The following is a 288,358-nucleotide window of genomic DNA, read 5'->3' on the forward strand; positions in this document are numbered from 1 at the left end:
TTATGCGCAGCCTAGCACTGCCTGATTGAGTTCTACTCTCTCCCCTAAGTAGTCCCTAGAGATGATTGGTTTGAATCAACAGTGACTTTCTGTATGCAGTTCTGTATGCAAAAACCTGATACAACCCTGTTCTGCAGGCATTCACAGATATTCAGCACAAACCAAACAGACCAGGTGATCAGCTCAGGTCTGATTAACACCTTTGAATGATTGTCAAATACAGTCATGGTGAAATTTGCTTATTTAAAACATAGTTGTAGATCCAGTCTAGCCTATGTGTACATTATTAAAGCTTCTAAGGGATTTGATCCTTTAAAAGATTTTTCACCATGTCTGTTTCATGTGTCACTGATCAAGTTGCTGATATTTTTTTAAAAAATAGCAACAATAAAATTAATGGCAATAAACAATAAAATTAAATGATATGGGCTGACTACACAGAAAAAAATTGCTTACCCCCAAGAGAGTTGATAATTAAGTATTTATTCATGAATGCCAGCCTACAGATATGCAGTGCAGTTTTTAAAAAATGGTATTGTTTTGGATCTGGATTACCACAGGCACCTGCTTCAGTATCCCAATTTATCAGAGGTGACCTTACTGTTTTGGGATCCAGGTCTTCTCTCATAGAAAATATTTTAACATTTAAAGGGACCAGGCATTTCCAAGCTGCTGCTGAACTGATACGGGATAGTTGGCTCCCGTCTGTTTAAATTTTAAAACTAAAGGAAAGACCAAACCAACCTGGCCCTGAATTTGTGTGGCAATGCCATTGCTTTGCTGCTGGCTCCAGACTAGAGATGGGCATGAACAGGACTACAAACAAAAAAAAGCCACGAACATCCCAATCTGCTGTTCAGGAACAAACTGTTCATGAGGCCCCATTCTAAACGCACAGGTGGTCATTGCAAGCCTCGTTTGTTGCTGTTCCTTGCTGTTAATCAAGCCAGACAGTCTGGCACCTGCAATTAATTCCCTTGGCAACTTAGGCAGGGATTGTCTGAACTCTGTCTGAACTCCTGCTGTTGCCCTGGAAACCCCAATCTAAGCCCAATTTATCTTGATAGGCAGGTCTTCCTTTCAACTGTGGAGCTCCAAATTTGTTACAACAAAGGAGCAAAGAGCAGGGGGGAGGGGGGCTCCCAGCTCTGACTGTGCAGACAGCGGAGAGGGAGAGAGACAGTTGCTGTTGGCATTTTGATAGAGAGAGTGCATTGGAGTTTGAATTTTCTTTTTATGTGGTGGGATAGGGGTCTACTCCTTCAAGTTCCTTGGCCCAGGCTCTGGGCCAAGCTATTATTATTGGTACCTTTCCTGCTGCCTGCTCAGGTAAGGTTTCTGGGAGTGGTGCAGTAGGGATCTACCCCTTCAAGTTCCAGGGCTGCTGCCAGGCTCTGGGGCCAAGCTATTATTTATTATTGGTACCTTTCCTGGTGCCTGCTCAGGTCAGGTTTCTGGGAGTGGTGCAGTAGGGATCTTGACTTGAATGATGGCTGGAGGAGAGCCTGCTGGCCCCCATGAACAGCCAACCACGAACATGTTCGTGAACAGGGCCATGTTCGTGGTTGTTCGTGAGTCCCTGTTCATGGATGGCATTGAACAATGAACATCATGTTCATTTTTTCCCCCTGTTCATGCCCATCTCTACTCCAGACCCAGGTTGTGGCTCTCTGGTTCCTCCTGCCAGCATCCAAGGCAGCATAGCCCACTCTGACTGCTGGAAAAAGGCAAGCCAGCTTGCTGCCAGGTTCTAAACCCTTACTATGAACTTGATCACCAGACATTAACAATCCATCTGGAAACCAAGATTAGCAGGAGTCTCATAGCATCTTTAAAAAATAATTAGTTTTACTCCAGCATAGTCTTTCTTCTACTATAGCCCAATTCTTCAGATGCAATGACTGGATCCTTACCATTTAGTCTTTTTGTGCAGTGCTGTGGCAGAGGCGGGCAGAGGGGACAACATGTAAATGGGCTATGAAATGCCAGAAGTACCGGGTTGAAATCTGCCTTGAATCTCAACAAGAAATGTAGACTATAAATAAACAAAATAGAGTAAGTAAATGCGATTATGTAAAATTCAAATCCAATCAAGAAAAATGCAAAGGCCATTACTAGTTATCCAAAGTTAATATCTGTAATGGGGCATCCCAGATTTCGCTCAGGTCTTAACATTTACAGTGAATAGAAACCATAAGTCCTCGTTCAACCCAGCGGAGAAAAGGAAGGTTGTGTAAATGAAGCCATATTTACCAGTTTCATTCTGGTGTCTCCTTTTGAATCACTTTTGCTGATGAATGGAGACCTTCGGGTTAGGAATAAAGTGTTTATGGAGATTGCAGAGTTCTCCCACTGGGTTTCTGAATATTGTGATTTTTTCCCAATATCAGATTTGTTTCCATTTCTTTTGCAGGGGCTGACCTGTTTGTCCTCTGCAAAGAGCAGAAGGACATTACAGCAGACCCATAACAGGCATAAATCACATTGGAAGATGAAAGAGTGGAAGATGGTGGGACACCTGATGTTATTCAGTGCTGTCATAAGATGGTTGGAGTATATTTGGAGACCAAGCTGGCAGCTTGGTTTGAGGCAGGGTCTGGTGCCTGGACTTGTTGTCTCTTATAGATAAAGCTATTTTAGGTGGGGGTGGGCGTTCTGTAAGCAAGGAAACACTTGGCTCCCAACGCCTGTGTGAGAGAAATACCATCCTCCACAGTGGAATGATGAAGCATTGGATTGCTCTCAGCTGGGACCTGCCTGTGTCAGCCAGTGGTGTTACATTATTAGAAAGTAAGCCGCAGGTGTTAACTCCAATATTTCCACCCTTGTTCCCACTTTTTGTCCCAAACCCAAAGCTCAATGTTGTCTATCATGAGCAGTAGTCAAGTCAGTCGGCCTGGATTCTGGTACTTGCTTCCAAGGAAACATTATACCCCGCACAGCCACCAACTTGAGGTGTCACCCTTTGCCTACGGTGGCAGGTGGGGAATTCCTAATAATATCTGATGCTGTAAACCAGGAGGTCCCTGCCAGAATGGAAGAGAGGCAATGGAGGTCCATGCTCCTCCATCTTGAAGAGTTGTGTAAAAAGAGATTTCAGCAGTTGCAGATTTCCCTTGCCTGTGTGCTTCGCTTCATCTGCCTTCATTTGCATTGCTAACAAGAGTGGAAGAACCTGACCTTCTGGGTACCTGCCTCCCTATCTCCTGTAAATAGCGTGAAATGGAGATTTGGGTGTATCGTAACACAGGGCTACAGGGTGCTGCTAACCTCATTCCATTCAGAAGCCCTTGTTACCAATTGCATCAGTCACCCTTTTAGGAATACAGCAGAGCCCTGTCTCTCCAATGCCTGCAAGGAGCCACTGTGTTGTGGCAAGAAAGTTCTGATGCAATTCTAAGAGCGAAGCTACAAGTGACTTTTTTCACGTGGAGAACACTTGATCGTTTTTGCAAGTTTTCCTGGGAACTGAAGTCCAAGTGTCCTTCCTCTCACTGTTAGAATCGCTGCCTGAAGAGCTAGAGAAAGCCAGCGGCAGCAGCAGCTTTTGCAAATCATTCCTCCAGTCACAAGCCTGCTCTCAACGATCTTTGGGGGCGGGCAGCTGCAACTTTCTCCCTGGGCGTCTTGCTCTTGGGGAGCTGCTCTGGAGAAAGTCAACATGTTGGTGAAGCTGAGCAGGACGCCCAGGGAGGAAGTTGCAGCTGCCCACCCTCAAAGATCATTGAGAACAGGCTTGTGACTGGAGGAACGATTTGCAAAAGCTGCTGCTGCCGCCGGCTTTCTCTGGCTCTTCAGGCAGCGATTCTAACAGTGAGAGGAAGGACACTTGGACTTCAGTTCCCAGGAAAACTTGCAAAAACGATCAAGTGTTCTCCACGTGAAAAAAGTCACTTGTAGCTTGGCTCTGAGTCAGGAAAGAAATGTTGAGCACGTGCTCTGTTTTTGCAGGATCAGGGCTTTAAGAGTTGATGCTGGCAATGCTTGCCCATTAAAATGGGTAAATGACAACCAAAGACCATGTTTGCTTGATATGTGTTAGAAATGACTTGTCTCAGTGCCAAACATGCTTCTGTATCCGCCCCTCCCTTCCCGTTTTGCCGGAGAGTGACTGCAACAGTTAACCCAGGGTTTAATTAATGCACAGCTTAAAGCTGCATGGTGATTTGTATTAGCAGGGTGGGTTTCTCAGCGCTTGATTATCTTAATTACAAGCACTCTATTTTCTCATTTATTTAATTGTCATAGATCTCCAAACGTACCCACAGCGCCATAGCAGAAGCCAATATCATTAAAAAAAAATACTGAAACAAGGCTGGTCAAGACCATGTGCCTCAAGGAAAGGCGCGTCCAGAAAGAAACTTTGTCCTCATTAAATATTTCCTTGCCTTTGGTTAAACATTTGTGAAAGGGAAGAAAAGACAATTTGGGGTGGGGAGGCTTTCTTATTGATTCCACTGCAATCTAACAATCACGCTGTACTGCGCAGCCATCTCCTCCAGTGGATGTACCTTGTGCACAAAGGGAGGGAAGCCACTTACAACTCAACGCTAAGGTGAGTGGACTTAGAAGGCTCTAACTCTGCTTTGGATTGCACTGTATGACTTCTTTAAGAAATCTGCTGGTCCCTGTATTATGCTAGCTCTGCAAATATCCAGTGACCTGCGCCCTTCAGCTCTTGGGTTCTGGGAACAGCAGATGATTCATGGAGGGCTCTTCTAAAGAATTCCTACAGCAAGCATACTCAGCTTTATGTGCCTTTCAGCTCTATGGGAATCTGCAGAGTTTACAGCTATTTTTGATAAGAGTAGCAAAAGGTACAAAAATGGTAGAAAACAGATGCTGGCCCTATGAAGATTGCCTACATGTACGAGAAGCCAGGGCTCCTGTCACATAAGGAAACAAATCTCAGCTTCCCGACAGCCCCGATATGACCTGTCAAACTTCACTTTTCTATTCAAGTATGAAACGTACAAGATGTTTCTCCTTTATTGAGTCTGGAAAACCTTCTTCGAAGCACCTTATTATCCTTTCCTTTTAAGAATCCCCAGAGAGCCTCTATATTTCCATCTGAGCTACCATTTTAATGTGGCTTGTTCTATCTAACTTTTAGGCTGCCTGTGGCTGTTTTTACAGAGACAAACAAGGCATCGTCAACCAAAGGCCTAGTTCTAACTGAAGCAGTAGTTCTAGGCTTACCAACTTCCAGGTGAGACCTGGGGATCTTCTGGGATTACAAGTGATCTACAGACTACAGAGAATAGTTCCCCTGAAGAAAGTGGCTGATTTGGAAGATGAACGCTATGGCTTCACATCCTTATTGAGCTCTCTTCCCTCCCCAAACCCTGCCCTCCCCAGGCTTCACCCCCAAATCTCCAAGAATTTTACAACCCAGAACTGGGAACCCTAAGTAGATCTGTGTCTGGGCTGTACCATGTCAGACTACAAATGGAGGTTCATATCATCGAAAGGAGGTTCCCTCATCCAAAAAAAAGAAAAGAAAAGATTCCCCCCTCCCCCCCTAATTGCCTCTTCCCTCTGCTCTTCTGTGTTTGACCAGTCTCTGTATCAGGCATCTGATGAAGAGAACTTGATTCTCGAAAGCTTATGCTAAAATAAAATTGGTTAGTCTTAAAGGTGCTACTGGACTCTTTTTGATTTTGCTACCACAGACTAACACGGCTAACTTCTCTGCAACACAGGGAATGTGACTTTGCCAGGGAGAATAATAGAATCATAGAGTTGGAAGGGGACCTTACAGACCATCTAGTCCAACCCCCTGCCCAATGCAGGAACAGCTTAAAGCATCCAGAACAAGTATTCGTCCAGCCACTCCTTGAATCCACCAAATCCCTAGGCAGCCGATTCTACTGCTCAGCTACTCTTAACATGAAAAAGTTTTTCCTAGTGTCCAGTTGGTACCTTCCCTACGATCGCTTAAACCCATTCAAGTCCTGCCAACATGAACCGCTCCGTTCCTTTCTCTAAGTGACAGACTTTTAAATACTTAAAGGAAGCAATCATGTCTCCTTTCAACCTCCTCTTCTCCAAACTGAACATTCCCAGGTCCCTCAGTCTTTTCTCATAGGGCTTCGTGTCCAGGCTTTGGTTGCTGTCCTCTGCACCCATTCCAGTTTGTCCACGTCTCCTTGTCTGGTATATCTTGGTAAAGCCATAAGTTTCATATTGCCTTTGTGTTTGTGTTTCTACCATTGTGGCTTAAATCTGTCCCAACCTTAATTCTACTTAATTCAACCTTACTTAAGTAAGGTTGCCAACTCCAGCTTGGGAAATTCCTTGAGATTTGGAGGTATAGCATGAGAACGGAAGATTTTGGGAAGGTGAGGGACATCAAGAATGTGATGCCACAGAGTCTATTGTCTGAAACTGCCATTTCCTTCAGGGGAACTGATCTCCATATAGTCTGGAGATCGGTTGTAAGTCCAGATCTCCAGGACGCACCTAGAGGATGGTAAGCCTTCCGTAGGAGCATTACCTGACGTCCTTATTAATGTCTTTTGAATATGCTGTGAATGGTATGGAATTGACGTCGGTGGAGTGACCATCGTTGAAAAAGAACAGAACCAGAACCAGAATAGGGAACCGGTCGGCCCGTCAGATGGTCTTTGTTCTCGCTTCCTCTCCACCCAACTGTACTTGGACTTTACACCGTTGCTGCCATTAATTGCTATTTGCACTTACCTGTTGGACTGTTGCAATATGATTGGTACTGTATGTTAGGAGCTTATAGGAACAGCAAACAAAGTGTATTAAGCATTAGCATTTTATGTACGGTTTTTGTGGCTAGAAGTTTGACGTGCTTGAATATTGAAGGCAACGAATGTATGAACTGCATTGTATAAAAACAGAATTGTAAACAACACTTACTGACTTTTGCAGAAATATATATTTATTGAGTTTTTGTTTGTTTTCATGATAATTTTCCTCTTAGGTGCCCATCAGGTGGCAGGCAAGCTGCAGGAGATTTGACTATCCACTGGTGATCACTGGCGATCCATGGGAGGAAGCAAGCTTCCTGAAGATGGACCACCATCAGCAGGCGTCCTGGACAAATGCCTCTGCATGCATGCTCCTGCGCACAATGACATCACTTCTGGTTGCACTGGAAGCGTCAGCATTGTGTGAGAGTCAATGCTTTAAAAATCACCCCAAAATACCATGTTTGGGGCCAATTCTTTAAGGCATGCCCAAGTTCCCATGCGCCATGTGATGATGTCATTTTCGGAAGGAAAAAAGCTAAATGCCCATGCCTCCTCCCCACAATGCTTTACTGGGGACCTGGCAACTCTTTGATAATGCAGCATCATTTGCTGATGCCAAAGACCATACTAGACCTTTCCTCTGAATCTCAAGAAGGAAACAAGAAGGAAACACTATTAGAATACAACATGTAACGGGATTGCAACATGTGTCACACGCATGCCAATTCTACTGTTCTCTTGTGTTCTAGGTCTATGTTTTTTAAGTATTAGTTTCAATTGAGTTTGCCCCAATAGAAGGGAGAAGAGCCCATGTCATTCTCATTTTGCAGGTCAACATCAACAGCTCAGTCCTAAGTAGTGTTACATCCTTCTACGTCCCTTAAAGTCACTGGGCTTAGAAGAGTGTAACTCCGTTTAGGATTGCATCATAGCTGACTCTGAGCTATAGTAAATTGCCCAAGGCCACACAAGCAGAGAAGGACTTCCTGTTCTCATGCATGACTCTTGATATGCATCAATAACCCATGCTAGTTTTATTGATAATGTTTCATATTCACTGCCCTGAGTTTTTTTTAAAAAGGGCAAGATGCAAACATAATAAATTATGAGTACTACTGAGTAGTGAGTACCTTTTACAACTGAATCAAAACAAAGGGACAAATCCACCAAAACATTTACTTTTCAGTCTGTGTGAGCAGAAAAGCATGTTGGGGCATCATGATATTGCAATTGATAGGTGGTCAGTAAACATCTTTAGTGCTGTGTGAATTTCCTAAGTTCACCTACTGATTTCCCAGCTGTTTGCTGGAACTACTTTGGTGCTGCTTTTCAACACACTGTAGATGGCAAATGTGCTATGTTGCACATACACCATGAGGATACACTGGCAGACACACCTTCAAAATGCTACAATAATCCGTGAGATGCCCGTCAGCAGATGCCAAGGTAGAGGATCATCTGGTTAAAATGGCCATTAAAACTCTATTGTTTACCAGCTTATTCCTTGGATTCAGCATTTTTACACTTGAGAATAAAACTAATGGCCCACGATAAGGAATATATACTGTGAACCATTTAAATTGTGCAATTTATATGTAAATAGACAGAGTCAAAAATGGTATATAGTCACACACTGAATACATACAGTATGTGTTTTAATTTGTACTGCAATTTAGCTGTTGCCTCCAACAGATGGGAGAGTCGTGCAACACTTTCAACTCATTTAATTACTTATGTAAAATATTGGCTTGTGTTAATTAAGTTCAATAAATTACATAATGGTGGAGAGATTCTACGAAGAGAGACTTTTTGTAAATGATACACCAAATATAGTTCATTTGATGATTTCAGATGGAATCCGAATAGCACAATATAAGCTAAACTAAAAAAAATCGCACACAAGACCCAAACTTTTGGGACATTATTTTTAGTCACTTGTCCTTATTCGAAGTATAAAACATATAATGAACATTTATTAAAACAGAGCATTAATTTACTTCTCAGACATCTACCCTAGTAGCTAAATCTTAGCAACTAAATATTGGTCTAGATGAGAAATTCATAGAGGGTGAATATAGATGATCTTCACTATGCATATATGGATGGAAACACGTAGAGAAGCAGTTGCCTGTATCATCTGCTGATACAGCGAAACGTATTTTGACAATTCTACTCTTCCTGCATTTTTAAGTAGAAGAGTAAAACTCCTCATGATTTGTGGTATAATAGTTAAGAGTGTTGGACTAGGATCTGAGAGAGAGTATGTGTGACATGCCGCCAAGTTGCCTCCGACCAGGGCTGGTGCCAGAGTTTCTGGCGCCTGAGGCCGGGGGCAGCTTCAGGGCTGTCGCTGCCCCCACACACCCAGACTGCTCAGTTGCCTTGGATCTGCCCTGGCCACCTGCCATGCCTGGCCTGCAGCTGTGTGTTAGCGGCAGCGGTGGCAGCACGGGGCAACTTAGAGCCACACCAAACGAGACGAGGGTCACGCAAGTGTTCTTGGGAAACGTAGGAGACGCCTTCCTCTCTCTGCCGCTGCTCACTGCCCTCTCTGAACGTGGGTGTTGGTGTGTGGGGGTGGACCCGAAAGCATTCCCCCCCTATCTCCTGCCTGTCACCTCACAAACTAGAAAGGAGCGGATGAAAAGTGATAAGTTTCTTTTGGGGGACTGGGGGGGATGGGACGGAATAATAATAGAAGAAAGCAAAGGGGAAGGGAAAGGAGAAAGTGAGAAGGACCTACAGAAGCAGCTGTGCCTCAGGGTGTGCGCTTTGAATGAGCTGCTGAAGATGCAAATCCTTCTCCCAGGCACAAGCCCCCCTCCCTACCCCTGACGCAAGGGTGCCCTGGGAGAGAGCAGCAGCAGCCCACCCCAGAACAGTCTTTAGGTGCGGCTGGAAGAACTTTTTCCTTTCCCTTCCCCTTTGCTTTCTTCTGTCATTATTCCGTCCCATCCCCCCCGAGTCACCCAAAAGAAACTTATCACTTTTCCTCCGCCCCTTTCCAGTTTGTGAGGCGACAGGCAGGAGATAGGGGGGAATGCTTTGCGTGCGTGCATCCTCCCAGCTCTCCGGATCAGTTGCTCTGCAGCATGCGCACCCACCCCGGTGCCCCCTACGGCGCCTCTGCGCTTGAGGCAGTTGCTGGACTTGCCTCCATTGATGCGCCGGCCCTGCCTCCAACCTGTGGTGATCCTATGAATGAAAGACCTCCAAAACATCCTATCATTAACAGACTTGCTCAGATCCTACAAACTGGAGAACATGGCTTCCTTTACTGAGTACAGCCATCTCGTTTTAGTTCTTCCTCTTTTCCTACTGCCTTTTGCTTTTCCTAGCATTATTGACTTTTCCAGAGAATCTTGTCTTCTCATGATGTCACCAAAGTACAATAGCCTTAGTCTTGTCATTTTAGCTTCTAGGGAGAATTCAGGCTTGATTTGATCTACTACCCAGTTATTTGTCTTTTTGACTGTCTGTGGTACCCGCAAAACTCTCCTCCAGCACCACATTTCAAATGAATCAATTTTCGTCCTGTCAGCTTTCTTCACTGTCCAACTTTCATATCCATACATGGCAATGGGGAATACCGTAGTTTGGATTAAATCCCCACTCTGCCATGGAAGCTGACCGTGCGCCAGTCATGGCTACATTTTTCAACTCCTTGGCCTAGAATTGTTCCATTATTTTCTCTCAAATTGGTAAAATGGGTTTTGAAGGACCTATCTTGGCTATGCCCTGTTATTTGATCTCTGGTACCTACTGAAGCCTGGCTAAGCTTAGGGGTGCATGCCATCCAGCAGCCTTAGATAGAGCTTAATATGGATCATATAACAGTTGTTTATGTATTTGGCTATGGTTTGCAAACAAAATATTTAACTCCCCCTCCATTTCTCATAATTAACAGTGTAAAGTTATGTGACCAGATTATCAATGAAAACATAAATGTTTTTTTTTTAAATTCTACAGCATAGAGGTTATAGAGATTAGAGAGGAATTTCGGATGGTTAAAAAAAACTTAAGCTGCTTCACTGATTGTGCATTACTGTCAATTTAATGTTATGCTTACATGTGCAGAATGTGGCACATCCTTGGCAATGATCCACTTTGCAAATACTTCTAGAATGCACATCTGGATTTCCACGTATAGTAAGAGGCTTCCAAATGCATGCTTGTACTTAGCAGTGCCCAAACAGCTTATCCGTTGCCTAATGCACTTTTGCAACAATATATTTTATTTTAACTTCCCATATACTCATGAAGTAGCACATTCACTGAGAGTCTCATTTGCATAACAATGCCTTTAAAAATAAAGCATCTACTTTATACAGCTCTTTTATACAGCATCTTATTTAATCGCATTTAAAGTGACTGGCGTTCTTACGCCATTCCGGACATTTAGGTTCAACAACAGCTAAAGAACAGTAAGAGAGACAAAACACTTAATGAGACAGATAACCATTTGTTGAGAAATCCCCTCCTTGGTACATGAGGGACCGTTTTAAGTGTTTCTGCCTCGAAAGCAAGGACAAGACGTCGAACAAGTATTTAGAGACACACGGAATGCTTCCAGCCATGGTTGATTGCAGTTCTCTGTCACTTATGCGTAAACTGTGCCCATATTTTTCATGCCTTCTATGGCATTCAAATATATATTATATTTCTGTGCCATTTTCTCATCCATCTGGAACTCAGACTGGGGTATGTAAAGGTCTTCCATCCTCCAGGGACCTCTGTGCATTGGAGGGGGGGGGGGTACTCCATGATATCCATGCGTCTTTTGTAAGGACAGGGGCAAGCCCCTTTTGTGACCAGCTAGCTAGCAAAAAAATATAGAGCCTTCTCAGTTTTCCTGGAGTGTGGTCAGGCACTCTTTGCATCAGGCAAAGGAAACAAAATCGCCTCCCCCCTCTTTTGAAAGGCTGGATCTTGCAGAACCACTACCTGTAGTGAGCTAGCTCCCAGTATCCTTTAGCTATTTATTCATCACACATGCTGGTTAGTTGTTAGGATCCAGTAATTCAACCCAAGGAATTCTAATTGGCTGAAAAGCATCAAGGAGGTACAGCCCTAATGCAGTCATCATAGGTACTTAGGGTATTAAACTGAACTGGTATTAACTCCATTTTCCAACACAAAGCTCCACCTTGCCCTGCCCACTTTCTAAAAACCCTTGGTGGGCACCACAAAAAGTGTTGGCCGGCACCATGGTGCCCATGGGCACTACATTGGGGACCCCTGATATAGACTATTTTTCTTAAATAGGCAGAACACAATGGCAGCATGAGCACTATTCTGACTTCTCTCTCAGACTAAGTTTTGTGTTTTCTTTAGCTGGCTAGCAGGAATCTAGCTAAACAGCTAGATGGCTAAACAGAGATTCCTGCTATCCATTTTTAGGGATAGTGCAATCAAGTGTCCGGAACACAAGTATAACCTCTCCTTGTGTTCTTGTGACCAACATTAGTGTAAAGAGGACAATTGAATAACAATGCCTTAAAGACTAACAATATTTATTCCAGCATGAGATTTCATGAGTCCAAGCTCAGTTCTTCAGATGCAGGAAGCATTCATTCATAGCAGCTATTTTATATTTAAAACTGCAGACAACAGGAAAGGAAGGGGGAACTAAGGAGATAATAATGAAACAGGTCAGAGAAAAACAAGAACCAGTCAAAGGATAATCAATCTATTCAGCGTGGGCAAGAACCATTCCAAACTGTTTATTTCATTACTAGCAACAACACCCATTGCGTGAAAAAATACAACAGGCTCTAGAAAACTGATTCGCCAGGCCCCCTCCCAGCAGTAAGTGGGTGCTTCGCAGTGGCTTGGAGGCCAGAGTGGGAGGGCACTGAGGGGAGGCACAGGGAGGAGTGCTTAGGCCGTCAATTTGGCAGGGCCTCCTCCCAGTGACAATCAGGCTCTTTCCAGCGGCATCGAGGCCAGAGTCATTGGCAATGCGCCTGCGCAAGGATAAAGTTGAGTCGTCACCAATACGGCTTGCCTTTTATATAGTAGGATGTTTATTAACCTCCATTTATGCCCTGCTTTTCTCCCCAGTTGGAGCTGGAAGTGGCTGTTATTAGAGAGGTACAGTAAGATTAACATAAAATCTAATTATGGAAAATACCTGATGAGACAGGTTAAGCAGAATAGCACAGATATAAAGTTGCAGTTCAATGAATTAGCATCTGTAAAGAGTGGGTCATGCTGAGGCATTAGAACCTATAGAAAGCAAGGAGCACAATGTCCTTCTTCCAGTGTAGAGAGAAGACTCCAAATTCAAAATACAGAAATGTGTAAGACTTCCAAATGAAGTAAAGGCTTTCAAAAGACTAACAGGAGATGTCAGAATCAATTAATGGCAATTTTCCTGTCATTATGAATAGCGCTACTAATAGGTTGTGTATAGTAACTAAACACAATTACTTGGGTTTACATATTCATGAAAGCTAAGTGCCACAGAAAGGAAAATAGGTATGTGGGATAGGCTTCTATCCATGGGTTCTTACTGAATTAGAAACCAAGAGTTTGATTACTTGTTAGATTTTTAACTCACCGTTTGACCAGTTATATTCTCCCCGGCTTACCACATTTCCAAGAAATATACACATTATGTTAAAAGTATAATATAATATCCATGTGTCTGCATAATTAAGTGAAACAAAATGGCAAGATGCAACCAGTTGGCCTGAACAAGCAGTTGGGAAGAATTGTTGCACGACAGATAGGTGTGGCCCACGTTGGAGGTCTCACATCTAGATATGGATAGTAATGTGACTACCACCACTTTATTGCATAGATCTTTATATAAATCAGTGCAATGCTGTATAATTAAGACATCAAAACCCTACCTGACAGTTATGAACAAAGGATTGAATCAACTTTGTCCCAGGGATGATTCTACTTCTTGTTTCCTGGTTGCTGTCAAACAGCAAAAACAACAGAACAGCAAAATCCTCGTGGCCTCCCACCAGGAGCTTTTATTTAATTTTCCTGCCCCAGCTGCTCCCACGTGACAGTGTAGTGGAATTGTTTGCCTACCATGTTTTGGAATTCTTTGGTACATCTTTTCCAAAACCACTTTTGCGATGGCTCCTCTGAGAGGAGAGTGGAGGAAGTACCTTAGTGGAACATGTGGAATCCATAAGGGGATGGATCCAATCCAATCCAAATGGAGAAGTGTTCATTGAAGTGAGCGTTCTGACCTCTATACTCTTGCTAGTCCTGAAATAATTGTGCACCATGGTTTGATGGATCTTGAACATAACAGATGAGAAATGAAGTGGGGGTGTCCAGTGGGAGGAGGGAAATCAGCAAGAATTATTCACACTTTTCTGTAGGTAGAAGTGTCTCTAGCAAGCAGAAAATATGATTAGGATAAGTCAGAAAAAATGCAGTGGAGGACTAACTTCTTGCCCTGGGATAGAGCAACCACTGCCTGAAGTAGTGAACCTTGCTTACCCCTGGGGGTACTTTTTCTATTTTGAGAATGTTGAGAGGGCATCACCACAAAATGGCTGCTGGGGCCAATAACAAAATATTGGGAGGTTCTAACTCAACTATCCTTCTATGATGGGTGTTCCCTGCAAACACAAAGCTGATGCCTCTTGGTCTCTTTTGAAGAACTTCCTCTAGTGAGGTGGAGGAAAGCCAGGACATGCTGCTGCTTTGGGGAAGAAGGAATTGGGCAATGGGAACACATCAACAGATATCATCATGACACCCACAACTATGGAACTGGGGATTACTGTTCTACCTTAACTTGGAGATCTCAAAGAAAAGAGAATCCACACTTACCAACCTAAAACCAGTTATTGGCAGGGCTTTTTTCAGCTGGAACACGGTGGAACAATGTTCCAGAACCTCTTGAAAATGGTCACATGGCTTGTGGCCCTGCCTCCTAATCTCCAGACAGAGGGGAGTTTAGATTGCCCTCCGCGGTGTGGCATGAAGGGCAATCTAAACTCCCCTCTGTCTGGAGATCAGGGGGTGGGGCCATCAGCCATGTGACCATTTTCTCCAAGGGCAACCCACTGAGTTCCACCACCTCTTTTCCCAGAAAAAAAGCCCTGGTTATTGGTATAACAAGAAGGAAGAAGGAAGAAGGAAGGAGAAAGAAGAAAGAAGAAGAAGAAGAAGAAGAAGAAGAAGACGACATTGAGTCATTCACTGCAGGGTATGAGAAACGTCTGGGGATCTGAGTGGAGATTACCAAGATTTGGGAAGTTTTAATTTCAAGAAAGAATCTATATTGATGGTGTGTCTCTCCACGAGAGCGCATAAATGAAATGCTGGGAAATTCGAATAAAATACAAAGACTCTAATAAGAAAATTAAATTGGCCATGATGGAGAATAAAGGAAGGGGGGAAAGGAGGGGGGTTGACAAGAATGTAAATTAGTTAAGTCTAATCTCTTACACATAAAATCAAGCCCCACCAAGTGAGTGTGTAATTCAAAGCCATTTTATGCTCCCATTTGTTTTTCATGGCTTGTCTAAATGGCTGTGGCTTTTTCAAACCTTTTTTTTTACTGTTTTATTTGTAAGCCGCCTCAAGCAGGTCTCTGGAGAGGTCACATAGAATTTTTATAAATAAATAAATGAGGGAGAAATTGAAATAAGAAATTAAGTCTCAGATTATCATAAAGAGGAGACGGAGAGAGAGTACCAATTGAAAATGCCTTGGAGAGCAGAAGAGAACTAGGCTGAAATCCAACATATCAAATTTAATTCACATATTTATTGTATTTTAAGCCACTGATTCTTAAAGTTGACAACAGCGTCCAAAAAGCTGTAGTAAAATTCAGTGAACAGGTGAAACACAAAATATGTTAAAATAATAACTACGCTTCATCTACATAATGTTGCTGTTTGTCTTAGGAGGTATAAACAAGGTAGCCCGGTCTCCCACTATGGCAAGAAAACTTCCTCCAGCAACCCATGCTTCCTGCTGCCACTCCTTTGGGTGATGGGAGAAAAATGTAAAAATCACCATTGTCATGTGTGACATGATGTCACTTCCAGAGAAAACGGGGATGTAACATCATGTCTCTCTAGGAGTAGCTGGAAGCTCTGTGGTTTTAGCATACAGTTTCTGGCAATTCCTAGAGTAATGTAACATCACTGATGCAATATGATGACATACATGACAGCAGTGGCCTCCATCGCTTTGCTACCCCGTCTCTTGCCGGGTGCCAGCCATCAACTGGCAACTGTAGGTATAAAACAAGACACAAAGGGTTAAATCCAACCGGCTTTTCTACTGGTAAAAAGGAAGGGAAATAGGTGCAGAGTAGCAGAGTATTTATTTATTTATTTATTTATTTATTTATTTATTTATTTATTTATTTATTTATTTATTTATTTGCAATTTAACTGGGCACATACTCAAGAGCATAGATTGTCTTCAGACCTTCCTTAAGCTAACCCATCCTCTCCATCAAAATGTCTCACTATAAACAATCATATCTGAAACACTCGGCAGCCCTATTGCAGACAGAGTTGGGGAAGGAATTGATAAACACTGCCATTTCATATTTTAAAGAGTAAAAGACTCCGTTTTTATCACATTACATTTTGAAGTGATTTGGAAATTTACAAGGCAGTATGAAATACTTTCCCCTTAAAATTACTTACTTCTAGAAGCCAGTAAAAACCCAAGAAGTAGAAAACAGAGAGAAATACAGCTGCTGTCTGCCTTCAGCTAACACAAACTTATAGCAGTGGGGGAGCAAAACATTCCCTCTTGCTTCCTAGGTTTGCAAGCTCCAGGTTGGGAAATTCCTGGAGATTTGGGGGTAGAACCTGGAGAGGGCAAGGTTTGGGGAAGTGAGGTTATTCAGCAGGGTATAATGCCATACAGTCCACTCTCCAAAACCATCATTTTCTTTGTGACCTGGAGATCAGTTGTAATTCTGGAGATCTCCAGCCACCACCTGGAGGTTGGCAATCCTATTCCTGTCCCTGTCAATCAAAGCCACAACTTCCCCAGTTAGCTTATACAAAGCAAAAGTCGATTCCACAGTATAAATCAGTCAGAAAACTATCTGTATATTTGCCTTCTTTCTCTGGATCTTCAAGGGCTATAGAACTGCTTTTAAAAAATTAAAACAGGAGATCATGTCCAGCTATTGGCCCCAGCTATTGGGCCAACAGGAGTCATATGCCCAGCTTCCAGGGAAAACCAAGCTAGCTAACCAGGCCAACCCTAGGGAAGGATCTCTGGCCACCACACTGCACAGTGAGCGAGATCCTCAAGGTTTGGGGAAGTGAGGTTACTCAGCAGGGTATAATGCCATATAGTTCACTCTCCAAAACCATCATTTTCTTTGTGGCCTGGGGCCCTCCTTCTGCTCTCTGGTGACCACGGGAGGCCCAATTCCTCTCTCTCCCCCCTGAGCTGAGCTGCTCCTTCTCTTAGAAGTGCTCTTCTGCTCCCTTTTCATTCCCACCGATGACGTTCCAGTGGCAGCTGTGAAAAGCAGACAATGAGCCATGAGCATAATAGTCATTTCCAAAGATTTACAGCAATTACTGAATGCTGTTATTTTTGGATTACTTATATTAAATGAGATTGATTTAGATTTTGATTTGTTCATGGAATACATATTCCATCCTTAAAGGGTGGAGAAAGCCTAGATGCTTCTATCAGAAGAGGAACAATGGACTGGACAATTAAAGCTTTTTAAAAATAATCACCATTACGTGAAACCCGCTAGAACGTGGCATTGTTAATACTTTTATGTTAAAAAAAAAGACTTCGGTCCGAAGGCTTGGTTCCATTTGCACTGCACCTTTCTTGTTGGGACAGGGCACCTCTGCTGTGGAGCTTGTATCTCTGGCACTAGGTACTTCTGCTCATGCAAATCCAATGTGTTTCAGTGATCTATAAAGCACAGAGAGAAGGAAGAATGAGTTCTGCCCACACAATGGAAAAGGTCACCACAGACGCACAAGTAAGTCTTAGGATCCGAGCAATGTATGCAACATGGACAGCTAGTTTATTTTCTGATGAGTCAGTAGTAGAGGTGGGCATGGACCAGAAGACGGACCTAAATTTCACACGGACTTGCCCTGTTCGGTGTTCACGATCCAGCGGCCCGTAAGAGAGGCATTTTTCATGGACTCCACAACTTTTGGGCAGGTCCATGTGTCTGTTGCTCCATGAACACAGACATCCCCACATTCCCCCAAGGAGACTCTTCTTCCTCCCAGGAACACCTCTGTCCGGGCCTGTAGAGTGGATATTCCTGTCTCCCCAAAGAACATCCACTCCTTCCCCTCAAATTTAACCTCCTCTCATAGATTGTCTCTGTCCTCGTGTCCTTTAAAAGAATATTCCTGCTGTCTCCAAAAACATCTCTTTGATTGTCCCCTCAAAGAGTACTTCTCTCCCACCCCATCCCAGCCCCAGAGCTGGTTTTATGCTCATAGGAACCATCATTCCACTCTGGAGGCCATCGTTCTGTTCTCAGAGGAAGATTCTCCAAGTCCATCCCATGTTCTCATTGCAACTTTTGGGTGCTGCAATGTATTTCAATGGAGCCAATCCTTGCTTCCGTTCTATCTAATAGAAGTTTCCTGGGGGCAACAGCTTCATGGGTCTGTAACATGGACCTCCGACATGCAATCTTGGCCAAACTCGGAGGGTGGCTGGAGGAGAGCCTGCTGAAGACTTGCTGTGAGTTTGGCATCTCTGTGTGCAAAGGGGGTGGTCCCAGGACCCCCAGAAATGATGGACCACGGACTGATGAACTGGTTCACAAACCGGGGCGGTCTGTGAGTGGTCCGTGGTTCATGAAAATTGACGGACGTGGGCCAATGGTCTGTGGCTTTTTCCTGGTTCATGCCCACTTCTAGTCACAAGCCCTTTTTGCACAGGCAGGCAGAACATTTGAAAGAGAACCCTTGAAATGCCACATTGAAATCTGAAGGGGGAGTTAAGTGTCTGGAATTCGGAAGAAAACCCAAAGAGGTATGGGGCCAAAAGTGACAAATATCACCTGTGCAAAAAGGCCACTGCTTGGGGCAGCAGGGTGGAAGGTGGATAATACAGTAATTTATTGGAAGAAAGAAATGATTTATGGTATATTTATTTGACTGAGTGTTTTAGGCACACCTACGCCTATGCTTCCTTGCTTTGTTTCAAGTCCTCATCAATATCACTCAGCAGTTGTCACTTTTGTGCCATAAGCAGTTTCCTTAATCCATGTAGACACTTTACAAAATATGCCAAGAGATTCATATTGCAATTAAATGGCTGTAAAAATCTTTAATGCACATTTACAGCTGAAATCCAGAGGAGATCTTTGGTGGGGTTGGATGTTTATAGCAAAAGGCCTTAAAAATCAGGAGCGGAAATTATCTTCAACAGGCTGCGTAATTGGAGAGCAGAGAGCATATTTGTCAATGCCAAACCCATACATAGCTCAGTGGATTTTATTTCAGAAAAAAATGAGGTTGCTTACCGGTAACTGTTATTCTTTGAGATAGCTTCTATATGGCCACATGCAGGGGAATTGGTCTGCACTGACTCAAGCAGAACCAAGGATGTGTTGGGGGAGGGAGGGTCAGCATGGTGGACCTTTGCTGATCCTAGTGATCTGTTAGATGGCTCACTGACGATTCATCTTCTCCTACTGATAATAGGAGATTCCTCCCCCACCCCCCGCCAATCCCTGCAATGTTATAGGAACCTCTGGGCAATCTCCCATTCCAGAAAGAAGCACAGGAAGGAATGGCGGGCAACTCTTTTGAGCTTTGCTGACATTGACATAGTTTTAAAGGCACAAGAAAGAGGCGTTGTCATATATGGCCCCTGCATATCTGCCATGGATGTATATGGGGTATGCCTCTGGTCTCTGAGAGTATGGGAAGTTCTTTATTGCTGCAATGCCAGTGGGTTATCTCACAAATGTTTACTTTCTCTTTCTCGATCCCCCAAGTCAGTGTCCTTGACGGTCAGCTGAAACTGGCTTGAAATGTATCCTTTTTGAGAACCAAAGATAAGTTCATCTTTCTCACTGCCTACTCTAAAACAATGTCTCACTCCATCCCCCCCCCCCATTAACAGTTCTCTTTCCCAAGGCGGGAATATTCCCTATAACTAACAATGCTAGCCCCCCCTACATCACTTCTGCCAATTTCACTGTCTAAGCACCTTGTACTGAATGAAGCTCTAATAAAGTTACTTCAACTGGAACACCTGTGTGTTAACTTTGGAGAACTTGAGGATTTAACTGCCAGGGACTGACAGGTGTGCTGTGAGCCCATGTATGGGTTTAACAGGGAGCTCTTAAGCAGACTTACATCCTTTTTGAGTCGATGGAAGTTGGTGGTCTTTAGAATTGCACTGTAATAGGGCAGCATGCTTAGTGGGGAAGGATATACTGGATGTACACCCCAAACCTGGAGCCAGCTGTGAGCAGAACCATTAAGAAAGTTCAAAGAGTCAGAAAGCTCTAGCTTCCTCCCTGTTCTGACAAAAAGAAAGGGAGATGCCCATACTTTAAAGGAAGAAACTCCCAAATTGATCACCAAGATAAACTTGCTAGCAGCAGATGAACAACATTCAGCTGACTTTGTTGGTTTCCTGTTCACAGGTATTGAAGGTCTGGGCATGCTCAGAGACAGTTGCTAGAGAGGGAGGAAACTGGGAAAACTACTAGCTGACTAGTCTTCTCCTGTTTTCAAAATAGTAAAAAGTCCAGTAGCACCTTTAAGATGAACCAACTTTATTGTAGCATAAGCTTTCAAGAGCCACAGCTCTCTTCGTCAGATGCATCTGACAAAGAGTGCTGTGGTTCTCAAAAGCTTATGCTACAATAAAGTTGCTTTGTCTTAAAGGTGCTACAGGACTCTACTGTTTTGCTACTACAGACTAACATAGCTAACTCCTTTAGATCTACGCTCCTGTTTTCATTTATTAAAGACCTGGGTGTCCTCAGAGCTTGGAATAAAGATGGGCACGAACTGGAAAAAAACCTGAACCATGTGGTTTGTGGATCATCAAATTTCACGAACCATGAACCATGAACTTTCACGAACCTGCCCCCAGTTCGTGAACCAGTTCATTTGGTTCATGAACATGTCACATCCAGGTCAGAAAACCGTCACTTCCAGGTCAGCAGAAGGTCACTTCCAGGCCAGCAGAAGGTCACTTCTGAGTCAGCAGAAGGTCTGCAGGAAGTCCCCCCCTGTTGCCTAGGAAACTGATTGATCAGCACCAGGCTGTCTGCAGTAACGAACCAAAAAATGAACCAAATGAACCAGCCTAAAGTTCATGGCGGTTCATCAGAAATGGGATCTGATGAACCGCTGGTTCGCAAACCACGAACTGGCCTGGTTCATCGTGAATTTTGTTTCGTATTTTGGTTCATGCCCATCTCTAGGTCTCCTGACCTGAGGGAGCCTTGAACTCATAGGAAAAACAGATTCAGGGGAAGGCTTCCCATCCTTTTTTCTCTCATTTTCTTTTTTGTATTATAAGCTGCTTTGGATTTCTAGAGGGGGGAGGAAGGAAGTGGAATATAATTAAGTAAACTCTCTCTTGTTCAAGGGATGGAAATTGCCTAGAGAATAGCTATGCACGTTTCAAGCTTACATGACTGCATGGAACTGATTTCCTTTAAAGTGTAGCCTTTCCTGACCTGAATAGCCCAGGTAAGCCTGATCTCATCAGATCTCAGAAGCTAAGCAGGGTTGGCCTTGATTAGTAATTGGATGGGAGACTTTCAACAAAGACCAAGGTTGCAGAGCCAGGCAATTGCAAACCACCTGTTAGTCTCCTGCCATGAAAACCCCATCATGGGTTGCATAAATTAGCTATGACTTGAGGATACTCTCTACCAAGTTGTAGCCTAAAACTGTTTATTTTTAAAGATTTTGCTACAAACTATAAATAGCCCTACAATACGTGTTAGGAAGTATGTCCTGTTGGAATCTTCCAAAGCATTTGGAAAATGACTATACATTGAATAAAACAAGTTTAGAAATGAACAGATTACAAATGAACTAAAGCAAATGTTTTATAGTTATATAACCTCAAGAAAACAGCTGAATCAAAATTACTCTCTTTTTCAAACGAAATTTTTTGGTAATGTCAAAAAATATCTTCCCTTGCTGGGGACTTTTGGCATTCCTTATTTAAATACTTGCTTATTCATTGACAATGTCCTCACTTGCCTTCAGTGACATCCTCATGTCGCAATATCTGAATGGTAGTAAAAGATTTGATGTTATCCTGTTCAGAGAGTGAAGATCCCTGATTGGCTAGGAAGAAGGAAGCAGCAGCCCACAAAAGGGACCAATGCAGGAATATAAGACACAAATAAAGTGATTATTTCCCCGACTTTTTCAGGTGTTGATTCCACACACATTGGATAATGCACTTCCAATCCTCTTTAGAGATCATTTGGAACTGAATTTTTCTAGTGTGAAACAAAAAACCCACTTCCAAAGGATAGCTAAAGTGCACTGAAAGTGCATTATCCAATGTGTGCGGAATCAGACAATTCCTGCCTCACTAAAAGTTGATAGTTTCTACCAAGGATCAGAAATAGGGAGACTTTGGGTGTGGTTCTAGTTTTCAGTCCTGATAGATGAAGCACCCCTCATTCATTTCATAACCTGCAGGGCCTTTCCAACCTTTCTTTGACAGCTCTAGATGAAAGACCGAAAGCCATGGAGATCTTTTGCCATTACCATTTATCTCCAGTTCTGCCTTTTTATAAACTTACTTTCCAACAGAAGGGAGAAAAACAAGTAACGAGTAGGGATGACAATGACATAGGCTTACATTCTGAGCATCCGTGGTGGCAATTGTTAGTCCATGCTTAAAAACATTCCCTGCTGCTTTGAATCATAGTCTTAAATTCATCATATCAAGCTAAGGATCTCCAGCAGCAACGGCTGTTTTAAAACTGAGGTCTCTGCTCCACGAACCCTCCCCCGTGTCCCTCATCCACCACAGGAATCAGTTTTTGAAAGGGGAACTCTATTGCTCAGAGCAGAACCACAAGTGACAAAAGGCACAGATTGGACACTTGTCTGCTTCCCTCAAGTTTTGATGGGAAATGTAGGCATCCTGGTCTCGCAGCTTCGCTCTCTGACTGCTGTCCAATGGACTTTTCAACTGTCACTTGTCCAACATTCCGCCAAGCTGCCTACATTTCCCATCAAAACTTGAGGGAAGCAGACAAGTGTCCAATCTGTGCCTTTTGTCACTTGTGGTTCTGCTCTCAGTTAAAACCAGATCCAGATTTTTGTGGGTAGGGCAGTGTTGGGCTCTGGTAATGAAAAATGGGGGGGGGGGTATGCCCAAATTTGAGATTCTGCATCCCCCTCCATTATGACACTCGGCGTTCTCATATTTTATGTATAGATACAGCAGATATTCTAGTAAAAAACAACAACAACACCCAAACTATATGTGCAAGATTTTGTTTCTGTTACTATACATGACTAGTTTGGCTCCTTTAATATCAAAGCAAAACATAGCAATTTAAAAGCAGTAGAGTGGCTTTAAAGCTGTCTTCTGGCAAAGCATGCCCAACTGCCATACCCAGCGTGAGCTCTCTCTCAAGCTTCGCAGTAACACCATCGCACAGACACTTCAGTTTCTCCTCGAATCATTAATTTGTCCCGACTCCCACACAGTGTTTTTAAAGTGGGAATTCATGATTTATAGTTGGTCTCTATTAATCTTTAAGATAACTTAAGAACTCTCCTATAAATCATGACTTGGCCCACTTCATTACCTCTATATTATTTTTAATATTGTAGATGAAAAGGCAAGGCCACCGTTACCCAAAGCTGGATAATTCTCCAGCGTATCTTAATTTTGTGTAACTTTGAATATAGTATTTATTTCCCATGATATTAGACATAAAAAAACAAACCTGAGGATTCAGGATGAAAATAATTTTCTCCTCTAAACACAGCCAATAAACTTTTGGGACCACCAAACAGAATCTTCTGAAAGTGAACATCAAAATTAAAGCCACTGTATCCATACGTCACAGACCTTATACAACCAACTCTGGTAAAATCCCTCATTTCTGGGAACATTTTGATGTAAGCCTGCCCAGAAGATGACTTTATCACACATTAGGTGCAGCTTCTGTGGTGGAAGATGTAATAAAATGGTTCCCCATATCCACCTCATTCAACACAATTATCATATAGTCAATGACTTGAATTCTGTTTCGGTGCTCAATGGATTTTCCAAATGTGACTGAAAGGAAACGAAAAACTGTTTGTTGCAAAAGTAAATAAGATAGACAAGAAAACAGGTGGATGGGAGGAGTAAGTACAAAATGTTCTAGCAAAACAGAATGGCTTCATAACTCCGTATCTTCACATTGACAGCCATAAAACCTTCTGAACCTCTCTGAGAGAACAGAATGATGCAGATTTCAAAAGCGTGCTCATATACCAGATGACGGGGATGTACCGCATGTGGCTCATTCAAGGGGAAGATGTCAAGAATTCTCTCTTTGTAGTTAGAGCTTTGTCTTCTGGGTGCTAGCTTTTCTGAATGAAGCTCTTCAGCATCTCATTTGCACAATGATCCAGCACTGCCTTCCCCTCCCATAATTGTTTAACTTGGTTAGATTCAGCAAGTCTGATTGCCTTGGCTATATGAGTACAGCTTGACAAGTAGCAATCGAGCAATCATAAAAACAGTCATAAAACCACCATTTTAATGTACTCTGTAAGGCTGAGTTTATTCACAGTGGCCAAATGAATCACAATGCTCAGCTATTAAGATCTGGATAACGAATCAGTTGGGCCATCATGGAAACGAAAAGGAAGTAAAACCAACAGATTTCTCACATTTAGATAAAAACATTTCTTCCCCTGCTTAGGTGGGCAAATCTTGCAGACTGCCTGCAGAGATTGAGGGGGGACATGATTGCTCTCTTGAAATATCTGAAAGGCTGTCATTTGGAGGAGGGCAAGGAGCTGTTCCAGTTGGCAGCGGAGGATAGGACTCGAAGCAACAGGCTTAAATTACATGCAGAAAGGTACCGGCTGGGTATTAGGAAAAACTTTTTCATGGTCTGAGTAGTTCAAAGGTGGAATCAGCTGCCTGGGGAGGTGGTGAGCTCCCCTTCACTGACAGTTTTCAAAAAGAGGCTGGATGAATATTTGTCAGGGATGGTTTAGGCTCATCCTGCATTGGGCAGGGAGTTAGACTAGAAGGTCTGTATGGCCCCTTCCAACTCTGTGATTAGTGGAGAACAAAATTAATTTCACAGACAAATTAAGTAAAAACAAGATCCTATATTTCTATCCGGAGAACTGGGTTTGATTCCCCACTCCTCCACTTGAAGCCTCCTGGGAGCTCTCTCAGCCCCACCCACCTCATAGAGTGTTTTGTTGTGGGGATAATAACAACATACTTTGTAAATCGCTTTGAGTGGGTGTTAAGTCATCCTGAAGGGCGGTATATAAATCAAAGGAGGAGGAGGAGGAGGAGGAGGATGCTGTTGGAGAATTTTCCCAACTGTTCATCCCCTTGCCCTGGTTCCTTGTGGCCCCCTAACTTTTATCACCTTCTTGTCAAAGACCAGAAGAGAGACTAAGACACTTGCCCCTACCACCAATAATTTCTGTTCAAAATGCAGTTCCACATAATATTTCTCCTCCTTACAACTGTTGTACAAGCTTCCTTAGGTTTCCCCCCATGTTAGCAGAAACCAGAGGAAGAAGACTGTTATACAGAGATCAACGGATATAGGGGATGGAGAAGGGTGCTGGAGAAAGAAAGCAGTTCTTATTCTCCCGATCTACTCTGCACAACTTTTCATTCATTCCTAATAGGCAGAGGTTGCCCAACTTTATTATGCAGCTTGATGTCTTCTAAAGAGATTCATGTGGTGATAGACGTTGAAGAGCAGTATGGGGTAACTACCAGCCACATGCAGGCTATCTGATCAGATGTGCCATTTTGGCAAAGTTTCGAAAATCAGTGAGTGGGTGGTGCAGCCCCAAGAAAGACCGCAATCCCTGTAAAGGCTAATAAATTCACACAGCACAAGGGGTTGGCAGTTTTCTTCTGACCTTTATCTAATTCTTGATTGATTAAATGCTTATGCAAAGCAGCAGGGCCAAATTTTATCTTAATTGCACAACAGTCTCGTTAGCCTCAGCTGAACTGGAAGCAAGCTTGCAATTACCCTGCTGAGCTCCTGTCCGTGTTTTAGGCCTGATTGTCACTCAAGTGATCTTGCAGATATTCCACTTCACAGTAGAAATATGTAAATTTGGCATTTGGAATGGCCTCTGCTTTGGAATGCCAGCTTGCTCTTGCTTGGAGAAGATCACGTTCTATTACAGGTGTCAGTTGCCGTCTAAAATCCATGTCCTCCTAGCAAGACATTTTTCTATTTACTAGCTCCAAATATTTTGGATTTCTTTCTTCCTCATGAGTTGTAGCAACCCAAGTCCCTGTTGATCATAGAATTTCCTCCATATTATGATCACACTCCAGTTAGCCTGTGGAGGGAGGGAAAGAACACACGGTGGTGGCCCTTCTCGTGTTGACTATATAGAGTTGTACATGCCCTAGAAAGCGATAGCTAGTCAATGTATGCCTAGAAAACAGACACAAATATGTAATTTTCATAAGCAGTGAACTTCAGTGATAAGCAATTTTCTGTCTTAGCTTTTAACAACGAGACAGAGAGGGCAGCAAATTAGATTGTATCAGTGGTTCTCATCTGACTCCTTCACTCTGTGATCAATGCCACTTTTAGGGAGGAGGAAATTCCTACATGCTTGAAGGAGGAAATGGTAAGGCCCCTCCTAAAGAAATGTTCTCAGAAGACATGTTACTTAATAGGCCCTTTTTTCTGCACTGGGACTTAAGAGTAAACAGCTTTAGCAACAAAACAAAACACATTCTTCAACAGTAGAAAAGAACAAGATTCCAGTAGCACCTATAAGCCTAAGAAAATTTGTGGTAGGGTATGAGCTTTCATGAACCACACCTCACTTCAGATACAGCTGAAGAAGGGAGTTCTGGCTCACAAAAGCTCCTACCCTACTACAAATTTTCTTAGTCTTACAGGTGCTACTGGACTCTTGCTCTTTTCTATTGCTACAGATAGACTAACACGGCTACCCGTCTTGATCATTTTTCAACATAATCAGAAAAACCTTTGAGAGCTCTCAAGCCTCTATCTCGATCAGTGACACATGACAGAATCTGAACTGCTGGCATTTAATTTTCGAAATGGACTTGACTTTCTATTTGTAATATGTTATCTCTCTGTCTTACTGTAGCCTTTTATTGTCAACTATATAACTATAAAACTATATAAAAAGGGGTCCAGAAACACACTTTGCATGCATACTGGCATGAGAGCCTGGATGGTGTAGTGACTATAGTGAGAGATTAGGATCTGGGTGACCCAGGTTTGATTCCTCACTCTGCCATGGAAACCTGCTGGGTGACCATGGACAAGTCACATATTGTTAGCTTAACCTACTTTACAGGGTTGTTGTGACAAAAAACAGAGGAGAGGAAAATTATGTAAGCTGCTTTGGGTCCACATGGGGGAGGTGAGATATAAATCAAGTAAAAAAAATTTTTTAAAGAAGCATAATGCCCTAATTCTTATCCCACCTAATTATCTTGCGCTCATGCGAATGGGGTGTTCCACAGTAGCCCATTTTAACCCCTTTCCTCTCCTCTACCATAGAGTTTATGGCAATTCCTAGAGCTAACACTGTCAATTCCAGATTGTACCCCAGAAGTAACACGGCAGCATCTAGGCCAAAGCCTTATTTTTATTGTTTTCTTCCTCCTGCTCTGAGGAGCAGCGGGCAACAGACAAAATTACATGGAGATTGTCTGCCACAAGCGGGCAAATGGTAAACCTGAGAGGAACACAGGAAAACCTGTGTAAGTAGAGCTGGATACGTGCTTGAGTCAGAATTATGTAAAGTGGATCCCATTTTGAAAATAGAGGTGATGGGGATCCTGGGCCTGGAAGAAGGTTGAAGATCACTCAGTTAACTGAGAACCTGTGCATTTTCCTATAAATGAATGCACACGTGCATTCTGTGGTCAGGAAGAAAATATAAAAGTACTATGGTTGTTTTGGGTTTTCCGGGCTGTATTGCCGTGGTCTTGGCATTGTAGTTCCTGATGTTTCGCCAGCAGCTGTGGCTGACATCTTCAGAGGTGTAGCACCAAAAGACAAGGATCTCTCAGTGTCACAGTGTGGAAAAGATGTTGGCAGGTCATTTGTATCTACTCAGGAGGGGTGGGTAGAGTAGATACAAATGACCTGCCAACATCTTTTCCACACTGTGACACTGAGAGATCCTTGTCTTTTGGTGCTACACCTCTGAAGATGCCAGCCACAGCTGCTGGCGAAACGTCAGGAACTACAATGCCAAGACCACGGCAATACAGCCCGGAAAACCCACAACAACCATTGTTCTCCGGCCATGAAAGCCTTCGACAATATAAAAGTACTCCTTTGGAGAATCTGAAGTCAGGTTCATAGGAAGCAGCAGTTTGGTAGTCATTTGGCTTATCGGACTATGTGCATCCCCAGGGCGATGCATTCAAATCTCGAATTGCATCTCCAGAACACCAAGTGGGGTCAGCTGCTCCACCGGAGATAGACTCACTTCTGAGTCAAGATGCTCAGCATGAGATTGACTCCACCAATTTGACGTTGACACAGGTAGTGTTCAAATACTGAAGCAATATTGGGAATAGTGCTTGGCTGTCAATAAAACAGTTGCTGCATATGCATGAATCTTTCCAACTAGGTTTCTTTTTTAAAAGATCCAGTAGCACAAACACAAATATGTCAGGTGGTTCATTAAAAAGCCAAATCAGTTTGATTTCTTATGCGTGCTTTTTACAGCAACGGAGCTTACTTGATTTTTTCCTTGATCATTCGTCTGTGTCACAAAGAAGCTTTTCGTCTCATTTTGAGCTAGGCAGCACTGTTTCTATTTTCATTCAAAAGAACATTCAAATAACTTTACTTTTTTACCTCTGCACCAGTCTCTACTAGGGTTGTCAGTTCTCCCTGGAAACTGGTAGGAGGGTGTGGTACTCACCGGTGCTCTTTCCTTTGCACATGCAATATGAGCTCATGCATTCCTGGCCTGATATTGCATTGGCCATGGGTCTGCTCCTGTGCTTTGTGTAGGGCCATTTCTTTAAGAGTCTTTCTGTTTGGGGCTGAAGTTGGCCCCATGCAAAGTACAGGAGCACTCCCACAGAACAATGACATCACTTCTGGAAGTGCCCTTGTCATCCCCAGCCTGGGAACCCTCATCTCTACTAAATCTGCTCTTTATCAGCACAGTTTGCCCCCATTCACTGCTGTGTCAGAGGTGTGTTCCCATATCCCTACACTGTTAATGGAGGAAGATCTACAAGAGCTCTCGCACAGTTTAAGAAATGCAAAAAAAATTCCCCAGACCATCTCCTGTCATTTTTGCATGACGCTGCACTGTGAAAAAAGGAGAAAATGTGTACCGCGATGGGAGACTGAAGAATTTGAACCCACAAGCTCATGGCTTCCCCCCTCCCCCGGCCCAAGCCCAGAACATAAGGCAGTTTAAATATCCTGCATTCAGGAGTATCTGAAGTAGCTCTACATTGGTATGGGACCACTGAATGGGTCAGTCTAAAATGTTGCTGCATTGCTGAGACAAGACTGAATGAAACCTGAACCATTGCCTTTAATCGGAGGACAATAGAAGCCAGATGGAAAATTTTCTGCAATGTTCTGTGATACGTTTTCCCCATCCTTCCTCTATTAAAATTCATTTCTTCTTTCCAGGTTGAACTAGATAGGAACAATAATTCCACAAGATCTGCAAGGAGGGGAGGAATCCCAGCTTTCCCTTCCTTTTGCATCCCCAACCACTTTGTGTTTTCTTGCCCCCACTTGCTTCCTCCTCCTCCTCCACCTCCCTCCAGGCTCACCCAGCAGTGGCACCTCTCTCACCCCCCCCTTCCTCTTTCCCTCGGCATTTCTTTGGCCTGCCCGCCCCCTCACAGCACTGCCTTCTCTACCCGCCTGGCTCACCTGCCATCTCTTCTGTCACAGCAGTGCTCTTCCTGGCAGAGGCCCCTTCCAGTTATTCCTGCTGCCTTTAAATGTTTATGGGGTTGCTAAGCAACTCTCAAAATGGTAGCAGAGATCTTGTAATATAGCAGGGTAAGATCTCCTTTCCCTGAGAAAAGTTAACCTTTTTCAAGTTTGAAAAAGTAGATATACGTTGAAAGGAGCATTTAAAATGGCCTTGCGAGTAAATCCGCTGAATTTTCAACGAGCCACCTGTCTAATTATGTGGATTTTTAAAAATATTTATATGATTTTCTAGATTGCAGATGCTTAAAATCACAGATAAAAAGAATTATAATAGAAATTGAGGTGGTGGAGCAGAATCACTTGGCTGCACTTCCGTAGAGAGTCTGTTGCTTGCTGGTACTCCACATAATCAAATGAGCCATAAATGACTTTTGCCCAAGTTCCTATCTTAAAAAAGAACACACCACAGAGCTAAAGGTGGATGTCTTCACCCCCCCTAATCTCCACCCACACCATCCTCAGTCTGGGGTTTAGTTTGAACTTGGCATGTTACAGCTCATCCCACTGTCAAGAGTCTGAGCCAAGAACAAATGGCTCCTGAACATGTGCAGATCAAATGAAACCACCCCCTCCCCAGCCAGAAGAGGAGTGTGTTAAAACTAAAAAACCCCTCAAATATCTAATTTCAATTAATAATAGATGAACACCACAAAGAAAAATCTTTTCTTTGAAAAATTCTTAGTGTGCTCTGACTACTTTAAAACGTCACTGACATTGCACAGTTGCTTTAACATTCATGAATGCCAATACTTAACTACGTGCAAAGGGATAGCATGGGCTAAGGGTTAGAAAGAAGTTCATTTGCACTCACACCAACATTCACCGTAGCCCACCTTCTAGAACCAGGATGGGGGTGCAGAGGAATACGGACTCTGGTTGGTGTAGACTACGGAAGAGAAGCTTCCTAAGCTCAGAAGGGTGTTGGAGAGGAAAGGATTTCTTGAAAGGGCGAGAACATCTCCACCCCGTGTATTACAGACCCTCATGATCACATACAAGGTAGAATCAAAGGAGGGGGTTGGCTGAGAGTGAATACAAAACAGGACCAACCACAAAATGGCTGCTATAGGACTAAATTCAGTCATTCTCCAAACACTGAATGGTTCGACAAAATGTTGGAAGTTTCCAAGCTAAGCATGCTGCTATGATGGAGACAGCAATTGGATGCTCTCTACAGATACAAAGCCCTCCTAGGGTTTTTTGAAGCACCTCTTACTCCAGAATAGCCAGAATAGGCTCTTTGCTTTAGAGAAGAGATACTTGGGGGAAGAAGCAAGTAGCTGCTAGGAAACACATTGGTGGGTGCCACGTTAGGGATCACTGCTCTAGGTCAGTGGCTAATCTAGTACAGCAATGTTTATTTACCCATGCAAAGTGGTTAAGTTAGCCCTTCTGGCTTCAAATCATGTAAAATCATCATCAGAACAAACTCAACTGGTTTGTGCAATACACTTTATTTTCCTTTTACCTCTGCAGTCAGTCTTTTGAGTAATTGTGTAAACAATAGAATGGAATGAAATTACATTGAGTTGTATGCAAATGGCTCTAGAACACCTCAAACATTTATGACAAGGCATTATAAATAACTCTTAAATAACACATTTGCCATTCTTTTTTCTCTCCTGTATGTCAGAGAGAGCTGCCATTTATCTAAGTTTAGCATGGAAGTGATTTAACATGGCAACATCCAAAAAACTCACTTCCCGAGAAATAGGCTTCAAATTAGAGAATCCGTCTAACGATTTACTAGCTCCGAAATATCTATGCCACAGGTTAAGCGTATGACTACTTCAGTCAGAAGTATGTTAAAAAAAAAAGTAACCATTTTGTTTCTTTTTATCCTTAAGACATTGCACAAAGCCCCTTCTCCTCTTATTTGTACTCCACCATGGTGTTCCGCAGAATTTCAAGTAAAGCTTAGATTCTCTTCAAGTTTTTTTATTGTTGTAACATAAAAATTCCCGTCCTTTTAGAGAAAAGCCAAATCAGAGATGGGCAAAGTAAAGGCATATATTTGTTTAGCTTAATGGCAACTGTTTATAAAAAGTTTCAGCTTGTAGGCTTCCCCCTCAACAAAGCAGAATGCAGGCCATATTTTGTCTCACGTCTCTGCTACAGTCTCTCCCTCCTCATTACTCAAGAGGTCTAGATATGGAAGGTCTAGAATTGAGATGAGCTCAGATTCACAGAGCTTCAGGCACAGTCTTAGATCAATTAATATCCACAAGGCACCTCCCACACCCTTGACAACCAGATGATGGATTTAGGAAAAAAAAAGACACACAAAGAAAACCAAAACCAAAATTAAATGCCTACATCAGTTCAAAAACTAGGAGCAACAAATGCTTCAAAGTTGAGCCTGAAACTCTCTTAAAACAAAAACATGTTACATGCAAGTAGCACATAATCAAAGAAACAAAAACAAAATTGGTTTCTCATAGCTAGGCTGTATAATGCATAAATATAGGAGAGAAAAATAAAATTCACAGTTGTTTTTTTCTTAAAACTAGAATTCAAGTTTGGCTAATAAATCCTAGCATGTGTAAATTATGTTCATTTCTACGTACAACAGAAGAGAGTCAGTATTATACCCTAAAATAGCTGTTATTGATTTTTTTCTTTTTAATTAAAGAAGAAAAAGCTCTGATAGAAAATTCCTTTTGTAACCAATGGATACAACCACCTGAGTGCATTTCCAATTTGTCTGCTTTCACTTCAGGGAAATCCGAACTTGATTGCTAGAGAGACACATTTAGTAGCTTTTGGAATGGTAGCGGGAGCAGTGTTGCTGTGGGCTTTTTGCTTGTTCCAACATGGTGAATCGCCATAGTATGAAGCAGAAGTTAAGAGTGTGGTGCTCGGATTTTTTTCCTTCGCAAATGAAAGCTGGCTTCTTTGCAATCTCCCTGTTTTGCTGGGGGTCAGGTGGTTGGCATCAGCTGACACTTAACTGGGCAAACCCAATCAGTTTTATCTCATCGGGGATCTCGGTACCATCGCAGCCAGAAGCCTGGAAAAGCGTAAGGGGAAGAGGGGAGAAAAAAGGGGGGAACAAAAAATGGTTAAGTCACTCAGTTCTCCTACAGACCCTGTCCCACATGGTTACTAGCCTTTCCAATCCCATGGTTTCCTCCTCCTCCTCCATCATCATCATCATCATCATCATCATCATCTTCATCATCATCATCATCATCATCACGACAACAACAATAACATTTGATTTATATACTGCCCTTCAGGACAACTTAATGCCCACTCAGAGTGGTTTACAGAGTATGTTGTTATTATCCTCATGACAATCACCCTGTGAGGTGGGTGGGGCTGAGAGAGCTCTGGAAGAGCTGTGACTGACCCAAGGTCACCCAAGCTGGCTTCAAGCGGAGGAATGGAGAATCAAACACAGTTCTCCAGATTCGAGTCCTGCGCTCTTTACTACTTCACCAAACTGGCTTGTGTTGGTGGTCCAAGGCACCCCATCCTCCCTTTTTCACTAGTGGAAAAGCTGGTTGGTGATCCAACCAATTATTTTGTCCTTGAAAGACTGATTGAACTTCTAGAGCAGAAGAAACAGATAGCAGGTTGGTGGTGTTGATTCCTACGGAAAAGGCAGAAGAAAGAGCAGGCCAACACCTACAGGGCCATGGAGAACCATCACATCCTCCACCCCTAGAGCCAAATCGAAATCATATAAAAACAAACTACGCGGCTTCCTAGGCCGATTCCAGACGGCCCTCCCCACCCCGAAACGTTGCGTGTCATCGCGTGGAAAATGCGAAATATCGCGTTTTCCGCGCGACGTTTCGGGATGGGGAGGGCCGTCTGGAATCGGCCCTATTGGTGTGAACAGGCTAGTCACTGTTTACTGGGTAAGAAATATTACAGGAGAAGGAACAGGTATGTAAATAACATACTTTTCTTATTTGTGGGTTGCACAGTGCATGCTACAACCAGCTGGGACAATGGGTAAGAAACAGATCAGTGGAGACAGAGGAGATGGATATAGCTATTATCCCTTTTAATACACAACACTCGTAGCAACTGGGATCACTGTCTTGGCAAATATGGTGTCCAGCATTATTAAATACCTCCTAATAATACTTGCTAGTGGCTGCTAATAACCTCTTTCTAGGCAAAGTGCTTTACTGGTTAGGGATTGATCAACTCCAAGAGGTTTGGGACGAAACCCATTTCAAGGAGGTTTCAGACCTGGCTTCAAAACAGAATTTGCTTCGGATGCCCTGATGGATGTCCTTTGTCAGGAATGTGACGGGAGAGTGTGCCTCTGTTATTCTGCCAGACCTTTGCTGGACAGCATTCGATACCACTGACCTTGGTACTGGTATTGGGAACAATACACCCCCAGTAGTTCCATTCCCATCTGGCTAATTATTTCCAGAAAACTGAGATGGTGGCATGTTGTTTGGCAAAATGGCTCTTACGTTATGGTGTCGAATAAGGATCAATTCTTTCCCACATTCTATTTCCTACTTCCATGAAACTGGAGGGAGAAATCAACAGGAGATTTGAATGTCATCAATACGCAGATGACACACAACTTTTTCCTTTCCATCTGACGCAAGCGGGGCCATTGTTATAATGAATCAGCTTATAGATAAAGCCAATAATCTGAAATTCAATCCGGGTCAGAATGATGTAGTATATGGTTGGAGCTAGTGCTGATTGTGAAGCTGAGAGACAGGCTACTCGGGATGGTGCTGTACCCCCCCCCCCCCCCGAGAAAACAGGTGTGGTTAGATTCAAACCTACAGCTGCATGCCTAAATCTTGTCTGTACAAAGCAATGCTGTTAACCAACTTTCACAATTTGCAACATTCCTCAAGGAGTGACATCAAGTCATAGTGATCCATATTTTTATCATCTCCAGGACAGATTACTATAAAGCATACTATATGGGCTGCCCTTGGAGACAGTTCATGAACTCCAAATGATCTAGAATGTAATAAGACTTCTAGCTGGGAAGGACTACAGGAAGCAATTCAGGGCATCAGTGGTGAGTAACCTATGGTAGCAATACAGCTTCCTCTTAAAAAAGGAGTTTTGACCAATATGTTCATTGACAGTTTGATGAGCAGAAATAATATTAAACTATTTTCATTTCAAACTGTAAGGTTGCATCTTTAATAATGTAAGATACTTTTTCTACCCATGCCTGCCCTAAGCAATTTCCTACTGAATACAATTGTGTTAACATAGATGACTTTCATTAACTGTGAAGTGTGCATTTATTTTCAGGAAGCAACATCTTTTGATCAATATTGCTAATTAAATCAACAGCTTGAGGACATACAACTCCCTTCTCCCTATTTAGGACAGGTTAGCCTTCTAAAAAATAAGCCACAGATGTCCAGCACTCTAAACAGAATTGATACGTTTGTCAAGAACACACATTTAATACATCAATTAACTATTCTCTGTGTGTTGATTTCCCCTGGAGCTTTAATATAGTAATTGTTCTGGGAATATGTGTCTTTTTAAGCCTCTCTTAAGCAGACCACTTTTACTCCAGGCAGAAAAAAAATCATTAAGTATTTCCAACTTTAGAAGCAAGTTTAAGAGACAGTAACGGTTAGAGTTCTGGGAGACCTGAGTTCAAATCCCTACTCTGCCATTCAACAGCAGGGTTGCCAGGTTCCTACACCCTCTCAGCAGGAGGGTGGGGAACCATTACTCACCGGGATGAAAATCTCTGCACATGCTCTTTGTCTTCCAGAAATGACGTCATCCCACCACCAGTGAGCATACTCACTTCACGCAGGGACAATTTAGCCCATTTAGGACCAAAATTGACCCCTGTGAAACACTAGAGTGCTCCTGCGGACGGCGTAATGATGTCACTTCAGGAAATGACATTGTCGCACCCCTCCAGAAGCACAGCTGCTGCATGCTTGCCCAGGTTGCCTACCAGTGGAGGGCAATCTCTGGGCAGTTTGCCACCTCCTGCCAATCACCAGCGATAAGTGGGCAATGGTGCAAAATGCCGGGAGATTGCCAGTCACCCTACTAAGCAGGCCAGTCATTCACTTAGCCTAACCTACCTCACAAGGTTGTCATAAGGGTAAATTGAAGAACAATGTACACCACCCCGAGCTTCCTGGAGGAAGGATTGGGATATAAATGTACAAGACAGGTCATGGATGGTACTAGATTCTTTTTGAAAGCCTTTGCTGTAAGCAAAACTAAACTCATTTTTACAGCTTATACAGCACTCCCCAAATTTGCATCTACATAAAGATTTCTTTTTTTTTCCCTGAAAAGGAAACAGTTTGATTACTTTTCTACTTTTCATAGGCAGAGCTAGAAAAACGAAGGAACAGTTGCATTGGTAAAGCATTTTAATCACATCAACTACAGCCCGTTCAAGATAAATATTTGTTATGAGGCTCACCCTTTGCTGCAACAGATGTGCTATGTTCTCTCTTTTGGTATTTGAATTATTTTAATTACAACAGAAAACCTTGCAATAAAAATGCTGGGAAGAGCCGTATATCGGAGGCTTAAGATCCTTCATTGCTGTTTAGTGGCTCACCACTAACTCAGGTAGAGATTGTAGGACTCTGTTTGGAAGATGTACTCCCAATTAATGTTTCATGATTATGGCAGCACATCGTCCCCTGAAGACCAGCAGAAGGGAAAGAACCACAAAGAAGTTACACGATCCTTGCAGTCTACTGCCTCTTGTTCACCCCTTACTGCCTCCTATGAGCTGCCAGCAAAATGCAGTTTTAACTTGGCATTTCACAGACTCTTGTATGAATCCCTGTGTTAGCGCTGGCACAAATCTTCCATGCAACAGCTTGTGCAATGCTTTGCACTAGCAGTAGGACCAATCTGGATTCAGGTAACACTTCTTAGTCCCGTACTGCTAATTAAAAACTGAAAGCCCTTCTGGAAGGCCACCGTAGGGTCCCATGCTTTATGCAAGCACAATTAGCACACTTTTTGCAAGGGTACTCTGTTAATGCCAAATTGTAAACACACATTCAAAGAGGAGATCACGGTGTCCTCTGATATAGAGTACCGAGCAGCAGATGGGAGGAATCTGAGTTTGCATTTGCTAAAGTTTACTGTTGGCAAGATCTAGCTCTGACATTCCCCCCTTTTTTCCTTACCAGCAGAGGATATTCTCTGCACTCGTATTGGAGAGTATGCACTTGCTAAGGCAACCGATTCAATAGTAAGGCCTCATGCTTATTTTGAGTAGTCTGAGCACGCTCTATTGAAAATTATTTCCTCAGCACACCAATTACACTTATAGTTTATTGGCTGTGTCAGATTACTGAAATACTGCCTGGCCATGAGTGGTCACTGGTGTGTGTTGATGACTTTGCTTACTTGAGTCATTCTAGAGTCGTTTCCCATTGTGTTGACCAATTACCCATTTATCTTCCACAACTCACGCTTCCTTTCCACCCCCAAATAGATCACAATAACTCAGCTCTACAGGGAAGCTTCATTAGAACACGGCTTGGGTCCATTTTAAATTCATGGATGTAGTGAGACTGTGTTGTCAGAGGGCAAATACAATAGTTTTCGACTCCAAGATTCCCAATTTTGCTTCTTATAAAATGTACCATTGGAAAAGAAGTGTTGCAGCAGGAATCCTCCTCACCTATACAACATTCAAAGGAAGAAGCCACAGCGAAGGAAAGGAGCACCAAGTGAATTCTCAGGTGTTGTTAACAGAAAAAAAAACCGATTACTACTTCTACGCCCCTCCAAAATGTAGTGGAGCATCCTGATCTTTACCTTTTTCACAGCCAAGTGTTCTGCTTCCTTGTATGCACTAAGTTCTTATATAACAAATCAAACATATAGATGCATCTAAACCTGTACCCCAGGAACAAGTGTCAGTGTCAATATGCTCAGCATATGCTAGTTAAAAGAAAGTGTAAACGTCTCACGAAGAAAACAATACCCTTGACTGAAGAATGGTACACTCCATCTATCTGGGAAGGTAGTCCTCTTCCACTGAGTGCGCAGCTTTGGGAGGGATGCACATGGAGCAGTGAGGGAGGAAGGGGGCACCCGCCTAGCCAGCTAGATCAGCCGAATCAACCCTGGCGATCAATGGGGTGACAGATGTCACAGCCAGATCGCCCTCACAACCAAAAAAGGAATAAAGAAATCCCAGAGGTAACATCATGTTGTGTTATTGTTTCATAAGACTTTGATCAATAACTTACAATGTAATCCTAAGTAAAGTAATATCTTTCTAAGCCCATGGACTCCGATGGTCTTTAAAGGGTGCAATTCTGCTTAGGAGTGCACTGTTAATGGGCTAAAAAGTTCACCCAGTTGGTGTCTATGTGTCAAGGATGAGCAATGCAACCAAGGTTTTATCTGGAAGTTATGGGTTACGGACAAAGTAGTTATATTTTCAAGCCAGTTTGGCTGTTGCATTGCTAAAAAGGGAAGAACAAGAGTATTAAAGGTGGTCTTTCATTCAAATGACGTGCCAGACTGCTTGAACTGGAAGCTGCGTAATATTTCCTTCAGTATCTCAAATAGCCAGTTATAATGAGGTCTTGGAATTATGCAAGTTTATTTAAATCAAACTGATTCATCAGTCAAAAGAGAGGTTATCAGCTAAGTTCCATCTGCTCAATAACACAAATGTATTTCTCAAAGTTTACGCTGCATTGATAGTTAGAAACCTCTCAAAGCTACTCTTTGGGCTACGGGCGACTCTTTGGATCAAACTAGATGTTACATGTAACTCGTAATCGCCACAGGGACTTCTAGCAGGACGTCGGCTGCACGTTCCCCTGAGACTTCCATTCTGAAACACCTGCAGGGGCCCGATTTGGATCAGGAGTGCAGTGCAGGAGAGGAGGGGCTTCAACCTTCCTCCAACACCTTTTTCCAAATCCAAACAATCCTAGCGGTCATTACTTGCTCTGTGTGTGTGTGGGGGGGGGGTGTACATGTAAGTATTCAGTGCATATACAGCCCCCCAATGGGGGAAATAATGCTCCTTGCACCCTTCCAGGTTCAGGAAACGGCATAGTGGCAGCTGATGCTCCTCTCTCCACTGCAGTTCATATCCAAATTGGGTCCCTGCAGCAATTCCGAATTAAGTTCCCACAGGGAACTCACAGCTGCTGTCTGTCTGTAAGTCCCCATGAGGGTTATTAACATCTACTTTGTGCCTTATTTTCATTTGAAAGGCAGTAAGTAGCTGGACAGGTTGACAGCAGTTATAGGAACATCTAAGACACTGACTCTCGGGGTATAATCTGTGGGCAGTGTCTGTCCCATGTTCACAAAATGGTTAAAATGACAACTCATCATTAAGCGTGATGTTCTCTGCTCATATTTATATAGATTTCTAGACAAATGACTTCCAAGATGGGGGAAAATATAGAAGATGCTAATTATAACCAGGCTGTCATATGGATAAGTATATGACTTCAGGGGATGCTTTTAAAAGGTGGGAAAGGAGGAAGGAAGCGCGGGGGGTGGGGGGAGAGAAACTAAAATTCTCCCTAAGAATCACTACTTTTTCAGAACAAATGTTCAAGTACAGAATACTAATTTAGGAGAAGGCTCGCCTTTTGAAGGCAGAGCAACAAAAGATGGCCGTGAATGCACGCGACAGTGAACATCCCAGACACAGCTTCCGCTGTCCCCATTGTGGTGCCCATGGGTGCCATGGAGCCTGCCCACACCTTTCCTGGCACCTGCCACATGTTTTTTAGAAAGTTGTCGGGGTCAGGTTGGGCTTCTGCCCAACAGGGTTTATGAATGGTCATTGGAGATTTTTAAAAAGTTGCTCAGGCAGCAGCTGCAGCAACCACAGCACAAGGATCTTCACAATGTGATTAAAGAAAATATTTTTAAGCAATATGTTAATTTTAAACAGCATCCTGTTAAACAAAGCTTCTGCCTGAAACGTTGAGGAATTATTATTAGAATTATTCAAGCCCTCACTCTCAGACATTTTGTGGTTGGTTCCAGCTCCTGCGGCAGCCATTTTGTAGTTGCGACCGCCACCCTGTGCCAATTACAAAGGTACCTACAGGTTTTAAAAGGTTGGAGATCCCTGTTCTATATCAACCCAACCACGTTACATACAGATCATGACAATTCACATGTTCAGCTGACAATCACACCAAGAATTGTTTCGGGGTCAGTCAGTGCTGCGGAGGGGGAAGACGCGTTCTATGTAAGCAGCAGAAACCAACACAGTGCCATATAAAGATGGTACATAACATGTAGTGGGAGGCACAGCATTTAATGCTCTCTGGACTTTACGCAATATGCAGTACTTCCTTCATTTCCTAAACACAGACCCGTTCACACAGAAAGATGCCAAACCCGCCCCCCCCCCACCCCAAACACACACTTCAGATTTAACTCTCTTTAGGAAATAAACTATCGTAGACCAATTGGCTCAAATGGTCCCAATGTGAAAACTTTGCCTATGGCCATCCAATAAACTTGAGGCATCAGCAGTTAAGAGCAGCTGTTATGCTTGTGGAGATACAATACATTCCAGGCATTACAAGTGTGGCACGCTCTGTTTCACAAATTATTCTTTTCAGCAAGCGTTTTTGTTTTTTTTAAAAAAAGGCCATTAAAACATGGGTTTCTACTTTTCTGTTTCAGACTGTGCAGTGTAATAAAATGTTGAAAAGGTCAATGCTCAGTACAGAAAGGTGGCTAATAAAACACCAGAAGAAAGCTTACCTCAAAGGACTGGTAATTATGTTCTATTTACTAATATTATTTTGTTGTCAACATTGCTTTACTTACCAGCTTAAAGGTTAACGTTTTCAAGGCCTTGGGATCATCTACTATTTTTTGTAAATTAGCAGCAACTGTGGAAAACAAAGCATAAACAGAAATGGAATATACAGAAAAATAACATGATATAATCAATCACTGAAGGCCTTTATTCATGAAGGGCAGAATTATGCATATTTCTGTAAGATATTTGTAAAGATAACATCCCAGAGAATTTATTCAACCATACTTCAGTGGAAGAGAGTTATTAGAAATAATAAGCCAGCTTTATTTTCTTAGATTCCTTCAAAGGCTTTTCCCCTACAGGGAAACACGAGAGAAAAACAAATTGAAATTCAAAATAATTTTGAGTTCTGACTTTTTCCACACAAATTTTCCTCTGGTGGATCTGTGCATAGTATGAAGATCTCTGAATCTATTCTACAACTGTACTCACACCTAAAAAGATTATAATTTAACCACAATTTCTACCATGGATATTCAGTGTGTAACAGAATATTACTAACCATCTGTGACTAGAACCTTTACCTGACATGGCAAACTTAAGGTTATACTAAAAATTGATTAAACAAGAGAATCACTATCTTCCTCAAGCATACAAATCAGGAAACCTAAACTGGATTACATAGTCCTGATTAGGGATGTGCGTTTCGGCATTCAGAATGCCGAAAGAATGCCGAAACAAAAGTGTTTCGGCTTCTTTCGGGGAATGCCGAAACGTTTCGGGGAATGCCGAAACGTTTCGGGTAGCCGAAAGAAAAAAGCCGAAACGTTTCGGGATTCTTTCGGCTTTCTTTCGGCTTTTCAATGGGAAAATGCCTCCGTCTTCCCGGACGTCTGGGGGAGGCATTTTCCCACCGAATAAGCCCAAAATTGGTGGGGACCTTCCTCTAACCCTTCTCTAACAACCACCCAAGTTTCAGACAGATTGGACTTTGGGGGGCCATGTTATGGCCCCCCAAAGCAGGTCCCCCCATCCTCCCATAAGAAAGCGAAGGAGCAGCATATTGTTAGCATGCTGCTACTCATCTTCTTCATTATTTCCTATGGGGAAAAAATGAAGAAGCAGGCTTCCTTTGCCAGGGGTGGCATTTTGCATGCAAAATGCCCCCTTACCCTCAGGGGCCCTTCTCCCACCCCTCCTCCCACCCCCCACCAAGGCTCAGCCTGCTCCCACTTGGGGGGGCCATTTCATGGCCTCCCCAAGTAGGTGCTCTAATCTCTACCACTGACAGCTGGGGGAGGCTTGTGTTGCCAGGGGTGGCATTTTGCATGCAAAATGCCCCCCAACCCTCTGGGGCCCTTCTCCCACCCCTCCTCCCACCCCCCACCAAGGCTCAGCCTGCTCCCACTTGGGGGGGGCCATTTCATGGCCTCCCCAAGTAGGTGCTCTTTTCTCTACCACTGACAGCTGGGGAAGGCTTGTCTTGCCAGGGGTGGCATTTTGCATGCAAAATGCCCCCCAGCCCTCTGGGGCCCTTCTCCCACCCTTCCTCCCACCCCCCACCAAGGCTCAGACTGCTCCCACTTGGGGGGGGGCATTTCATGGCCTCCCCAAGTAGGTCCTCTCAGCCCCTAAAGTCCACCCCTTACAGCCCCACACAAACCCAATTCCCCCCCAGCTGCCACACACAGACCCAAATCCCCACATTAGCCCCTCACAGACCCAAATCCACCCCCACCTGCCCCACACCCATAACCCCAGGAACAGGCTGGCAAAGGCCAGCCCTCTCCCTTTGTTCCCTATGCTGGGAACTTCTAAACTCTCTTTCCCTGGGCAATTCTGCACAGCCCAGGGGTGCCACAATGGTGGGCACACTTCTGAGTGCCAGCTGGTCCCTGTGAAAGAGCACCTGAACCACAGACACCCTCCCTCAAATTCCCCCACCACCTACAAAGATGGCTGGCCAGCCAGCCCCATTGTTCCCTATGATGGGAACCAACTGCACAACAAAGAATAAAACAAGAACAACACAAAATAAAGTTTTAATTTTCTTTCTCCCTTCCAAAGTACAAGTAGGCAAAGCATTATGACACATTACACCAGCAGTCCCCCACACAGAAAAATAACACAACTCACTTAACGTCAGAGAATCACAAAGCACGATTCCTGTCAAAAACACTTTATTTCTTGAACAGCTTTAGGTTACACAGCAGGGGGGAACACCAAAGGGCATGGCAGCACTATCTTACACAAACATAACACAACTCACTTAACATCAGAGAATCACAAAGCACAATTCCTGTCAAAAACACTTTATTTCTTGAACAGCTTTAGGTTACACAGCAGGGGGGAACACCAAAGGGCATGGCAGCACTATCTTACACAAAAATAACACAACTCACTTAACATCAGAGAATCACAAAAACACAATTCCTGTCAAAAACACTTTATTTCTTGAACAGCTTTAGGTTACACAGTAGGAGGGCACAACAGGGCATGATAGCAATGTACTACAAAAAATAATACAACCCACTTCACCGTTTTTGACAGCAATTGTGTTTGTGTGATTCTCTGATGTGAAGTGAGTTGTGTTATTTTTGTGTAGTACACTGCTTTCCTGCTCTGTGGTGCCTTCCTACTGTGTAACCTAAAGCAGTTACAGAAATAAAGTGCTTTTGACAGCAATTTTTTGGGGTGATTCTTTAATGTGAAGTGAGTTGTGTTATTTTTGTGTAAGATACTGCTTCCATGCCCTTTGGTGTTCCCCCCCTGCTGTGTAGCCTAAAGCTGTTCAAGAAATAAAGTGTTTTTGACAGGAATTGTGCTTTTGTGATTCTCTGATGTTAAGTGAGTTGTGTTATTTTTGTGTAAGATAGTGCTGCCATGCCCTTTGGTGTTCCCCCCTGCTGTGTAACCTAAAGCTGTTCAAGAAATAAAGTGTTTTTGACAGGAATCGTGCTTTGTGATTCTCTGACGTTAAGTGAGTTGTGTTATTTTTCTGTGTGGGGGACTGCTGGTGTAATGTGTCATAATGCTTTGCCTACTTGTACTTTGGAAGGGAGAAAAAAAAATTTAAAACTTTATTTTGTGTTGTTCTTGTTTTATTCTTTGTTGTGCAGTTGGTTCCCATCATAGGGAACAATGGGGCTGGCTGGCCAGCCATCTCTGTAGGTGGTGGGGGAATTTGAGGGAGGGTGTCTGTGGTTCAGGTGCTCTTTCACAGGGACCAGCCGGCACTCAGAAGTGTGCCCACCATTGTGGCACCCCTGGGCTGTGCAGAATTGCCCAGGGAAAGAGAGTTTAGAAGTTCCCAGCATAGGGAACAAAGGGAGAGGGCTGGCCTTTGCCAGCCTGTTCCTGGGGTTATGGGTGTGGGGCAGGTGGGGGTGGATTTGGGTCTGTGAGGGGCTAATGTGGGGATTTGGGTCTGTGTGTGGCAGCTGGGGGGGAATTGGGTTTGTGTGGGGCTGTAAGGGGTGGACTTTAGGGGCTGAGAGGACCTACTTGGGGAGGCCATGAAATGCCCCCCCCCCAAGTGGGAGCAGTCTGAGCCTTGGTGGGGGGTGGGAGGAAGGGTGGGAGAAGGGCCCCAGAGGGCTGGGGGGCATTTTGCATGCAAAATGCCACCCCTGGCAAGACAAGCCTTCCCCAGCTGTCAGTGGTAGAGATGAGAGCAGAGCACCTACTTGGGGAGGCCATGAAATGGCCCCCCCAAGTGGGAGCAGGCTGAGCCTTGGTGGGGGGTGGGAGGAGGGGTGGGAGAAGGGCCCCAGAGGGTTGGGGGGCATTTTGCATGCAAAATGCCACCCCTGGCAACACAAGCCTCCCCCAGCTGTCAGTGGTAGAGATTAGAGCACCTACTTGGGGAGGCCATGAAATGGCCCCCCCAAGTGGGAGCAGGCTGAGCCTTGGTGGGGGGTGGGAGGAGGGGTGGGAGAAGGGCCCCTGAGGGTAAGGGGGCATTTTGCATGCAAAATGCCACCCCTGGCAAAGGAAGCCTGCCTCTTCATTTTTTCCCCATAGGAAATAATGAAGAAAGATGAGCAGCAGCATGCTAACAATATGCTGCTCCTTCGCTTTCTTATGGGAGGATGGGGGGACCTGCTTTGGGGGGCCATAACATGGCCCCCCAAAGTCCAATCTGTCTGAAACTTGGGTGGTTGTTAGAGAAGGGTTAGAGGAAGGTCCCCACCAATTTTGGGCTTATTCGGTGGGAAAATGCCTCCTCCAGGCGTCCTGGAAGACGGAGGCATTTTCCCATAGAAAAAAGCCGAAAGAATGCTGAAATAATGCCGAAAGAATCCCGAAAGTCGAAAGCCGAAAGAGATTCTTGTTTCGGCTTTCGGCTTTAACGATAGAGAATCTTCTTTCGGCTTTCTACTTTCGGCTATAGCCGAAAATTTTTGGCTTGCACACCCCTAGTCCTGATAAGTAATGGAAATATATGAAAAATAAATGCTGACAGAGGAAGAATTAAAAAATGAGTGACCTTTTCATTAAGAGGAAGATCGAATCCTGATGTGGTAGTTAGAATGATGGATTAAGTTATGAGACACCTTGGATCAAATCTTCACTGTGCCACAGAAGCTCATTAGATAACCTCGGGCCAGTGACTCCATCTCAAGCTTAACCTACCTTACAGGGTCGTTATGAGGATAAAAGCGAAGAAGGGAGAACAATGGTATAAGCATCTGTGGGTTCCATTGGGGAAGAAAAGCAGGGTATAAATATCTAAATCAAACAATATATTTGATGTCTGAATTCTTATTCAGTGTTAATTTCTGGAACGTAGAACTTCCTTTATACTTCTAAAGTTGATCTTCACAACTGAGACCCAGCGGCTGGGTATAATGGCCAGGAATTTGATAATTCAGCTCTTTTTGCCACCTACTTGAGCCAAAAAGATGGCAGTAGAGATAAAAAGAGGTATAGTTAAGTACTTGACAGGCCACAGTACACAACTGGTGGGCTGTGTTTGACTGTAATGCAAACATGCAAGACGCTCAAGGAGGCCTAGGAATGGTGTTTTCAGCTGGCCTGTTCGAGCCTTTGGAAAGTATTCACTAATTGCCTTGGGTGGATTCAGCCTACTGCTTACACAACTGTCTATCTTTTGTTATTTTCAGCTTCCTAAGGAAGGGGAGTATGAACACCAGGTGTTACTAATCATTAAGCCTGGTACAAATGACTCAGCAGCCTGTGTTAGTACAAAAGGTGAGTGGAAGAAGGCTGAGAGAGCTGTAGGCCTGGACACAGAAGGTGCTGTGCAACAAGGGTTTAGGGTGTGTTTGTTGCTGTAAGGATCTTGTAGAAGAGATGTAAGCTATTGTCTGTATAACTGTATTGTCTTTGGTTGCTTATATTAAAACAATCCTTGTATTTGATAATATCTTGCCCCTGTGATCTTATTTGTTGGAAGCAGCAACGTCCAGTGTACAAAGATAAAGAGAAGAGGATCCACCAGGGGGCAGCAATGATTAGTCAGTTGGGAGTTTGAGAACAGCACCTCTCTTTCTTTTAGTGTCCCTTCCTTTTCTTGTCTCCTGGTTGGTCCTCTCAGGGCAATATCCTGCTTCTTCTCAGTACTCTCTCTCTCTCTCTTAGTCAGCTAGATAGCTAGATGCTGTCTCTATCCCTCCTCTTCACTATCTAAGCATGTAAGTTCCTAAATAAACCTTTCTTTAAACAGTAATGCGTGGCTTTCACTTTGTAAAGCACTCTGCCAACATTATTGACACACACACCCCGCAAATTCCTAAAACAACTCTTCCCTCTGGTGCCCCCAATGTATACATATGCTGTAAACTTTGTAGAGGAAGATGATTGCAAGGTTCAGTGCAAGGTGTGGCAACTTTCCTGATTAAAAGTACCGAAACAGACAAGTTTCCCCCTCTGATGACAGTAATGCTCCCTCAGGGGCTCAAGAACCACCTGCGGCTTTTCTGGGCACTGTTCCCCAGGGCACCTGTACCATCTTCCAGGAAAGTGGGCAATTCCTTTAGAAACTGTGATAATTTCATCACTACTATGGGTTCCAAGACGAAGCTACGTTTTATTTCGCCCTTCCCCTCACTCCAAATAAGAGAGAGAAAACCATACCTGTTCGTAGGAACTCCTGTAAATAAAAGGGTTATATGATAGCTATACATTATTCCTGTGTGTTTGGTGTGCAGGGCATAAAATAACCATGGTTCTTTTGTTTTCTGGGAACTGCAAATGTGGCTTTCTGTGATCCACAGAGTACCACTGCATTATAAGGGGCAGGGGGAGAACTATTTACAGGAATCTGATTTTGAGCGAGACTACTTTGGTTTGAGACAAAATGAAAAGGCCTTATTTTGACAAATTAGATGGCAGATGGAGGTGTATGTCAAGTAAACACATGCTGACAGGTAACCATGCTGCAAGAAGAAACAAAGTAAACCCTGTATTACTACCTTAACCCTCTGCTTTCAGAACCAAGATCGATCCATCCATCCATCCATGGGTCATTCCGCAGAAAAAGAGCTGCAGGAACTCATTAGCATATGCCACACCCCTTGACATCACCGGAAGTGTGTCATTAGCATAACTGATTTGCATATGCCACACCCCCTGACCTCACCTATCCTGGCTGTTTTGGACCCAGTCTTGGCCATTCAGGGCTGAAATTGGGCCCAAAATGGCAAAAAGGAGCCGAAAATGGCTGAAAAGGGGCCTAAAATGGTTAGAATTGGGCCGCTGCCGAGCAGGAGAGTGATCCACCACCTGTCAGAGGCCCAATCCTGGCTGTTTTAGGCCCGATCCTGGCCATTGTGGGCCCAATCCAGGCCAAAATGGGCCCCAAATAGCCAAAAATCAGGTGGGCAGGGCTACCTGACATGTGACCTCTTTGGAGAACTACCGGAACTGCGTTCCTGTGTGTTCCCCCTCGAAATGAGCCCTGCATCCATCCATCCAAGTTCTCACTGAGAGTCGAGGCAGATTACATGTGAGTCAATGCAATCAAATAGCATCGGGCATCTAATAAGCAATTTCGAAACACTGCAAAAAAACCCACACCTCAAGTATGATGTGTCAAAGAGTGCAGAAAATAGAATTATGGAAGTGTAAATAACCATGTAGTATGAGCAGGATAATACACACAACAGGTAGTAGACCATACACACTGGCACAGACTACCATCCTGTTCTCTTTATAAAAGTGCCTTCCAGACCTGTTTCATTCATCAAGAATACTGAAGGTTCTTAAGATTGCTTTGGATAAGGAAAGAACCCAATTGGTGGTTTGCACTGAAGCTAGAAAAAAAAGCAGACTATGGATGAAGATGTGTGTATCTTGTGATGCAAGAAGATCTGTGCAGTTTCCTTTTACTGGCCCCATAGCCATGGCTGCCACCCATTTTCTGTTTCTGGTTACTGGTGTGCATAACAGAGACACTTGCATCGTCATAGATATGGCCCAAATAAAAAGATGTATGACTATATACAAAAATGAGGTGAGAAGCAGCCTTCAAATTACCTGCCAAAGACACAGGGATGCTTGTGCAAGTTCAGCTGGCTAAACAGAAGCACAGCTATGTAATGGGAAAACCGAAACATACCTGTCTCTGAATTGAACAATCTGTTTTGGAAATAGAAGCACTACAATACACACAACTGTTACACCTGCAGGATTCTTTAGATGCAGATACAGCTGTTGCACTCATCACAAATATAAAATAAGGGTCCCTCAATTAGGACTGCATAACAACATCAACAACAACAACTACATTTGATTTACATCCTGCCCTTCAGGACAACTTAATGGCCACTCCGAGCAGTTTACAAAGTGTGTTGTTGTTACCCTCATGAGGGCTGAGAGAGCTCTGACTGACCCAAGGTCACCCAGCTGGCTTCCAGCAGAGTAGTGGGGAATCAAATCCAGTTCTCCAGATTAGAGTCCTGCTGCTCTTAACCACTACACCAACCTGGCTCTCCATGTAATTCTAGACTTATTTTGCAGGTATAAAGCATCATCACACTTGATTTCAAAACTTTTACAAAAATTAGAACAATGAACACTATTAAAAGCAGCAGCAGAGAATCAATCATCAAACCGCTGCAGAAACTGAACTGAAGCAGACCCTAAAATACTTCTTAACAGCAAACTTGCATGTAAATACTGTCTGCTAATAAATGTAACTCAAACTAGACATCAATATTAGAAGAATCCAGAAGGGTCAGACTTCGGGTCCATCTTCCCCAGCATCTTGTTTGCAAGAGCAACCAGCCAACCAAAGTTCTCCAAGGACACCAGAATCAGGGCCTGAAGGGAACAAGCTTGCCCAAATGACAGAAATTTGGAAGCTCCATTTAGCCATTACCTAATAACAACATTTGGAGCAATTGTACATTGCACTGGACTTCTGTGACTAGAACTCTGGAATAATTATTTGCTCTTAAAAGGCTGCTGGTGGAGGAGGAAAAATGTGGGTCAGGACTGCAAGGCTAGGGAAGAAGGGAAGTTAACTCCTGACCCAGTGCTATTTTCCCAGTTGAAAGCACCCCCTACATGTCCGTCTTCTCTGTCAAAAGTATTTATGATCTATGACACTGTTTATCTATTGAAAATATCCGTATCCTGCCTTATTTCCATGGATCCAAGGCAGCTAACAGTGCAAGTACAAGTTGCAAAATACAAAATGTATAAGCCAACAAATAAAAATAATGCACAGATTTAAAACACTCATTGTTTATGAAGTGAGGCAGTTGCAATATACACAGTATTCCACATGCAGCCACACCACAGACTTATAATAAAGGCATTATGATATTGCTATTGTTGTTATTATTATTGCCAGCAAGGCTGTGGGAGCCTGGGGGTTTCAGCAGCTAAAGAATGTGGGAAGGAGCTGCATAAACTTTTTCACCAGCAGTGAAATTGTAACTCCCTTCCTCAAAGCTGATTTTTCTCTCAGGGAGAAAAGGTACAGGGATCCATACTTGTTCCCTGTAGGTGGGAAAGCAGTTGGTACAGGGAAAACTGTGAGCAGAAATGGCGACAAGGGGGGAAAGATACTACTTTCCTTCCTGCTTTTCATTTAAAATTTCAGGAGATTGTTACATGTCTGCCTTCTAGCATCCAGTTTGTCTCTGAATATTCTTATTTCAGACAGTTGCTAAGAGGCATTTTGACAATCAATACCTTGGCAGCAAATACATATTGTATATGTAAGAACATAAAAGGGAGAACAAGGCAATGGAACAGATAGGAAACTCACCCAGGTTACTTTATCTAGCAGAGTAGCAGCTTTAATAAGGATACAAGAAAATGAACAGACTCAAGGACAGTCATGATGTACTGAGATAGGGAAAGCAACTCAAAAAGAGCCTTTTCATAAAGCAGAGTTTACTCAAGACTTGTACCTTTGGCAACTGTTACGCCTTTCCTTAGTCACAGCTCCCGTATCTCACGAATCACAGTGTATTTAGAAACAGGATGGAAAGTTGCATAAAAGACATCTGGGTTCAACCTTCGACTAGAGAGTTGAGAGATCAGAAGTGTGGAAGACCGGGGAATAAATAAGCAAAAAACGATGAAAATAAAAAAGGCAAGCCTTCAGAAGCTGTAGGATATTCTCTTGTGCTTAAACTACAAATGCCACTGCAAATTAGGGAGCGGCTGTATGCAGACACTTTGATCTCCTTTTTTAATATAAAGCAAAACAAGCGACGGGTACATGTTTTGGGGGGGGGGGGAAGCAAAGCAAGTCACAAAATAAGCCATTCGTGGGCTTCTTCAAAAGGAAAAACAGCTTCTTTTTTAAAAAATGTCCTTAAGCAAGTTCATTCTTAGGTGCTTGACTGATGTGACCAAATAACTGCAGGTGGTCTTTCTGCCGCACTGAGAAATGATGTTCTAGCGTGCTGTTTCAGATAACCTCTCATGCTTTTCCTGGTAAAGCACATTGCAGAAAGCCTCGTACAGAATTCCTCTTGACTCAGGAGTACCAGAAACTTGTTCAGTAAAACATTTCAGTGCCTCTTGCTTACCAAGGCACAAACTGTTAACACTCAGAATATGTGAAAGTTCTAGGATTGGAATTTAAAGCCAGCTGCACAGCTCCCCTGGCGAGAAGCAATCCTGGGGCACTCTCTTTCAAATATATTCATGCGGATGATTTTCTACTGAACACTTCGTATTAGTCTGTATAGTTACTTTGTTAATCTCCCATTGCCTACATTTATAGGTGGGCATAATTTTACAGGAGTAGGTTTGGTAGACTGTGCAAGGGCAGGCTAAATGCGTGGCTGCTTTAGGACAGCAAATGTAAATTTAGCATCTTGCCTAGACAATGAAGATGGACCAGGCTAGCCTGATCTCATCAGGTCTTGGAAGCTAAGCAGGGTTGGCCCTGGTCAGTATTTGGATAGGATACCACCAAGCAAGTCGAGGGTTGCTGTGCACATGCAGGCAATGGCAAACCTGTTAGTCTCTTGGCTTGAAAACCCCAGCGGGGGTTGCTGTGACTTGATAGCACTTTCCACCACCTAGATCGGTCCTTTACACAAGCAAAGCACGGAAGAGTGCGTGGCGATGTCTTTGTATTGCCATGTTTACAGCATGCACCAATAATCACTTTTTTGTTGCTGGAAGCAACATCAGCCCCATCCAACAGGAGGATCAGGTGGCGGATTCGTTTTCGTTTTCGCAGCCATGTCGGACGCTCCTCTCGGCAGGTCCGAGAAGAAGCGGCTGAGCCGCCTGGCCGGGCGGCTGATCTGCAAAGGTTAGCCCCCAGACTCTCAGGCAGGGAGTCTGAGTCCGGGGCGTGGCGGGAAGAGCCCTCTGACAGATCGAGGCAGGGGGTAAATTGCCCGTTTGTCCCTATGGAGGCCGGCAGACGAGCGCGGCACCCAGTGTGCTGCCGGGCTATGGAAAACGGCAAGGAACAGGATCAGGCGGAAGCCTGCAAGTAAGCGAATCCCTTCTGTTACTACAAGCGTATGTGAGGAGTGGGGGGGTCTGAAGGTTAGAAGACTCGGATTTCTCCCCCCTCATAGAGTCTCGGAAGATTGGCGGTTCCCCCCCCCCTAAAATGGCAGCGAAAAAGCAGAGTCCTGCTCTTGGCAAGTCAGTTACGGCTGCCTTGCAGAGGGGCGAGACGCTTGAGGAACTGGTTAAAAGAGCGGTTATGGAAGCCATAAAACTCTTTGTTGACAAGCTGAATGAAACAGATCAAAGGGTGGGCTTAATTGAAAGCGATGTGAAAGCCATTAAAGAAGCAGCGGGGGGGGGCAGAGAAGTCTGCCCGGGAAAGTGCGTCACTTACGAGAGCAACGAACAGGGAATTAAAGTTGGTGGAAAACCAGCTGATCGGACTGCAAGTGGAGCGAACACAAACCATTTTGCGTCTCCAGAATGTTAAAGAGGAGGAAAACGAGGATTTGTGGGATCTCGCCTCGGAATTTTTAGCGACACCCGCGAGGGCAACTAAAGAAGAAGTGAAAAGCGCCATTTTGGGAGTCCGTCGGGCATCTTCAAAATATGCAATGAAGCGGCAGCTGCCTCGCGAGATTGTTATCGAGTTTTCATCTAAGAGGGTCCGGGACAGTATCCTATATAATTCATACAATGCGGAATTGGACTTTCTGGGAAATAAAGTCAAGATATTGAAGGACGTTCCATTTTTAGTTCGGAAGAGAAGATTTAAGTACAAGAAGTTGGCAGCTCTTTTGAGGGAACGTGACATAAAGTACAAATGGCTACTCCCGGAAGGAATCGGGTTTAGTTATAAAGATCAAGCTCACAAGATTAATTCGGAAGATCAGCTAAGGGATTTTGTGGATAAAAATCCATAATTTGGACCAGACACCAAGCAAAAAGAAGAGGATCCGAAGCCTGAAGGGAGGGGGGAGGCAATGAGCGCTCTGGCGGTAGCTGTGCAGAGGGAAGTGCGTCCGAGGCCCAGGGGAGGGAAAAAGATTTAATTTGAACTGTAATTTGTAATTTGTATGATCAACCACTCCGTCACTACTTTATTAAGCTATTTTTTTACTATGGCAGTATGAAGGGAAAGCATTGAAATGTAGCGTTTAGTGTTTGTAGGTTACCTTCCCCTTTTTTTCCACCCCCCCTTCCCTTTCTCTTTTTTCTCCCTTCTTTTCCTTCCCTTGTGCTATTGTAGTCTTTTGTAGTTACTGTCATTGTAGGTTTGTATGTTAGATATTGAAAAATAAAAAATTATTAAAAAAAAGGAGGATCAGGCGGCAATGGATGCATTTCCCTAACCGAACTGGATGTATGTTACTCTTGTATCTCTGTGTTCCCACATACTGCATCCAAACCTTGCCTCAAACCTCAAAGCTGCCTCTCATGGATGGTGTGCAAAGATATAGCACCTCCCCACGAGCAAGGACACTTCCTACGTTGTTTTTTGGAACGACAATGCAGCAATGTGATGCATGACCAACTTAAGCAGCGACTCGAGGATGTCCATCCTTAACATTGTTATATGGTTTTTTTAAAAAAAATACTGGTGGTTTGCAGTGATGGTTTTTATGATTTTGCTGTACTTTGTTTTTACTGATTATCCAACAAAGCCTTGAGCTCCGGGGAGCCAGCACATACATTTTCTAAATAAAAAAAAATGAGCAAGCAAGCCATGGCCCCTTCTGAGGTCACTGAGCCTGTGGACAATGTTCTCATGTGATCTTCTTCTAGGAACAAGGCAAAGAAGAACATGGTTCCTACAAAAATGAACTTCAATGGCATGGATTCAAGGATAACCAAGCATGGCACACCCTTCGTTAGAGAACAGCAAGATGCAAATTTTCCCCTTCAACAAAACTCAATACTGGAAACGACAGAATTCCACTTCGAATTCCTTCCATGGGCCTAAATAGACTCATGTCACTTTCATTTTTAAGATGGAGAAGTACACAAAGCGACCCAACTATCCCCAAGTTTGTGGAAGTGAACAGATGCTTTGTCTTGTCCATTCCTCCCCCACACCGGCTGTGGCGTTGCATTCAATGATCCTTGATTGTAATTCCCACCAGCAAAGGATCTAGAAATGCACTGCTTCTTCCAACCAGTCTAAGCTTACAGAACAAGAGACCGGAAACTCTGCTGCTACTGATCTCTCTCAGCTTTGTGTTCTTCCTTCCACTGAAGGATGGGCCCTTATCTATGAATACGAGCGATATCTATGAATACGAGCGATATCTATGAATACGAGCGATATCTATGAATACGAGCGATATCTATGAATATGAGAGATAGGACAGCCTTATGTACCAAAAGATGCAGGAGATGGTTTGGAAAGTTAGAGGAGATTTCAGACCGGGAAATTTAAAGTTTAAAGTTCCAACTCGCTGTAAAAAAGGACTTTCCAAATTTTCCATCTCCCAAGATTATCCAACAAAGCAGAGAAGGAGGGAGCCTGTAAAATTCTAGATCCAGAGGAGTCTAGAATTTCTGACGAAGAGAACTGTGATTCTCGAAAGCTTATGCTACAGTAAAGTTGGTTAGTCTTAAAGGTGCTACTGGACTCTTTTTGATTTTGTAAAATTCTAGGGATTCTTCCCAGGTAGGTCAGAACAATAACAACCTGGACATTTCTTTTGTACTTCGAGGTGAGATCAGGGAGGACTCTCCTTTCTACTAAATGTAGTACACATTTTGGCACGTTTCCTTGAGCTACTTGAATTATTTTACTGGAAATCATTCCTTCGCTGTGGAATCTGTTGTGGTAGAGTGCACTATGCATATTACAGAGAACACATTGACATATTGTATGCACATCTGCTTGTCAGAAAAAGCCAACACACATTCACTTTAAAAAAGGGGGACCAATACATAGATAAATGCGAGATTGGAAATGTGTGATTGGCTGGAGATGCACTGAATGCAGCATAAGACCTGTTTATTCCTGTTCTCTTAATTTTATTTGTAAAGAAAACACAGTGAGGGAGGGAGACATCCCTAACAAAGGAAGGGCAGCTGCTTATGATGATGATGTTATAATTATTTGTAGTGGCACCCACTTTCATTCTGCTTTACAGAGAACCTTAAGAAAAAAAAATAAGTCCTTGCCTTGATAAGGTTACATTCTAAAATTTAAACATGGTGAGAAAGAGATGCAGACCAACAGGCAAGAAGTAATGAATGCAAGCAAACACTACTTACAAATGCTTTCCATGCTTGTCATTTTATTTTCTGGGGACGGAGTGGCAAGCAACATAATGCAATCAGGGGTCTCTGTACCTCTTTTTCTCCCCCTTTAAAAAAAAACCCTACCCAGTTTTCATCTTGAATTAATGTCTAATTAGAGCTCAGACAAACTAGATTTCTGTTAGAAGATGAGGTACATTACTGATGGGCATCACACAGGCAAACGCAAGAACATATTATCTTTAAATAACTCTCAATTGCATCCGCAACTGTTAGTTCCTTTCCACACAACGGTGTTTGCTAAGGAACACTAGGAACTTGACTCACAACAACACAAGTGGTTGATTTAAACCTCAAGCAGAGTGCCTGGGGAAAAATACCATCCCCACCATCACATCCCCTCTACCTGCCCGCTTCTGTGGCTCACAAGATTTATTCTGAAAAACGTTTCAGCGATATCAAATCTCTCAAGGCTCTCACGGAACTCAGAGTTTTGTTTTCACTCACGTTAGAAACAGGCTGAATTTCTGCACACTTCAGCTGAAAAGCGGGATGTAATTTATCAGCTGCTTTCAATGGGGTGGGGAGGGAGCGAGCTAATGGAATCAGTTCCTCTCTGCAAACAAGGTTAACTGAACTAATCTCTAAAGCCTTCCCTGTGTGAAACACCTTTGGCAAAGGGAGGGGGGAAAGGAGAAGTATCAATAAATCAAGATATGCACACAGTAAGTATGTGGCCTGATTTTACTCAGCGTATTCCACCCACCTGCTCCCCAAATCTTACATGACATTTAGTTTTCTGGTCACCGGGCCAGACTGAAGTTCTGAAGAAATGTGTTTTAACAAGTTTCCTTTTATTTGTTTAAAAACTTGGCATACATTTTCATTTTTAGCCAGCAATAGATTAACAACTCCCAAATTGTTAAAGGCAGTTGGGTTGCAAGTGTACTGCAACCCTAATTACAGTACACGAAGATGTTACGTCATGTCTGGATTCACCTCAAGGACTTTGAATCTGAGGTGTGCTGTGAGTTCCCCACTTGGAACCCAATTTGGATCAGGGCCACACAGCATGCAAGAAGAAGGGCCTGTGTCTTCCCTCTACACCATTTTCCTCAGTCGAAACGGCTGGGGGAGTGCCCAGTTGGGAATATCTGTGTGTACTCCTTGAGTATACATGGAGCCCCCCCCCAGCCATTTCAAGTAGAGGAAATGGTTTGCACCTCCCCTCCCGTGTGCCCCACCATCCTGATCTGAATTCTGCCCCCCAGCACCTGGAAACTGAGGCCCAAACAGCGACCGTCTGGTCACAAGCACCCAAAGGGAACCATAATATATAGTTAAGCACTGAGATGCCCCTTCTCTCATCCCATAGATAAGAGGGAGTGCCTGTCCTTATGCACAGACTTTACCACAGAGTTAAGGTGTGGGCACAAATTCTATCAAGAAGTTTAAAAAAATTGGTATCGTCCAATTTATCCAGATTTAAAAGGACTGGGAATGGGTCGACATGCTCTCTCCCTCCTCCTCTGCCCTGAGTTAAAATGAAGCTCTCCGCATCTCTTCTTCACACTGGGCTACTAAAGCAAAGGCTGGCATTCTAGAACCAACTTAGAACATGCTGGGATCCTCCACCTTTGAGTGAATTCATCTGATGGGCTCTGCCTTCACATGGGAAGGAGCTACCCACTCCTTATTTCCAGACCGTCCTCCAGACATCACTGGAAAAGCACCTGGGAATGTGAAAAGTTCTGACGAACCTCAAAGAAGCGACTTTATTTTAGGCTTGCGGAAGTCACAGAAACTGGTGGGACCAAAAGAAGTTAACGCTGCACCTTTTTCACAAGGATCATTGAGAAAAAAAGTTTTCATTTCGATAATTTGCTGGAGGGATGGGTGAGAAAGGAGAACTGAGGTAATCCTGAGTAGAAAGTTTTAAAGGTTTTTTTGCCGCTTGAGACTGGGGAGGAGAAGTTCAATGAATCAGTACATCAGTTCATCTCTTTCTGAGCTGCCTTCATCTGTTTGTACAGACCGGGCAATGACAATTATGCTGCTTTTGCATGTCTGCCCCCCCTTTTCTTTTCCCACATGACACAACAGGGAGGGCAGGAAGCAATGCTTCTTGCCCCTACAGTGAATTTTTCTTCAGACAACACCACATAACCAAATCTCACCGGCTATGTGGCACACCAACATGAAGTCTTGCTTTGGCATTTCATGAGGTAAGAACATGCCGTCGACTCACCTCACGGCGACCCCATCCATGGGGTATTCCAGGCAATAGACAAGCAGAGGCGGCTTGCCATTGCAGGAAGCAGTATTGCCACTGCTGGCAAGTGGGACAAGCCGTACGCACCAGCTTGAAATCTTTTGAGGGTGGAGGAAAGAAATGAAAATGTCCCCTAAACTCACCATCCTTTTAACAAGCTGTGAAGCTGAAGGGAGAGGAGAATTTTAACTCAGCGTTCAACAAAAGGCTTAAAGAATAGCCTGAGAGGCATAGCTGTAGATACTGAACACCGCAGACACAAAAGCATTTTAAAATGAAACAGAATCTGCAGTTATCATAAACACATTGTCAGGGGGAGATAGTCTTTTTCAGCCTCACTAAAAGTATCAGTGGTAGGCTGCAGTAAAGAGTTTCAAGTATGCCCAATTTCTTTTAGAATGAGATGCTGGTTCTCTTGTGAATAGAGAGAAAGCAAGGAAGATTTCGCTAACAAGGGCCTTTTGTAGAAAAGCTGGAGAGAGTAGATGTGAGTGGGCCCTTATCCATTTACCGTATCGAGTTGTAGCAACAGTATAATTCCAAAATGAAACATAATTTACCTATAACTACATCGTGGCCATCAACCAACCCTGCAGAGAACAGCTCTTGAGATACACCATCTGCTGTATCTGTACAAAAACATGAAATGAATATATATCAGTCATGATAAAACTGGAAAAAACAAGAGAAACAAAAACAGGGCAATTCTTTAAAGAGAATACATCTAACCTATAAACTCCCATCATCAAATGGGCTACAACCAAAATACTCTTGGCTCAGAGTTACACGGAAAACCGTAATTTTCATCACAGGAGAACTTGAAAAATTAATCTTGCTATTGATGGTTGTTGGGGGTTTTCCGGGCTGTATTGCCGTGGTCTTGGCATTGTAGTTCCTGACGTTTCGCCAGCAGCTGTGGCTGGCATCTTCAGAGGTGTAGCACCAAAAGACAGAGATCTCTCCGAGATCTCTGAAGATGCCAGCCACAGCTGCTGGCGAAACGTCAGGAACTACAATGCCAAGACCACGGCAATACAGCCCGGAAAACCCCCAACAACCATCGTTCTCCGGCCGTGAAAGCCTTCGACAATACAATCTTGTTATTCTTCATGAATCCTAACAGCTCATTTATTTAGGCACTGGAGTTGTTCCTCAGCTTAAGTATCCTTATTGCAATGCATGTAGCAATAAAAGAAGCCCCCCCCCTAAAATAAAGAGGGAAGGCTTGCCACAAATCTTCTCTCTTTCCTCATTTTTTTACAGAGTCTTAAATTCAAAAGAAACATTTAGGCCCATGTTCATGAATACTTTGGGAAACATGCAGACTTGAAAATCATCCTGCAAATAATATAACATCACGTTTGCAATGGAAGAGGCAGTTCCTAGTTGAGAAAGATCCTCTCCCGGGACAGAAAAAATGCGAGCTACAGATTGGCTGATTCCGCACACGTTGGATAATACACTTCCAATCCTCTTTATAGATCCTTTGGAACAGATTTTTTCATGTGCGGAACAAAAATTCCACCTCAAACGATTGATAAAGTGCACTGAGAGTGCATTATCCAATGTGTGTGGAATCAGCCTTTATAGCAGCCGTGTATTTTTGACTTTTTAATCTTTTTCCTGGTCTGTGCAATCCTTCCAAAGCTAGGATATTTCAAGCAAACTCCTCTGGAAGGAACACATCTCTTTACTGTATTATTTTGACTGTAACCCTCATATAAGTCTCGAGGCAGCAACCTGAAGGAACAAGAGGCACGTGGAGAGGAAAATTGTGCATACAGCCAGATTTTCAAGCACTTTTTGTAACAGAAGCTCTGACAGCCAAGGAACCAAATTACTCTTTAGTTTAAAATGGGGGCATGTCTTGTTGGCTGTTAGAACTTCTGCAAAGATAGCTTCAAAAAAGAAAGTCCAGCTGAGTGCATGCCATTCTTCCATTATGAACAGATCAACTTCTTTGGACTGCAGGTCAAGTTTTTCATATACTTAGTTACAAGCTTAATATTAACAGTTTTGAATGAAAATCTTAACTTAAAAAAAAATTAAATATTTCAATCTAAATTTCAACTCAATACTATATTTTTAAAGGGCTTTTTTCCAGCTGGAACGCAGGGGAACGGAGTTCCGGCACCTCTTGAAAATGGTCACATGGCTGGTGGTCCCGCCCCCTGATCTCCAGACAGAGGGGCGTTTAGATTGCCCTCCGTGCCGCTGGAGTGGCGCGGAGGGCAATCTAAACTCCCCTCTGTCTGGAGATCAGGGGGCAGGGCCACCGGCCATGTGACCATTTTCGCTGAGGGTGATTTAAACTTTAAAAAACTCCCTTCTTGTTCCAGCTAACCCAAAGTGAGGTCATTGTGCGGTCCTGAGTTCCACCACTGAGTTCCACCACCACTGTTCCTAGAAAAAAAGCCCTGAAAAAACCCATCCTATAGTCTGTGAGCTAAACTGCTGTGTGGATACTCTCTTGTACTTTAGGAGTGCAGAGGTCCCCAGATGCAACATCCAGACTTTACCATCAGTATGTGGTGGTGGAGAGTGCTGTCAAGTCATGGGTGACTTATGGCAACCCCTGGTGCAGTTTTCATGGCAAGAGACTAACAGTTAAACTACACAAGATGCCAGACATGTGATCCTCACGTGTTGGGTCTTCTAAGCTTACCTGGGAGAGGTAGTCTTTAAAAAAAAAATAGCCGCTCAATGCTCGGGAGAATTGTAACCAGAGGGATTCTCTCTCTCTCTTTCAAAAATCCTTTGAAATCTCGGGATGGTTGTGGTGGTGGGGAGACAGGAAAAAAGCTGAGGTGTTTTGCGCACAAGATAAACTCAATCCCTCCCACTGTTCTCCCAGAGGGGAATCACAGTGCTGATTTTCCTTCTCTCTCTCTCTCGGCTTTTTTCCTGCGCCTGTTACATCCCTCCCATCTCATCTCTGAGCTCCTGAAGGAAAACTGAGCTGAGTGGATTTTCTTACAAAGAACAGCTGCTCGACTGCCCTCTTCCAAAAATTCACTTGGTCGGTTTTCCTTCAGGAGCTAAGAGATGGGGCAGGGGGATATTTCTCACCCGCAGAACACCTCAGCCTTTTCCTTCCTGCCTCCTGTTACGTTGTTCCCCACTCCCCCCACCCTCATCCTGAACTCCCGGAGGATTTTTGAAAGAGAGTCCCTCCAGTTGTGATTCTCCCTGGCTGAGAATTACATGGAGCGACTGGTTGTGTTTGTTTTTTTTTTTTAAAAAAACCCCTACACTTCCCAGAGAAACTTGCAGGACCTGACACATACCCATGTGTCTTGTGCAGTTCCCCTCTGATAGGGGTGGTTTGCCTTTGCAACCTGGTCTTCTTTGGAGGTCTCCCATTCAGTTCCTAATGATGGCCAACCCTGCTTAGCTTTGAAAACTGACAAGATCGGGCTTGCCTGGGATATCCAAGTCAGAGACAGCCATGATTACCATGCTCTTAATACCATAAGGTTCCTTTCGTGATGTGAAGTTGGGAACACTAGAATTCATCATTAGTTATGGCTTACAACTCATGAGGGAAGTTTCCCACCATGAATTCTTGTTCTTCAGAGAGGTATTTCTCTGCCTCCTAGGGAGAGTTAATCCTTCCTGTCAGATGACTGGGAATGCTGATAATTGACTCCTTCTTAGGAGAGACACCCGTTCTCTCAGAGCCAAGCTACAAGTGATGCCTTACACAGGTTGGACACTTGTCAGCTTCCCTCAAGTTTTGATGGGAAATGTAGGCGTCCTGGTTTTACAGCCTGGCTCTCCATTACAGCTGCAAGACCAGGATGCCTACATTTCCCATCAAAACTTGAGGGAAGCTGACAAATATCCAACCTGTGTAAGGCGTCACTTGTAGCTTGGCTCTCAGTCAAACTGGACAAAGTGAGAATATTGCATGCCTGAAGAGAGGAGAGAAACAATGGTGGGATTTTTAGCCTAACATCTTCCCTGAATCTGCTGGGAGTCCAGCACAGGTAAAGGGCCAGGAGCTGCTGGGACATCTTGCTGTCCACTTCTTACATCAGCCAGAGAAAGACAAATCTCTTTCCTGATGGGTCATTTTGCCTTTAGGGGAAGCCACCGGTGCTTAGTTCAGTGCCCAAGATGCAGCTCGTAGCAGCAACTTTGGTTCATGCGGATGAGAAGCCAGCCCTGTTTGAAGTACCCTGTAGGGTTTAGAAGAGCTGAAATGGCACAGCCACAACCAAGTTTCTACACTTTATGTTCTGCCTGCATTTACGGTTTCTACACAGTGATCACTTACCGGTATGCCACAATAATTCACAGGTTCTACAACACTTAGGTCAAGTTTCAGCAGAATTGCCTTAGACCCCATATTTCATTAACTGAAGACTAAATGAAACTGACAAAGTGCCCTTTATCTGTATACAGTATCTCCCCCACCTCTTCCACAGACAGAACACTTCATAACTGTGCCACTAAAAATTTACACACTTGGTGCTATTTTTGTTTTGGTTAAGTAGTGTAATATAAAACACTTGGTCGGTACAAGCGATTTCATAGTGCTAATTTATATTAAAATATAAACAGAAATCAATTTCTGAAATACCATTTGGAGCCATAAAAGCATAATTTCAATTAACAGTCTTACCCCTGCCTGGAGTAAACTCGAATCGTATGTCATTAAGTTCCTTTCTAGAATTCCTGGAGGGAGGGAAAAAAGGGAGCCATGGTAAACATCAAAATGTAATGAAGTGCAGCTTGTGCACCCTAAACGCATTCAAACTTCATAAATAAGTCACTGTTAATATGTAGGACGTATTTTACAGCTTTATGCTCTTGTCTTTATACCAAATGCATTACAAGAGAGTTTAACTATATAAATGCCCCAGAGAGTTTAACTATATTGCCTTTTCAGACAAGTCGGCAATGGCACACTTTCACAGTTATGAAGGAGGGCGATATCTAAAAATAAAATAAGATGCATACAATTCCAGTCTGAAACATCAAAGACCAGTCTCCTTTCTGAAGGCAAGAGAGGTTTCAGGCCTTTCCCAGCTTACCTAATCCGACAGGGCTGTTTTATATTTCTTACTACCAAACAGTGAGGTGTGGGAGAGAGGGAAAGAGGTGTAAGATTCCAAGCCTGGCCCATGCCATTCTCTCAGAACAGCCATAAGATGACGTCATCATGCTGATTTCACTCCCCCTCCTGCATAAACCTAGGTAAGTGCGAATGCACTCTCCATTTCAAGAAACGGAGTGTGGTTCAAATTCAAAACAGGACAAGCCTGCTTTGTCATAGAATCACATGAATGTATCCGTAGCAGGGCACAGGGGCCAAAGCATACTCTTAAAGCGGCTTCTCCAACACCAATATTCAGAAGGCCTCTAAACTTGGAAGCTCTATTTTGTCACTATGGCTATTAGTTACTTAGGACCCTATCAAAAAGAGTCCAGTAGCACCTTTAAGACTAACCAACTTTACTGTAGCATAAGCTTCCGAGAATCACAGTTCTCTTCGTCAGATGCATCTGACAAAGAGAACTGTGATTCTCGAAAGCTTATGCTACAATAAAGTTGGTTACTCTTAAAGGTGCTACTGGACTCTTTTTGATTTTGCTACTACAGACTAACACGGCTAACTCCTCTGCATTTAGGACCCTATGAGATTGTCCAACCTATTTTTAAAGCCAACTATACTGGCACCCATTATTACACCTTTTGAAAGTGAATTCTGCATTAAATTAAGTGCCCTGCCCCACGGCCCCCTCTGAGCTTTGACTGAACATGTGTGGAGGGACAGCAGTAGGGCTGCCAGACTCCCAGTGGAGGGGGGAGGGATCCCCCACTGCTGCTCTGAGCAGTGGCAGGAGAAAAATAAAACAAAAATAGCAGTTGGCTTGACATTATTTTAGGGAAAACCTGGAAGCAACATCATGCCTCTCTAGGAATTGGTTGAAGCTGTACAGTAACACCACAGAGCTTTCAGCTATTCCTAGAGAGGTGTGACATCACTTCTGGATTTTCCTGGAAGTGACATCATTCTGTCAACCATCACACCCCTGCTCCCCAGTCTCTCAGTGGTTGCCAACCCAACCCTAGACAAACCCAACCCTAGATACAAGAGTATTATGATACTAGTTGTTTCATTCTCAATGTCTTTCCTAATATCCCTAGCACAAAATATTTCTCTTTCACTGCAGCTGCACAATGAGTCAGCACAATCATAGACCTACCTACCACAACTCCAAGACTTGCCAGTTCAGACCCTATCAGCAAAGACTTGGAGTTAGGGTCCCCCCCCCCCCGGCATCTGCATCACTTTGTACTTTTTGCCCCATTTTGCCACTAGTCCTACTCTTATCTGCAAGTTGATGAATGTTAATACCAAAATCATGTTATGTTAATTTTTTTAAGTTAATGGATCAGAAAAGAATCCTGTGCAAACAGAAATAGTCAAGATCCTCAATTAGATTAAATTGCTATTCAATTACCTAACAAAACTTAAGGACATGCTGCATTCGCCAGATATTTATCCTTCATTTTTGCAAATAAATATAAGTAGATGTAATTGAAACTAATTATTTACACATCTTTTGACAAGCAGACCCTGTTTATTTGAAACAAAACTTGCTTTCAAACACAGTTATTTTGGAATAGGCCAGGGGAATAGCCTTGAAAGAAATAGGCACAGTCTTTACTCTGGCTCTTGCTTATGAGGAATTCATCCAAAGGAGAGAAAGTAAAGTGCTGGTTGCGGTGATGAGATGCACTGGAAGCAAAACTTGGCCCCTCCCTCCTAGCACCAAGCAGCCCAGCTCCTCCTCCAACGAAAATGTGTCGCACACATGCATGCCAGTGTGGACCCCTGAGACACACAGGGTTACTTCTCTAACTTTTCACAGAGATGGGCATCTTGCTAGTACGATGTAAAGTGCTTGGTGGCATTCTAGTTTTGTAACGGTTTTTATGGAGATAGATAGGGTTGCCCTGAGGGAGGGAGGGCGGGGACAGAGGTAAAAAAACAAAACACGGAAGTAGCATAGGATAGCTCTAGGAATTGCTGGAAATGATAGTTTTGCCATAGCGCTGCCAGCAATTTCCAGAGCTGCCCTATGTCACTTCCATTTTTTTTTTGCCAGAAGTGGCACGATATTGCACACAATACAGAGTTTTTAAATATATGAGAGGTGGCAGGTAACAGGAGTGGGGTCATGGGACGCCTGGAAACAGATGCTTCCTTCTAGAATACATCTGCAGAGGCACTACTAGTTATTTCACCAGCAACCTCTTTTCTGTCAAATTGCACCAGCTTTTACCAGTTTTATTCAATTCAAAGTCCACTTGTTCTGTGCACAATGAAGCATGTTTTTTTAAGTCCGCACAAGTTTTCCATTAACCGTAAATAACTTCTTTAAAATCTGACAAGGCCAATTTACATTTTCACTCTTGTTTTGGTCAACACTTTCCGCTGTCAACAGAGGAGGAGAACAGAAGATAACCATTTCACTTTTGGAAACAGCAAGTGGGCAAAGTCTAGATACGAACATAATTGCTGCAACACACTTTTTGCCCAGCGAATAGCTCAATCTACTTGAAAAGCTAATAGCAGTGAAATGTGTTTTGCGGTCCATTATTCTTCTGTTCCTCAGCATAGAAACCATAAGCAGACTCATATTTCAGTTTACCAGGCCATGAAGACTTGCTGTGGGAAAAACTAAATCCAACAGCCAGGCACACTCAGCCATGACTCAAAACTATTATCACTTGCTAAACACATATTAAGAAAATGTCACAGTTTCAAAAAACAGGATCATGCAAGAGCAACAAAAAAAGCTGGCAAAAGCATCAGATACGAACTTCTAAAGCAAAAGAGAGACAGAGACGCAAGCTGCTAAGCTGCACTTCAAAAAGGTGAATTAATTTCTTGCTTTCTCAATTCTTGATTCCAATCAGATCAATACTAGAAAATGTGCCATCATATGGCAAAAATAATTATGAACTGTTTTGAGCATGGTACTAAGTCTTCTTCAGTAGTTCTAACCATTACTCAGAAAGTATTTGCATGTGGCACAGAATCACTAAGCTTAAAATTAAATTTCTGAAGTATAAAAAGTAGCAACTTTAGCTGCTTATTAGAGATAGGCACGAACTGGGAAAATACCAAACCATGCGGTTTGTGGTTTGTCACATTTCACAAACCACAAACCGTGAACTTTCAGTTCGCGAACCAGTTCGTTTGGTTCATGAAAACATCACTTCCAGGACAGCAGAAGGTCACTTCTGGGGCTGCAGAAAGCCCATCCCCCTGTTGCCTAGGAAACTGATTGATCAGCGCCAGGCTGTCTGCAGTGATGAACCAAAAAATGAACCAAATGAACTGGTCTAAAGTTAATGGTGGTTCGTCAGAAATGGACTCTGATGAACCGCCAGTTTGTGAACCACGAATTGGCCTGGTTCGTGATGAACTTTGGTTCATATTTCAGTTTGTGCCCATCTCTATTACTAATTCTATACTCTTCTTCAAGGTCAACTACCAACACCAGATCTACCCAAGAACCTGAACAGAGACAGACAGCATAAGGCAGGCAGAGGCCCTATTAACATGCATAGTCCAGCCAGACTGGCCATTTTTACTCTTCAGGTGCTGTGCAACATCAACTGCCCTGAGAGACAGTAATTGACACCATATACAGATCTGCTTATAGTTCATCTGAGAACTGTCCTTCTGAACAGGTAAGGGGGATGGGGGAGAAGAGGCTAGTCAGTCTCCATGGGTAAAAGAGTTTTGGGGTCTCCTTCATCTTCTCTGAGGAACTTCTGTGCAGCCTGTTTCAAGATATATACACTGAACAGCCAATTAGCCAGCCTGAATCTTCATGATCAGGTTGGATAAAAATAAATTGAGGATCTTAAGCACTCTCCTACTGTCCATAAACAAGGTTCAAGCCCAGTAGCACCCTAAAGCCCAACCAGATTTTCCAGGGTATAAGCTCTTGAGAGTCAAAGCTTCCTTCTTCAGAAACAAGTAGGAATGGAGATCTGAGTTTGTTTTATCCCAGAGAAAATGGAATTGACTGGGATAAAAAGACTCCGATCGTTCCTACTCATATCTGATGAAGGGAGTTTGATTCTCGGAAAGCTTATACCTGGAAAAATTTTGTGAGCGTTAAGATGTTACTGGACTTAAATCTTGCTTATCTATTGCAGACCCACATGGCTACCCAACCTGAAACTATCTTACTGTCCAAACTATCTACCTGTAAACCAAGTCAAGTTTAAGATACCACGTGAGCTTTCCCACAGAGGAAGAAGCTGTTATTATTGACTTTGAGTGTGTTTTTTGAATTCTGTCAGTTTACCTTTACTTCATTATTCTTCAGTTTTCTACCCAGTTTGGTGTAGGATTTATCCCTTTGAACCTTTTAAAATTCCCACTGGGAACCCTAGTGCAGTGGGGTAAGTGGAAAATTTTGATGGGAGAAATCCTGTAAGGTTTTATCTAGTTGCAGGAAATCCACCATCACTTTTTGATTTGATTTTAGTTAGGTAGTGCTACATTCCTGGGAAGACGACATTATTTACTCATCCTATATTTTTAGAATCTGATTGATTTGAACTCAGGAAGGACAATGCGACTTTAGCCTTCATTTTGCCATGATAAAACGGGTCCCCGAATCCTGAGATTGTTAATGGCCATGTTCTGGAACACTGTATTATTTCAATCATTTCCTGTGATGTAGTAAATATTCCCTTTTGTAGGGTACACAGAAGAAGACCGCTGCATCAACATAACTGCTGTTCTCCTATAAATCTCACTATCACTGTTTAACTGCATAACATACTCGGATATAGGCCTCTAGGATAAGAGTATTTTATATTCTGAGACTTCTGCAACATTCTGCACATTATGGGAGAGTTGTTATATTCATATAGTGAATTGGTAAAGCTTCTCTTTCTCCTTTAAACTGGGAATTGTGCTTGAAGAAAAATTGCTAAGATAGCCTCGAGGTCAAGACAGTACTTAAAACAACATCCTTGGGAAAATTACAAAGCAACTGCAAACAATTTTCACAATAATTGCTTTTTTAACTGCACTTTTCTGAAAATTCTTCAGTCATTTCTAATTGAAAACAGATCCACATTTTGAGACGTGGCAGGAATGAGAAATGTATAGATAAGGGTAGTTTTTTTAAAATGCAAATAGTGTTTTTCATTTAGAAACTTTTTAGTCTCTTTCACTAAAACAGGCAACCTCAGATATAACCAATATATCTATTTCTGAATTACACTATAGAGGATAATAGAGCCACAAAATTGAACTAGGATGGACCACGGGGATTTCTGTATAAACCTGAAGGAAGTCCCACAGTTGCAGAAGAATTGAAAATCTAAAGCAAAATACATCGGGGGATTTAACTCCTCCAAATAACAGAAACAATGCCTGTGGCTTTAAGAACAGAATGCTCATTGAACTCTCAGGGGCTGTGGGGAGTTGCTGGACAACCCCAACAATATCGCCAAGCCTTGTTTTCTGTAAAGCAAAGCTGGGGAGGCACGGACTGGGAGGCCAAAACTGTCTTGAAAAAGGTCACACCTACCCTCTAGTGCATGTTTCCTGATGGACATGGACTCATTACCCCTCTGTTTCTGGGCACAATTCAAAGTGCTTGTTCTGACCTAAGGCCCAAAATGGATTGCAGCCAGGGTATAAGAAGGACTGTCTCCTCCTATTCTATCCACCCTGCAAATTAAGATCAGTTTCTCAAGCCCTGCCTCCAGAGGTGAGATGGGTAGTAACAATTAGAGACAGGCCATTTTCTGTGGGGCACCACGTCCCCTTGAGGCTCTCCAAGCGTATCATTACTTTCTTTAGGTGTCAGGCCAAAATGCATCTTTTTACCCAGGATCTGAATTAGGAGTTTTATCTTACCAGCTTTTTAATAGTCCACCCTCCATTTTATTAATAATATTTATGATGGTTGTTGGGGGTTTTCCGGGCTGTATTGCCGTGGTCTTGGCATTGTAGTTCCTGACGTTTCGCCAGCAGCTGTGGCTGGCATCTTCAGATGAAGATGCCAGCCACAGCTGCTGGCGAAACGTCAGGAACTACAATGCCAAGACCACGGCAATACAGCCCGGAAAACCCCCAACAACCATCGTTCTCCAGCCGTGAAAGCCTTCGACAATACAATATTTATGATGTTCAATGGTTTGTTTTTAATGGCTTGTTTTTAATATTATGTCATTAATTGTAAGCCACCTTGAGCATGACTCTGAAGAGGTGCCATAGAAATGTCCTAAACAGACAAACAAATACATAAATGGAGGAGGACTCACTGGAGAAAGGCCCAACGATGACTTCAGGAAAATCCCTACTCATACAACTTGGCCTGGCCTGATAGTGACAGCTACTGCACCACTCATCCCCGCCCTGTGGCAACTGGGCATGGTAACCAAACAGCCTGGCCTAGTGCCTGCCACCATGCAGCCTGCCCAGATATTTCCTAGGGAGAGGCTGTCAGGGGTAGGGCAGGAGGGAAAGCTGAAGACACAAGGAAAGATAAAGGCAGGTTAGCTGGTGGGTGAGAAGGAGAGAAGGAACCAGGCACAGTGGTGGAAGTCAGTGCACAAGTCGCCATAAGTCAGTTATGACTCGAGGGCACCCCACACACATCTAAAATTAGTGCTGCTTTTTTCCAGAAAAAAATTTATGTCCAAAGGTCACATAATACACGAAGCTTACAGGGCAATATACCATCATTTGTGGCTGTAAACAGCATGCACATCTTCAGATGCAATCCTAATCACTTACTAGATGGAGAGTCTCATTGAACTCAATGGGACAATTGCAGAGAAACATGTTTCAGATTGCACTGCGTAGCTGTCAAAAGAGCAGTTGGTCTCCAACCTTTCCCAATCCAGGACCCAATGAACTACGTGATTACATCAGAGTATTGTGACAGGACATGGAGAAACCAGAGGTATGAATTCACCAGTGTGAAGGCCCAAAAAACAAGCAACAGCCCCCCAAAAGCTGTAGGCAGGAAACACGGGCTAAGCCCTAGGAGGTGGATTGTAGTGGGCATAAACCAAGGGTCACACAACCATGGAAGAAGTCTCTTTACAGAGAGACCTTGCCTCACTACCCTGTGTTCCTTTCAGTAAGAATACAAAGAGAAGCAGGACACTTCATATCCTTACTCTTAATGCAGCAGGTCCTTTCCAAATCTAGCAAAAAAAACAGCTTTAAAGGAGCTCATGACCCAGCAAGAGGGCCTCCACAACCTACCAGTGTTTTGACCCATGAGTTGAAGACTTGCAAGGTGTAAGATAGAATCAAAATACATGAGACGCATGGGCAAGTGTCAGATCCTGCAAAGATCCCTGTAGTTAAATTGTAGTTTAAAAAACCCAGCCATTTCATGTCAATCTCAGCTCAGCTGGGGAAACTCACAACTGGGTTTCTCTCTCTCAAACACACACATTCTCTCTCTCTTTGTCTCTTTTAAAAATTCCCCCAGAGATCAGGAGGGGAGTAGGGGTTGGGAACGATGTAACAAGAGGCAGGAAAAAAGCCGAAGTGTTTTGCAAGCGAGAGATAAACACAGTCTTAGTAGGGAGGGACTGAGTAGACCCGTCTCTGAGCAACTGAAAACCAGCTGATTGGATTTTTGAAAGAGAGCAGCTGTTCTTTGCAAGACAATCCACTTTGCTCGATTTTCCTGCAGTTGCTTGGAGGGGGGCTACCATTCCCAGAGAAGACTGCGGGACCAATCAAGTGCTCTTCACATGAACTTCGTCTCGTGCGTTTTGACACATAGTTTCATAGATGCCATGGCACTTGCACTAGGGTTTGGTTGCAGAAATTTGTTGGGGGGTTAAGTCCCTTAAAGATACAAAGGGTTTGATTTAGACTTTGTACCTTGAGTACCTTAAAGAAGAACCTTCAATACCTATTATAAGGACAGTTGAAAGAGAATAGACAAAGATGTGCACAGTACAGACAGCAAGCCTCTACTGAATAACTCTCAAAAATTACTCTTTGCCTCCGGAGTCTATCTCCAGATTCTTCATGGAACAGAGGAATCTGTACAAATGTATAACACATTCAATAATTTAGTTTCCTCACACCCCATATAAAATCAGAGAAGGAGAATCTTTTAAATCTGCTATAAACAACGTTGCGCAGCGGCTGTGCTTTTCATTTACAATACGCAGCATCGTGAGAAGGCCAGGGGTGCAGTTTGCTTATGCAAAAATGGACACAGCAGTTGCTGAATGCCACCAATTCGCACAAAGAGCAGTAAACATTCCTGGTGAGCTAATTCTATGTTTCCGCATGGAAACACCATTTATCATTTAAACTTTTATTATCCATTTTAAAGAAGTTCTGAATAAAAGAAATTGAGAAAGATGGCATTATTTCAACAGACGGAATCACCAATTAAATGTAAAGCTATGTTTGCTATGAATCTCAACTCGTTAACGCTCTCACCCAGCTGGAACCCATTCTTGTACTGCTGTGATTGAGCCCATCAACAACGGTAGCCACAGCACCTCGGGCCTGAAGCAACATTACTCCCTCCGCTATTTCTTTTCTGCACTGCTAATGCAAAGACACAGTTGTATACTTTTCCACTTATTTCGTTTTGGCTGAATGAACGACGAAGGAAAAATTGATAAGACAATTTTTAAAAATCTGTATTTATATATAATAATTTCAGAATCCCTTTGCAACGATGAATCCATGGCAGACTCTGACAACACTTCTTTTGTGATAGTTTTCAGTTCAAGGATAACTTGCTTCAAAGAAAACTCTCTACAGTACTCTCTTGGGGGGGGCAGTGCCAGGACACCATGGGTAAAAGAGTAAGCTTTTCAGGTGAATTCAAGCAGTACATCTTCCATTTGATGATTTCATTAGGGCAGAAGAATATATTAAATGAGCCACGCTTCCATATTACATGCCCCCACCATCTGCATGCCTCATGATTTCAGTGGCTCAAATAGCATCTACATAAGTAAAACCGAAGGCTTTTTTTCCTTTACTGAACTCAAAAGATACAGTACTATCCAAACTACAATTACAATGGCCGCCTCGTGTAGCAATCTAAATGCCTCAGTTTCACCTTCCTTTTGCGCGTTACTATGTTGTATGTACTATGGAAGCATACAGACCCCTTGCTGTCAAAGACTGCATGTCTCTAAAAAAAATAATAAGTTAACCTAAAATTTAAAACATACAAGCAGCTATATGTATTAATCTGGGACAATGATATATACATAAATAAATATTTTATTAAGAGATCTATTCACCATTTTCTACTTTAATAGAACTCAACAACAACAACAAAAATCATTAAATAACCATCTCATAAAAAGAAGTGATACATCCAAGAATAAGCCAGTTGCCCCTAGATGCAATAAAAAAGATGAGCTGGGTTGACTTCACTAGAAACTGTAAGACCTCAACATAGTGTCATCGTGTATAACTAGAACTATAGGAGAACAGTTGCTAGATATGACCAAGAAAGTCATAGAAGATTCCTTTGCACACAGAAACAGGGCTAGTCCAGCCCCATAACCAGACATACCACAAAGGGTGTCTAGAGGCTTAGAATAGAATTACCTTAGAGAGAACTATGAAACAATGGAGTAACACAGTTGTATGGCCTCCTGTAGATGAGAAGATCAGTCTAACTTGTATCACTATATACTGTGTAATAAGGCCCAGGTGCAGAGTGCCTGAGAATGGCAGGAGTGTCTAACTTCATAGAAGCTGGAGATATTACTCAAGGATAGACGTACTGGTTGAGGGACAAAAGATATTCATATGTATGAGAAACCTGTAATCACTAATTTTACATAGCATTGGTTAAGAGGTAGTAAGAATGAATTAAGTAGTTTATATATATTTTTAAGAAGATATTTCAAATATGAATAACCTTGTCTTGGTGTCTGAAGTTATAAGATGGTAAGTTAGCCAAGAACGTATGTCCCTTTGAAACGGCCAGACAGCTATAGTAAGGAAATGGCTCTGAAACCCTATAAATATGACAACCTGAACTGATTGGGAGCTTCCACTTAGAGGGGGCTCCTTGCCTGAGACTTTCTTATCTTTGGGTAAGATACTTCTTTGAATTCATGTAATCGCTCTCCTTAAATGATCTATGTAGTTATAATGGATGGTATGATTTTCTGTTGATTGAGTTGATATTAAGATTGTTGAATAATTATCCTGTAATAATAAAGGCTTAGAACGGAAGTAGAGATTATATTACTTGTGTACAATACCCAGTAATGAACCTAAGACATTATCTGTGGTGTACCTCTTGCTAGGAATTAAATGATTAGATAGGAAAGCTAACTGGATGTTCAGGGCTTCTTAGGTACATTGGAGTCATCCAGAACAATAGTAATCAGGCAAGTATGCGTAAGAAGGGAATTCTACAACATGACAGAATAGAAAAGGTCCTCTTGCTCTCTGGTTAACAACCTGCTTGACTTCAGAAGGTGAAGATACTCTGAGCAGCTAAGGATATGTTTACGAGGTCCTAGGCTTAACTGTCTATTCTGTCCTTTCTGTTGGATATCATAAGCCAACATAGGTAATACCAGTACATGCAGGCTGTAAGTGGCACTTGCCCTTCCTTCATCAATATTCTAGTTGTGGTCCCAATGGAACACGTACACGTCTGTTATTTATTATTTATTTATTTATTTATTTATTTATTTATTTATTTATTTATTTATTTATGTCATTTATAGTCCGCCTTTCTTACTGAGACTCAAGGCGGATTACACAGTATGAGATTAGTACAATCAGTATTAAGTACATTTCTATACAGAATCAAGGACATTTCCAGAAACAAGGTCATAGGGTAAACAGATACAAGTTTAAAAGACATAGTATTAGCAAGAATCCAATACAGAGTAGAAAAATACTGAAGCAGAACATAATCAATTCTAGGACTAACATTAGACAACATGGAGCACTGGTGGTACATATTTAAAGCAGCAGATAATATGTAAGGCAATATAGCGATGAAGTCTATGGTCCCTAACTCATTAGCGAAGCATCTGAGACCCCATCCGTACAATACAGCCCTCTCATATGAGTAAAAAGCCTTTCTGAATAGTTCAGTTTTGCATCGTTTACAAAAAGCCAGGAGAGTGGGGGTCCTCGTGATGTCCTTAACAAGGTCATTTCACAGGATAGGGGCCACCACAGAGAAAGCCCGTGTACGGGCTGCTGCTGATTTCACCTGTGTGCAGCCTGGCACCTGCAGGAGACCCTGTTCAGATGAGCGAAGTTGCCGTGGAGGAACATAGGGAGGGAGGGGGTCCCATAGGTATGCCGGACCAAAGCTGTGAAGAACTTTGTATGTAATAACTAATACCTTGAACTGATGGGTAGCCAATGGAGCAAATGTAGGATGGGAGTGATGTTCATGCTCCTGCTCACTCCTGATAACAGTCGAGCTACAGCATTTTGCACTAATTGAAGCCTCCTGGTTAACTTAGATGGGAGACCTATTTATACAGCATTACAATAGTCAAGCCTTGATGTTACCATAGCATGGATCCAAGTGGCCAGGTCAGCCGTGTCAAGATAAGAAGCCATCTTCCAGGCTCGAGTGAGGTTGTAGAAAGCATTTTTTTGCTGCTGACAACTTGTTTTTCTAGTAATAATGCTGGATCCAGTATAACCCCATGACTCTTAACCGAGTCTGCAAGAGTACAATGGGGAGTACAATGTCCTTCAAGATCTCTGCCTTCCCAACAAGCATCACTTCCGTCTTGTCTGGGTTCAATTTCAATTTGTTGTTTTTCAACCATTTCACCACAGCTGTCAGGCAGCAATCTAAGATTTCTACTGCATTAGGAGGCGTCTGGACATCTTAAACAATTTGAAGAGATAGAATTAGCCCCAACCCTTCCAATGATTAGGGTACTTGTGCTCCTTCATTTATGTGTTTACTTCATTTATGCCCTGCTTTTCTCCCCAATGGAGAAAGTCACCATAGTTCAATTAAAAATGGCAACATCCAGAAACCAGTGGGAGAACACTTCAATCTACCAAAACATTCCCTCAAGAACTTAAAGGTCACCATTGTTCAACAGAAACATTTCAAAACCAAAATCCAACGGGAAGCTGCTGAATTGGAATTTATATGTAAATTTGACTCAGTCAGACGGATTGAATAGAGACTATGAATGGTTATCTCATTATCTGAAGTAACTGCCTTTCAGGCATTCTATTCAGATTCAGGTATGGAGGGGAGGGGTCACATCCAGCCTGGATTCAGCACTCCACCTTTTTCATGACTTTTGCAACTTATTTGCATCTACTCCCCCCTCCCCTCACCACCTATATATATCTGGTCAGTTTCTTCATACCCTCCATGCATCTGATGAAGAGAACTGTGATTCTTGAAAGCTTATGCTACAATAAAGTTGGTTAATCTTTAAGGTGCTACTGGACTCTTTATTATTTTACCACCTTGAGGATCCTTAAAAATCTTTTAAATATATAAATAGTCTCCTGACTGTGAAAGCAGCTGGGAGTACAGGAGGATCTGGATAATAGAGAACCCCTTCCCCTCTGACTCTGAAGCCAAAGGGCCCCGTGTGAGAAATCAGTCCAGCTGATTGGCTCACTGAGACTGGCACACCTTCTAGACAGAGGCATCACTCGCTGCGGCAACTCTTTATTTGCAAACCACGACAGTCAAACTGGTATAAAATTATTATCTGTTTATAGCACCTTTAGAGTGCCAAGAAAATTTTACAGCACCACCCTACTATGCCGAGGGAATCATCAATCAGAATCAGGTTGTATAAAGCTATATTTGGTGTACACCTATTTTCTTGTTTCTCTCGTCTACACAAAAGCCGTTGTAAATAATCACAAAAGGCTGTACCAAACTTACTCTCATTCTTCTTCATCATCTGGCCCTTACAGTCATTCAGACTTTTGAAAAAAAAAGTAATCAGCCTGGGAACTCTTAATTTCTCTAAATTATTTGCTTATGATGATGGCTGTCCTCCACAATTGAAGGTGACGGATCGCCTCTAGATATTATATTGGCTTGCTCAACAGTGCCGAGATTCCATAATGCAGGTTTCAGTATCATTTAGTTGCGCTCATTTAAAAAAATGTTAAAATGTCATTTTAATCAGGCCATTCTAATTTGGCATGGTCGTTGCCCAAGTATTACATCCATGGTTTGTTATGATGGATATCAGAGCACATCCCCATCTCAAATGTCTCCAAAGTCTGATGTAGACCTTTGGCGATTGCAATTAGTCACTTATCTATCTTGTGCTCGGGGCTCTGAGCAAGTTTTGAGCTTCAACGGCACTCTTCTTGGAATGTATTGCGTCTTTGTTCACCAGGGTTTGAATCCAGTGGCACCTTAGAGACCGACAAGATTTTCGGGGTATAAGCTTTTGAGAGTCAAAAAGCTCCTTTATTCTTCTGAAAAAGGGAGCTTTGACTCTCAAAAGCTTATACCCCAAAAATCTTGTCAGTCTCTACAGCGCCACTGGACTCAAATCTTGCTGTTCTACTGCAGACCTGAAACTATCTTGTTTGGAGATAGATCAAGATGGGTAACTTTGTTAGTCAGTCTGTAGCAGCGGAAAAGAGCAAGAGTCCAGTAGCACCTACAAGACTTAAAAAAGTTTGTGGTAGGGTATGAGTTTTCATGAGTCACAGCTCACTTCTTCAGATGAAGGAGCTGTGACTCATGAAAGCTCATACTCTACCACAAATTTTGTTAGTCTTGTAGGTGCTATTGGACTCTTGCTCTTTTCTATCTTGTTTCTATCCCAACCATCATGGTGGTCAATAGCCTTCATAATAACAGAAGTTTCTATGATGGAGTGATAAAATCAAGCTTCTGCCAGTATTTTAAGTAATGATATATCCAAGCTGTTTTGCATTCCATTCGTGAAACAGCAATTGAGCACTTTTGCAGACAGAAAAATATGATTCATTGATGCTGCTGCACTGTGCATCCAATAAGGAACTTTTCAAGGGAACCTACATGTGCACAGAAGGCCTGTGTGGTGTAATGGCTAGTGTGTCAGACTAACATCTGGAGGTGACAGGTTCAAATCCCTACTCTGACATGGAAACTTGAGGGGTGATCTTGGGCCAGTCACACATACTCTCAGCCTAGCCTTCCATACAGGGTTGTTGTGTGGATAAAACCAAACAGAAGAGAACAACGTGAGCCACTCTGGGTCCCATTGGGGAGAAAAGCGGGTGAAGATGAAAGAAAGAAATGTCAGGAAGATGCAGTTTCATTTGTTATCCGTGAGGGGAAAAGATCCTACTTGTCTATAATACAACTTGGATATTGATTTTAGTTACTAAGGATTTTTCTTAATGAGGTTAGAGTGGAAAATTGAAACTCCCTATCTGAGAATTGTAGGGTTTTCATGAAGGAAGATATTCCTTCATGCCAGCAATGTTCATCAGCTACAAGGGAAAGAGAGCAAACAACTGCATACCGTTTACAAAATGCTAAAGTAAGAGAGGGTGTATCCCCAAACCTACAAAATGTACTGCAACATCTCAGCTAGCCCAATCTTAATGATGATAAACAGGATGCAATTTGTGAGTCATTTATTTTGTCATTTACCCTAAAAAAATACCTTGAGTTCTAACAGGGCTAAGATACAGCAGTCTGAGATAGGCAGCGCTGCCCAGAAATGGCACCCGGAAGTAGGAGGGGTCAGCAAGATAATGTCACTTCCTCCAGTGATGTCATCACGCCAGCAGAGAACACATGAGCATGAAAAGTAAGTCCCACCCTCCTTCCCCGGGATCCAGTATTAGGACGGACCCCATCTGGCAACCCTACCCACAATGTAGAACATGTTTGTAGAGGCTGAAGACATTGTTTTTTAGAATATCCAAACTCTTATAGCCTGAAAACACATTTTCAGACGAGAGAGAAAATAATTGCGTTAATAATATATTAACCCCTGTACATTTTGCTGTTAGATTAGGGTATTTTTCTACCTCAATAATATCTCATTGGTGAGGGAGATGTTCTCTAGATTGTCAGCTTCATGTGAGCTGAGGAAAGCAGCACCCAGTCTATTGGTTAGGCTGCCTCATCCTTCCTCACTCCCGCTTTTGGAAGGCAGGGCAGATTCAGGCAGATTGCCTCTTTCTCTCTCCTTTTGGGGGGGGGGGGTGGAGCCAGAGGGCTGGGGAGGGGCCCTTTCCTAGAGTTTTTCACTTCCAATCTGCACTTCTTCACAGAGTTTTGTGAGCATAAAATGGAGAACAGGAGAATGATGTAAGCTGCTTTGAGTCCTCATTGGGGAGAAAGGTGGTATAAACAAAATATATAAACAATAAATATAGCTGAAGATTGGGGGAGCAGTTAAAAGTAATGTGGGTGGGTGTGAAGGAGGGAAGGAAGCAGAGGAAAGTGAGGATATAGGATTTGCCAGAAGGGCTGAAAGAGGAAATAGTGTAAGGAAGGTGATTCAAGGGGAAATCATGTGCCATTTGCAATTCTTTATGGGTTTCTGCTTGTCATTTACTAAGGTGCAGGTGACAATGTTGCAGAGCCACTCCTCTACGCACTCTACCAGAAAAGGACACTAGATAGCCACTGACAGACCTATCTTCCATCAATCTGTCTAATGCCCTTTAAAGTTGTCTATGCTTGCAGCTACCACTACATTCTCTGGCAGCAAATTCTACCTTCTAATCACTCGTTGAGGAAAGAAGTATTTCCTTTTGTCCAACCTGAATCTACTGCCTATCAATGTCATCAGATACCCTGAAGGTCTAGCATTTTGGGAGCGGGAGAAAAAGCTCTCTCTGTTCACTTTCACCCCCACCCCCATGCATAATTGTATACACCTCTATCACACACATCCTCTTAGTCATCTCTTAGCCATCACTTCCGTAAGAAAGGTGCTCCAACCCCCTTAATCATCTTGGTTGCCCTCTTTTGTACCTTGTCCAGCGCCACAATGTCCTTTTTGAGATAAGGTGACCAGAACTACACACTGTATTCCAAATGAGGCCGCACCACAGATCTATACAAGGGAATTATAATACTTGGCTGTTTTATTTCCAATAATAACCTGCACTACAGAGTTTGAGTTTTTCACTGCTGTGACTGTGTTGACATTTTCATTCAGCTATCCACTACAACCCCAAGGTCTCTTTCCCTCTCAGTGTCCTCAAGTTCAGACCTCATTAGACTTCTGTGCTTCTCTTGTCCTGCCGCAGTTCACTAGAGCCCACTCCAAATTCTGCTCCTTGAGGCCAAGGAACCTCAGTAACAATGATGAGAGGAAAAGTAGAGTATCTGTGGTGGAAGGGGGCACTTGCAAAAGTCACCCTCCCCTTCATAAACACGAATACTGTTCAATCAATTTTGCCTTGATTTGTATGCAATGTAAGCAGTGAAGAGACACAGCTTCATTTATTTTGCTTGCTCACAAATTAGGCTCCATGCAACCACTCTTTGATCTTTCAGTACCCAATCTTCTTCCTCCATTTACCATGGGATGCAACCAAGGAACTGAATGGAATGATAGGACTAAGACCATGAACTACTGTTTTAAAAATTGGGTGAAAAGAGTGACTGGGAAGACTAACAGGACTAGGTTTGAATCCCTGCTTGCCATGGAAGACTATTAGGTACCCATGGAGATATTCCCCCTAGTCCAATCTTCTGAAATTAACCTCCATTGCCAGCGAAGGCAGATTTTTCTTCTTCATTCATATGTAACATGACAAGCAGTAACTCTTTTTGGACCTGTGTCTATGAATATACATGATTTCTGTCTCATCCACAAGCTCACTACTTCCCCAGGTTTATAGAGAGACCTACACATAAGCTCCCCAAACAAACTGTTCCCAGTTGTTCCTCCCAATCAGGTCTTTCGGTACACACTCCATACTCTTGATTTTATTTAAATATGTTATCACGTATACATATATTAGACATACATGTAGAACTATTCGATTTCCTTTGCAGATCTGTGTATCAATGGACATGAGTTCTGCAAGGACTGCAAAGCATGTGTAGAATCTGCACTGCCGTATGTGTCCCTGTTTTGATCAAATTGGAATTAACAAATTTCTACGGAATGGAAACAAAGCAGATTGCATGCATGTGAAATGCTGAACATAATTTCCATTTAAGTTTTGTCTTTTTGTTCTTTTCTGAAAATTAGCAGGTGGATCTAGAGCAAACCTGACATCTCCTGGATCAGTTAAGGATCAGAATAGCAGAACGGTGCCTGGCTGGGAAAGATGGCCGCTGAAAGATGGTAAGAAAGGAAAGAGGGCAAAAAAGAAAAAAAGCTACTGAAGCTGGCCAAAGCCTCATGTCACGAGAGGGAACACTAAACCTAGAAGGCAGGTCTCAGTATTAGAGTTTTATTGGTCTAATGGATGTCTTCCCCTCTCAACCAAGAAAGAATTCCAGTGGCTCCATAAAGACTAATGAAGTCTATTCCAGCATAAGCTCTCATGCTCACTTCATCTGATATATACGGTGTGGGAAACATTTATACAGAGATATATTGTCGAAGGCTTTCACAGCTGGAGAACAATGTACCATTTATACAGAGATTTTTTTTAAAAAACCAAAATCACAGAAAGGGAGGGAAGAGAAAGAGAAGAAAGTATAGCAGAAAGCGACCGGCTGCAAACCATTAGGAGCGAGTCCCTGTGTAAGGGACTGGAACAGATACAGTTGTTACACATAATGAATGATGAGAGATCAGGGGTTACAGCCTCTCACGGGGCACAGATAAACAAAGTCTAATAAAGTAGGGCTGGCAATATCTAATCAAGGAAGAGGCAGCATGAACCATAAGAAAAATCAACTAAAGTATAAAAGTTTACAACATGGTAAAAACATGGCAAGGGGAACTAATTAAGAAAGCAGGCAACTTCAAGGGGTTGGACCCTTGACGGAAGCCAGTTTCTGAGATCCATCTTCACTTATGCCCTCTATTCAGCCCCTCTGCTTCCATGATCCCCTGTTCTGGTTGCATCAGAGCAGTATATAAATCAAATGTTATTGTTATGATGTTATCATACTACCCACAGTAGCTTTTTTTCCCCATCAGGGAACTTATGTTAAAAGTTACTGTTCCTTTAAGCTTAATCTCTCCTTCAGTTTTTCCCTAACACCTTTTTGCTCACTTTTAAAAAATTCTGTTCCTCGTTTTAGAAATAATTGCCAAGTTAAATATAGATCTCCATTATAACCTAATGTTTGTGGGGGCAGGCTAATGCATTTAAGCCTTGGGTGCTCAAGGAAAGTTTTCTCCCTCCCAAGAACAAAAGATGGGAAAATATAGAATTAATCTTTTACAGTTCTTCCGACTCCTATTTCAAGGCTACTATAATGAGTTCACTGTCTCCGTGCATGGTGATTTACTGATAGAGTGTCACAAAGTCAATTTTACCATAAGATATGTTAGCACGGTTTGATTTACGTTTTACTGTTCAGGGAAACCTTGATAAAAATGATGCAATATACCTGAATGGGAGTGGGAGTGGGGGAGGGGGAGGGGAAGAGTCCAGAAGTCAAATGAAAGTACACTGAAAAGAACTTTAAATTTATGTTGTTGGTAAAAGTTTGTGTTATAGTGAGTTTGATGCAACCGTTGTAAAAAAAGGATGTGCAAATATACATTGCAACAAAAAACGTTTTGTTGCGATGTCTCCTGAAAATGTCACTGGGGTTATATAAACTAAGAGACCCATTACAGCAGAGATTGAGCCGCTGCCTGAGATGCACCCATTACGCTCTACCAGCTAATCTGTGATGTGCAGTTCCACGCATCTATGATATTGTTACTTTGCATGGTACTCACCATCATCCTCTCCCCCACAACTCTGGCCAAGGAACCAGACCATGTGATTCCACAAGCATGGGAAATGACACTTTACAGTCCAAGACAGAAGAATGTGACGTGAGAATGCGGTTTGGGGTGACAATCAAGCACCTGCCATAATAATTCATAGTTCACCCTTCAGGTTCACAGTTCTCTCCCTTGGATGAAGTCACAGCCAGTGAATTCAGTGCCTCCCACTGTCCAACATGCTTTGAGAGTGTGTGGGGAAATTCCCAAACTCACTAGAAAAAAGGAACACAGTTGCTGCATTTAGACACAATGCCAGGTGATCAACAAATTCCAATTTGCCACTATGAACATGAACATGGATTGCTCGTTCCACCTAAATGCTCCCCTTCCATCTTCTCCCATGAATCGCAAAAACTTTCTCTGTTTGTTATCTTTGAATTCAGGTACCTGGGTGAATTGGCATTGGTTCCCTCCAAGACAGAATTCATGGGCGGGGGGGGGGGGGGAGGCTTCTTCAGCCTGCATTCTAAGGCTCCAGGCAGCTTGAGTTGGCTTCCATTATCAAAGCAAAGGGAGAACAGTGAAGGGAGCATGAGGGCATAGCCAACAAGCCTTGTTTGTGCCCCTTGAGGCAAACTGGAGATTAATCATGGCTTAGCATGGCCTTTGAGAGTCTCTCTACACAAGACATCTTACACAGGGATGCTCACGTGACTTACTTTGTGTGGTCCTATACTGACGTGTACTCTGTCTCCTGTCCCTAGCAGTGCATGTGTATCCACAATGGGATAAAAGTATAAGATCTTTCGCTTAAGTGTCTCCTGTAAGATGTCTTGTGTAGAGAGACTCCGAGTATGGTCATAGTTTGTGTTTTCGCACTGAATTATGGTAGTTTTCATTCTAACCTGTTCAATTCAGTCAGCTTATCCTTCAAAGAATAATAAAAAGCATTTTTCAATTTTAAAAACAGAATAACCTTCACACAACTAAGGTTTTTTTTAAGTTAGGGTGTAGGGATATCTGTTTTATACACAACACATTTTGTTTTCAAGCTGGAGACTGAAGGAAGTTCTGGATCTATGTTCAATGGTTCTACTCAGAGCTCAGCACCAGTTCTTGCCAGTATCTTCCTTCACAAACTTTGTATTTTCAGATTCAGAATGCCAAGGGAGAACAAAATAAAAATATATCTGACCTCTACTACTGAAAATAAGGACACAATTTTAGATGCATTCCTGAACACAAAGGTAGTCTTCCCTCCCAAATAACCCCCAAGCCCATGGAGGATAAAAAGAAAAGTTGTTTCAGTTAATCATAATATGTTCTGAAGCACCAAGTCACAACTATACCCTTAGTGTAGCCCATACATTTTAGACTTCTTTAGCTACTTCTGCCGAAGAACTCCTAGCTGTATTTATTTGTTAACTAAATGTTAACCTGCTCAATGTGGAGCATGGTTTAAAAGAACTGTTGTGCTCTTAATGCTAGGCATCGAAATAAGAAGGCCACGTAGTTTTAAACAGGAGCACAGTTAATAAGTCAGACTCTCTCTGTGTGTGCAGCTGCCATAACAACAACTTCCTTTTCTTCTGTTCTAGCCCATGCTAAAGCCTAGATAAAAGGAACAGACATCACACAAATACCACAATAACTAAGGGCAATGTAGAAGGCTTACCCTGACTTGGGCAGTTTAGGCGAGCCCAACCTTGTCAGACCTCGGAAGCTAAGAAGCGTCAAACTTGGTTAGTAATTGGATGGGAGACCTCCAATGAAAACCAGAGGTGCAGAGGTGTTACCCGAACTGGTCTCCTTGCGAGTAATAAAACTGTGGGGGGAAATAGCAAGCAAGGAAGATGGCTATGCGGGAGGCCAGTAACTACAGGATCTTTTTCACCAATGTCTATGGGGTCCCTTCTGAAATAGCAAACGAGGCTGGTGCTTAAATTCAAAGAGCAATCTTTTATTGAAAGGGAAAATTGCATACACACAGGAATACAGGGTAAAATGGTTATACACACAGAGTCTTAGGAAGCTAGCCAGAAGTTGGAATAGAGTGAGGGGAACACGTATATCTATCTATCCTGAAGAGTAGTCCAGTCCACGGGGGAGAGGGCAGCTTCAAACGCCAGTGTTCTCGGCCAGGAGAGCAAGAGCTTTGGATCAACTTCAAGAGAGCAGTGCTTCGGATCCAATACGTGTGCACTAAGAGAGAGAGGCTTAGGGAAGAGAACCTAAGGGAGCAGCCTGGAAGAGTGTATGATTTGAATAGGGCCAGGACACTACTTTTATAGGGTAAAACGTGCCCTGAGGTGGGATAGCCCACCCAGCTGTTGGAACAAAGACCCCAACTGTCAGTTCCTGGGAGTAACAAAAGGTTTGATTACCTTGATTGGTAGCTGCCGGGCCGTGTGAAAGAGAATGCAAAAATGTTCTGGCACTGAACAAAGGGACAGTTTGCTAATGAAGTCCACCGGAGCTGAGTTGACGAATTTAGTTGGGGAATGTACCTTCCCAGGAATTAGTTATAAATACTTATAAATGCTAGTTGATTTTCTCCTCAATCATGGACAGATGTCATCATGGAAGGAGGGAAAGGAATGTGTTAAGTGGGAAGACACTGCAAGACCTTTGCTGCTCTGGATTCCTTTAGGGGCTGGTCAGACTATAAAACTAATCACCACTAGTCTCTCCGTATTTACATATGGCATTCCCTTCATGCCTGGATCTCCTGGGTGGGGGTCAGCAACTGTTAGCTGGAATTTCCCCTGGCTGCAAACCAAACTGCTATTTTAAATCCAGGAGCCTTGTGGCTTTATATCACAGGTAGCCACATTAAATGGCTATTAAAGATGGAGGAGGCCGGGCCAACTGCTTACAGAGGCAGGCAATGGCAAACCACCCGTTAGTGTCTTGCCACGAAAACCCACCAGCAGTCACCAGAAGTCAGTTATGACTTCTCGGCAGTCTCCAGTTGTAGATTTTAAAGCTGAACCATATTTGTTTCCTATACCATATTTGTTTCTTATACTGAACATAAACATTTGTGACCCATTATACTGTTTGAATTTCATAGTATTCTGAATTCTGACTTATTCATTTTTGGAGAAAGGGGGAAAGATAGTCAAGCACCATAGGCTGCTTAACAGTTGCACTGCATAAATATCAGAGATACTGAAAGCAACAGCAAGATAAATGCTATCCGTTTGCTTTTAAGAATTACAACTACATTCTTCTACCCACACATTGTGTAGTCAGCAGGTAATTGATCTCCATGCTCTGAACTTTCAGTACAACAGTTATGCTGTAGCAGCTTGTTGACTGACATAAGAACACCTGGCTTGAAGAAACAGAAATTGCTCGGTTTCAAGGCCCCAGGCCTGAACTTTCACTGACAGATGTTCAGGCAAGAAATTGCTGTCCTTCTACTAGAATACCACTTGTTTTGAAATGGCAGAGGAATAAGCCTTGGCAGATGACTAAGGAGGGACATGATAGAGATTTATAAAATTATGTACGGGGTAGAGTAGACAACTTTTTCTCCCTCTCCCAAAATACTAGAACTCGGGAGGATTCAATGGCGCTGATGGATAGTCGATTCTGGACAGACAAAAGGAAATACTTTATTACACAACAAGTGATTAAGTTGTGGAAATTTCTGCCAGAGAATGTAGTGATGGCCACAGGTACAGACAGCTTTAAAAGAGGATTAGACAGGCTCATGGAGGATAGGTCTATCAGTGGCTACTAGCCATGGCAACTCAAGGGAAACTCCACATTCAGAGGTGGTAAAAACAAATACCAGTGTAGGAGGCCTTAGCCTCTACGTCCTGCTGTTGGCCCTCCACACAAACTGGTTGGCCACGGTGTGGGACAGGATGCTGGACTAGATGGACCACTTGACTGATCCACCTGAGCTTTTCTTATATTCTTATGCTCACATTTAGGCTCCAATTGATGTATCTTGGGGCTGATCAACATCTGAAGTACTCCTGTAACATTACAACAATGAGTCTTGTTGTACGTTCAGGACTAACTGATGTTTTGAAGCTGGAGCACTCTTTTCCTAGACGGCAGAAGAAATGTCATGCATCTTGCCCACGCAAACATATTCCCAAGTATTCTCTATGGAGGCCTTCCATATGGAGGAACTGTCTCCCAGAACATGTTAAGAGAAGTTCCTGTTCCATTAAGCTTTCAGAAATTGTATGGGAGAATTGTTCTGCAGAGGCTTTAGCTGAGACCGGGACTATTAATATATCAATATATATTGATATATGGTGTTTTCAGTGTTTCTATGTAAATGGGTTCACAGTAAAATCCTAAGCAGAATTACACCCTTCTAAGTCCAAAGGGAGCAGCTCTGTTTAAGACTGCACTGCTAAGGACCATAGGGGAAGTCACCATTATTGTAGGAGAAAGGCAAAGATATAAATTATATAAATTAAAGCATTCTTTTCTTTGGACACCACAACACTGTCTTGTTTTTTGCTGCAACAGACTAATACAGCTATCCCACAAGAATCTGTAATGGACTGAAGATTCAAGAACTTTACTTGGGGGAGGGGGCATGTACAGGCAATATATCAGCTTAGATAAATTAGACTGACCCTTTCAAATGCTGAGAAAGTGCAGACTTCGAAGTTTTGTTATTTCTAAGCTTCAAGAGAAGCATATTAATTACAGGTAGGACTTTTCTTTTAAGTAGATAATTTTCATTAAGAGAAACAAAGTGTATGTGCATAGGCCTGATGAAGGAAATTTATTTTTGGAACCACTCGAGAGATATTGACACTATAATCAAGCTAAGTGATGGTGACCGTGTGTTATCCTAGTAATAATGAGGGTGGTGTAGGTTCATCTCTGGCATCTAGGGAAGGATTTAGTGAATCAGAAGGGGTTTTTTGGCTTTCATTATACCTTTTTGTTAATATTATACTGGCTGCATTGAGAAGGTTTGGTTTCCTGTATCACTTATGCATATGTTTTGGCCTTGGTTAGTACCGATATACACACATTTCATTTCAGTTGCTGTTAACAGTAGGTTAGAGCTAAAGCTGACCTTGCACAAGAAGGAACTTCCCCTTGAACCACGGAAAAGAGGCATCTACTGTTTCTTTGGATTTCTTTTGCACTTAAAACAGCTTCCCTCCCGCACTTCAAAGCAGCTTTTCAGGCAGTGTGGGTGGCTGCTAAGACCTCTGCATTGTACTGCTAAGCGAGACAGCGATGACCTGAACATCTCTTGAAAGGGACCAATTACCTTGTAACAGTGCTAATTCCTACGGTGTTGCCTGCCTTACAATCAAATCCCAAGGATTTTTAGAACAATAATTAGAAGCGAAAAGCAGCAGCATTGGATGACGTCTAAAGGGCTTATTGTTGCCTGACACCAATACAACATAGCGAACTGCTGCAACTTTGAGTCTTCCAAGCAGTCTTTAGGAAAGTTTAACGGCCTCAACGGTGTGCAGGATAAGTATTTTTTGAAGTAATACTGGACCCTGGCATTCCAAAGTTTACTGGCTCACCCAACCATTTTTAAAAACTCTGCAATGCATGTGAAGATTCATCCCAAATTCTCAGGGGAATGCAGTTTAACATGCAGCGGTTGACCTGTTACTCTTCAGCAGCTACAGAGCTTATCTCCACAGCCCTTTTCAGCTCCAGCAGAAAATCTCTGATGCTCTGCAGGTCATAGCAACAATTAGATTTAATAATCAGCTCAGCTTGTAGTGTTATGATTTTTTTTAAAATAGTGGCAGGGCTTTTTTTCAGCTGGAACGCGGTGGAACGGAGTTCCAGAACCTCTTGAAAATGGTCACATGGCTGGTGGCCCCGCTCCCTGATCTTCAGACAGGGGGGAGCTTAGATGGCCCTCCGCGCCACTCAGCAGTGCGGAGGGCAATCTAAACTCCCCTCTGTCTGGAGAACAGGGGGCGGGGCCACCAGCCATGTGACCATTTTCTCCGAGGGCAACCCACTGAGTTCCACCACCTCTTTCCCCAGAAAAAAAGCCCTGGTGGTGATGAGTAAAGCTGAAAATCCAACGAGAGCAATCCTATGAAGGTCTACTCAGGTATATTCAATGGACCTTACTCCCAGTATTGCACTGTAAGAGGCTTTATCTGCCTCAGCTTGTGTTAATACCAACTTAAGGAAGCACACTGCAAAACAAACCACATGCAACGGAGAGATCATTCCCTTCTCTCTATGCAGAATGGAGCGATGGAAGCCAGAGCAATACTGAATACATTTTACAGAATAGTTATCTTTTATTGTGCTTTTGTCTGTGGCAAGTAGATTTACTACCGGGCCTTTTTTAAAAAAAAAACAGGCACTAAAATTGGTAATATATGAATAGCAAAAAAAAAAGAGGGCGAGAGAGAGAACGTAGCGTCTACAGTAGCCGGTGCATTAAAAAAAAAACTGTATAGAGAAGCAACACAAATAAAATCCCTTATCTTGGACTGCTGTTATAAATTCTGCTGAAAAAGAAAGATTGTGTGCCCTTTCCTGCCAGGAAAAGAATGTACACAGAGTTCCATAGGAGTCCACCATTTGTAATAGTCACAAAAACTGTTCTAATAAAAATTAAAGCCCTCTCACGCACTGCTCAAATAGTTTCACTCTAAAAGAGTAAAATAAGTTGAGAATTGACGACAGGCCTGAGATTCGGTCTGGCACGGAGGCTTACGAGCGGAACGTGAACATGGGAAATGTGGTTTCAAATCCCTGCTATCCTATGAAGCCCAGAAAACGTTTGTTTGTTTGTTTTTAACCTGCCCTCCCCGCAAGCGGGCTCAGGGCAAGATACAAAATTGATTAAAATGCAGCTTAAAATGAATTATAAAAACAGATAAAATACTGTGCCCCTTTTGGGGCAACCAGCGGGAGTGGACTCTCCATACCCCTTGTAGAGGGAGACCGGTGGAAGGCTCAGCAATGATGGGCTAAAATTAGCCTCCACCATATGCCTGGCAGAACATCTCTGTCTTACAGGCCCGCCTAAATGATACAAGATCCTGGCAGGCCTGAGTGTCCTCAGACAGAGAGTTCCACCAGGTTGGGGCCAGGACTGAAAAGGCCAGCCGAGCCTCCCTAGGGCCAGGGACCACCAGTAGATGTTTTCCGGTTGAACAAAGTGCTCTCTGGGGCACATACAGGGAGAGATGGTCCCTGTATCACTTAGCCCAGACTACCCCAAGAAGTTGATGGTATGCTAAAACTCCACTCCAAGCCCATTCAAGGAAAGATGGAATGCAAATGTAAGGCCCCTTTCCCATTTCTGTTTCAATCCAGTTGTTGCTGTCCCAACTTTGTGTAAAGCAATATGGGGGTGGCAGTTTCAAACAACATTTACATCTGTTTATGAACCATATGTGAATTGCTGTGGCCATTTCAAAGAACGTCACTTTTTATGGCACTGGAAGTGGCTGACTCCCTCCCCTGGGCTACCGGGCATTTACAGTTTTTTTTAAAAAACTGCACAAAACTATTGCTATAAGGAAAAGGGCTTATCTCCACAAGGGAAGGCGCTCCAGACGTACTTTTTTTCAAAATGAAAGCTAGGAATTCTGAGAACCTGCTACACTTATAATTGCAATGCTATTGAGCTATAACGCTAATCACTATCCGTTAAAAAAAAATAGAACACAATGCAAATGGGCAGAAAAATAAAAAGCCAGCGCGGGCAAAAGCATCACTGACTTTTCTAACAGTGCATAGCAGTGAATTGGAAGTGCCCGGAATACTTGAAAACGGAAGAAAAGGCTTTTCAAAAAGGCCGTCTCAGTCCCACATTGCAAACAGGACTCACACTCCATTGTCTGAAAAGGTTAAAAAAAAATCTGTTCGCAACTGGCAGCCAAACTGGTAGTGTGGCATAAAAACTGTCACTCAACTTCCACTAGCAACCAGCAGCCAAAACAGTTTACAAAGGCTGGGCGAAACAGGCTAACAGTTAACTTACACGGTGGGGTCTGCTGCCAATGCCTACTCAAAGAAAGAGTTGGACGTATTACAAAGTGACAACATTTGGCAACTGGCCTTGGCAATTATTGCCATACTGAACACTCCACTGATTTGAAGACGGATAGGTTTGCCTGTTTCAATTTGCCTGTATGTAAATTCTGTTAAGATAGAGTCATGCAAACTCCACTGAGATGAACGGGAGTGGTACAAACCAAAATGTATCCCATGAGTTTAGCTGCACACGATCTTTCTTGCCCACGTATCTTTACAACGATGTAATCCCTGTAACATTCTCCTTATCCAACTTTTGACTGCCTACAGGTGTTTACATCTTCCTGAGTATTTTTTCTGTGCCTTGATATAGTCCTTGAATTGAAATGCACGAACGTAACACAAACCCTCTTTACTGAAAACAGGCATTTAAAAAAAAACATTCTTGGAAAGCAGAGGAGGCTTTTTTAATTTCATTTTACTACGCAAGACATGTATTAATCTAATGTACAACCATTTTTTCCTAAATTAGGCAGCTGAATGTGTTTTTATTTAGGACTGCTTTACTTAACTTTGGTTCTATGTTTTACTGGCAGTCCTAAACTGTGTTTTTACTCATTTTACAACTGTTATTTTATTTATATTTTAAGCTGCCTCGAATTCCTGCAAGGTAGAAAGGCAGCCAATAAACGTTTTAAATAAATTGGGTCCATCCAGCTGTTGCAGAAATCTATGCAGGAATCTTGAAATTCAGTTTTAGTTTGGACAGAAACAAATTATGTACAGCAGACTAGAAAAGGAAAAGAGATGGGATGGGAAGAAAGCTATAGGCACGTCAGGCACTTCTGAGAGTCAGTTTGGTGTAGTGGTTAAGAGCACGGGACTCTAATCTGGAGAACGGGGTTTGATTCCCCACTCCTTCACTTGAAGCCAGCTGGGTGACCTTGGGCTAGTCACAGTTCTCTGGAGCTCTCTCAGCCCCACCCACCTCACAGGGTGTTTCGTTGTGGGGATAATAATGGCATACTTTGTAAACCGCTCTGAGAGGGCATTAAGTTGTCCTGAAGCGCGGTATATAAATTGAATGTTGTTGTTGTTGTTGTTGTTGTTGTTGTTGTTATTCTTGTCACCTTCCAGACCAGGTCCAAGATACGTCCACATTCTGCCTTGGAGCGGTAGAAGCACATGCTCCTTCCCTGCACAATGCCACTCGGCTCCAATGAGCCACACCTTCTGTAGCCTACCTTGGAGATGGAGCAAACCTCCCTCCTCATGTCACTGATCCAGCTCCACGAGTGGCTGGGGCAGGAGGGGATGTCTCCCGTGCTGAGTTAGCTGGGGCAGCAAAATGAATGGAGTCGCTGTCGTTATGAATCTCGCGACTGAGTCCCTGCTTTATCCTTCCTATATTTCCTTCTGCAGCCTCACTATATGAGAAGATGTTGGCTTTTCACAAAGATTAGGAATCACATGTGGATGTACAGCCAGCACGATGGCCATCTGCAGCACACCAGCTTTTGATGAAGAATTTGAGGGACAGAAGAACTAAGAGAACCCAAACTACACCCCCCCCCCCCCAGAAGCTGTAATGCTAATATAGACAACAGAGTCTAACAAATCAGTTGGGCGCATGAGACGGTCCTCAAGGAACTACATCAGTTGAGTGTAGAACAAGCACTGTTTGTTTGAAGACAGTGATAGCATGACAGAATCTCCCCGAACACAGCAACAGTGCCAAGATTGGCCATGTGCAAGGTGATGCTGATGGGGAGAAATCACTTGGCCCTAAATCTGAGAGAGCTTGGTCCAAACCTCTTCCCTGCCACAGAAGCTTGCTGGGTGACTGTGAGCCAGTCACATTGCTCAGTCTAACTACATCACCGGGCTGTTACGAGGCTAAAATAGAGGAGGGGAGAATGATTTAAGTTATTTTGGTTCTCCTTTGGAGCAAAAGGTGGGTGTATAAATTAAATTAATAAATATATTTCAATCATGCTATTACCTTAGGTCTATCTTTTTCTTAGCCTAATACTCACACAAGGTTGTTGAGAGGGTAGAACAGGGGACGGAGTAATGGCATATGCCACCCTGATCTCCTGGCAAGCAGAGGCTCATAAAAGTAACAGATGAATCTTTCGTGTGCATTGGCAGCAATGGGTGGGATCCATTCTGTTAAGCAAGGAGTCTTCCTCTAATGAGGTAAGATATCTCACTGGACAGAAAGGAGTTTAATCCAACGTACTATTTTCTTCCTGTCAAATACAAATGCTTTGTTATATTTGTACTAACAATTTAAAAGTTATGCTGCAAAACAAAATACAGAACCAAACAAAAATGATCACACAGTAATGATTGAGCAAAACAGCAAGCCATTGAATATGAGAAATGTTATCTTCTGGCTGGTTAAGAATGTATGGGCAAAAAGGGCTTGAATAAGAGGCAGATAACAGGATGTTGAGTAAACATGTGCGTGTTTTGCTTTGTTGCCAGGAGAGCGGGTCAAGCAACGAAAAAGGAGAAGCAACCTCAATATAAAGCCAAACTACAACCAAAGGGGAAACCCCACCAAAGACCTAACTGGAATGAACGCTAATTTCATCAAACAGTACAAAATGAAGTTAATAAATAGGTGTTGATAAATATAGAGGACTCCCATGCTGATAATACATCAACCATTTCATCATAAATGCATCAGGCAAATACTATGACATGGTTTTTCAAATCTGATAACCCAAAGAAACCAAGATTAAGATCCCGAAAAAACCCAGAACAATCCCATCAATAAGATGCAATGTTCTCATCTCCCCACTCCTGCTGAAGCCAAAAATACCCCTGAAACAGCTCTCCTCTGAGTCTCTCTACACGAGATGCCTCGGCGCATGTTCATCAAGTGTAGGGAGATGTAATATTAGCTGGGAAACAGTTTAAAAAGACAGAGCCAGGAGGGTTTGTTAATTTCATCTTCGCCTCACCAAAGGCTTTGTTAATTTCACCTCTCCAGTCTAAAATTGTGTGGAATCGGGCAGCGAGGAATGGAAATGGGCTGGAGCGGCCTTCCAGAGCAGGGTTTGGACCTGGAGAGGTTATAATGGGCTGAAGTTGCCCTTCTGGTATCTCATAGCCCCTTCACACAGCTCCAGTATATAGCAGAGCCTTTGCCCTGTCGCGGGCTCTGTCTTTTTAAACCACCCTTCCAAGCTAACATTGCCTCTCCCGACATGTGTTCTTCATGTGTCAGATGTATCGTGTAGAGAGACTCCCAGTGACGGGGGACCCCTTGGAACAACATTTGGGGAGTGGGGCATTTGGGGCAAAAGATACAAAGGTCACAGGCAAGGAGCCTCTTCTAAGAAGAAGCTCTTTATCAGTTTAGCTTGTCAGATTTATAGGGTTTCAAAACTTTCTCTTAACAAGAGCTGTCTATCCTGCTTCAAAGACTCAAATTCTTGGCTAACTTATTATCTTATGACTTCATACACAAAACAAGGTGATCCATATTTGAAACATCTTCTTGAAACACGTAACAATAGCTAGTTCATTCTTGCTACTTTTCATCGTAACAAAGGCTATGTAAAATTAGTGATTACAAGTTTCTCATATATCTGAATATCTTTTGGCCCTTGACCAGTGCAACTATCCTTGAATAATATGGCCAGCTTCTATGAAGTTAGACATTCCTGCTATTCTCAGATGCTCCCAGCACCTGGGCCTTAGTACACTGTATATAGTGATACAAGTTAGATGTTTCTTCTAATCTTCACAACTGTATAACTCTATTGATGCATCCCATGCCCCCCTCCAAGGTTGTTAGATTCTAGGCCTCTAGACACCCTTTGTGGTCTGTCTACTTATGGGGCCAGGCTAGCTCTGTTTCTATGTTCGACGTATCTTGAGTGACTTTCTTGGTCATATCCAGCAACTGTTCCCCTATAATTCTAGCTATATCCATGTCGGGGTGTGTGTGGGATTTTGCTCCATGGGTAGAAATCCTTCTGCCCGTGGAATTATTCCACTGGATCCAAGAAACTACATCATAGGAGGTTGTGGAAGAAACACATGCTGCATGTTTCTATGAGTGATTCCGCACATGTTGGATAATGCACTTCCAATCCTCTTTATAGATCATTTAGAATGGATTTTTTTGTGTGCAGAACAAAAAATCCACCTTAAACGATTGATAATGTGCACTGAAAGTGCATTATCCAATGTGTGCAGAATCAGCCTATGTCTCCTAACTTGGGGGAGAAGAATAGGAAAAGGAAGCACTTTTGAGTTATTTTTTCCTTTTTTAAAACATGAGTAAGGAGAGGCTGCGTATCTGCCTTGTGCTGAAACTCATGATCTCTACACACACCTCTTGCATCTTCTTCCACAGAAGGCGTTCCAAATGCTTCCTTCTGGACTGCACAGGAAATGCAAAAAAAAAAAAAGGAAGTTCTTGTGCTGACCCTCATTGACTGGACTGGATCCCAAAGAATTTGTACAAGGCCGTATTGCCTGGAAAGTTTTTAAAGGAGGTGGGTAGTGGCATTTGACACACATGAATCAAACCACTGACCCATCAGTCTCCTCAGACAGGCTGTGGCTCTCTAGGATCTGAAGCAGAGGTCTTTCATATCACCTACTCCCTGATCCTTTTAATTGGAGATGCCCAGGATTGAATCTGGGAACTTCTGCATGCAAAGCAGATGCTCCACTGAGCTACAGCTCCTCTACATAATGGGAACTTCTATTTCATTTAATCACCTGCCTTTCTTCTATCACAGACTTCAAAGTGGCAAACTAAGGCTTCCCAGGAGGAGCCCCATCCAGGTATTGACCAGCTGCAGGCCTTCTTAGGTTCAATAAGGTTGATGTACCCTACGGTTTCTGACCACATCCTGGGACTTCACTGAGCTAGAATAAATTACTGATGCCGAGGCAGTCCTACCTAGACAACAGCATTCGACTTTCTCACAGCAACAAATTAGGATGTCAAGGGGGGGGGGATGGCACCTCCCCCGAATGGAAGTGGGATAAGATAAATCCCAGAAGAAGTTTCATTCTTTTAAATTATTTTAAGATAGCTAGCCATCGAAGGGAAAGAAACTTAGGCTAGGACTACACGAAAAGCACGTTCGGAACTTAAATTAATTAGACCTCTGAAAAACGTGCTATCCGGGAACCAATTAACAGGATATAAACTCACTTTATTAAAATGGAAACTAACTTTTGTCTAATGCCTGAAAAACGATGAGGTCTGACAGCATATTTGTATCATTTCCTAAAAGGCTGAAAGTACTTTGAAAAAATATATCAGTCATTTCCCTCAGCTTCTGATCAAACCTGCCCAGTAAAAATGTTCTGAGCTGGCAAGTTGTAATACAGCCATGGTTTATTTCCGTCAGAGGTTGACTGCTGAAGTGTGAAAGAAACTCATTAAAAACTCACTGTGATCCTGCAACGGAATGAAAAAGGAGGGGGAAAAGAAAATACTTAATGAAGGGTCTCCTTAGCCTGAAGCTACTTTCATATTCAGTACTTTTTTCCACCCTTCTGTTTTAGTAAGCAATTAAAAGACAGCAATTAGTCACAGGAAGACCATTGCTACTGGTCATATTGGGAGATTGACTCTGTGAACACTTCCCCCCGCCCCCCGCTAATATCATGAAAGTATAATGAGTGGAGGGAGGAATAACCGATCTGACAAAAAAAGGACATGGAAAATAAATAGATGAAGTTTCTTACCTTAGTCTTAACACAAGATTCACAGCACATGGAGTGTCACTATATTCGTTGCAAACGGCTGTTCGAATCTGCTTTATTTTAAAACAAAGGAAATGGTACAGAGTGGTTAGAGCTGCTTAACTTTTAAACTAAGGAAGTATTGTTATTGAAAATTATTCTGTGTAAGATTAGTAGGTACTTCAGTCAAGAAAAGTAACTTTAAGCACAAATGTAGAAATAGTATAAAAAATCAAGGCAGCAACATTTTCAGACCCATTGGCCGGCTAAATCTGATACACGAAAGATATACATTGAAGGGTTCCCATTTTTTTTTATTTGTGAAGTTCCATCAATGTTGCTTTACAGGCAACATCCCTGCCTTGTCTTCATCCATTCACACCTTAATATTGTGATATTAAACTATGCAGCCTACTAGTTTAACACAGCATTGAATCTGAGGAGAACCCTAGTAAATTGAAACTGTTTATAGTGCAATAGCAAAAAAAACCTTAAAAAACAAATGAAAAATCACCATGGCTAGTAGTGTTTGGCAGGGAGGGGGCTGGAGAAAGGTTGAGAAACAGGAAGACAACTTCTACTCCCTTGGTACCACTGCCCATTTTTCTCAAGGGCCAATTCACACAAATCAGCTTCACAAGGGCCGTTTCCACACGTCTTACCTTTTCCCGGCACTTCGTGGAGGACAGCATCTTCGCATGCGAAATCGTGCCAGGAAGACACTGTTATCGCGCGAAATCTCGCAAAAAGATGCTGTCTTCCGCGATAACAGCGTCTTCCTGGTGCGATTTCGTGCGCGAAAACACTGTCTTCCGCGATGTGCCAGCAAAAGGTAAGAGGTGTGGAAACGGCCATAATCCAGATAGTGATCTGGGTTAAGTGTTGAAGACTGCATGCTATGCCACATACAATCACGAGAAGGTTAACTGGCAGCATGATAAATGGGGGATGTATGAAAGGCAGTACAAGACCACTACACTATGTCCAATTATGCCTGGATCCATCCAGTCTGCTACATCTACCTGATTATGTAATGTGGCCCTTAAATTCATAGACAGGATCCCACACAAGAAAGTGAAGAGTACCTGAGAACCTTGCAAAGACAGGTTCTGTATTTGATCAGGGATGTTTCTGGAATTCATGGAAATCTGTTAAAAGAGAGCATGAAGCATTCTCAATTGTTTTATTATACAAATGACATGACTTCAAGAAAGAATGATTTTGGCACTCGACTTAAAGTACACTAATGAAACTTAGTTACGAGTCATTTTCAACATTTTCCTGCAGTTCTGTTGAACTCTCTTCCTAGAGGAAATCCATTCATGTTCACCCCTCAGGGCATCTAGTTTCCCTTATTCCCAATTCTGAAAAAGATCTCTCTCTCTTTTTTTTTAAGAAATCAGTCTTACAGTTTCACAGGTTAACTTGCAGATTCTGAATTGCTTTTCATTTACTTAAAGAAGGGCAGTATACGCGTTTTAACTTAAGAGAAGCATTCTTAAAGATTATTCTTCCAGAAAATCGATCCAGAGGAATTAACCATGTTAGTCTGTAGTAGCAAAATAGAAACGAGTCCAGTAGCACCTTTAAGACTAACCAACTTTACTGTAGCATAAGCTTTCGAGAACCACAGCACTCTTCGTCAGATGCATCTGATGAAGAGAACAGTGGTTCACTGAGACTGCGCACACGCAGGCCAGCCGCAGAAAGATTTCTCTAGCTTTAAAAATCTGTAAAGGGGCACTCCGCCTCCACTGTGCACGTGCAGAAATTCCCACGGAAACGCGGGTAGAGCGCCCCCACTTCCCTCAGTTCTTTTTTCCCCGCCGTCGCTCTTCCTCGCTCTTAGCTCTTCTCCTCGCTTACTGTGATTTTCTTCACTTGTGTATCTCTTAATTTCATTTTGCTTCAAGAAAGAAAATGTTCCAAGGTTAATAAAATGCTTCAGATTGATTAGCGTGATCTTTACATGCTGTTTCTGGGTGGAACCCACAATGTATCGGCTGTATGGGAGAAAGTTCCCTCAGGCTCGTTTGGGAGACAGCTCCCTCAGGCTCGTTTACCCGGCAGTAAAGTCATCTGCTGCGATGGAGCCACCAGTTTGATTCGTGCCGGAATGCCAGAAGTGACAGAGCTTCTTGGCCTAAAATGGCTTTGCGAGAGAAATTTTCCTCAGGCTCGTTTACCCGGCAGTAAAGTTATCTGCTGTGATGGAGCCATCAGCCCAATCTGAAACACGACCATCGGTTCCGAGGGGCAGGATCTCAGGATCTAAACAGACATCAGCTGTCAGTTCCAACTATTTTTTCCTGTCATATCCGAGCTCCTCATAGGATCCGACCACTGGAACGGACTGCCTCCAAACTGCCTGTTAAAAGGCAAGAAGCAAACAAAAGTGGTTGACTTCTGCTGCTTGGAGTATAGCTGGAGCTCTGCCCATTATTATGCAGGAGGAGGTCATTAGTCCACCTCAAACTCCTACACCACCTCCTTCCACTTTTCCAGGGAGATGAAGGGGATTATAGATCATTAGATAACTTTACTTGTTTCTAGCTACCCACGGAACCAGCAGTGGTTCTACAATAACACAGGCAGCAGCCTCCTCACTGGCCCCGCTTTTGTGTGCGCCTTGGTCTGCAGTCCCAATGCTGGCAACTGTAAAAAGCTGGCAGGAACTAGGAAACTGGCTACAATCTGCCCCACATTCACAGTTACCAGTCTTGGCCGGTTCCAATTTCATAGACTGCAAGTAATTCATTGGCGCTCCTCTCACTGGTGTCAGTGCTGTAACTGGTTTCAACCTCTTCGGTTCCAACAATCGCCTTTCTGGGAGCTTCATTTGTCCCATCTCATTGGTTCCAATCCCAATCGTCTGCCATTTTGGATTTAGATGACGAGGAGGATTTAATCTCACATTTCAATGTTACGTGTGAGCTAGCATCGGCGCCTCCACCAAGGAGCCTATAGGTAATACCACTTTTTTACCCAAATGAGGAGTATCACTTGCTCTTGGTACAGATGAGATGTGTGGCCATAGTACTGCAGTTGGATGTTTTAAAATTCTCCTCCAAAGCCCGGCAGTAAGGTGTTTTAGCAGGCTTCTATTTTGAATCCAGCTTTCATAGCCTCCCCACCAGTGAAGAGGGAGACATCGCTCACAGCGTGGGGAGGGGGACTCCATCCTCCACTCCTGCTATTTCACTAATGATCAAAAATATTACAAGCCCAAGCAGCAGGTTTCTGCCCCTTGCTCTTTAACCACCCCTCACCCCCTTTTTCTTTAGTGGCCAGGGATGTGCAGCCCAATACCTTCATGGTTTCTCATTGGCACTGACTGACAGAGAGGACGGATAGCTGGATGTACTAGCCACAAAATATACTTGCCTGCAGCTCTCAATTTTAAAATAACAACCTTTCAAGCCATCCTGAGCTCCTACAATTTACTTTCTCTGGGAGAGGCTCTCCATTTATATGCAAGGTTTCCCTAATAATAGCAGAGCCCTTGTGCGGGTTCCTCAGAGAGAGGCTACTAAATTACTCAAACAACAAGTGACAGTGGAAAAATATGAAATGGATTGCTCAGCCAGATCCATGGCTTCTGCTATTCTTATCAGGCATCACACCTGGTAACATTCAACAGCTCTTCTTCAGTATAAGAAGAGCAAGAACAAGGATTTTTTCCCTCTAGAAGCTAAGCAGGGTTGGTCTTAGTTAGTAATCGGATGGGAGACCTCCAATAAAGACCAAGGTTACAGAGGCAGGCAATGACAAACCACCTCTGTTAGTCTCTTCCCACGACAACCCCACCAGGGGTCGCCATAAGTCAGCTCTGACTTGAGGGCTGGATTTCATTTTCAGGGCATATTGCTGCTTTGGGGAACACTGACAACTCCTTCAGCCAAATGATGGAAAATCGCCAGACCACAAAGTCTCTTGGCTCATTTGCCTCTTCCCAATCACAACAACCAAAGTCTTCAAACTTACTCACTTTGTCCTGGAAGGTATCTCTACCAGCAACCTTCTGGTCAAAGGCCCTATCTGCCAGCTTAACACCTTACCACCGGCAGGGTGTCAAGGTCAAAATCGAAACTAACCCAGTTGTATTCTTGCGTGCCTGTTCCTCAGGGACATAATGCTGAGTTCAACACTCCTCTTTCCGGACAGATTGTATTGCTTTGTTTTCTGTGGGATACTGTCGCTATTGACTTTGAGTGCTTTGTATAGCTAGACACGGTTATCACTTATATTTCTTGAATAACCACCATTGTCTATGCTCCTCTGGTGCAGAATGCTGTTCTCCTGCTCTCCAGAAGGCTCTTATTGGTTTGTTGGCTGAGGGTGCCATTTGCAGAGTTTCTTTTGATTCTCTCCTTCAGTGTTCTTGGTAGAAAAGACAGATCACCTTAATCTGAATAAGTTTAGTAAAGTTTTCTTGCAAGATACTTCTGCATCTCTATATACCCCAGTTGCAGGGGCTATTGTCATTCTAAATCTGGAGATGAATGTTTTAATACACATATACCTCCCTTCAGCCTGGCTTCTGTACCTTGTGTACTTACCAAGTATAAGGCACTGGGAATCGCACCCTTCTTATCCAAGGGCTGTTTTTGGATGCCCCTACTTGGATGATTGGCTCCTATTACAGAAATCTGCATCACTATTTGATGACCATATTCATGTCACCGGTAATACCATCTCTAACTGGGAACTGTTGGTTAATTGGGAACAGGCTATCCTTACCCCAGTAAAACTATTCACTTCACTGGGGCTAAACTTGATTCCCCCATATGGAGGGCCTTCCTTCCTAATGTTTAGATATGAAGGCTGCAGGCATTGGCTTGTCTGCTTTCTTAATTCAGACACTGTTGGTATCATTGGCCTCTATGACCTCTGAATGAGGTTGTTGCAAAATTGGGTTTTTTTATGTCACTATAATCTTATGACTACTCATCTACATATGAAATTGTCTATATTCAGATCTGTACTCAGATCGTTATTATAATGAGCCTCACTCTAAGGACGCCCGTTGGGAAGGCCTGCACCAACATTTCTATAGCCACTGACGTTTCGGCGTTCGGCTGGGGTGCTCAGTGTGATCCTTCTTTGATTCAGGGTACCTGATCACCCATGGGATCATTGATGTACCAAAAATCAAAGCGATCGATTTTCCCTTGCATCTTTTGTAGGTCTACTAAGCAATATCAGGGTTAAGATTCATACAGACAGCATCACAGTTCTATATTATCTGATCTCTCTGTACCAAGACTACAGCTCTGTGGGAATGGGTTATACGAATCCATACTCTGCCACAGGCCATGCATTTACTGGGTGTGAAATACGATAGAGCAGACGCACCCAGCATGGTTTTCACACTCACCACGACTGGACAATCAATGCCAAGTACATCCTGTCCATTTCTTTTCAACAGTGAGGATTCCCTACCGTGACCCTTCGTACAACACGGTTCAGCACAAGGCTAGATGCTGTCGCTCCCGGACCCTTTTCACTAGGGGCTGTCCCTCAAATGCCTTGAACCAAAGCATTCCCTTATGCTTTTTCAACTTCCCTCCTCATAACAGGGCACTTTGCAGATCTCGGTATTTCTGCAATCGCTGCATCCTTCTAACCCTTTTTGGCCAGGCCAGAATTCCCCCCCCCCCCCACTCTGAGTACTCTGTCCCAGGATCAATGCCTCTACTTCCGATAGTGCCATACTCTCTACACAAGGGTCAAATAGGGTTCTAAAAGGTGGCAACCCTGAAACCAACCATGTGGTTGCTGAACCTGCCAGATCCTCTTTTTTTCCAAAGAGGTGACCCAAATTATTCCAAACTCCCACAATTGCTCCACACATACCCCTTATAGTCACAAGTGGAATCGTTTCATGACATGGTTAGAATCCAAGGGGTTTTGACCCTTCTCTTGCCCACTGGCATTTATTTCTGAATATTTGTTATTACTTCAGATGAGCAAAACAAACAAACGAAAAGTCTTCCTTTTAGGTGCACTTAGCTGCTATATCAGCATTTCATGTGGGGGTTGACGACTACACATGAAGTCTTTTCTCCTTCCACGTTTCTAAACACTTTTCTCAAGAATATCTTTAATATTTTCTCTCCAAGAGCCCCACCTGTTCCTCAATTGAGTCTCCTTCTGGTTCTCGTTCTCTTAACGTTACCGCTCCTAGAGTTCATTCATGCTTGCCCCCTTATTATGTTGGAATGTGGTGCTTCTGCTTGATATGACTTCGGTTGGATGAGTGGCAGAACTCATGGTCTTTCAGGTGGACTTTTGCCTTACTCAATTTTTCTCATAGACATGGTCTTGCATACCAGCCTCGCATTACTCCCTAAGGTGTGTCTAGAATTCGCCTACATCAAAAGGTTTGCTTTACCTGTATTTTCCAATGCTGCTCCGGAAGCAGAATTTTCCTTACACAAGTTAGATGTGAAAAGGCCTTTAGTGTTTTCACTTAGACAAAACAAAGGATTTCCACAAAAACAGAACCCTTTTTGTGTGTCACTTTGGACATTGTTAACAGTTTTTCCCAAACTTAACAAGTTGGATAGGGGCAGCTACTAGTTTTTGCTACAAGACGGCAAAGTTCCCTTGCCCCGGGGTGATCAGAGCGCACTTGACTAGGGCTCAAGCCTCGTCTGAAGCACTTCTACAAGGTTTCCCTCTGGAGACATCTGTCAGGCTGCCACGTGATCCTCAGCCCCACCTTCATAAAGTACTACTGTATTGACACAAAGGTCAGAAGGGAGTCAGCAGTGGGAACAGCTGTCCTGAGTTCCTTTTCAGCTGATCCAGTCACCCTCTTCCATTGGTGAGTAGCTCGCTATACTCCCAATGTGGGGCTGCACAGAAGGACGACGACGAAAAACAGTGTTTCACTCACCTGTCACTGTTGTTCGTTGAGTATCTTCTGTGCAGACACACATTCCCTCCCTCCTGCCCTGCTGTGAGTGTCTTTGCTTGTATTATATCTTACCTCCAGAGGCTCAGGAGAACTGAGGGAAGTGAGGGATAGCTACCCACGTTTTCACGGGAATTCCTGCATGTGCGCAGTGGAGGCAGAACGCCCCTTTACAGATTTTTAAAGCTAGAGAAATCTCTCCGCAGCTGGCCTGCGCGTGCACAGTCCCAATGTGTGTCTGCACAGAGGATACTCGACGAACAACAGTTACAGGTGAGCGAAACACTGTTTTTCTCGAAAGGTTATGCTACAGTAAAGTCTTCCAGAAAAAATGATGAGTACTCTAAATTCTGCAATAACGAGATCACGTCCCAAGTTCTTTTAACACCGTTTATCTACTACCTGTTTCTCAAGACAGGCTATTCATAGGTCTACCTTTGGCCAATGTTCAGTGTACTATGGTTCTGTTATATAAAAGGATAAAACAAATCTAGAACTGCAACCCATAAAATGTAGCTAACTTTCAGAAAGACACTAGACAAAACTATCCAGCTGTTCAACATATGAGAGAAGCAAACAAAGCTACTTACCTCGGCATTCTCTTCTTTTACTCTTCGTGACTAGAAGACAAGCATCAGTAATTACCATTTGCATATTAATAGGTGTCAAAATAAAAAAAATGTTTACATAGAAGGTAATGAAGTGCAGCCTGGTTTTCAAGAATTACCTTTTCTTGGCAAAAAGCAGCTTTGCCTTCTTCACTCTTTTCATCCATTTCATCATCACTCCATTCCCAGTCTCCATCCTCTGTCTTGTGAAGATGGCCGCTGGAACCAGGTACTCTTCTGACCTAATGAAAGCACAGCAACAAAAATGTTTATTATACATTCTTTATTATATATTTTTTCCTTCTGAAGTCTCCTTGTTTTTCATTATGTGAAAAATAAAGCTAACTAACTTCATTCTTCACAACATTTAGTTCATAGGCTCTTTCCACAGCCTGCAGACCTGATTTATTCTACCCAGACCCCAAGAGTGCTAATTCCCAGCATCTTCAACATTCTAGTTCCAGGCTATTAAAATAAATCAAACGATAGTCATGAAAGGCAGTGCAATCTATTACTGCTGGAAACGCACAGAGTTACTATTACTACTACCACCACCATCCCTTTGGGCATATCCAGTCCACACGACCTTTTTATCAGGCCTTCAACCTGCTTAACAATTGGTTGAGAACCACCTACTGGACTGCAGCACTAGCTGGCAAGCCGATGCTTCGGGAAAATGGCTAAGCAGTTCGAGGGCCAAGGGACATTCAGAAGGATTAAGAATAGGAGGAGAAGCCCATCTGGATCCCCAGCTGCTTTTGAGGTCTCCAAGTTGGACAACACTTCTTCACGTTTTCAGCACTGGTAATCAGCATTTGCTCATTTCAGAGAGATTCCCGCTACCCTGTCTTTTTCTAAGCCTTATTTTAACTGTTCTGGCAACTGTGCATACAAAATGGTTTTGTTCCTAGTTTTATGTAGCTCCAGGAACGTGCAAAACCTTTCACCTGGGCAAAAGCAATGCCACTAGAGATCCATCCAATTAATCCTCAACAAGTTCTTCAAGCAATCTAAAAAATGGAGTGATCGACTGTATCAAAAGCTATAGGTAACTGTAACGAGGCAAAAAGGAAAGAATATCTCTAATCCAATCTTGCAAACCAAGAATGGAGACAGCAACCAAAGCTGTCTCCATTCCAGAGCAAAGTCTGAAACTGCACTGAAATGGGTCAAGGACAGATATATTATCCAGGTATTCTCGCAGTTGTTCTGTAGAATGCTTGATTACCTTGCCCCAAGTAAGGAAAATTAGATACAGTTTGTCACACCTTCTTTGCCAAAGTGGTTTTTTAAAGAAGTAGCTTGATCATGGTATCCTTAAGAGGTTTTAGGAAAATTCACCCCACTAAGAAGGTAGTCACTATTTTAGCAACGGCAACTTTGCCTTTTTCCATACGTGATTTCACTGAATAGGAAGGGCAGGTACTCCTCCAACAGGGATTTCATCTACGTTGGTCAGAGCGACCAACTTAAAAAACTATCCATAGAATTTTGCCCAATGGATGCTCCCAGCATTTCTTAAAAATGCAGTCAGAAAATTAGATAGTAGAGGGAGTAGAGCCTGTCTCCTTGCTGTTTGTTTCATTCCCAGATGGAATTCACCACTTACAATGTGAAATGATACACAGTCTATTTTATCATTTCAGGACTCTGCCACTCAATTTTGCCTGTGTGTGAACCAAGCATCCTCTACTTTAGCCCACCATTTATTCCCCAGAGCCTATTAATCTTTTGGCTGTTGACATTCTTTCCAGCATGCTGCTATACTAAGCGGAGTTATATCCCTCTAAGCCTACTGACTTCAATAGACTTAGAAGGGTGTATTTCTGCTTAGGATTGCACTACAGATGACCAGAATCGCTTTAAGGGTTAAGCTATCATTGTCATTTCTTCACAAACAAGTGCACAGAAAGAATTCAGCTTGAAGCACTTCTAGTTGTCTTCGCAATTACTCATAGGTAAAAACAGACGTTCTAATCGGTTTCTCTGTTCACCTCCACATTTCCACCCAAGTACCTGTGACCTGAACAAATTTCAAACAGGTAAGGAAAACGGAGCTTGAGAAAACAAAGATCACAATTGCATGATAAAAGCATCTTCAATACCGCATTGACATTTCTGGTGGGATTTTTAACTTTATAAACAGCTGTACACAACATGCAACACGAATTAATGTCTTAACATTAATTCATGCTAACAAAGGCATCTGAAAAACCTCCACTGCTGTCAGTGAATGCATGAAGATCTAGTAGGGTAACACAATCCAACCTACAAGAATTGAAAGTCAAGAAACACCCTTCTGATGGCCAGAGGGCACTTGTAGAACTTGTTAGTGTTCCCTAGAGGATGAGTCAGCCTGCTCAAGCAAAGCCCAACAAATGGCTGTTCTTGACACTTCTTGGCAAGTATATACAGAAGTTTCATCAGGAAGAGCATTGCTCAACATTCAGACATACCAGGTCCTTAATTTTAATCAGTCCAAATTGCCAAAAAGTTACCCCAATATTATCCCAAAAGGTATACTAATACCCCATGATCTTCCTAAGAAGGCAACTCAGGTTCACTACTTTTAAGGCCACCTCCACTACTCATAGAGATAACTGGTTTACTCCCATGTCTAGCCAACTGGAAAAGTCCATACTTTGTTAAGAACTATGTTCTTTGTGTGTTATATATTTTCATTGTGTTTTTTCATTTCACACATTTTCATTGCTGGTGTTCCTGATTTGTTTCTTTCACAGCAATTATATGCAATTGACGGAAAGACAGGAATCAATTTTAATGGTATTATTTCTGTTGAATTTTGTTAGTATGGTTGGAGGATTGGGGAGAGACACTGCCAGTTTGTCCTAAGTGAACCCAAGACAGAAACAATAATTCTCTAAGAGAGTATATCCTCAAAATTTGCTATAATCCCTATTAACAGGATCAAGAACGCTCACACGTATTCTCTTCATACATATAAATGGGTCTGATATTTTGAATCTATGATTAGAGATATGCCCACCTACCCATCCTCTTCTAAAGTGAAACACCCTGAGCTCTTCAGCTTCCGTGAAATTTTTATAATCTTTGCTGCTGTTCTGAAAGATCGCAAGTGTATCATCATTATGCTTGGATTAAAGTCTATCAAAATATACCAGCACTTAGAAAGTACTCATAGGACCCGAGGCTGTTAAGCAAAACCCATTGTTGTTTGCATAAGCATAATTTGGGTTGGCCTATTTCTCTTTTCATGACAAGGGCATGAAGTGACAGCTAACTTCCCTTCTCCTTTGGCAGCAACAAACCATTTTTTCCTTGCTCTGCTTCCCTCTAATTGGGAAACCTGAACAAAGTTCAAATATTCTTGAGAGGTGGCTCTGGGATCACCAATGCAGGGTTTGAGTGATTCCGCACACGTTGGATAATGCACTTTCAATGCACTTTATCAATCATTTGAGGTGGATTTTTTGTTCCGCACATGAAAAAATCCATTCCAAATGATCTATAAAGAGGATTAGAAGTGCATTATCCAACATGTGCGGAACCACTCTTTGATAGCTCTAGCATGGACCTCTAAAATAATGTTTGCATGCAACATCATTTTTTTTTATTATTGGATGGGTTCACATACATTTCACAAACATTTTACAACAAGTATACCCCTTTTCTTAATATATGTTATCCCACCCCCCTCCCCTTTTCCCTTGTTGACTCCCAACAGCAATCTGACCCCTTTTCCCCTAGTAACTATCTCTAGTCTAAGTTGCTTTTCCCCTGTTGTTTATGGCAAAGTTTTATCTTATATTTCTAAATCTCTCAATAGTTATCAAGAGACCACAACCGATCTTTCACGTCCCATTTCTTTTCTAAATATTTTTTTAAGTTTACCCCAATCGATGGTTGTTGTGGGTTTTCCGGGCTGTATTGCCGTGGTCTTGGTATTGTAGTTCCTGACATTTCGCCAGCAGCTGTGGCTGGCATCTTCAGAGATCTCTGAGATCTCTCAGTGTCACAGCGTGGAAAAGATGTTGGCAGGTCATTTATATCTACTCAGGAGGGGTGGGGTTGAGCTGAGTCATCCTGTAAGAGTTTCCCAGGGTGTGGAATGCTAATGGAGGGAGGCTTCACTGTATCCTGAGGAGGTTCTTTTGCATATGGATTGGTGTTTGATGTGCTAATCTTCTCTGCAGGGCTATTGTCGGGTATAGAGTGTTTTGTTAGCCTGGTGTTTTTCCTCCACAAATTCCCTTGGATCTCGTTCTCTCAATTTCCTTGTTAATTCGTCTATTTCCGCCATGAGCAACAATTTCTGAATCCAGTCTTGAATTTCTGATAGCTCCTCCTGTCTCCAGTGTTGAGCATACAGTAGTCTTGCAGCCACCGTCATGTAATAAACCAGGACTCTATCCCTAACATTAACATTTTCCATATTTAACCCCAATAATAGTTCTGGGCTTTTTGCTATATTACTTTTCAAAATTGATGACATTTCAACAAAAATCTTAGACCAAAATAGCTTAGCTTTTTTGCAAGTCCACCACATATGATACATTGAACCTTCATGTTTTTTACATTTCCAGCATTTTTTTGACATTTGATTATTGGCATTTGCTAATTTTTTTGGTGTTAAATACCATCTGTACATCATTTTATAGCCGTTCTCTTTTAGACTAGTAGCTGTCGATATTTTCATTGTGTTTCTCCAAAGATATTCCCAAGTGTCCATTGTAATTTCTCTATTAAAATTCACTGCCTATTTTACCATTTGAACTTTGACTGTTTCATCCTCCGTGTACCATTTCAACAAAAGTTTATATACCTTAGAGCATAAACAAGCCTATGCTACCAGAGTAACAAGGAAAAGACTGATGTTTGATACTGTGGAATATCAAAGTGGAATCAAGAAGCTGGACAGAGCACTGCTGAAGAAAAGAATACCTAGAAAGGTCCCGAATCCAATACAGCCTTTTAGGGGGCCGGCACAAGATGTAGTGAGGTGCTTTCTCTGACCCTGAGAGCTAGTGCCAATGAGCAAAGGAATATACAGGCAACAACTGATTACTTTTTATTAAGACAGAAAAGGAGGAGAATGACTAGAGAATGGGCACCTTTAAGGCATGTACTTCAGTGAACTGCCCCCCTTTTGCCATCACGAGCACAGATACCATTTTCCTTTCTCTAAATACTACCATGAAGTAACACTCCATGGTAATTCAACTGCTGTTATGTCTTTTGCACTCTTCTGGCCCCTGAAGATGCTCCTGGAGCTAAACAACAGCTATAGTAAGTGTAACTGTTACAGGACCAAGCAGAAGGCACCACTGGCTGCCAGCAGAGAAAACGGAAGAAGCAGCAGATCTATTAAGATTTCAACAAGAATTCTGTTATGTGATGCTCTAGAAAAGCTGCCACCCTTGCTGTGTTCTCTGTTTAGGAAATCAAAAATAGTACACATTGTATCATATCACAGACCAGAAGTAGCAGTGCTTGGACAAGAGGTGGAGGGCAGGGGGAAGATTTTCTAATTTTGGTTCTTCCTATTATCTGCCCATAACAAAGGCTGTTCCTAGAATGAATGGCGAATTTATTTGTAACTTTAACGAATAACAACGACAAAGAGAGCCTTCAGTCTTACAAAGACAAATTAAGACATATTAGAAGACACAGTTCACATGAATCAGAAGTGTACAGGTGAAAAAAAAAGAATATAAATGGCTGACATTTAGAATGTGCCTAGTACAAAAAGCAGTTCAGCACATTGTAATCTGCAGCCGAAAGCTGCTTGCAAGAGAGGGAGAAAAATTAACAAGCTACTGCCAACACTGCTGCAGCTGTGAAGGAAGACAATATGAATGTCAGCTGGGAAGAGAGAATGCAGGACAAATTAGAGGGTAAAAAAGGCCCACAATGACAGAAAATGGCAAAAAGCAAATTACGCATCAGGGGAAAAAACACATCCAGTTTCCACCGTTGTGCAGTCTTTGTTTTCTGGTCAGAATTGAAGCTATTTGTATCAGAAGATGCCAAGAACTATTTGCCAAAGGTCGTTTTTTAAAACTTCATGGTGGATTAATTCAACTAAAAATGAGAAGACAACAATTCAGGGTGGTCAGTCCAATAGCAGATGGCACACTTAAGAGCGTGCAAAGACCAGCAGACAAGTTGTTTATAGCTGTGTACATTCAAAAGTAAAAGCCAAGAACACAATCCATGTTTTATTAGAACCTGCCCAACGATATATAACCATGTCCAAACTTTTGAGTTCCTCAGACACCAATCCCTGGATCACAAGAAGCAAAAAGCACAGACTACCAAGAGAGCAGACCACCAGGGAACAATAGTAACAGTATACAAATGCCCTTTTGCTTGGTCATCTTGAAAGGCATCACAACACAAGCTCTCAGTACAACAAAGCTTTATGTGCTATTATACTGCCACCTTGAGGTTACTTCGAGGCTGACAATTGTTTTATGATTTTTTTGACTGCTCAATAGTTCGCTTTATTTTTTTAATTTTTAAAAAATTTATTTATTTATAGACCACCTTTCTCACGGAGATCCAAAGTGGATTACAACAGTGTGAGAGAAAATATAATATAATCAACAGCTAGGATGTTCACTGAGCAAAATACAATAATTAACAATAGTGGAAACGGTAGGAAAATAGTGAAATAATTAATAATAGGGAAACAGATCCAATAGGGAATACTAGCAGAAAAAAAATTTAAACAAGCATAATGCGCAGAGCACGGAGATGAAATCTATCTGAAACAAAGCATCACTAATTTCCATGGCACATTTAGCACCATGGAAACTCGCTAGTAGACACATATCTACATCAGCAGACAAGACCCAACGGCAAAGCATTTAGTCCCTGTCCATACCAAGGCATCTCTCTCTGCTATTTCTAATGACACAGTCCTGTAATCTGGGTAGAAAGCTGTCCTGAACAATTCAGTTCTGCATAGTTTGTGGAAAGACAGGAGAGTGGGGGCTTTCCTGGCCACCAATCCATAAGGTGGGGGCTACCACAGAGAAAGTACGTGTGTGGGCAGCTGTTGAGTTTGCCCAACTGCAGGGTGGTAATGCAGGAGCTAACTAGATGAGCGAAGCTGCTATGGCAGAATGTAGGGGGAGACGTCGCACAGATAGAAGGGTCTAAGGCCATGAAGAGCTGTGAATGTGATAGACATGACCTTGAATTGAGCCTGATAACGGATGGGAAGTCAATGGAGTGACTGCTGAATGGGAGTGATATGCATGCTCCATCTAGCTCCTGAAGGTTTTGCACCAGCTAAAGTCTCCGAGTTGACTTTGAGGGGAGACCTAGGTAGAGTGCACTACAGGAGTCTAGTCGTGATATTACTGAGCTGTGAATCCAAGTGGCCAGGTATCTGTACCCAGCTACAGGTATCTGGCTGTACCCAGGTACAGAGCCATCTCCCAGGCTAGTCTGAGTTGTGAGAAGATCTTGTTTGCAGCTGCATTTACTTGCTTCTCTAACAGCAGTGCTGGGACTAGTATAACCCCTAGGCTCTTAATTAAGTCAGCCAGGATCAACTGAACCATCAAAGGTGAGAAGCGCAAAGTCCTTCAAGATCCCTGCTTTTCCGAAACAGCATCACCTCCGTCTTGTCAGGGTTCAGTTTCAATTTGTTTGCTTTCAGCCAACTGACAACAGTTGTCAAGCAGCAACTCACTACCTCTACTGCATCACCAAGGAATTTGGATAACGAGATGTAGAGCTTAATGTACGTTGTTTTTATGGTAGTGTTTTCTTTTGCAGGCTACCTCAAGAAGGTCCCTGGAGAGATGGCACAAATTCCTTAAACAAATACAAAAAAAGTTCCGCTTTGGATTTGCCTACAACAGACAACGTGAACAGCAGGTTGGAGAATGGCATCAGTTACAAGGACTTACTTCATCTACGTTGTTAGGAGTATTGGACCATTCACTTGCTCTACCTACATTCTTCACAAGAACATGGCAATGCTGAGGAAACTTAAAATGCCTCATTCTCTCAACAGAATAAATAAAACAATAAAACAGTTTTAAAAATGTAGCATAAACAACATAAAGGAGCAATCCAATTAACAGTGTTAATTACTAGCTAAAATACTCTGACCCGAATAGCCCAGGCAAGTCCAATCTCATCAGATCTCGGAAGCTATGCAGGGTCGGCCTTGGTTAGTAATTGGACGGGAGACCTCCAATGAAAACCAGGGTTGCAGAGGCAGGCAATGGCAAACCACCTCTGTTAGTCTCTTGCCAGGAAAACCCCACCAGGGGTTGTCATAAATCAGCTATGACTTGACAACACTCTCCACCGCCACACTAGCTAAAATATGAAAGACTACAATAGCAGCATCTAGTGTAAACAACAGCAGAAGGCACTACAAACTCTGGTTTCTCTTCAGATCACATAAATCTTTCACCTTTTACTAAACTCAAAACACTTTGAGGGAAGAAAATTCGTCTGAAAGCTCAGGAGATCAGAAATATTTTCCCTGGGGTCTGAAAGACAGCAAAATTAGTCTCAGGCAAACATCTTTGATGAAGTCTCTGTGTCAGGCATCTGACGAAGAGAACTGTGATTCTCGAAAGCTTATGCTACAATAAAATTGGTTAGTCTTAAAGGTGCTACTGGACTCTTTTTGATTTTGCTACCACAGACTAACACGGCTAACTCCTCTGCATCGGAGTTCCCATGGACTCCATGCCCTAAGAAAAAGTTTGCACATGGGTGTATCATTGGGTTAGATCTGTCCTTGGTGCTGAGCCACCTCACTTCTGAAAGCGGGGACTCTGAGTCTCTCTACACAAGACATCTTATACGGGGACACTCAAGTGTAGGAAGATGCAATGTTAGCTGGAAAGCTAACACGAGGGTAGTTTTAAAAGATAGAATCAGCAGAGATCACTCCTTAGAGAGTTTATTAATTTCATCTTGACCTCCCCAAAGGGAAGGTGAAATTCACAGAGCCTCAGGGAAGCAAAGATGAAATTAACAAACCCTCTGAAGAGTGATCTCCTCCAGCTTTTTTTTTTTTTAACCACCCTGGTGCAGAGAAGTGAAATTGACACAGCCTTTGGTTCTGTCTTTTTAAACCACGCTTCCTGGCTAATACTGCGTTTCCCTACACTTGAGCGTTGTCGTGTTAAGATGTCTCGTGTAGAGAGACTCTCAGAACAGGGCCTCAAAGACCAAGAAGTGGGTTCATATGGGTATTCTGGCTGCAGAGCATGTAGGGATTTATAGACAATAATCAGCACTTTTAATTGTGCCCAGAATCAAACCAAGCCACCACTGGTTGATATGCAATTTTGGTACACACATACACCTTGGTTTCATTTCTGTTTCAGCTTGAATATTACATTCTTGACCTGGCTTTATGAACAAAGAAGGCACAACTTCTATCATTATCATAGGTGCCCTGACTTTTTTCATGTTGCTCTGGGGTAGAAGTCTAAGGAATTCACTCCATGTAATTTTAATTTCATCTCAGCATTCAGCATGTGCTAGGTCATGTATGTTTTATTTATGCATTTTATTGATGGGGTGCTGTCTTTGATATTTATGTACCACCAACAAAGGCCTTTGGGCCAAAATGCATCTGGTTTTATTGGTTTTGTACATATGGCTATTAGTTGTACTATTATTCTTGTATAGGAATATTTTTACTTTATATATATACAAGGTTTTAGTATACATATCTACAACCACATGCTGCTTTTATTCTGATCTATATATTCCTATTAAACTTTATACAAGTGCTTCAAATTTATATTTTTAGTTATTTTCAACCATTTGATATTATCAATCAATCAGTCCTTTATTGGCATAAGAATACGTAGTGTGAAGCATGATATAAAGACTGAATTAGGGTTACAAATAAACAAATATACCATCAGAATAGCTCTTTATATCTTATCAGAGTGCACCTTAATAGCAAGTTGCCGAAATATAGTCACCTTCTCAGTTATATCTGGAGAGACGTCATTCAGAATGAAGTAGATCTTAGTGGGATCAGAAAGTCCCATCTTATTTTCCAGAAATGAATTTAGTTATTTGCTACGAATTTCTACATAGAAGGGACAATAGAAATGACTATGTGAGATTGTTTCAATGCAACCTAGCTTAAAGGGACAATATCTAGCTGAATAAGGAACCTTTTGAAATTTGCCATATGCAGATGGCATAACATTAAATCTGGCCAAAGAAAAGGCTCTACGCTGTTGTGGAACCTGCAGAGAATGGAGATATGAAGCTGTCTGGCCTAATTTCAATGACTTGGGGGAAAGCAAGTTTTATTGGCCACAAATCTTTGTAAAGGTTTTGTGATTCCATGTCCAAAATTCTGCATTTAATCCTATGGAATGCATCTGATTGTGGAAGCACGTATAGTGAGTCCAAGTATAAACCCGTAAGACTGGTTTTGTTTATTTCTATTGTTCCAACCTCCTTGCTGTCCCTTGCCTTGCAGGGTTGTTGTTTTTCATTCCCCCTTTGTTGCTGTCTTTGACAGTAGAAGTTTTGAACAGTCTTCACAAGGCAGCCTTGTGTAGAGTGCACTGCATAACTGAACCTGGATGTAATCACAGTAGTTGGAGAACGATGACCACAAAACATCCCTCCAAGAAGGTCCACAAGCTGAAGTTGGCTAAAAACACTGCAGAAGAGGGCGTGGGCAAGCTAACTAGGATCTACTAGCATCCCCAAACCGCAAGCCTCAGTGTAATTTCATGCCAAGCAGGCCGACACTGGAAACACAGCAGCCTTAGTTTTTGACCAAAAGCAACTCAATCTTACATGGATTTGTTTCTGTTTACTGGCCCTTATTCAGTCCAGACACCAGTTCAGGACCTTCAATATCCAAATGACTTGGTTAAACGGAGAAAGGGTATTTTATGCCATTCATACTCTCTTACTTCCCCACATGGTATTCTGGCTCCTGCTGCTTCAAGAACAGATGGCATGCTATTAAATTTTTCCAGATGTAACTCCCCCCCATCCCACAGTACATCCGATTTAATGTGTGTACTTAACCAAGCTAAGCTAGGGTAAGAACTCACCATAGGTTCAATTTAGTCAATTATAGGAGTAAACACCATCAAGGTTAAGCAAAATTACAAGAGAGTAATACTTGCCAATAAACCGGGGCGGTCTAAACCTCAGATTTCATATTAGATGTGCCAGAAGCTCAATTTTAGAATCCAGCTAAATCTCAAAATGGTTCTACACATTTGCTTTGCTGAAATTCTGTAAGCCAGGTGACAGGAAGTGTTTCAAATGTCTGTATACTAGGATCAGAACTACAGAACACTTCACTAAACTTTGATTTTTGAAGCCCAAGAATTTTGAAACCTCCTTTTTCTAGGGGATTTTGTTAACCTCTTGGAAACATGGACAAGAGAACATCACGGATCCTTCCATTCCTGTTAAAGCCTAAGCAGCAGATAAACCATGGATGAAACTCTAAAAAAAGATTTTAAATAAAATGTTATGCTAATCTAGGATTGAAAAACAGTTATGGATTATGCAAAATGGAGCCTCCAGATTTAAATGACTGCAATTCAATTTAAGAATGCACACAAAATTATAGTCATTGTTGCAGTACAGGGAACTCATCAAATATTCATTGTTCGGTTATAACTAAATACATTTAATTACCATACGAGAACTTTATAAAAACATATATATCATCCAATTTAATTAAAGTAATTAGAAGAATTTGTAGAGAAGGCATAAAAATGCTTTAGAAGCAGTTTTTATTTTTACTGATTACATCCAACAAGGATACTCGTTACTAACTACAAGAAAGGAGAAGTAAAGGTGGAGGGACACCAAATCATTATTTTGTAGTTCTTGATAACGTTAGTTTTCAGGAAATGAACCTGAATTTTTTTTAATACTGTCAGTATTATCAGGAGATTCAAACAAAGTACATTTTACCAATTGCCGGCACCTACCCAGGCAGATCAAATCAATTTTATTCTGCTCTCCTTTTAGCAGATTGTTGTAAGGAAATTACTGCCAAGCTAGAAAGATTCTGCACCCTGGCTAGTGTAATTAGACAGAATATTATAACTTCTTTTAGGAAATTTTAATTAGATTTTATTCATTTTAGCACATAGCTGTATTTAATCCTTAGATATGTCTAAATTTGGAATTAATGCACTTGTTATATCTTACAGTATATGCCCATACGAATTTTGAACTTGGATCATAATAATAAAACTGACTGAAAAAAATCCCAAACAGGTGAACTCCGAGTCTTGATCATAAGTCATTCAGTCACCCCTTGGCACTTTCCAGTATGCTTACTCAAGCAAGGATTGAATAAGAACATGAAAATCACCGGATGCTGCCTTATACTGAATCAGACCATTGGCCCATCACAGTCAGTATTGTCTAGAGACTGGGAGCAGCGCAACCAGGGTCTCAGGCAGAGGTCTTTCCCATCACCTTCTACGTGGTCCTTTTAACTGGAGATGCTGTCGATTGAACCTGGGAACTTCTGCATGCAAAGCAGGGGCTCTTCCACTGAGCCACAACCCCTCCCCAATAACAAAGTGAAGCAAGTCGCAAGTTGGGAAAAGAGGATCGGAGTGATTCGGGGCTCTTGGTTTTGTAGGCTCTGGTATATCTTAGGAATGATCTTGAGTCTGATTAAGGAGTGAACGAAAAGAGTTTATTCAGGAACGACAACTTTGGCAGAAAGGAGAGAAACAGAAAAGATACTAAATACCTCAGTAAACAGGGACCAGGACTTACGGAGATAAGCAGGAAGTAGCCTAAAAATACTAAACTGGAGACATGCAAGAAGGGCTGAAGAGAGGAGGAAAGAAGGATCCCACTCTGCCATCTATCTATCTGTCAGACCCGCTGCCCCTTGCGGGTATTTTGTGTCTTCTTCTTTCTCTGTACACAAGACATTGTATTCCCAACAGATTTAACTTTGATTCCTGCTTGCAAAAAATTCCCCTCATGATAATTGTGTGTTTTTTTCTTGTTCTCTCCCCTTCTGGCTCTTGGTTTCATTATATTTTGGGTTTTAATCCATTGCTGGGTTGATTACGGAGGTTGCTCCATTGCTCCATTATCATTTGCCTAATTTTCTAGTGGGTTGCATATATTGCATTTGAATTTATATTATTATTGTCATGAACTACCTACTTTAGCCATATATAAAAACTTTTAATATAAATGAATTTAATTAAAAATTAGTAAGTATGTTCTCTTTATTTCTTACCCTGCAAATAAGGAGATGGACCCAGCGAGCTTTTAAACTCAATCCCACCTAATGTACCTCCTTACTAGAATCCTGCCACGAGTGTCTTTTCTTCCATGTAGATCCCACAATCCCCTACACAGACTTTACGGTGGTCAAAGATGATCCCTCGTTTCTCCCTTTTTCACCAACAGAAAACCTGGATGGATCCAACCCAAGGTCATCATGCCCATTTTAGAGATCACAAACAGAAATGTGATGTGCTCCTTGAAGTAAGATCTTCTGAACCATAAAGAACCATAAGCAACAACTACAGCATCACAGGTATGAACAGCTCTCATAATTTATTGCCCGTACACAAGGATTTGAGCAAAACACAAAGAATAGCAAGGGTGTGTGCACATGCAGCTATCTCACGATTTCCTGTACATTGAAACCATGACTTTTTATTTTAAAAATGTATACCCCACAACTAACTATTCAAGGAGGGGCTTACAGTAAGATAACACAAGAACAATGAATTCAACAATAAATTACAACAATGAACAAAATCACGGCTGAAACAGAAGACTTCACCGCTATGTTGCCTCACATTCTATCTGCTACTTTAAATATTTACTCCTATGTACTACCTGTGTTTTATATTGTCTAATGTTAGTCCTAGAATTTAATATGTTCTGTTTCCGTATTTCTTCTACTCTGTATTGGATTCTTGCTAATGCTATGTCTTTTTAAACTTGTATCTGTTTATCCAATGGCATTGTTTATGGAAATGTCCTTGATACTGTATGGAAATGTCCTTGATACTGATTGTACTAACTTCATACTGTGTAATCTGCCTTCAGTATCAGTAAGAAAGGCGGACTATAAATGACATAAATAAATAAATAAATAAATAAATAAATAAATAAATAAATAAATAAATAAATAAATAAATAAATAAATAAATAAATAAATAAAATAATTCAATCCTAACTTTAACAGCAGCCACCTAACTATCCAGTACAGAAGCCGGAGGCTCAAATGATTCAGTCAAAGTCTTGCATATCTTCCAAAAACCTGGTCAAGGGTACTTTGTTCTTCACACTTCCTTTAGAAGGCAAGACCAAAAGGAGGGTGCCATCTCTGGAAATGCTTCTCCCAACCGAGTCAAGAGCCTCAATGAGTTGAGGGAAGAAATCAAACTCTAAGCATACCTGCCTTGTGTTAACAATCCCAGATTTAAAGAACTGGGAACAGAGGATGTTTATATAAACTTAAATTTCTGCACACACCTTCCCCTGGTTACATGATGAGGTGCTCTCTCTTTTAACTCCCTCTGTCTGGGATCTTTTCTGACATTCAGTTCAGTCAGATTCAAAAAGCTTCCAATTGTCAGGGAATGATTCATTAGAGGCCACGGTCCCCTTGGCAAAGCAACAGTGGGGCGTTTGGTGGAAGCACAGTTCATACACAGGGCTTCACGGAATGCTTCCTTCAGCAAGCCTAGGCTTCCCTTCCACCTTAAATCCTGAAATACAAGATGTTGCTAGGGAAAAGCTAGAAGTGTCATTCAGAAATGTTGATAAAGGATCTTTGAAAAAAAAACCTAACTGGCAGCTGCCTCCTCCAGCTTTACAGTTAAGCCAAAAAGCTGACAGATTCATTTGTAGCGCTCCTGTTCTGGAAGCCAGAATCAAAAGCTTGAACACTTTTACCCGGAAGCATTAAAAATCCTCTATTCCAAGTCTTCAAATACTTTACCACCAAAATTATCAAGATGTAGAGATTTTTTTAAAAGCTTAACTTCAGCATTTAGCAGGGATTTTGCAACATCATTTTCCAGCATGATGGGGGAGCACGGGAGCACGGGGGTGCTTTGTGCATGCATGGGAGGAAAATACCCCCACTTTGGCCCCTAGGGCCCCTGGCAAGCCTGTTATTCACTGCCTTTTGCTTTGTAGATTGGTGTGTGCACACATGCAAACATGCCCCAGTACCATCTTTGAGGCACGATGATGAACCTATGTAAGTATGAGTGAAACTACTGAACCTGAAAGGGAAAGCATACAAGGGAGTAGAGGATGAATCACTTTTCACCTATTATCAGTACGTTCCTAAAGAATTGCAAGGAAACTAAAAAACAATTTAAGTAGACTCTAAAATGATGCATTCTAACTGCTCCCTCTAGTGGTGAGCATAATTACATCCTAATATTTTCTTCTGATGAAAAAGAACATAAAACCAGGGGTCAAACATGGGCACACACAGCAAAATTCAGGGAATATACTAAAGACACAGGAAAAGGATAAGGAATTATACACTACTAATACTATAGGAGTCCTGATTTTGGTTTGCATTACATTTATCTGTAAGGATAAAATTACTGTATAATGTTTTTTAAAAGATACATTGAATATTGCACAAACTTCCTTCACTAAACAGGGTTATTTTTTTAGTCTTTGAGGCATATTTTGGCAAGTTAACAGAGCATAATCAAGAGCACTTTACTATGGAGTTAAATATAACGAGGATGCTAGCAAGAGGGCTGGATCCAACCAGGTTTCTTACCAGGGAAAAAGGGAGAAGGTTTCCTTTAATTATTAAAAATGGCTATGAGAACTGCATTGACAAAAGCCACATAGGACAAGGGCTGTAATAGGGTGGGGATTTGGCAAGACTGGGCAAAAAAATCTAACTGGTCTCCCATTTAAATACTGCCCAGGGCTGACCCTGCTTAGCTTCCATGCTCTGGTGAGCTCAGGCTAGCATGGGCTATTCAGGCTTCTACAATGTTCATTTTATATGACTGTAATAAAAGTCTTGGTGCAATGCAGCCAAGTATTCATTATCTATGTATATATAACTCTAAAATTATTTTATATAAAATATCCTATATTGTTGGCACACAATCGGACAGAATTTAAGGGGGATCTTAACTTAACTCAAATTATATTGGTTCAACAAATGATTCCATTCCAACCGGGGGGGGCGGGGCAGGGGGGAACAGTCATTCTTTATTGTTACTTTTCATTTAAACCAATATTAAGGCAAGCAAAGTGCGCCGCTGCCCTCTGCTGTACATTTCAGTTATAAGTCAATCTCTACTATAGCTTCGGCATAAATAGCGCAGATCTATCACGGGCATTTGCAATTGGAAATTTCTAACTTCTCTGCAAGCAGAAACTGGCTTTTGCGATCCAAGATCAACTGGGTCTGCAAGAGTCTGTTAAATGATTTACAGCGCTTTATGTTTGCCAGGCGACAAGGCTTTGAGCTAACGCATCTTCGAACGATTACGGTATGGCAATCGTCTCTGCAGCAAAGAGCTGGAAAGAGAGAGACACGTTTGTCGCTTATTTTGCCAGCTGCAGTTAAAGGTATTCAAATTACTTAATTACAGTGGACAACCAGCGCCTAGAGGCTTGATACAGGATATGATGAAACTCACAAAGCAAAGTTTATTTGAAAGAGGAACTGCAGAGCCTGGTGCCCAAGTGAACCGAGCCACTCCATTGTGTTGCACTTCAACGAACTAGGCACTACTGTTCAGCATGATTAGAAAGGGAAATGTGCCGTTCAGACCCTCCAGCGTGTTTTTTGTTTTTTTTTTAAAGCTGCTGCTTGGTCAGGTAAAATAAGGCAGACAGATTTAAAAAAACATGAGCAGTCAGAAATCTGGGAAAGAAGCTAGCTCTCGTTACTGTGCTCAACATGGAACATTTTTGCCTACATCCAGCTCATTCATTAATAAAACTACTGGATTAAAGAAACCCTTTCTATTTTAGCAATTATATAACTTTTATAAATTAGTTTCTCTATACTTATAATTGTGCATTATGTTGCTGATTCCCCTGAAGAAACCTGGTTGCACAGGGAATTTTTACTTGAATAAATGAATATTTTTCCTTACCTGCACCACTGGCTTTTTAACCTACTTTCTTATCAAATCTAGGGAACACCAAGTTATCAGAATTACTTAGAATGCAACAGATCTAGTCTAGGATTCATACAAACATAAAAGGTAATGCACCAAGGTTAGAAGAATTTACAAAAAAAAAAGTGTTTATTACTAGAACTGAAGCCTAATTTTAGGACAGTACAATTAATGCAAAAAGGAGACTTATCTTTGATCTGTGAAACCAGTCACCACACGAAGGTCAACAAAAGCATTTTTGCCCTGCAATGCAGAATTAATGCTCAAGCTTTCTTTTTCTCTAAAACTCTAAATTTTTCATAACATTCTTCAGTATGAGTTGGCAAGAGATAATTGTGTCCCTTGCTCACAGTGCCAGCCGTTACACTGTAGCACGAGGTTTCCTGTCTTATTTATGCAGAGGAGTTAGCTGTGTTAGTCTGTGGTAGCAAAGCTCCCTCCTTCTCCAAAACCTGCTCCCTTCAAGCACTGCCTCCAGATCTCCAGGAATTTCCCAAATTGGAGTTAGCAACCTTAAATGGAAATCTGAGGTTTTTTCCCTGCCCCAAACCTGGACTTTGTAATTCAGTTCCCAGTGGCTAGTTTAAATCTTAAGGGGCCACATGAATGCCATCAGACAGCACTTGGCTTAGATGTTTGCCACACATTCAATGGGTGGATAGCCCGTTGAAAAGACAGATAGCCTGTTTACTGACCCATTCATGTTCAGGGTTTTCATGTCAAGAGTTCTGCAGCTCAGGCACCGGCTGCATCGCCATGTGAATGCTACACATAAATAAGACAAAATCAAAAAGAGTCCAGTAGCACCAAAACATTCCTTTGCTAGTAAATGTAAACATCTCCTTTTGGTGTGGGGATCAGTTGGCTTCAAAGGAGTTTGCCGTGTATATGAGTTCCAATTGTTTTTGAAAGGTTTCTGTTGAACTACAGCGACCTTTAAGTCTTTGATGGAATGTCCTGGTAGATTAAAGTGTTCTCCCACTGGTTTCTGGATGTTTCCATTTCTAATGTCAGATTTGTGTCCATTTATTCTTTTGCGTAGAGGTTGGCTGGTTTGTCCAATGTACAGAGCAGAAGGACATTGCTGGCACATGAGGGCATATATGCAAATTTGACTCTGTCAAGCTGGGAGTGAATAGGGACTATGAATGGTTATCACATTATCACAGGTAACAGATTTCCTTTACAGAGGCGGGGCCTGGGGGAGCCCAGTGGCACCTGGCATGGGCTTTCGGGGACCACAGTTCTCTTTGTCAGATGCATCTGACAGGGAGAGCTGTGGCTATCAAAGGCTTATACTGCATTGGAATTGGATGGTCTAGCTGTTTTGCTGCTACAAACTAACACGGCAAACTCCTTTGAAGCCAACTGATCCCCACACCAAAAGGAGATGTTTACATTTACTAGCAAAGGAATGTTTTGGTTGCATCCTCCCTCTCCCCCAATTGCATCTTCTCTCTCCTCCCCCCCTCCCACCTCCTCTTCTATATTTGACCAGTTTCTGTACCATGCATCTGACGAAGAGAACTTGATTCTCGAAAGCTTAAGCTACAATAAAATTGGTTAGTCTTAAAGGTGCTACTGGACTCTTTTTGATTTTGTCTTATTTATGTGTAGCATTCACATGGCGATGCAGCCGGTGCCTGAGCCGCAGAACTCTTGACATGAAAACCCTGAACATGAATGGGTCAGTAAACAGGCTATCTGTCTTTTCAACGGGCTATCCACCCATTGAATGTGTGGCAAACATTTAAGCCAAGTGCTGTCTGATGGCATTCATGTGTCCCCTTAAGATTTAAACTAGCCACTGGGAACTGAATTACAAAGTCCAGGTTTGGGGCAGGGAAAAAACCTCAGATTTCCATTTAAGGTTGCCAACTCCAATTTGGGAAATTCTTGGAGATCTGGAGGCAGTGCTTGAAGGGAGCAGGATTTGGAGGAGGGAGCTTAGCAGGAATGCAATACCAAAGAATCCATCCCCTGAAGCTGCCATTTCCTCCAGAGAATCTAATCTCTGTAGTCTGGAGATCGGATGAGATTCCATGAGAACTCCAGGCCCTGCCTGGAGGCTGGCAACCCTACCTTTATGAGATATTTGTCTAAGAATGGCTGGTTCTGGTCCACATGACATCCAGCAAGGTATAAAAGGAAGCATGTACTAGGCTAAAGTGCCTGGGGAGGCAACATCAGGGGGAAGGCCTTGGCCTATGACCTGCTTGTTGGCCTTCCAAGACAACTGGTTGGCCACTGTGTAAAACAGGATACTGGACTAGATAGACCAGTGGTGTGATCCAAAAGGGCTCTTCTTATGCTCTTATTGAAAGAGGAACAGATAGCCCGGAGGAGAATTCCTAAATAAATTCTCTTGTACTATAGGGGAATGAAAGTCATGCAGAAGAAACATACACGCTTAGTTACACGAGGTAAAGGCAACTTAACACTTGCTGGAACTTCAGTTTTAGAGAAACCATTAACTACTTTTTTACCTCATTCAAGCAAAATGTGTAACTTTACAAGAGCAATCTTAAGCACATCTACTCAGTTGTAAGACAGGTTATTCACAAGGAAAGTTTTGTTAGGACTGCAGCCTACATTTATTAACCTACCATCTTCTAGTTCCATATCCAAATCACTTATTTAAATTAGAACTGTCAGCTCATCGATATGTATACCTGAAACTGGTAATGAGTAGACATTTTCTTCCTCTTCTTAAAAACCCTAACTGAGAATATGATGGATTAGAGTACGCTAATGGATTCTGAGGTTGCTATCCTAGACATCTGCTAGTATAAATTCTCAGAACAATTATAAAAATAAAGATAGATAAAGTGTGTGCATAGGATTGACAGCACTGGCTTGGCAAATGCTGGGAGATTTTGAGGGAGATATCTGGGGAGGGTGGAGTTTATGAAGGATGTGATGTCACTTCTGAGTAGAGGTGGGCACAGACCAGAAAAACACCACGGACCACCAGCCCGTGGTCCATCAATTTTCACGGACCATGGACCACAAACTTTCCACGGACCAGCCCCATTCACTGACCGGTACATTGGTCCGTCACTTCCGGCAGCCCTGGCTCTGCCCTCTTCACACCCAGAGAGCCGAAACTCACAGGGAATCTTCAGCAGTCTCTCCTCCAGCCACCCTCCCAAGTTTGGTCAAGATTGCCTTTCGGATGTCCAAGTTACAGACCGCCAAAGCAGCCACCTCCAGGAAACTTCCAGTAAATACTGGAGTCGCAAATGTCAATTGATTTGCATTGACTAGCAGCACCAAAAAGTTGCAATGCGGCAAAATCAAACAGAAAACTCACCACACAGACACCTTCCCAGCCATTGCCTAGGGAATTCATTCTTGCTCCTTGCTCGCATAGAGAAGAATGGGAACTCTCTGGTTGACAAGCAGAACTGCCTATCAAGGTTTTGAGGGCTAAGATTGGCTGCAGAATGTCCACCCCTCCCTTGCAGAATGAGAGCTCTCTGCTGGGCAGGTAGAGCTGCCTATTAAGTTTTTAAGGGCTGCGAAAGGTCTGTGGATGTCCTCTCCACTGCCTGGGGAATGGATAGATCGGCACCAGGATGTCTGGACTCCATGAACCAACGGACCGGCCCAAACAGACCAAAATTCGTGAAAAAGGTGAGTCCCACAAACTGTGCGTTCACAAACCACGGACCGGGCTGGATCATGCAAAATTTTGGTCTGTTTTCCAGACCGTGCCCAACTCTACTTCTGATTGATGCTGTAGGAATCTCTCCTAATCTTTATGATAAAAATGACAAACACGAGGGGAAATTTATAGAACATTATTTTCTGGTCATTTTTTTCTCCTATTCCTTTGTTTCTTGGGGCTCATGGTGGGCAAATGGCAAGACTGTCTGCTCATGATCAAGCAGGTCAAAAGAAATGGGACAATACTGTTTAATTGGTCTTTGAGAGCTTTGAAGGTTGTCAAGGACGGTTGTGTCCACAAGCCACCCTGAATGGAAAGGCAAGAGCAAAATACTTAAAACTGGGGAGTGAATCCTCACTTTCCAGGTTAACATTTGCCACCACTAGTCTCTCTGGCTGACCCTCAGCTTGAAATCGAGAGACAAATCACAAATCCCTACCAGATGTTAAAGGTAGACCATTTTGCAGACCGAGTTCCACAAAACAATTACTTGTTTAGCTATGGCAAAGGCCAAAGTACTGGACTCAGGTTGAAGCACCCAAACCTCAAACAATACCATAGAAGGATACTCAGCTCCAATGTCTTAAATATTTTGTCTCCTAGCCCAGTCCTGGCACTATATTTGAAAAGAATATTCAGGGATCATTTTGGGATGCATCAAAAAAAGGGGATGCGAGGAAGTCCTGTTCCACCGAGGGAAATCTTTTCATTGTTAACATGGATCCAAGCAATAATGATGTAGAAGTCAAAATTCTGTAGAACAAAGTGAACTAATCTCACACAATGCAGGTAAGAGGCAAATTAAATAACTGCAGTGCAACCCAACACATGTCCCACGAAGCAGCTACATTATCATTAGACAACTAAATATATTTAAGCCCTGATGACATCAACACTTCCCCCCACCTTTCACCTACAAGTTTGCAGCAAGGAGATAGGACAGACTTCTTTTGAAACACAAAAGGGTCAGTCAGAGTTTAGCATTTTTAAGTCTCATTTCATTCCAACAGCTGGTTTAAGCACATGCTTAAGTCAGCACACTTGAAATCAACGGTGTTTGTAAACTTTTGCAGAAGTCCTTCCATTTACATTTATTTTTCCAAAGGCCTAAGACACATTCAAGCCCTGGCCTGAATAGCCCAGGCTACAGCCTGATCTTATCACATCTTGGAAGCTAAGCAGAGTCAGGCCTGGTAATTACTTGGATGGGAGACCACCAAAGAAGTCCAGGCAAAGAAGTCCAGTCTGCCAAGGCAGACATCACCACACCACCTCTGTTTGTCTCTTGCCTTGAAACTCTTACAGGGTCTCTCCATAAGTCAGCTTCACTTTCCACCACCAACACATTCAAACACACTAAATCAAGAGAAAATTGATGCACAACAATTTAACATCACCACACAAAGCAACCACCACACAGAGGCACTGAAAAAGAGGAAACCAAATAAAATATCATTTGTGTGGATAGTAACATGGTTCTGTGATGGCAGGGTCAGACTAGTTCTGACGAGATCCAGGTTCAAATCCCCATTCATCCATTATGCTTACTGGGTGACGTTGGTCCAATTCTCTCTCAGCCTAATAATAATAATAACAACAACAACATTCGATTTATAGACCGCCCTTCAGGACAACTTAATGCCCACTCAGAGCGGTTTACAAAGTATGTCATTATTATCCCCATAACAAAACACCCTGTGACAAGCACCTACCTCACAGAACTGCTGTGAGGGCAAAACGGTAGGGGGCGGAGAGAACTAAATCTGGTAAGAGAAAAGCAAATGGTGTACCATATTTCCCTCCAAGGAAAAAAGGTGAATACTTTGAAACATACTTATAAGAAGGGATACAAAATTCTCCTCTGAGGTTTTCAGCACTTGAAAGAAATGAGAACCAGACAATAATGACAGATTGCTGGTTTCCCTCACAGGCTGACAAGCCTGCTCAACAGGGGCCATTATCTCCTGGACTTTATTCATACAGTCTCTGGGGAAGTGCTTGAATACAACATTTCTATTTACTTTCCCATGAGATATTTTCCTCGCTAATAGAAGGCAAAAAAAGCTCACACAGTTTCTAAGCACTACACATAAAAAATTAAATATTTTAAAATGAGAGAAATCTTAAATAAAATCTAGACTTTTACAACTCCACTTACATTTTTTACTGGTTGGAAACGCCATTTAAGATTTCCCTCCCCTTCCAATTAAGACAGCACTTCACAAATGTTTAAGCAATCGACCCTGTTTTAATAGTACTCAGAGCTCCAAATGTAAGTCTGTCTAATTTAGACAAAGAAATAACACACTTGTGGATTGTGGCTTTTTAATTCAGTAGATCATCTCTAAAATGCGGCACTAGTTGTTCATTCACAAGAAATAAGAAGATCAACTGTCTGCAGGCACCTTAAAATTTCCCTCTATTGAAGGACTGCTGCAGCAATCAACTTATTGCTTGACGAACTTATTGCTTGACAAAGGAGCCAAAATGAAAATATCTCTGCTTGATCTGACCATGGGTCTATCTATTTCAGCATCTTGTTTCCCACACAGCTGACTGATTCAAAGACGCCCATAAGCAGAGCCTGAAGGCAGCAAATCTACCCCTTCTCCTCAGCAAATGGCCTATCGCTGCTGAACCGGGGAGGTTCCATTTAGCTACCAAGGCTAATAACTCACTAATAGACTTATCCTCCATGTATGTATCCAAAATTTCTTTTAAAGTCATTTAAGCCAGTAGCTATTTCTATACCTCATGGCAGAAAATTCCTAAAGATCATTGCATGTTATATGGAAAAAAAATATTTTGTCTGTTTTAGCTGTTTTGTCTGTTTTAGCAGTGAGTGACTAAGTCTTGGTACTATGAGGAAGAAGAATTCCTAAATAATTTTATGTTCTCTACCAAATCGACTTAACCTTCTCGCTCACTTCCTACTTCAGGTCAATTTATTAAGTGTAGTAGAAGATCCTGCACACATTTCTGAGGGCCCCACCTATCCTTATTGTAAGATAATGAGGGCATACCTCTCTCTATTGTGAGAGCAATCCATTTACTCCTATCCTGTACTGGTGGTGGATAGTGTAGCCAAGTTGTACCTAACTTATGGCTGCATAGCCTTTAATAAGTAACTGACATCATCTTATTCCATGATCAGCAAGTGTACTCAAAAGCCTTTGTTTATTGCGACAAGACAACCTTGTTTTGTCCTTCATCAGGTTTAATAATTCTTGCTTTAATACTGCTTTCCACCAATTTGCTAATTCCAGAAAGGAGTGAGGAGGCTAACAGCATGTAATTTATTGATTTCCTTCATGAATTATATTTAAGTCATAAGATGCATATTTCTATTAGAAGATGGACAAATTTCACATTTAAAGTTCTTTTAAAAACTCTGGTGTTCCTGCCATCTGGATTCAGTGACTAGTTAATTTTAAAATCTGCCCCACAACTTTATTTGGCAAGTTCTTTCAGATGCTACCCGCCATTGGTTGAAAAAGGTCATTCTGTGGTAGGTAACACAGAACAGCTAGGCTGTCCAGTAACATCCTCAGTAAGGAACAATAAAGAATTAGTTCACCTCTGCAATCTCTCATCATACAGCAAGTACCTTTTACTACATTAAATAGAGACTAACATTTTATTGAACTCATCTACTGGCTCAGTACTAGAGAAAGCATAATAGATATCCGACACCATTCTGGGCAATACATAGAGCAGTTTGCTATACATTATAAAACTGACAAATATGAACAAGAGTTTGCTAGATTATAAAACTGACATATAACGTGTGTGTTCAGAAGCAACCACTAGAGGGACGTGAAAAGGCCTACCATAAAGCTAGAAAAGGATAGAGGGGAAATATATCCTCAACATAGAAAGAGGGAAGAAAATGATCTGATGCTAGCATCGTTGGTTATATACAGCCTTTCCCAGAAAGTAAAGCTATATATAAATATTATGTAGAATGTAGAATTATGTAGAATTTTATTACGTAGAATTCTATTACGTAGAATTACATTCTACATAAAAATATTAAAATGTCGAAGTGTAAGCGGTTGAAAGGACCACAGCCTTGTTCTGAGGTGTCAATCAGTCATAATACCCAGAGTTCAGAGACGTTTGAGGCTCAACTGGGAAAGGGAAGGGAGAGAAACAGAAAGCAGAGATACATAGCGGAAAGAAATTAAGACAGTAAAATACTAAGACTCAAGATTATATCAGAAATCTGGGGTGGATTGCTAAAGTGCCTCTTCCATGCGATGACATTACTTTCAAGTTATGCAGAAGTTGTGTCATTGCGTTGGCTGTTGGGGACGATGACTGCACCCCCGCCCCCCCCCCCCCCCACACACACACAAGTTCCCACCTCCCCCATCTCTTGCAGTTGCCAGACCATGACTGGCAACTGCACAGCTAACTTGGCCTGTGTTTTTTTTTTCCTTCGGTACATGAGTTTTTCACTTTTTTGCCACCCCAGTTTTTCAAAGGAACCACACACACAGCATTTCACCGGCAAGAAGGATCCCAGAACACGTAACACCTCTCTTTTTTAGGAGCAGGTCCAACAGACATTTGTTTTTGCAGTTGCCTGTTTTGTCTTTTTTAAGTAGTCAACTATGCTGCGTGCCTGAATTGGCTGGTCACCCAAGGCAGCCCACATCAGTGTAACGACCGTAGCAATAGCTGTTGTAGTGCAACTATTAAAATACTGAGCATTTCCTTCCTTCTCTTTCGTTGTCCTTTAACGCAACAGCCCTGCTCTTAGGGGCAACACCAATCTGTTAATAACATGTCTGGCCAGTGGGCCTAATCCTCTCCTCTCCCCACCCGCAGACCACTGTCAACTCTGCAATAACCATTAGGTAATACCTGCCATATACTTAACATACTGAATTCCAAAAAGTAACTACAGTCAGACTGAATGAGACCCACATACTAAGCATTAATGCGGCTTGCCTCCATATTCCCCACTGACTACTGCAACACTAAACGATACAAGTAATCTTACCTTTTTTGCTCTTTGTGCTATGTCAGGGGTCTTTGTGAGAAGCTTTTCAATCAAGTATTCTCTAGTCTGCAAAACCAATGTTATAATTAAAACCAGCCTCGAGAAAACAGAGGAGAAAAAAAAACACACCAAGGTTAAGATAATTCAGTTAAGCGTTAAGTATTTTACCTTGGCCTTCTGGAAGAATTTGCATTTTAAAAGTTCTGCTGCTGTGGGCCTGAAAGATCAATATGAAGTTAGAACAGAGCAGATACAAAAAAGGCAATTCTTGATTAACACAATTCAGAACACTGTTCACTTAGAACTTCAAAGGCAGCTTGAAATTTGTGTGTTTCAGCTGACATCCAATAACTAAACATGCTGATTCCACACACGTTGGATAATGCACTTTCAATGCACTTTATCGATCATTTGAGGTGGATTTTTTGTTCCGCACACAAAAAAATCCGTTCCAAATGATCTATAAAGAGGACTGGAAGTGCATTATCCAACGTGTGCGGAATCACTCATGCATATTGGCGTAAGCTGACTTGACAGAAAAGGGGTGCAAGTGGAAAGACTGATGCACGTGTATGCAATGAAGGTTTATAAACCAGAATATTACCGTTTATATTAGTGGGAGGGGTTGTGTGTGCCAACAGTGGCACAGCATCATATGTTGCTTGACACCCAGGACCAGATCTCCACCCAAGCCACTGAGGCGCCGGCAGCACTGCTGTAGCCAACAGCACAGGAGGAAGATGGTTTACGATTGTCATTGCCTCCAAGACCTGCACAGCTAGCAGCTGAGTCTGAGACAAACTCCTGAGATACTGACAGTGCTGCTGGGGCTTTGCTTACTCCAGGTGTGGTTGGCCAGGTACCACTCTCATCTCACCTCCACCCAATTTTGCTTGCTGCCACACCAACATCATCATAGGTTTAATTTTATTCAGCACTTGGATCAAAAAAAGGTTGCCTGTCCCTGGCTAATATGGAGAATCAGAAACATCTGTGTTCATGGGCAAGATTTTAAAAAACAGTCTTAGCGACTTGGGATGGCCTAAGCTAGCCTGATCTCATCCAAACATTCTGAGGTTTTCAAAATTTTGTAGAATTTCACACCTATTACGATTTGTGCATTAGTAGGAGCTGTGTATATCAACATGTACCCTGCCGTTAAAACTTATGACAAGGAAGTAATAAAGCTGTCCTTCACAACAAGCCATTCATTCTCTCATAAGAGCTGCTCTGAGCCGGTCATTCTTAAATGGTATTCAGAAGTAATTACTTTCTAATGAATTGAGCACTGTTGACAAAATTCACAGGCTTTCTTTTTAAGGTAACAAGAACGCAGGCATGCTTTAGCTCTGTTTCTCTCCTGTTCGTGGATTTGTTGGATGGCCCAAGCTAGCCTGCTCTCAACAGATCTTGGAAGCTTAAGCGGGGTCTACCCTGGTTAGTACTTGGAAGAGAAACTACCAAGAAAGTCCACGATCACTACGCAGAGGCAGGCAATGGCAAACCACTTCTGAACTTCTCTTGCCTTGAAAGGGTCAGCATAAGTTGCCTACCAGCATTTTCCATCACCACAAATTTATCGATGATCTGTGCCAACTGATCATGGAATGTTTTTTTTAAAAAAAAAACACCTCAGCTTTCAGTGAGATCCAAATGCTACCTTGTCTAATTTATTAAGTTGGAAAAATGATTTTTTAAAATTAATCCCTTGGCCTATTTTGTAAATGATAACAACATTCGATTTATGTACCGCTCTTCAGGACAACTTAATGCCACACTCACAGTAGTTTACAATGTGTGTTATGATTATCCTCACAACAATCACCCTGTGAGGTTGGTGTGGCTGAGAGAGCTCTGAGAGAACTGTGATTGACCCAAGGTCACCCAGCCGGCTTCAAATGGAGGAGTGGGGAATCAAACCTGGTTCTCCAGATTAAGAGTCCTGCCATTCTTAACCACTACACCAAACTGGTTCTAAGAAGAACATGGTAGCACTCTAAATATATGAAGTGGGCTTACTCTGAATCTGACCATTGGTTCATATAGGTCACTGCTGTTTATATAACTGGTAGTGACTCTCCCCAAGCAGAGAAAGGTCTTTCCTAACATTTTCTACTTGAGACCTTTTAACTGGAAACGCCACTTGAATCTTAGAACTTTGTGTGCTTTACTCACTAAGTTATCCCCAAACATCTTAATGAATATCTTAAGTAAAAGCTTTATCATCAGTTACAAAGCAACCATGTGGAAAATCAAGGGAGAAGGTGTGAATACTTATGGAGTAAGGTATTGGTTTGCTGAGATACCAGTACAATATGTATTAAAGAAGCCAATGGAAATAATAACTGTGCTATACTGCTCTTCTAGACAGATTAGTATCCCACTCAGAGCATGAACGAAATGAGTGTTATTATTATCACCACAATAACAACAACAACATTCGATTTATATACCTCCCTTCAGGACAACTTAACACCCACTCAGAGCGGTTTATAAAGTATGTTATTATTATCCCCACAACAATCACCCTGTGAGGTGGATGGGGCTGAGAGAGCTGTGACTGAACCAAGGTCACCCAGCTGACTTCATGGAGGAATGGGGAATCAAACCAGGCTCTCCAGATTAGAGTCCCGCCACTCTTAACCACTACACCAAACTGGCTCTCCTACAACTAACTGGCTCAATACAGCTGGGGCTGAGAGGAGTGGCTTACCCTAGGCCACCTACTGAGCTCATGGCAGTAGTGGGATTCAGACCAGTGGAATGTTGATTTGCAGCCCAACCACTCGACCACTATGCTACAGCACCCCCCCACACACCGAAAAGTCCAAAATGACTTTTTAAAAATTAACCTGTAGCTTAAGAAGTGATTTTGCCATCATTTGTGGAAGTCCATTAGCCTATTTCTCCCCCAAACCCTCATGAGCAATACATCTGACTGCCTTGAAATATCTGTTTAAATCCATTTCTCATAGCATAGAAAAGTTGCTTTCTTTGAAAAACTGCACCCAGTTTCAACTCAGACCATTCCTGTTTTGTGGCTATGTAACAGCAAAATTCCTCAACGGCTGGCACCTTATGAATAGGTATTCTGAACAACTAAGGAGGAGTTCCAAGGTCTGATTAAGAGTTCACGCACCTGAAGGGACTAGAAAGCTGAGGGAGAGGAGTATTTAATCAGATGAGGGCAGCTCCGAGACTTGGCCACACATCCAAGCAAAATGAGGATGGGGTTATTTTGTGGCTAGGGATGACGTAACAGGAAATGACATACTGGATGGTTAAAGGGGCCAATCAAACAAAAAGTTAATTCAGTTCTCGAGGATGGGCCAGCACAAAATGGCCCATCACACTATGAGGCAATGACACATGCAGTAAAGACTGCAGCTCTGATGGTGTTTCCTGGAAATAATTACTCATCTGCTTGAGTTTAATCCAATACCAGAACAGTAGGCTGCTCGTACGCAGTATGCACCTTGATCAAAATGTGTTCTCCGACCATTTCAAACTAAGTAACAAAAAACAGGGTTTTTTATTCGCTGCCAAGTTGCAGACCTTTGCTTAAAGCATGTGGGCCTTGGGGACTGAAGAATTAATGGGGAAAGAATGTGTATATTATTACCTTGAAACAAGCCACAGAAGGGGAAAAAAGCAGTCAGAGAGATTCACAAGGTTAATTTAATAGTATACATTCACATCTCAACTGTTAATTTTCAGCATAAAATCCTGCTGTCTCAGTTCCAGACTGACAGACACACACACACACATGTTCCTGTGGTTTCTGTCCCTCAGAAGCAGCATTTGCAGGGTGCATTTATTATTATAATAACAACAACAACTACATTCGATTTATATACCACTCTTCAGGACAACTTAATACCCACTCAAAGCAGTTTACAAAGTGTGTTATTATTATCCTCACAACAATCACCCTGTGAGGTGGGTGAGGCTGACAGAGCTCTGAGAAGCTGTGACTGACCCAAGGTCACCAAGCTGGCTTTAAGTGGAAGAGTGGGGAATCAAACCTGGATCTCCAGATTAGAGTCCTGCCGCTCTTAACCACTACACCAAACTAGGGCCATTTCCACACACGTTGAATAATGCACTTTCAATGCACTTTCGTAATCCTTTAGAAGTGGATTTTTTGTTCCACACATGGAAAATCAGTTTCAAATCTTCACTAAAGAGTATTCAAAGTGGATTATCCAACGTGTGTGGAAGCAGCCTAGGACTGCATTATGAGGCAGGGAAGTCACCTTCCGTGGATAGAAATCCCTTCTCATACATGGAAACTACCACTGGATTCAACCCACTATAAAACATCAACTGACTATTAAATACAGTTAAAGTAGGCCAACAAATGATGCCTCATAGTTCCCCCTTCTTCTGCAGAGTAGTTAGGTGCCAATGGAGAACATACAGTGGTTAACATACCTTTTAGAAGGGTCTTTTTGAAGACACAATGAAATTAGTTTCCTAAAGGACTTGCCATACTTCTTTGTCATTTCTTTATCTTCCACACCTGTTTCCAATGTTGGAGGGTCATTTTGCAATGTCAGCATTAACACCTATATTGAAACCAAAAAAGGGGATTTAAAAAATAGTCTTAGCCAACTAAATCAAATATTGATTCATTCACTAATACTTATGTCATGAACAATGGATATAAATTTAGAACATACAGAAGAGTGGGGGAACAGTTAGGATCTCGGTATATGGATATTCAGAGATGAACATCAATTGATGATTACATATCAGGAATTGTGAAGTTTGGTATCAAGGGGGAAATCTGCTGAACACAGAAATCCATAAAAAGCCAAAAAAAGCTAGTGCATCACAACATTCACTATACACAGAAGAATTCACTACTGAATAATGAAATACCCCCACCCTAAAATGCCTTGTTAGACCCTAACCTTGGTTAGTGTTGACAACCATAGTTACTGTTCGCCAAAGTTTGCTGTAAACTAGGGTTCTGAACTGAACTTCAAACCCTAAACAGACATATCCCTTAATGCAAGCCAGCGGGTTTTAAAAAGTCACACTGGAAAGGGGAAAGGGCCTGGCCAAAGGGAACATGCAATCTCTCAGGCCTGAGTGAATCTGACCAACCCAAGGTCTCAGTTTGTTTACATGTCTTAGCAGAGCACAATTGATATAACGGGCGTATCACTTTCCCAAAACCAGGAACATCCGTTAACTAAAGTCACTCTTATGGCAATATTTTTATTCCACCATTATTGCTAGAAAACGAGGAAGAGGGAGTGACTTGACATACCCTTTTCAAACATGTAGCATTAATATAGGAGTCAGAAGTCTAAGTATCATTTTAGGTGGGTAGCAGTCTTGATCTAATAACAACAACAACAACAACAACAACAACATTCGATTTATATAACGCCCTTCAGGACAACTTAATGCCCACTCAGAGCTGTTTACAAAGTATATCATTATTATCCCCACAACAAAACACCCTGTGAGGTGGGTGCGGCTGAGAGAGCTCCAGAGAGCCGTGACTAGCCCAAGGTCACCCAGCTGGCTTCAAGTGGAGGAGTGGGGAATCAAACCTGGCTCTCCAGATTAGAGTCCCGCACTCTTAACCACTGCACCAAACTAGCTCAGTAGAACAGTGGGATTTGAGTCCAGTGACACCTTAGAGGCCAACAAGATTTTCAGAGTGTGAACTTTCGAGAGTCAGAGCTTTGAAGAAGGAAGCTCTGACTCTCGAAAGTTTACACTCTGAAAATCTTGTTGGCCTCTAAGGTGTCACTAGACTCAAATCCTGCAAGTCTAAAGATCCCGGGGGTCTGAGTGGTCAGGCATCTGAATCTCAGAACTCAATTTACTTTATTTCAGCTATGTAGTATACTTATTCCAAGATATCCAAGGCTGGATTCTTAAGAATTCAATCATTTTTCCCAGTCCTGTAACACACATACAAGAGGATAAAGCACCAGTTTCAACTCTTCTCCTTTCTTTCAAGGGTTGGTCTAAGAATATAAGCATGAGCAACAGAACATATAAAATAGGTATCCATTGGTAAAGAACTATACTTACTGCAGTACATAAATATGGACCTTGCTACATATTCACAGCATCTTTACAAGTGAATTAACGTTCTGAAATTACTGTAATTTATGTCTACCAATTATTTTTCATTTTATGCTTCACAGACCTCTGCCCTCATCTGCCTTGCAAGTATTAACAAAGAACACAAAAAAGGTAGTCCGCTTTATCTTTCAGTTCAGCAAAGAAATCCTCCTCACTTGGATAAAAAAATGAGTTCCAATTAACACTTCAGTTGTACTTTGAGAAGAAAATTTCCAGTTTTAACAGTTCTACCATTCAGAAGCTCAGATGACTCAATACCGCAAAGCCTTAAAAACAAAACAAAAAAACCTTTTTTTCTAAGCATGACTTGCATTTCTCATTCGAAATATCCTGAAGGGAGGTATATAAATCAAATGTTGTTGTTATTATTATTATAAATTTTATCACAAATTATGGATTGCCCCTATTTTAACCGTTATCTTCCACTGTATCAAAATATAGTCCCCTATCTGTTGGTGGATAGAGACCCAAGGACCTCACTATATTTTCCTTAAAGACATGAAGGCTCCTTATCCACTGCTCAAGATCATTGGATCGAAGGGAAGGGAAGGGAACACACATGCATCAACACAAAATGCTCAACAAAGGAATAGCTGCAATATTTTAAGGTTCATTTAGCTTGCAGCAGATCCACAATCTCCTTCTGCAGCTGAAGTGGATCTGTAGCTTAGAACGTGACCATATCACGTCCTTTTAGCCTCAACTGTACCAGTGCATCTAAAAAGGACATAAGAGAGCCCAGCCCAACTCCTCCTAGCTCCCACCAGGAAATGCGCCTCTTTGAGGAGAGATCAGTGTGTGGGATTCTTTTATTCTCTGTTTCCTCCACTGCAACAAGGCATTCCATTGACCTGGCAATTCCAGTCAGCAGCGGGCCCTCTACCAGGCCATGTATCTTAGCAGATGCCCAACAATACAGACCCCTAATGTGGGCCCAGGCGCCATACAAAATGCTTGTACTGACTGTATCAGCCCTCCCCATAGCCTGTGTGTGGGGGAGAGGGGTCACAAGAACAGTATTAGCAATCTACGACTCCTGAACTGCCCCTAGAAGAGAAACTGGAGCAGGAAGGGGCTGGTAAGAACACTCACATCAAACCAGCAGTGTGGGAAGCTACTCAGCAGATATGGCCAAAAAGCCATTTTTAATCTGAGCAAACAGATCCAAAGAACACAGGGGCTATTCCGGAGACAAGAGGTCTCTCAAAATTGTGCCAGTGTTTTAGACTTCTGCTAGCTCCAGAGTCAAAATAAACACAAGCTTGGCAGTCAGCATGTCCCAGATGACAATAAAGTAGCAAAGCTGTACAACCCAGAAACACACAGCTCAACCTTCACACTCTGGGTTTAACCAGGAAGGGTTGGTGTTTTACTTGGTAACTTGACAAGACGTGTTGTGAAAAGATTCAACAAAGGACACTGGTGTACTTTATGTTTGCAATCAAGTTTCAGAAAACGAAGCTCGTGTTCTTCAACTTTGAGGAAGGGGGGATTTTCCAACGAGTCAGAAATCCATAAGCCCTTATTATTCTCATGGTTTTTACACTAGTTCTCTTTGACCGTGAAGTTTCTAAATGTCAACTATGTTTTAAATTACTTTTCTAAAAACCAGATACCCCAGATTATTTGAAGACTAGTAGAGAAGACCTTTTTATGTAACATGAGATTACACGCTTTTATGTTCTGATTGTAATTACTTTCATTGGAGGATATTTGTGGTAAGGGGCAGCTCCTGTTGCTAATTCAATGGCTGTTATTCCAAAGCTCCAAATATCGGCCTTGAAGTCATAGCCTCTCACCTATTATACAGAAAAGAAAAGAGAGAGAAATTTAACACTGACGTTTAACTCCACATAGGATACAAGAAACTTTATCAACTCTCCACGTACCTGCTCCATGACTTCAGGTGCCATCCAACATGGTGTACCAACAAACGTCTTCCTTACTTTGTTACGGGTGACATCCCCTCCTGTGGCTAAAAACGCACTAACACCAAAATCTAAGAACCAGAGGAGAGATGACAGAAACAAAAAACCCTTTTAGCATTTGATTAGTGTACTGAGGATAACTGTGTTATTTTAACTCAGACACTACAAGAAAATATGATGTTTCTATTTAAGTAAAGCTGAGAATGCAATGTTCAGTAGGTGTGATGCTGCAATTTATAGAAAAAATTACAAGATGCTGTTCCTCCTCATGAATCATGCCTTTGAGAGAAACCAATATTTGCCCTCCTGTATTAAAAGCATAAAGATTCTCAGAGACACTAAACAAGAGGTCTTTTTTCTTTTCAAGTTCTTTTCTAATCGGCATTACAAGCAGTATTTCCACACACTTCACAGAGAATTTAAAGAATACTATTTTTTTTGGTATATATTCAAAAGAATGCAAGCAAAAAGGAACTATTTGCAGAGTTATTTTGCTTTGAGTTACATTAAGTTTGCAAGATCAGAGACAGATTGCTACCTGTCATAGGAAGTTTATGGAAGAATTAAAATGTCAGGATGGAGCAGCATGTGTGCCAATCAAGTGTCAACTGCAGGGATACACACAAATTTCACCATGGATTAGTTTTTATTCCACTACTGTAACTGAATGTAAAAAGCTTACTGGTTGCTGATATCTGGAGCACTTGTGTCAAAAGAACCCAGGCAGAGATTCACCAAATGCATCTTCATCACAAGTGTTTATTTACATGTGTGAAAGCTGTCTGATATCAATTATAGACAGAAACTTTCATGTCAACTTTGCACACTTCAGACAAAAGCCTTTGCTATGGAGCCAATTCACACATGCAACTCCTGAGTAGGGTGTGCGATTTGGGATTCTGTTTCGAAATAAACACCCAAATGAAGCCCAATTTGTAAAGATTCGGGATTTCTGAATCAGGCCCAGCATTGGGGGGGGGCAGGATTCGGAAATACCAAATCAAAACTTCCTGAAGCAATTCGGATCACTTTAGGAAGCTTCGGGTCAAATGGGAGCAGCCCATTTGCTTCAGCTGATAGGTGGGGGCTCCCCCACCTGTCAGCTGAAGCCAGTTTAAAGCACCCATTTCCGTGTCACTCGCTTGCAAGCAGCACAGAAACGGGCACTTCCCAGGGCTTGCTTCAGCTGGCAGGCAGGGCACTCCCCTGCCTGCCAGCTGAAGCCAATTTAAAACACCCACCTCGGTGTCACTCACTTGCAAATGACACGGAACCGGGTGCTTCCCCCACCTGACAGCTGAAGCCAGTTTAAAGCACCCGCTTCCATGCCCCTCGCTTGCAAGCAGCACAGAAACAGGCACTCCCCTGTGGGGCTGGCTTCAGTTGAGAGGTGGGGACTTCCTTGCCTGCCAGCTGAAGCAAGATGCAGGATTTAAAGTGCCCATTTCCGTGCAGCTTCCCAACGGCATGTAAACAGGCGCTTTAAACTTGCTTCAGCTGATAGGTGGGGAAGCCCTCCACCTGTCAGCTGAAGCAAGCTGTGCAAGTTTTAAACTAACCACCCACTGCTTATTTCACCTGATGGGAGGGGAAGGAAGGAACCCCCTCATCCCCCTCCCATTGGGTGAAAGAAGTGGCAGGGTGGGAAGTTGAAGTTGCTTTTCGGTGTGGTCCGAATCTGAAGTGGGTCAATAAGCGATTTCCACTTTGGACTAACCTTGCCACTTTGGATATCGCTTATTTCCAACTCTTTCTCCCACTTCAGAAATTCCAAAGCGGGAAACCTGAATCTTTTTTTTGTTGCACACCTCTACTCCTGAGTCACCCAATGATGATATTTAAGTTAAGTACGCACACATATGCAATCAGTGCCAAATCTCAGTCATGCTAGTTTACTTTCCTGTTTGGGATTTGATGCTATGATTAAAGTTTTAAAGTTTGAGGGTCAGAGACTTGCAGATCTTTTATTTTCCCCCTGTAGAATTAGAAACATCCTCCTTAGGATCCAAACTTAAACATGTTTGTAATACACACATGCACAAAATGTTCCGCAGATAAAAGCCTTGACAATTTCTGAAGTTGTTGAAATTTTGTAAAATTTCACACCTATTACAAATTGTGCATTGATAGGAGCCCTGCACCCTTCCATTAATACTTATGACAAGGAAGTAATAAAGCTGTCCTTCACAACAAGCCGTTCAACAAGAACTGCTCTAAGCCAGTAATTCTTAAATGGTATTCAGAAGTAATTACTTTCTAATGAATTGAGCACTGTAGACAAATTTAATTTTTTTTAAAAAGGTAACAAGAAAGCAGGCATACTTTAGCTCAGTTTCTCTTCTACTAAGGAATTTGCTGCCCTGACCTGAATGGTCTAGGCAGCCCAATCCCATCAGATCTTGGCTGCTAAGCAGGGTCGGCTCTGATTAGTATTTAAATGGGAGACCAACAAGGAAGGTCAGGGTTGCTATGCAAAGGCAGGTGAAGAAATACTAAAACACAGCATAAGCAATTCTAAGACTGACATATTAAACAGCATATAAACTATCTAATAGGATCACACTTAACAGCAACAGACAGTACATAGTAGTAAAGTCTGTAGTCCCTATCCCTTTACTTATGTATCTTTTTGAGACTACTTCCTTACAGTACAAACCTATCTGAGTAAAAAACCCTCTTGAATAATTCAGTTTTGCATTGTTTGTGGAAATCCAGGAGAATAGGAGCCAATATCTTGAACTGAGCCCTGTAGCTGATAGGCTGCTAATGGAATGACTGCAGAATGGGAATAATATTCATGCTCCTCCTAGCTCCAAATAATAAATGAGCTGCACCATTCTGTGCCAACTGGAGTTTCCGAGTTAACTTAAAAGGGGAGATCTTTGTACAATGCATCACAGTAGTCAAGTTTTGATGTTATCATAGCATAGATCCAAGTGGCCAGATCAGGCATGTTGAGGTAGGGGGACATCTTCCACTCTAGACTGAGGTTGTAGAAAATGTTTTTTGCAGCTGCCTTAATTTACAGCTGCAGTAGCACTGGATCCAGTAAAACCCCAAGCTCTTAAATGAGTCTGCAAGGGTCAGACTGAAAGTGGGGGGGGGGGGTACAGCGTTCTTCAAGATCTCTGCCTTCCCAACAAGCATTGTTTTCATCTTTTCTGGGATCTGTTTTCAATTTGTTTGCTTTCAACCATCTAACCACACCTGTTGGGCCGCGACCCAAGATCTCTACTGCATCCTGCAGTGATTTGTACAGTGAGATATAGAGCTGGGTGTCATCCGCAAATTAATATCATCCAATTCCACAGCTACGAATGAATTCTCCTAAAGGATTTACATAAAGGGTGAATAACATGGGGGATAAGATTGTGCCCTGTGGAACCCCCGCACAATAATTCCCGTTCCGGAGATAGCTAGTCTCTTAACAGCAAGCCTTTGAGTCTGTTTTGCGAGAAACAATTTAAACCAGTCAAGGGCACGTACCTCGATACCCACTTCTGCCTCAAAGGCACATGAAGCTGCTGTCTACCGAGTCAGGACATTTTTTTTTATCAAAGTCAGTACTGTCTGCTCTGAATGGCAGCAGCTCTCCAGGGTGTCTCTGGATGTCTCAGGATGAAGACTTGCATGTCAGCAACAACCAGATTCTTTTAACTGAAGACACCAGTTGAACTGCAGCCCTTCTATATGCAAAGTGAGTGCTCTACCACTCAGCCATGGCCCTACCACGCTTGCTTCTGGCTCCAAGCATGGCAAGACGACACAGGATTGTTTCTGCAGCCACATTGTGCTTTGGAGTTGTTTGGTGGAATGTCTTGCTGCAGTGTACACAGTGTACACGAACATGCTGCCTGCCATTCAAAGAGTGCGCTTATAAAATTATGTGCGCCCAAGGAGATGCATTCATAAAGCCACGGGCATGCTCTGCTTTTAGCTGAGCAGCCTTGATTTAGCCAGAATTTTGTATTAAGCAGCAGCCTACAAGCAGAACTGAAACAGGAGAGTGTGTGAATTCCAAGCAGACGATAAAAGGAAAAATGCAACCCCCTAAAAGATTTAAAAAAAAACAGCTTTGTCAAGAGACGCTTTGTGAGCCCTTGATCAAGAAGAACACAACTCACTTTCACTGGGTGCAGGGAATCTTTATCAGTTCCTGCTTCCTTTCAGATAGTACTAATGAAACTGATCTGTTTTAACCACAACCAAGCTCCTGGATTCTCTGAACAAAATCTAGAATTTTTTTTTAATAGTTGTCCTCAATTTTACTACAGCAAGCCTCTCAGTTCGTGCACAGCTTCTATTCAAGCTCCAAGTCCCTAACCATTATTTCATTTTCCAGGGTTAGATCCAAAGCCCAAGGTTAGATCCATAGAGACCAGGTGTCAGAATGGGACTTTCCTGCACCCCATCCCATCTGCTGCAGCTCACTCAGGCAGCACCTGCCAAACTGTGATCCTGGGGGAATTAGGAACCAAAAGGGGCCAAAGTAGTCGATCTGCAGTAGAAGGGAGAGCTGACAAAAGTCACCCACCAACAGAAGTGCTGCTCTACTGGCATGCAATTGGGGATCCAATCCCCCGGATTCGATGTGTTGCTACACTTTCTGCACCAACAAGCTCACAGGCTCCAGGAATTTTAAAAACAGTGTTTACCATGAGGAGGGTAAAAAGGGGCCCCAAATATATTAGGGAAGCTTTATCTTACATGTATTTTAACCTAAGATGAACATGTTATCTGTATTTTAATTTAGTAAAAACTGCAATAAAAGGAGAACATGCTGTCTTTTATGCTGTTCGACCAAAGTTGCTTTTTGTCAGGGGAGTTCTGTGTCACTATGCAGGGAAAGAAACGGGCCATTGATAAAAGTTCAGCGCTACAAAACACTTTGTTCTCTTTAACACACCAACATGTGCATTTCAGGACATGAACGCTGTAATAAGTAATTGTGAAACGGTACATGATTCAGGCTCAGAGCCAGAGTTGGAAGGAAGGTAAGATGATTTTGAGCAGGAGTTCAGTGCCTGGCCAACCTCTGTCCAGCCATCAAAGCAAAATTATTGAACACAAGTACCTTAATGGTGAGTCGTGTGATCATTTCTCACACCTTGGCACAGAACCTGGTTTTATTTGTAAGTATACACAGCCTTCCATATTGTCGAACAATTTTTTTAAAAATCACAATCGGGGCTGGCAGCTCTGCAGAGTTAACTTCACAGAAACTTTTGACAATGAAGCCACTTTCAGAGTTACATAAAAACTATGGAGAACAGTATTATTATCCCCAGACTGCAAAAAAAAAAAGGGTGAGTAAATGGCTTGCCAAAGTCTACTTGGCGAGTTTGTGGCAGAGATGAGATTTAATGGAGGACTGGCAAGCTCATATTTTTAGCCATGACAACACGGTGAGTTGGATGCCACAGATCAGTTCCGTTTGCACAACAGCTCCTTTACAAACGAAAACACAGCAGGGAGCTCTTGCTCTAAGTCAACTTGTCAGCATCCCCTTTTGCATTTCTGCTTGCACAGGTCAAAGCGCAAGGTACATTTCGGCACCTCCCCCACATAATGGCCTTCTTCAATTAAGCCATATTGCACCTCAACATTGAACTCTAATGACAGCATCAAATAGACTTTTAGTGCATAACAACACTGAAGGGAAAGGTAAAACCAGGACCTGATCTCACTCTTGCTCTTGTGCAAATGGAGCTGCATTACGTGAAATTTTTCTTCTGTTAACACATGGCAAGATCCTGCTCAAGAGCTCTACACCGCGCAAGGTTAAGTGACACATATTACAGAACTGTTTTGCCGAGCACTTCGAACACATCAGCCTGTGACCCATCCTCAGCAAGCATCTTGCTTTTCAACAGCCTTTTAAAATATTAAAATTCACCAGATCTCAACACAGTTCAGACTCTCTCCCACACCCTGCAAACAAGCACTCTGACGCTCTGTTTTTATTACCTGCTATTTGTACTGAGCCGTCTTCGCCCAAAAGAATATTGCCAGCTTTTAAATCCCTGTAAAGATGAACAAACAGGAAGCGTTTAAATCCAGGTTGCAAGGATATCATTGCTCTAGACAGAATTGTCTTTATTGAGAAACTAGCGGTGGAGTAAATTAAATGCCATTCCACGTATGCCAATTACACGATCTTCTCATTAACAGGACAAACTGTCCCTTTAAAGAGAAATGGGGGTGGTGACATCCTCCCTTTCGCAGAAAGCTTATCGTTTAGACATCAGACCTCATCATTCAGCAGTCCTACATCTGTTATGGAACTCCAGCCCACCTTGTGTGGCCCCCAGCCAATCAGAGCAAGCCAAAAGCTAAGGTAGGATCCAAACGAGGTTAATTCTGAGATAAAGGAAGGAAAGCAAAGTGACCACCAGGAGAAGAAATTGCTATCATTCTGAGCTCTGTCGTGCCAAACAACAAGAAGACATTAAGTTCTAGGGAGTTACCAGGAAAAAGGAGAAAAATTGGGGCTGAAGCTATTTCCACATGTTCGTACCTGTGAATTTGCCCATTCCTGTGTAGATAATCTAAGCCTTCCAAAACTTCTTTAAGAATTGTTGCTATTATTGATTCTTCAAGGACGCCACTCCTGTGCTCTCCTCTGTTGACAATGTACTTTATTATATCCAGCATTGAGCCTAGAATTTAAGATCCAAGATTACAGAAGAGAAACTCTCTTTTGGAATCATCTTGCAAGCCTTTGGGGGGGGGGGGCTAACTCAGAAATAAGGACCTTTTCTTGCTTTCAGGCTATGTACACACTTGCAGAAACTTGCACAAATCAAGACTGGACCCAAAGTCCCCCCCACACACACACAAAACCATTTTTGGCACAAAAGACTCAATGGTTTCTGAAACTTCCACTCCTTGGTCACCTAAATGGCTGGATCACTTTCCAGGATAAAAAGAAAGGTGGAGCAGAAGCAACAATCAGTGTGAAGCGGAGACCGTATAGTGAGCATGAGGGATGCCGCAACACTACACAGCCCAACTGGGCTACATGATACCAGGAAGAAATTCATGCTGAAGGTAATTGGAAGGTAAATGAAGCACACCCCTCCCTTGGTTTTCTGGTTTTGGTGGGCAAGGGGTGCTGAAATTGCTGAGAAAGTTTTTTGTCTTCACCCCCCCCCCACCCCCACACACACCCCAGGTCTGAAAAGACTTTCCCAGCAATTTCAGCACCCCTTGCCCACCAAAAACAGAAAATCAAGGGAGGGGTGTGCTTTTAGCAGCTAACAATGCTTTTGCAAAAAGCACCTCCCCTTTAGTGTAACCTTAGCAATAAGTGGCGTATTTCCACTTTCAAAATAGCTACAGCATTGGAAATAAACACCATGCATTGTGAGCTGACAGTGTTACTGTAGATCTAGACAATGCGCTACACCAGCATAAGAGCAACCTTGAAGGAAATGACAGACAGAAGAGAGACAGAAGAAATCCAATACGTCATTGGAAGATACTTGAGGGATATCCTAAGACAGCAGAATTATTAGGTAAGAAAATGGAGATCTAAGGCTGCATCATATCACACACACACACACACACACACACAAAACCCTTACCTCCACTTAGCAGCTTCATAACCAGCCAAAGCTCATCCTTGACCACAAAAGATGTATAATATGTAACTATGTTGGGATGGCTGCATTGACTCATGGCTTGAATTTCTTTCTATAAGGAATGCAAATACAGCATAAGTATTCTGGCAAGGGAACAACAGATAGTCTATCAAAGACAGTCAATGATTCAAGCTAAGGGAAGTTATATGGTCGGAAATCACACCTACTTTCCCCATGTCTGCAACTGACATAGCGTAAAAACTAGTATTTCATACTTGCATAATACATACATTTATGTACACACACACCTCTATTTTCAAGAAAGAATGGGTTGTACCCCATTTAAGATTTCTGCATATGCAAGGTGGGAAGTGATTTTCACTGATTCCCCCCCCCTTCCATGGAAGACTTCCCCCACTCCAGCTATCCTAGGGGATCTCCATCCATTAGCAACAGCATTTTTGAAGGCATTTTGGAGTACAGTAGAGTGAGGGGGGGTATTTTTCTCTCGATGGAAATCCTTGGATCCATGGAAAGGTTAGTTAAGATGCAATTCATAGTCCAGAAGGTGAGCATATGTTGGAAACCACAGGCTTCCTCAATCTGAAGAATAAGATCTAGCAAACATATAAATGAGGAAAAGTCATACGAACAGACATATGAAAAGGAAAAGACATAAGCAAAGGTTCGCGATGGTATTATTTGATGAAAGACAGTGGATGGGCAATATAACCTGTAAAAGTTTCTGCTGTCTGAATGAAAGACACTTAAATACATCTAACACAGGGCTATTTTTCTTCCCATCTCAAGATGGATTCGGAAAAAAGAGCACGATTCTTTTACGTTTCCTTTAACGGACATAAGCTTTTTATTGTGAAGCAACGTCTGCAAGTCTAGCAATGCATTCTTTAAATTATTTATTAGCATGACTTACAAAAAAAATCTATCCAAGATAGAGTGTAATGAATTAGTATGCATTATGTCATATATGAATTCTAATTTTGTTTTAGGTTTGAAGATTCAAAGTGCCCCTGAAGACAATGGCTCAACACATACGCATGTGGGAATTTCAATGCGTCTGGATTTTCTCTTACAGTTTTGGACTGGACCCCCTCCCTTCTCCTTGCACATCTTAAAGGCCACTTAAAGCTCACATCCCCTCACTTATAGAAACAATGTCCTCTGTGAAAGAGAAGGAAGGGAGAATGCCTTCTGAGAGAAAGACAGCCAAATATTTATAGAGCAGGGGAGCCAGTTTGCAAGTGGCTTCACTGTGTTCTGCTGTAACGGATTCTCTTATCCGCACTTTACTAAATATCCTACTATCTCAAAAGGAAGATTTATCTTTGACTCTTAGATAGCTTCCAGCAATTAATAAGGCCTGTCAAAGAGGACTGTTCTTTGAACCAATTCTGCTTATCGGTACATTATTTATATAGGGTCCTTCTTACACTGCTTCTTCTCATCAAAGTACACAGACACCTTTCTAGAGTTTATTTATTTCCTTTATTGAAATTACACCCTAGTTTTTTAATGAAGCAAGATATCAAAATATATATGGTTGTTAATATAAATCCTACAAAAACAGAACACAGAAAGGCAATAAGAATTAGGTTTGCTAACACTTCCTAATAAACTCGAAGTTTAAAATAATCAAAGTTTCTATGAAATGCATTAAGATTCCCATAGCATACAATGCAAAGATAAAATTCTCACCTAGATTCTCATGAGATTTCTTCCAATCAGAACCCGAACGTACTATCTGAATGTGCATGTTTTATAGGTTAACTTATGCAAATATCTAAGATCTTTTCATGTGATAGCATAAACAAACTATGATTGGTTTGATGCTTCATTAGATATTCATAATAACCTTCTAATGAGTAAAAAAATGATGTTATATCCAACTTGCAAAACAAAACTATAAATCTGTGAGAAATGACAGAAAGAGTTAAGTTGGTAGATCACCATTGGTTCATTTTCGGATAGAAAAACATTAATCTAGATAAGAGTCCACTAATTTTAATTGGCTATCAAAGTTGAAAGCACACCTGCTTTGGTTACCTAACATTATGAAAAAGAAACACTGACAGTTCATGCAGTTTAGAAGTTCACCTAGAATACTAACTAGTGTATTGCTTTATACTGCTTACTGCAATGTGCTTTAATCTATATTACTGCAACACTGCAGAGAGTCACATTTTCATCTCCTGAATAAAGCTCTGAAAAATAAGCTCTCATATTTACAGCAGAGGATCCTTCCACTGCTCCACCTCCAAAGCCCAATATCCTCACACCACAAAATGGTTTTTAAAAAGATTTTCACTTATTTAAAATTAGGAGGAAGAGAGAAATGTAAAACATAAACTGGGTAATCCACCTAAGTACAGGATAAGAAACAAGACTGTTTGTTGGACCAATATTCCATTGGACAGTCTCCACGTTTATATTTCACACTACAAAACCAGAAGGAAGCTCACTTCAGTCTTTAGTTAAAAGACGGACTTTTTCATGTTAGGTCTGCCTTTTCTCTAAAACGGTACTAGCTATCTGTGTTGGGATCATGTTAAAAATAAATTTAAGAATGACTGCGTAAAGAAAGGGGAACAGCTTAAAAATCAAAATGTCTTAATCAATCAGTTAAATGTTGCAGACCTAAAGACAGTGTTACAATAGGCCAGTGGTTCACAAACTGTGAGCCAGGACCCAAATATGGGTTGTAATTCACTTGCAAGTGAATTACTTGGAAAGAGGGAGAGGGGGAGGAAGAGGGACAGGGGGAGATCTGGGAAGCAGGCTGGCCAATTTGGATATTACTATTCTTTATTTATAGTCTGCCTTTCTCACTGAGATCTAAGATGGATGACACTGTGCAAGTGAATACAATACAATTAACAGCTAGACAATTCACTGAGCAAAATACAATGTGATCTGCAGTTAGGACATACAATGGGCAGATACAATAGGGAACGGTAGCAGAAAACTTGAAAACAAGCATAAAGCCAAAACACAGAAATGTAACCTTTCTGAAACAAAGTGTAACTAATAAACGTGACTTCTGTTAGCAACGGGGAAACTATCCAGTAGGAGGATATCTAAACCAGCAGGCAGTACCCAATAGCTTATAGTCCCTGTCCCATACCAAGGCATCAATCTAAGCTATTTCTTATGGCACGTGCCTATAATATGACCCCCCCCACACACAAAGTGCAAAACAGTATACATACATACTAAGAATGGAACAATAAAATAAATTCGTCTGGCATATCAAATTACATGAAGCTCTTGAGTTTTGGTGGGAGGAGGTAGAAAGGGCACTTGAAAAGTACAGTAGGTGTTGAAAAGTATAGTATGTTTAAAAAAAGATCTCATTTCAAAAAATCTGAGCACCACAGAAATTAGTAGAAAGTACCTATGTAAATGGAGTCCTACATGAACTGTACCTTGTGCTCAAGCATTCCTTCTATGTGCCCTCAAAGTCAATGAGCTGTTTTCATAAATCATACTTTGCCATTACATCTCAAGTGGTAATTTATTATTTGTTGTCTCACTGCAAATCAGAATCCCAAGCCAAGATTTAAAGCAAGCTTATAATCCTCTTTTGAAATTTGCCAGTTCAGATGTGGGACAAAACTTTGGTTTGTACTGAAAATGGAACTGGACTAATTGAGTCCCATCACACTAACAAAAGGAGGAACATGAGACTTGTTTATGTGGTACCAAACTATGTTTTGTCTGTATTACCCTGCAGTATTATTCCTACAGGAAAATATTTCACCATCTTTTCTTAATGACAGAAAGCACGGTGGTATACGATCCACTGGTGGAAGGAATCGCCTCTTCTGTCCCGCTGCAGCCTGAAATGATCCCAAAATACTATTCCAGGGGACAGGAAGCTCACGGGAATAGCATGAAGGATGAGTCACAGACCGGCAGTGGAAGGAGGGGATTGGCAAAAATCCCCTCTCTATCTTCTGTTAGTGGATTTAATGCAGTGTGATAAACAGATCCAGTGTAAACTGAATGTCACTCCAAAGAGAATGAAGCATGTTTACACTGCAGAAATAAAAGGCTTCATACTGATTATACCTCTATTTTGCTATCCTGTCATGCACCGGGCATACAAAGGTAATGACAATTAATTAATTTGGCAAGACACTCAAATGTCATAAAGAGCATTCCAAAAGAGACAGAATGAAACGAAAAATAAGTGCTGCTGAAAGGACTGTAAAGCAATTACAGTTTCCAATTCATTTATGAGACCGGTAGTACAAAGAAAAGCACGTTTCTAAAATAGTAGGGAACTTGGTGCTTATGAGCACGTAAGGTGTTCTTTTTTTAATACACAACTCAAGCTGATGAGGGAAGTGGGGGTTTGTATGTGACAATTTATACAACTCAGGGTTTCTTGGGAGGACCAGTGGAATAAAAATATGTAAAAACAAATAATACACACATACTTTTTCCTACCACATAGCACTTTTTTAGGTTTTATTAATAGTTCTGTATGAAAAGTGAAGTTCTGTATACTTGTTTTACTTACGAGCAATTCATCCATACTGGTCTGGCATTTTTCTAAATTGATTCTTTTTATTGCTACGCGTTCTTGTCTGGGTTTGCATAGCGCTGCCTGGACAACAGCTGTAGCACCGCTTCCTGAAAGACACAGAAGAAATGAACATGCTTTAAGCCGCAAAAATTTAGGGTGCCAAAGTTTCCAAACTGTGTTCCACAAAAAACTAGGATTTCTCAAGATTTTTTTTTCCAGGAGCTCTACAATGCAAAAAGTAGCAACGACAAACAAGCTTCCCCAAAGGATAACATGCAAGTCACTAGCCATTTTCCCTTACAACACACTGGCAAAAGCAACAAAGCACTATAGAGCAGCAACATTCAATCTTTCCAGATCTAGGACTGACTAAACTGTAAATGTGTGATGGGAAGTGGAAGGAGCCCAAGTTCATCAAGGCCAGGACTGCACAGAGTAGAACAAGAAAGGTGGGGCCAGGAAACAGTAGCCAAGCACCAGGTGGTCTCCTGCAGTGTTTCCCAACTTAAAATCATAGGGTTGGAAGGGACCTCTAGGGTCATCTAGTCCAGGGGTCCCCAACCCTCGGTCCATGGACTGGCACCGATCCGTGCCCTGTTAGCAACCGGGCCACACAGGAGGTGAGTGACGTGCAGGGTGAAGCAGGGTTTTCAGCAGTGACAGCAACCAAAACAAGATTATGGACTGGACATAAGCAACACACTTCGGGAGTCACTGTCTCCTATCACCCCCAGATGGGACCGTCTAGTTGCAGGAAAACAAGCTCTGGGCTCCCACTGATTCTGCATTGTGGTGAGTTGTATAATTACTTCATTATATATTATAATGTAATAATAGATATAAAGCGCACAATTGTATCATCCCAAAACCACCACCCCACAAAACCGGTCCCTGGTGCCAAAAAGGTTGGGGTCCGCTGATCTAGTCCATGCAGGAAATTCACAACTATCTCCCCTCCCCACACCCCCAGTGACCCCTGCTCCATGGCAAAACACCATCAGGATCCCTAGCCAAACTGGCCTGGGGGAAATTGCTACCTGACTGCAAGGCGGTGATTGGCCTTACCCTGGGCATGTAAGAAGTGGTCACGAAGCCTCTGAAAGTGGGCCGCAGGCCAGCCCCCCATAATGGCCACTTCAGCCCTTTGTGTTACTTTATTTCTCTCTTCTTCCATGCCAGCTTTTCACATTCTTGCTTCCTCCACCCTTTGCAACAATAATGAAGGAGAAGCCATCCTGCAACTAGTAACTTTACAGATATACACATTTTCCTACGCAGAATAATATTTCTGTAGGAAAATCATCATGTATGAATCTCCATGCGAACCAATTTTGGTGCTTAATTTGAGGCAAGGCTTTGACCTCTATTTTGGAAACTAAGACCTGACTCTGCAAACAATGTCTCCTGTGTCCTATATCCACTGGTATTTTTTCTTCTTCACAGCATATGCATGTTGATTAACCAAGTAAACGGTGTCCTGACTGAGAGATCTCTGTCTTTTGGTGCTACACCTCTGAAGATGCCAGCCACAGCTGCTGGCGAAACGTCAGGAACTACAATGCCAAGACCATGGCAATACAGCCCGGAAAACCCACAAGAACTATCGGTGTCCTGACAGTTTTTAGAGAGAGTTGGTTACAGTCTTAAAGGGGATGAGAAGGAGTAATCTGGAATGTATCCCTCATATGCAAAGGCTGCATATTTCAGAATGCCAATTGGCTGGGGTTCTTACTAGGATCTGATGCTTGTTGGTTTCTCAAAAACATCTGGTTGGTCACTGTAGAGAATGGGGTGCTGGACTAGATGGGTGCTAAGGTCATACTTTGCTTAAGGTGCCAGAAAACCTTGGTCCAACCCTGGATGGGGCATTGGACCAAGTACATTTGGACTTGTGAGTCATCATAAGGATAAGGCTGGGAACCACCGGCCAACTGCAGTGAAGAACAAGCCAAGAGTCAGAGCCGAGGAAACATCCTCTCCCGCTATTGAGCGACTTCTCTTTGTCATACTGCAGTAGCATGCTTGCAAAGAAAGGCATGGGGCAGAGCTAGGGATCCCATTCTCCTAGTGGGTGCAGGGGATTTCCCACTCCCAGCCTCTGTCCCTCATCACCACTCATTTGGCTGGCAGGGAGAAAGGCTTGGGAATGGGTTGAAAACATACACACGGAGCATGCTCCCACATGCTCTGGATCGCTTCCACGTCATACCAAAAATAACATCATTCCCAGCGGAACATGGACGCACAGGGTCGCGCCACGGGTCAATTTGGTAAAAATCAGCCCCCTAGACTAGAGGCTGATTTTTACCAAATCGGCCCCCTGGCATGACATGGAAGAGATCCAGAACGTGCGCATCCACAGAGCAAGTTAAGTTCTCCCAGCGCGCACCCCCCCATGCTGCAGCATGCAAGCAGAGTTGCATGTAGAAAGTCCCCGCTTCGGTCCCTGGAAGCTCCAACTAAAAGATCCCAAATAGTAGATGTTGAGAAAGACATTTCTCAGCCTGAAATCCTTAACCATTGCTACCACGTAAGCATCACTGAATGTTCCCCAGGTCAGAAGTTAAAAAATATGTAGGGTATTAAAACAACACCCTTGACAAGGCAACTTTATTTGATACATGCACATCCCAATCTCAGGCATACATTCAAAGGGACTCTTGTGCCTGATGGCTCTCAGCCAACTCCTTTAATGTTAGCATTGTGCCATTATTAAGGGCCAGGAGAGCAGGAATCAAGGATTTTATCTTATATTAATCATCCTGCTCTGAACACAACTTTCCAACACTGGCTGTCAAGAGCCACTAGAAAAGGAGAAAAAGAAAACAAGTCCTAAATTCCCTTGATAGCACTGAACCCCCTTCCTTGTAATTCGCCCTGGTTTAAGAATCACAGATACAGACAGACTGACTTGGCACGAGGCAACTTCCTATGCTCACGTATAATTAATGACTGACAGAAGTCCACCACTGGCCAACTGTTGTCGCTGGGATGTTTGCAAATCATGCTATATTAAGCAAGCCCAAATGTTCTCAAGAAAGCAGATCCAGGTTTACTCAACACAGATGAGCTACGCAGTTAAGCAATCAATTAAGAATTCGAATTGTTAAATTTATGGATTTAGCAATCATGGTGGACCACAGGAAAATTATGAAGCAAAAAGATGCCTCACAAGACAGACGTCAGCCTAGGCCTGCTCTAGAATGACACCCTGGTTCCCGTAGGGCAGTAGGAACAGTCTGCAGTTCTTGGACAGCTCTTTGCATGGACAAAACTCTAGAGCTTTCAAAAATCTCAACAATATGCAGGGGCCCCACAGCCGACAAGCTGATGAGGAATAAGCTCAGAACTTGAAAACCACTGTTATAGCATAGAAATACGCTATGCAGAGAGTAACTTGGGTTACCAGATATGAGTATTAGGGATGTGCGTTTCGGCATTCAGAATGCCGAAAGAATGCCGAAACAAAAGTGTTTCGGCATTCTTCAAGAATCCCGAAACGTTTCGGGGAATGCCGAAACGTTTCGGGATTGCCGAAAGAAAAACCCGAAACGTTTCGGGATTCTTTCGGCATTCTTTCGGCATTCGAGAATCGCCATTTTGATTTTGCTAGCCGTTTGCCTTAGCAAGCGGCTAGCAAAATCCTGCTGGAAGCAAAGGCTTCCTGCAGGCTCTTAGAAGAGGGGAGGGGGGGAGAAGGAGTGAATCACTCACTCCTTCTGTCACCCCCCACCCCTCTTGCAAAGGAGGATAGGGAATCCTGCTTTGCCTTGCAAATGCAAGGTGCAAGCATTGCATTGCACTTTGCATTTGCAAAGCAGCAGAGATTCCCGCCAAAACTAACAGGTAGGGGAGGGGGAGCAGGAGGAGGGTGGCTCTTGGAGTGTGGGTGGGGAAAGGCAGGGGACTGGGGACTTTAGGAGTCACCAATCCCACTGCTGCATTCTCATGCCAGCCAATAGATTTAAATCTTTGGCTGAGGCTGCAGCAGGGGATTTAAATTTGGAGCAAGACTGTCTGGAACACTTCTGTTGCTGCTGCTGCTGAGCTGTGACCGAGAGAGGAGAAGAAGAGAGACTGCACCTGGAGCCTGGAGGACATCTGCCTGGAGGATCAACTGTGCTGGACATCCTGAGAGGACACCTGGTAGGCCTTTTTAAAATTTTTGTAAATTTTTTTGATGCTGGGCAATGTGCTGCTGTGGCCTGCCTCTGCAAAAAGGTGTTGCAGTTTATTCTTGGCATGGCCTGGGGGACAGGTTGGGCAGACAATGTTTGATGGTGGGGTGGGGGTTTCAGCATTGGTTGTTGTGCTTGCCTTCTTAAAGCTTGATCCACTGTTTTAAGATTAAAACAAGAGTGTGCCAGCTTTGGGCCTACACAGGCCAGAAGCCTTTCTTCTGGCTGGCTCTCACAGTTGTGCTCCACAATCTGGAATGGTGTGGCTTGCTTTTCTGTGTCTGGTCCCCTGCTTGCAAGGATTCCCAACAGGCTCCGTCCTGATCAACTGTGCCAGCCTGTGGGCCACACACAGGTATGGCCTGGGGGACAGGTTGGGCAGACAATGTTTGATGGTGGGGGGGGGTTTCAGCATTGGTTGTTGTGCTTGCCTTCTTTAAGCTTGATCCACTGTTCTAAGATTAAAACAAGAGTGTGCCAGCTTTGGGCCTACACAGGCCAGAAGCCTTTCTTCTGGCTGGCTCTCACAGTTGTGCTTCACAATCTGGAATGGTGTGGCTTGCCTTTCTGTGTCTGGTCCCCTGCTTGCAAGGATTCCCAACAGGCTCCGTCCTGATCAACTGTGCCAGCCTGTGGGCCACACACAGGTATGGCCTGGGGGACAGGTTGGGCAGACAATGTTTGATGGTGGGGGGGGGGGGGTTCAGCATTGGTTGTTGTGCTTGCCTTCTTTAAGCTTGATCCACTGTTTTAAGATTAAAACAAGAGTGTGCCAGCTTTGGGCCTACACAGGCCAGAAGCCTTTCTTCTGGCTGGCTCTCACAGTTGTGCTCCACAATCTGGAATGGTGTGGCTTGCTTTTCTGTGTCTGGTCCCCTGCTTGCAAGGATTCCCAACAGGCTCCGTCCTGATCAACTGTGCCAGCCTGTGGGCCACACACAGGTATGGCCTGGGGGACAGGTTGGGCAGACAATGTTTGATGGTGGGGGGGGGGGTTCAGCATTGGTTGTTGTGCTTGCCTTCTTTAAGCTTGATCCACTGTTTTAAGATTAAAACCAGAGTGTGCCAGCTTCGGGCCTACACAGGCCAGAAGCCTTTCTTCTGGCTGGCTCTCACAGTTGTGCTTCACAATCTGGAATGGTGTGGCTTGCTTTTCTGTGTCTGGTCCCCTGCTTGCAAGGATTCCCAACAGGCTCCGTCCTGATCAACTGTGCCAGCCTGTGGGCCACACACAGGTATGGCCTGGGGGACAGGTTGGGCAGACAATCTTTGATGGTGGGGGGGGGGGGGGTTCAGCATTGGTTGTTGTGCTTGCCTTCTTTAAGCTTGATCCACTGTTTTAAGATTAAAACCAGAGTGTGCCAGCTTCGGGCCTACACAGGCCAGAAGCCTTTCTTCTGGCTGGCTCTCACAGTTGTGCTTCACAATCTGGAATGGTGTGGCTTGCTTTTCTGTGTCTGGTCCCCTGCTTGCAAGGATTCCCAACAGGCTCCGTCCTGATCAACTGTGCAAGCCTGTGGGCCACACACAGGTATGGCCTGGGGGACAGGTTGGGCAGACAATCTTTGATGGTGGGGGGGGGGGGGTTCAGCATTGGTTGTTGTGCTTGCCTTCTTTAAGCTTGATCCACTGTTTTAAGATTAAAACCAGAGTGTGCCAGCTTCGGGCCTACACAGGCCAGAAGCCTTTCTTCTGGCTGGCTCTCACAGTTGTGCTTCACAATCTGGAATGGTGTGGCTTGCTTTTCTGTGTCTGGTCCCCTGCTTGCAAGGATTCCCAACAGGCTCCGTCCTGATCAACTGTGCCAGCCTGTGGGCCACACACAGGTATGGCCTGGGGGACAGGTTGGGCAGACAATGTTTGATGGTGGGGGGGGGGGGGGGTTCAGCATTGGTTGTTGTGCTTGCCTTCTTTAAGCTTGATCCACTGTTTTAAGATTAAAACCAGAGTGTGCCAGCTTCGGGCCTACACAGGCCAGAAGCCTTTCTTCTGGCTGGCTCTCACAGTTGTGCTTCACAATCTGGAATGGTGTGGCTTGCTTTTCTGTGTCTGGTCCCCTGCTTGCAAGGATTCCCAACAGGCTCCGTCCTGATCAACTGTGCCAGCCTGTGGGCCACACACAGGTATGGCCTGGGGGACAGGTTGGGCAGACAATGTTTGATGGTGGGGGGGGGGGGTTCAGCATTGGTTGTTGTGCTTGCCTTCTTTAAGCTTGATCCACTGTTTTAAGATTAAAACCAGAGTGTGCCAGCTTCGGGCCTACACAGGCCAGAAGCCTTTCTTCTGGCTGGCTCTCACAGTTGTGCTTCACAATCTGGAATGGTGTGGCTTGCTTTTCTGTGTCTGGTCCCCTGCTTGCAAGGATTCCCAACAGGCTCCGTCCTGATCAACTGTGCCAGCCTGTGGGCCACACACAGGTATGGCCTGGGGGACAGGTTGGGCAGACAATGTTTGATGGTGGGGGGGGGGGGTTCAGCATTGGTTGTTGTGCTTGCCTTCTTTAAGCTTGATCCACTGTTTTAAGATTAAAACCAGAGTGTGCCAGCTTCGGGCCTACACAGGCCAGAAGCCTTTCTTCTGGCTGGCTCTCACAGTTGTGCTTCACAATCTGGAATGGTGTGGCTTGCTTTTCTGTGTCTGGTCCCCTGCTTGCAAGGATTCCCAACAGGCTCCGTCCTGATCAACTGTGCAAGCCTGTGGGCCACACACAGGTATGGCCTGGGGGACAGGTTGGGCAGACAATCTTTGATGGTGGGGGGGGGGGGTTCAGCATTGGTTGTTGTGCTTGCCTTCTTTAAGCTTGATCCACTGTTTTAAGATTAAAACCAGAGTGTGCCAGCTTCGGGCCTACACAGGCCAGAAGCCTTTCTTCTGGCTGGCTCTCACAGTTGTGCTTCACAATCTGGAATGGTGTGGCTTGCTTTTCTGTGTCTGGTCCCCTGCTAGCAAGGATTCCCAACAGGCTCCGTCCTGATCAACTGTGCCAGCCTGTGGGCCACACACAGGTATGCTGCTTTGGCCAAGGTAACCCTTTTTGGTTGCTGGCCTGGCACTCACAGTTGTGCTCCACAATCTGGAATGGTGTGGCTTGCGTTTCTGTGTCTGGTCCCCTGCTTGCAAGGATTCCCAACAGGCTCCGTCCTGATCAACTGTGCCAGCCTTCGGCCCACACACAGGTATGCTGCTTTGGCCAAGGTAACCCTTTTTGGTTGCTGGCCTGGCACTCACAGTTGTGCTCCACAATCTGGAATGGTGTGGCTTGCGTTTCTGTGTCTGGTCCCCTGCTTGCAAGGATTCCCAACAGGCTCCGTCCTGATCAACTGTGCCAGCCTTCGGCCCACACACAGGCCTGCTGCTCCGGCTTTGGTAACCCTTCCCGTTTGCTGGCCTGGCACTCACTGTTTTGCTTCACATTCAGGTTGTTTATCGTTGGTGGACCTCTTCTGGACTGGACTGCACTTGGTTGACATCGGCCTGCAGATCTCTGCGTGGAGGATCAACATTGCTGGACATCTGCACTGGTGGACTGGTAGGGTTGTTGTTAAATTTGGTTTTTGAGCTTATGTCTGCTGCTGTGCCTACCTGCGAGCATATGCTTTGGCTCTGTCTTTATGGCTTGGGCCGGGGGGGGGGGGGCATTTTCTGGTTGGGCAAGAGGATATTGTTTGGGGGTTAGGGGGGCCAGCATTGATCGCAGTGCCTGCTTTCTTTCATGTTTCATTTTTCAAGTTTGAGTGTGGGGTGGGCATGAACTGCTGTTTCACAGGACTAAAAAATGAGTGTGCCAGCTTCTGGCCTGCACAGGCCAGAAGCTCTGCTGGGTGGATGTGTTTTGTTTTGCTGCTGGTTGGCCCTAGCCTTTAAGGGGGGGGGGGCTGACTTGGCTTGTGCAACGGGGCCTTGAATTTTGGGGTTGCGTGTGCGGCGTGTGGTGTTGACTCTGCTAACATTTCCAATTTTCTTGACAGCATCGTGGAGGAGAGGAGGACCAGCTGCAAGACCGACTGAACATCGCTGGACTGCAGGACTGGTGTTACTGTGAGCGAGTCCGGGTTCACATTTGGGTGGCCTTGGGGGTGGGTTCTTGCTAGCTTGGGAGGGGGGAGGCTCATCTTCAAAACACCACATCCACACCCCACACCGACATACCACAGATACATCGGTCCCCGCTAAATAGTGTCTCTTAGGTAGGTAGGCCAGTTGGTAGGTGATCAGTGGATAATTGCCCTCAACATAATTATTAGGGAAACCAAGCCTAGTTTTTTTTAAAAAACTAAATAGGGACTCAGCAGGGAAAGCATTAGTGAGTGAGTGTTAGGTTTGAATTCTATATATATATATATATATATATATATAAAAATTTGTAATAGCTGTCAATAGGCTTCCCATTAGTGCCCCCATAACTAGGGTTCCACTGCCCATCTCTGGCACCCGTGGTGGTGCCAGGCCGGCCCGGGCATACTAGTGTGTGAGTGTTTAAGGCTTTGTCACCTGTTATTGGGGTTTAGGGCCAGCTCAATTCCAGAGGAATTCAGCTGATTGGCAGGCTCAGGTTCCCTGACATAAATAGGGTTGCTTAAAAAGGCACTTGATTGTTCATCTCCAAGTCACAGAGCCACTAGAAACACAGATTTATAGCAGGTTAGTTAGGTCTTGAAAACAAAGTTGACCTTTGTTTTCTAAATCTTTTCTGATTAGTTAGGGTTGAATTTGGGAGGGGAAAGTATGTCAGAGAGGAAAGCAGAGAGGGGACCCGGGGGAAAGGCTAGGGAGAAATCTAGAGGGGAGGAGGGGAGGGGGAGGGGGACTGCTGCGGCAGCCCCTCCATCTGAGCGGAGGAGGCCCTCCCCTGCGCTGCTGCCGTTCACCAGCCTGGCTTCTGGTGACAGGAAGAGGGTTCGCAAGACTCTCTTTCCTGAGGCAGCTGCTGGAGGGCCACCCCCAACCCGGGTGCGTGAGGCAGGGGCTGGCACTGGGCAGGGGCCTGCTGCTGAGGCTCCTCCTCCTCCAGTGGTTGCGAGCCAGCTGCTGGAGGAGGGGCAGCATGTGGTGTCTCCTGGGATGGGCGCGGAGCACATGACTTTCCCTGCGCTCCCGCTCACCCCAGGAACCCGGAGGATGTTGGAGGAACTGCCCGTGAGACCCCCCCTGGGGCGGTCCACCCCAGTTTCCTCTGAGGCCAGCAGCAGGCCTCTCGCGGCTGTGCAGGAGGAGAGGACGCGGGAGGAAGAGGCAGAGACTGTGGTGGAAGAGCCCACATCTCTGCCCCTTCAGCCTCGTCCATCCCCACCTGCCCGGCCGAGAGTGGGACACGGTGTGTCCGGCCAGAGCACCTCACAGGAGGTGCCGCAGGGTGGTCCCGAACGCGCTTCTCCTGGGAAGCGTGGGATGCCCTTTTCCTCCGAAATCTGGAAGCACTTCCAGACAACGGAGGATCCCCGAGCAGCCCTGTGCCTGCATTGTAGGCAGCGCGTCAGCCGTGGCAAAGATGTGTGGCATCTCTCCACGTCTGGGATGAGGTACCATATGAAGAGGCACCACCAGGCGGTGCTTCTTCGGGAGGAGGGTTCGAGTGGCGCCGCACGGCCGCCAGCTAGCCAGAAGGAGGCAGGCTCCTCTGGTGCTCTCCCCCCAAGGGGACCTGCAGGAAAGGGACGCCAAGCCTCTCTCCCGGAGATGCTTGGTATGCAGGGCGCTAGTGTGCCCAGAGAGGGGATCCGGAGGGCGAGCAGGCGCATCACGCGCCACATCGTCAACATGATAGCAGTGGATGGGCAACCGTATTCCGTAGTTGAAGACTTCGGCTTCTCAGGGCTGCTCCAAGATTGCTTTCCCTGGTACGCCGTCCCTGCTCGCACGTCGTTGAGCAGATCGGTGGTGCCCTCGTTTTACAGGGCTGCCAGGGATCATGTGAAGGCACAGCTGTCCCGGGTTGCCGGGAGAACTGTGCACTTCACATCGGACATCTGGACCTGCCCAAGTGTGCAGCAAGCGTACCTCTCGCTTACTGCTCACTGGTGGGAACCCGAGTCGGTTCTGGGTGGGGGCCGGGGGGGAGGTGCCTAGCACAGCTAGACAGGGAAGGATGCGAGACCGCCAGGCCGGCTACTGCAAGGCCTTGCTTCACGCCGAGGTGCTCGACGTGTCCCACACGGCGGAGAACATCGCTGCCACCTTAAGGAGACAGTTGGACGAGTGGATAGGCCAGGGACCCGCCACCGTGGGATGCATGGTGACGGACGGTGGCAAGAACATGAGGGCAGCGGCGCATCTAGTGAGCCGAGAGAGCGTCTACTGTGCCGCTCACAAGCTTCACCTAGTGGTGAGAGATGCGCTGGGGTTGGGCTCCTCGAAGGAACCCGTGGATACCCGGACCCGTGAACTCCAGTTACTTGTCCAGAAATGTCGGAGGCTCACGGGTCACTTCTCGCGCAGCGTGAAGGCCACGCACGAACTGCGCCAGACACAGGTCAGGACAGGTGTGCCAGAGCACGCTCTGATCACTGACGTCAGCACTCGCTGGAACTCCACCTGCGCCATGCTTGAGCGCTTGGTGGAGCAGCAGGCCGCACTCCACGCGTGGCTCTCCGAGCACCGCGGTGCGAGTCAGGTGGGTGAGTTCAACCGGGAGGATTGGCTCACCATCACCCAGACAGTGGAGGTCCTGAAGCCCTTCAAGGACTTCACTGTGGCGGTCTCGTCAGACACGGCGACCCTCGGTCTGGTCATTCCCCTGGTGCACACGCTCCAGAGGAATCTGGCCACCCTTGCAGACCGGGTCGCGCCCCGTGCTGACCTTGTTCCAGCGGTGCGCGCATTAGTGAGAAGGCTGCAGCAGGGCATAGCTGCCAGGCTAACTCCTCTCACTAAGGAAGAGTCATACATGTTGGCGACCATGTGTGACCCGCGCATAAAGGGCACTTTCGCCGAGCGGGACGGGAACCTCACCCAAGCCAGAGACGGGCTCTGCTCTTGGGTGAGGCGCAGGCAGGCCAAGAGGGGACGCCTGTCGACAGGGGGGACGCAAGAGGGGCCCTGCCGTGCGGGTCCCTCTGACGCCCCCTCTGCGCAGGCCCCCCCCGAGGCCACCACCGGAGTGCCGATGGAGATGGAGATGCTCCGGTGGGCCCTCGTCCCCTCTGGGGTCGTGAGGACCGTGAGAGAGGATCCGGCGGAGGCGATGGTCAGGGACTACCTCGCGGAGCCCTGCGAGTCGCTCTCCACCGATCCGCTCAGCTACTGGGCCAGGAAGGAGTCGGTCTGGCCGGACCTCTCCCTCGAGGCGCAGCGGCTGCTCTCATGCCCTCCGACGAGCGTGGAGAGCGAGCGCGTCTTTTCACATGCGGGCGACATTGTCGGCCCACATCGCACTCGCCTTCTCCCATGGAGAGTCGAGCAGTTGACCTTCCTGAAGGTCAACTCTCGCCTCTTCGATTTCTCAGGACTGGACTTCCAGAGTGACTGAGGTGAGCCCAACTTGTGGCCTGCATCCTCTATGAGTCCAATCCTTTGGAATCGCGCTCTCCCCTGTATAAAACCCTGTATATACAGTTAAAACCGGCCAGTAGAGGGAGGGTGGTTAGGAACCAGTGGCAAAGGGAAAACACCCAGCAATTTGAAAGCCCCCCCCCCCAGGGTATTCAAAACATCTCCCATCACTGAGACATACCCTGTGGGACCAAATTTATTATGAGAAATAATGCCCCAGAAACATGGATTGCTACTGGAGGGATAAACAGGTTAGATAGGGATTGCTTAGGTGTTTTTATCAGATGAACTCCTTGTAAAAAAAAATTGTAGAAGAATTGTTGTACTGTTTTTTGCAAGTTGATGTTCCGTTCATGTAAAAAAAAGGAAAAATAACCAAAAAAAAATGTTGTGATTATGTTTTTTAAAAGTTGATTGAATGTTCATAAAAAAAAAAAAACCCAAAAAAATGTTGTGATTATGTTTTTTAAAAGTTGATGTTCCGTTCATGTAAAAAAAAAGGAAAAAAAACCAAAAAAAAATGTTGTGATTATGTTTTTTAAAAGTTGATTGAATGTTCATGTTTAAAAAAAAAAAATTTGATGTTAATGTTGGGTTTGCATGGTTGGGGGATGCGGGTAGAGTGGTGGATGGGCACCGGCCAATGATGATCTCTCACAGATGTTCCCAGGTAAATTCTGAGGCTGGTGTGGGGGTGGGGGGAGACCTCTGCAGAACTGCTCCAGAAATACCATTGTCCAGTGCCTTGGAAGTGCCCAGTTCAGCTTTGTGTGTCTGAACTGAAAGCACAGCCACAGGAAATGACATAGGTTCTGCTGGACCCTGTTGCAGTGGTTCCCCCCCCATTTAGTCATGTTATGGAGGGAGAGTTGTATTAGGCTGGTAGTTATGATCATCTTCTGTTTCCATGCCCTGTTGTGCCCGCTCACTATGTAACCTGCTGTAATGTTCAAAACTTTACTGTTTGTCCATTTCAAAAGAAAAATTGTGTTTAAGATTCTCTGATGTGTAGTTAATTGTGTTGTGTTGTGCTATGAGGGACAATAAGTGTAATATGTTGTGATTTGTTGACCACTTGTAATTTGAAAATGAGAAAATAAAGGTTTTTTAAACTTAATGATTGTGTGTCTGTGTTCCCTTCTTTGATGGGAGGTTGGTTCCCAGCATAGGGAACAATGGGGCAGGCTGGCCAGCCTGTTCCTGGGGTACTGGGTGTGGGGCAGCTGAGGGTGGTTTTGGTTCTGAGACGGGCTGAGTGGAGGATTTGGGTCTGTGTGTGGCAGCTGGGGTGGGGGAACTGGGTTTGTGTGGGGCTGTAAGGAGTGGACTATGGGGGATGAGAGCACTGGTTGTCCCTTGTGCCCAAGTAGGCCCCTGCTACTGTCCTGGTGTGGGCTTCCATGCCTCCATCAGTTGCTGGCCCTCCTTTGCCATCTTTTTCTGAAATTTTCCTAGGGCTGCCAAACTCCTGGTTGGGCTTGAGTTCAGGTTAGAGAGAGTAGTTCCCTACAGAGAAACTGGCTGCTTCCAAGGGCAATCTCTTTAGAGGGCAAATGCGGACCATGGATTCTGGGGGAGATCCCTACTCAGATTTTCCTTTCCACAAGTCCCACCCCCAAATTGCCAGTAACTTCCAAGGCCAGAGTTTGCCACCCCAGAGAGATCCCGTTCCCACCCTCTTAGCCTTGGCATGAAAGTTGTAGCCCCCATGGAACGCTTCCAGGTTCCTGATTCCAAGCCCAATGACACCAATGTAAGACAATCCAGACCTCCATCAAAAATGGATTTTAAGTAGCAGTGGGATTGGGCTGCATTTCAGTCATTCACATATCTGGTTGTGTTCCCAAACATTTAGCTTATGTTTTTTTAAATCAGCGTATGGCACTTAAGGACACTTTTAAATGGTTCTAAAAACATTTTTTTATTATGAAGTATTTAATGTGGCATTGATCAAGGGCAGGCCTTTTGGCCAAATGAGCAGTATCAGTACAGTAAAATTTAGACTAAGCTCATAGGAGGAAAAAGCATTCACACTGTGAAGTGGGAAGAAAGTTTCAATTTACATGTACCATGGACTCCGAAAAAGACATGTAAGTGGGATCCAGACCAAATCAGGCCTGCTTTCTCCCTTGAAGATATCAATTGATGATAGTGCTTATGTCACATCATGAGAAGACAAGGTTCACTAGAAAAGACAATAATGCTAAGAAAAATTGAAGGCAGTAGGGAAAAGAAGAATACCCTAGATGTGGTAGATTGACTGCGGTTTGCAATACATGGACAAGGTTTTTGGGATACTGTGGAGCTCAATATAATTCTAAAGTACACCACAAGTGATTTGAATGCATAAAACATACAGACACATACACATAAAATGTATATACCCCCTCCCCACCAAATTAAAGGTTTATCTTATGCCCCGGTTTTCTCCCCCATGGGAACCTAGAGTGGTTTACACATTGCTGTTCTCCCTTGATTTGTTTCACCCTCATCACAACCAGGCTAACAATAGACAGCTGCTCCATGCCTCACATTGGAGTGACTCCACCGATGGCCTTCTTAGTTGTTGGAGGGGGTGGAGGGGGGGGAGGAAGGAAACAACGCACTCCTGCCCACTCTATCTGGGGCCTAGGTGACCAAATTGCTTGGCCTTGGCAAGGAGCCAGTGGTGGGGCGGCACTGGTTCTGGGGCCCCGTCCAGAACATTTGTCCAGGGCCCCAAAATCACGTAGACTGCCTCTGGAAAACACAACACAATTGTTTACTTAGGCTGAGCCAAGAACATCCATCAAGCCTACAAGGCACAGAATCAGAGTCTGCCAGATTCTAGACCAACTCTCTAGCCATTGCACTACAGTGGATATCTAAAAAGTGTTCATACCCCCACCAGCAACTTGAACATTTTTCTCCAAAAGGCACAACTTGGCTGGGTCTCAAAAAGGACTATGATGCATGGGCCTGTCAATGCATACTGGTACTAAGGCTCTGGCCGGGGGGAGGGGGGCATTGTGCCAATGCCACCCTGGCTTTGGAAGGGGACAGTAAAATAGAAGAAATAATCTAGCTTCAGTGCCGCCCCCCCTTCTCTGTCTCTCTCTCTCTCTATAATGTGAGTGAAAACATTACTATACCATCACTGAAGCCTACAGGATACTTAGGGTCTGTTCACACACGCATGATCATTTAATGGCAATGCTCTGGCATGATGATGTTTGTTCTAGGAGGTGATGTGATCATCACACAAGGCTGGGGAGCACGCACAATTCACAGCAGGCAGATTTGGGCCACAAGGGATCCTGCTTTGGCCTGTAGGGCCCAAATCAGCCCACTGCAAAGCACAGGCATACTCTCAGGGCAGCCAGATGACATCAGTGACATCACGGCAGCAGCCCCTGGAGCGTACCTTGAAGGCTCATTCACTGACTTTCCCCCTTCGGGGTGATAGGTGAGAGTGGGGGATCCCCCACCAAGGGGAAACGGATCCCTAATTGTATCTGAGGTTGTGGAAATCAAATGGGTCATTACCTCCATATTGCTTCTGTCTTTGAGGGACTTACATGCACATTATATTTAACTCCGGATTTCTTGATTGTCAAGGAATGCATGTGGTGGGGGGTAGGGGGGAAGGGTGGGAGAAGGGCACCTGAGGGTGAGGGTGGCATTTGGCATGCAAAATGCCACCCCTGGCAAGACAAGCCTCTCCCAGCTGTCGGTGGTAGAGATGAGAGCAGAGCACCCACTTGGGGAGGCCATGAAATGGCCCCCCCAAGTGGGAGCAGGCTGAGCCTTGGTGGGGGGATGGGAGGAAGGGTGGGAGAAGGGCCCCAGAGGGTTGGGGGGGGATTTTGTTGCTGTGGTTCCCCCCCATTAAGTCATGTTATGGAGGGAGAGTTGTATTAGGCTGGTAGTTATTATGATCATCTTCTGTTTCCATGCCCTGTTGTGCCCGCTCACTATGTGACCTGTTGTAATGTTCAAAACTTTACTGTTTGTCCATTTCAAAAAAAAAATTGTGTTTAAGATTCTCTGATGTGTAGTTAATTGTGTTGTGTTGTGCTATGAGGGACAATAAGTGTAATATGTTGTGATTTGTTGACCACTTGTAATTTGAAAATGAGAAAATAAAGGTTTTTTAAACTTAATGATTGTGTGTCTGTGTTCCCTTCTTTGATGGGAGGTTGGTTCCCAGCATAGGGAACAATGGGGCAGGCTGGCCAGCCTTCTCTGCGGGTGGTGGGGGGGTCAGGGGGGGTGGTTGTCTGTGTGCCAGGGCAGGTGCTCTTTCCCAGGGACGATTTGGCACTGCCACCATTGTGGCACCCCTTGTCTGTGCAGAACTGCCCTGGGAAAGAGAGTTTAGGGGTTCCCAAAAGGGGAGGGCAGGCCAGCCTGTTCCTGGGGTTATGGTGGGTGTGGGGCAGGTGGGGGTGGATTTGGGTCTGTGAGGGGCTACTGGGGGGATTTGGGTCTGTGTGTGGCAGCTGGGGTGGGGGAACTGGGTTTGTGTGGGGCTGTGAGGGGTGGACTTTAGGGGCTGAGAGCACCTACTTGGGGAGGCCATGAAATGGCCCCCCCCAAGTGGGAGCAGGCTGAGCCTTGGTGGGGGGTGGGAGGAGGGGTGGGAGAAGGGCCCCAGAGGGTTGGGGGGCATTTTGCATGCAAAATGCCACCCCTGGCAACACAAGCCTCCCCCAGCTGTCAGTGGTAGAGATTAGAGCACCTACTTGGGGAGGCCATGAAATGGCCCCCCCAAGTGGGAGCAGGCTGAGCCTTGGTGGGGGGTGGGAGGAGGGGTGGGTAGAAGGGCCCCTGAGGGCTGGGGGGCATTTTGCATGCAAAATGCCACCCCTGGCAAAGGAAGCCTGCCTCTTCATTTTTTCCCCATAGGAAATAATGAAGAGAGATCAGCAGCAGCATGCTAACAATATGCTGCTCCTTTGCTTTCTTATGGGGAGGATGGGGGGACCTGCTTTGGGGGGCCATAACATGGCCCCCCAAAGTCCAATCTGTCTGAAACTTGGGTAGTTGTTAGAGAAGGGTTAGAGGAAGGTCCCCACCAATTTTGGGCTTATTTGGTGGGAAAATGCCTCCTCCAGGCGTCCTGAAAGACGGAGGCATTTTCCCAGCAAAAAAACCCGAAAGAATCCCGAAAGAATGCCGAAATAATGCCGAATCCCGAATCCCGAAAGAGATTCTTGTTTCGGCTTTCGGCTAATGCCGGTAGAGAATCTTGTTTCGGGTAATCCCGAAACAAGAAAGCCGAAAGTTTTTTCCTTGCACACCCCTAATGAGTATTATTACTATACATCTTTGAATGGGTACATTTGGACACTGCTATTAAGCTATTCACTTTCAAAAAAGGCAATCTGTAGGATTTATATAAACTGAATTCTGGTATGTCAGTTCACCCCACCCCCACACACACACACAAACACACACACAGACACAGACACATGAGAGAGAGAGAGAGAGAGAGAGAGAGAGAGAGAGTCTTCTCCCTCCTTTTTCCCATCAAAAAGAGATGAAGATATTGAAGAATGACACATAAAAAAACAATATTAAATAGCTCATTTAAAAAGTATACACCGAGCAAGCTTGTTGTGGTAAACCCTATAGTAGTTTTCTAGGCTCTCACTGAACCTTTACTAAGTTAAGCCAAATGAGAGGGTTTGTTTCCGAAATTGCCCAACTGCTGTCTCTTTGGTTGCCTAACCTGCACTCTCTCACCTGTGGTTTCACTGACATCCATGGCTACCCATCTGATTTTAAACAAAAACCCAGCAAATAAATGAGCATTTTAGATTTTCAACCGTCTGAGAGGGGACTGTTGAGCCACGAGTTCTTCCGTTTCATTTCAAAATGGGGGTGCTGATCAGAACATTGATTCCAGACTCAGAGCGGGACCACAAGTGACGCCTGACACAGGTTGGACACTTGTCAGCTTCCCTCCAGTTTTGATGGGGAATGTAGGCAGCTTGGCGGAATGTTGGACAAGTGACAGTTGAAAAGTCCATTGGACAGCAGTCGGGGAGCCAAGCTGCAAGACCAGGATGCCTACATTTCCCATCAAAACTTGAGGGAAGCTGACAAGTGTCCAATCTGTGCCTTTTGTCACTTGTAGTTCCGCTCTCAGAAACATGGATGGTAGTTGGAAAGGAACTGGAGCCCCAACTCAGATCCTGTTTGTTAGCAGACTACTGTTTCTTCGTTCTGTTTGTCCTGAAAGCAGGCACCTCTGTACAGCATAAATGGATGCCTTCAAGCTATTAATTCATAAAGGCAAACAGGAATTTCTATTCCCATTACGCAAACACTTGAAAATCCTCAGCCTACTCTATGAATAAACCCAACTCCAAAATGCAGTAAAAGCTCTTCAGTACTCCTACACACAACACTCGGTTATTTCATGGATCAGAATGAAATCTTGGCATTTTCACTGAGCCCCCACCTCCACCCTCCAGCTTTCTCAACATTTAAAAACAAAACAAAAGTTCTACCAAATAAGTGTACTTGTGATACATCCCGTTTGGCCTTCTCAAACACTAGGCCGTTGAAATTGGCATGCCCCAGTCCCAACACAACTAGCATACACAAAAAAGGCCTTTTGTTATAAAGCTCTACAATGGGAATTCAGTTACATGCCTAATTTTGAACAAAAGGCCACTCTTTCCTCCCATCTGACAACAGAACTGACACAATACCTCATGACTGGAAGTGATTGTCTGCATTTTAATTGATGTTTGCTTACTTATTTAGAAGTAGGATGTTTTGTATGCAGTTTTCACCCTGTGGTGCTTTAAGGACAAAGCTTTTAGTTCAATTATATATTACCATGATTATACAGACACCCCCCCACACACACACACAGAGCACAACATGGCAACAAGTGCTTTGACACACTCCAATTATATTGCACAATTTCCTCCCCAATAATTTCTAGTTAAATGAAATCCATGGGAAGGGGGGGGGCAGACGATCATACCTGTTTTGGCAGTATTTGGGGGAAATTTAAAAGCTTCCAGAGGAACTTTATAGATAGAAGGTCCTCAGAGATCAGTGATAGATTTCACTATAAATGCATTTAGGATCTCAAGCCAAAGGCCTCTTAAAAGCCTCTTAACAGGAAAGATTTTCTATTTCAGTATGTGTACCCAACACCTCATTCAGAAATAAGGATAGCTCCACTGGCAACATATCCCTACATCAAATATAGAAGGCTACAGGCTTGGTGAAAGCAACATACACATTAAGCAGCAACACATGGGCACTTCCGCTTTTATGAACAAATGCATGCAATCTCCTTAGAAAAGTCCACATTACTTTACATTACTTACATTACTTGAAAACAGTGGTGCCATGGGCACCCGCTGGTACCTTTCCTGGCGCCCCCCAAGTGTTTTTAGTAAGTGAGCAGGGCCAAGTGGAGCATTTTATGTTTTTGAAGTTTACAGTATAATGCAGACAGTGGCTTTACGTAAAGTATTTTATTTGTGCAAAGAGCAGATTCTGATTAAACATGATCGAGCTGCATGGCCAAAAAGCTCGATGTACTAACTGAAACTTCTGCTGAAGTCATCAGTTTTAATGTATTTTTATAACTCAGGTGGAACTTGATAATAGCATCCATATAACAAATTCTGTTCACTTTTCAAAAATCATTTATGCTGCTTTCAACATCAAGCCAGAATAATCTCTCTCGTATCATACGCATTTGCAAGGAGCTTTCATCAGCCCTTCAGCACCAACGGTCATTGTTACAAATAATAATGCAGGTTTAAAATGTCTGAGCTCATGAGAGAAGGGCTCACACAAAAGGATAGCTAGGAGAAAAAAACATCCTTTCCCTTTAGCAAAAGTGTATTAGATGCTTGAAAAATGAAGACAGATTCTGCCAGACAAGGATTACTTAGCTAGTTCGATATGTATACTTATCTTGTGTGTATGGAAGAATATGTTTTTAAACAATACTTTCATTTTAAAAGGCAGAGTTAAGCAAAGCATCTGCCTGAAATGTTTGAGTTACTGTTAGGCACAAGAACTAGAGCAACAGGTTCAAGATTGCTGTAAAAGCGAGACTGATATATTAAGTGAAAAGTAGCTAGCAATGTCAGAAGCCAGAAATGCATCTTCTTCAGGGTGGGGAAAGGAGGCAGCGATACGGTACCCAGTGGCACAGAGTGGTAAGCTGCAGAACAGCCGCCCAAGCTCTGCTCACGACCTGAGTTCGATCCCGGCAGAAGCTGGGTTCAGGTAGCCGGCTCAAGGTTGACTCAGCCTTCCATCCTTCTGAAGTCGGTAAAATGAGCACCCAGTTTCCTGGGAGTAAAGTGTAGATGACTGGGGAAGGCAATGGCAAAACACCCGTAAAAAGTCTGCCAAGAAAAGTCGTGATGTGACGTCCCCCCGTGGGTCAGTAATGACTCGGTGCTTGCACAGGGGACTACCTTTACCTTTATGGTACCCAGTGATATTTTATTTATTTACAACAATCAAGGCCACCAACAATAACAATTAAAACAAACATAATAAAAATACATCATAACATATGGTTTTCAGCTTATCCAAGAATTCCCACAACTGATATTTCACAAAAACAGAAATCATGATCACAAATAAAAAATCCATTATTTTCTTCTCCACTTCACCTGTAAAATACTGAGAATGGCAAGAGACATTTATGTAGCACTTTAGGGCCATGAAGCAGATTGTTCAGCATGAACAAGTTCTCTTACTGAAAACAAACATTTGAGGTTGCAGGTGGGTTGCCATCCCAGTGCTAGCAACTGACAGAAGATAGTAGGGGAACAGGACATGAAAACTGCCACTGCTCCGACAGTGCACTGTCACTAGTATGAACCCACAGAGTTTTATGGGAATCCTAGAGTGTCACCCTAATGTCACTGGAAGTGCTGTCATACTGTTGGCATGACAACAATTCCTCTCCCGCTGCACTGCTGCTCTGGGGCTGCTGGGCTGGAAATCTCCAGCTAGAGTAGAAGACCTAAGAGCCCTAAGTTGCAGCCATATTGGCAGGTTTTTGTGTAAACCTACCACTAAGGACCACAAAAGGTGGTGTATTGGGTCTGTAAAAATTTACAGACTAACAATTCTCCAGCGTGATTAATCCAGGATTATTTGCCAAGAAGCAAGGCTTCCCCACATAATGGAAAAATCACCTGTATTACCCAAAGTGTGGCTAGTGGAATCTAGTGATAAAGCTTACTTTGTAAAACTTATTTCTTATTCTTTCCGTACTTATGATAAGTAGTTGTCATACTTTATCATACTTATTTTAAACAAGTGTTATCCTACATCTAATCATTCAAAGTAGCACTGAAATCAAATTCAAATTTACATAACTAATAAAATCATATTAACATAGCTACATGGTTGTTGTGGATTTTCCGGGCTGTATAGCCGTGGTCTTGGCATTGTAGTTCCTGATGTTTCACCAGCAGCTGTGACTGGCATCTTCAGAGGTGTAGCACCAAAAGACAGAGATCTCTCAGTGTCACAGTGTGGAGAAGATGTTGGCAGGTAATTTATATCTACTCAGGAAGGTGGGTTTGGGCTGAGTCATCCTGTAAGAGTTTCCCCATCCTGTAAGAGTTTCCCCAGATGCCAGTCACAGCTGCTGGCGAAACGTCAGGAACTACAACGCCAAGACTACGGCTATACAGCCTGGAAAATCCACAACAACCATCGTTCTCCAGCCGTGAAAGCCTTCGACAACTTAGCTACACTCTGACAAAACAATCCCATCTCCAGCATCTCAAACCTCCATATCAAACTACGAGACATCTTATGTAGAGCATAATCTTCCCTTTAGGAATACTTCAAGGGGTAGCAGGTGTAAGCACCTTTTGTCTACTGCTGTAGTAATAGCAGAGGTTATGACACCTTCCTCTTATAATCCTGTGGGGGCCAGACTCACAACAGAGGACTCTATGACTGTGGCTGATCTTTTTCAGCTTGTCAACTGCCACACCATCCTGCCTCTCTAGGGAGAAACACTCACCCTTTCCTTCCCCGATCTGGTTCTTCAAGATCTTCAAAGCTGCCATTCAGCTCATCAAATGGGAAAGCAGCAGGCACGTTTCTGTGCCTACTTCTCAGCCCTAAAGCTCAGCACATGGCTTAGATAAACAGGTTTCGCTTACCGTAACTGTTGTTCATCTAGGTCTTCCGTGCAGGCACACATGGGACTGCGCACGCGCAGGCCTGCCGATACCGGAGATTTTTATAGCTCAAAGCCACCAGGGGGCGCTCTCGCCTTCCACCGCGCATGCGCGGCCATTTTCCCGCCTAAATGGACTATAGAAGGCGGAGCGCCCCACACATACCCTCAGTTCCCCTTTCGCCGCCGTACTACTCTCAATTTTCACCATACAGCGGGGAAGGAGGGAGGGCATGTGTGCCTGCACGGAAGACCTAGATGAACAACAGTTACGGTAAGCGAAACCTGTTTTTCATCCACGGTCTTCCTGTGCAGTCCCACATGGGAGATTATAAAGCTTAATACCTGGGTGGAGGTGCCACAGTAAAGTCACTCAAAAATAGAATGCAACACTGCGGTGCCCACTGCAGTCTCCTTCCGGTCCAGGACGTCCAGCGCATAATGCTTGATAAAGGTATCCGCTGAAGCCCACGTCGCCGCTCTACAGATGTCATGCAGAGGAACACCTCTCAGCAGAGCCGCAGATGACGCCAAGGACCTAGTGGAATGGGCATGCACCTCTAAAGGACAAGGTAAATGGGCAGAATCATAACATGTTAAAACTGTTTGAACAACCCATCTCGCAATAGACTGAGATGTCGCTTTCTTTCCCCTCTTTTGTCCTGAAAAACAGACAAACAAATTAGAATCCAAACGAAAAGGCTTGGTACGATCCAAGTAAAAGAGAAGAGCCCTGCGCACGTCCAACGAATGGAGGGCCCTCTCCGCATCAGAAGACTGCATCGGGAAAAAAACAGGTAAGGTAATGTCCTGAGACAAATGAAACTGAGACACCACCTTAGGTAAAAAGTCAACTTTAGTCCGTAAGACCACCTTGTCAGCATGAAATTTCAAATAGGGGGGTTCTGACGAAAGCGCAGCCAATTCCCCCACCCTTCTGGCTGAAGTGATCGCCACCAAGAAAGCCACCTTCAAAGAAAGGTAGCGTAAAGGACAGGTAGCTAGAGGTTCAAAAGGTTTAGACATCAATCTAGTCAAGACTAGCGGTAAAGACCACTGAGGGACAATAGCCCGAACAGGGGGGTACAAATTATTCAGTCCTCGGAGAAACAATTTCGAAGTGTAGTGGGAGAAGACTGATTTCTTGTCTATAGGAGGGTGGAATGCCGAAATCGCTGCCAAATATACTTTAACAGAACTATTGGCCAAACCCCCTAATTTAATCTCCCAAAGGAATTCCAAAACCTCAGGCAAAGAGGAAGAGAAAGGGTCCAGATTCCGGCTGCGGCACCACCCAGAAAAGCGTTCCCATTTGAACGCATAGGACTGTCTCGTGGAAAGGCGTCTAGCATTCAATAAAACATGAGCTACAGCTTCAGAAAACCCCGATTGTGAATTATCAGCCACGCTGTCAGTTTGAGTCGTTGAATGTCGTGATGCAAAACCCCGTGCCAGGACAGAAGGTCCGGAACGAGTGGCAACCTGATCGACTGCGACTGCAATCGAAGGAGAGTGTGAAACCAAGGTTGCCTCGGCCAAAAAGGGGCTATCAGTATGACCGTCGCCCCCTCCCCTTGGATTTTGCTCAGAACCCTGGCCAACAGGGGGAATGGGGGAAATGCATAACACAGAGGACCCGACCACTCGACTTGAAATGCATCCCCACCGGACCCGGGGCCTAGACCCCCCCTGGAGCAATAGCGATGGGCCTTGCGATTGTCCAGTGTGGCAAAGAGGTCCAGTTCCGGAAAACCCCACATCGAGAAGATCGGAACGAGGTACTTGTCCCGAAGAGACCATTCGTGAACATCCCGGTGTAGTCTGCTCAGCTGATCTGCTTGGAGATTCTCCACCCCCGGGATGTGTACCGCTCTCAGCCATACCGAGTTCTGTATGGCCCAAGTCCACAGCTTCATCGCCTCGGTACAAAGGGTCGCCGATGCCGTGCCACCCTGTTTGTTGACATAAAACATTGCAGTCGTGTTGTCCGTCAACACTTGCACTGATTTGTTGCGCACGGTATCTGAAAAGGAGATCAGTGCATTTGAAATAGCCCTAAGCTCAAGGAGATTAATATGTTCCGAGCGTTCGGTCGGAGACCATGTGCCGTGAGCATAAGCACCCTCACAGTGAGCTCCCCAACCCAACAGGGAAGCATCAGTGGTTACGGACAAGTGAGTTTGACGATAGCCAAATTCCACACCCTTAAATAGATTCGCATCTGCAAGCCACCATTCTAACGAGGCCACCACCCGTCTAGGGACTGATAAACGTTTGTTCTGGGAATCAGAGTTGGGAGAAAAACTGGCATTAAACCACATTTGCAATGGCCGCATGAACAGCCTGGCGAATGGAACCACAGCCGTAGTAGAGGCCAAACAACCCAAGAGAGTCTGGATAAAATGAGCTGATTGAAAACGGCAGCGCTGCAGCCGAAGGACCATGCCCTTAATCCTGGCCGCCCTGTCTGAGGGCAGGAAGCCAGCATTCTTGATCCCATCCAAGACTACTCCTATAAATTGTACAGACCGTACTGGGGTCAATTTTGACTTCTTCTGATTAACGAAAAGACCTAACCTAAGACATAAATCTAAAGTCAGGGATACTTGGGTAAACACGTCATCAGCAGAACTTCCAACCAGGAGCCAGTCATCCAGGTACGGGAAGATTCGACAGCCCTGTAACCTCAGATGGGCCACCACCACAGCTATACATTTCGTAAAGACCCTAGGAGCAGTAGCTAAACCAAAGGGTAAAACCCGATACTGGTAAATTTTACCATCATAAGTAAAACGTAAATACTTCTTGTGTTCGGGAAAAATGGAGATATGGAAATAAGCGTCCTTCAAATCAAGGACAGCAAACCAGGAGTGTCTAGGTAAAAGGGTCAGAACCATTTGCAAAGTGACCATTTTAAATTTTCGAATTTTTATCAGTTTATTAAGGGCCCGTAGGTCCAAAATGGGTCGAAGACCACCATCTTTCTTTTCCACCAGAAACAGGTTAGAGTAAAACCCGAAGGGGGCAGGATCACGGGGCACCTCTTCAATTGCACCCTTCTGAATCAGGGTGGCCAATTCAGTTAAGATCTCCGTATGAGGAGGTCCGGAAGAAAAGACAGGGAGACGCAGGTAAGGTAAACTCACAAACTCAACTTTATAACCATACTGAACAATATCAGAAACCCAAACATCGGAACCGATGGACAGCCACTCCCTCCAGTATGCATGTAGCCTGAACCCAAACATAGGCTCAGGTCCCTGTAATTGTCAGAATTGCTTCTGGGCGTGGGGGGCGTCCTTAGCCTGTTGTTGCTGAGAACCAGGCTTGGGACGGTGACCTTGTCTGCGCCTGGAAAAGGACTGTTGAGGGCTCTGGTAATTCCTCTGAGACTGATACGAATACCCCTGATAAGGCTGGTACCGATATGATCTGCCCCGATGAGAAGACCTGAAGTAAGGCCTCGCGGGATGCTGAGGAGCCTGGTGCAAAACGCCATAGGACCGTGCCGTGAGACGATCCGTTCTCTTTTTCGACAGGTACTCATCTGTCTTCTCAGAAAAAAGGAGCGTCCCTTCAAAAGGTAAGTCCTCCACTTTGTTCCTCGTCTCGGGCGGGAGAGCAGTCGTGCGGAGCCACGCAAATCGCCGCAGAACCACTGAAGAGAGCAAGGAACGTGCAGAGGTGTCAGACAAACTCCTGCTCGTATTAATCTGGTGTCTTGAGAGGCGGGTGGCCTCCTCTTGAATGACACGCAGGAGGGTCCGCTGATCCTCAGGGAGTTTGGGGAGGAAAGCTGCCACTTTCTTCCACAGGAAGAGCTGGTAAGCCGACATCATAGCCGCATAGTTAGCCACTTTGATGGCGAATGCGGCAGAGGTATACAATTTTCTCCCCAGGGTATCAATTTTTCTACTGTCCTTGTCAGTAGGAGCCGACATGGAACCCTGTTTGCCCCTTGCCTGCATCTCCTCAGTGACCAAGGAGGAAGGAGGCGGATGGATCGTCAAGAAGGGATGGTTCTCGTCCTTCGTGCGATAAAGGCCTTCCACTTTCCGGTTAGTGGCGGGGATAGAAGCAGGCTTGACATTGAGCTTCTTCCATAACTCCACAAAACCGTCAATCAGTGGAAAGGCTACGGAAGGCGTGGAGCCCGAGTAGATATGCTGGTAGATCTTATCAGTAAACTTCGACTCCGTAGAGGTCGTTTCCAAATCCAGCGCCTTAGCCATTCGCTGAAGCAATTCATTGTAGGCCCTGAAGTCGTCTGTCGGCGAAGGTTCTTCCGCCGGGCCAAGTTCAGCATCAGGCGAATCCGAAAGAGGGGATTCATAAATCCTCGGTCGGTCCTGATGGTAGCCGGCCTCAGAAAGGTGTGGGGTTCCACGAGAGTCGCCATAGGATCGGATCCGAAAGGAAGGAGAAATCGAGTCCCTCCGAAAAGAGCGGTCTGATCGGAGTGGGCTATCCTCCAGATAGTACGAGGCCGCCCGGCCCCCACTGCTGTATCGCTCCCTCGATCGGCTCCGAGTCGGGTACGGGCTGTATCGACGGTCCGATCCACTCCGATAACTTCGACCCGATCTGATGGATCCAGATTCATGGGAGGTCGACCGTGGACGTCCCGTAGGGGTCGGGGGCTTCTCCATCGGAACCGGGTCTTCCTGAGAGGCGGTCGCCAGGGCAGGAACCGGGTCGGGATCCTTACGCCTCTTCTCCGGTGGGTCGGAACCAAGCGCACCCGAAGCGGTCGGCAACGGGGAGGAGAGTAACTGCTCCAGAACCGCCTTGTCCCTCTTAGAAGAATGTTTTCTCTTCTTCTTCTTTTTGTCAGAGTCGGACGGAGCGGATGGTTCTCCCGCTGTCTCCGAAGCGACTGCACCCTGAGACGGTGGAGGCGTCGGTCTCGACACCGAAGGTGTCCGGCTCCGAGACGCAGCTCGATCCAAGGCCGGTGCAGCAGATGAAGTCGAGGGTGGTCGGCTCCGAGGGAGCTTCGGAACCGATGGTGCTGGTTCCGACGCGCTCCGAACCGAGGAGGACGAGCGATCTCTCGGTCTCGACTCCGAATGACTCGGGGAAGGTAAGGCGCGAGGGGTCCTCGAGCTCACGGTTTCGGCCGGCCGAGGAGTGGATCCGGGCGCAGCAGATGGAGGTGCCTTCGCCGGAGGGTCCACAACAGACATAGCACGTTGCCACAGCGAGGCGTGCAAACGGTCCGCCCTCTCCGCCCTGGCCTTCGAAGTAAAGGCACGGCAATGTTTACAGGCCTGGGTATTATGGGTTTCCCCGAGGCAATAAAGGCAATTAGAATGGCCGTCTGACCTGGTCATCTTTCGATTACAGGAGACGCATCGTTTGAACAGAGCAGTATCCGACATCGCGAACGAGTAGAAGAGCCAAAAACCTCATCTATCGGCGGCGAAAAGGAAACTGAGGGTATGTGTGGGGCGCTCCGCCTTCTATAGTCCATTTAGGCGGGAAAATGGCCGCGCATGCGCGGTGGAAGGCGAGAGCGCCCCCTGGTGGCTTTGAGCTATAAAAATCTCCGGTATCGGCAGGCCTGCGCGTGCGCAGTCCCATGTGGGACTGCACAGGAAGACCGTGGATGAACTCCAGGTTACAACTACAGAAATTTAGCAGCCCCTCTTTTTTTAAAAGCCATGCTAACAGTGTTGAATTCACCATTTTAAAAAATATTAAGCCATGTGGGATGTGCGCACATGATACTGCAATTAATAAACCCTGATCTAATTATTAATCTTGTCAGAATGTGGGTGGTGGATATATATGCCCATGAGCAGAATGATAAGCTGATGAGGGTTGACAACTATTTCACTCACTCAGGAGCTGTGCCATTCTTAGTGCCTTGGTATTGGTAGACAGCGAAGAACAAGCTCTGTCCAAAGGCTACATAACAGAAACATTGCAGTTTGGGGGGCGGGGGGGGGGGGAGCTTAAATGAATTTCAATGCATCATTGCACACCAACGCACAACTAAGTTCAATTTTGTGTAAATTGCTTTTGTTATCTTCCAAGCATACCTGGTGGGGGGGGGGACTCGCTCTGTACCTTGAAGGTTCACATTTGACTAAAGAAAAACATCTACCTGGGAACCTACCACTACCAGCAGCAGCAGCAGCAGCAGTAGTAGTAGGGCAAAATTGTTAATTTAAGGAGAATTTCCCACATAAAATATATTTTATCAAAACATGACGTTTTAGTTTTGATTGAACACTCAGATTTTACTAACAACTGAGCAGTGCAAGTTTTAACAACAAAACCCCACTGAGACAGAGTTGACTGGATCCAGTGATACATCAGCAGCAGGAGCCAACAGAAGAAGCAGCCATTTTGTTTCCCCTTCTCGCTCCTGACTGCAGCCCATGAATTCTGTGACCCTGAGAATCCAGTTTCTCAGGGGAGGAAAGGATTATGAGGAGGGCAAAATATGTGATCCCTGCAAGAGGAGATAGCTGGATCCAGGACCATTAGTCTAGGCTTCAGCTCTTTTATTTTGTTTTAAAGTTAAAAGTCAGTATACGGGTGAGCAGTAAATCGATTAGGATCAGGGGGGAAAATCAAATCCCTCAGACCACATTGATTAGTTTTGCTTAAGTTACAATTCTAAACAAAAGGTAATAACTTAGTATCTGTTTAAGGCTTGAATATATTCCATATCTTGGAAGCAAGCCAGGATAGCATTAGTCCTAAAAGTAGGATAGGAGCCCTTAATAGAGGGCTTATGAAGACCTATTTCTTTAGCAAACACAAATTACAACATTCTAACAGATGTTTCCAGTAAAAGATGGAATGAAATCCTGATAAAATATACTAATGCAAACCGGACAGGTTTTATTAAAGGAAGGTACTTGAAAAGTTATATAAGGAAAACACTCAATTATTAAAATACCCAAATATTTTTTAAAATCCTATATTGCTTGTTTTTCTTGATGCTGTAAAAGTATTTGCTAGAGTGGACTGGCAGTATCTGTGGAAGACAACAAGGCAGCATAGTACAGTGGTTATGGTGTTGGGAATGTGATACAGGAGACCTAGGTTTGAATCTCCTCTATGGCATAAAAGCTTGCTGGGTGCCCTTGAGCCAGTTACACACTCTCAGCCTAAACTACCTCACAAGAATTTAATGTGAGGGTTCAACGGAGAATGGGGAAATGATGTAAATCACCCAGACTTCTTTGGATGATAGGCAGAATAAAAAATGTACTAAATTAATCAATATACATCAACCATTGCCCAGTGGATACAAACAATATTTTGTTATCTAACCAAGATTTTAGCTAAATCCTGCTAAAAAGACCTTATACTGTTGCCACAAGTTACAAGATAGAGATAGCCTCTTTTTCCTTTATTTGCTTTAGCTATTGAGCCATTCACCATTGCAATAAGATCTGATTTTCAAATTAAATTGGTACAGAAAACAAGCAGTCAGGTCAAAATTAAACCGTATGCCAACGACAGTGTTGTTATTGAATACCCTTTCTAATCCTTCTCTTTCAGTTAATTAAAAGTTAGCCTTTATGTACTGGATAGTAAAATAGTAGCAGTTTAAAAATAGCAGACTAATTCACAGTTCAGTCTTAACAAAAAGTGCCATTTGATATTGAGAGGAAAGATTACAGAAAACCTGCCACAGAAGACCAAAGATAAAATACACTTTCATAGTTCAAGCAAATAAATAAATAAGATTTGGACAGTGGGACAAATTTATTTTATTTATTTATTTATTTATTTATGGTCTACCTTTCTCACTGAGACTCAAGGCCGATTCCACAGCGTAGGTCAATACCATCAGTGGCTGTGACATTTAATAAATATCCAATAAAGGATACAATGGGGAAAGGATTTCAAAAAAATGAAAACCAGCAAAAATCTGATACAAGGCTGAAAATAATGCTGAAAGCAGAATCATAAGCAAGTTGGCTGACATTACATGGTGCAGAACTATCCAGTGGAAACATACTTACAGCAACAGATTAGGGTTGCCAGCCTCTGGGAGATCTCCCGGAATTACAACTGATCTCCAGGCAACAGAGATCAGTTCCCCTGGAGAAAATGGCTGCTATGAAGGGTGAGCTCTATGGTATTATACTCCACTGAGGCCCCTCTCCAAATCCCACCCTCTCCAGGCTCCACTCCCCCACCCCAAATCTCCAGGAATTTCCCAACCTGGAGCTGGCAACCCTACAACAGACAGCAAACCATAGTATAGTTTACAGTCCTTATCCCATTCCAGCATCTCTCTCTAAACTATTTCCTTACAGCACAGTCTTATTACCCGCTTAAAAAAGCCCTCCTGAATAATTCAGTTCGGCATAGTTTGTGGAAAGCCAGGAGAGAGGGAGCTTTCCTGAAATCTTCAGACAGGCCATTCAATAAGCTGAGGGCCACTTCATTCATGTGTACAAGCAGCTGTTGATTTTGCCCCTTGAGCAAGAAGGCACCTGGTACTAAATGACTTTTTATGGCTTAAGTAAACATCCACAACTATAAGCTAGCATGATACAGAAAGCAATTAATTAAGGGTATTTCCCAACTTGATGCTTTAATATGACGTCACCCACTTCCATGGTTGTTAGAAAAGCAAAGAGTAAAAAAGTAATGGGTTTCAACTGGAACAAAGGTTTGTTCCTTGTACTATTTATGTAATTGCCTGAATACACAGGAAGATATTAAATAGATGCTCGATGAAAAGGCTATTCCTTATCAGTTATTAATCACCCGGGGAAAGAATAGAAAGGAGTTCAGCCCTCCTATCTTCCCACAGGGAGTGCATATTATTCTGAATGGGGGGGGGGGGGGATCATCTTGTATACTTGTGATATATGATAAATGCAATTTTGTAAGACCAATCTCTCCCAAGTGGCTAGAATTTCCAGCTTTGGGCTTTCTGTACAATTCAAAATCAGCAGCCTATTGAGATGATAGGAATCAACAACATGGGAACAATAATGATTCTAGAAGGAGGGTGTGATCCCTCTTCTGTTAAGAAAAGGGGCCCAAGCTTGGCAAGTTCTTGACAACAATTGGTCCAAGGCCCATCATTTGACTCCAGTTCATCGATTTGGCTCACTCTACAGGAAGCACAACACAAGTTAATATTTCACTGGTATTTAAGCACAGTGAATGAAACAAGATACTTTGCCAGGGAGAGTTAAATGGTAGAAGTGTTCATTAGATCATGCCAACTCTTTATTTCCTGTTTGGTAGATTTGCAGCCATGGTCCAATTTTCATCTCAGATACTCAGTGGCCACTCAAAAGTACCGGTGTTAGTGGTAGCGTTTATCTAATCTTGAGAATCAACAGATGCCTACTGGACTGTTCATGCCCCCAAAGAGAGGTGAATTCATCACCTTTATCCAGCTGTAGTCCAAACTGCAAGGTGAGAGCCATCACTGCCTTATTGCTTTGTTTCCCACTGTTGCTTGGCATGAAGATTTTATTCAGCTCTGGCGCTCTACCCCTTCCTAGTAATTGTCTCAAGCTTCTTTCCCCTCCACTACCAAGTCACATTTTCACTGAAAAATGTTCCGTTTGTACCACTGCACTAAAGCATCTATTCACCATCAACATTTTATGTATTTCTTCTGTCTTCTATTGGTGGTGATGAAAAGTACTGTGGAGTCATAGCTGACTTATGGCGACCCCTTCAAGGCAAGAGGTGGTTTGCCTTGCCATTGCCTGCCTCTGCAACCTTGGTCTTGTTTGGAGGGCTCCCATCCTATTACTAACCAAGACTGATCCTGCTTAGCAACCAAGATTTGACAAGATTCAGTTTGTCTGGACTGTCCAGGACAGGGCTCGGTCTTCTTTTAGTAGAAGCTAAAAGTACCAGCCCCATACACACACATGCATGGATAAAGAGGAGGACCAAGATTAAACACACTATTGTTTCTGATTTACTGGCAGCCTGTGTGTGTGTATAAACCATAAATACAAAAGCTCAATATCTGTGAGAAGAATCACTGTTTTTTAAAAAAATATCCAAACATAGATATGAAGTTGACATCTGTATTGTTCCTAAGCCCTTAAGGTTGCCAGGTCCCTTGACTCCCCTGGCGGGAGATTGGGAGCCTGGCACCTACCTTGCTGCTGCCCGGGTTCTGGTTTCACGTGCGAGTGTGCTCCCAGCTTGCACGATGACGTCACTTCCAGTTAAAATTAAAGATGGGCGGCTGGGAGCACTTCCATGGGCTGGATTGGGCCACTGTGGGCCACGATTTGGCTTGAAACGGGCCCACTGCAGGGCACGTTCCAGCCCAGGGGAGCACCCCACCCCGCTGGCCAAGTAAGTGGGCAAAGGGAGGGAAAGTAGGGAGCAGAGATCCCCCACCCCAGGCGGGGGAATTTGCTCCCCTATACGCCATGCATGCCACACACAGGAGGGAAAGAAGAGCCAGTGTGTTAGTCCCAGGCAAGGCCAGCATGCAGAATGTTGCTTCCCCTTTACATGTGTTACCTGTCTGCAGTGTCATATATACAAGGCCTCAGTCACAGCGAGGACTACAAACCCTGAACCCATCTTTATCAGCATCAGTTTACAGTTTATTCAAGCTTAACAGCCCATAGGCCACACACTAAAACAACATTTAAGAACTAAAAATAACCAGAAAATAAAAGTTTGCCACGTCCACAGTGCAGCTTTTGCAAAGGCTACTCAGCAGTAGTCTTATTGATGGTTGTTGTGGGTTTTCCGGGCTGTATTGCCGTGGTCTTGGCATTGTAGTTCCTGACGTTTCGCCAGCAGCTGTGGCTGGCATCTTCAGAGGTGTAGCACCAAAAGTCTTTTGGTGCTACACCTCTGAAGATGCCAGCCACAGCTGCTGGCGAAACGTCAGGAACTACAATGCCAAGACCACGGCAATACAGCCCGGAAAACCCACAACAACCATCATTCTCCGGCCGTGAAAGCCTTCGACAATACATCAGTAGTCTTATTCTTAAAGAATCGGGAATGGTTGAATACTTCCATAGCCGGTTTTTAAAGAAATCCTTCTCTGGCTAGTTCATGCTTTAGACAGTGGGGAAAGGCATGAGACCATGAGTCAGCTACAGTCAAAGGGCAGTCACAGAAGTGCTGACCTGAAGGTATCTTGAGAAAATGGTCTTTCATCTGGACTGCTGGCAATGCGTTGCAGCCTGCAATCATGTAGGAACCACTCAGTTTTGGAACTACCATCATTCCTTTCTCAGCACCATACATCAAATGAACAGAAGTGTACATTCGTAGTTGTGAGCAACAGCCCAAAGTCAGCATTATCTTAGGGGCAAGACAAACAAGTCTGCCAAAGTTCTAGAAGAAAGAATTCTGCATCTGTAAGAATTTGAGTCCAGTGGCACCTTAGAGACCAACAAGATTTTCAGGGTATAAGCCTTTGAGAGTCAGAGCTCCCTTCTTCAGATACTGTTCTACTGCAGACCGACATGATTGCCCACCTAACACCATGTATGTGTAAGACAAGATTTATAAACAGGAGGGATAGTAGAGCAAGTACCTTCAAAAGAGACCGGACACCTGTCCCAAACATGTACCTACTGAACATGTTTCACTTCAGCTCAAACCCAAATCTGCTCCCACACCCCAGCTCTTGGAGACCAGCAGAAATGATGGTTTGCACAACCAAAGCAAGCGCTGCATCCTTGCTGGCCAGTCTACCTCTACTGTCCAGCATCCAAGCAGTGAACCTCTTCACCTGAGAGGCCTACAAAGCTCGTTGTCACTACTACTCCGATGGAATCCCTAACATACCGTTCCATGCTGCTTCTCCAACATACAGAGAGCCGATTAAGGATTCAGTTATTGAATGAGCAAAGCTTTCTCACTGGCATACAGGCAGCCATTTTGTCTAAAAATCCCGTAAAACATCTGAAGACAAGCCAGTTAAAATTAAAGATGGGCATGATAGCCCAGGTGAGCCTGATGTCGTCAGATCTCAGAAGCTAAGCAGGGTTGGCCTTGGTTAGTAATTGTATGGGAGAACCCCCCCCCCCCCCCAACGAAGACCAGGGTTGCAGAGTCAGGCAATGGCAAACCACACCTCTGATAGCCTCTTGCCATAAAAACCCCACTAGGGATCGCCATAAGTCAGCTATGACTTGAAAGCAGCACACACACACATAATAGTATGGATGGGGCTAAAAACATTTTCACGCACAGTTCCTACTTCCGTTTATCATCCAGCTAACAAAACAATCTGACTCAGAGCACTGTCTTCAGATGGCTTGATATACTTCCTCTAGATATGCCTCCGTTCTAAGCTACTGAACTATGCGCTAACCTGAAAGAGCACACACATAGACACCCAATTCTTAAGAAGCAGGTGCAACAAGAGGATTAACTGGCTACATATTCCACCTTGCAAAGTACAAAAAGAACTGAGCTGGCATCCCATCAGAATCAGCAAGGAATTAGGCCATTCTATAAACAAACCACAAGAGGTTATTGTTCATAAAGCCTCTGTCAATTAAGTCTCACTTCATGAGAAAGTTCCCAGGAGAAGAAGAGATCTATAAAACTTATGTTTGTCAGTCAGCAAATTCAAAAAAGTGATACTTTGTTCATGGTATAACTCTTTAAGTGGATGGACGTTGCAATTTTGCTATACATTTGCACCCGATGTGTGGTAAAAAGTATTTGATAGAATGGTACAGCAGACTAAAGAACCCGTATACAGTGAGCCTACAAAGAGGACTTGAACACGTGTGAACATGAGAGTGATTCTTTTAATAATAATAACATAACATTCGATTTATATACCACCCTTCAGGACAACTCAACGTCCACTCAGAGCAGTTTACAAAATACATTATCATCTCCACAACAATCACCGTGTGAGGTGGGTGGGGCTGAGAGAGCTCCGGAGAGCTGTGACTGACCCAAGGTCACCCAGCTGGCTTCAAGCAGAGGAGTGAGGAATCAAACCTGGTTCTCCAGATTAGAGTCCCACGTTCTTAACCACTACACCAAACTGGCTCTCCAATTCAAAACACCTATCATCTTTATTTTCCACACACTCGATAACCCCGCTTGAGATGCACATATTTAAACAGAAGCATAAGTTGGGTTTTTTCATCCTCCATAATCATACCGATGAAGCACAGATGAGCTGAAATAAACTGCGGTTTAAGCAATTCACGCAACCAGATGTTGAGTACAAGGCCAAAGCCAAATTAGGCTCAGTTTCCCACCTCATCTAAGTAATGTGAATTGCACTCTAGGAACTCCTGACCTTTCTGGGCACTGCCCTCTCAAATTACTACCTTTGTACAGGTGGTTAGAAGGAAGAAAGAAGCTAGGCTCTGACTCACAAAAGCCTGTGCTGGTGTAACTTTTGTCAGTCTTTAAAGGTGTCATTGGATTTCTGGTTAACACTGGCACCCTAGAAAACTTTGTTTTAGGTGGGTAGCCATGTTGTTCTCCAGTAGATCGGCAGGATTTGAGTCTAGTGGCATGTTAGAGACAAATGAGATTTTCAGAGACTAAGTTTTCAAGCTCTGACTCTCAAAAGTTTACCCTCTGAAAATCTTGTTGGTCTCCAAGGTGCCACTGGACCCAAATCCTGCTAGAAAACAATGGTACCCTGTACAAATATCTGAGTGTTAAAAGGGCACACATGAACAGAACGTAACCCTTATGCCAACAAAATTATATTGGCACCAGGGTCTCTTAATTTGTATCATGTAATCCCTACTACTTTATGGAGAACTTCTCTTAGTCTGCGCTCTCCTAGGATGTAACAGCATAAGCAGGAATTATAAATGCTTCAGTGGTTTTCTGCTGCTGACCATTCAGAGAGCCTAATCACGCACATTGCAAAAGCTTAGAAGAATTAAGAGAACGAAGTGACTTGGGTAGTTTTTAAGTGCAACAAAAATCTCCAATCTATTTGGCAATCAATATGCAGGCAAGTCTCACTTAATAAGCAATGAAGCAAATATTTATTCAGAGAAAGGGCTGAGCACTTCATCTTCTGTCTTGTCTAAGGACAAACTTTATATATATATATATATATATATTTAAAGTATAGCAGCCACAGGAAGCGGCATGTTTGCTTGGCAGAATGTTTAATCCTTTTGTCCTTGGAGTGTTGTTCCACTCAAAATTGCCCCAGCCAACTGCTGGGGCAACAAGGTAAATATACCTGTATGCTTCCCATCATGGGTGGAAACACATTAGGGAGCAGAATACTAAGTGGAAAATCAGCCAGAGACCTACAGGAGTAAACATCTTTTCCCTACCATTTTGCCAAATCAAGTTCGCAGTCTTCTGCATCTGCTACTCATTTTAAAGAAAAGTCTGAGACTTCTACATGTATTTTAGTCTTTGCTTGGCCTTAGGGCAATTATCACACCAATCATCAAGATTTTAATTCTAATCTTGTTACACTGTTTTCAAAAAACGGCAAGATGGCAGTAAAGTTGCTCTCTTAACACCCTGTTCCTGCCAACCAAGCCATATATTCTGGATTTTACTGCTTTTACTCACTAATATTTCCCTTCAAAGTCATCATTTTTGATATTTGATCATTCAGTTCTACATACTGCTCAACACTTCAAGCACATGCAGTTTGTTGTTCCTGCTAGTGGAAGGTGCTTCTGTCAGCAGAATGGAAGTTTCCTGTCTTTCCCCTTTTGTTGCATCCCACTTAGAGCCAAACTACAAGTAACGCCTGATACTAGTTGGACACTTGTCATCTTCCCTCAAGTTTTGATGGGAAATGTAGGCATCCTGGTCTTGCAGCTTGGCTCTCTGACTGCTGTCCAATGGACTTTTCAACTGTCACTTGTCCAACATTCTGCCAAGCTGCCTACATTTCCCATCAAAACTTGAAGGAAGATGATACGTGTCCAGCTAGTGTCAGGCGTCACTTGTAGTTTGGCCCTGAGTTCCCTGAGATTCTACTCCTGGGGGGATAGGGGATCTTTATGAACAGCATGTGGGGTGAAATGGGGACCTGAGGTAAAAGTAGGAAGTCAGAAAAATTGAGCCCTGCCCTATCCTGATAGAAACTGACCTTGGATCCAGCCCAGTATCTTCAACTCCCCTGTAATAACTTTATTCAAAAATGGCAATATGAAACATTATTAGAAAAGCAATTTCAGAAGTTTACCAACACTATGGAGGGAAGATGGAATGCAATGAAATCCTAAGCAGAGTTACTCCAGTCTAAGACCATTTATTTCAATGGGATTAGACTGGAGCAACTCTGTTAAGAATCTCACTGATGGTATAGCCCGATCTTGTCAAATCTCAGAAGCTAAGCAGGATTGATACTTGGATGGGAGACCACCAAGGAAGATTCTCCAGAGGAAGGCAATGGCAAACCACCTCTGCTTCTCTCTTGACTTGAAAGCCTCTTGCTGGGGGTCGCCTAAGTCAGTTGTGACTTGATAGCACTTTACATACACACACACAACTTTTCAAAAGTTTCTTAAAAAGGCAAAGGTAAAAGACTATCAATGCAATCCTATGGAAAGTTACTCTAGTCTAAGTCCAAGAGTTCAATGGAGTAACTCACCATAAGATTGCACTATATATCGCTTACACCTAAATATATTACAAATCCAGTGTCACATACCAGAAGAGATATTTTTATCTTCAGCAGAGCCAAGAGATTTACAAGGGGAATACAGACTGTAACTAGACCTCAGGTTCCTGAGGAGTGAAAGAAGCTCAAAGTTAGATGTGCAGTCTGGTAGCAGCAATTAAACCCTTCTGGCCCAATAAGGCAAGTCTTCTAACAGTGCAATCCTAGTAAATCAGTGGTTTTAGACTGGAGTAACTCTTCATAAGATTGTACTGTAAGCACTCCAAGTATTATTAAAAACTTCTTTAAAAGCATTTCACTCCTTCCAGAAGGAAAAATATTCCTAGGTCTTTTTCAGGACTCCCCAAAGATTCTAATTTTTCTGTCAGGAAACTGGGGGGATGGGGAGTCCTCAATATAAATGGAAAACCACTTTCTCCTCTAGTCTGCACATCTCTGATTCAGACATTGTGACAAACATCTGTTTGTTTCTTCATGACAGACATGTATGGTTAGTCTGCCCTGCTTCTGTGCCCCCGTCCTCCTCCACTTATATGTGGATTTAAAGACAGGTACCTGTGGAAATTGGCGTCAGATTCTTCCTCACAAACCAGGATTCGAAATCAATCCCATGTTTACTTCCATAATCAAATTGCATAGTATGAAGATTGTTTTGTCAGGCAATCAATAATAACGCAACAATAACACTCAATTTATATACCGCCCTTCAGGACAACTTAATGCCCACTCAGAGCTGTTTACAAAGTATGTTATTATTATCCCTACAACAAACACCCTGTGAGGTGAGTGGGGCTGAGAGAGATCCTAGAAGCCGTGATTGACCCAAGGTCACCCAGCTGGCTTCAAGTGGAGGAGTGGGGAATCAAACCTGGTTCTCCAGATTAGAGTCCCGCACTCTTAACCACTATACCAAACTGGCTCTCAAAGCATTAGATAACAGTAATTCCTATGTATAATGTAGATATATTATTCAGCATTTACAGATCAGATTACTGCAATGTGCTCTGTGTGGCGCTGCCCTTGAGAAGTGTTTGGAAACTTTAATTGTTGCAGAATGCTTCGGCCAAGATGTTGACTGGAGTGGATTGTAAGGACTTTATGACTTAAGTCTTGGTCCATCTACACTGGCTCCCAGTTAGTTCCCTGGCACAATTCAAGATGTTGATATTGATTTGGGAGTTATTTAATTTTAACTGTAAAAGTTCAATCTATTATTGAACCACAAGGAAAGGTGGGATAAAAATGTTTAAATAAATTAATAAATAAAATATACGGTCTGGGATCAACATTCCTGAAGGAACATCTGCTTCTTTGTTGTAAAAAATGAAGGCCCTCATCTCAGATTTCAGAGGGGGGCCATGAGAGAGTCAGAGACATAGAGAGGTCAAGGGTCTGTCCATCCTGCCTTTCTACTATCCTGGAGATATCCCTTTTATGTGTGGGTTGTTTTCTCAGGGACTTCCTTCCCTCTTGCACCACACCTTCCTCTCTTTGCCTTCCTTCTCTGTCATGCCACCATGTGTGAAGGACATGCCATCTTGCATCCCTCGGCATCCTAGATTAGATAGCTAGAAAGAATTCTTTCTATATTCTTTCCTATCTGCAATGGAGTTCCAGTAATAAATGGACTCCTATTTCCTTTCTAAAGCTTAACCAGGTTCCGTGTGTGAATTGTTCCTCTCCACACACACACTCTTCGATACAAGCACACACACACACACACACACATGCTTTGCCACATCTTTTACGCTACTCTGCTAACAATTATAATCTCACCAGACTACTGTGCTCATCCTCAGAGGACCAGCTTTGGGTGCCCCCACCTTCTAAGATAAGGTGGGTGGCAACTTGGGAGATGGTCTTCTCAGTCATGGCACCAAAACTCTGGCACTCTCTCCCCACAGAGACTCATCTGCCCCCTGCTGTTGTCATCTTCCACCAGTAAGTGAAGACCTTTTAGCTACATTTGGTGTTTGTAAGTATTAGACTTTATAAGTATTTCATATATTTAAATTCTCCTAACCCTCAAAAATGTTTCTTTTCTGTGGCTTCAAAACTTATGGAAACTTTACATCACTAGTATGAATGCAAGCCTATGTAAGATCCTATCTGTGACAGCACACAGCTGGATCCAACCAGCTTCTCTAATGATGAAAAAGGGAGGAGGAAGTCCCCTTTAACCACAAAAAATGTCATTTCTAGGAAGCAAGCAAAAGCTATGTGAGATGTGAACTGTAGTAAGATGGGAATTCGGTGAGATTGAACAAAAACCTTGGCTGGACCCAAACCAATGACTCCCTCTTGCAGCTGTCATGTGAAGCAGCTCTTTCAACCTAGACTCCATGCTGGCAATCTCACTACCATGTAAAGCAACAAATAACCTCAATGCCCAGGTATGTATCCCTGTTGTAAGCGTATGGTAATCATCTAGATCCAGTGGTACATGTATCATCAGTACCACACAGAAGTAGTCTAGGTGGGACATAGGGTTTTCATAGGGTCAGTCTCCCGCTGACCCCCGTTGACCCTATCTGCCATTGACCTCTGGGGCATGCTAGCAGCAATAAGAGAATGCCTGTAAACATATAAATGTCCTTTGCAGAAAATTGGGATTTTTGTTTTTATCATGGTGGGTCCACGGTTCTTTTACAGAGTGACTGGGGGGATATAAGATACAAAAGTTTGAGAACCACAGATCCAGGTAATGAGTAGAACCACCTCCTGATGTAGCATAGTGGTTAAGTGGCTGGGATGTGAATCAGCACTCTGGTGGTTCAACTTCCATTACTGCCATGAACTCTGCAGGTGGCCTTGGGAAAGCTGCTCCTCTCAGTTCCAGCTCCCCAGCTGTATTGTGGGGATAACAACAACACTAACTTTGTTCACTGTTCTGAGCCGGGCACTAATCTATCTAGAAAGATGGTATATAAGCACACCATTATTATTATTATTATTATTATTATCCAAAACACAATCAACAATAAGCAGAGGTCACATGTTATTATTCATTGGCCTTGCTAAGCTGATACAAGTTTCCACCGGAGACCTAAGTATCAACCAGATATCGGCGTAATATGTACACTGTTCCAAGTAGCGCCGTCTTTTGCAGTTCTGTAGGTGTTATGTCAGAAAGCTACAGTTTTTCCATATCAATTGCAAAGTCTTTCGAGATGTGCCCTGAAGTTCCAAGTGCTCCAATGACAATGGGGACTGTTGCATTCTTCTTCCATAGTCGGGTGGTTTCTATTGCCAGATCTCTATATTTAATCATTTTTTCTTGTTCTTTTTCTTTAACTCTGGCATCCCCAGGAACTGCAATGTCGATTATCCAGACTTTTCAATTTTCCATGACTGTTGTCTGGTGTATTATGTTCTGGTGTATTATAATAATAATAATGCTTTGTTTGGTGGAGGAACTATGGCATGGACTTTTTAAGCTGATTACTTACCCCGTGTTTCTATTTTGCATACTTTTATTATTATTACTACTACTACTACTGCTACTACTACTACTACTACTACTACATTTCGAACCTGCCCCTCCCTCAAGCGGGCTCAGGGCGAGGTACAGCAGTTATAAAAATACAATACAAATATTAAAAACAATTCATAAAACAACAGTTCATCATAAAATCAACAAACAGATAATAACTGTCCCAAGATAGGGTCAATTCCAGATTCCTGTCTATTAGCATACAGGGGGAGGGAAGCAGACAGATAATATACTGCAACCCATACGTGGGTCAGCTAACGAATGGGCACTACATAGCCCTGTGCTGTACCCATACGCTGGGCAGCCGGCCAGTGGACGCTGTATAACCCCACACTTAGTGGGAGACTGGTGGGAGGGTCAGTGAAAATCTCATACTGGCCTCAACCATACGCCTGGTGGAACATCTCTGTCTTACAGGCCCGCCGAAATGATAGAAGATCCTGAAGGGCCCGGATACTTCAGCCACTTTCTGCATTAGCTCTTTGTATTTCTTTCCTGATAACCAAAGACTGTCCTGACAATGGAACATATGATCCACTGGCAAAGATGATAGTGCTCTTACTGTGTAAACACCTTTGAGATTGAACAACAGGCCTTCCAGAGGTAAAAAGATACAACTGTGCCGTTGAAGAGAATGGAATGCAAGCTTCTTCTCATTTACCTGAAATAGCTTGCTATCTTCACCCCGCCAGAGAGCTGATGCTATTTTAGTATTAATGGGTTGGAGTTGCCATCTCGATTCAGCTCAGCCAGAACCATATTACGGACTGTAATTTGGGAGAAAAAATGTTGAGCCGCTAAGTACATTTTCTACCTTGGAAATGTTTAATTTTGCCAACCTCTCCCCTTCCATTAGCAGTGTAGCCGTCCCTTAAAGACAAGCTTCAAAGGGTTCACTGGGAAAAGAGATTCACTACAACAAAAAGCAATTGTGAGATCACAATATGGGAAATTTGATTATCAGTCAATTCCAACTCCCACCACAAAACAACAACAACAGCAAAGTGCTATTTGGACCTAAGCCTGGAATTTACTGAGATGCATGTACTGCAACAGAAATCTAGTTTCAATACTAGCATCAGTACTGTCCCCTCGCCTCCTTTCCAGAACCAAACAGTTTCAAAGGATTTAATCTTCCAGATTGCCAAATCATAAATTTCATTTTATTTACTTCACCCCCTTTCACCCCTCCCCATGGGGACCCAAAGCAGCTTACATTGTTCTGCTCCATTTCATCCACACATTTTATCCTCTGAGGTAGATTAGGCTGTGCGTGAGTGAGTGGTCCAAGGTCACTTAGTGAACTTCCGTGGCAGAGTGGCGATTCAAACCTGGGATTCAAAGTCTCCCAGATCCTTAGTACAACTCTGTAACCATTACACTACACTAAAGCAGGACTGGATGGGAAGGAGATGAGGATACAGGCTTGTACAAAGTATCTGTGAAATCTTGACGACTGAATGAAAATGCTCTAGTTCAAAAAAATCTTAATTGTAGCCTATTCTTTCCCAGTAAGCAATTAGATCATACGGGCATCCAGAGCTTCAATACAGAGCTAGTTTGCTACCCAAAGTGAAAACAAAGCAGAGGCTGATTTATGGCAAGAACCATCATTTTCATCAGTTACTAACTGGTTGAGAAAGAGCATTTAACAAAAAAAAAAAAAGTATAATGAACAGAGTACTTTCATACTGTCTCCTTACTACTACCACCAGGATGCCACACCATAAGCTTGTTGAAATCGGTTGCTGTCAACATCTATGAAAACTGACAGAGCGCGACGGAGTATTCCTTTCTCCCAAGCGCACACAACCAGGAATTCACTATTTTGCTAACTGTTTCAAAGCAACACAAACAACTGCCAGTCATGAACAAGCAAAGCCGAACAATCAACCAAACAGTTCAGAGGGGTGAAAAAACCTGAATAGCGAGAAGACACTTTGTGCATAAGCCAAGAATACAGAAAGCTGTAGAGCTGCTACTATTCCAAATTCTTTATGGAACCAAAAAACTGGAAGATGTCTTTTCTGAACAACAATAATAACTCTCTTTTTAAGTCAAAAAACATCCTTTTTATGTAAATTGAATCAATTGGTGAGGGCAGGGACAGTGTAGCAGCTAAGAGAAAGAACATGAGAGAAAGAATGTCCCTAGTTCACGGAATCTCAGCCATGAATGCATTGGGAAGAGGCTGTAGCTCCGTGATAGAGCATGCACTTTGCAAGCAGAAAGGTCCAAGGTTCAGTCCCCAGCACCCTCGGTTAAAGAATGTGAAGCAGGACGTATCAGGGAAAACTATGCTTGAGACTAGAATTGCCAGCCTCCAGGTGGTGGCTGGAGATCTCCCAGAATTAAAAGTGATCTCCAGTTGACAGAGATCAGTTCACCTGGAGAAAATAGCTGCTTTGGAGGGGTAGACTCCATGGCATTATACCATTCTGAAGCCCCTCCCCTCCCCAAAGCCTGCCCTCTCTAGGCTCCACCCCCCAATCTCCAGGAATTTCCCAGCCTGGACCTGGCAACCCTACGAGACACTGGAGAGTGAAGATGTATGGAGAAATGAGCTTGCCCCACTGCCCACTGTACACATTTGCTACACACGGACGACTATATATTATCTAGCCCGTCTGGCTATACCTATTTGTACATACAGCCAACATGCAAAAAGGGGAGCATTCATAGGCGCTGTACCTATGGATTGCAATTAAGTACACAGGGGAGAGGATGCCAGTGTGTCTGCTCCTCCTCTTCTTCTACATGTTGCTGTATACAAACAGACTAAGGATACGGACCAAATGGTATGCCTCTTCATATGCCCATGTGAGAGGTCTTGCATAAGCCACCATATGTCCATCTCAGAATTTCCCAATCCTCAACGTACAATATGGAACAATACTAACCCACCTCACTTTACAGGGTTGCTGTAATGTTTACTGATATATCGTATGTAAAGGGCTCTGAACACTCAAAGACATGTTAATAACTCAAGACCTTTCTTCTCCCTGTCACTATTAAAGCAACTTTCACGTTTCCTTCCATTACTTGCTAGTATTATGTCAGACCCTTATTATTGAAGTTTTTTTTAAAAAAATATATGAAAATTTAAATGTACAAGAATTAAGATGGTTATATGTTCCTTTTTGCTGCCTAGGTTGAAACCACATTTTTGGTTATCCCAATGCACTGTATTTTACCCTCTTTGAAAATAGGGCTGGGAAGAGAGGTTTTCTACACAGGGACAGGCTTATGTGTTTCCTTGTTGCAGCTGCAGCTCCTGGTACAGAGCAGTGGCAATGAAGCTTCCATAAGGCAGGTATCTTGAACCCAGAAACAACCCAAACTTAGTCCATCTTTTTAACCACGAAATCCCCAGAGACTGTACTGTTCCCCAAGTGCCAAGCGTACTGGAATATCTGGCAAACACTTGGCACTTTATTGCTGTGGTACAGAAATATGCTACTCTGTCCTAAAAAGAGAATGATCACCTTGGTACAATATGAGTCCCCATCCCCCAGTTATTTCCTTTAGCTCTGTCCCAAATGCAAACCCCTTCCAGGCAAGGCACATCTGAAGCAGAATAAAAAAAATAAAAACACAAAGAGAGAGAGATCATTATGTGCAAGTGTGTTTGCTGGCATTCTTAGAAACTGAGGTTGGCCATGCAGTTAAATATAATGTCCATGTTACTTTCTTGAAGTTTCACTTAAGAAGCAAACATCCTGCACACAATGTTTGCTTTCCGCTCTCTGCTTCCAAGATTAAGCAACAGAGGATTTTCTCCCTTCTCTTTAGAAAACTGGACAGAAGAGAGTGCAAAGTATACCAGGAAAAGATTTGCATCCTTTTTTTGGTCCACAAAGCACACGATATATGTATCAAAGATACCGCACATATCCTATCAATGGTAGAACAGTAGATTCTCACAATATTTGGGTGAATTGTTTCAGTCTAAGGTGTCATCTCTCCATCCAGGCTACCTGCAACTCATCACTGTTATGGCTACAAACCACCGGTGCCTACTGTACAGTCTGAGACCAGTTGCCATGCCCTTACTCAATCGGTCAGCCTAGTGAATGAAAAATCCCACAGATCAAAAGAGCTCACCTGGGTCAGCTAAGTGAAGCCAAGTGCTGAACAAAGCAGTCTGGCATGCTGCTGTTCAGCAGATATTCCAGTGGATGCATATCCTTGCTTGCACAGCAACCTAAGAATTGCAAGGAACTAAGACATTCCAGCAACAGCCAACATTTATATAACATGTTAGAACTCTGTATTTCCTTTTAATTTCAGCGTATAAAGTGGCAATCCATCATCGTCATGAAGCAAGCTGCACAAAAGGGCATCTTTCTGTCCAAGGGCCAATTGTCATACCTCTCTCGTGCACTGCCAGGCCATTCTGGCCTCATTTCCCCACAACATGACCAGACTTCAGGTATCTGCTAAACGAGACTCTGATCCACAAAAGCTTTTTGCCAGAACATATCCCTTAGCCTTCAAGGGGCCGCTGCTCTCCTGTTAGTGATAGTATGTATACATGTGATCGCAATAATTTGTTTTATTATGATTCTATTATGATTTTTCATCGCCTTTATAAAAACACATTGTGCACTTGTGTTCACCTGCCAGGAGTATGAAGTTTGCTCCCTCCCTTTTCTCTCTCCACATTTTTTTTTAGCTGCTTCCCTTTCTGCTTCCTCTTCTGGTTACAACACTGGCAATACTTTGAGTAAGAGATGTTCTCTTAAGCCATGCCTGCTCTAGTGGTTTACCGTGCCTTTTTGCCAGACTTGCAAATACCTTTGGTAGCAGACACACATCTCTTGCTCTTCTTGCTTGCGCTGCTGTTTCTCTGTGGCTACTGGGATACTGCCATGCGCCCTGTTGACATAGCACTTTGGATGAGCAGCTCACATTGTATTTCTAACCTTTAGCAGCCAATGACCTTGGTCCAAGACCCGATTTACCCCAGCTAAACAGACCAATCTGACTTGCTATAGAGCAAGGTTCACTTATTAAAATCTCTCTTTAACATACATAATTGTTTTTCAACACTCACCAATGCTCGGTGCTTCATGAAGAGGTTAATTCAAATAAGAAAGGAACATGAGGGCTTTTCATTAAAAATGCAACTCTCACAGGGTGCCCTTGTCTTATCTTACAGGTGCCAGAGCCAAGAATAAGTCTGGGATATCCCTACAGAAGTTCAATAAACATGACGTTCCTTGGGGCAGGGGGAAGCTTTATGTACTCCCCTTTTTAAAACTATGATAAAAACACCAAAGTAAGGCAAGCCCTCCTAAAATCGATCCTAACACTGTTCGCTTATTCTGATGACGCCCAATACAGCCTGGGTAAGAGCTTTCACTCAGTCCAGAAAACACTGACAGTGCTTATCAGACAAAGCCAGGGCATGAAGCTTTGAAGTTCTAAGAGAGAGAAAGCGCCTGATACTCAGGTTCCGTCACATTCTGTTCTTTCCGTTCTATGGCTAGCACACAAAGCCCATTTGTCTTTAACAGTTACTGCTCTTGGGGGGGGGGGAGAAAGAAAACAAGTAGTCCTAAATAGGCTGTTTTATCAGTTTTGAAACGAGAAATACCACCGCTGCACACAGTTACAATTTGTTTCAAGCTCTTCTAAGCCTGCTTGTTTGCTCTGGCGATATCTCTTCTTCTCCCATCTTTCAACTCAGACAGGAGGATTAAGAGCCAAGCTACAAGTGACGCCTGACACAGGTTGGACACTTGTCAGCTTCCCTCAAGTTATGACGGGAAATGTAGGCATCCTGGTCTTGCAGCTGTAATGGAGAGCCAAGCTGTAAAACCAGGACGCCTACACTTCCCATCAAAACTTGAGGTAAGCGGACAAGTGTCCAACCTGTGTCAGGCGTCACTTGTAGCTTGGCTCTCAGGCAAAAGCAAAAACGAGGTAGAACCTGGGCACTGTTTACTGCAGCTCAGGACAGCTGCTGTTCCATCTTCTGGATGAAGAGGCAGGTTCCCTATTGCCTAAAAATCTGCAACGTCAGGCAGTCTTCATAAACTGCAATAGTCAGAAAAGAACTCACATAGAATGTCAACAGCTTTTAATTGTTAAAAAAAATTAGGAAGAAACAGTACATGGAGATAAACAGTAAAAAAAATAGCTCTGAAGACACAAATCACTCCTGTAAATGCACATGGTTGTTCATTATCTTGCAACTTGTTGTTCCAGTACATCATTGAAACTTGTGAATTTAATTAGCTTGAGAGGCATCCGTCTCCCTTCTAAGCACTGTACAAAGCTAGTCTTGACATTAAAGCAACATCCCATGTCCTTCCAGACAAATCAGATTTAGGAGGAGGTCTGATCTGTTCCCAGTAGGACAGAATACACATTCTAAGAGCCACAAGAACACACAAATTCAAGATCCACTACCTCAACTTTACCAAAAGACCCTTAAAAATGTTGTGCAGGGATGCTTGAAAGGTAAAGCAGTGTCTTTATAGCCTTAATTAATTCCTAGGCTTCATTCCAAAACCCTGAGACATGTCTAGAAAATATGTAAAAACTCTTTTTCCCTTGATAGCTAATGCTGGGTTATAAACTAAGTCTTACGTAAAAGGCGGTCATTTTATGAAACACATTTCCACCTTTAGTAGCTATTTCCCTAAAAAGGTATGCTGCAGCAGTGACACGTACCTCCCTCTTTCTCCTACTTTACAACAAGCCAAGCAGTTCAGATGGGGAAGAGGAAAGATACAGGTAAGCCATTCAAATGAGTCGGAGAAGACAAGCTGCTGGCAAACAGTATTAACATGTCTGATACATCGTGCTCAGAGCAAACACAATGACCAAAGCAAACACCCTTCTATCATCCCAAGAAGGAGCACGTGGACTAAGCCCTCATCATCCAATATCTTTCAAGCATGCAGCAACATGATGAAAGAGAGGGTGGAACAATACAAGAAGTCATCTGCAATTATAAGGCAAAAATTTAACCATGGTTCACAGTTCCCCTAAGAACACAGACAACTGTAGTGCTGCTGGTCATAGATCCAGAGGAGTTAGCCATGTTAGTCTGTAGTAGTAAAATAGTAAAGAGTCCAGTAGGACCTTTAAGTCTAACCAACTTTACTGTAGCATAAGCTTTCAAGAACCACAGTTCTCTTCGTCAGGTGCAAGCGCTTCGTCAGATGTAGTGCTGCTGACAGTGATAGAGTCTCAAAAACCAATTGCCCAAGACAATGCAAAGTCATAGGATGATTGTGAAGTGCAGAGGGTTGTCAGCCTCCAGGTGCATCTAGGCGAAGAGAAATGCATCATGCATCTGATGCTATGCATCATGCTATGGCTCTCAAAAACTTGTACTACAATAAAGCTGGTTAGTCTTAAAGGTGCTACTGGACTCTTTACTATTTTGCTCCTACAGACTAACACGGCTAACTCCTCTGGATCTATAGCCTCCAGGTGGTAGCTGGAGATCTCCCGGAATTACAACTGATCTCCAGGCAACAGAAATGGCTGCTTTGAAGCAGCGGCGTAGCATAGGTTAGCGCTGCCCGGGGCCAGAGGGGGTGCCCTTGCCCCTAAGTGCACGTGCAAAGCGCACACGCGCTCCAGGCCCTGCGTGATGACGTCACTTCTGTGATGTCATCACGCAGGGGTGTGCCCCTGCCCTCCCAAGACAGCTTCCACCGTTCAGGCGGCTTGTCTCACCAACCCTTATCTCTTTGCCACAGCTGCCCGCTTCACCGCTGGGTGCCAAGCTGATGGCAGCAGCGCGGGCAGCTGAGGCAAAGAGGTAAGGGGCGAGGAGGCAAGCGCAACCTGAACTGCAGGAGCACTCTGGGGGGGCTGGGAGGCGGGCCGCCTGCCGCACTGCCTGTTGTGCTGCCCGGCTCACTGAGCGCTGAACTGGCAGCAGTGGTGAGGAGGCGAATGGGGGCACTCCCAGGGGGGCCATAGACATGCTGCCCCCTCAAAATTTTGCGCCCGGGGCAGCCACCCCCTGGCCCTCCCCACGCTATGCCATTGCTTTGAAGGGTGAACTGAGGCCCTCCCTTCCCCAAACCCTGCCATTTTCAGCACCCCCCCCCCCCGAATCTTCAGGAATTTCCCAGCCTGGACCTGGCAACTCTACTATGGAAAGAGAAACAGGAGGTTCAGAAACTTGGCTGCTGGGCAGAAAGGAAAACCAGGGATGCTGACCAAATCACAAAACAGCTAAAGAAAATGGGATAAATGTACGCTGCATGCCGAAAAGAAAGGCACTTGACACATCAGTCTGAACCAACCAACCCACCAGTTTACTCAACTGTCACAAGTGAAGGACCCTTTACCATCAATGCCATCTTCAGCAGATTTTTTTTAAAAAAACTTTGAGCAATATATGAAGCACAGCATTAAAGAAAAGTCAAATGAAAAGTCTAGAGCAAATTTCTTGTTTCACTATTGAATTGTTTCACTTTTACAGAGGCAATTAAGACTTCTGATTTTTTATACTGTGCATCCCACACATTAATGGATTATTAAGATTTCAATACTTAACGGTTCTAGCTAACTTCCAAAAGAAGCAGCCCCATTCTAAGTCTTGCATTCATATCCCACATGGCAGAAAACAAGATTTCAGTGTATCTCAGCTTTCATTCCCTCCCCACTTCTATCAGCAATCAGCATTTCTGCTTCCTGTATTGCCCCTCACATTTTATTATTTGTTCCCTACGAGCTTCTTCTGCAATATTTTTAAGCAAGCATAGATAGTCACAGCACCATAATAAGTCTACTTCCTGGTAGTTCCAATATCCTCAGGGTGCAGGAGGCCAACAGACTCTTAACAATCACATCCATCAGAAATAATTCTTATACAGCAGGATGAAAAACACTGACTGCAAAAAGAAGACACTTGTAAATGAAGTATGGAAGGATACACCAACCTAGCAAACATTAATAGCCCACCTGTCTGTACAAAGCCAGTACTCAGGGTACAGCAACAAAGAGAAACAAAAATGAGCCAACAGTGTCAACATTTTAAAGCCCCTTGAAGCAATCCTTAGCTAGTTTTTTTTTTTAAACTCAGTCCAAGAGCAGGGGGAGGGCTGCACTCCCAATGTAAAAAGGTCATGAGAAATAGAGAGAACAGTGAAACGAAAGCAAGATGGAATAAAATTGATATAAGACTAAACAAGGCAAGTCCACAAAAAATACAACTTCACAGAGAAGATGCAAAAGTTCTCCTGAGTTGTGAAGTTCATATATGCTGACCAAGAGAAGTCGAGTGTAAAGGTTACCTGGCTCGAGATCAGAGTCTCTCTCACACTGCATTTTTAATGGTCAATGCAATTCATGACAGTTTCTGTAAAGGGAAGTGTGTTGGTTAGACTACTTAAAATGCCAGCACAAGAAACGGCCACCCAAAAGGCAAGCTATCCACAAATGTTTCTTTTGAACACTTGCTTTTCTAGACTGCATGCTGTTTGGAGAAGAGACCCATCTACCTGCACTCAGTATTAACAAACAGAATAAAACTCTAGTTTCCGTGTTTCAGTCATAACTATTGCAGCAAAAACTCCATGAATTTAGTCCATTAGAAAGTTACAAATAACCTGGAGGCAAATAACTGGGGGGTAACTTCCCCCACCCAGCACTGACCCAATCCAGGCCATGTTGGCCCTTATCCAGGCCGAAACGGGCCAAAAATTGCCATTTTGGGGCTGTTTCGGCCCGGATTGGGGCCAAAACAGCCGGGACTGGGTTTGTGCCAGGTGGGGAAGGCTTCCCCCACCCAGAACTGACCCAAAACGGGCCCAAAATGGCCATTTTGGGCCTGTTTTGGCCCAGATCGGGGACGAAACAGCCGGGATCAGGTTGGTGCCAGATGGGGGAAGGTTCCCCTGCCCGGCACCAACACGATCCAGGCCATTTTGGCCCTGATTCGGGCCGTTTTGGCTCCAATTGAGGCCTAAATGGGCCTAAAGTCAGGTGGGTGGGGCCACCCGACTTGGGCGAACTGCCAGAACGCCATTCCGGTGCATTCCCCCTCGAAATGAGCCCTGGAGGTAACACTCAAGATATTTCCACATTATTATTAATCATCTGTTGAGTCTTTATCTTGCTCTCCCTTTAGCAAAGTTTACAGCCTAATCTCTAATAAAAACAAAATAATTAGACAGAAAAGTAGGAGAAAAAGTTAGTAAACCTTTAGCACAAAGATACAAACCTATTGACACTATAATATATTAAAGATGATATTATGTTCTGTGTTAAAATGGGGAATGTATATTGAGCTAAGTGATAATCTTGCACAAAGGGTGAAAGAGCAGTTCTACATTTCGCAGACCAAGTAGGAAATGGGTTTTCCATTTGCCTTTCATCTAACAGTTATCACATCATCCTCATTGCAAAGTCCACTTCCTGTTTAAGCTAGGAAACATGCACAACTGCTCAGTTTCATCTATTGCTACCAGCAGGCTGGGCGAGTTCTGCATTTTCTTTCTTCAGACCTTCACTCTACAGAGGAACTGCCGAATGTGAGAAAGATAACTATCTAGGAGAAGATTACACAAGCCTTTAATGCAACAGGAAGCTAATTTAGCATCTGCAGAGAAAGGAACCACTCATTACTGCTGAAACCGAAAGTTTTCTGTGCTCTCAATGTATGTAAGCTAGAAACTAGTGTTTGCTACAAACAGACTGGTATATTGTCAAAAAAACCCTCTAATCGTTGGCCAAAAAAAAGTTTGGCCTCTCATTTGACTTGCTTGTTTGTACCTCCATTGGTTAGTCTGATTCAATTTATTTGTAGTACAATAGCTAAAACAAGGTTGAACACCTTGGGATATGATTTCCAATGAAAAAGAGAAGCCACTTACATCATACACATGTTGAAGGCACAGTTCTATGCCTATGGTTGTGTGAAAGTATTCAAGGTTTCTTTCCTAGGCTGTGCCTCTTCAGGAAAACAACCTCATGTACACAAAACGTTTTGCCCCTCATCTGAAAGAAGAGGATTAAGAAGCCACTGTGCACCTTATTCAGGTAAGCCTTCCACACACACAGCCTTAGGCCACCTGCAGTAAAGACTCGGCTCTTCACAGTTAACTGAAATAAGGTTTGACTTGCTGAATCAGAGGGTTGAAACCGGTGTGAAGAAAAATGTCTTGTCCCTTTAATAGAGGCTTAAGGTGTGGAAATTGATGCTTCACCTGAAAAATGATACTCAATTAATCCTATATTAAAAAGACAGGACATTTTTCTCCAAGCCAGCTGGCAACTCCATTTATAACTTAAGTAACAACATTGAACTTGCTTGATATGATAGAGGGGGGAAAAATATATGTTATGTATAAGTCAGGGCTTCTTTATTTGGGGGCTGGCTCCTAGGTCCAAACAAAAAAAAGGCAAGTCTCTAAATATTTCAAATAAATAAATAAATAAAATTACTGATGTAACATATAAAATGTGTGTTTGAATAAGGAGCATGGAGATACACACAATTTTAAGTAGTTGTTATTTTCCCCTCTTATGCTTATAATCTGATTTTTATCTTCTTTTACAACCTGTTTCACAGACTTTCTGGCCAAAATGCAGCTTCAGTAATCTGAAGTACTTCAGGTGAGTTGCCTTTTCTTCAATTTTTAAATGGCATATATTTAGTTAAATCTACAGCTGATATTGATTAAGTGTAGCTTTCATTAAATATTGCTTCAGTAAGATCCGGGCAGGCCAAGTCAAGGCTATTGTTTCATGGATGATGTTGAATTTAACTGGTGTGATACCTGGAGCCCTTATTTTCCTTCTCAATTCAATATATTTTGTGAAGGAAGGCGGCATGGTACAGCCTGATCTCGTCAGATCTTGCTAAGCAAGGTCAGTACTTGGATAGGTGACCACTAGAAATGGGCACAAACTGGGAAAATTCTGAACCGTGTGGTTCATGGTCCACAGTGTTTCACAAACCACAAACTTTCTCGAATTTGCCCCAGTTCGCAAACCAGTTCATTTGGTTCGTGAAAATGTCACTTCCAGGTCAGCATTGCTTAGGAAACTGATTGATCGGCACCAGGCTGTCTGCAGTGATGAACTGAAATATGAACCAAACTAAGCAGGTTAAAATTCATCATGGTTCATGAGAAATGAGCTCTCACAAACCACTGGTTCACAAACCACAAACTGGCCCAGTTCGTGACGAACTCTGGTTCATATTTCAGTTTGTGCCCACCTCTAGTGACCACCAAGGAAGACTCTGCAGAGGAAGGTACTGGAAAACCAGCTCTGCTTCTCACTTTCCATGAAAGCCCCTTGCTGGGGTTAGCATAAGTCAGTTATGACTTGATACAGGAGAAGTGGGCTAGTTATTTCACCAATTTCCATCCCATCAGGAAAGCCAGTTTGGTGTAGTGGCTAAGAGCACGGGACTCTAATCTGGAGAGCTGGGTTTGATTCCCCACTCCTCCACTTGGCCAGCTGGGTGACCTTGGGTCAGTCACAGCTTCTAGGAGCTCTCTCAGTCCCACCCACCTCACAGGGTGTGTTTGTTGTAGGGATAATAATGACATACTTTGTAAACCACTCTGAGTGGGCATTAAGTTGTTATTGTTGTTATTATTATAATGCATAGCCACTTCTGCAGAAGACAGAAAATAAGGGTTTCCCATACAGCTCAGATCAAAGAAGACTGTACATTTGACCACAACATGGTGTACTTTTACAGCAACCTCACCACTAAAATTATGTGCAACTGGAGCCACTCCCAGTAGCTCAAGGCTAGATTCCTTGCAAGACTCGAGATTTGTTCAAAGAATTAAAGTATTTTCACTGGTGGAAACAATCTGACATATTAACGATAAGAACTGGGATTAGATTACAGCAGAGCAAGCAGTAAAGCTGGGTAGCCAATTTTCCTGTAAACATTACAAGGCAGAAGCAATGAAGCAGTTGAACTGTATTGTCAAAGGCTTTCATGACCGAAGAACGATGGTTGTTGTGGGTTTTCTGGGCTGTATGGCCGTGGTCTTGGCATTGTAGTTCCTGACGTTTCGCCAGCAGCTGTGGCTGGCATCTTCAGAGGTGTAGCACCAAAAGACAGAGATCTCTCAGTGTCACAGTGACACTGAAGATGCCAGCCACAGCTGCTGGCGAAACGTCAGGAACTACAATGCCAAGACCACGGCCATACAGCCTGGAAAACCCACAACAACCAAGCAGTTGAACTATTTATACACCAGACAGTAGTAAGGCAGAGAGTAACTTCAGCTTCCTCTACACCCTACTCCCTTTTCACATGCAAAAAAGAGCCCTATTTAAATTATGCATGTAAAGGCACACACGTATAGAAGCGAGGGCAAGATCATTCTGCAAAGCCTTGTCCGCTCATCTATATACGTTCATTCTAACCTGGGCATAGGGCGTACAGGTGCACCAACTCTGTCCATACAACTGGGAATCCTTCAAAAGTAGCAGTTCCCACAGGACGGTAGACAGATCCTGAGATAACTACTTGAACTCTCTTCACCCTGTTTTTACACATGCAAGAGGTGAATCAGAAGATAAAAATTAGCAGAAAAGGTAACCTACCACCCAAGCAAGATCAAATGACTCATCCTCGAATGAAAGATAAGTGATCACGTTAACAATAACATGGCTCAGTCTCTAGTGATGTGGTTTGCAGTTGCACAAACAATGTGACCAGTGAATGACTCAGGATAGTCGGGAATGAGGCAAATGAGACACTCCGGAAAACAGGGTTAACATACCTGTAACTTATGTTCATCGAGTTCTTCTGTGCTGACACACATGGGGACTGCGCAGGCGCAGGCCAGCCGCCGGAGAATTTTCTAGAGCTTCCATGGCTCCGAAGGGGCCGTTTGTCGCGCGCCTCAGCGACCGTCTTCCCGCCCAAACGGTCACGTGATCCTACAGCGACCAACGGCCCCTTCCCTCAGTTCTCCTTTGCTGCCGCTTGACCAACACACTTCAGCCATAACACCTTAAAAACACCAATATCCGTTACAGCCATCACAGTATTGTGCATTGGAGTTCACAGCGGGGTAGGAGGGAGGGTTGTGTGTCAGCACAGAAGAACTCGATGAACATAAGTTACAGGTATGTTAACCCTGTTTTCATCTTCGTTCTTCTGTGCCTCCACACATGGGAGTGTACCAAGCTTCACACAATAAGGAAGGCGGGGGTGAAGTCCAACACAATTTTATTGAACAAACAAGAACAACAATAAATAGATATGCATATATACATCTATGTAAAAAACTGTGTAAGGACACATAAATATTCAATATTTACATATATACACACCCCCAGGTACATATATACACACTGTCACTCAAGGGTACCCAGCAGGTACGCCAAGAAAGTCATTCCAAAACTCCCTCAGGAAAAAAGGGAGTGTAAGACAGCCTTGGCCACAGATACATCCTGCTCCGCATTGACATCAACGGCGTAATGCCTGACAAAGGTGTCTGCAGAGGACCATGTGGCTGCTTTACAAATGTTAACCAGGGGCACCCCCCTGAGGAGTGCCGAAGAGGATGCTTGGGACCGCGTGGAGTGGGCTCTGACATGGAGCGGGCAAGCCACCCCTGCCAGGGAATAGGCCTTGCTAATGGCCGTCACAATCCACCTAGACAGGGTCTGCGAGGAAGCCCTGTTACCCTTGTCCTTGGCCCCAAAACATACAAACAGGTGAGGACAGGTGCGGAATTCCTTTGTCCTATCAAGGTAATAGGCTAGGGCCCTCTTCAAGTCTAGGGAATGGAGGGCCTTTTCCCCCTTAGAGGAAGGTTGAGGAAAGAATGCAGGCAGTGAGATATCCTGCGAGAGGTGGAAGGCGGACACCACCTTGGGCAGGAACCCGAGGCAGGGACGCAGGACCACCTTGTTGGGATGAAACACAAGAAAGGGAGGGTCAGACCGCAGTGCAGACAGCTCACTGACCCTTCTGGCCGATGTGACGGCCACCAAGAATGCTACCTTGTAGGATAGCATATCCAAGGGGCAGGTAGCCATAGGTTCAAATGGAGGCAACATGAGACGTGAGAGCACCAAGGACAGCGACCACTGAGGCACTGGCGCTGACACAGGTGGGTAAAGATTGTACATGCCCTTAAGGAACTGGCGGGATTGTGGGTGAGAAAACACCGTAGCACCCTCAACTCGGGTGTGGGCAGCTGATATCGCTGCCAGGTGGACCTTGAGGGAGGAAGCCTTCAAGCCCAGGCCACGCAAGTGGCACAAATACTCGAACACAACCCCCAAGGGACTGTTGTCAGGCACCACCCCTCTGGCAAGTGCCCAGAGCTCAAACCTGCGCCACTTGGCCGCATAAGCGCGCCTAGTGGATGGCCGACGAGCATTCAGGAGGACCCTCTGTACCTCGTCAGTAAAGCCTATCGGGGAGGAACGATCCGCCAAGCCGTTAGGTGCAGCTTCCTGGGATCGTGGTGGACCAGGCTCCCGCTTAGGAGAAGGTCTTGCCGAGGGGGCAGACTGACATATGTCCGTTGGGACATCCGCAGGAGCTTCGGGAACCAAACCTGCCGTGGCCAGAAGGGGGCCACCAGGATGCAGTCCGTCCCGTCCTCCTCTATCTTGCACAGGACCCTGGGAATCAAGGGGAACGGAGGAAACATGTAGTGCAAGCCCTGCGTCCACGTAAACTGGAAGGCATCCCCAATAGAGAGGGGGTCGCTCCCTGCCCTGGAACAGAACGTGTGGGCCTTGGTGGTCGCCGCAGTGGCGAACACGTCTATCACTGGATGACCCCACATCCGGAAGATCGGCCCAACGCACTCTCCGTTCAGTTCCCACTCGTGGTCTAGTAACGGGGCCCTGCTGAGGGCATCTGCCCGGGCATTGTCTGACCCAGCCACGTGTATAGCACGGAGCGACACGCCGTTCTTGATAGCCCACTGCCAAGTGAGTGTGGCTTCCCGGCACAGGGCCATGGACACTGTGCCCCCCTGCTGATTCACGTAGTACATGGCAGTCGTGTTGTCCGTCTGCACCAAGACATGACGATTTCTCAGCAGTGCTGTAAGAGACACAAGTGCGAAACGAATGGCCCTTAGTTCAAGCACATTGATATGGAGGGTCTTTTCCCTGTCAGACCAGACATCTTGCACCGACACATCACCACAGTAAGCCCCCCATCCCAACAGAGAGGCATCAGTGGTAACCGTGATGTCATGGTGTTGATACCCGAAAGGGGTCCCTCTAAACAAGTTGTCATCAGACAGCCACCAGTCCAAGGAGGAGAGGATGACCCTCGGGATAGAGAATTTGAGGGACGGAGGGTGCAGTAGAGCATCATACCTCCGCACAAACCAGTTCTGGAGAGGGCGCATACGCAGCCTAGCGAAAGGCACCACAGAGGTGGCCGCTGCCATATGCCCTAGTAAGCACTGGATAGTGCGCACAGACTGGAACCGGTTCCTTTTAAACATGGACACTAGACCCCTTAGGGACCGAGCCCTCTCCAAGGGGAGCAGGGCCTTACCCTCCACAGAGTCCAAAAGCGCACCAATGTAGGACACCTTGCAGCTGGGCACCAGCTTGGATTTCTCCAAGTTCACCAGGAGCCCCAGGCGTTGGCAAGTGCTAAGTACCAAGCCAATGTCCTGCACCAGCCTAGACTCCGATTCGGCCACGATGAGCCAGTCATCGAGGTACGGAAAGATGGTACAGCCTTCTTCCCGTAGGAAGGAAACCACAGGGGCCACACATTTAGTGAACACTCGTGGGGCAGTGGACAGGCCAAAGGGGAGCACCTTATACCGGAAAACCCTATGCCGGTAAACAAAACTCAGGTACTTCCTGTGCCCCTTCCGTATGCCCACGTGAAAGTATGCGTCTTTTAAGTCAAGAACCGCAAACCAATCCCCTTGCTTCAGTAAGGCGATCACCGCCGCCAACGTAACCATTTTGAACTTGGTCACCTTGAGGAAGGCATTAAGGCCCCTCAGATCTAAAATGGGACGTAAACCCCCATCCTTCTTAGGGACCAGGAAGAACCTAGAGAAGAAACCCTTTACAGAGTCCTCATAGGGCAATTCTTCCACAGCACCCTTGGCCAAGAGCGACACGATCTCCGCATCCAGCTCGGCCATAGTGTTATTGACAGCTGTCAGGGGTGAACTGCATCTAGGCAGCTCAACGAACTCCAGCCCGTATCCCAGTTCAACAATAGTTAAGACCCATGAGTCAGATGTTATTGACTCCCACTCAGAGAGGAGTGGACTAAGTCTGTCCGAAAAGTTCGGGGATACGGCTGGCGCGACCCGTCAGTACTGCCTCCCGGCGCCCTGCTGGTCTTTCTGCTGGGCCGGTTGCTGTGCCTGACGAGGCTTGAAGGGCCGACGCCTCCTCTGCTGTTGTGCGGGAGGGTAAGGCCGCTGCTGGTAGGCAGGATACTGATGGTAGCCCGGCCGCTGCTGTTGGTATCTGCCCTGGTAGTGGTAAGGGCCAGACCTGGGAGCGTACCGTGACCTGGAGGAGGGCTTGTCCGCTGGAGCCAGACCCAAAGACCGCGCCGTCTGCCGGTCCTCCTTCTTTTTCTTCAGGGTCTCGTCGGTCGATTTGGAAAACAGCGAGTCCCCCTCAAATGGCATGCTCTCCACCCTGGAACGTACCTCTTGGGACAGGGCCGTAGACCGCAACCAGGAGTGGCGCCTGAGGACCACCGCCGACGCCATACCTCTAGCAGCAGTGTCAGCAGCGTGGCTCCCAGCGTTCATCTGCTGCTTAGACAGCCTCACAGCCTCTGTCTGCAGCAGGGACACCACAGCTTTCTGCTCAGGAGGGAGGTCTCGTGTATAGGATGCCAACTTCTCCCAGAGGTACAGCTGGTACCCTGCCATGATGGTCTGATAGTTGGCAATCCTCAGACCCAGGGAAGAAACAATGTACTGGCGCCTGCCCATGGCATCCAGCTTCTTGCCCTCCTTATCGGCAGGCACCGAGGAGTGACCCGATCGCCTGGGGTTGAACTCTTCTGTGACCAAGGAGGAAGGTGGAGGGTGTTTCACCAGTGCCGGCCAGGTACCCTGCTTGATTTTGTAGAGCTGCTCAATCCTCTTGGATGTTGGAGGCTGATCACAGGGCACCTGCCATACCTTCTCCACGATTTCCTCAATACCCTCGAGCATGGGGAAGCCAACGTACGCCGGGTTGTCCCCGTAAATGCGTTTGAGGAGCTTGTCCTTGGTCTGGGGGACTGCCGAAGAGATGTCCATCTCGAGAGCCTTGGCCATCCTTGCCATCTGGTCGGCGTAGATGCGGAGGTCCTCGAATGGCGAGTCCGCAGATGGCACTAGCTCCTCAGCCGGCGATGGTTCGGACCAGGACTCCGACTGGTAGTCGCCAAAGCTCTCCCCATCCTCCTCATCGGAACCGAGCTGGGATTCCGGAACCTGGAGCGGAGGGGGAGCCCACGCCGACCTCGATGTCGAAGGCCTCGGTTCCGACACGGAGAAGCCCGCAGGTGCCCCCTCCCATTGGCAACGGTATGGCGAGGGGAGGTAGGAAGCCTGCCGATGCCGGGACGCAGTTGACCGGACTGATCGGACACTGTCCCCGGAACCATGCCGCTCACGACCGGCCGGAGGTGGAGACGGACGGGCAGGCGACGGACGGCTCCGACGAGGAGACGGGCTCGGTTCCAGCCTCGGCGACCGAAGGGGAAGCGATGGTCGGCTCCGACGGTGCGGGCTCGGCTCCGGCCCCGACGAGAATTCTGCGGGCACCGTCTCGAAGGCCATCGGATCCGGCACCGGAACGGAGATGTCTTCTGGCTCCGGGGAGCCCAGATGAGGGGAAGGTGTGTGAGGAAGCACGATGACCTCCTCCTGAGGAGCGGGACGCGGCGACCGATGGTGCTTGGTCTTTTTCTTCTTCTTCGGTGGTTCCAAAGAAGACCTCGGAACCGACGCGCTCCTCGCCTTCGAAGGGGACCTCGGCTTCGACCTCTTAGGCTTCATCGGAACCGATCTGGACGTCGGTTCCGACCGGGGACTCGGTACCAGGACCCTCGGTTCCGACGTAGGTCTCGGATCCGACCTGGTAGATGACGCGCTACGGGGCGGCCGCACCGGTCCCTGCGCTGGAGAGGTCGCTCTCGACGCCGAGGTACTCGGGGGACGCGGTTTCGACCCCAACCTCGCGGAGGCCACTGAGCCAGCTCTGGAATGCCGTTCGGCAGAGGGGCTTGGGCCGGCCTTGGAGGAGGGCAACGGAGCGCCTCCGGACATGACCTTCTGCCACAGGGAGGAGTTCAGTCGGGCCTTGCGCTCCTGCCGGGCCTTGCTGGTGAAACCCTGGCAAATTTTACAGGCCGTCACATTATGGGTCTCCCCCAAACAGAACAGGCACAGTTCATGGCCATCAGTCTTGGCCATTTTCGTGTGGCATTGGAGGCAATGCTTGAAGAGAGCCTCTGAGGCCATCTTCAGGGGCACGCGAAAGGAAGGTCAAAAACAGTCCGAGTCAAATTACCGAGTCCACAACAAAGTCCAAAACGAGATCCGAAGAATAGTCGAGGTCACGAAGTCCGAAGTCAAAAGCCAAGCAATCAGTCAGAATAAAACACGAAGCACAAAAAAGCACAGAGCAACGAAGCTCACGTTCTCTCCAAGCGGCGGCAAGAAGAGAACTGAGGGAAGGGGCCGTTGGTCGCTGTAGGATCACGTGACCGTTTGGGCGGGAAGACGGTCGCTGAGGCGCGCGACAAACGGCCCCTTCGGAGCCATGGAAGCTCTAGAAAATTCTCCGGCGGCTGGCCTGCGCCTGCGCAGTCCCCATGTGTGGAGGCACAGAAGAACGAAGATGAACTACCTTTTCTGGGGAGATGGAGTATTCGCTCAGTATTAACTCGAATTAACAAGCCTCAGGTAAGAATCTGTTGCCACTTCTAAAAATGAAACCTTTCGAAACTTGTGAATTTTAAACTATTCCCTCTCACGGACTTATTCTACAACTCTAGCTGAAACGTGAAAACATTAGAACAAAGCCACAATTGCATTTGCAGTTTGAAAATACCTGTTAAGCATTACAAAGCATGTAAGATTCCTTCTATTCAAGAGACTGCATTAGCAGTGATTTTAACCTTTAATCCACTACTGTTCACCAGTATATAAACGTTATCACTGAATGTCCCCTAACTGGAAAATTAGGACATGAAACCAGCACTCACAGTCCAGACAAGGCAACCCCATTTATATAGGCATATTTGTGACGCTTGCATACAAAACAGAGATCCCAGGCTTGAGGTCAATGAGAACCTTTTACCTGGAAGTAAAAATCTCAGATTTTACCTTCAGGGCAGGTTTTCTGCTGGCTGTCATAAGCCACTGAAAGTCGGGAAAAAGGACTGCCTGGAATTCTAATCCCCCTTCCTCCCCAGTTCTGAATGCTACACAAAATTTGTAGAGTTCTCCTTGGGTGAGCCAGATGACCCCTGTTGGAATCACTTCTTTAGAGGTTTAGAGGTTTTCTATCCACTACAGTTGTCAGTGGCAGATGGACTGATGGGATCATTCTTACAACATGGCGAATGAACCTGAATCGCTCCCTTTCATTTCTGCCACACTGTCATCGTACAGCCAGTGCATTCTTCACTTTTTCCAATTCTCATTCCTTATTAGAACATGGTCAATTTTGCTTAATACTTACTGCTCAAAAAGAGTCCAACTTGGTTGTCCACATGGGGCAAAACTAGGCATCTCTTTCCCTTGGTCTTTACTTCTGCTCTACAGGCCCTTGACTTCTTTCCTCTGCCACCACCAGTCATATTCACAACATGCCCTACCTCCAATTATTCTTCCATCCAAATGGCAACAAGACTCTTAACGACAAGGAACATACACATGTAAACACAGACTATAAGAGAGAGAGGCCTTTCATAATGAGCCAAGTTTATTTCTGTCCATCCTCCAAATCTTAGAGAACATGAGCCTACTTCCTTCACCGTCCCTCACTTGCATATCCAGACAGAAGTGGGACTGATGGTTGCTCACCACCATAAGCAGACTAGATTCACGGTCGTGCTTTCTTAAGGGAAGCCTTTTGAAGGCATTCAAATAGATCTGAAATGGAGGGTGGGGACTAGGGAAATGGCTTTTTGATGTCAAAAGTACGGACTGACTCTGTATGTGTAGTTTTACAAAGGAAAGGCATTGCCTCAAGGTGGAAGATGAGGTCTCTTGGACAAAATCCATTACCCTCTTCTCCTCTGCAGATTTTTGGTAGCATCTATTCCATCATGCCAGCAAAGTAGTTCAGAAGGAAAAAGACAAACAGGTGCACTCCCGGATATGTGGGACATCAGCATTCGAGGTTTAAAATAAAATGCAGCTTAGTATTCTTGAAGATTTTCTTGCCTATAAGAATTCTACCCAATACAGAGTGCCTCTAATTGCTCTTAGAAAACCCAAGATAAGAGATTAATGCTAGAATACTAGGTATGACTCAGGAGATTTGAAAGTATGGTCAGTCACTGGTGCAAGTTTATGGTAAATAGCTGGATGTCTAGTTTGACTGATGGAACATTTAGTTTGACAGGTATATATAGAAAATCCTTCTTTGGATTGTGTCTCTATCAGTTAATACATCGGAACATCTCTGTAATTCTTGCTTTTCCTAATGGAAAGAAAACTCCCAAGATTAAATACTGATTAAAGATGAGGAGAGCTGAATACTGATGTCTCTTCTGCCTCACCTTGTTGCACCCTTTTGACTGATACACTTTTTATCCCCAGCCTGAAGCAAGGCCAAAGAGAGAAAAACTTCAACAGAACACAGTGAAGTGGCAACATTCAGTTCTCTTCATCCACATGTACTGACAGAATCCACACGTCCTAGCATAGTGCTAAACTGTCGGAATGATAGTGTCTTCCTGGCGCGACTTCTGACATCATCGCACCACGATTCCGCTCTTGTGGCGCGATGACATCAGAAGTCACGCCAGGAAGACGCTATCATTCCGACAGTTTAGCACTATACCGGGACGTGTGGATTCAGCCAAAGTTATTTATTCATGTCATTTTTAGTCTGTCTTTCTCTAGAAAGGATTCAAGGTGGGTCAAAGTCACTCCCATTAACCTCTGTATAGATGATTTCAAAAGACATACGAAGAGCAAAAATGGCCGCTGCCCCTCCAGTCACATCACATTTAGTTCCCCTCCCAGCAACCCCAAGTCACAGGCAAACAAATTTATGCCTTTTTAACACCACAATAATTAATCCTGAATAGTTTCCAGCTCTGGCTCACAATGGCACACAAAAGGAAGAGGAGGAGGGAGAGGTGGGGAAACAGCCCATCCAAAAAAGAGAAAGAAACAAAGGCAAAAGTAATTCTTTTTCTTACTATATTAACTAAAGAAGTGGGGATTCTAACATGACTTAACAACTGAAAACGCACTACAGAGCAAGTCAATACTTCAGGAAAACTATAGACCAGCATGTTTGAATATACATTTGCCACAGAAGCCAAGGGAAGGAAAGGAAGAGAGCAGGGCCTTTTTTCTGGGAAAAGAGGTGGTGGAACTCAGTGGTGGAACTCAAGAATGCACAATAACGTCACTTTGCGTCAGCTGGAACAAGGGGGTAGTTTTTTAATGTCGAAATTGCCCTCGGCGAAAATGGTCACATGGCCAGTGGCCCCGCCCCCTGATGTCCAGACAGAGGGGAGTTTAGATTGCCCTCCACACCCTCGGCGGCGCGGAGGGCAATCTAAACTCCTCTCTGTCTGGACATCAGGGGGCGGGGCCACCGGCCATGTGACCATTTTTAAGAGGTGCTGGAACTCCATTCCACCGCATTCCCGCTGAAAAAAAGCCCTGGAAGAGAGGCAAGAAATATCCCCTTCAGCATGAATTAACCCTTAACAAGCATTTGTTGTTCACACAGCTATACATAACGACACAAAAATCAAGTGTCATCTTACAGACTGATGAACAAAATTTGTTCCAGCAGAGGTTTTTGCGAGCTCCAGCTCACTTCACCACCAGATGAAGCGAGCTCTGGTTCAACGAAAGCTTATGATGGAACATATTTTGTTCGTCTCTAAAGTACAACTAGGCTACTTGTTTTATTTTACCGCCACAGACAAACATGGCGACCTATCTAAAAAAACCTATAATGGTTTATCTGAAGCACTGATGGCCTCAGGTTGATGATTTTGATCAGCACCCATTGACTTTGCATTACAGACAGATAAAGCCACGTAGTAACACATAAGATATGCTCCAAAAGTAATCTGATGAGGATTCAAGCTACCAAAGAAAAGGTCTTCACTCTAATTTCAAAAAATCCATTATCTGTCTTCCATATTCTGACAGCCAGGGTAGTTACAGAAATGTCTGCCACGTGGTCTATTTTCCTCCAGGAGAGTCAACATCAAGCATCCCTTGAGTGGCCCAAAAGTACTATCTGGTTCAGCCACTATACACTATACTATACAAATGCTATGCAGAGAATCATTCACAGGCCCGGTTTTTATAGACATTGAGATTGGAAATGTTATGAAAGGATAAATGTGCCCTCACAATAACAATTAAATCTTAAAATTATATCCCAGAAAGGGGATATATAAGTATATGGTTATCTATAAACTAACTGAAGGAAACTGCAGCCAAGCTTCAATTTGCCTTTTGGCCAAGATGTCATACAATGTGATTGATCATTATTATTTTTTTCCCCTTGGTGACTACCATCTCCATTATCCAGACTTTTGACCTGACTGGTGACTGGGCAAGAGCAAGCTTGGAAGGAAACTGCACCACCTAAATTCCAATTGGGTTAAAAAAGAAATCCCGACGCTGCAGGAAAATCATGAAATTGTTAGCCTGAACTGGAGTGTTATTGCCAAGACTGGAACCCCGACTTGTGTCAAGAGACCCTGAAAGGCTCTGTCAGACGGTGTCAAGAAGCTCAGTTTTAGATCCATTCCCAGGACGGGAATGTCAAGGCTCTTTCTAATAGGATTAGTTAGCAGAATAATATTTTCTTTCGACTATACTGCCTAACTGATTTGTGTATCGATTGTCATGAAGATCTAGTTCTTGAACAGGATAGCTTTCCTTCTTGCCAAGACTCAGCGCATATTAAAGAAGTTGCTTGATAATCATTTCAAGGAGACGAGGGAAGACACTGAGATACAGGCATTTAGAACTAGGTACATAAGCAGCTGGAACACAGAGTGCAAAATAAATACTGTACCTCTTAAATGATATGCCAAAAGACTATGAAATCTGAGTAAGCACCAAATATATATTTATAAAGCTCACGAATACTGGCATTTTCAGAAGATTAAAAAAAATCATGCCTTACTCTTATTTGCAGTGATGTCTGTTCATTAAATGCAACAAGGACGAGTTTTTATTGGGAAAACATTCCTGAAATAATGTTTCCTTTATAAAAACTCATACTAATGTCATTCTCTCTCCATTCCCCTGACAGAGGCTGTGGAAAAATACTAGCCCCTCCTTTAGTTAATTAGCCTTCCAGGCTAACTGCCAATAGAAACCTCCTGCCTTTTTTTTCACTGGCATGGCTTAAAGTGTATAAAATGCACTATTAAGGTGGCAAGGGACAACATTCTAGAAACTAAAAGTTTTTATCCTTTTCCATTCATCTGTTCATCATGAGAAAAAAAAACCCTCTCTCATTCAATTCATGAGAATGTTCCAATTCCCAGTGAAGAATTTGTTGTAATCTTCAACCACCAAGTTATTTCATACAAGGCAGTCCATGGAAGAGGATTTTTTGAGAGAAATCTGAATGAACACAATTAAATAGAACCAGGGCTTTTTTTCCAGGAAAAGAGGTGGTGGGACTCAGTGGGTTGCCCTCAGACAAAATGGTCACATGGCTAGTGGCCCTGCTCCTGATCTCCAGACAGAGGGGAGTTTAGATTGCCCTCCCTGCTGCTCAGCAATCTAAACTCCCCTCTGTCTGCAGATCAGGGGGCGGGGCCACCAGCCGTGTGACCATTTTTAAGAGGTTCCGGAACTCCGTTCCCCCGCGTTCCCCCTGAAAAAAAGCCCTGAATAGAACTACCCGAGGAAAAAAAAAACATTTAACATAAAGAGCTAGACACCTTCCACACTAAAATACAGGGAATGGAGAATATGTTCATAGACATCAGCACAGCTTAGCATGGCTTATAATCATCAAGAGGCCCCATGGAACAGAAAGTGAAGTAATACAGCCCGATCATACTCTCTCCAGGAGGTGTTGCGGCCAGTTCCCTTTTTCTGAGCAACCACAGGCAGAAGAGCAGTTTACTAGAGCAGAACGGACTGTAAGGCTCCCAGGCAGACTTGATACCCAGCAGCCACCTCACTTCTTAAAACCCACTTCCCTACTTCTTTGTGACCCACATTTTCCTGTGTGTGTTGGCATCACACCACGTGACTCCTCACACAGCCCTTATTGCTTCCAAGTGACCAAGTCAAAAAATTCCAAGGGCATAAGCACCTGTCAAAGTAATGTGACACAATCTTCCTTTGTTCTGTAACTCAGTACTTCGTTCTCAGTACTGTAAATTGGGTATAGCAGATGATAGGATTAAAGAGAAGTCTAAAAAAAGGAAGCCAAATTTCTTTTTAAAAATAAGAGAACTGATCATGAAATCAATAGACTTTGTCTGGAGTAACTTTACACAGGGTTGCACGGTTAGTGTTATATGAACAGAAACTGCCGCTTTATAAACCACTGATACCTAGATTCACACATCACGTTTGCCATAGAAAATTATTTCCAATGACTAGCTTGGAGGTCTGAATCCAACAGCAATTTCCCCTCAGGGAAAGAATTTCCATCGGTGGAGTGTGTCTTTCCTATCTTCCCCCACTATACGTGCAGCCCAAAATGCTGGTCCTGAGGAACATGAGGGGGGAGTTGGAGGTGTCTGCGTCAGGGGAGAGGAGGATTATAAGCAAACATCAGCCCCCTCTCCCCCTTCCAGGAATGATGTCATCGTGCAGGCCCCGGAAGTGCTCCCAGGCTTCACACCAGGTCAATCTGGGCCCCCAAATGGGCCGAATGGGCCCGGAGCAATTCCCCCTCCTATGACAGATCTTTGGTAGGGGGAGGGGTGGAGGCAGAAAAACCATACTCCATGGATGGAAATTGCCCCATCGGTAGAGATTTTCTGCAGGAACCAAACCAATGTCACCTAGAAATCATTTAGCCGGATTCTTATGCGCGCATGGCACTTGCTCAGATTTTCACAAAGCAACTACAAATTTGAAGTTCTCTTACAACCTCAATTCCTGCATCTCATCATATATCTCTTAACCCATAACTAAAAAAGTTGATAATCTAAGATAACAATATTATTTCAATCTGTTCATGGTAATTAATGAACTGACTGTTTTCCTAGGTTACAAAACTGTTTATGGGTTTACTTATGTATTGTTATATTTGAAATAAAAGTTAATTAATAAAATTTGCTGTATACCTCATAGCAGGGCTTTTTTTCTGGGAAAAGAGGTGGTGGAACTCAGTGGTGGAACTCAGGACTGCACAATGATCAGCTTTGGGTCAGCTGGAACAAGGGAAGAGTTTTTTAAAGTTTAAATCACCCTCAGTGAAAACGGTCACGTGCCGATGGCCCCGCCCCGATCTCCAGAGAGAGGTGAGTTTAGATTGCCCTCCGTGCCACGCTGCGGCACACAGGGCAATTTAAACTCCCCTCTGTCTGGAGATCAGGGGGCAGGGCCACCGGCCATGAGACCGTTTTCAAGAGGTGCTGGAACTCCGTTCCACTGCGTTCACACTGAAAAAAAGCCCTGCCTCATAGATTATTCAATGGCAACAGCAACGTTCAATGGCAACACAGAATACAGGCAAAATAAGTTCCTTCCCTAGAAGGCCTACAAATATGCTGCATGGCCAAGTCATGGGAGAGGTAGTATCAATAGCACAATACCCCACTGCGCATAGATACTCACAAAACAAAATCAAATGGACACCTGTCTGTTCTACTAGTCAACATGGACACATTCAGTGAAGTTTTTTTAAGAGAACTGTGCAGTATATTTTTGCCCCACGGTTCAGATCTGCCTCTTCCATTCTGCAAAAGTACCCTTAGCAGTACCCAAACCCTGTCACTCAAGGATAACATCTCACATGACGCTTGCTTCTCTGTGCCAACCAGATGGGATAATAGAGGAATGGCACATTTGTGGCATAAACCACAGCCTTCTGTGTCTTCTTTAGCAGGGATGTAGGCATATATACACATACTTTATAAAACAGAAGACATTTCATCAGTCTGAAAAAGACCTTAAAATAAACTTTCTTCCCAACAAACACAATTCTCCCATATCATCTGGCTTTTGTGTCTTCTGAGAACGTTCACAAGTCAGCATCTGTCCACAGAGAATTTGAGGTGTAATTAGTTTAATGAGATGAATCACAAGTTGGCATTAATCATGCAACAGGAATAAAACCAATATTAATTCAGTATGCAGGGTGCTCTCATAGTCAAGTCAGGTCAAACATCTAAGGAATAAAGTGTGACTGTGTTAACCCCACAGATGCCATAAAAATTAATCTGCCATCTAACTGATGAGCCACTGTTTCAAGTCTTCACTCAGGTGTCTTCCGGAACACTCTAGAGGGCACTAAAATTAGAAGCCCCTTTGGAAATGAAGCAACAAATATGACTATGAAGCACGTCTCTGCTCTCTCCATCTATTTCAAGCATTAAGGAGCCAATGTGGTTGTTCCACATTGTGTAGCAAGATGCATAGCAAGATGGCCTCACAACAGCATTTGACAGCAGCAGGAAAAAACACAGGCTATTGATATGAATACTGCTGCCTGTGCAGCTCTACCTACACTTAGGGCTCATTTTGAGGGGGAACGTGCAGGAATGCAGTTCAGGTAGTTCTCCAAAAAGGTCATGTCAGGTGGCCACGCCCACCTGATTTTTGGCCATTTGGGGCCCGTTTCGCCCAATTCGGGCCCTAAATTGCCAGGATCAGGCCCAAAACAGCCAGGATTGGTCCCAAAACGGCCAGGATCGGGCCTCTGATGGGTGGTGGATCACTCTCCCTCTCAGCAGTGGCCCAATCCTGACCATTTTGGGCCCCTTTTCGGCCATTTTCAGCCCCTTTTTGCCATTTTGGGCCCAATTTCGGCCCTGAATGGCCAGGATTGGGTCCAAAACAGCCAGGATAGGTGATGTCGGGGGGTGGGGCATATGGAAATCAGTTATGCTAATGACACACTTCAGGTGATGGCAAGGGGTGTGGCATATGCAAATGAGTTGCACTAATGAGTTATGCTAATGAGTTCCTGCAGCTCTTTTTCTACGAAATGACCCCTGCCTATACTGGTCCTACTCTGAACACTACTGGCAGTGACTGACATTAAAGTGACTGCACCAAGCGTTAACACAATGTCCAGCTTCCAAAGTTATTTAACTTCATCTCCAACATCTACTCAAACACAGGCAAAAAGTCAACTACTTTCTATCCCTGATTCTACCCCTCTATCCTTTCCCCTACCACAGCCACTGGCTTTCCAATCCTACTTACTAGCATTTCCCAGTTACAGATTTACTTCTTAACCATGAGATAAGCTATTTACCTCAATTATGTCATTCCGGGGCTATTATTCTGAGACAGCAATGCCTGCCTACATTAACAATGACCTCTAGGACACCAAGCATCTTTTTTTTAAAAAAAAATGGAGTATGGATACCAAAATGCAGAATATACACAGACCTCGGCTTGCATCAGCAAATGTATAAGCATTTAAGCCATTGCTTTCCTCAGCAAAATGTACAACGGCGACTAACAGTGAAAGACTGCACCAGTCTTCTGCTTCTGTTTGTTTTGCTGAAAAAAGAATCAAACTGAAACACACATTATATTTCTTTTACAGAACTCAGTATATTTAAGGTTCCTATACGGGCACTGACTACACCCAAAACCGTAGAGCTTTCCCAAGGTTGCTGCATCATAGGCCCTTCAGTTCATGCCTTACGGCCCTGGTATCCATCCATACAAGGTACGTATTTTGTAGGGTGGGGCCATGGGTCAGTGGTAGAGCATCTGCTTGGCATGCAGAAGGTCCCAAGTTCAATCCCCGGCACCTCCAGTTAAAAAGATCAGGGAACAGGTGATGTGAAAAGGCCTCTGCCTGAGACCCTGGAGAGCCACTGCTACTCTGAATGGACAATACTGACCTTAATGGGCCAATGGTCTCATTCAGTGTAAGACAGCTTCATGTGCTTGTATCCATATACAACTGAAATACACACACACAAAGCAGCAACCCTCAGTCATTTAATGTTCAGGTGCTCCTTTACAGAACTGTGTATTCTGCTCATTAGTGATCAGTGTCATTTTACACTGGGAGGGAGAAAAGAGAAAGGAGCCACATATCTGCACAGTTGTTAAAAAGACAGAGACGTGAATCAGAAGTTCAAATTTCACTTCTGCCATGAACTCCTTAGACAGCCTTTCGCAAGCCACCCATCTCCAACACGGGAGTAACCACATGGCCAGCCTTGTACATGTAACCCCCATGAGCTAATTGGTTTAGCCCAGTAGGGCAGAGTCAGCATCTGGAGCCAGGTGTCTGAGAGCCAGTTTGGTGTAGCGGTTAAGAGCACAGGACTCTAATCTGGAGAACTGGGTTTGATTCCCCACTCCTCCACTTGAAGCCAGCTGGGTGACCTTGGGTCAGTCGCAGCTGCTAGGAGCTGTCTCAGCCTCACCCACCTCACAGGGTGTTTGTTGTGAGGATAATAATAACATACTTTGTAAACCACTCTGAGTGGGCATTGAGTTGTCCTGAAGGGCAGTACATAAACCGGTTGTTGTTATTGTTGTTGATGTATGTGGACAATAGTGACTAAAAGTGGGGTGCGTTATGTTTAGTTTGGTATTATTACTGGAAACATTATTCTTGCAGGACTGTAACTCCCAAGCTGAGAACAGAAGCCTGGCTTCCAGCTGCTTCGTAATCTGGAGGACTGCGGCAAAGGACTCTAGCACTTGGTGGGATCCAAAAAGTTGGACCTTGCTTAACCTGAGTTGTTTTCAGTTACTTGACTGAACTTAAAAAAATTATTGGTCGCAAGTTTCTGTTTTTGTTGCACTTGAGTTTGGTTAGAAAAAATAGTTGTATTGTTCTCGTCGTGGAAAGGTTTGGGGTAAAGAAATGTTCTTAACTTACATGTGTGTTACAAGTTTGGTTCCTAAAGGGGTTCCTAAAGTGGGGAATCAAACCCAGTTCTCCAGAGTAGAGTCCTGCGAGCAAACTGGCTCTCAGAACCTATACAAAAAGAGGTTATATAAAGTCATACTAAGAATGACTGAGAATGTTTGTGATGCTCTTTGGAACATTTTGCAGTGCTACATAAATGCTCAGAAGTAAATGAGCATTGCCTCTATCATCCTCCTTCAAGCATATCACTGGTTATTCAGATTTCCACTTCCTTCCAGGTAAAGTCTTTCTTCACTGTTCTGCAAGATGATACAAACCACTGAGCTGATTTCAGAATAAGAGAGGCCATTGGAGATCAGCCACATGGATGCAAAATGGAAATGCTTCACAGGAAAACTACAAGAGCAATAAAAAGATATTGATTCCAGAACCCATCTGGCTTCCTCAAACAATAGAATTAGTAAAGGCGCTGCAGCTGGTTCCTAAGGCAGCTGTCCGGAAGAAGAATCCTGTCACGTTGGCCAATGCCAGACCTTGCAAAGCCAGTACTGCTCTAACCAAACAACTTTCACACTTGAACAGAGGTAGGATTTACATAAGCTAAAAGCTTGCATTAAATAACTACATCCAAATAGTGTTAATTGCCTATGTAAAATACAAATTGATTTATGTTAGTTATGTCAACAGCCGAACTAATCAAGGTGGAAAATATAAAATATTGTTAAATATATTCTTTTACTCTTTCATCTATCTATTGCATATATACTAAAGAGTAGGTACTTTACTACATGGGTCCAGTGACCCTGTAGACAGTTTCAGCTTGCATATCTCAGTTTTGGTTCACACAAAGATTCGAGAGATATGGGGAAGAGGAATGCTGAGTGTTATGTCATATTTACCCTTAGGAGTTATTTCTGTCTAGGCAGTCCAAGCCTGTGAGAGGAACCAAGATATACAAGACAAAAAGCACGGCCCACAGAAGAAGAGAAGACCCCAGGTCTCAAATTATCTGGTGAAAGCCAACATAAGAAAGACACACTACTTTTCTCTACTTAATACATGAGATACAGTGTTTTTGAGTGTCATACTAAGATCTGGGAGACCCAGTTTGAACCCCCATTCTGCCTTGGAAGCTTGCTGAGTAACCCTGAACAAGTCACACACTCTCAGACTAACCAACTTAAGGAATGACTGCTCCCAGACTCATCTAGGGGCCTGAGTTTGGGGCGATGCGGAGGAGGCGAGCGGGGAGGCGGCATGGCAGCCGCCATGTTGTGGAGGGGCGGGGAGTGACCAGGGGCCAGGTGAGCACGCACAGGCATATCCGGTGTAGGGCCCTGGTCTGAGAAGCTGGCCCACACCCCTCGGCACTTGGCCCGTGGTGGCATCCCACCCAGCCCTCCCTTTCATCACAACTTTGGAGTGAGTAGGCAGCGGATTGGAGCATTGGGCACCAATCCATTTGGGGGAAACAGGGCCCTCAGGCTCAGTTTCCCTATTATGGGGATCCCCATAAGGGGTCTGGGGAGTGAGGAATGGCCAGTGAATGCCCAGTCGGGGGCTGTCAGTCCGCCTCACTCTCAAGTGGCAGGGGATGATTCATACAGGGGTGTATACTCAAGTGGCATCCCACCGGCTGTCATCCCATGGTTCCCCCCCCCTCAGGAGGGGTTTGAGCAGGGGGGTCATCGGCTTGGCAGGCGGGTCAGCCAATGCTCGGATCCGTGCCCTATGGATACCTTTGCTCCCTGAGCTGTAATCTCAATAAAGTTGTGGCATCTTTACCTCCAGCACTGTGTCCGTGTTTTTCTTGCCGTGCCCCCTTCCCGCTCTCCTCCCCCACTCAGCACTCGCCTGCAACTGTTTGTGAAGATTAAACAGAAGAGAGGAGAGAACAACCAACCAAAAAAAAATTATTAAGATTTTACTACGCCTGATTTTTCATGTTCTGATCTGGCAAGTTGAAAACAGTTTCTTTCACGATATTGCCTGCAAATTAGACAGGATTTATTCTAAATTTTAAAAGAATTAAGTTGTGCTGCACATATGAATATTACTGGAAAACCAAAGAGGAAGAAAGAAGTCCTGAACAGATCTGATGTAACGAGAGGGCCAGCAGTGGGGGCGGGGGGCGGGGGAGACCTGGGCCAGACTCAACAAAACCATAAACTGCAAGCCTATTTCAAGTTCATTTTCCTTCTAATACATTCTGTCTATCACTCTCACGCACACACTTTTCAACTCCCCTCCCTCCAACACTTTCAGCTGTAAGAAGAGGATTCGCATGGCAGGTGTGCCATTTTCCCGGGGCTAAGAACAAATGAGTGTCAAACTGAGCTTGAACCCTCCAGGCACAGCAGCAACATTTCCTCTAATTATTATTATTATTATTTATTCAATTTATATACCGCCCATCCCAGGGGCTCTGGGCGGTGAGGAGAAGGAAGACTCAGCACAAAGGTAAGCCGGAGTCACGGATTCTTTCCTCTCGCTTGGCCAGCATCAGCTCAGGGGAGCAAAGCAGGATCCCGTGACAGCTCTGCATCAGACAACATAAGTGTTTGCAAATTACAATTTTTTGGAAACTTTATCTAATGCTTAGGCATCACAAAGAGATGAAGAGGGCACTGCTTTATACTTCAAAGTAATCTCAGACCTCACCTGAGCACAGTTACTTAATGCTTGTACAGTTGTCGGAAACGGAGGGGATCAAGGCTTAATCTAATTTTTAAGAAGAAATACAAACATCTGCTCCTCAAATGTTTGTTTCCAAGAGCATCACTAGAAAAGGGCCTGCTCCATCTTTAAATAGCATGCCCACTGAAAGAGCTACATCTTCTGAAGTATCCTCAGAAATCTTGACTATACGCCATTGATGAACATAATGCGGGAGGAGAGAGCTAGGTAATATAGCCATTATCCAATGTAAACAACAAAGATTTAAGATAGCCCTCTTGAACTGCTGTTTCAATCCAAAAGTGCTTCCTTTGGTCTCATGAATATAACCTTTCCTATGCATCTAGCATGTATATTACATTCCATTTTCCTGCAAAGAGTTCCAAGATGGGCATACACAGTGTCCCCACTCTCAATTTGTCTTTGTATAGGCAAAGAACATGTGGCTGCTCCAAGGCAACCCAGTGTGTAAGGGGTTGTGCAAGGGATTTTAACACAGACCCCAATCCAACACACCAACCCTTACCTTAGCACCTCCATACTAAACATGAAAACTGCAACTTCAATCCATTTCTGAAAAATAAAGCAGCAATACAATCTTTTAAACTTCTAAATCAAGTTGTTGCCATCCTAAAGTTAACTGAATTGCATCCTAAAATGTACTTTTACCCATATGGCTTGGCCTTGTTCCAATGCATCAAAGCTAACTGTTGACGCTAAACCCTAGCATGTAGCTCGGGAAGTATCACAACTCATAATACATATTGGCCGACAGGTAATCTTCCAGCCCCAGCTTAAACACAGGTGCTTGAGCAAATGAATCATTCCCACCCCCCGCCCCAGTCGCTGCAGTGTGTTTAACCAAAGCCTAAAATAGAAGAGCCGCTGCCTCCTATTTAAGCTGTAAGTAACCTATGAGTCCGCTAACTGTATTAACAGCTCCCTAGGAGACATGGTTTAATCCGCAGGAGAAATCACTAACTCTTCAAGTAGCTACAGTGAACAAGGAACTGTTGCTGTTCAAAAGGGAAACTATTGGAAAAGAACAACTTGGAAAAACGGCCATTCCACTCTGGATTTATGAGAGGACTGTCGCTGCTCCTTTGTTCAGTTTGTGCTCTTGAGTTTGAGTCTGCTGCACAGTTTTAAGGCTCCTACATTTTCTGCAGACCACTAAAAATGAAGTTTAAAAATATCTCACAGCAATTAAAGAAGAATTCTAGGTATTGGTAGCCCTTTGGTAATTGCTTGTCAGGAAAGAGGCTCAGTGATTAAAATGTGGAATTCACTGCCAATATACATATTGGTTGCAACTATAAATGGCTTTTAGACAGTTTCATAGAGGAGAGGTCTATCAGTGGCTACTAGCCGTGCTGACAAAGGGGAGCCTCCACATCCAGAGGCGGTGAACCTCTGAATACCAAGGCCAGGAGGCAACTTCAGGGGAAGGCCTCAGCCACTATGCCCTGTTGTTGATCCTCTCTAGTAACTTTTTTGGCCACTGCATGAGACAGGATGCTGGACTAGATGGGCCACTATGATCCAGCAGAGCTCTTCTTATGTTCAGTAAGGGCTGCTCTAGAGGCTTTTTGCTTATAGCGATAACCAGTAATGTATCTATTGTTTTTGTTGCCAGAGTAACCTTTAGACTCTTTCCAGCTTTGCTTGACATCTACCAAAAGTACCCAGATATTTACAGGGTTAGGAGCCCAGGGATAGGTCCTTCACCTTTGTCCTTTCTTCCATTCCCCCCCTGCCCCCCGCACACACCATTTGCACTGATAGGGTCAACAATGAGTAGAGAGCCAGTTTGGTGTAGTGGTTAAGAGCACGGGACTCTAATCTGGAGAGCCGGGATTGATTCCCCACTCCTCCACTTGAAGCCAGCTGGGTGACCTTGGACTAGTCACAGCTCTCTGAGAGCTCTCTCAGCCCCACCCACCTCACATGGTGTTTTGTTGTGGGGATAATAATGGCATACTTTGTAAACTGCTCTGAGTGGGCATTAAGTTGTCCTGAAGGGCAGTATATAAATTGAATGTTTATTATTATTATTATTATTATTATTATTATTATTATTATTATTATTATTATTATTATTATTATTATTATTATGACTACACAAGGAAGGTTGCCCAGGGAAAATGTATGGGCCCAGAATAAATACTTGCCACCATATTGCATACAAACTGCATGTTTATGTTTTAATCAGCAGATATTTGTTTAATTCAAATGTGTTTCCTACATCTGGTCACAGGTCCACCGTTATCCAATATGAGAAATGAACACAATGACAGTGTGATTTGTCATAAGTCATTACACAAGCAGAACAGGGAACAACTGGTACAGTAAAAGCTACCTGGAATTATTTTTGGAAGAATTTAATGCTTCTTGCACATTGACCTGTCGACCACGCTCCCATCAGAAGTTTAGGATTATTATAGTAAATTCACAGAAACACAGAGTTGGAAGGGTATCCCCAAGGGTCATCTAGTCCAGCCCCCTTCACAACGCAGGAAATTCCCAGCTATCCGCCCCCCCCCCACCTCAGTGACCCCTGATCTATACCCAGAAGGCAAAAAAACTCCAGGATCCCTGGCTACTCTGGCCTGGAGGAAAATTCCTTCCTGACCCCAATCACCATTACCCTGGGAATATAAGAAAGGGCCATGAAAGCCAAGCCTCAGCTCATCCCTTCATGCAGTCCCTCTCTTGATCTGTATATATTCAGATTCAGAGAATCATCACAGCTTTCAGATCACCGTCCAGCCTCTTCTTAAATACCTCCAAGGAAGGAGAGTCCACCACCTCCCGAGGAAGGCTGTTCCACTGAGGAACCGCTCTGTCAGGAAGTTCTTCCTAATGTTTAGCCAAAAACATTTTGCTTTAATTTTAACTCATTGTTTCTGGTCCAACTCACTGGGGCAACAGAAAACAACTCTGCTCCATCCCCTACGTGACAGTCTTTCAAGTACTTCTTATGTTCAGTAAAGGCTGGTCTACAGGCTGCTCTGCCAGGAAAAATCACTTTCACAGCACACTGCTAAAGTAGCCTGTGGTGCACAGGTCCATGCTACGGAACATTTGGGATCAGGACAATACGTTGTGCTTATCTGCAACAGTCGTTCAAAGCAATGGTTTTTGTTTCCTCTGGACTGAATTAAGAGCCTTTTGGAAGATGCTTAAGAAACTCACAATCTGAAGAAATATACGTGGATACGTTCATGGCAACACCATTAGGACCAGACATCCCTTTCACACGACACTGCTTCAATTAAGCGCCGATTAAAAATCCACAACCGATCTGCAATTAATGAACTGATTAATCCTATCGCTTAATGCTTTCAGCCCCAGTGCCTATCATAGCATCAGCATGGTACAAAGCACTCCAAGCAGCACTGAAAAGAAGCATCATTAAGAAGACTCCTGAGCAAAGAGAGGTCAACAGGGGCTGATTTATTTTAAAAGGTTCAGGATGTCTTGCGCCACACTTCCAGTGCCATCCCAAGCAGAGTTCCACCCTTCTAAGCCTGCTGACTTCAGTGGACTTAGAAGGGTGCGACTCTGCTTAGGATCGCACGGATCCTTATCCTACTTTTCAAGCACAAAGAAAATCCTTACATTGCATGAAGTTGAGTGAAGCACACTAAAAGTTAAGCTTGTCTTTTTTAAAAAATATATATATAGTTATATTAAGCAGGCTGGAATCAACCAGCTTTTCCCTTGGTGAAAGAGGGAGGAGCGAGTCTCCTCTGACTACCAAAAATGGTTTTTAATGAACTTTTATTAAAGTTTTTAACATAATTATAATTAAAAACCAAGGAAAGAAAAAGAGAATAAGGGAAAAAGGGAACAGAAAAAAGACACACACACATACATATAGTAGAAATATATACTAATTTCCCATTTGAAGAGGTCTATCAACAGTACATATTCTACACCAAGTCTAACATTACCATTAGTAAATATTTCTCCTTTCCATCTACACATTCCTTTGCTCTCCTTAATCTTCAAAAGCACATATCATTAGTTCATCACGTTCTGTTTCATGCAAAAAATCTATAAGGGGTTTCCATATAACTAGATATCTCTCTTTGATGATGATAATGCGGCCTGCATAGACAAAAGCCATGGAGGACAGAGGCTCTAATAAGGAGGGAAACTGGGTGAGATGGAGCAAAAAAAGATGGATCCAACCCAGTATCCCTAAAGGGGTGTTTTTTAAAATGAAATCTGAATTTAATACAGGCCAAAAGTCTACATTCATAAACTGAGCCCATGATTCTTTATCAAACACTGAATTATAGGCTGCTTTTCTTCTACAAAACAAAGCAAACATACAAGCAAAACCCAGAGCCAATAATACCCAGCTTCTGAGATCAACCATTTTATATACAACTCAATCCCATACTACATTGCATAAGCAATGAAGGTTTAGTTTAATGGATACTTTCCATCCCATCACGAAATACTGTTCAACCCAGCAACTTCCAATCCTTGCTACTGGAAAGTTCTGGGCACTTAAGTCTTCAAATAAGTGCTCTTTGCATAGCGTCCTCACATATGGAAAGCACGCCTCAAAAAAGAAATCCTTAATTTCTCAATTGTTCCCATCTAAGCAGATATACATCCTGTAACATGTACATGAACACATTTAGATTTTGCTTCTAAGTTGAAGAATGGCCCTGTTTAGTCACAGGCTGGCATGCTTTCAATTGTTACAACAGCCAATTAATATGCATGCTTGTCCAAGAAATAAATGAATTAGAAAATTGAGGCCCAACTAAATGAGATGTCAGAGATTTTTGGTTGGATGCCCCAAAACTCTTTTTTAAGGTTAAAGTACAGAACACTCTCACTAACCTGGGATGAGGACATACTGCCATTTCCCCATCAGCTACAGCAAGCCACTATTCGCCAAAAAGGAGGGGAATGAGTTCTCCTATAATACTTGTCTTCTTCCTTGCTAGTAGCAGCATCGGAGGTGGCTCTACCCATCTGATTTCATGCCAGTGGCTGTGTATATGGTCTGTCCCTCTACTTTTATCCTCTTATAACCTTGTGAGATGAGTTAGGCTGACAGAGGGACTGACTGGAAGCCATGTGGATTTGAACCTAGAATTGCCTATATGATTTCATCCCTACACCATTCTAGCTCTCAAAGAGAAGGCAGCAAAAGCAGAAAAAGTTACATTCCACCTATACCCGACTCACCCTGACCCAATGTGGGGGACACATACTGCTTTTTAATTTTATGCTTCTAGAGATTGGTGTATCTGATGAAGTAAGCTGTGACTCACAAAAGTTCACGCTGGAATAAATGTTATTTAATGTGCCACTACCCTCCTGTTTTATTTTACTGTTACAGGGTAACGCAACTGGCCAGCTGGAATGCTCATCAGGAGACCTAGGGAGCAATCCTAAGTAGATCTACTCAGAAGTAAGTCCCATGCTATTCAGTGGGGCTTAATTCCCAACTCCATCTCTTCACCCTTAAGAAGCTTCAATTAAATCAGCATTTTTGTTGACTTTAATTCAACAACATAAAAGTTGCTCTACCAATTGGAAAAAAAAGGGGGGGAAAGGAATTACTCCACTGAAACCCATTCAGATCAAAAGAACACAGAGCAGAATCTTGTACACGAGTAAGTCTGTTTTCAATAAGGCTTTCTCCCAAGTCTTAGCCACCTGACTGTTATGGACCTGATATAAAAGAATTTTTAATTGATCGTCATCAATGAGAATTATAATCAATGATTCTTTGCAGCAGCATAGAAACAAGTGTTCTAATTTCTACCACACAGCCTATCTTTTCTCTGCTTGAAAAGAGGCATATAAGTTCTAACTGGAGACCAATACCAGCTTGTCTGAAGTACTTATTCGCTTCTCCGTCCTAGTATGCCTCATTGTCACTTGACAGCTTCTACCCAAGTTGAAGCTCTAACCTCATTATAGTCCACAATGGCTTTCTCCATGACCATTTTCAGATTCGAACAAGGAATTACTTCATGGTCTCATTGAGAAACATCCCCTCCCCCTTTTTATTTTACACACCCAGCCTGTAGAAAAGTTGTATTTGACTTGGGGAGCTTGTATACCACATTCTGAACACCAACAGGTTCTAATAAAAGATATTTTCTGAGCGTCCCTGTGAATTCTCTCTACATATTCAAGATGTGTGTTTATGTAACAGTGTCTGAACAACTTATTCTGTTAATTAGATGTTAAAAAATAAAAGAACACAAACAGACAAAACAGTTTCACAAGGTGTTCTGCTCCTTTTCTCTCTTGATAACGCTCTAGCAGCCGCCAATGCATAACCTCATCTGCAGAACGCTCTCCTTCAAGTAAAAAATCTGTTACAGATTCCCATCAGAGCAGAAAACAGCATCGTTTAGATGCCTTCCACAGCATCCTTCAAATATCTGAGTGTCACTGTGGAAAAGCAGACAAAGAATAAGATAAAGATAGTAGAAAAAAATACAAGGAAGAATAAAAAAGGACTTTTTTCTTAACAATTGTTAACTTAAAAAAAAAAGAAGACAAGTTGCATACATTCAGTGTGATGTCTGTAAGGGAAATACATCTTTGCCCAAGTCAAAACGACACAGAGACAGCCAGCTCCCATTTTCATTATGCCCTTTTCAGACTTTCAGCAGTTGGTGGCCATCAATATTAAAACAACTGCAAGATGAACCTGAGGCGATGCAGCCAACTGGAGTTACAGCTGTTGGATGAGGCCTAGCTCGGCAATCATCTGTAGTCCTAGCTCTTTTGCTTGAAATTTCTATTATATTTGCTGGGTTTTAGCCAAGTTACCTACAAATCAATTTGTGCACGACAAGCAGCATCCAAGCAATTCTACTTATTATGTTTGTTGAGAGACGTTATCATCAACAGCAATACAGGCAAGACAAGCATTTAGATCCCTTGTATTCTGCCAAAATCACTTTGCCATACCTTAATTTAGCAGACTAGGTCCATGGCCCTACATTAAACTGGGGAGGAAGGGGAGGTGAACTATAAAAAGAACTTTAAAAAAAGATAAGCTATCAGATAATATCAGATAATAGGATGTCATTCAAAGAACGCTACTGAAACGATTGAAGGCATATAAATTAAAGCAAAGGGGTGGGGCAGGGATTAAAAGATTTGGAGGTTAGGGAAGCCACGAAATCCATAATGCAGAGGGATTTTCAGGAAATTGTAACCTAAAAAGGTCTGGGGCTATAAGCAAAATACTCGCTGCTGTACTAGAGAGTTTAGGGGAAAGGCAACATATTTTGTGTGACATTTTGCAACTCGAGGACGACAACAATAGCACAGCAGGAGTAAAAGAGAGTTGGAGACGCTGCCGCTTGAGAAAGCCCCCCCAAAGAAGTGCCATGGCAACTTGGAGCTCCCTGGTCCACAAGGCCACCACACTTTGAAGAGGAAACTCTGGGGACAGGGATGGGAGCTGACACAGCATCCCTCAAGGCAAGCCGCCCCCCTCTCTGGAACTGCAACGGAAGAAAGGCTTGCAGGTGGGCGGGCGGTGGGAGAGCAAGATTCGGGTCCGGCAGCACCTCAGAGACCAGCTAAACTCCCAGGGTTGGCGCTCTGAACAGTCCGACTCAAGGCTCTCTTCTTCAGACGCGTTGAGAAGCGGCCGTGCGAAGAGTTTCGTCCAGCCACAAGGCATTGCAAGTCAGGGTCGAGTCAGAAGGGAGCTCTGACTCTGGGAAGCGCCACCCCCGGGCATCTCGCCGGCCTTCAAGGTGCTGCCGGAGCCGGGCGAAGAGAGAAGAGGAGGAGGCAGAGGAGGAACTCGGGTTTGCAGCACGGGCAGCAGACTGCAGTGCCGGGCGCATCCGCCGCAATGAGAGCCGCCGGGCTGGAGGACGCACTCCACACGCCGGTAGGCCCCAGGGCCGGCCGCCGAGGCATCCCTCCTCCCCTGCTGCCCCACCCTGCCGCCCCCCCCCCCCGCCCCAGAGCCGCTCCCTTGCGCCACTGACCGATCACCTCCTGCAGTTCGTAGGCGTCCCTGCAAATGGGCCAGACGACAGCCTGGGCGGCGGGCGCGGGAGCCGGGGCCGGGGCAGAAGCCGGCGTGGGCTGTGGCTGCGGCTGCTCGGGCGGTGGCGACGGCTGCTGCTGCTGCTGCGGCTGCTGGGGCTGCTGTGGCGGCGGCGGCGGCTGGACGCGGAGGGGCGAGTCGCTCTGCTCCGCCATGATGCTGCTGCTGCTGGAGCGCCCAGGCGGCGACCTTCTTCAAAGTTCCCTGCCGGCGGCACCTTTCACCCTCCGCGGCGGCTCTGCTCCCTTCCTCCGCCCTCCGTCTCTCCCATCCTGCCTGCCCGCCTGCCTGGTGCGCGGCGGGGGAGGGAGCGCACCGAAGGGGCGGAGGCTGAAGCAGCCGCCACCGTTGCCGCGCTCGCGTCTGCCAAGCGGTCGAGCGCAGCAAGCCGCGAAGTTCGCGCTCCGGCGCCTTCACGTTGCTACACTGGAAGGTTTCGGCTTTTTTGACGCGTGCATGCAAGGAAGGGGCTGCTTTGGAGCCCGGGCGGTGTGGGGGGGAAAGACGGAGCTCTCGAGGCAGGCTTACGCGGGGACAGCGCTTAGTCCGAGCTCAGAGCGCCAGGCGGCATTTGCTTACCAAAAGTAACAGCAATAATAAGAGCAACAAGCCACATACTGAGGCGATACTTCATTGACTCTTCAATAAAATCGGCGTTGGTTAGGGACCAAAAAATTCCAACTCAAAAATCTGGTGGACTGTGATAACATCACATTATAATGATAATAACAATAACAAAAACAGTAAAGAGTCCAGTAGCACCTTTAGACTAACCAATTTTACTGTAGCATAAGCTTTCGAGAACCACAGCTCTCTTTGTCAGATGCATGGATCTGATGAAGAGAGCTGTAGTTCTCGAAAGCTTATGCTACAATAAAGTTGGTTAGTCTTAAAGGTGCTACTGGACTCTTTACTATTTTGCCACTACAGACTAACACGGCTAACTCCACTGGATCTATGACCATGGAAAACAACAAAAACAGTAACTCTTGGACAAAATCGGAGTTGTTTAGGGACCAAAAACTTCCAGCTCAAACGTCTGGTGGACTGTGATAACATGTAATGATAACAACAATGCAGCATACTAAAAGGCGATACCTCACTGACTCCTAGATTCTTGGATAAGGTCTGAGCTGGTGACCGATCAAAAAAATACAGCCCAAACATCTGGTGGACTGGGATAATATCACATAATAACAATAACTACAAGATTTGGGTCCAGTAGCACTTTAAAGACCAACTAGATTTCCAGGGTATTAGCTTTAGCTCCCTTCAACTCTCAAAAGCTCATACCCTAGAAATCTTCTTGGCCCTTAAGGTGCTACTGGATCCAATTCCTGCTCTTCTGCTACAGGCCAACACAGTTACCCACCTGAAACTAACAACAACATGCCACATGCGTGATACCTCGCTGGCTCCTGAATTCTTGGATAAGACCCCAGTCGGTGACAGACCAAAAAAATTCAGCCCAAACATCTGGTAGACTCTGATAACATCACATAACAATAATAACACATGAGCCCAGAAAGGAGAAAGGTGATGGGATTAGTTTAGAAGAAAGGCTAGCTACAAAAACTGTGACTCCGCACTCCTTCGTTACCCCAGGGCATATCCGCAAATCCGCAAAGGGTTCCTTCTTCAATCAGCCTCAGTAAAAAAACAGAGGGGTAAGGTATAGGTAGGTGACTGTGTTGCAGTGGCAAAATAGAAGAGGAATCCAGTGGTAAATTAAGAGACTAACAAAATGTATTTCTTCCAACTCAGAAAAGCTCGTTCATGCTACAGTGCATTTTGTCAGGCTTTGAGATGCTGGCTGGACTCCTGCTTTATTTTACAGTGAAAAAGTGGCCCTTTCCTTCCATGTCATCCTGATGGGTAAAGTAAGAAAGGATTGTCATCTACATCAGTATTTATAAATATAGAATCAGGGGGTGGTTGTTACTTCTTAGGTTATGTGGAATACAAGAGTTTGCACTTGCATCGTGTGTAAAATACTCCAAGGAGAGAACACCTTCATGTAGTATCGTCCTAGGCAGGGCTCATTTCGAGGGGGAAGGCGCAGGAATGCAGTTCCGGCAGTTCCTCAAAGAGGTCACATGTCAGGTGGCCCCGCCCCCTGACCTTCAGCCATTTTGGGCCTCTTTCAGCCTGGATTGAGGCCAAAACGGCCCAGATCGGGCCTCTGACAGGGGGTGGATCACTCTCCCACTCAGCAGCAGCCCGATCCTGACCATTTTGGGCACTTTTTCAGCTATTTTCAGCCCCTTTTTGCCATTTTGGGCCCAATTTTGGCCCTGAATGGCCAGGATTGGGTCCAAAACAGCCAGGGGGTGTGGCATATGCAAATCAGTTATGCTAATGACATACTTCCGGTGATGGCAAGAGGTGTGTCATATGCTAATGAGTTATGCTAATGAGTTCCTCCAGCTCTTTTTCTACAAAATGACCCCTGGTCCTAGGTATGTTCATTAGAAAGTTAAGTCCCGCTCAGTTTGGTAGGACCTCAACTAAGCGTGCATAGGCTTCAAACCACCAATTTCAGCCATTCTGATTTCAGTTGTTTTATATGAAACCTGTATATGTGCACAGTCAAATAATGGTCAAATGAAAGTAAGATACTGTGATGCTGAGAGAACATTTGCAACAAGATGTGTAACGTTCCCTATGTCAAATCTAGATCTGTATGACAAAGAACCAGAGAACAGGGCTCAGTACTCTGTTACCAGCTGGGTTTAAAATCTGGGCCTCTTAAATGCACAAAGCATTTGACTAGTGATGCTGGGGATTTTTAAAAATAATTTGGATACCATCACCTCTTAATATGGTAAGGACCTGACCCATTTTGAAATCAAGCCTTTATAACTTTTTCCATTTAATTTAGAGATGTGGAAATTCCCAAACTGTTCTTTATGTCAGTTGTGAAGTCCCTAAATATCCCTGGAAAATTGTTTGCAGGTTAGATGGATAGATCTCTTTTCCTTTATCCCTTGACACGAAGCATAATCTAGTCTAACAGCAATGAGTCATGATTTTAAAAATAGGGGGGCGGGGTTGAAAAGTGGTAGTAGTTCACATTACATTGTATTCACTTTCCTCTAAATATCCCGAGCCTAATTTTTAATTTCCTTGTATATTATCTTGTATATGTGCCTGTTATTTCTATATTCATTCCAGGTTCTTTCCCAATTCTCATTTAAGTTTCTTTGTTGGCAGGTCTGGAATTAACAGTTATGCTAAGTATACTGTAGTAAAGATTATTAAACAATTTGGAGCTCCTACAGTACAGTTCAGAACAGAGTTACACTCTTCTAAATCTGCTGAAATCGATGGGATTAGAAAGGTGTAACTTCATTTAGGATTGCACTGCTGGTATGGTGCAGTTATTCACCGCTCCAAATGGGGCATTAATCTGTCTAGAAGAGTTGGAATATATGTTGTTGTTGTTGTTGTTGTTGTTAAAGGGTGGCTCTTTCAGCCAGTGCGAATCTGATTCTGGTGTTTCTGTTTTCAGGTATAACTCTGTAGTAGATGCTTACTTTTGTGTGCATAAGACATTGATTGTAGCACTTCATAATTTGTAAAAAAAATTAAAGATGAGAAATATTTGAATCTTATTTAGAACTAGTGACAGAGCCTGTTGTGACATAATACGGTCCTGCGCCACATTGGGCCAGGCAGCCCCATGCCACAGGGGGCCTCTGGGCTGGGCTGGGCCACACTGCTGCACCTGGCCCTGAGGTGGCGGGAAGGCCGGGGGTTGCTGGCCTCCAGAAGGCCCAAGGCAGTGGGAAGGCCCAGTGCCGTGGCCTTCCCGCAGCTGCAGTGGGCCTTTCTGGGCCTCTTGAGGCCCCAAGTTAGTGGCAGGGAGGCAAACCGTTTTGCCCCAGATTCACTTCTCATCCTCGACTCGTCAGCAACACAGTTTGCCTTTTATGTCTTAGGATATGGTTTAGTGGTGATGTCCTTTTTATGTTTTAATATCGAATTTTTTATTCATACAGTGGTATGGGGCACAATACATGGGGAAAGTGGATAGTAATAACTTCTTCTGCACTCTAGCTAGAAGTCAGGGGCGGGCACCCACTGAAGCTGATATGCAGTAGATTCAAGACAGACAAGAATATTTTTCACACGATTCCTAATTAATTCATGAAATTCACTGCACAAAATATGTAGAGGGCCAGCCGATGGTTTAGAGGCCTTTAAAAGGGAATTAGTTTTATAGAGAAGAGATCCATTAATGCTGCTAGAAATTATGCCTTTAAATGGGCCTCCAGATTCCAAGCCGGTGTTCCTCTCACTATCAATTGCTAGCAGAAAAAGCGGGGGAGTGGATCTCTGCCTCTTTACAGGCCTTCATGAGGCATCTGATTAGCCACTGAGGGAAACAGGCTGCTGGACTAGATGGGCTATAGTTTGATCAGCAAGACTTTTCATACAGATTCATTTCCATGAGGGGCCACACATAATGTAGGTGGATCCTTGAATTATGGCCCTCCAATCTTATGCATGGCTACTGCAGAATAAACCCAGGTGAAATCAGTGGATTTACTCTTGAGTAAGTGTGCATAGAATTGCAAACTTAGAAAGTCTAGGTATACTGCTGTCCACATATAAGCAGTTTCTAATGCTTAGGGAAACTCCCGTCTATTAGGGAATGAAATCCTGCCCTCAAGTCATAGCTGGTTTATGGCAACCCCTCTGGTGGGGTTTTCATGGCACGAGGCGGTTTGCCATTGCGTGTCTCTGCAACCCTGGTCTTTGTTGGAGGTCTCCCTCATGAAGTGAGACTTAATTGAGGCTTTATGAATAATAACCTTGTGGTTTGTTTATAGAACAGCCTAATTCCTTGCTGATTCTGATGGGATGCCAGCTCAGTTCTTTTTGTACTTTGCAAGGTGGAATATGTAGCCAGTTAATCCTCTTGTTGCACCTGCTTCTTAAGAATTGGGTGTCTATGTGTGTGCTCTTTCAGGTCAGCGCATAGTTCAGTAGCTTAGAACGGAGGCATATCTAGAGGAAGTATATCAAGCCATCTGAAGACAGTGCTTTGGGTCAGATTCTGTTTTGTTAGCTGGATGATAAACGGAAGTAGGAACTGTGCGTGAAAATGTTTTTAGCCCCATCCATACTATTATGTGTGTGTGTGCTGCTTTCAAGTCATAGCTGACTTATGGCAATCCCTAGTGGGGGTTTTATGGCTATCAGAGGTGGTTTGCCATTGCTTGACTCTGCAACCCCAGTCTTCGTTGGGGGTCTCCCATCCAATTACGAACCAAGGCCAACCCTGCTTAGCTTCTGAGATCTGAGAAGATCAGTCTCTTCTGGGCTAAATATAGCTATAATGTGGTTTGTGCATGTGCTTAATTTTATGCCTTAGAGGGCATCTAAAAGGACCCTTCCATTTGTATATTATATATTCAACATCTGTGTAACCAGCTGAAATTAAAGAGGTGCATTTTCCTCATTCACTCTTAATTTTGAACCCAATAACCATTTTTAAATCTGGCAAAACCATAATTTGTTATTCAAAGCTGTGGGGGCGAAGGGAATTATATATCAAATATCATAAATGTTATTTGATTTTTAATGACCTTCATGATAGGAGAAAGGGGAATAAATTTAAACCTCTGCCTACCTTTTGCTATAACTTGGCCCTGAATAAAGGGGACAGATATTTGGAATTTTTTGAAATCCAGCCTGTGAGGTTAATGGATTTTTGCCATTTTTATAGCATGTTTACTTGTTTTTTCTGATCAGCCCTACAGATGGGGTTTATGTACATCATGGAAACGTTCTTTTATTGAAAATGTTTTTAGATAGATGAATATGTATTAAGAGAATCACAGCTCTCTTACTCTTCTTAACTGATGGGCATATATCTCAAGACTGGGTGACCCCAGTGCTTAAGGAATCATGGCTTTAATCACTCAAAACAAGTTAGAGACGATGGGAATATTTCAGGATGAATAACGCAACTGATGTTAACGCGGCAACAATATGGGAAGCTAGTAAAGCCTATGTCAGAGGAACATTATTGGAAATGATGCACAAAAGAAAAAAGGAAAGCAGGAGACTATAAAGAATATAACAGCAGGAGACTGTAAAGAATATAAAAGCAGGAGACTATAAAGAATATAACAGAAAAATTGAAGACATTGAAACAAGAACACAAAACCACTGGAGACAAGAAAATTTGAAGGAAACTCCATTCCTTGAAGTGAAAGAGAAAGAATCCTTCCAGAAATGCAGAGCTCCACACTTAGCAGTAAGCAGTCACTGGATACAACCTGTTGTTTCCTCCATTTCACCAGTTAAATGAAGACATGGTGATGACCATAGGAAAGCAACCATTGGCTCTGTATTATAAAATATCTGTTCCAGGGCCGCCAATTATTATTTTTCAATATGGCAACTTTTTGCCGTCCCTTTTCCATAATAATTTCTATATGGATCCTACTTCTATCCTACCACTCTCCTGAGCAGAGTTCATTTATTTATTTATTGAAATATTTATACCTTGCCTTTACTTTTGGGTGAAGTTTGAAGCCTTCCTGCAATCTAAGGAACCTTCCTCAAAATTAAGTGTCTCTTTCGTTGAAGGAAGAGCCCCTCAAATTGGAGGGAGTCTTTCCCAAACGGCTGGCCAAGTTTGTCCTCTGGCCTCTAGAGGTGTACTTCTGTGTCCAAAGTGCAAACTGATACCTCTAGGGTTAATGTACGCACAGGAATCTTTCTTCCTATCTATATCGGGTCCTATGGGGGCACTGTTCCTTGTTACCAGGACGGGGGAGGGGACTTGATAGTGAAGGGAAATCTATCAACTCTCCCATGTTACAACCCAATCTAATGGAGAATTAACATTGTCTGACCAACCACAAAGAAATCACTTGAGCCAATTCATTTAATGATAATAAAAAAAGATTTACTATGGTAAGATAAACTTACAAAGGAAAAATGATAAATCATAAATACAACCATTAATGCCAAGACTACAACAATTACAGAACAGCAATAAGGACACTCCGCTTCCAAGATCTGAGACCACCTTAGAGACCAACAAGATTTTCAGAGAGTAAGCTTTCGAGAGTTAGAGCTCCCTTCTTCAGTCATGTAGTCATGACTGAACAGGGGAACTCTGACTCTTGAAAGCTTACTTGCTGAAAATCTTGTTGGTCTCTTAAGGTGCCACTGGACTCACATCCTGCTGTTCTACTGTAGACCAACACAGCTACCCACCTAAACTAATCAGGCTTCCAATTTCCCATAAGCAAGGCAGGTATAAATGCCAGTCTCTAACCTTTTAAGATGTAACACTAGGCTTTATCAAAACCATATACAAAAGCAAAGGAACAGAGTAGACACTAAAACAAATAGTAGAAAAACTACAACATATAAAGCATATGCAAAAACACCAATGTGGACCAGCTCACATTCCATAAGAAATAAAGATTTATTTCCACCATACACCAATGTAAGTTCAACTGAGGCTCTGAATCGTGAGTTCTATAGTGTGTTTAATGTGGGTGCAAAAGAAAAACCATACAACCTGTCCTGAAGAAGGAACGGATGGGATGCTCTTTGCTTTAAGTGACCAGTAAGGCAAAAACTATTCCTTTTGGGGTTACCTTTATACTTGGGCAACCTATGCACCATGTCAGTAGAGTTAATTAATATAGACACTTAGTATGTGTTGCTGTGTCAGTTACATATCTTGAGATAATTTGGGCTAAGATTGACAGTTGGGGTGTTTAGATAAGCAGCAGGAAAATGACCATAGGAACTGCATGGAGACAGAAGTCTTTGTACCTGGGGTTTGGCATGGAGACCGTTCAGTCTTACAACATAATGGTGTTAGCTATCTATTCTTAAATCTTCATGCCGTGGTGCAGGAAGGATGGGGGAGAGTGGAGCGATCACATCTCTCAGGGGTCATTTCGTAGAAAAAGAGCTGGAGGAACTCATTAGCATATCTCATCAGCATAACTTATTTGCATATGCCACGCCCCTTGACATCACCAGAAGTGTGTCATTAGCATAACTGATTTGCATATGCCTCACCCCCTGTCATCACCTATCCTGGCTGTTTTGGACCCAATCTTGGCCATTCAGGGCCGAAATTGGGCCCAAAATTATGTATTTATTTATTCAATTTATATACCGCCCATCCCCAGGGGCTCTGGGCGGTGAACAGTTAAAATCGATAAAAACAAAAACTAAAATCAATATACAAATAATAAAACAAATTAACAAGGTGCAGTGGTGGGGAGAACCACCACAGTAAAAAAGGGGCTGAAAATGGCCAAAAAGGGGCCCAAAATGGTCAGGATCGGGCCACTGCTGAATGAGAGAGTGATCCACCACCAGTCAGAGGCCCAATCCAGGCCGTTTCAGCTCCAATCCTGTCTGAAACGGGCCCAGGATGGCCAAGAGTCAAGTGGGCAGGGCCACCTGACATGTGACCTCTTTGGGGAACTGCCGGAACTGCGTTCCTGCACGTTCCCCCTCGAAATGAGCCCTGACATCTCTGTTCACAGGCTGCTGAAGACCTCTTCGCTCTGTGTATGTGAGAGGGAAGGGGGTTGGCTGACTCCCCGCTCTGCTGCAGACCAACACAGCCAAAGCACTGCCAAAGCACCGGATTTTTCTGCAGATGCTACGAGCCCATTTTTGGGGCATTGAGGAATAGCTCCAAGCATGCCCCGTTTCCCATTGCCCTTGTGATTGCATTGTGGACTGGGCTATCCCCTGGGGGTATCAGCTTCTATATGGCGTTTTCTTAGTAGGCTTCTGTTTGAAACATCTTGGCATTCATACAGAATGGATGCTGGGACATCACAGTGGGCTACTTGGAGGATAGTAGGATCTATCCTGATATTAACTGTCAGAAACAAGGGTTTTTCCCCCCCTTCCATTGTTTCCCAAAGCTATTAAAAGCTGAAATAGATGTAATGGTTTTTTGTTTGAGGGTGGGATCCAGCCAGCTGTTTTGCTCAAGCTGAACTAGTTCCCCTCCTTATTACCAGGGGTTATTTTGTAGAAAAAGAGCTGGAGGAACTCATTAGCATAAGCATATGCCACACCCCTTGCCATCACCAGAAGTATAACATTAGCATAACTGATTTGCATATGCCACACCCCCTGACATCACATATCCTGGCTGTTTTGAACCCAATCCTGGCCATTCAGGGCCGAAGTTGGGCCCAAAATGGCAAAAAGGGGCTGAAAATGGCCGAAAAGAGGCCCAAAATGGTCAGGATTGGGCCGTTGCTGAGTGGGAGAGTGATCCACCACCCGTCAGAGGCCCAATCCAGGCCGTTTTGGCCCCAATCCCGGCTGAAACGGGCCCAAAATGGCCAAGAGTCAAGTGGGCAGGACCACCTAACACGTGACCTCTTTGAGGAACTACCGGAACTGTGTTCCTGCACATTCCCCCTCAAAATGGCCCCTGCTTATTACAATGCTTGTCTCACACAGTTTTTGTCTAAGCAAGTCTCATGATCCCCAGCATAGCCTTTTCTATGCTGGGGATCTTTCTCCTCTCTTTTTTACCAGAAAACAACCTGGTTGAATCCAACCCTATATTTATTACTGTCTGCCTTTGTTAACTTTAATTTACTTATTTTTTTTAAAAAAAATGTATATGCCACCTTTCCACACAAAATAGGGTCCCCTATTTCTACTTGTACTTGCTCACAATTGCATATTCATTAAAAATGTAATACTTAAGTGGTGAAAGACAACTGTTTTCATTTAGCTTAGGGCCAACAGATTTTTGAAGGTTATTTTAAAGTAACTCTGGACATTGTCTAGGGATCAGGAGGCTGAAGGGCACTGATGGAACAAATTATAAAAGAATGTTGGTTTCTAATAAAGCAGTTCATACACAGCAAGAGCCATTCTACAGCAGTGCCTATGAAAAGATTAATGATCTAAAGGAGGGAATTGGCATTGCTGTGTCAATCTATCAAGGATTTATTAGCAAAAAAAAATAATTAGGCAAAGTAAAAATTCCTAGAAGTTTTCAGATGAAATACCACTTTATACGTGACAGCTTTGTGGGGGAAAAACCAGTTTCTCCACTTCAGTGCTTGTGTAGGCATAAGAGAATCCTAGCTGGGCACCGCTGACCTAAACCCTGTGTGGTTTTGCATTTTGACATCACTGCAGTTTCTGTGTTCTATATCTTGTTGGAGATTGGTCTACGCCTGTATCAGCAGAACAAATTAAACAGGTGTGAAGGGTTTGGGGTGCGGTGAGGTGAGGTGAGAAGCCTAAAGAATAGACTGTTAAAAATATATAGGTTGTTAAACCCTATATACTAAACCCAGGTACTAATTTTAAGTTGCAAGTGAACTTGTTGGATTCCTGCCTGTCATGCAGCTATTAAATGGAGTGAGCTCTTCTCAGGAGAAAATGTTAATCACTGCCCTTAGCATTTCTTCTTTTTCATCCTAGAGCATTCCAGCAGTTCACAAAGATGTACATCTTCAAGAATTCAGAAACAAATTTATCATAACAGTGTTCCTCAGGACTATAATGGCTCTGTAGACAAGAACAATAGAGTTCCATCATACAGACTACAGAACTATGATTTCAAAAAGTTTAGGGAAGGAATATAAATTTACCAAGTAACTGGTGTTCTTGGTTTGTTTGTTGTTTTGTAATTTGAATTGTTTTGTCCTATTGTTGCCCCACTTTGTTCAAAGCAACTGACATTCAAAACATACCAGGAGAATCAACATGAAAAGCACCAAGTAGAGATCGGCATGAACCAGGAGAATTCCAAACCGTGCAGTTTGTGGTTTGTTGCGTTTCATGAACCATGAATTTTCACATTCTTGCCCCAGTTTGTGAACGGGTGCATTCAGTTCATGAAAACGTCACTTCTGGGTCAACAAAAGGTCTGCAGAGAGTCCATCCCCCCACTCCCATTACCTAGGAAACTGATTGATTAGTGCTAGGCTGTCTGCAGTGACAAATTGAAATATGAACCAAATGAACTGGGCTAAAATTCGTCACGGTTCATGAGAAATGAACTCCCATGAACCACCAGTTTGTGAACCACGAACTGGCCCAGTTCGTGATGAACTTTGATTCATATTTCAGTTCGTGCCGGCCTCTAGCACCAAGTAAAAAATTTCAAAACAACCCATAGATGTGACCTGAGATAGAGCTGAACCAGAATAGCAGCACAAATCAGATCAAGACATATTCAAACAACCGCATGCCATAAAGACAGAAAGGGCTTTGGCCTGGTGTCTAAACATCAGTAGTGATTATACTAGCTGAACTTTACAGAGGAGATTATTACAAAGATTATTTTCATTTGAGGCCCCTAGCCATAATAAAAAATAAAAAATGACTATAGATGAAAACAAAATAAGGCTTTTAAAAAGAGACAATTAACTATTTAATAAAATTGAGCAGTCCGTACAGCGTATCAACAACCATATAATCAACAAAGTTACACTTTTGTCTATCTGTAACTGAAGATTATCCACCAAAGCAATTCATATTCACTGGGTTCTAAACAAGCCTAAAGTCTTATTGAAATGCATTCTGGCCTTTGAAAAAGGCTCAGACTATAAATATATGACATCTTGGGTCATATTAATTTGAAAGAAAGGTTTGATTTAATCTTAAATGTAACTACTTTTATCTGATAATAAATTGTTTAATTTCCACATTTTATCAAATCTAATGCTGTTACATGTTAAAATAAATTCAATTACCATGGCCCTTGGGGTTAAAGATGCCCTTGTTCCAGCGTGGCCTATAATTCAAGTAAGTCCATAAGAACACTTTACTGGAAGAAGCCCCATGGTACTTATTTTTGCATAGACTAGTTTAGGATTGCCCGCTATGTTGCCCAGCCAATGAGGCATGCCCTTGGGAGCCTTAAAAGAGGCTTCCCCACACAGGCATTAGCACTTTTTGGTACAGTTCATGTGCAGGTGGTATAAACAAAACAAGCTATTAATTTCTGGCTGTCTTTGGAGCCAGGGTGGACTTGTTCAAATTATGGTAGATGTGGGCTGCCTAATACAAACATCTTATAATGTAGATAAATAATTTAAATAGGGTTCCCAGGTCCCCCAGTTGGGGCGGGGGATCCCCCGCTCCCAGCCTCCACCCCCTGCTGCCTCTTACCTGGGTGGCAGGGTGGGGGAGGTGCATGGAACAGGAGCTCCAGAGCACACTCTGGAGTGGTCTGGAACCTTCAACGTTGCACCAAGAATTATGCAATCCCCAGTACAACAATGAAGGGAAAACCCCCACGAGAGGGGAGGTATTTTTGCTTAAAATTGGCAGTAGACCTATACAACTCATAGATCCAAGATGTATTTCTGCAACTAGAAGGTGTGAAAGAGTAGATAAGCTTGTTTCAACTCATGCAAACCTCAAGTTTTCCAAAAAGCTGAATGAGGATAAACATGAAGGCTCAGAATCAAAGGTTTCACAAACTGATTCTGATTAGAAACTTGTGATGCTGGTACTTTTATTTTTAAATGTGACTAATTTCATACATAATTAAAATGCAATACTGTGTATGTTGATAACGCACTGCTGAATAGTTCAATGCTTTACAGTGCAATCTATGAAGAGTTACTCCAGACTAAGGCCGATTCCACACTACCTTAGCTCCCGCTTTTCTTGTGCACTGATTGCTCCATCTGCTATTGCGCGTTCTTTGCTTGTTTGTTCACATCACCTTTAGAATAGCGCTTATCCTGCGCAATCCGTTGATCACATCCCCTTTCAAAAATACGGGTAAAGGGGCGGGACAAAACCAAAAGGCCCGGGTTATTTTTTTTTTTTTAAAAAAGGCAAATTTGACGCTATATCGACGTGTAATTATCTTGAAACAACGAATCCGCGTTCCCTTCCTTCCCTGTCATTGGTCAGTTTTCGGACCAGCCTCTTAAAAGGTTATTGGATCCCCGTGGAGGCGCCAAAATTTGAACAGCTTTAAAATTGGACTGATAGTCATTCCTGTCTCTGTGGGAGTTACAGGTGACTTGGAGAGGGTAGGATGGCACCCCGGGAAACGATCATTTTTCTGATGGCTCATGTCCTTCTGATTATGCTCCGCTGCTCGACATTCATGTGCCTTTCCTATAAAAGGTACATCTGCAGGAGGAGACGTGCGGCTGCCAGATTGCTATTTTTCAGAAACCGGCACTCCGCTTACCGCCGCTACCTTCGTGCACCACCTAGAAACAGGTTTCGGCGATGGTTTGCCTTGGCAGAACTTGAAGAGCCACGGGAGCACTGGGTTTACCCACGAAGCCTCCACTGGTGGGATGCCATCGTTTTGGGCTACTGGGATGATCATTGTTGGATGGAGCGTTTCCGAATGTCCAAGCAAACATTTCTTGAGTTGGTGGAGGCTCTACGGCCACGTCTCGAACGTCAAACCACCACCATGCGTGTGCCATTATCCGTGGAGAGGAGAGTCGCCGTAGCGGTGTGGTACCTCGCCAACGGGTCAAGCTATCAGGTGGCGAGCGACTTGTTTGGCATCGGACGGTCCACGGTCGCATCCTCGGTAATAGAGTTCTGCTTTGCTGTGGAACTAGAACTTCTCTCGAAAACAATATGCATTGGTCCCGACGTTGGAAAGGTAGGTTGCACTGTGGAAAATTTTTTTTTTTTGTAATGTGATGTCGTCCTTCCGACTTATCATTGTGCCAAAATCATATCAGTTGCTTTTATTTGACCATCCAAAAAATGTCTAGGTTCTGACTGGACAACTAGGAATCTCACACTTGCGCATTGATGTGCCTTACGCTGACAGATGCCCGTGAGCGTGGATATAATCTTGAATAACAATCACCTAAACTTCTGTGAGTGCTGTTTGAGTAACCCCAAAACATGTCTGATTAATTTATTTTCCTTTTTCGAAACAGATAATGGATGGCTTCGATCGCCTTGGATTTCCGCACTGCATAGGCGCTATAGATGGCACCCACATTCCCATTTGCGCTCCGGGGGGAAGGCCAGATCAATATGGGAATCGGAAGAACTATTCATCCATTCTTCTTCAAGGAACTGTAGACTCATCAGGACGCTTCATCGACGTGGAGGTAGGGTGGAGTGGGAAAAATCATGATGCCTTTGTCTTTACCCACTCCGCCCTCTGTATTGCCATGGATGCCGGCTCCCTGGTTCCTGGGAACCCTTGCCTGGATTTGGATGGTGTGGTGGTTCCACCGATCATCATTGCGGATGGTGCCTACCCCTTGCGTCCCTGGCTGATGAAGCCATACGGCCGGACAGCAGAAGCGGGACATCACCGAGACTTTGATAGGAGACTTTGCAGGGCTCGCAACAAGGTGGAATGTTGTTTTGGTCGTTATAAGGGGAGATGGCGTTGTTTGTCCAGGCGTCTGCAGGTCAGAGAACAAAATGTGGTCTCTGTTGTCACTGCTTGTGCTGTCCTACATAACTTGTGTGAGGAAAGGGGTCATCCGGTGTTGGGTGACCTGGAATCACCAGAACCCATTCGCATACAGGCTGATGAGGATGATGACATGGCCACAAATGGTGAGAATCTCGCAGCAGGAAAGGTAGTGCGGGAGGCCTTGGCAAGGTTCATGGCCGCCGCAGGATCAAGAGAGTAGAGCTTACCATGCCACCAATGGATGTTTCAGAAATCCGATTGTGGTGGTCCTTTAAACGATTTTTTATTATTATCCTGTCACGAGCCCTTGCTGTGTTGGCTCAAAAATAAACCAAAAATATGTTTTTGGATCTCATTGTTGAACTGTTTTCTTTCTCCTGATCTAAAATAAAAAAATACACATCATCACAAGACCAGTGAACAATCAATAAATAAAACAAATCAGAAAACCATTATATTCCTCTTGCAAACAATTTAGTGCTCCACACATTGCCCTTTCCATTTTTAAAAAAAATATTGCAATCTTGCCCAGTCGATGTTGTTGTTCGTGGAGGTGCATCCTGGAGATCATGGACACTCAAAATCACACTCACCGGCACACAGATGGCCCTGTCTCTGAACAACCAATTCTGCTCCGGAATGTGCAGAGTGGACTCATACACAGCTAATCTGTTCACCCCGCGTTGGTTTAAGTCCTTCCCAGTGATGGTCTACAGGCTATTGTGTGGTCATTTCTCAGGGAACCTTACAAGGGTTATCACCCAACCCTCACGTCACTCATTAATATGTTAAAAAAAAAATTCTTATCACTTGACACTGTCATTCCCATTGTCCACTTAATGCTTTCGTGGGTACAGCCGGGAAGCAAAGAGCGCGGGGTGGACACGGGTCCATTTAATAAAAAAAACGCCTCTAAGCCTCCGTCGTTAAGATTCTCCCGCGCAAATAACGGGCGCGTGTAGCCGCCGATCATGCGCGTTGAAGATTCATTACTGTGTCGACATACCGTCTCATTGAAATCATGGCTTCAGGCGGGAAAGGTGTCTTTTGGAGGGACGACGAGGTCCGTGCCCTGCTTAACCTGGTGCTCAGCTCGGGAAAGGCAGGAATCCTCATGAAGAGCACCCACCTTCCCAACAGGCAGCACTTCAGTCGGGTAGCCACTCGTATGCGTGAGGCCGGCTTTGAGAGGAACACCGAACAATGCCGGTCCAAGTTTAAGCGCGTCAAGGGGGCTTTCTACGATGCCTTGGAGTCCTGGCAAGGGATTCCAAGGCAGAGTGGGAAGCCCCCCTTTTTTGCCGAAATGATGAGGCTCTGGGAGGCAGCAGGGAAACCCAGCTGGAGGAACCGATATCATGGTGGTGAGTTGAGGTCTCGATGATAAAATTATGCCTATGACAATTATGCTTGTGTTTTGATTTTGAATTTTTTTCAAGGACATTGAGCTGAGGAATTGGTGAGTGGTGGTCCAAAAACCGCAGATCTTGGACATTGTTCACTGCTGTGCCTGACCACCCTAGAAGCGGGTGTATGCTTGTGCTTTTTTAACAATACCGAACCCTGTTTGAATGGCCAAACCGCCCCATGATAGCTCCCCATGGACAGGATGTTCAAGCCAAATTTGTTTCTCAAAACATCGATACTGTAGGACAATAGAATTCACATTTGCAGACCACTCCACATAACCTCATGCATGCGTGTATTGGGGAAAAGCATTTGCTGATGTGTCAGTAAAGTTTTGATAGTATGATTACAAGGTTTTCATAGAGGCCATTTTATAAAAAAAGATATTTTCCTGATTTCCACAGCTGCTCTTAGGAGGAGAGATGAGCCGATGAGTCAACCTGAGGAGCCAGAGGGGGAAGCCTCCGATGAGATGGAGCACGCCAGTGCGGCAGGCTCCTCCCCTGTGAGCAACGTGGTGCACCAGGAGTTGGCACATGCAGGTGGGTGTCATGAGGAGTATCATTGCATTATGCAGCATCTAAATAGCCATTCCCCTCCACCCACTTTGGGTGATGCCATCCAAGTGTCAAGAACATTCTGCGCCAAAGGCTGCCCTGGCATGATGTCAGGTGGCAGATTCTTTCAGTTTTGCATTCTCCACAGACCAACATCACCTGCAACGTGACCATTTTCCAATTTAAAGGAAAGTTTAGAGCAGACATGAGTTATCGAAAAGGTGACATCTTAGTGGTCTGCGGGCCAAGCTACACATGACGAATGACACTTGAATGGCAAGTGTATTTCTCCCTGTTCACTTGCCCTCCACTCAAACCACTCGCCATTCAAGTGTCATTCGTCATGTGTAGCTTGGCCCTGTGAAGCAACCTCATCCAAAGCATCACAGCACCGTGGTCCAAACAAGTGCTTACCGTCCACCATTCATAGATTCAAAAGACTGTTTCTTACAGTAAACATTGGTGTGACCACATTTTCCTGCACCGTCAAGACCGAGAATGTTTAAGGATGGCCCAAGTTTTCTCAAATCGTACTTCTCATAGTTAGATGCATGGTGTGCCAAAAAGATAAGGGCATGATATTGTAGTTTACAGAGGTGTTAATCTACTCTGCCATAACCTCTCCAGCTCAATATCAGAGTTTTTTCTCTTTTTACCACCATGCAACAAACTAAGAGAATTGTGATTCTCGAATGTGCACTCCACAATTTTATCACTTTGAACCCAAGGGCGCTTCCAGGATAAATGTTTATTGCTCCCAGGGTTAAACACCGCAAAATCATGTGGATTTCACCGATTTGTGAATCAGGAAACTTTTGTCATTGCTGTGATAATGGAAATTGACTGTTTGTCCATCCAAATGCAACTGTAAACGCAATTTGAACGGCAGCATTGGATCTCTTCACAGGAATCCAAACGCTGGCATTTGAATTCACAGGTTTTTTTCCCCCGGGCGCCCCTTCCTGGCACACACACACTGATGATATCTTGCTCTATGTAGATCACCTTCAAATTAATCCCTCCTGTTTAAATTTTTTTCTCTAACCACGAAGGAGCCTCTCCAGACCTATATGGTCACCTATCCATACATGGATTATCTCAAAATCTTAAACTGGTTTCAGACCCTCTGCGTTAGAAACATGCATGGCAACACTGGAGTGCGTGTCTCAAACTGTGTTCTCATATCTTGACTCACTTGAACCTTAATACAGAATTTTCTTTTAAATTTGGAAAACAATGTTTCATTTCTGATTGGCCATCAAGATGATGGTTAGATAACACCCTTAAAAATGATATGTTTTTCTATTGTGACAGAGGAGGTTGGGGATCGTCCGGGTACATCGGATTCAACTCAAGCGGCTCCATCCACCAGTACAGCGCCAGAGACCGCCCCCCGCCGCCAGGGAAGAACTCTTGATGACCTATTTGCCTTGGTGGAGAGCATGGATGGGCGCACCTCTGCATCACGTGGGTTCAACTCTATAAATGTGCTTTGGAGAGCAGCCACAGTAAACAATGCAACCGCCTAAAAAATTCTTGTTCTGTTTAGTCAACAGCATCCAGAGACGTATGGCCACATACGAGGGTCGTATGATGCGCTTTGGCCGGAGGCTGGACAACATCGAAAGGAGGCAACGGGAGATGGAAGAATCCAGCTTGTCAGCCAGGGAAGCTCATGGCCAACAAAATCAGTAATTGTTGCCCTGGCATGAGGCATCAATCTTTCCCACCCCTTGAGTTTCTCTTTAGTTTCAATAAATCAAGAACTGTTAACGTTACCATTTGTCCCCTTGTTTATTGATGTCTTGGCCGTCAGGAGTAAAACAAGTAGTGGCATTGAAAAACACTCCAATGTAATACAAACAACAGTGTAACAGTGAAAATGGGGAAACGGGACCGTTAATTCAAACGGAAACATCTTAGTCCAGTAATGCTAAAGAGTCAGCCTTTCACGAGCCCTTCCAACGCATGCACGTTTTGCCGTGGCAGACCTAGGTGGGATGTTTTCTGAGTTGCTGTCACCCTTTTCACAAGCATTTGCTGACCTTCCCCGGTGCTGACTCACCAACATTTCCCCAAGTGTTTGGAGAGTGGTTACTGCAGATTCCATTACATGCAGATTCTGCATCCACACATCCCTAAAATCATTTCTTTCCTTCCTGGTCTCCTCTAGGAACTCGACTTGCAACCTCCTTTCTTCTTCATGCCATTTGTTGCTATCCTTGCGGTCTATGCGCCATTCATTGATCTGTGCCTTGTGCTCTTCCCCTGACTGACTCATCATCTTGTCCGCCACAGAAAACAGGCCAGCATTTCTTCTTCTTCTGGATCTAATGGCTGATAGGCGTGTGCCAGGTGATAGCTCCGCCACTGATTTCAAAGGTGATTCTGTGAATTGATAAAAAGCCAAAAAAACATCAAAAAACAAACATAATCCAGAGCATGACATTGACTTTTCTGCACAGTTATTGTCCCTTGAGTGATCAATCAACAGAATCTCGTGTGCAGTCCCATGCTGAGGATTTTTTTTTGGTCTCCTGCTGAGAATCAACACTCCTTGCCATGTTTAACAGACATGGTTTTTACATCTATGCCCTGGGGGGAGAAAAAACCTGTACAGTTGACGTTTTTTGCCTGATGTTACCCAAGGATTCAATCAATGTGAAGCTGATGTGAGGGTGCTGTTCATTTGGTCCATAGTTCCGGCCAAGAAACTTTGGTGACTTCCCTTTTGACTCAAGCCAAAATTGGTACCAAGGGGACCCACCACCCCCCAAAACACACAATGACGTTAACATGACACTGCTGCCGGGGTTACATATCACGTCGCCAAGTTTAATTTAGCTTTATCTGCAGAAACAAATTTGAAAATTTGGTGAACAAACTCTTACTGATGGTAAACCATAGAGATGCTATGCGATTGCTAGCCCTTTATTTCGTTACCGAGAAAACATACCTTTGCTGCTGCCAAGACCAGATGTGCTGGAGCTGTTGTTGCTAATTGTTTCCTCTTGACCGTCAGGACACGGATCATCAGACTCTAGAAATAAAGGAGAGGTTTTCACAGATTTAATTGTGAGTTAAGTGGGTGGATTTGATGTCCTGGCATAAAACCAATTCCTGGCAGGATACAGAAGTTCACACAAACACAGGAAGGAAGTGGCTTAGGGTGAAGCTGCAAGCGACGCCTGACACAGGGCGGACACTTGTCCGCTTCCCTCAATTTCTGATGGGAACTGTAGGTATCCTGGTCTTGCAGCTGCATTGGAGAGACAAGCGCTAAATCAAGGAAGCCCACTTCTCCCATCAAAAGTTTAGCAAGGCTAACAAGTTTGCAACCTGTCAGGCATCACTTGTAGCTTGGGTCTCAGGCTCTGCAATTTTCACAAATGAAACAAAGCACAGTTTCTCAAACATTGAAAACATAACGTGTTTTCCTGAACACGTGGTCCAAACATGGATCCAATTGTGTTGAAGTGGTGTCCCATATCCTCACGATTCTAGACTCCAGCTGTCTTTTCACCACGATAGATCAAAGAACACCTGCAACTAGATATAACTAATCAAGGTTAAAGGGTTAATCACTGCAATATATGGATGTTTTCCTATGAAACTCATCAAACTCACCTTTGTCTTCAAGGCCATCCACAGTGGCATCAGTGTCAATCTCTGCCTCAACCTCAGGTACATTCTCTCTCACACCTGTGTCAATTGAAAGAATGTCATGATATTACTTCATGCGTCTCTATAATGAGCACTTTTCAAACCTCCACAGTAAAAGTGGTTTTCACTCACCCACTTGGCATGGAGTGGAGCTTCTAATCTGTCCATGATCTATGGTGAAGAGGTCGTGCGAAAAAAGCTCCTCCGAGCCATCAGACACTGGACACGGGTCTCTCAATTGCCGCCCCAGGGACACAACGCCAAGACTTCTTGACACTCGTTTTGGTTTCACGCTTGCATCCCCCCGGAGAATGCTGTCAAGCTCCCTGAAATACGGGCAGGTAATGGGAGCATTTCCAGAGGTTGAATTGTGCGCCACTACCTTCTTGTAATCCAGTCTCATCGTTTTTGTTTTTGACCTGCACTCCATAGCTGTCCTTTTATGTCCCCGAAGGGCCATCTGGGCTGCAATGCGCTCGAAATAATCGATATTTCTATAGGAACTCTTCAGTGCTTCCTGTATTTTTTCCTCCCCCCAGAAGGAGAGGAGATCCAATATTTCCCTCTCCCTCCAAGCAATTCCACGGGAGGCGGCATGCCTATGTTCGCTCATCTCGACAATTTTGAAAATACCTGACCTGAACTCCTGAGATCTCGTTCTAAGTGCTAGAACAGATTTATAGCTGAGGCTCCGTGCTCCGCTGCAGAATGTCTGTCAATAAAATGCTACCACATGCATTGGATCATGGGAAAGGATGGGAAAGTTTCCGCGGGAAGTAACGGTCAAGAAATGGCATGCCGCATGCGCAAGTTTGGACAGCAAGGATTGAATTAACGCCAATCCGAAACAGCGGTTCAATGGAACAACGACGACATTAGTGTTAATGTTAAAGGCATTCCAAGTGCACGTCAACGATGAACGCCAGTGAATGAAATCAACATGGGATGGGTGATCGGTCATGATGACCGGCCACATCATCCAAAGGCAGAGCTTGATTTTCTCTTTTGAAACTTGACCGCGGTGCCAAGTCCAGTGGCACAGGCCATTTCAAGCGTATCAAAAGCCATGAATGAGGTGTCACGAGGATGTCTAATAAACAGAGCTCATTGTTCCTCTGATATCGGAGGTCTGTCCGTTAAATTGATATGAGAACAATATGATGAGATGTCGACATATCGACACGGTAGTCTTTTATTTTTTAAAAAAGGGGTTGGAAAAAAGGCAGGGCAGGGAATTTGGGGGCGGATCAAGAGAGGGTGGGAAACCAAATGGGGCCGTTTATTCATAACAAGATAAACCGGAATGAAAGTGCAATGGGCTGTTGCGACGCGATGCCGGTTTAATGACGTCATGGGAGATGAGTGTGTGAACCGATTAAAGTATGGCGCTGCAGAAGTGAAAAACTGCCGCAAGAAGAACGGTAGTGTGGATTCGGCCTAAGTCTATTTGCATTTTCTGTTTAACTATCAGAAATTAACATACATATGCTAAGGTGCATCAGCTAAGGGTGCATCAGCTTGCAGTTCTCTCCTGAGTAATGGGTGTATTTGTAGAATACCAAGGCATTTATCTCTTTTAAATTCCATAAATATATCAAATATTGCAGTTTTATATGCTAGGTAAGTTATATAGGATGCATTTTATGTTGTTAAATCAGTAACATTAGTTTAGGTTTGATAGGACACTAAGTACTGCATATATTTGAAAAAAACAAGGAAAACTTTTCTTCCTCCATGGCTTCAAAATGCAAAAATATTCTGAAATTGTTCAATTGTAATGCATCCAATCCTAGTAAAAAGAACAAGTGAAATTTGTTCATTTATCTTTATTTGAATGGATTTTACTGTACCTAAAGAAGAGTGTGCACCAATATTGATATCTCCAGTGATAATTACATTATGTTCTTGATCTTTCATAATTATCTTGATAAGAGTTCTTTAAGAACATATGATTTTAATAACCATGGCTAATAATCTATTAATCTTTTAAAGAATAATTCTCTACTTCTGTGATGGACTGCACTTTTTAAAAGCCTGGAAGTACCGTACAAACAGCTGAAGGACTGTTAAGGGTTTATCCCTTACCAACACAGAGAGCTTTGAGTGACAGGCTACTCCAAGGAATCTGACTGGATAGTATAAACTGGAAAGAGGAGGGTCTGTTTTCAGCCCTAGCTGAGAGGAATCAAGTGTGAAGAGTTGGGAGATGGGAGTCCTAATGGAGAGCAGTTTAACACCTACGGAACCAGGAAAAGTTGACAAGGAGGTTTGGGAAGTAGGTGCAGACTACTGAACAGAAGAGAGAACCCTCCCGAGAGCAAAATACCAGATACAATCAATAAGATACTTGATACAGAGATAAGTTTAAAGTGCAAGGTGCAATAAATATGTGCAATACAATAAACAGAAGTGCTATGCTATAAATATGCTCTGGGAGGCAGTTGAAGACATTGGGGGCTCAGGTGGTATTCTCTTCTATCCTTCCAGTCATAGGAAGAGGAACACTCAGGGAGCAGACCATACTTGAGGTGAATCGTTGGTTGAGATGGTGGTGCTGAGCCCCTTGTAGCAATTTCCTGACCTGCCTGGCCGATAACTTCCTTTTTCAAAAGGTGGAGGAAGCTACAAGGGGCTTGGCCATACTAGACTTGATATTAACCAACAGGGAAGAATTGGTAGATGAGATGAAGGTGGTGGGGATCTTAGGGGGAAGTGACCATATCCTCCTTGAATTCCAGTTGCTGTGGGGGGCCAAGGAAGTTGGTAGCCACACTCGTAGGTTAGATTTTCGTAGGGCCAACTTCGATGAACTCAGAGGCTTGATGAGAGTCATTCCATGGGGGAGTGTGCTGGAAGGGAAAGGAGCGAGTGATGGGTGGGCCCTTCTCAAACACGAGCTTCTGCAAGCTCAAGCCCTCACTATCCCAGCAAGACGGAAACATGGTAAGGGCTCCAAGAAACCGATGTGGATGTACAGAGAGGTCCAGAATAAGCTAAGGGAGAAAAAGGAAATGTTCAGGAAATGGAGAGAAGGACAGGCCTCTAAAGAGGAGTATATGAGGGTTACTAGGTACTGCAGATCAGCCATCAGAGAGGCCAAAGCTCAGTACGAGCTGGGTCTGGCCAGGAGGGCTCGCTACAATAAGAAAAACTTCTACAGATATGTGAGAAGCAAACACAAGGTAAAAGAGGCAATTGGACCACTATTGGGAGTAGATGGAGAAACTCTGATGCAGGACAGAGAAAAAGCAGACAGGCTTAATGACTTTTTTGCCTCTGTTTTCTCCCTGCAGAACTCAGGCACATCTAGAGATAGTAGAAAATGTGGCAGGACACCTGAGTGGCTAATTGACATTGACAGAGAGGTTGTGGAGAGGCATCTGGCTGCACTGGATGAATACAAATCCCCTGGGCCGGATGGGGTGCACCCAAGAGTGCTGAAAGAACTTTCTAGAGAACTGGCAGAACCCCTGTCCATCATCTTCAAGGCCTCCTGGAGGACTGGGGATGTGCCACAAGATTGGAGAAGAGTGAATGTTATCCCAGTCTTTAAGAAAGGGAAGAAGGATGACCCGGGAAACTACAGGCCAGTCAGTCTGACTTATGTTGCTGGGAAGATATTAGAACAGATTTTAAAGGGATCAATCTGTAAGCATCTGCAGGACCACTCAGTGATCTGGGGAAGTCAGCATGGTTTCCTTCTTTGATCGAGTGACCAGCTTACTGGATCGGGGGAACTCTGTTGATGTGATTTATCTGGATTTCAGTAAAGCTTTTGATAAGGTCCCCCATGACATTCTGATGAGCAAACTGGAAGACTGTGGACTGGACTATAGGACAGTTTGGTGGCTAGGGAACTGGTTAGAGGACCGCACCCAAAGAGTGGTGGTCAACGGCTTTCATCGGATTGGAGGGAGGTGTCCAGTGGGGTGCTGCAGGGCTTGGTTTTGGGCCCAGTATTTTTATCAACGATCTGGATGAAGGAGTGGAAGGGATACTCATTAAATTTGCTGATGATACCAAATTAGGAGGAGTAGCAAACACCCAAGAATATAGAATTAATATTCAACAAGACCTGAATACTCTGGAGAAGTGGGCAGCTGTGAATAGGATGCAATTCAACAAAGACAAGTGCACAGTATTACATCTGGGCCACAAAAAATGGGAAGCACAAATACTGGATGGGGGATACACTTCTGGGCAGTAGTATATGTGAAAGGGATCTTGGGGTAAGAGTGGACTGTAAACTAAATATGAGCAGTCAGTGTGATGCGGTGGCAAAAAAGGCTAATTCAATCTTGGGTTGTATCAAAGGGGCCATAGCACCAAAATCGCAGGAGGTCATAGCCCCTCTCTATACTGCCTTGGTCAGGCTGCACCTGGAGTATTGTGTGCAGTTCTGGAGGCCTCACTTCAAAAAGGATGTGGACAAAATTGAGAGGGTGCAGAGGAGAGCGACGAGGATGATCAGGGGTCTGGAGACTGAGCCCTACGAGGAAAGGCTGAGGGCCTTGGGAATGTTTAGTTTGGGGAAGAGGAGATTGAGGGGGGACATGATTGCTCTCTTTAAATATTTGAAAGGCTGTCATTTGGAGGAGGGCAAGGAGTTGTTCCAGTTGGCAGCAGAGGGTAGGACCCGAAGCAATGGGCTTAAATCAGGGCTGGATCGAGGGGGGGCAGGGGGGCTAGCCAGGGAGGGGGCACCGGGAGCAGCTGCCAGAGGGCGCAGGCAGCCTCGCAGCCCCCCGCGCTGCCTTTTGCCTGCCCTGCAGGACAGGGGGCGGCCGGCTTGCCGCGCACCCCCTGTCCTGCAGCACAGGAAAAAGGCAGCGCGGGGAGCGCGCGCGCGAGGTCGCCAGCCTAGGGTTGCCCTGGGCACAGGCAACCCTAGATCCGGCGCTGGCTTAAGTTACATGCACAAAGGTACCGGCTGGACATTAGGAAAAACTTTTTCATGGTCAGAGTAGTTCAAAAGTGGAATCAGCTGCCTAGGGAGGTGGTGAGCTCCCCCTCACTGGCAGTTTTCAAGAAGAGGCTGGATGAATATTTGTCAGAGATGCTTTAGGCTGATCCTGCACTGGGCAGGGGGTTGGACTAGATGGTCTGTATGGCCCCTTCCAACTCTATGATTCTATGAAATATCAAGAATAAATAATCATAAATGCGACATCCAAGATACAATGCAAAAATCTCCTAATCCCCCAAAAGCAAGGCTTCAATAATCCAATGATTTATTTATTTATTATATTACATTTCTAAACTGCCCTCCCCGTCAGACGGGTCAATGATCAATATCTTCCATTGTTTCTCACTTAGGTCAGCAGGTAAGCGAACAAGTCCAAAGCAGCTCTGTCCAAGATCATTAATATTTTTTCCATATTGCAGGTACAAAATCCAGGAGAGTCAAAAGAATCACACTCAATAGGACGCTAGCTGATGGCCAGTTTCATCAAACTTTCTCAAGCGTGTATCAAATAATAGTCGCCATTGATTCCATATATGCAGATCATGAATGTCTCCCATTAAAGCCAATGACGGTCAGCTAGCGGCTCTCAGAAGCTAAGAAGGGTCAGTACTTCAATGAGAGACCACCAAAGAAGACTCTCTGGAGGAATTTCAATTCAATGTATTCAATTTCTAGCCCTCCCTCCCTAAAAATGGGCTCAAGGAGGGTTACATCCGTGTATAAATACAAATAAAAACCACAATAAAATAACAGACATAAAATACAATTAAAGTTACAGTTTCCAAGATGATACTCCATATCATCCCCCCCTCCTGATAGTGCAGAGGGAGGAAAGGAGGAAAGGCGGGAGCAACCATTCTGGTCAAAGTAACTCATATAGGAGGCCAAGATGACTATACAGCTCCTCTAACGAGACCAGTAGGGAGGCTCACCAGATGACACAAGAACAGCCTCCTCAACCATATGCCTAGCAGAACATCTCCGTCCTACAAGCCCGCTGAAAGGAAAGAAGATCTTGGCAGTTGCGAGAGTTCACAGACAGAGAGTTCCACAAGGTTGGAGCCAGGACCGAAAAGGCCCTGGCTCTGATGGGGCCAGTCGAGCCTCCCCGGGGCCAAGGACCACCAGTAGTTGTTTGTCAGCTGATCTGAATACTCTTCAGGGTACATACGGTGAGAGGTGGTCCGGCAGGTATGTTGGTCCCAGTCCTCTCAGGGCTTTATAGGTCAAAACCAAAATCTTGACTCTGATCTGGCATTCCACAGGGAGCCAGTGTAACTGCTGCAAGATGGGAGTAATATGTGCCCTATATGGAGTACCAGTTAGGACACGCGCAGCAGCATTCTGGACCTGTTGTACTTCCAGATCAGACCCAAGGGAAGCCAAATAACATGACTCCACATGTCCTCCTCCCTTGCAACACTGAGCAAATGAGCACTTTTTAAGATGAGTTTCCCTGATGTACATCTGACTACGAATCTGGTCGTGCATCTATGACCAGTCAACTGTGGGGCGTAATGTGGAGCTTGGTCTTTAAATCCTTGTCAGACACTCTAACCACTGCTCCACACTGTCTCTGCTAGCTCAGGGAAGTGGCTAAACCCCTTTGTTTTGTCACAGAGGGGATATTTCCCAGCCTCCCTCTCTGTGCTGCCTCCATGTTTCCTGCTTCTCACAGAACCAGTTTGGTGCAGTGGTTAAGAGTGCGGGACTCTAATCTAGAGAACCGGGTTCGATTCCCCACTCCTTCACTTGGTGACCTTGGGCTGGGTGACCTTGGGCTAGTCACGGCTCTCTGGAGCTTTCTCAGCCCCACCCACCTCACAGGGTGTTTTGTTGTGGGGATAATAATGGCATACTTTGTAAACCACTCTGAGTGGGCATTAAGTTGTCCTGAAGGGCGGTATATAAATCTGATGTTATTATTATTATTCGTTATTATGTGTAAACCTTTGCTTTCGTTGCAAATGACAGAGGGACATTCTGGAGCTAATCTGGGCCAGGAGGCTCCGATTCCCTTCTCCCATCGCCCATCATCATTCTGGAGCTGGTGGCCAGCACTGAGGCTCCTAGTTCTATTCCCTGATGAGTCGTGTGTGGTGTGAAGCCTCCTTTTATAATTATAGAAGACACATGATCTGTTTTCCCCATTCTGCAATCCATGGGCTCTCGATACTTCTCCCCATGCATCTTGTACCCATCTCCTTCATTTTGCTTGGCCCTGTGCTCCTCGTGAGCCAAGCCAGGGCCCCTAGCCCTGGTCATGGCTTTGAATAGACTGCTGATGCCATTGAAACAAAAGGGAATTTGGAAAATCCCCCTCCTCATCTCCTCCTTCCAAGTTCTCCTCTTCCATTTTTTTCTTGAACCAGTTCTCAACTGCTTTCAGTCCTGGATACAATGGCCAAGGACGGTTCTTCTGCATTGGCAGGCAGTGCTGGAGCAGGGGGAAGCTGCACAGCTTTCCTGCTCTGCATAGGGTGAGGGGTTCAGGGGGGGGAGGCTGGCCACAGGGACATGCCCAGGCATCTCTTGCTGTCATCTCTTCTCTGGCCTTCCTTCCTGACCAGCCTGGTGCAGAGGTGACACTGTCCAACTAGGCTCTGGGAGACTCAGGCTCCATCTCCACTTTGCTCTGGAAATCTGCTGGGTGGCCTTGGACCAGTCCCGCTGTCTTAGAGCCAAGCTCCACGAGATGAATTACACAAGGAGGAGCACGTGAAGGGAGTTGCAATGTTCGCTGGGAATCTGAGTTTTAAAAGAGATCGGAAGGCTTTGTCAATTTCCCCTCTCTACAGAGCCAGGGAGATCACTGCTCAGAGGGTTTGTTAATTTCATCTTTGCCTCCAGAAGGCTCTGCCAGTTTCACCTCCCCTTCCAAGAGGTGAAGAGGAAATAAACAAATCTTCTGAACAGGGATCTCCCTAGCTCTGTAGAGAGGGGAAATTGACAAAGCCTTCCGATCTCTTAAAATTCAGTTTCCCGGCTAACATCGCAACTCCCTTCACGTGCTCCTCCTCGTGCAATTCGTCTCTCGTAGCTCAGCTCTCTGCCTAACCTTCCTCATGTGAAGGAAATGGGAACAAAGGGAGCTGTGTTGGGCCTCCAATGGGGTTAGAGGCAAAGTGCAAATGAGGCACATAAGCATGGACCCAGTAAAAGCAGGCCACAAGAGCACAAGCCTTTCCGCACACCAGAGAGCAGAGGGTGTAGCCGCACGCCGGGGCCCCTACCCTCGAACAGATTGCAGATTGGTGCCATTTCTGCTGTTTGAGAACAAGGGAAAGAGGAGCGGGGAACATCATAACTCCCTTCATCATGTAACGCTTAATTTTAAATTACCAGTCTTTCAGAGATAATTACAGTGATCCTTTAGTCTTTCCCAAAGCTGAAGAAAGAAAGCTGTCCCTTAATTAGTCACGCCTTAGACTTATCAGGTTCCTTTGTATTTGAATCTGCAGCTCTTAACTTATGTATATTAACAAAATCAATCTTTACACATTTTTAATGCTGCACAGGTAGATCAGCAGTGCCTATACTTTGGAACGTCTCACAATTACAGGAGCGCCATCACAGTCAAACTGTGTTGAGCTGTTTTGAAAATATATCTACTTATTTATTTGCATTATTTATAGTCTGCCTTTTTCACTGAGACTCAAGGCACATTACACGGTATAATTCAATACAATCAACAGCTGGGGCATTCAATAAACAATACTTATTGATTCTGCACATGTTGGATCATGCACTTCCGATCCTCTTTATAGATAATTTGGAATTCATTTTTTTGTGTGCGGAACAAAAAGTCCACCTCAAACGATTGATAAAGTGCATTGAAAGTGCATTATCCAATGTGTGCGGAATCAGCCAGTGCAGGGCATCCGGGTTGCCAAGTCTCCCGGCCTTTAAACTGGAGGATGGAGAGATTGTGGCAGGACATGGTCCCAGAGTCCTTGCCTTGCACATGCACATAGTGAACATGTGCTCCTGAGCCTTTCTTGTCATGCCTTGTCATTCCTGGCATGACAAGGAAAGCGAAGGCCCACACATGGGGCTATTTAGCTTAAAATCACCTGATTTGAGGCAAAATAGCCCTTGTGGGGGCCTTCACGTCCTTTGTGTTGCTGGCACGACAAGGAAGGCTCTTGAGTATGCGGGACCATGCTCCGGAGTTCCTGAATCCATTTCCCATGCCTTTTCTCCCCCACCAGCCAGGCGAATGGGGGGGGGTGGAGGATGGGAGCAGGGGATCCCCAGCCCCCCAGCCTCCAGTGGGGCACTGGCAGCCCTATAGGACAGCCAGAAATCTGAAAACAAGCAGAAATCTGATACGGACAATGCTGAAACAAAATTTGACATGAAATAGCAAATTACAATAACAGACATCACACAGCAATATAGTCTACAGCCCCTATTCCTTTATCAAAGCATCTCTTTGAACCATTTTTTTACTGTTACATAAGTAAGAAAGCCCTTCTGAATAACTCAGTTTGTACAGTTTGCAGAAAGCCAGGAGAGCGGAGGCTTTCCTGACTTTTTTAGGCAGGCTGTTCCCTAAAGTGGGGGCCACCACCAAGAATGTATGTGTATGGGCAGCTGTGGATCTTTCCCATTTACAGTGTGGTGCCTGCAGAAGGCCCTGTTCAGATATGTGAAGTTGCCATGGTGGATCATAAGAAGAGACACACTCCCAAAGATATGAGGAGTAGAGATGGGCACAAATCGAATTACAACCCCCCAAAAGTTCCACGAACTTCCAAGAACTGGTGGTCCCCAGGGAAATGGCCATATAAACTTTTCCTGTGGCTTGCAAGCGGCAGGTCCCTTTAAACTGCCCAACCCCAACCCCCAGCCCCAGCCCCACACTTACCTTGGCCTGCGGGCTCATGGCATCCTCCCCCTCCTCCCGCGAAGGCTGGGAAGTCCGTTTTTGGCCTCTTCTGCCACTGTGTGGTCCCGCAGGGTGGCGAAGGAGGCCAAAAATGGCCTTCCCACCCCTCAAATGGCTGCTGTGAGGAGTGGGAAGGCCGTTTTTGGCCTGTGCCGCCCTGTGGGCCCACACAGCAGTGGAAGAGGCCAAAAATGGCCGTCCCGCCCCTTGCGGGAGGAAGGGGAAGACGCAGCGGGCCTGCAGGGCAAGGTAAGTGTAGGGCTGGGGCTGGCGCTGGGGGCTGGAGTTTGGGAATCCCCCCCCCTGCTGCCTGGCAGCTGATAGTTTAAAGGGACCTGCCACTTGCAAGGCAGGAAAGGGCCCTTTAAACTGTCAAATGCTCCTTTCCCTGCCACTACTAAGCGGCCAGAAAAGGGCATTTAAACCCCATGAACCATGAACTGGTTCAAGACTAGACAGGTGTCCTGTGAAATGGAAGATAACAGCAAGAATCAGTAGGCTAGAGTTACTCACCAATGAAAGCTGGAAATTCAAAGAAACTGCTACATCTAAGAGCAGAACCACAAGTGACAAAAGGCACAGATTGGACACTTGTCAGCTTCCCTCAAGTTTTGATGGGGAATGTAGGCAGCTTGGTGGAATGTTGGACAAGTGACAGTTGAAAAGTCCATTGGACAGCAGTCGGAGAGCCAAGCTGCAAGACTAGGATGCCTACATTTCCCATCAAAACTTGAGGGAAGCTGACCAGTGTCCAATCTGTGCCTTTAGTCACTTGTGGTTCTGCTCTATCATTACAATGCTATAGCATTAGAATGATATTTTTGTGCTGATTTTTTTTTAATGCAAATGCCCAGGTGGCCCAGGGGGAAGGGGTAGCCTCTTTCAGTGCCAGAAAAAGCAGTGTTGTTTGAAATGCCACAGCGATTCTCATGAAGTTCATAAACAGATGTAAATGTTGTTTGAAACTGCTCCCCTGCATAATTTACATGAAGTTGGGGCTGCATTGGATAACAACTGGGCTAAAACAAATACGTGAAAAGAGTGAAGAGGTTGAAAAAAAATGTGTTGTTGCAAGCCAAAAAGAAAACCAAGGGGAAAGGGCAGGCAAAAATAAAACCATGTTGGAGTGGAGCAAAGCAAAAAAGAGAGATAACCAGGAAGGCTGGTAACCTGTTCCACAATAGCAGAAGCTAACTTGTGACTGGAGTAGGGTGGTCAGTCTCCTCGCCAAATGCGAGGGCCCCCAAAGACCATTCAGGGGCGGGCTGCTGCTGCTGTCTTCCAGGGCCCCATTGCATCCAACGGGCTTGTGGCTGGAAGAAGGATTTGCGTCTTCAGCCGCTCATTCAAAACACCCCCTGAGGCGTAGCTGTTTCTCCAGGTCCTTCCCATCTTCTCCTTTCCCTTCCCCTTTGCTTTCTTCTGTCATTGTCCTGTCCCACCCCCACCCCAGTCCCCAGAAAGAAACTTATCACTGTCAAGGAGTTCCAGACCCCTGGGGCCCAACCCAGCTCAGGGGAAGGGACACAGGCTGCCTGGAAGGTCCTGTTGCAAATAGCAAACCAAGTAAGCTGCCACCAGCTCCCCAGTCTATCCCTAGGCTAAGGAGTTAGGGAGCAAAGCTCCAGAGCCTATTAGGGAATTTAGCCAAAGCAAAGTCTACCTTGCAAGGATAAACTTACAGGCAGAGTTCACAGCAAAAGAATAGTTGTTTGGTAGGTGGATCTCAAGCACACATAGGGTGAGTTCAACAGAGGTTTTATAACAGTGAGGCTTCAGAGTCTTAATAACCCACAAAAGGTAAAAATATAAAAGTTTATTAAATCAAAGTGCAAGGTTATCATCCATAAGACACAAAGTGAGCACAAACAAACAAAAACCTATAGCAGTAAGCTCTACATACCACATTAAATTCTTAGGAGGCAAAGCAAGTTGGTTTCTCAGTTGTAGCAACAAAACAGCAAGGCAAAAGATGGAGCTTCAGTCCTTCTCATCAAATAGAGCCAGAAGCAAAGCAAAAGAGCATGGGCAGAGGTCTGAGATAGACGCCCACCACAAGCTTCTCCATGTTGGTTAACAGCCACTTTATATTGGTTCAAGCTGGAACCAAAGTGAGGCAGGCCTAACCACACCCACTCCCAGCCTGACCACATCACCTGACAAGTGGGAAAAGGGACATGTGACAAGTCCGCAGCTCTTGGCACACGACCCCAAACTACAGGTGTGAAGTTAATTACCAATTAGCCAGCAAGAACAGCTTATCTTGACTCAAGGACAGAGCATACGTAACTTACTGCTAGCAAAAGTGAAAAGCCTCTCCTAAAAGGGGGGAAGGAATTTCTCCAGCCAAGGAAGCCTCTAAACCAGCTCTCAAAAGGGCTTCCCATACTCTTAAACGTAATGTTTTTTCTTTACAATCACTTTTCCTCACGAAGCTGAAGTTGGTTCCCAGTTCCTTATTTGCAGTTCCTTATTCCTTATTCGTTGTACGCAAAGCCAAAGAAAAAAATTGTGGGAAAACTGAAAAGTTATAACTCCAAAATGAAGTTTGCAGGGGCACATATTATACACCTCCATATTCGGAAGACTCAGCACTCTAAGTGGACCTATACTGAGTCATCCTACTGTCACCCGAAGGCGGCTGGGCCAGACGGCCAATGCCTTCCTGCCTCAAACCACAAGAAGAGAGACCAAGACTTCGAGCGGTACAAGCTGCTGCTTTATTGAAGTACACGGGCCCGAGGGTGCCAAAGAGGAACCCCGAGGCTTCCTGCCTTAGTTTACATCTCCCCTTACTCTTTTAAGGAAACCCCCTCCCCTTATTTGCTTTATACCATACATAGTTTGTCACACATTAGCACACACACACATCTCTGCTAGCTTAACCACAGAGAGACCTAGTTTTCGCTTTACTTCCTCAACTATATGTCTGAATATATCTATTTTTAAATGATTGAAACCACCGGTTTCCTTCTAAAAGCTAGCTAGTGGTTGATTACATATCTTTGGTTAACATACTGATGGGTTCTGAAACAGAAGGGAACAATATAATCTTTTTGTTTTCTGGTCCTGGCCTACAGATTTCCCCCCCTTTGTTCCTCTTCTGGAGCAGACCCCATTAAGCGTAATTCCCTTATTAAGCGTACCTGTTCAGGTGGCAAAGTAGTAAATGTCACTAGATGTGCCACAGAGGCAGAGTCCTTTGTGGGTATAGGTGATGAAACTGGGGTTGCTAACATAGTCATACAGTCAGTGGACTGTATTAGACGGGTTATACAAGGGATACAACAAGGGAGCAAAATAATTCCAGCTAAGGCACATCCTATAACGAGTAGGAATTTTCTCCACCAACTCCCTCCAAGTATTGAGTCCCACCATCCAACATCCCAGGCAGATTTCCATGTTTGTACTGGTACATGGGCAATTTTGCGAATATTTGAGGCTATATCTGTGACCGCTTGACCACTGTTATCAATATGGAGACAACAATTGGTCAAATTAAACTTTCCACATACGCCTCCTTCCTCTGCCAACAAGTAGTCTAAGGCTAATCTATTTTGAAAAGCTCAAGAGCTAAGGCAGTTTAATTAGTTATGATTTCAAGGACTGCCTGAAGGAGGATTATGCGATTTAGCATGTAGACTGGGGTCCGGTAACCCCAAGATCCATCTTGAGCCCAAGTAGCAGGACCATAGTACTCTATGATACGCTGTGGGGGCCACTCATCTCCCCACTGGGTTCCCCCAATGTCTAGCGATCGCCTGGAGCGATGCAGATCATCAAACAGAGGAACCCCCAGGGTTTGACCTATCCCATTAGGCAAAAGGAAAAACCCAGGCCTTATTGTCCCTATAGTGCAAGAACCAGTCCATGTTCTGGGGAGATGGGAATAGGCAGTGGATCCGCATATCCAATATAGACCTTCAGGGGCATCCCATGTATGGGAAAGGTCTTGGGGGCTTTCCCAAAATGGCTTTAAGATGGTGTTATTTTCTCAGAGATTGCCTATTATGGGCACCTCCCCATTGGTCCACCAAGTTGGTACAGCATTACTTGCATTCACTATCAAGGCAGTTCGACAAGGGGTGTCGCCAACTCGAATAGTATATTTGGCAACTGGGAATCGAGTGAGACAAAAGGTGCCAATGATTGGGGAGGCCAAAGCCCAGCTGCGAGGCCAAGCCTGATAGGCAGTCCGCATAGTATGATTCCACTGAGCTAACACTTCAGGAGTTATTTCTGATGCCACCCATGGCCATTGCTCACTCATAAGAGGTCCCCCACATACCCAACAATCAGAAACGTTTAGAGAGGCAGCAATCTGTTCTGCCAGTGTTAGAAAGAGATTTCTCCCTGGAACTGGGACCAGCATTTCATGTGCTACCTCTTGATACAATGAGGGATACACCACTAATGGAGGTTTGGTAGTGGTTGTGGGCAGGGACCTACTAGAGGCCTTGAGGGTCTTTGATTTACTCTTTTTTTTAGCCCTTTTTATGGCCGAGGCCCAATATGCAGTGGGTGGAAAACAGACCCATGGGACGTGAGGACAGTTTGCCCCATTTTTAGAACCTGTTGTGGTTACACTTCGGGCCATAATATATTGCTTACCTGCATACTGACAGAGAGCTGGGGGTGTTTGGTAACACCGGTCATCAATAGAGGCAACTGAATTGAATACTCGGACTCCTCGCCGGAGGCCATAACAGTGGGAACAGGAACTACCAAGGGGGGAACTACAATGGAAAGGAGTCATGAGGGTACTGAGGCATCCAAGGATCAGGATAAATATGGGCATGGTCATACAACCAAAGAAGAAACAATAGGAAAAAAATCACAATATACAATCCCACAGCAACCCAAAAGGAAATAGTCGAACACATTAATGGCAATTCTTAGACACTAGGATCAGGATCTTTCTGGAACAGCAGTTTGAGTCCATCAGCAGGATCTCCGTCAACTTGGCGCACTGTCCACTTTTCATGTGCAGGGACCTTTTTGAGCCGCGAGTGATGAATCCAGGACTTGAATCCCTCAACCTTGGCTGCTGTGTCGGTAGTCAGCAGGACTCGAGCGGGTGCTGTCCACCGGGCTTGGAGAGGTTTTGTGTCCCAGATCTTGACTGCAACCCAGTCTCCGGCCTCAAGGTCGTGCACGGGCCCGTCAAGGCTGAAGGGGCGCTCAAGCAAGGCTGCAGAACGAAGAACAGACAGAGTGCGAGACAACGACTGAACATGCGCTAACAGAGTCTTATCCCCAATGTGGACCTCCCCCCTTTGGCCTATAATAAGGGGCCAGGGGTGTCCGAAAACCCTTTCAAATGGAGACAGTTTAAGTTTTCCCCTAGGGGCTGACCGGAGGACACTAAGTGCATGTGGGAGTGCATCTGGCCATTTTAGACCTGTTTCTTGTCCTATTTTGGCTAGCAGGGATTTTAGGCGCCCATTTAGGCGTTTGACCATTCCGCTAGCCTGAGGATGATATGGAGAATGAAATTTCTTTTTTTTGAAAAATTTTTATTGGGTTAGAGCATTATTATTTTTACATTACATTCAATTTTCCCCTGATTTTTCGTTTCTAACCCCCTCCCTTTCCCCCCCTTTTGTTGACTTCCAACAGCTTTCCCACCCTCTGTCCCTTTTCCCTTACTTCTATTAAATTCCTCTGTCTAAAACAAATATACATTCTCCATTATATTAAGCAGTACATCTTTAACTCCTTTACTTATTATACGCCCAAACTGTACGTCTTTAGATAAACAATTTATCCCATTTTCCAGTTTTGAATATTTCTATATATCATAAACCTGTATATCATAAACCATAAAAATTTCCCACATTTAAATCAAACAATTTGATTTATTCTCTATATGTTACTCATTTCATCTTTTTATGGTAATTCTATATAACTCATCACATAATCAATCAATTTAACTCTTCTATGCATTCAGTTTGGTGCATATAAATCTTATCAAAGAAATAAAATATTGTTAATTACTCAATCCTCATGTTTAAACCTTATCATTAATTATTCTCTATCAATATTCTATCAATTAATCTTTACATATCTTTATATATCTCAATCAATTAATCTAACTGCTTATAAATTCACATTTCTCTTCCTCCCCCGGTAAAGTCACCCCTCTCTTTTATACTTTTATTATACTTCAGTAGTTCTCAAACTGCCACAGTTTTCCTCCCACCTCCCATTTCTTCTCCAGATATTGTTTCAGCTTCTCCCAGTCTGTGTTAAACTGCCCTGAGTCCAGATCTCTCAGTTTTCTTGTCATCTTGTCCATTTCAGCCATGTACAGCAATTTGTAGATCCAATCTTCAATAGTTGGCACTTCTTGTACTTTCCATTTCTGCGCATACAAAAGTCTAGCTGCTGCAGTCATATAAAATATCAACGTCCTATGATGGGCTGGAATTCCCTCCATTCCCAAGTTTAGCAGCAGGAGTTCTGGGTTCTTATTTATTTGAAACTGTAAAATTTCACTCATTTCTCTTATTATTTCCCCCCAGAACTGCCTAGCTACCTCACACGACCACCACATGTGATAGAGGGAGCCCTCATGCTTCCTACATTTCCAGCATTTATTAGAAGTGTTCAAGTTCCCTAGCGCAATCTTCTTTGGTGTCATGTACCAACGATAAATCATTTTGTAGATGTTCTCTTTAATATTAGTACATGTCGTTATCTTCATTGTAGTTTTCCACAAGTATTCCCATGCCTCCATTGTTATTTCTTTATTGAAATTTATAGCCCATTTCACCATCTGTGTTTTAACAATCTCATCCTCAGTATACCATTTCAACAGTACTTGGTATACCTTGGATATTCTTTTCTTGTCTTCTTTAAAAAGGGTCTGCTCTAGTTCCGAGTTCTCTGTTCGTATGCCCCCTTTTGCAGAGTCCGAGTTATATAAGTCTCTAATCTGTCTATACTGGAACCAATCATAGTTAGGTGATAGTTCCTCTTGCGTCTTTATTCTAAGTTTAGATACTTCAATTTTAGTTATATCTTTGTATGTTAAACATTGTTGTTCATTATCAACAGCTCTCGGGTCTATCACCTCATACGGAACCACCCACAAGGGAGTTCCTTCTTGTAGGTAAGCTCTATACTTCTTCCAGATTGTATATAAACTTCTCCTTACAAAATGATGCAGGAACATCGAGTTGACCTTTACTTTGTCATGCCATAGGTATGCGTGCCATCCAAAAAATTTTTTATATCCCTCTAGGGCTAATAGTTTCTTATTCTTTAGTGTCATCCACTCTTTTAACCAAACTAGGCAGATTGCATCATGGTAAAGTCTCAGGTTGGGCAGTTGCATTCCGCCTCTTTCCTTTGCATCTTGTAAAACTTTCACTTTCACTCGAGGCTTCTTGCCTGCCCAAACAAAATCTGATATTTTCCTCTGCCATTTTTCAAATTGTTTAGAGTCTCTGATGATTGGTATTGTCTGTAGCAAAAACATTACTCTTGGTAGCACGTTCATCTTAACTGCTGCAATCCTACCCAACCATGACAAGTTCAATCTATTCCATTTGATCAAGTCTCTCTCTATCTGAGTCCATAATTTTTCATAATTATTCTTGAACAAATCTATATTTTTTGCAGTCAGCTCAACTCCCAAATATTTCACCTTACTAGTTACTTCACAATCCGTTGTTTCCATTAACAATTGTTGTTTCTGCTTAGTCATGTTTTTGCATAATATCTTTGACTTCTTTTTGTTAATAAAAAAACCTGCCAAATCTCCAAACTCCTTGATCTTATCTATCACTTTTGGCATGTTCTCCAATGGATCTTCTACAATTAACATTATGTCATCTGCAAATGCTCTGACCTTGTATGAATAGTCCTTTATTTTTATTCCTCGTATTTCCTCATCTTGTCGTATTTGTATCATCAGAATCTCCAATACTAAAATGAACAACAATGGAGATAACGGGCAACCTTGTCTTGTTCCTTTACTAATCGTCAATTTCTTGGTCAGTTCATCATTCACTACAATTGCTGCAGTCTGGTCTCTGTAAATTTCTTTAATTGCTCTGATGAATCTTTCTCCCAGTTGTAGCTTTTCCATAGTGGCAAACATAAAATCCCAGTTTAAATTGTCAAACGCTTTTTCAGCGTCCACAAAGAAGAAACCAACCTCTTTATCACAACGCTTGTCATAGTATTCAATAGCATTGATCACTGTCCTTAAATTGTCTCTTATTTGTCTGTCTGGCAAAAAGCCTGCTTGTTCCTCCTCTATGACTTCCGAGAGCCACCCCTTCAGTCTCTCCGCCAATATCTTCGCAAAAATTTTATAATCGTTGTTAAGTAATGATATAGGTCTGTAATTTTTCACGTTAATCAGATCTTGGCCCTCTTTTGGGATCAATGATATATTCGCTTCACTCCAAGTGTCTGGAATCCTTTGATCCCTAAAAACTCCATTCATCACCTCTTTTAGGAATGGTGCCAGTTCATTGGTCATTGTCTTATAAAATTTAGCCGTAAGTCCATCTGGCCCTGGCGCCTTTCCTAGATTTGCGGATTGTATTGCCTTACTTATTTCCTCATCAGTTACTTCACTGTTCAACTTATTTCTCCAAGCTTCCGAGATTTCTGGAAGTTTGGTTTTCTCCAAATAAGATGCTATTGATTCTTTGTTTACTTCTTTTTTATTATACAGCTTCGCATAAAATTTATAAAAGGCTCTACTAATGGTAGTCTGCTCCAGGTACGTTTTATTTTCTTCACAGATTTTATTTATTATTTTCTTTTCCCTTTTCTTCTTCAATTGCCATGCCAAATATTTCCCAGGTTTATTAGCGCCCTCAAACGCTTTTTGATTCAGTCTTTTAAGGTTCCACTCCAATTCTTTATTACTCATTGCTGTTAACTGTTCTTGAAGAATTTTGATTTCCTGGTATATTTTCTTTTTTCCTGGTCTCTTTTTTAACTGTGCTTCTTTGGCTTTTATTTTCTCCTCAATCTCTTGTCTTTTCTCCTCTTTCTTTTTCCTTGCTCTGCCATTTAAGCCCATTAGTATGCCCCTTACAACCGCCTTGTACGCGTCCCAAACTTTGCTGGTTGGTACTTCTTTATTCACGTTGTATTGTATGAAAAACTTTGTCTCTCTTCTCAATATTTCCATATTCTCACTTTCCTGTAACAAGTCCTCATTTATTCTCCAGGCTTTCCTTTTTCTCCTTTTTCCAAATTTCCACATAATTGGGTTGTGATCTGAGCCTACCATCGGCATTATCTCTACCTCCTTAGTCCATAACGCTAAGTCTTTTGAGGCCCAGATCATATCAATTCTTGATAATGTAAGATGCCTTGCAGAATAAAAAGTAAACTGTCTGGTTTTAGGATATTCTCTCCTCCATACGTCTTCGAGAGTCTCTTGTTGGATCAACTCAAAAAAAAGCTTTGGCAATAGTCCTCTTTTCTTTTGTGCTGTTGTAGTCTTTTTGTCTAGTTCCAAATCTGTCACTCCATTGAAGTCTCCAGCAAGAATTATCTGGTCATATACAAAATCGTCTAAGTGCTTCCTTAAATCCTCAAAGAAGCTTTCCTTTGCACCGTTAGGTGCATAAAGTCCGACTACCAACACTCTCTTTAAATTCCAATTGCATTCCACTGCTACAAATCTAGCTTCCACATCTCTCATAACAAATTTTGGCTGCAGCTCCTCTTTTATGTACAACACCACTCCTCTTTTTTTCTTGTTGGAGGCCGCTACAAATTCTTTGCCCAATTTTCCAGATTTTAAGTATTTTACATCCTGTTTTCTGATATGGGTCTCCTGCAAACAAACAATATCACATTTTTGTTTTAGTAGCCAATGAAAAATATTTTTCCTCTTATTCGGTGAGTTTAGTCCATTTACATTCCAAGATAATACTTTACACTCCATATTCATGGTTTTGTTGGTAAGTCTTTTTCATTGTCCTTAATAAATCTCTCCATCTCCCGCTCAGATCTGATGCGTTTTTTTGCCCCTCCAAACTCAAAGGACACTCCTTCCGGTAATTCCCATCTGTATCTGATATTCATGTCCTTCAAAGTCTGAATTAGCACTTTATATTTTTTCCTGTCCAATAACACTGATCTGGGCAGTTCCTTCATTATGATAATCGTCTTGCCATCAATCTCCAATGGGTCTTGAAATTGTTTTGTCACAATCCTCTCTTTCATGTTTCTAGTTGTAAACTGCACAATCACATCCCTTGGTAATTTCCTCTGGGTTGCAATTCTCGAGTTCACACGGTACGCCACATCTAGGATAGCCACAATTTCCTCCTCCTCCTTCCCCAGGTATTCAGCCAACACCTCAGTCATCTGTTCTTGCGCTGACTTCCCTTCCACTTCTGGCAGTCCACGAAAACGAAGCTGCTTCTCCATGTGTTTAGTTTCTGCAACTGACATCCTCCCCTTCACCAGTCTCATCTCTGTTTGTTGCGTGTCTATTAAATTCTCCATCGCGTCTTCTACTGTTTTGACTCTCTGCTGCGTTCCTTGTAATTCACTACTAATCGTTTCCACGCCTTTTTTCACTTCTGACAGCTCCGACTTTACTGTCTGTGTAACTTCTTTAACCTCCTTAATAAGCTCCAATTTCGTGTCCTTAAGTTCTTTCATCATGTCTACAAGTTTTTTGTCCAGATTTTCTATTGCCGATTGCCACTCTTTTTTCGACATCGTGGGGCTTGCTTTAGCTCGCTCCCACGAATCTGCTCTCTTCCTTAGCTCCGTGGCGTATAATTAAACGTTTTCCTTTTTTTCAAATGTCCCAATCTTTGCCAAAATTAAATTTTTAAATATCCAAAATGTCGGGCGTCTTTTCTCTATGGTTTCTCTATGTTGTTGTAATCCAAAATGGCCTACTTCCTCTTCCGCTGAAGCCGCGACCCTTCCCCTTTCAAAAATGGCGATTCCCTACTTCCTGTCCTTCGGCAAGGGCCGCTTCTCTCCAGCCACTCTATTGTTGTTACGCACTTCCTGTCTCCCGTCTTCCCACAGCAGGTCTCGCGATGGTGTCTTTTTCCCACAGCTCCAAAACCACAGGTATTCAAAACAATAGTCCGATTTTTGTAATAACTTCTTTAAACTTAGTCTCTTTTAAAATACAACTCCTGCCGAGTCTTCACCTCCTTTTCACTAGTCTGTTGCAGTTTAAAAATCTACTTTCTTTCCTCTCTGTTTTTGTCTATCTGTCCCGTTTCAAGAGATAGCGATCTTTACCTTCTCTTCAACTTTCTCGGGTTGTAATCGCTGTTTCGATCTTGAATTCTCCTCTCAACTTCCCTCCCCGATCGAAGCTTGGGTATGTAGGTCTTATGCCAGCCGAATTGGCCCCAAAACTGCCGCAGAGATTATAGCCGACCCGTCGCAAGGTGGGACCTCAAGGATCGGGGGGGAGACTCATTGAGTAGAGCCCCCCCTCGTCCGAGATCTAGCTCACCCTAGGGTCTTGAGCGTTCTTTGCCTGCTCCCCGCCTGAGAGCAGTCGGCCGCGGGTTATTTTCACCCCTCCGGCCGGTTAAAACGGCAGTCCGGTCAGCTCCGCAAATGGAGCTGCGTTAGACCTCCATGAATCCCAAACCGGAAGTCGGAAGAATGAAATTTCCACTGGATCCCTAGCGCCTGACTGACCTGAGCTAAGACCCTAGAAGTGAAATGTGGGCCTGAATCACTGTCTAACCCCTGGGGGATCCCCCCAAAAACCGCAAGGTTCTGGAGCAGCTTCTTGACGACTTCACGTGTCTTGGCTGTTCGGGTTGCAAAAGCTTCTGGCCAACCAGAGAATTTACAGATGAATACAAGAAGATATCGGTACCCTTTCATTCTAGGCAACTCAGCAAAGTCCACTTGCCAAAATTGCCCTGGGTACACTGAGGGGTTGTTTAGATGCTTTGGGGGTCCTGGTCCTTTTTGGCGGTTTGAGGGGTTGTTGGCTTGACAAATGGGACAGGACCGGACCTCAGAGGCAAGGACTGCACGCACTGGCTCCATAGTATGGAAATATTGTTTCCACAAGGTGAGGAGGGATTCTTCTCCTAAATGGCCCTGCGAATGGATGCGCTGGAGCAGGGGACGAACCAGTATCTTGGGAATCAGGATCTGGCTTTGCCTGTCTTGTAGGATAGCCCATCCCTCAGTGTCAAAGGTGCATGCTAAGTCAGTGGCATATTGGGGACTCAGCAGGAGAGTACTTGGGATGACTTGGAAGTTCAATGCTAGCTAGGCACATTTCTGCTTCTGGAATGGGCAAAAGTGCCGCCTGACGAGCGGCTGCGTCTGCAGCACAATTTCCAGTGGCAACATCTGAATCTCCTCTCTGATGTCCACGACAGTGGATGATAGCTAAGGCACTGGGCAAATAGATGGCATTCAACAAGCGGCCAATTTCAGGCCCATGCTTCACTGGGGACCCAGATGCTGTGAGTAGGCCTCTTTCTTGCCACAATTTCCCATGGGCATGGGCAATACTCCAGAGATATTTACTGTCTGTGTACAGGGTGAGTGACTGTCTTGAAGAAAGTTCAAGGGCTCGGATTCCTGCTCTGAGTTCAGCCTGCTGGGCGGAGAAGCTTGGGGGCAGGGCCCCAGCCTCAACTGTTTCCCCAGCTAGAGTGACCACTGCCCAGCCTGTGTAGTGAACTCCCTCAGAGACAAAACTGAAACCATCAGAGAACCAGACATTCTGCGGATCTACCAGGGGCTCATCTTGGAGGTCTGGTCGGGCTTTGGTCTGGGAGTCTACTACATCTAGGCAGTCATGTAACAGCCAGGCCTCGTGTGGGTCCTCAGTTGGAGGCAACAAAGGGCTGGGTTCCATTGCTCTGAACGAACCACAGAAACCTGAGGACTTTGAAACAGAAGGGCTTGAATCTTGAGAAGCCGGCCAGCAGTTATCCAGATGGATCCTCTGGCATCTAGTAGGGTCTGGATAGCATGTGGTGACACAACTTCCAAGCTGCCCCTCAAGGTGAGTTTGATGGCTTCTGGGACTAGAAGGGCTGCTGCTGCCACTATTCTGAGGCAAGGGGGCCATCCTTTAGCAGTCATGTCCAGTTGCTTGGTTAGATAGGCAGTGACTGCTGGTGCCCCTGAGAGGAGTTGAACCAAGATGCCCTTTGCTATTCCCTGTTCCTCATCAATAAAGAGCCGATACTGTCCTTCAGGGTCTGGCAACTGCAGAGCAGGGGAGGCCGCCAAGCAGCGTTTCATCAGCCGTCCTTGAGGATTCCTCTTAGGACAGGTAGACTTCCAATGACCCATTCCACGACACAGCGCACACTGGTTTCTCTTTAACTCTCTGGGGTTCGGGGCGCGTCTCTCCTGTGGACCAGGATGGCCTCTCTCTCTCTCTCTGTCTTCACGAGGTCTGGAGGGGCCAGGTCTATCTATAGTCTGCATTCGCTGGACTGCCATCACCATGGCCTTCCTCCCCTTCTCCTTTTCTATAATCCGCCCTTGGAATACTTTTTGAGCTGCTTCCAACAGGGCGCTCATTGGTAGTCCCCGACCTCCAGGCAACTTTTGTAACTTACAGCGTATGTCTGGAGCACAATGAGTTGTAAAAAGATGTTTTAAAACAGTCTGATTATCTGGGTCATCAGGGTCAGCCTGAGCCCCATTACGGCAGGCATCCCTGAGCCTCTGAAGGAAAGTGGCTGGGTCCTCTTTCTCTCCCTGATAAATTTCCTCAACTTGTGTCCAATTATTGGTCCTGATCACTGACCGGCGGGCTCCTTCCAGAAACATGGTCCTAAAAATGTGCATGGCAAATTGGCCTCCGTAAGCATTCTGACGTGGGTCGTTATGATCCCAATTGGGATTAGTGGCCCATGGGATGACATCATCAACACGGGCTGGTATGTTATTATTGGCAAGTCGGAATGCCAGAAAAACCTCTGTTCGTGCCTTATTAATAATGTTCTGTAATTCAACCTCAGTAAAAATCATGGGTGCCATAACTTTAACATCCTCCCATGATGGTGTGGCAGTCTGGAACAATGACTGAAGAAAATTTATAACCTCTTGGGGTTTCTTAGAGAAGCCTCCAGACATCTCCTTAAACTTGGCAAGGTCCATTGGACTCCAAGGATGGTGGTTCCATACAGAAACACTGGTGGGTTGGCCTCCCTGGGGAACAACAACCTGTGGATTCTGGTGTAGTGGATACATTGGAGCCGAAGGTATGCTTGATGCTGCTGTCTGCAAATCTGGAAGTGGGGATCCCCCTTTATCTGAGCCAGAACTATCTACTTGTGGTAATCCTGAATAGACTGGGCGCGGGTCTGGGATCACTGATAAATCCCGAACTGGGACTGGATTGTTTGCTTTTGTCCCCTTTTTATTTTCCTGAGTTTGTGGGCAGGAACGTGGTCCAAAGAACAGGACTGGGACATCCCCCTCTGCAATCCTTCTAAAAATATTCATGTAACGAACCTCCTCATACTTTCCTACACTGAGCATCCAGTTAAGCCAAGGGAGAATTAGAGCCATTCGGAATGACCCATTAGCATCCCATTGGTCATAGTCATCTACCTTATATTGTGGCCAGATTTCTGTACAGTATCTGATCATCTTTTTCTTTCTCATGTCTCTTTCTGCTACCGCTTTCCAGTGTTTTAGAACACACCCTAAGGGTGTATCTGCACTAGGAATCTTTGACTCTGCCGTGCCCATCCCTCAACCAAGAGGTTTTTGTCGGTCGTCACCGAGGACTTAAATGGGACTTACTAGGTACCTTGTCTGAAAATCAGGGATCCCCTATGCCGGTATCATACAACCATACACACTTCGTTCACTGCGGAGTGGGGTTTGTTGCCAGTCAAGCGTTGCTGAATCCGACTTGTCAGGAGCAAAGCTCATCTGACCCTACAGTCATCGCTTGGCGAGGCACATATAGGTGTCGTGTCGCCCCTCCGATTAAACTGACAACAGGGACCCTGGGCACCCCCGGAGAAATTATAGAAGGATCACTCGTGTCTGTCACAACCGACCAGTCAGCACAACAACAACCACACAAGATATTTACCAAAGAAGGGTGTCCTCAGGACCTGAGCAGGTTCCCCAGGCACCAGTGCAGTGAGTTGTCACTCTCAGTCTGTCAGTCTCTCTGCTTCGGGATCCAGTTCAACAGACAAGCAGTCAAGGCACCCACGAAACAAAGGTGTCATGTGCCGGCTGGCGAGTCATCCACAGGTCTCACCGTAGATCAAGAGTCAGGAAGGTGGCTGACGGCTTCAGAGTGGGAGAGCAGTGAGGTCCCCAGGAAGAGAGTTTCCCGGGTTTCGGCACCAGAAAGCTGTCGTTCGAAGGCGGCTGGGCCAGACGGCCAATGCCTTCCTGCCTCAAACCACAAGAAGAGAGACCGAGACTTCGAGCACTACAAGCTGCTGCTTTATTGAAGTACACGGGCCCGAGGGTGCCAAAGAGGAACCCCGAGGCTTCCTGAACATACATTTTTATAGACTGCAAATCACTACTAGTAATTGACAGATTCTTTTTTTTTTGAAAAAATTTTTATTGGGTTAGGATCATATATTTACACATTACCGTCAATTTCCCCATATCCTAATTTCTAACCCCCTCCCTTCCCCCCCCCTTTTTGTTGACTTCCAACAGTTTTCCAACCCTTTGTCCCTTTTCCCTTACTCTTTATATATTCCTCTATCTAACAAATATATGTTCTCCCTTTATTCTAAGCAATACTTCTTTAACTATTTTTAATGCTCTGTACCCTAACTATGAGTCCCTTTTTCCATAGTGGATAACCAATTTATCCCATAATTCCATTTTCAAATATTTCTATATGACATAAACTATGTAAACCATACAAACTATGTAAACCATACATTCATATAAATCAACCAGCTTAACTTATACTCTATATATAATTCATCCTATCTTCTTCTTTCTATTTTAGTTATATTTGTTTATGTTAATATTTCTATTCCCCTTCAATCATAGATCTATATATAATGTCAATCAATTTGACTCATATATACCTTCAAATAAACATATTCAGTTTGGTACGTTATACAGAATCAGAAAGAAAGTTATTAGTTAGTCAATCCTTATAGTTAACCCTTATGTTTAATTGTTTTCTATCAATATATTCTATATATATCAATCTAATAGCATAGCTGCTTAGAAATTCACATTTACCTCTTCTTACCCCCGGTAAAGTCACCCCCTCTGCATTTTATTGTACTTCAATAGTTCTCAAACTGCCACAGTTCTCCTCCCACCTCCCATTTCTTCTCCAAATATTGTTTCAGCTTCTCCCAGTCTGTGTTGAACTGTCCTGGGTCCAGGTTTCTCAGTTTTCTTGTCATTTTGTCCATTTCTGCCATATACAGCAATTTGTAGATCCAATCTTCAATAGTTGGCACTTCTTGTACTTTCCATTTTTGCGCATACAAAAGTCTAGCTGCTGCCGTCATATAAAATATCAACGTCCTATGATGGGCTGGAATTCCCTCCATTCCCAAGTTTAGTAGCAGGAGTTCTGGGTTCTTATTAATTTGAAATTGTAAAATCTCACTCATTTCTCTTATTATTTCCCCCCAGTACTGCCTAGCTACCTCACACGACCACCACATATGGTAGAGGGAGCCCTCATGCTTCCTGCATTTCCAGCATTTATTAGAAGTGTTCAAGTTCCCTAGCGCAATCTTCTTTGGTGTCATGTACCAACGATAAATCATTTTGTAAATGTTCTCTTTAATGCTGGTGCATGTCGTTGTTTTCATTGTAGTCTTCCACAAGTATTCCCATGCCTCCATTGTTATTTCTTTGTTGAAGTTTATGGCCCATTTCACCATTTGTACTTTAACTATTTCATCCTCAGTATACCATTTCAACAGTACTTGGTATACCTTAGATATTCTTTTCTTGTCCTCTTTAAAAAGGGTCTGCTCTAGTTCCGAGTTCTCTGTTCGTAAACCTCCCTTTACAGAGTCCGAATTATATAAATCTCTAATCTGTCTATACTGGAACCAATCATAATAAGGTGATAGTTCCTCCTGAGTCTTTATTCTGAGTTTAGATGCTTCAGTTCTAGTTATTTCTTTGTAAGTTAAACATTGTTGCTCAGTATCAACAGCTCTCGGATCTATCACCTCATATGGAACTACCCACAACGGGGTTCCTTCTTGTAAATAGACTCTGTATTTCTTCCAGATTATATATAAACTTCTCCGTATATAATGATGCAGGAACATCGAGTTCGCCTTTACTTTATCATGCCATAAGTATGCATGCCATCCAAATATTTTTTTATATCCCTCTAAGGCTAATAATTTCTTGTTCTTCAGCGTCATCCACTCTTTCAACCACACTAGGCAGATTGCATCATGGTAAAGTCTCAGATTGGGCAGCTGCATTCCGCCTCTTTCTTTTGCATCTTGTAATACTTTCATTTTCACTCGAGGCTTCTTGCCTGCCCATACAAAGTCTGATATTTTCCTCTGCCATTTCTCGAATTGCTTGGAGTCTGATGATTGGTATTGTCTGTAGCAAAAACATTACTCTTGGTAACACATTCATCTTAACTGCTGCAATCCTCCCCAACCATGACAAATTCAGTCTATTCCATTTTATCAGGTCTCGCTCTATCTGAGTCCATAATTTTTCATAGTTGTTTTTAAATAAGTCTATGTTCTTTGCAGTCAGTTCAATACCCAGATATTTCACCTTACTTGTTACTTCACAATCCGTTATTTCCATTAGCATTTGTTGTTTTTGCTTAGTCATATTTTTACATAATATCTTTGATTTCCTTTTATTAATATAAAAGCCTGCCAAGTCTCCAAACTCCTTAATCTTGTCAATCACTTTTGGCATGTTCTCCATTGGGTCTTCTACAATTAACATTATGTCGTCCGCAAATGCTCTGACCTTATAAGAATAGTCCTTTATTTTTATTCCACGAATTTCTTCATCTTGTCGTATTTGTATCATCAGGATCTCCAATACCAATATGAACAACAGCGGAGACAACAGGCAACCTTGTCTTGTTCCTTTACTTATAGTCAATTTCTTAGTCACTTCATCATTCACCACAATTGCTGCAGTCTGGTCTCTGTAAATTTCTCTGATTGCTCTAATGAATCTTTCTCCCATTTGTAGCTTTTCCATAGTGGCAAACATAAAGTCCCAGTTTAAATTATCAAACGCCTTTTCAGCGTCAACAAAGAAGAAGCCAACCTCTTTATCGCAATGCTTGTCATAGTATTCAATAGCATTAATCACTGTCCTTAAATTATCTCTGATTTGTCTGTCTGGCAAAAAGCCTGCTTGTTCTTCCTCAATAACTTCCGAAAGCCACCCCTTCAACGTCTCCGCCAATATCTTCGCAAAAATTTTATAATCATTGTTGAGTAGCGATATAGGTCTGTAATTTTTCACATTAGTCAAGTCTTGGCCCTCTTTAGGGATCAATGATATATTCGCTTCATTCCAGGTCTCTGGAATCCGTTGATCCTTCAAAACTCCATTGATCACCTCTTTTAGGAATGGTGCCAGTTCCTTGGCCATCGTCTTATAGAATTTAGCCGTAAGTCCATCTGGCCCTGGCGCCTTTCCCAAATTTGCAGATTGTATTGCCTTACTTAGTTCCTCATCCGTTACTTCGCTATTCAGTCTGTTTCTCCAAGCTTCCGAAATTACTGGGAGTTTCATTTTCTCCAAGTATGTCGCTATTGATTCTTTATTCACCTCTTTCTTATTATACAACTTAGCATAAAACTTATAAAAGGCTCTACTAATGGTAGTCTGTTCCAGGTATATTTTGTTGTCCTCACAGATTTTATTTATTATTTTCTTTTCCCTTCTCTTTTTCATTTGCCATGCCAAATACTTCCCAGGTTTGTTTGCACCTTCAAACACTTTCTGATTCAGTCTTTTAAGGTTCCACTCCAATTCTTTATTATTCATTGCTGTCAACTGTTCTTGAAGAATTTTAATTTCTTGGTATATTTTCTTTTTCCCTGGTCTCTTTTTTAACTGTATTTCTTTGGCTTTTATTTTCTCCTCAATCTCTTGTCTCTTCTCCTCTTTCTTTTTTCTTACTCTGCCATTTAAGTCCATTAGTATGCCCCTTATTACCGCCTTGTAGGCATCCCAAACTTTGTCAGTTGGTACTTCTTTATTCACGTTATATTGTATGAAGAACTTTGTCTCTCTTCTCAACATCTCCATATTCTCTCCTTCCTGTAACAAGTCCTCATTTATTCTCCATGCTTTCCTTTTTCTCCTCCTCCCTAATTTCCACATGATTGGATTATGATCTGAGCCTACCATCGGCATTATTTCTACCTCCTTAGTCCATAGCGCTAAGTCTTTTGAGGCCCAGATCATATCAATTCTCGATAGTGTAGAATGTCTTGAAGAGTAAAAAGTAAATTGTCTACTTTTAGGATTTTCTCTTCTCCATACATCTTCTAAAGTCTCCTGTTGTATCAGCTCAAAGAAAAGCTTTGGTAACAGTCCTCTTTTCTTTTGTACAGTTGATGTCTTTTTATCTAGTTCCAAGTTAGTCACTCCATTGAAGTCTCCGGCAAGGATTATCTGGTCATATGAAAGATCATCTAATTGCTTCCTCAAATCCTCAAAGAAGCTTTCTTTTGCACCGTTAGGTGCATAAATTCCGACTACCAACACTTTTTTTAAGTTCCATGTACATTCCACTGCTATAAATCTGGCTTCCACATCTTTTATTACGAATTTTGGCTGTAGCTCCTCTTTTATATACAACACCACTCCTCTTTTTTTCTTATTAGAGGCCGCTACAAATTCATTGCCCAATTTCCCCATTTTTAAATATTTTGCATCCTGCTTTCAAATATGGGTTTCTTGCAAACAGACAATATCACATTTTTGTTTTAATAGCCAGTGGAAAATACTTTTTCTCTTGTTTGGTGAATTTAGTCCATTTACATTCCAAGATAAGACTTTACACTCCATACTCATGATCTTGTTGGTAAGTCCTTTTCATTGTCCCTTATAAATCGCTCCATTTCTCGCTCAGATCTGATACGCTTTTTGGCCCCTCCAAACTCAAAGGACACACCTTCTGGTAGCTCCCATCTGTACCTGATTTTCATGTCCTTCAAGATCTGAATTAGCACTTTGTATTTTTTCCGATCTAATAACACTGACCTGGGTAATTCCTTCATTATGATAATCGTCTTGCCATCAATCTCCAATGGATCTTGAAACTGTTTTGTCACAATCTTCTCTTTCATATTTCGTGTCGTAAACTGCACAATCACGTCTCTTGGTAGTTTTCTCTGGGTTGCAATTCTCGAATTTACACGGTATGCCACATCTAGGATAGCCACAACTTCCTCCTCCTCCTTCCCCAGGTATTCAGCTAACACCTCAGTCATCTGTTCTTGCGCTGACTTTCCTTCCACTTCTGGCAAGCCATGAAACCGTAGCTGCTTCTCCATGTGTTTAGTTTCTGCAACCGCCATTCTTCCCCTCATCAGTCTCATCTCTGTTTGTTGCGTGTCTGCTAAATTCTCCATCGCGTCTTCTACTATTTTAACTCTCTGCTGTGTTCCTTGTAATTCACTTTGTATTGTTTCCATACCTTTTTTCACTTCCGACAGCTCCGATTTTACTGTCTGTTTAACCTCTTTAACCTCTTTAATCAACTCCAATTTCGTGTCCTTAAGTTCTTTAATCACATCTAAAAGCTTTTTGTCCAAGTTTTCTATTGCCGATTGCCACTCTTTTTTCGACATCGTAGGGCTTGCCTTGGCTCGCTCCCACGAGTCCGCTCTCTTCCTTAGCTCCGTGGCGTGAAATTTAAATGTCTTTTTATTTCCAATATCCCGGTCTTCTTGCAAAAATTAATTTTTAAAGAGTCCAAAATGTCGGGCGTCTTTTCTCTATGGTTCCTCTATGATTTTGTAATCCAAGATGGCTTACTTCCTTTTCCGCTGAAGCCGTGACCCTTCCCCTTTCAAAGATGGTGATTCCCTTCTTCCTGCCCTCCGGCAAGGGCCGCTTCTCTCCAGCAACTCTATTGTTATTACGTACTTCCTGTTTCCCGACTTCCCACAGTAGGTCTCGCGTTGGTATCTTTTTCTCACAGCTCCATAACCGCAAGTATTCAAAACAATAGTCCAGTTTCTTTAATAACTTCTTTAAACTTAGTCTCTTTTCAAATACAACTCTTGCCGAGTCTTCCCCTCCTTATTATTAGCCTGTTGCAGTTTGAAAATCTACTTTTCTTCCTCTCTGCTTTTGTCAATCTGTCCCGTATCAGAAGATAGTGATCTTTACCTTCTCATTCACTTTTCTCGGGTTGTAATCGCTGTTTCGATTTTAACTTCTCCTCTCCACTTCTTCCCCAATCGAAGCTTGGGTATGTAGGTCTTATGCCAGCCGAATTGGCCCCAGAACTGCCGCAGAGATCGTAGCCGACCTGTCGCAGGGTGGGACCTCAAGGATCGGGAGGGGACCCGTTGTGCAGAGCCCCCCCTCGTCCGAGATCTAACACACCCTAGGGTCTTGAGCGTTCTTTGCCTGCTCTCCACCTGAGAGCAGTCGGCCGCGGGCTAAATTTCCCCCCGCCGGCCGCTTAAAACGGCAGTCCGGTCAGCTCCACAAGTGGAGCTGCTTCAGACCTCCATGAATCCCAAACCGGAAGTCGTAATTGACAGATTCTAAGCATCCTATCCCCGTCCGCAGTTTCCCTCTCCCTTTCCCCATAGGCTGAGGTACTTGAGAGTTACACCTTTCCGGTTTTCGCCTGAAACTCCGCCTTAGTTTACATCTCCCCTTACTCTTTTAAGGAAACCCCCTCCCCTTATTTGCTTTATACCATACATAGTTTGTCACACATTAGCACACACACACATCTCTGCTAGCTTAACCACAGAGAGACCTAGTTTTCGCTTTACTTCCTCAACTATATGTCTGAATATATCTATTTTTAAATGATTGAAACCACCGGTTTCCTTCTAAAAGCTAGCTAATGGTTGATTACATATCTTTGGTTAACATACTGATGGGTTCTGAAACAGAAGGGAACAATATAAACTTTTTGTTTTCTGGTCCTGGCCTACACTACAAAACCCAGATCTTGAGTAAACAGATTCAAAATAGGATGCCCCAAGAACATTTCAATAAGAAGAAAGGGGCAGCAGCTGCAGCAGAAAAATACTTTGGATCACCCCAAATCACACAGATCTGAACTCGAGAGATTGTCCCCTACAAGAGGACACATGCTGGTTCTGATCGAATCTCTGGTTCTGGACCTAAGGCCTCAAATGTGGACTGCTTCCAAGCACCCTGTATTAGACATGGCTTTGAATAAGGAAGTGGTGAAAATATAAGCCCCCTGAAACCCAAAACAATCTTTGGATCACTCCAAATCACACACGCCTGAACTCCAGAGACTGTCCCCTACAAGAGGACATGTGCTGGTGCTGATCCAGTCTCTGGTTCTAGACCTAGGGCCTCGAATGTGGCCTGCCACCAAGCACCCTGTATTAGACATGGCTTTGAATAAGGAAGTGGTGAAAATATAAGCCCTCTGAAACCCAAAACAATCTTTGGATCACCCCAAATCACACACCCATGAACTCCAGAGACTGTCCCCTACAAGAGGACACATGCTGGTGCTGATCGAGTCTCTGGTTCTGGACCTAAGGCCTCGAATGTGGACTGCTTCCAAGCACCCTGTATTAGACATAGCTTTGAATAAGGAAGTGGTGAAAATATAAGACCCCTGAAACCCAAAACAATCTTTGGATCACTCCAAATCACACACCCTTGAACTCCAGAGACTGTCCCCTACAAGAGAACATGTGCTGGTGCTGATCGAGTCTCTGGTTCTGGACCTAAGGCCTCGAATGTGGACTGCTTCCAAGCACCCTGTATTAGACATGGCTTTGAATAAGGAAGTGGTAAAAATATAAGCCCTCTGAAACCCAAAACAATCTTTGGATCACCCCAAATCACACACCCCTGAACTCCATAGACTGTCCCCTACAAGAGGACACGTGCTGGTGCTGATCGAGTCTCTGGTTCTGGACCTAAGACCTCGAATGTGGCCTCCCTCCAAGCACCCTGTATTAGACATGGCTTTGAATAAAGAAGTGGTGAAAATATAAGCCCTCTGAAACCCAAAACAATCTTTGGATCACCCCAAATCACACACCCCTGAACTCCAGAGACTGTCCCCTACAAGAGGACATGTGCTGGTGCTGATCCATTCTCTGGTTCTGGACCTAAGGCCTCGAATGTGGACTGCTTCCAAGCACCCTGTATTAGACATGGCTTTGAATTAGGAAGTGATGAAAATATAAGCCCCCTGCAACCCCAAATAATCTTTGGATCACCCCAAATCACACACCCCTGAACTCCATAGACTGTCCCCTACAAGAAGACATGTGCTGGTGCTGATCCAGTCTCTGGTTCCAGACCTAAGGCCTCGAATGTGGCCTCCCTCCAAGCACCCAGTATTAGACATGGCTTTGAGTAAGGAAGTGGTGAAAATATAAGCCCTCTGAAACCCAAAACAATCTTTGGATCACCCCAAATCACACACTCCTGAACTCCAGAGACTGTCCCCTACAAGAGGACATGTGCTGGTGCTGATCCAGTCTCTGGTTCTGGACCTAAGGCCTCGAATGTGGACTGCTTCCAAGCACCCTGTATTAGACATGGCTTTGAATAAGGAAGTGGTGAAAATATAAGCCCCCTGCAACCACAAATAATCTTTGGATCACCCCAAATCACACACCCCTGAACTCCAGAGACTGTCCCCTACAAGAGAACATGTGCTGGTGCTGATCCAGTCTCTGGTTCTTGACCTAAGGCCTCGAGTGTGGCCTCCCTCCAAGCACCCTGTATTAGACATGGCTTTGAATAAGGAAGTGGTGAAAATATAAGCCCCCTGAAACCCCAAGTTGGCAACTCTTGTAAGGAGGTGCTTCAGACACCCCAGTTGCCAATACCCAATATCACCATTGTCTCCAATTTAGGTAAAATAGGACATATGGAGTTCAGCTGAAATGGAAGGAGATCTCCAGGTACGGCAATCATAATATGGAGGGTCCTCAGTGGGGTATAATTCCACAGAAGCCACACTCCAAAGTCACCATTCTGTTTGAGATAATTAAAACTTGTCATCTGAAAGTCATTTGTAACTCTCGGAGTTCTCTAGGTTGGTTGGCATCAATTGTCAGGTAGTACCTATGTGGGGTATAATTCCACATAGGCCAGCCTAAGAAGCCTCCATGTCTCGGAGAATGTTAAAATCTGTCATTTGGAGATCAGTTGTAATTTGTGGGGATCTCCAGAAGGGTTGGCAACCACAGTGTCATCAAGCCAGGCAGCCTTAGCATGGACCTGCCTGTTGCCAGACCTGCCACTGTCTCCCAAAGAACCCCAGGAGCAGCGAAGGCTGAGGGTAAGGGCAGAGGCATGGACCAAGTACAGGAGCGCATGCCTGGCAGCCCACGGCCTTCCCCCTGCTGAGGAAATGTCAGGAGAGCCAGTACAGGATCTGATCTACTCCTCCTGAGTAGCAGAGATGAGCCAGTTTGGAGAAAGAAGCTTAATGAACCCAGCCTCACCTGTAGGAGAAACTCCCTTTATAAGGCTGCAGCCAGCATGGGATTAGCTAGTCACAATTGTGGTATTCTGGATTTGGCTGTTGCTGAGCTCTTAGGTTCTGGCTGCCAGAGCCTTGGTGGGTCATGGTCTTTGATTTTGGAATCTGTTACTTGACCATGGAGTTTGACCTGAGAATCTTTGTTGTTGGCCCTGTTGTCGTCAGAACTTGCCTCCAACCTAGTGAGCAGGATACTTTTAATCCTTCTGTTTTGTTTCTCTCCATTATACTCTTAGATTATGTTGCTGCTGTTTCTGTGGGTTTGTCATGAAAATATGGTTTAGAGCACATTATACTAAGTGATACACGTGTATTCTAATGATCTTTGTTTTAGAATTTCATTAGGCTGTCTTGGTTTGGGGCATAAATTGAGCCAAATGTGTAAGTTTGGTTTTCTATAGTGCCTTTAATAAATATGAATCTGCTTTTTGGATCTCTTAGTGTGTCTTTACGTTGGAAGGGTAAATATTTTTACTTTACCCTTCCAACATAAATTTTAAATTTCAGGCATGGGAGAGACGGAGGTCTTTCAATGTGCTATCATTCTCTTCAACACCGATACCACACCCTCCACTTTTCTCCATTTCTCAGCTTCTTCTGGTGGTAGCTAGGATAATTCACCCCATGAAGTAGGTTCAGGTATTTCTGCTGTTCTTAGTGCAGAGGTAGTCAAGTCAAGTTTATTGTTACAGTCTGCGACCAGTACATATAAAACCATTTGCAAATCAGTTTAAAAACAGTCGAGACTGGATACAGGGGAAGAATGATGAATAAATGTAAGAGTAAAAAAATAAGATGTTTAAAAGGTTAAAATACATTCAGTCTGCCTTATGCGATTTACGTTGCTTGTAGACCTGGGCACAGAATCTTGCTACTTGATGTGTTGTCTGGTGATACCGATCAGACAAAAGATAATCAAGTTTGATTTTATTTGAACTTCCAGGGAATCTTTCTACTAATGGACTGATGGTTTCCGCTCTAATTTTACTATGACTTAGGCAGTTAAAGAAGATGTGCTCCATTGAGTCAATTTCTCTTAAGGGATAGGAGCAAAGCCTAAGAGAGTAATGGACAGCTTTAAACTTTCCTTCCAGAACGGCAGAGGGTAGAGTTGAACTTCTAGCCCTTCTGGAGTTACTAGATTCAAGAAAGTAAAAGTAGGCTGCAGGAGCGGCAATATATTTAGTAGTATCTGAAGAAATAAAACCTGGTGCTCTAAGTAAATCTGTTTTGTCTTTCAATGTCTGTCACTCTCTGCTTAATGAGTGATTTTGCTCGGTCTAACCCCATGACTAGCAAACTTTGAGGGGAAAGACCCAATTTTCCCAGGGATTTCAGAGTCGCCTTTTGCCAATTAGATTGAAACTTGTCTTGGAATAACAGAGGGAGCAGACCTTGCAGGTTTAGACGTCCTGACAGCCATTTGAAAATGGAAAGGGTGGTGATTCTGGCCTCTACCCTTAACATTCCTGTTTCCAGTCTAACCCATGAGTTAGGCATGCATTTGGGCACTTGTAATAGGGCTCTAAGGAATTTGGACTGCACTCTTTCAAGTTGAGAGAAAGAGGAGGATGGCAGCCCCAAGAATGATCCGTATACTAATTGGGCCAATGGTTTGGCTTTAAACAATCTGAGTGTAGCCGGTACATACTGCCCCCCTTGTGATCGATAGAATTTCAGTATACCGTGTGCTGTTTTTTCTCCCACATCAGCAATGAAGCTGCTATGTGTTGTTTTGTTATGTGAGGCTTGCAAAACTACACCCAAATATTTGAAGCTGGTAAGTTGTTCTAACTGATGCCCCTGAAGCTCCCATCGTCTGATCTTTGGATTTTTACCGAAAGCCAGGATCTTAATTTTTTGGTAATTAGTTAGAAGGTGTTCAGTATCACAGAATTGGGAGAATTTTTTTAGGGCTCGTTTCAGCCTTATGGGAGCCCTAGAAAGTAATACAGCATCATCTGCATAGAGCAGTACGTGAATGTGCCTATTTGCTAATTTGGGAGGGTGCAATCCAGGGTCATTGAAAAGGTTTACCAAATTGTTGATGTAGAAGATAAACAGAAAGGGGGCTAGAAGGCACACCTGCCTGTAAGTTTAAATGCGGTCAGTCAAATGCCCAATTCGGCTGCACCTTACTTAGGGCAGTTTGCTTGTGCATAGCCCCCAAAAGGAACAGCAGTCACCTATCAATAGAGGAGGCCTGCAGTTTCCTCCAAAGTCTATTTCTAGAGACTGTGTCAAAAGCTGATTTTAAATCAACAAATGCCCGGTAAAGTGATGCTTGGTCTCCTGTAGTGTATTTCTCTACAAGGTGTTGCATTACTAGGCAGTGATCTATTGTTGACCTGCCAGCTCTAAACCCAGCTTGCTCATCAGCAATTATATCCTGCTGTTCTAGCCAGTCTAAAAATTTCTCCAGCAGATGTTTTGTAGACAACTTGCTTACAATGCTTAGTAAGCTGATTGGTCTATAACTGGATGGATCCTCCTTCTTTCCCTTCTTATGGAAGGGGACTACTACAGCCATTCCCCAATCATTGGGGATGTAGCCGGTTTCATCAATATAAGTAAATAGGGAGGCTAGGAAAGTTGCCCACCAGTCCTTATTTGTTTTTAGTAATTCTGGAGATATTCCATCAAGCCCAGGGGCTTTTGCATTCTTTAATGCAAAAAGCTTTTACCTCTTCGGCATGAACTGGGGGGCATTTGGCCAGATTTTCTATTGTTAGGGCAGGAGGGGGTTGAATAGGATCATCATACATTTTTTGGAAAAAAGAAGTCCATTTATCTGGGGGGATACAGGAAGCCAAGGGGGAGGCGGCTGTGGAGGCGCGGTTTGACACTAGTTTCCAGAACACCACTGAGTTTTTGCTCGTAGCTGCTTCAATTATATTGGCCCACAGTTTTCTGGTATGTTCTTTCTTACAGCGGGCAACCAGTGATTTATATTCCTTTTTTAAAAATGAAAGAGAACAATATGCATCCTGTCTGGTCTTTTCATCAGCTCTCAGTGCTAGCTTATAGGCATAGTTTAAAGCATTTTTAGCACAAATACAGCTTTGATCAAACCAAGGTTTAGATGACAAATTGGTCTTGACCAGTTTTCCCTCTCGAGCACCTACCAAAAGTGGCCTTAAGGATTGGACAAGGTCATCATAACTCTTTAAAGGATTTTCAGATTTTGAGGAAACCTTAAAAGCTTGACTATATAGTTGTAGGTTCTAGTGCAGAGGTATTTTTCCCTGCACTTGTTCCTCTGCAGCAACTATGCTCTGCGCATTGCTACAGCAGAATTTCCCTACTTTCCTCCCTTTCATTGCAGCCATGAAGCTGACTTTCTGCCCATTTCTTTCCAGACACAGCAGAATAGCTGTGAAGATTTTAGTGTTTTCCACTCTGCCGCTTCTCTTGGTGTTGCTGGGATACAGTTTGCTCTATGAAGTGGGGTTTTTTCTTAGCTCTGGAGGCAGTTTCCCACCTTTTCCCTTTTGTTTTCCTTCTCACTTCTTGCTTGGCTTCCTCAAGTTGCTGAAAAGTTTCTTTTTGTAGCATTGGAAGCTATTTCCCCACCTTTTTCCTGGCTGGCACAACAGAGTGTCTTCTACTCCCACCCCCTTCTCATATTTGCTGTGAGACAATGAGAGAATTATGTTGTACTTGAAAAGGAGATACTTTTGTCTGCAGGTACTTAGTTTGTTTGCTTTCTTCTTTTTAGCTGGCTCTCTGGAGAGCTAAAAAGGAGTAGTTTCAGTAAGAATTGTTCCTCTCAAGTTGACTGAGACTTCTGAGAACTTTTTTTTTAAGTAATATTTTTATTAACATATTAAAATCAGTGAACAGAGTTAACAAAGAACAACAAAGTAATAGTTAACTATATACAATTATGTACAGGAATACTTAATCACGATTGGTTATAGCTTCAAACAAGAAACAAGGATAACAGATAATAGTCAATAAGTCAG

At 43.8% G+C, this 288,358-nt stretch overlaps 2 protein-coding genes across 2 annotated transcripts; both read right to left on the bottom strand.

Moving 5' to 3' along the window:
* Nucleotides 1–31,297: 31,297 nt before the first annotated feature.
* On the bottom strand, nt 31,298–230,084 carry STK39 (serine/threonine kinase 39). The gene is made up of 18 exons (XM_054972688.1): nt 229,783–230,084; nt 148,020–148,132; nt 143,480–143,588; nt 142,411–142,552; nt 141,861–141,916; nt 135,855–135,964; nt 135,663–135,764; nt 132,289–132,422; nt 128,023–128,071; nt 127,855–127,920; nt 102,164–102,286; nt 102,027–102,056; nt 95,603–95,665; nt 94,521–94,588; nt 61,609–61,661; nt 57,542–57,610; nt 40,639–40,703; nt 31,298–32,872 (listed from the first exon to the last, which is right to left on the bottom strand). The coding sequence occupies exons 1-18, from the start codon at nt 229,997–229,999 to the stop codon at nt 32,798–32,800; spliced, it is 1,644 nt and encodes a 547-aa protein (XP_054828663.1). The 5' UTR covers nt 230,000–230,084; the 3' UTR covers nt 31,298–32,797.
* Nucleotides 230,085–248,112: 18,028 nt separating this feature from the next.
* On the bottom strand, nt 248,113–251,010 carry LOC129324987 (myb/SANT-like DNA-binding domain-containing protein 7). The gene is made up of 4 exons (XM_054972469.1): nt 250,011–251,010; nt 249,843–249,917; nt 249,172–249,255; nt 248,113–248,603 (listed from the first exon to the last, which is right to left on the bottom strand). The coding sequence occupies exons 1-4, from the start codon at nt 250,489–250,491 to the stop codon at nt 248,149–248,151; spliced, it is 1,095 nt and encodes a 364-aa protein (XP_054828444.1). The 5' UTR covers nt 250,492–251,010; the 3' UTR covers nt 248,113–248,148.
* Between the last annotated feature and the right edge of the window lie 37,348 nt (nt 251,011–288,358).

Source organism: Eublepharis macularius, chromosome 2 (assembly GCF_028583425.1).
Source record: "Eublepharis macularius isolate TG4126 chromosome 2, MPM_Emac_v1.0, whole genome shotgun sequence".
Classification (NCBI taxonomy): Eukaryota; Metazoa; Chordata; class Lepidosauria; order Squamata; family Eublepharidae; genus Eublepharis; species Eublepharis macularius.

Bases quoted from the DNA above. Each gene is read 5' to 3' on its own strand.
- STK39 (XM_054972688.1), bottom strand. From the start codon at position 229,999: ATGGCGGAGCAGAGCGACTCGCCCCTCCGCGTCCAGCCGCCGCCGCCG. The intron at 142,553-143,479 runs GTAAGGGTTTTG...CTTAAATTCTAG, and splicing joins TATGAAGCTGCTAAGTGGAG to GCTCAATGCTGGATATAATA. The intron at 57,611-61,608 runs GTAAGACTGTTA...GTTTTTGTACAG, and splicing joins CGAGTTTACTCCAGGCAGGG to ATACAGCAGATGGTGTATCT.
- LOC129324987 (XM_054972469.1), bottom strand. From the start codon at position 250,491: ATGAGCGAACATAGGCATGCCGCCTCCCGTGGAATTGCTTGGAGGGAG. The intron at 249,918-250,010 runs GTGAGTGAAAAC...CAATTGACACAG, and splicing joins CTCCACTCCATGCCAAGTGG to GTGTGAGAGAGAATGTACCT. The intron at 249,256-249,842 runs GTGAGTTTGATG...CTTTATTTCTAG, and splicing joins GGATGGCCTTGAAGACAAAG to AGTCTGATGATCCGTGTCCT.